Source organism: Amblyomma mixtum, chromosome 1, assembly GCF_055824585.1.
Source record: "Amblyomma mixtum isolate Tamu chromosome 1, ASM5582458v1, whole genome shotgun sequence".
NCBI classification, from domain to species: Eukaryota; Metazoa; Arthropoda; class Arachnida; order Ixodida; family Ixodidae; genus Amblyomma; species Amblyomma mixtum.
Window position 1 is genome coordinate 81797200 of NC_143012.1, and position 243793 is coordinate 82040992.

At 48.2% G+C, this 243793-nt stretch overlaps 8 protein-coding genes, 1 long non-coding RNA gene and 2 pseudogenes across 10 annotated transcripts; 5 read left to right on the forward strand and 6 right to left on the reverse strand.

Moving 5' to 3' along the window:
• Window positions 1-14090: 14090 nt before the first annotated feature.
• Window positions 14091-16347, forward strand: LOC149366958 (uncharacterized). The gene is made up of 2 exons (XM_089566187.1): window positions 14091-14195; window positions 15478-16347. The coding sequence occupies exons 1-2, from the start codon at window positions 14091-14093 to the stop codon at window positions 16345-16347; spliced, it is 975 nt and encodes a 324-aa protein (XP_089422313.1).
• Window positions 16348-21103: 4756 nt separating this feature from the next.
• On the reverse strand, window positions 21104-31670 carry LOC149366959 (uncharacterized). Its single transcript, XM_089572386.1, has 7 exons — window positions 31522-31670; window positions 29976-30240; window positions 27560-28039; window positions 27078-27305; window positions 26032-26433; window positions 22848-23137; window positions 21104-21251 (listed from the first exon to the last, which is right to left on the reverse strand). Exons 1-7 carry the CDS (start codon window positions 31668-31670, stop codon window positions 21104-21106), a joined length of 1962 nt encoding a protein of 653 aa, XP_089428512.1.
• A 44304-nt stretch (window positions 31671-75974) lies between these two features.
• On the reverse strand, window positions 75975-76889 carry LOC149366960 (uncharacterized). Its single transcript, XM_089566201.1, has one exon. It carries the CDS (start codon window positions 76887-76889, stop codon window positions 75975-75977), a length of 915 nt encoding a protein of 304 aa, XP_089422327.1.
• An 8430-nt stretch (window positions 76890-85319) lies between these two features.
• LOC149366961 (uncharacterized) lies at window positions 85320-96554 on the forward strand. Its single transcript, XM_089572394.1, has 7 exons — window positions 85320-85691; window positions 87079-87343; window positions 89260-89739; window positions 89993-90220; window positions 90863-91264; window positions 94168-94457; window positions 96054-96554. Exons 1-7 carry the CDS (start codon window positions 85543-85545, stop codon window positions 96199-96201), a joined length of 1962 nt encoding a protein of 653 aa, XP_089428520.1. The 5' UTR covers window positions 85320-85542; the 3' UTR covers window positions 96202-96554.
• A 2897-nt stretch (window positions 96555-99451) lies between these two features.
• On the reverse strand, window positions 99452-106183 carry LOC149366962 (uncharacterized). Its single transcript, XM_089566210.1, has 2 exons — window positions 106079-106183; window positions 99452-100819 (listed from the first exon to the last, which is right to left on the reverse strand). The coding sequence occupies exons 1-2, from the start codon at window positions 106181-106183 to the stop codon at window positions 99944-99946; spliced, it is 981 nt and encodes a 326-aa protein (XP_089422336.1). The 3' UTR covers window positions 99452-99943.
• Window positions 106184-128701: 22518 nt separating this feature from the next.
• LOC149366963 (uncharacterized) lies at window positions 128702-131560 on the reverse strand (annotated as a pseudogene).
• A 1935-nt stretch (window positions 131561-133495) lies between these two features.
• On the forward strand, window positions 133496-158923 carry LOC149366964 (uncharacterized; annotated as a pseudogene).
• A 6062-nt stretch (window positions 158924-164985) lies between these two features.
• Window positions 164986-214324, reverse strand: LOC149366965 (uncharacterized). Its single transcript, XM_089553371.1, has 12 exons — window positions 214005-214324; window positions 212347-212464; window positions 203560-203794; window positions 198427-198573; window positions 193279-193512; window positions 187257-187424; window positions 183847-184002; window positions 180123-180278; window positions 175650-175904; window positions 171502-171712; window positions 167396-167562; window positions 164986-165777 (listed from the first exon to the last, which is right to left on the reverse strand). The coding sequence occupies exons 1-12, from the start codon at window positions 214261-214263 to the stop codon at window positions 165136-165138; spliced, it is 2748 nt and encodes a 915-aa protein (XP_089409497.1). The 5' UTR covers window positions 214264-214324; the 3' UTR covers window positions 164986-165135.
• A 3796-nt stretch (window positions 214325-218120) lies between these two features.
• Window positions 218121-228190, reverse strand: LOC149366966 (uncharacterized). 2 transcript variants are annotated; one of them, XM_089553390.1, is made up of 4 exons: window positions 227824-228190; window positions 224911-225028; window positions 221547-221760; window positions 218121-218243 (listed from the first exon to the last, which is right to left on the reverse strand). In XM_089553390.1, the coding sequence occupies exons 1-3, from the start codon at window positions 228029-228031 to the stop codon at window positions 221556-221558; spliced, it is 531 nt and encodes a 176-aa protein (XP_089409516.1). In that variant the 5' UTR covers window positions 228032-228190; the 3' UTR covers window positions 218121-218243; window positions 221547-221555. The 2 variants fall into 2 exon arrangements, with proteins under 2 accessions (XP_089409516.1, XP_089409509.1); XM_089553383.1 differs by having other exon boundaries at window positions 218121-218254; window positions 227824-228189.
• A 1498-nt stretch (window positions 228191-229688) lies between these two features.
• Window positions 229689-235327, forward strand: LOC149366967 (uncharacterized). The gene is made up of 5 exons (XR_016284391.1): window positions 229689-229779; window positions 229845-229892; window positions 230897-231055; window positions 231642-231936; window positions 232647-235327. It is a non-coding gene; the product is annotated as an uncharacterized LOC149366967 (long non-coding RNA).
• A 3415-nt stretch (window positions 235328-238742) lies between these two features.
• On the forward strand, window positions 238743-241221 carry Noc2 (Nucleolar complex protein 2). The gene has a single exon (XM_089553409.1). It carries the CDS (start codon window positions 238806-238808, stop codon window positions 241182-241184), a length of 2379 nt encoding a protein of 792 aa, XP_089409535.1. The 5' UTR covers window positions 238743-238805; the 3' UTR covers window positions 241185-241221.
• The last annotated feature ends 2572 nt before the right edge of the window (window positions 241222-243793 follow it).

Sequence of the window (243793 nt, forward strand, 5' to 3'; positions counted from 1 at the left end):
GCCTCGTCGTGCGGTGTCCCGGACTAGGGACGCCGACCATGTAGCGGGGCCACTCTGTGGCTCCCAAACTCTTTTTTACAATATAAAAGTTTTCACCACCACCACCAGACCCGTCGCAGGCAGTCGCATGGAGATGACTCCAAACATACATGTTCCTACACCCGGTCATGTCGAACTGTATGTTCCTGGAGGTAAGATGAGACGAGTGCTCACACTACGGGTTGGGAGGGTCCCTCGACCATGTAATCTTGGAATGCCCAAATTCTCCTGGGAGAGCGCAAAATATCGACTCTAAAGAATCCTGGCAGACCCTGCTGCGTTGTTTCCCTGCTGAAAAAAGTTCTATGATGCAATAACCTCATAGATCATTCATCATAGAATATCTTACAATCTGTATGATATATCATACAATTCGTATGATACATCATACAGATTGTATGATCATATGATATATCATACAAATTTTATGATATATCATATAGATTGTATGATATTCTATGATGAATGATCTATGAGGTTATTGCATCATAGAACTTTTTTTCAGCAGGGTTGGACCCCTAGTTCCATGAGATACGCCTCGTCCAACTGAGTGACGCAACAGCCAGCATCTAACGCGGTGCCTCCTGCCTCCCTGGCTTAATGCCGGGGGCGGAGGGGGGGGGGGGGTCGGAGGGTGCGGGGGATGCATTTGTTGGGCAATAAAAGTTCGTTCCTCCCCCTCTTTGCCCTCTCCCGCCATGTATTCAAGATCATACGCCTTTTAGTTACCTTTTACTTTGTCGACCTTGCTGTCCATGGCCTCATTCCGCCGTTCTGCCGCCAGTTGCTTCGCTTTGCTTCCGCGTGTTCCTTCACGGAGCTGCTCTTTCGGGGAGGCGCTCCTGGAGGGACGCTTCCCATGGCGATGCTGGCCAGCGCTTTTGTCGGGCGTCTTTGCAGCAGGACTCGTGGTTGTCCGTTGCTCAGGCGAAGCGCCTTTGCTTCGAGGCATCTTGCAACCACCGCTGCATGGCGACCACGGAAGAAAATATAAACCGCTTTGAACTGCATTGCGCTACAAGGGAACGCTGCCAACCAATTCGTGAAGTGGACTGGCAAGTACTGTGTGTTGGAAACTCTCTCAGTAAACCCCAATCATTAAGGTGTGTGGGTGAGGTTAAACTACAGTTTGGACGTAGCTTGAGAGATTCACTGTTTCCTCACGGAGATTATCTAACGTGTGGGCGCGTTTATTGCTTATAATAAGCTTCTGTATACGGTGTTCCAGTGGCGACCATAAGGGAAATACTTGGTAGCGAGGATACGAAAAAGTAAAATCTTTAGACAAGTGGTGAAAGTTATAGCAGTGTTGGGTTGAGAGATACAACGATGCCGGCTCCGTTTTACAGGGAAGAGTTTCTTCACATAATTCTCGTTCACATGAACCCGACAGCGGCGGGTCGAGTCAGGGGATCGAGTTGAGCAAGGTCAGCCCAACTAGATGATTACTTGTTTACATGAACTCGGTTTTAGCGAGTCGAGACCGGTTCAACTGCAGCGACACCAAGCGTCGAGCAGCGCAGCGGGAGAGGGCAGTGGCAGCCTCCAAGACTGCGGCGCGGCACGCCGTCTTGGAGGCGCGACGGCGCAAGCGAAAACAAGGTTCGCGTTTATCATCTCCTCTCCCTCTAACCCTACTCTTCGACTGAGTCCGGTTCAAATGCCACCTGCCGTTGGGGTCGAGTGAGTCAACCCAACCCCTGTAGTGAAGTTGACTGGACTCGCTCCCCCGACTCGCGGAACCGACTCTGCCGTGTTTACATGAACCCAGTAATTGGTTTTCAACTTAACGCCAACTCAACTCTGTCATGTAAACGTCGCCATAGAGTTCACTGTAAAAAGAAATAAAGGAAAAACACTGGAGAGACTGCCTGAGGAGCCTAAAACTAATCTCTTCTCAATGTGCTTTGAGAGGTGTCTACCATCTCGCACTAACGACCCTTCTACGCGCACCAAACAGTTGTTGGTCTTAGCGCTGGGAAGTAGAGGCATCTTTGCAAAATCAGGAAAGAAGGTAGCCACAGCACGGCACACGACTGTTTTAAACGCGCCACTAACCTCACGCGGCAACCCTGCAGTTAATGACATCGCCGTCGTAGCAGTGAGCCCGCTGACGTGACATCTTGTGTAAGCTATGCCAGGCCTGTACGGCGTTCTAGTACGTCTAATGGACCCCCTTGCTCCCACGGACGAAACAGGCAGATGCTCACCGAAGGTGCGTCGCGGTGGAGCAGGAGAAGGGATGGTCCCAGAGCGCCGGACGAAAGAATCGGAAAAGGGGTCAGCAAAGGGCTGCTCGATGCGGCTGCACGGTGCCACGAAAATCTTCTGACGCGTCACGAGATCGCGCTAGCACGGGTCCGAGTCTCGTGGCCATTCCGAGCATTGATGATGATGATGATGTCTTCAGGTTTAATGGTTGGTTGGTTGGCCTCAAGTAGAATGGCACATACCCACTACGGGGGAGTGGCCAAGACACAGGCGGTGAACTGTTGGAATGATTAAGAGTTTTAGAGGAAAAGGAGTATTAATAGGGTATAGGCTGACAGATTGGACGACGCAACGAAAGGGGACCTGTTAGCAGGGAGATCGAAGATGGGAGGACGGCATTATGTGCAAATTTGAATGCAATATCTGGAATGGTTCAATTTTGTATTGACTGAAAGAGAGACAGAAAAAATAAAAATAATAATAATAAATTAAAAGTTTGATAATCAGAAAAATGAAAACAAATAGAAAAAAAGAAAAAAATAATAAAAAAGAAAAAATAAAGAAAAAAGTAAAAAAAATATTAGCATGGGAGTCGCTGTGTTTCTAAAAGAAATTTTTGAACTGCACAGCGCGCACTCCTGTTGCTTCGTCCAAGCGAAGTAGCGTCAAAGGAAAGAACAACCTCAGTGGACACAGGCAGACCCAGCTGATGAAACGGAATTTCTAATAGGCGCCTCCTCAAAGAAGAGAATCGGCGGCAGAACAGCAGGAAGTGATCCACTGTCTCAGGCTCGGCACAAAATGGGCACAGTGGAGAAACCGCCAGACCAGATCTGTGAAGGTAGAAATTGATCAGAGGAACTCGGCATCGCAAACGCGTGAAAGAGACCTCCAGTCTGCGCGAACTCCAGTCTTTGCTGCTCCAAGGGTGCAGAAGATGCTTGTATTCGGGGGATGAAGTAAGCGCCGAGGCTGAAAATTCCTGAAATATTGTGTAACTGCGAAACCTCACCGCAGCTGTATATGCGCAGGTTGGCAGGACCGCAATTATTGGGCCACAGAGAAAGGCCCTTGCTAATGAATCAGCAACCTCATTTAACTGAATGCCCACGTGACCCGGTACCCAAAGCAACCTCACCGAATTTAGATGAAGCGGGATCAGCTGCTTAAAGAGGCGTAATGCCCGAGACTCAGAGGGTGATGATAATGAAAAGCAAATAGATAGAGAGTCCGTCATAACCATGACTTTGGAAACGGCAGGATCTAATTTACGTAAAGCTAGAATGACAGCTAATAATTCGGCCAGATAAATTGGAGTGAAGTCAGGGAGACGGAGAGAAAAGGACCATCCCAATGCAGGTGAAAAAATGCCCACACCTGCCTTTTTACGATCCTGCGAGGCATCGGTAGCAATGAGAATATGAAAAGGAAAGGATCTTAGGTGGTCCTGTAACAAACCGAGAAGGAGAGGAAAGGGCTAGAGCTTGGCATTCGATGGGAAAATGTTATCAAATGCAATCTCGACTGAAGGTGAAATGTTATGCAGTGGATGGATATCTGTGAGCTTAATGTTTAAGGGATCGAGGAGAGACTGCACGAAACATATCTGCGGAGTATGCAAACGAGACCAGGTGGCATTTAAAAAGACTGCGGGCAGACTAAGAAATATTACATTGGATGTGTGGAGAGGAGAGTCGCACAAATGTAAAAAGGTTTGGACTGTTAAAAGGCGAAATCTGGCTAATAAAGATGGAATTCGCGCCTCAAGGTGCAGGACGACATTAGCTACATACTTCGGAAGTCCCAAGCAGAGGCGCAAAGCCTCACGCTCCAAGAGCACAAGCGGTCGAAGTTTATAGGCAGGAGCTCCTGAGAATAAAACACATCCGAACTCCAAAATTGGGCGGACATACATTTTATAGATCAGCAGAAGTGTGTGCCTTCTCATCCCTGACCTAGCGCTGCAAAGCCGACGCAGGATGCCAATGGCCCGAACTCCTTTTACAGAAACTTGCTCAATGTGAGGCCGCCAGGAAAGAGTAGAGTCATAGATCACTCCAAGATACTTCACTGTTTGAACCTGAGGAATTATATGATTTCTATAAGAAACGCAGATATGTACAGGATGAGAAATCGGGAAGACCAACAAGGCGCATTTGTTCACATTGAGGGACAGATGAATACTTCCTAACCAGTTGTCAAGAATATTGAGGTAATCCTGCAAGATCTGATACAGAGAGTGAATATCTTTTGCAGAAGCAAAAAATGCGGTGTCGTCAGCGTACACGTAAGTTGTCACATTATGGATGCATGGAATGGAGCTTAGAAAAATGTTAAAAAGAACAGGGGAAAGAACTGAGCCTTGCGGTACACCTCTTGTCTGTCGAAATTTCCTTGAAGAAACACCATTTCGGCAGCAATAAAATTCTCTGTTTTCCAGGAAAGCAAAGATCCAGGCTACGAAATAGTTTGGGAAATTAAGGACCTGTAATCTTTGTAACAGCATCGAGTACTCGACGCTGTCGTAGGCTTTACTGATATCCAGAGTGACAAGCGCGGCAAACTGTTTAGTGCTGCGAGCTAATTTAATACGGCTCTCAAGGTCAGTATGAGCACACCAAATCGAACAGCCCGGCCTGAAACCAATTTGACAAGGATTCAAGATGTCATTTGCAGAAATGAAATACATGATACGACGAAGCAGGACCCGTTCCACCAATTTCACTAAATTCGATGTTAATGAAATCGGGCGTATGTTGTCAGAAGTGAAACCCTCCCCTTGGTTTTTAAGTAGTGGAACTATTTCCGCAAGACGCCACTCATGGGGTATCCATGGACCTTTAAGGGAATGGTTAACCAGAGCCAATAGATCTTCAGGAGATTCGGTAAACAAAATTTTAATCATAGATGTAGTGACCTTATCGGGGCCAGGAGCCGCTGGTGATAAGCGCAGAACGATTTGCGAAAGCTCAGGCATAGTGACCTCAATGAAATCACTTGAGATGCATGAGAATGTAGGTGGAGAATGAAGTGCAGATATGAATCGACGTTCTAGGCCACCCGCAATTCCCTCTAAGGCCTTAGCGATGTCAGCAGGGAATTGAACGAGGGATTCAATATTGACAGCCGGTGGAATCACTTTCCTTCTCCTCATAAAATTAAACAAGGCCCGTTTATTCCCTGACTGAGAAAGGAAATCATAATGACTTGTAATATACTCTTCCTTCGCGCGGGAGATAGTGCGCTTAAATGTTGCTGCGACATACTTATAATCTAACCAATTTTTTGGGCATTGATTTAGGAGGAGTTTCTTTCAGGCTGCTTTCCGCCGTCTATAGGCACGCGTGCACTCTGCATTCCACCAATTATTGGTGAATGCATCCTTGGATCCTGTGACAATGAATTGAGACTGTTGTCTTGCGCGTTCCAACACTGTGCATATATGTGTAGCTTTACATTCGGAATTTGTAGGGGTGTTTCGGTCCGAATCGCTTGTGAGAGCTGATTTGAGAGTGTCTTTAAAGCGACTGTAATTTATGAAGGTGCGCTGTTGTCGTTCGGGAAGAGTTATGTTACACGCAACCCTGAAACTAATCGGTAGATGATCACTGTTTGTCGCGCAGTCAACAGGCGCCCAAGACGTGACAGAGACTCCTGGGGAGGAAAAAGTTAAGTCTAACACAGACCGGCACATACCACGTACACATGTAGGCATTCCTGAATTGTTGCAGACTATGTTGTTGTCGCAAACCCAATCAAATAGTCTAGAGCCGAAACAATCTGTTTTAAACCCCCACGTCACGTGGTGCGAATTAAAATCCCCAACTAATAAAACCTGAGATCTGCTGCTAGACATCAATGAGTCAAGGGGCCGAGTGTCATGCACACCTGAATGGAAATATGCGTTAGCTACAGTAAAGGGCTGTTGACCTGGGATATTGAGATCAACCGCAAGTATTTCGCACTGACTGTGCGCATACTGAAGAGAAATCAAGGCCCTGTGACAAAACTTTAAGGAAATCAGCAACAACAACCCTCCCCCTCGTGAAGACCTGTCTAGCCGGAACGAACGGAAATGTTTAAGATGATAATTAATATCTGTAGTAAGCCATGTTTCCTGTAACGCAATTACATCCGGTTGAAGTTGATTGCATAGGCATATTAAATCTGTTGAAGCTGAGGATATAGATCGGCAATTCCATTGGAGAACACTTAACGACCCTATCTTGGCGGGAGTGCTGCAGCGGCAACTGCCGCTTCGAGAATCCTGGTCTTAGGATTTTGATTTGCATGACTTTTCTTGGACTTGGACTGGTGACAAGATGGATCCGGAACACTCAAAGGAGACCCACTTCGTTTTTGGGCGCGGGTATCGAATTCCATCTCAACACATTCATCAGAGGATGCGTCCTTAACGCTGTTCGGGAGAGATTTTTCAGGAGTCATTTGTCGCTCATGCTGACTTTGGCCCTGTAGAGCGCTATTGATGTCCACAGATGGTGGAGGAGCAGCCGAAACCATAGAGGACAAGAGCGGAGCGGCGTGCGCTTGCAGCAGATTAGTCATCTGGGTAGCTACTACCTGTGAAATGCACGTGGATACAGTTTCCATAATGCGTTCCATTGCATTCGCCACTGCTTTTTCAACCGCAGCGGTAATGGCTTGTGTCCAAGAGGCGTCCATTGCAGGTGGATATTTGGCAGCCGCTCTAGAATAACATGAGGCTCTATCTTTGACTGCGGCAAAGGCCTGTCGTCGCGTGCATCGACGTTTATCTATAATCTCTAGAACTTGCACTTCTTGAGCTCGTGCAGGACAATCAGGACAGTTGGCAGAGTGGGCACCACCACACAGGCAACATTTTTCTTGCTGTTCAGGGCATTCTTCTCTAGCATGGCTTTCGCCGCATGCACAGCATCGTGAGCCCGATTTGCAGGCTTTGGCGCTGTGGCCAAATCTCCAACAGTTCTGACACTGAAGGGGACGAGAGTTAAATGCGTCAACTCGAAACACTAGTGGCCACACTTTGATTTCTGAAGGGCACACTACTCCTGCGAATGTGGCTATGACGGACTCTGTAGGTATTTTCACCCCCTCTACCATTCTGCTGCAACGATGGACCGCAATGACGCCCGCAGACGAGAGGTTCTCCAGCGTTTCCGAAGGGCTCAATCGAGAGTCAACACCTCGGACTAAGCCCTTGGAACATGCTAGATGAGGCGGAATAAATGCGCCCACCGGGTGGTTGGCGAAGGAGGTACACTTCAAAAGGTCGGCGACACAATCCTTGTCCGGTGACCTGCACAATATCCCACCCTTGCCGAACTGCCGCACATCTGTGATTCGCATGTAATGAGGCGAGGTAGTCTGAAGGGCCACCTGCACTGCTTCCGGGTTGTTCAAACGAATCGCGCCTCCATCAGCAGGAACTAAAGCCACAGGAATGCTGGTTACTCCACTGCGAAAAAAGATATCGATTGGGAGCTGGTCCTGTGGAAGAGAGGCCGACCAAGGGGAAAACCCTTGGCCGGGAGAAGAGGTAGACATTAAGCCGTCGTCCCGCGCCCAATCACCCTATAACAGGAGCAGGCACAGAAAACAAGAAGGAGAAATTCGGCAAGCTAGCACAACACCGCCAGGTACTCAGCCGTTACCCCGCAGTCACTTCACGCGATCTGCTCCAGCACTATCGTCTCTCTCGCCAACTCTATCCAGGTGTAAAAAATAGCGCACAGGGAACACACGGGACGGAAAGTAAACGACGCAGACAAGCGCTTGTCTGCGTCGTTTACTTTCCGTCCCGTGTGTTCCCTGTGCGCTATTTTTTACATCATGAACGTTATCCAACTTGCCCAACTTTCCGCTTTGCTGAATGTTATTTCTACTTTTTCTTTCAATTAGCGCTTGTCTGCGTCGTTTACTTTCCGTCCCGTGTGTTCCCTGTGCGCTATTTTTTACATCATGAACGTTATCCAACTTGCCCAACTTTCCGCTTCGCTGTCTATCCAGGTCCGCACCAAGAACTTACAAAGACAGAGGCCGTCACGTGGCGCCAACTCCAGACGGACACTTTCCCCAATCCCAAAAGATTCCATAATATATTTCCTGAACGGTATATGCCGATGTGTAAACACTGCAATATCCCAGCAGAGCTCCTTCATATGGTCTGGACTTGTCCACGACAACACATGCCAACACCCACACAACATACCTGGGAGGCTCGTCTACGCAGCTCTACCCTAGACGACCAACGAACGCTCATCGGTCTCGCTCTAGAGGCTGCCAGATTCCAAGGAGTCTTGGCCGACCCCTAGATCTGGGCCTTCGGCCCCTTGACTGTTTTAATAAATGTTTACCAACCAACCAACCCTGCTCGAGGTCGACGTCTCTGAGACCCAGGCCTCCCGCGTTTGCGAGCTCCTGGCAATTCAGGAGGCTACACCCGACCAGCTACAGCGGAGCAGGCGGGTACGGTGGCGGGACTTGACGTCACACACGTTACCACCAGACGTCCGCGACTTCGGCTGGCTGCGAAGCTGGAGTGTCCTTCCGACGGGGGTCCGCATCGCCGCGTGGGGTATCGCTCCTTCTTCGCGGTGTCCCCAGTGCGGTGCGACCGAGACCCTCGAGCACGCCATGTTCGAGTGCGTCGTGGCGCGCACTTTTTGGAGACTTTTGTCCCGCATGTTTTTTGTAACTCTCGACGCGCGCACTAGTCCGCGCGACTTTTTTGTGCGCCTGCTCGGGCGGGTTCGGGCGCGCCTCTTCCAACAGGCGTGCCTGGACCGAGTGATGCTCCCCGAGGAAGAGTTCCTTCGGCGTTGGAGCACTCGCTTCATCGCCGTCGACAGGGGCCGCGTGACCGTACGGCTCCTGCCTTATTGAGTGTGTGCAGTGCGCGGTGTTGTTGCGCGTTTCTTATTTAGTTAGGGAGCGTGCTTCCCCCGCGGCATCCGGACATTATGGACACTGTGGACATTATTACGTGCAGTGAATGACTTTTGTTTGCAGGGCGACAGGAGTCGCCGTCGTGTCTTGAGTGATCGCTTTTCCGTAATCGAGCGACACTAGTCGCGAACTGTACTCTTGTATTTTTTGAGGGACTGTGGTCCCTTATCGTGTAACCATGGGGTCCAATAAAATTCTCTTGGAAAATCGCAATTCTTTCTCGAACTGTTTTGGAAAGAACGGCCCACCGCGAAGGGCTCAAAATTTTCTTTTGGTACAGAAAGCGGGACTTCGGGCATCAGTGCAAGCGGAACGTGAAAATTTGACATTCAGATAACCTTGAGCTTCGAAAGCAAGGGAAAGGCGCACAACTCGCTCCCTGGGACCGTGGTCACCTCAGTCGCGCTTTAAGCTACGAAACCAATGGATCGGGAGCTTGGAAAGCAAAGGAAAGGCGTATAACTACCCTCTTGGAACAGTGGACACCTCAGACCCTGATCACCCATCCTACCGAGGAGGACCCCCTACCTCCAGACCTACGCTCCCATCTCATCATCTATCGCATCCCTAAGCACGACGGAGAACGCAGGGCAGCCCGCGCCAAAGCCCTGCACAAGCTGTACGGCGACAATTCCGGGGTAGCCTACGTGGACGTGGCAGCGTACTCGTCGGGCTTCCGCATGGTCCTCGCCGTCGCTAAAAATCAGGCCCGATTACTCGCATCAGGCTCCATCACCACAGACTCATCAGAAATTGCAGAGGAAGCAGCCATTGCGCTCGCACTCATCTCCGCCTCTGCCACCAAAATTCTCTCCGACTCAAAATCCGCCCGATCCAATTTCGCTAAAGGCCTGATATCCCGCACCGCGGCTCGGCTTCTACGCTTCTGGCACCCCACCCTCCCTGTAACCCTTATCTGGACCCCTGAACACGCAGGCCTCCCCGGTAACGAGTAGGTGCACTCCCTCGGCCGAGGTCTCACTTTCCGGGCTGGAGTTGGACCCCCTCCGCCATCCCGGGAGCGTCTGCTTACCTGCAGAGATATCCTTACCAACTACCGAGGTACCCGGCGAGTTGACCCACCTCTGGCTCCCTCTCTAACCCTAACCCAGGCCTCCCACTGGCGCCGACTCCAGATCCGCACTGCTGCCTACCCTATTAAGCATGAAATGCTTTTAGCTCCCGTAGTCGGCAGTGCGGTGACGTCACGCCGAGACCGAGAACCAACATCCGGGCACTTAAATCCACTCATCCGGGCACTGAATTCCACACATCCGGGAACTGAAACGAGAGCATCCGGGCACCGTACGAGATTTAACGAGACTGTCTAAGCCCTCCTACAGGACCGGCATACAAGCGCCGGTAGCTTCGCGCCGAACGGGTGGTGGCGTTCCTCCCTTCCTTTACGGTGCTATTCTGGTGTCCACCGAGATGACGGAGAATTACTGCGCCAATTCCTTGCCTCAAAAAAAAAAAAAACGTTGCCTCCCTTCCTGTACGGTGCGGTTCGGGTGTCCACCCAGATGGCAGAGAATTACTGCGCAATTTCCTTTCCTCAAAAAGCCTTGCGTTCCAAGGGCAAGGCATCGCGCCGAACGGATGGTGGCGTTCCTCCCTTCCTGTGCGGTGCGGTTCGGGTGTCCATCGAGATGACAGAGACACTGCGCAATTTCCTTTCCTCAAAAAGCGTCGCGTTCAAAGGGCAAGGCATCGCGCCGTACGGGTGGTGGCGTTCCTCCCTTCCTTTACGGTGCGGTTCGGGTGTCCACCGAGATGACAGAGAATTACTCCGTATTTTCCTTTCCTCAAAAAGCGTTGCGTTCAAAGGGCAAGGCATCGCGCCGAACGGGTGGTGGCGTTCCGTGGACTGCCTGGCAGCGCTGGGCCTCCAGGTCCGAGCTGGACAGGGCCGCCTCCCAGCCCTCCCTAGTTGGCTGACTGGTAACGGCTATATGTTCATTGTACTGGCAGGCGCACACCGATTACAAAGATCAAAAGCAAACAGAAACCGGATACAGCTGACGAGGCAGGGCGGAAGAGATTCCCTAGACACTCACAGGAAACGATTGCGTCCACATGAACCAGTGCACAGTGTGTGTGGTGTGGTGTGTTGAGTTGAGTTGAGTTGAACACTAGACCCATTTCAAAATTTTGACTAGTACCATCTACAACCAATGTGTTATGCCCGTAAACATTTCATGCTTACTCTACTCTCGGTTACGGGAGAGGCAGAGATTCTTCTTCATGCCCGCTACCCCGATCAGTTACTTTCCCCCTGTAGGCTCTGCGGGAAACCAGGAGACTTTATTCATATCTTCTCACATGCCCCACCTTCCCACACCCTCCATCCCCAACCACGGCGGAGTCATACTGGGGGGACTCTCCTGGCCAGCTCCGCTGCTGCTGACCAGCTCCGGATAAGTACCGACGCCTTGAAGAACTACGGAAAGGAAGTCGCGTAACGCTCCCTGGGTCAGTGGACGCCTGAATCGCGTTAATAGGTACGTGGGGTGACGAGAAAGAGATGTGGGCTGCATGCGTTAGTTGTTGTTGTTGTTGTTGTTGTTGTGACTGAGAGAAGGATGAAAAGGAAATTGCACGGGCCTGCTACTGGCTCCAGCCGAGCCACCACCGCTGCCATCGTGCGGACAGAGGAGAGTTAAAAGATCAGAGGAAAGAGAAACAGGAAAGAAAAGACGTGCGTCGCAGCAACAACTGCGTCCGCCGGAGCGGACGCTGCTCAAAATACAGATAAGCGGCCGAAGCCGCGCTCGCCGAAGCGAGAACAGATACTTTTTTTTTTTTTTTTGCTGACAACGATGTGTCAGACACGCGGCACTGCTGCAATGGGCCGCAGCGTTTATTGTGTGAGCAAACTCTCGCGATCAACCATTAACTGCCACCTGCCAGAGTGGCAGGCTGGATGTGCTGTCTATCCAGTGTCCGGAACGCATTCAACGTTAGAGACGCCAAGCCGCTTATAGTTGCCCCACATGCCATAGCTTTCGATCTGTAACCAGGTTCAGCAGTAGCTGAACCACACCATCTTTGTTGAACTCGCCTCGAACCTGACCGCGGCGGCCGCCCTTAGATGGAGGCGTAACACAAAGGCGCCAGTGCGCTGTGCGATGTCAGTGCACGTTAAAGATCCCGAGGTGGTCGAAATTATACCGGAGACCTCCGCTACGGCACCTCTTTCTTCCGTCTTCTTTCACTCCCTTCTTTATCCCTTTCATTACGGGGTGGTTCGGTTGTCCACCGAGATTTTTGAGACAGTTTTCTACGTCATTTCATGTCGTGAAAAAAAAAAATTCTATTCTGATTCCGAGGAAGTCCAGGATATAGCGGCCTGTGGATGTTTGTGTGAGCCTGATGTATTGGGCCTGTCGGTGGGCCTCCACCAGTTCCCCGATCGTGTTGTGGAGGCCCAGGCCTAGTAATCTGTCTGTCGGTGTGTTGAGGGCAAGATGAAATGCTACATTGGATGCATTGCTGATCAAGGTATCCAAAGCATTTATGTCGTTTTTGAATAGTTGTAGGTATGAGGTAGTGTACAGCAATGGTGTAGCCATAAATATTTTTTTTTTTGGGGGGGGGGGGGGTGTTATATGCCACTGGAAGCAAAAGAGAATAAAGAGAGAGAGAGAGAACCTGGGTCCAAACAATATATCTTTTTTTTTTGCTTTTATGTAAAGACGAAAGGTTAGATGTTTTGTTCACTGTAATGTCTACATAAAAATACGAGTGCACACAAAACAAGCTCAAGAACATTTATTCTCTCACAAAAAAAAAACTCGTACGAAGGACCGCGGTTATATTTTTCACATAATATAAAACAATACGAAAGCTTCTGATCTAGAACAAATTCAGCAACTGCGAACGAATGGCATTTGTCAAAACTTCCACCCCATGCATGTGAACCTGCGCCCGGACGCAAAGTCACTTTAAAACAAAAGCACTTTTTATTTTCCTGATATTTAGATCATTTGAAGACAGTACAAAGTATTAAAAGTAGGCTGACGTGAAAAGGTATGTTTCATTGGGTAAACGGTGCCTACAATTAAAACGAGCACCGTATGTCGTGCGATGGCGAAGTGACTCTTTTCTGCAATAACTTCGGCTTCGTACTATAGAGCCACGACTACGTACACCAGTCTTTTCGAGAACAAACAACAGAGAATGCAAATGGATCAGAAAATTCCTGAATAATTACTGAAACAAGAAAGTAAGGGCCACTGTTAGAAATTTTACCCTTATCTATAAGGCCGCGTATTAGTCGTAACCGATAATCACTGTTTATGCTGACTGGCAAATTTTCGAGGCCCGTCTGGACGCCTGGCACGATGGAGCTTGCGGCTTCAGGAATGTGACATCACTTTTGAATACAAATCGGCCGCAGACACGAATACGCCGACATGCTGTCGCGCACACCAGTCGATATTTGCGACGCAGCACTCGATTACCACAGCGGCTTCCTTGGTACCCTCACCGCCTCACGCCTAATGACCCGGCAGCGGGCGGACGCGTACGTTCGCCCTCTCATTGACTGCCTTGAAGGTAGCGATATGGTTCTACGTCGACACTTCTGTCGACGTTTCGGCTTTTCCTGTTTGCGTCAAGGTCTCTTGTGCATGAACAACTCGAGAGGGGACGATAGGGCCGAAAGCCTTCTCCGTATGTTTTGTTTTGTACAAATTCTAGCTCTGCGTCCCAAAATTTTAAATATACTCCATTCCCTGTACATGAGTGCGTTTGTATCCGCTGTGCACTCTGGCCAATCTCCCGCCGTGGGTATGTGCCATTCAGCCTGAGGACATCATCATCATGTGGGTATGTGCCATGTCTTTAGAGGAAGAAGAAGAAGTACATGCTGTCACAACACTATAAGTGTCATGCAGAATGTTCCATCGTGCGGGCGTTCCAGGAAGCCGCCAGACGTCGACCCCGGTACTCATCGCGTTTCCGGCAAAGAAGCAGCAGCTGCACTCTGTGTGCAGGTAATATAAGATGTTAACACCGCGTTGCGGTGAGAGAAGATTGAGGAGCTGACAAACGCCGCGGCAGCTCATTAATTAGGTTTGAGAATCTCTCGGGGGTCAAGTGTAGCCCAAAGGTTTTCAGTCACGAGCACTGTGTTCGCGAGTGTGTTGACCAATCGTTCGGTGCTGTGAGGAAAGCAAGCAATATTGTCGTTGGGCCGAAGGTAATGCCTGCTTTAGGTATATGCACGGTTCTGTTGGGTATTTAGATGGAACAGGACCGAGATGCGTAAATGTTGAGTAGTGCTTTTATTCACATTTGTGCGTTGGTATTTTCAGAGCAAGTAACAACTCGTTTAGGGCTAATGCCAATATTTCTGCTCTGTAGCACTAATGATTCACAGCTGGTTCTTGTGTTCTTTTTAAATAGAAACATCACTTGCATCTTCACTTTCTCATCACTGACAAAATTTAGTTTTGCTGTTGTCACCATGTGGCGGTGTCAACCCTCGATTGCTTTTGTTCTGTTATACCCATGGCTGTTTTTTTTTCTCATGTTCAAACGTTTTATTTCACCTATGCAGTGTTACAAAAACAACTACATATACCATGTCAGCGCCTTTGCAGTAGAGAGAGAGAGAGAGAGAGAGAGAAAGGAATTTTAATGAGAGGGAAAGGAGGAGAGGTCGGCCGGTGGTAGCATGGCCCTGGCCTGCTACTCCAGTAGTGTACGTTCATATTTCTTGTTTACCTAATGTTTACATATACTAAAAGTAGCATTATTTTACACAATTTTTTTCTTTGAATAATATTACCGACAATAGCCTTATTTCATGTATTAGTTTATTTCTTACGTGACAGCTTTGTTGTATTTGTGTTGTAATATTGGCTGTTTTTTGTCTTCACATGTTTACCTTTTGAATGTTCTTATTAATACTAGACCGCTTTCTTGTTGACTTAACTGCGCCCTCCTGCCACAATCCCGAATGAGCAAGCAGTATAAATAAATAAGCTTTCGAAATCGTGGGATGCTGGTGACATATTCACTGCGGTTTTTGTTGCAAAAGCAACACTACGCGAATCGCTGAGCCATTTCGAGGAGCTGACGAAAGGCCATAAAGCGCATGCGCGAGGAGCAGTGACGTCACATGGCTCACAGCATAGCTAGCGTGCCGGGGCCGCCGCCGCTGCCGCACGCTCTCCATCGCCTCTCTCTCTCTCTCTTAGTTGCTTTCGCATACGCCCAGGTTTAACCAGAGCTAAACCACTGCCATTTTTTTATGCCTGTGCTTCCACACAGATACCGCCGATCCCCCAACCATATGGCCAACAAGTCCGCGGAGGATCACCACTTCTGGTCATGTCCCCGAGCCGTGCCGCAGGCGCCGTCCTACTCCGCCGGGGTCGCTGTAAACCGCAAGGATCTGAAAGTCTCGAAGACGTACGGACGAACCAGAAGCTCTGCTTTCTCGCTGTCCTTGCCTTGATGTTCGCAGCGGTAGGGTGGGTCTCGGCCTCACTCTTTAGTGGAGGCCACGGGCGCAGTGGTAATACCGAAAGCAAAGAGCCCATCTTAATCCTCAGCAAGCAAGAGCTGCATCATCGCAAGAATTCCTTTTCTGGTCCTCAGCTCAGCAAGCACCGCAAACAGACCAACCAGACTGCTGAAAGAAGTGCGAGCGCCAAGCATAAGCGGCCGACTTTGAAAAGAACGACATCATCACGAAGGCGGCAATTCAGAGATCGCACTCTTCGGAGAACCCGGACCTGTCAAAGATGCGGTAGTGAAGAAGGTTTCAGAGGGTTGGTGACGACGGAAAGGCGCACAGTCATCTCTGACCACCAAATCATTGATCGGAGCAAATCGCTGCATTCTGCCAAAGGACCCCGAGCTCCGAGGCCTCAAACGGTAGTCACTGAGCCCAGCGAGGCTGGCGGTACCGAAGAACTAGACAATGACAATGTGTCTGCATTTTTTGAAAAGGGATCGCCCACAGGATATGAGAACAGCTCAAGGATAACAGAGATCTACGGAACTGGCATCGGAGTTGAGAACATGACGCATGAAAGCTCTGCAGGTCATATGGTGGACGGGGAAGCTGAGGATGCATCCGGTGAGACAGTCTCCAGCGTCAGTGAAAATCATCTGGACGTGGCGACAGAAGGGTAATCCGTGCTTGGTTCTCACGGCAAGACATCTGCTGAGGGACGAGAAGCAATTACCGGGTTTTCAAGGCTTTAAAGGGCGTCGGCTATAGCGCAGCGCGTATTAAAAGCGCAGTCTGGGCCATTCCTAGTGAGGTTAATAACTCAGCGGAATGAAATTCTGTAGATAATGGCTAAATCATCAGTGCAACGCTATGGACAGTTGATGGTGAGGAACATGTTTCAGTATTACTGCTATCACTCCGGGCTTTTCATCACAAGGACTCAACAATTGTAGTCTATTACGGAAGACGTAAGACACCGAGTCTTACTAACTCGCCTACATAAAGACGCCTCAGCGGGTTATGCTTCATGCACTTCGCATGCTGAAAATGCGTTTTTTAAAACGAGCATTTGCAATATGCTGATCTAGCCTCTTCAGTGGCAATAAATACCTGCCCTATAATCCCCCGGAGATAAAGCGGTGGCTTTTAAAGCATCCAGCCACGATATCTTAGTGTTCTAGACCTGTATACGATGACCTCTAGCTTCAGTCATATCAAGAAAAGGAAGGATAAATGCTAGGGCGGAGCTTTAACATTGAAACTGGGCGCGTAGTAAATAGAAATATTGCACACGCAAGCACGCTCGAAACAATTGCAGTGTACTGAATCGGAGCAGCGTTGCGTTCACTGAAGAGACGAGACATGCATTTTGACCTAGCCTGAAAAAACTGGGGACGTAGGAGAAATGCATAGCGCGAGAAGTTCTACCTGTGTGTGTAGCAGCTTATAAGCGAAAGTATAGAGGCAGTCTGTAGCTTTCAAAACTATAGAAGTTACCGTTAAGTTACGGATGCTTTGCAGGGGCCGTACAAAGGCTCATTGATGCAGTCGCGCAAATTATTCATATGGTCATTCACCTCACGACACGGCACCATGGCATGAAGGAGGAGGATACGATCCACATAGTTCAAGCCCCGGTGATCAGCCGGATTATCTACTCTGCACTATATGTCGCGCTGAAACCCAGACGCATACATATATCAAGTCGAGGTTATCATCACCATCATCAGCCTGACTAGGCCCACTGTAGGAAAAAGGCCTCTCCCATCTCTCCAATTAACCCTGTCCTTCGCCAGTTGCGGCCACCCTATCCCCGCAAACTTCTTAATCTCATCCGCCCACCTAACTTTCTGCCGCCCCTTGGTTCGCTTGCCTTCTCTTGGAATCCACTCCGTTCCACTCCGGAATGCACAACGCGACCCAAGAGCACAGTGAAGCCGACCTCACCAGCCAGCTGAACTGGCTAACCCAAAGCACCACAGAAATGCATGCTCTCCGTTTACTAGGCTATCCATGACACAACGGCGGAACAATGTCAAATAGTCACAATCTAGTTTTACCTAAGGAAGCGAATCAATGTCAGCCCGATTTCATGAAACCTACTCGCCTAGTCCCACGCATAGAGAAGGCTCGCAAGAGCAAAATTTCTTCATACCAGACGCACTAAGAAGAAACATAAGCGTACAACCCATCCCCCGCAACATGGACCCAAACCTCCATGCCAGCAGGAGGAGAGCCAGAGCAGAATACTATGAAAAAACAATAGGGCACAGGGACAGCACGGTATACACCGACGCTTCCCCGTACTATGGTGAACGAGGAAATAAAATGGTGGCGGTAGTCGTCAACCACCAGGGAGAACACATAACGAGCCTCACGGCCAGGGCATGAAATGTAGCAGAGGCGGAGGAGATAGCGATAGCCCTAGCAATGAGGGAGGGGGATAGAAAGGGGAGACCCTTGAATATTTTAACAGACTCACAAGAAGCGTGTCGAAACTACACAAAAGGAAGGGTAGGCAAAACGGCACTCAGGATCCTCAGCGAGGGGACACCCTCGGGGAGGAGAGAGAAACATAACATAATTTGGATACCAGGCCACGCGGGGGTCTGGGGCAACGAAAGGGCGGACGAACTAGCTCGAGGGCTTACTATCCGAGCTAGGGGGTCACAAGCCCCGGAGGAGCTCTGGACTAGCCTAGGGGCTGGGTACTCTGAAACACTAAGTTTATACAGGGGGCTAAGATACAAATACCCCCCACCACACAAAGAGCTAAGCAAGGAAGAAGCCGCAAAATGGCGGAAGCTACAGACAGGCTCCTTCCCCAACTTATATATACTAAGCAAGATGTTCCCGACACAATACCGCGCCACATGCCCTTGGTGCGAAGCGAGGCCAACACTATACCACATAACATGGGAATGCGACAGAAACATATCGTTCCACAAACACGACACACCAAGTGCGGAGCAATGGGAGAGCCGGCTCACCAGCTGCGAGCTAGAGGCCCAAAGGGCACTCATAGCACACGCAAGCGAGGTGGCCAGACTCAGTGGAGCCCTGGACTAGGGGACCACCCAAGGCTAGGAGGCAACCTCAAGACTTGAAGAGAAGACTTGAAGAAGACCTCCACCGCAGGCTAAATCTTATAAATCAATAAAGTTTCTACTCACTCACTCACCAAAAATGCGGAAATCTCACAGACGCCGAATACACAGACGCGGCGTAGTATGCCTCCCGACCCTCACGGGATACCTGTGTGATCGACCACGCAGTGCATATGGTCTAAGCCATCGCCATGCGAATCTCCAAAACTGTAGCAGCAGACGAGACGGTCATCGCTATCGACAAATTGGAAGGCCAAATCGACGTGATCGCAGACTCCATCGGCCGCATATTAGGAAACGCACACCTTATTTCAACAACTCGTAAATGCAAAGTTCGTGAAACTGTACCCATCTGGACAACGAGCCATGAGTCTGTAAGCGTTAATCAGCGCGTGCACGTTACCGCCCGAAGTATTTATAACCGGGCCCCGACAGAAGACTCAGCTGCTCCGGAGCCAGCTCTACAACAGTGCAATGAGATCTTTTCCCACCACAAGCTAAAGCGGCGAATCTACCCCCACCGCACAGCAAGCTGACGTGGGAAGAAGCCGTGGATTCAGGCAGCTACATACGAATACGTACCCACTCTTCAGGCTCTTACCCCGCGTACACCTCACATTTGCCCAAACACAAGCGCGCTGTGCGGCGAACACTTCACACTGTATCACATTTGATCGGTTTCGCAAGCATGCAGGTTGACCTAAAAATCGAAAACTCACAAACGAAGCAGTGGAAGGCCGCGATGTTCAGCCCAAGCCCGGAGGACCAAGCATAGCTGGTTCAGCGGGTGCACCAAAGAACTATAGCACACAGGTCGCAGTTGACGTCCGTGCACAAAGTTCTGACGGTGCTGTTGTAGTGTACCTCCCTGTTCTACTCTTAAGGTGCACCCTAAGCTTCCTTGCTACCTTGCCTTGAGTTATGCTCCTTTCAGCCTTCATAGGAAATTTTTGGCATGGGCTTTACGAGACCTGACTAGCGTTGATTTTTGCGTTCATCAACGATATGGATAAGAAAACATAGGCCGTCGTGCCAAGGCGAGTTTATAAAAAGAATGAACGAGAGAAAATGAAAAGTAAAAATAACAAAAGAAAGAAAAAACAGAGAGCTTATACTCTATAAACCACCAACTGCAGTCTTCACTCTAAACGAATGACTGTTATTCACCGGGACCGGCCATATCATAAATTCGGTCGTCTATCAGTCTTTCAGAAGAAAACTTTAAAGGCTGTAGTGGCAGGGAGCCTTTATTTTTTCCGCCAATGAGATCGCCACATTTGAGGCTTCGAAATGGACGGCATATCATCAACCGATGATCGAAAAATTTTCGAGCCCGCTCTGCACCAAAGGCATAGTATTAGCAAGTACACAAAATGTAGCTCAAAGGTATCAAAAGGCTAATTTTACAGAACTCTACCATCATAGCCAGGAAAACCAGTGGCGAATAGCAAACGATAACAAACGTCACAGCGAATGCTGGCGCATCATTAACGGTCATCACGTCAAAAACTTTCGGTGTATTTTCCTAGAACACAATGCACTAAAAGGGACTAATCAAAATTTGAGAACTCTATTTGCATCGCTTATGACCGTACAGCCTTTGGCAACTCTGTGGACTTTTAGAAGTTCTTCGATCAGTCATCATAGTTGGTTATTAGCTATGGAATAACTATTATCTCTGTTTTAATGGTGTGCTAAATAAGCACTCCCGAAATAATGGAATCGGTGCTATGGTGCTCATACCCATGATAAAAGCAATCTTACTACGCCGTTACAAAACTCAGCTATTCAGCTGTAGAACGGAATAAGCGTGGATATATATAGCAGTCCTGCGAACTATCCATCTTAACCACGCTGTACAAAATGTATGCCGGTTGGCTCCAGCGGCGTCACAGAGGCTACAAGTTGAAGTTCGCGTATCATTCAATGAGAAAAGTACTGCGCTCTCAGCTCGTCCGACTTTGTCTTTTCTATCACATATGAAGAGCACACTCCTAAAAATTCATCCCTGTGATGCGGACACAGATAAAACGCTTCAGATCCGCCGGCTCCGCGATATGCACAGCACATATACACAGCTTTAAACGTTATTGGTAAGAGGATAATCAAGAACACAAAGCGGCAAAATGAAACGAACCAGATACAAACATAGAAAAACATCTTCGAACTGACAGTTCTAAAGGGTAGCTGGACACAACGTACAAAACAAAGACCATAAAAAAACCGCATTGGCCAAGTGTTCACGAATAGTTCGGGTCATGACACGACGGCTTCTCTTGGCATGGAGCAGCTCGAAAGAAGTCCGAAATGTCGCTTGGTTTGGAGTAGCTCAAAAGAAGTCCGTTATTTCGCACGTGTCCCGGGGAAACATCGGTGATCCGGTTTGGCAGTTGAACGCGCGTCCGAATCGTCGCATGCTGCGAACCGCTGCGTTGCAGCCTGCGTCCCGTCGATTGCCGCCGGTTTCCTTCCTGCACCTGCTCGAACAAGATAGGCGAGGAGGAAAGTGTGCTGAGCAAGCGTGGCAAGTTAAGCACAGGGGAAGTTGTTAGTCAGGAGGACGGGCAGAAGAGGAAGAAGTATGGAAGGAAGAAAATGAAATTAGGTTGGTTGATTGGGGTTTAACGTCGCAAAGCGACTCGGGCTATGAGGGACGCCGTAGTGAAGGGATCCGGAGACTTCGACAACCGGAGCCCTTCACTACGGCGTCCCTCATAGCCTGAGTCGCTTTGGGACGTTAAACCCCAATAAACCAACCTAATTCTATTTTCTTCCTTGGAAATAACCGCTTCATGATACAGGGGCTTCTATGAGAGGTTTTTGCAGCCAAAGGTGTTAAAGCTTTAATTTAGCCATGCAGCCTTGTATTCTACCGTGGACTTTAAACACATGATACGCCTATATGGAGGTAAAAAGCAAGTAAGCTGTCCTCTAGCGCACTCCCTGTCATAAAAGGGTGTGTACTAGGATGTTGTTTACTCCCTTTTTATTCCCTTCTGTTTGGAGTGTACAGCGTCAGCCGGAAGATGTTAATTACCTATAAAGAATTAGTTTAATTAATTCAATGCATAGAATGCGTAGCCGGGGGCGGCAGAATGTTAGGTTGGCGGATAAGATTAAGAACTTAGCGGGGATGCGGTGGCCGCAGCTGACAAAGGACAGGGCTAATGGAGAGATGTGGGATAGGCTTTTGCCTTGCAATGGACGTAGTCAGGCTGATGACAATGATGACAAATCTCAAGAATTTTCTTCACAAGAAACAGAACAAGAAACAGCATGCTAATACTCAGCAATGCTGAAAAGCACAATACTGCCCTTTTTCGAAAAGGACATCACAATACGTCCTCTATACTGTATTAAAAAAAAATTGCACAGAAATTGATGCTAAAGCGACTACCTGTCTTATGTCAGTACTAGAGTGTACATAATGATCTTACACGCCGCGATAAATAGATAGACATTTTTCCCTGAAAGAATTGATAATGTCTAGATTTACGGGCATCTTTATAAGAATAAGATCTTACCAGCTGTTCTGTGGTGTATATGCACTCTGACCAAATAGTGCGGGAGATAGTAGCGGCTGCTGAGATGGCCATGCTGCAAGATTCCTGTATTAGTGCGCCATCGGTAGCCCTGACAGAAGCTGAATTGCAATTTTTTACGAGTTAAGGCCCGTATGTCTCACATTTTTTTTTTGGTTTCACCACATAAGTCACTGTTCCTGTCAATAAACGCCACTTGGAAGTAAGCGCTCGTGTGTCTGCTCTCGTCTTTGTTCTTGTATGTTTTATGCTGGGCTCTATGTCTTTATTCATGGATCACCAAATAGCGTGCACCCTTTCCATAGTCATCCTTATAAGCGTTCTCAGAACATCCTTGCACACGAAGTAAGATAATTTCTGGAATCGTCTACCAAACTGCATCCAGGAAGACTCGGAGTACTTCTCAAAAACAAGTAATAAAGCTCGACTGCGGTAGTGAAAGTGTGTTCAAAATATTCTACCGTCGGTGATACCTCGAACATGCATAAGATGTGCAGCAGCCTCCACTGTCAGCCGCTGCAACCTCCTCACCTGCTGCGGCAGTAGGTGAGGAAGAAAAGCTGATCTTCGTTGTACAGGTGCTCCCCCTTCTGGTCGTCCCTGATGGCTAGCAGAGCGGGATCGGGTGTCCGCTTGGCCTTCTCGGAGGGGGGAACTTCTTTGGCAGCCCTGTTAAGCGCCCGCCAGGCGAGGCCCAGGGCGGCGATGTCCAGCAGGTTCGGGAGGAACTCGGGGCCGCACCTGAGGCTCTTCGCCCGGTACCGGACGTCGCCGAGCTCCGGCCACGGGACATCGCCGAGGGAAGCATTTATGCCCTCGTCCTACGATCACGGTGGGAAAATTTCACGGGAAACCAGAATGTGGCCAATCTGCCATGCTTTATCTCAGATCTCTTACTGTAAGTTACACAACCCTGCACGGCATTCTCAAATCACAAATTTTGACAGCCAAGTCTTGGGTCAGGATTTCGAGTGAGGTGGCGTTAGGGTTGGAAAGAGCAGCAGAAAACAAATGTGACATCAGGAAACACCTGCTACGAGGTGCGCTTCCTAATAACATCGTTGGCCATTGGAATAGCTTGCCAGTACCGTGTTAAAAGGTATCTAATTCCGTACTTCGATATTGCAAATCGGGATTGAAATCCCAAGGTGATCATTTAAACCGTGTAGGCTATGGTATCCTTCCTCAGCTAAAGCGGAACATATCTTCTCGGTCAAAATCCTTAGCTCCCTTATTTATTTTCTTACCGGCAACAGCTTTACGGTCTTCTTACTCGCTGCATTTTCTCGGTAAATTTTAAAATCTAGGCTGATTTTGGACCTCACCATATTACAGTCCCTTTACATCACTCTGCCTAATATCTTCATAACTTGGACCGCTGATGGTTCGCACTAGTGGGTAATTCAAATGAGGTTTCATAGCGCCAAGAGCAGGGACAAGACAGCACAAGCACTTGTGTTGTCTTGTCCCTGCTTTTTGCGCTACGGAACCTCATCTCCATATCCTGCACAGCATTGCGACAGGGCAAAAATAAGAACTCTTTTTATTGCGTCTCCACACTGGTGCTCATCCTGGCCCAGCTCCTGTTCGCATGTCTCCGGAAACTGATGTGCAGGAATCATAGCTTTCTTCTCTTTCTTCAGATACTGCTAAAAGTGCAGTGTTATGCCTGAACCGGATACACACTGCCCCTGCATACTTTATAACCGAAGTCGCCCATCAATAGGAAGTATTGCGCTTTTCCTGCATTCATTGCCGATTCAACGCAACGACATCGCACCCGCCTCGGGGAGTAAAGTCGGTCGATAAGCTTGAACCGCCTTCAACTTGTTTCTCTTATCATGCCTAATTGCGATAGCAGCGACAATATTATCTCTTGTAGTTATTTATTCCTTTTTCATGCCAGGTTTATCTTTTTTTACAAAGATCGGTACATCTAATTTACACCTTTAAAGAACTGTGCACTTAGTTTGCACATCTAAAGTAAATCATAATGGCGGGACTCTTTCCCATTCTTTATTGCCCATTCTCGCTCTTTATTTCAGACTCGGTAAGCTCAATAGCGTCCCCGTTAAGCACGGCAGGTTCTCGAACACCACTTCAATGCGAGCAACACTCAATCAGCTTTTTGTGTAATCAATTCCAAATTCATTTTGTACCGCTGGCCTATGCGGATCTATAGTGATTTTTAAACCACTATAGTGCAAATAACCACTGCGGGGATCAATCACTTGATCCCCGCAGTGGTTATTTGCACTGCAGCCGCTGCAGAGACCGAGGACCGGCAGAAATTGGCATATATACATAGGAGGCGAGCAACCGCTTACAAACCAGTGGTGGTCGACTGCGTTTCTCGCAAGAGAAGCGTTTCATTGGTACCCAGTCAGCGTTTACTTGCATAACGTCACAGGTATCTCGCTCTATTAGTCGGTATCTCACCCGAGACCTAGGTGCTCGAATCTCTCAGTAGCAGTTCCCATTTCCTTACAGATGATTCCGCTTGCATCCTAACTCGAACCACGTAACCCTTGCACGCGAAAAGGGTGTTCTGCTCCTATACGGTGCTACTGCGGAATAGTGAAATGAGGAAATTAAAAATTTAGTTTTGTTCTGCCTTTAATCCACAAAGGGCAAAATAATGTGTGCGGGGTAACTAATGCTGAGAAGAAAGAACAGGTTGTCGTTTAACCTCAAGGCGGTGTCCCTGTAAAATGTTCAACAGTTTCAACATTTACTCCCACCATAGAGCAACTGCCCGTTTTGACAAAAAACTCTTCGACTTGATTTCTCTAGCGAGTGACGGACGAAAGGCAAAAGGTTTCATCAAGCAGCCCATTCATCAAGAGACCGAGCCGCACTAATCCTGATGGTGGTGGGTTTTAATGGGGCAAGGGCACCTCAGGCCAAAGAGCGCCTAAACACGGTGAACGGTCAACTCAGGTTAATAAGATGTGAGGGGTGTGAAGTTTCATGAGGTGGTAAAAAAAAAGGCGCGTATAAGGCTTAAAAAATTATTCACGGCGTATAATGACCTGCTCATCAATTAAAGAGAGACATGTATATGCTTTAAAGGGCAAAAATCTTTCAGAAACAATTCTTTTCTGGGGAAAGCACCAGATGTGTTACAAAAAAACTAAAAAAAAATTCAGCCGCCCTGTCAAGAGAGAGATATGGGCTGAGGCCCACGTCGATAGGAGATTTGACGTAAAAAGCCTACTTCTGATAAAAATTTCAAGTACTTTTTTCAAAGGAAACATCGGATTGTCACCAAGAAAGAGGGATGTATGTGCGGGTATTTGATTTATGTAATATCGGGGACAAAAGCGCGCGCCTCCGCCTCCACGCGGCTGGAGGCGGAGCATCGGAAAACTGATTCGCAACGCCATCTACACGCGGCATCTGTGTTCGAGACAGCCAATGAGTGGCCTTTATTATCAACAGGCATATCGCTTGGCTCGTTTAAATGTTTCGTCCTTTAACTCGCCAAAATGCCGCAGTTTTCCGTTGCTCCGGCTCCGGTCGCGTGGAGCATATAACTTTTGTCCCCGATAGTACAACTCAGGGAAATGATGTCTCCCTTCTGGTTCAAGTCTCCGGCATACTAGTAAGACATGGATAACTCAAAGCCGGTCCCCGCATCTCAATCAATGTGGTACAGGAGCATTGTTTAAAATATATGAGTCTGTTGTGTAGCCTGTTTAATGCCTCGCCTTACCGGTGGCTCGAACGTCCGCAGCAGGTTTCGGAAGACGGCAGCTCCCAGTCCTCCGAAGTTTGCCTTCCGCAGCTCGGCGCTACCGGGATAGAAGAGCGGGCTACGCAGAGCAGCGTGGGAAACTCGAAGCCGATTGGTCAACGGCTCGTATTTGAGGAGCTCGAGCTCGTCATTCTGCCACTGCAGCTGCATACGTTCGCGCTCCTCGTCTGTCAGCTCCCAGAAACTGGCGCTGACGTGCATCCAGTGGTCCATGAGGAGAGACTGCCCGGTGACAGTCACGGACTGAGATTCCGCTGTCGTGGATGCCTCACCGGTGAACAGGGAGGACGAGAAGAATTTCGCGTACGACCTCCACAGCGTCTCGTTCGATGCTTCCACGTCCTGTGGCCACACGACAACCTTGGGCGCAGAGAACAACATGTTAGTACCATCTGGAAAGGGTTTAAGCTTTATGGACTTCGAGATATTTCAAAGAAAGAAGTGTTTAAGCATTTAGGGTCAACTTCTCGTTCAACTTAAGTTGGAACTCGTTAAGTTGGAAGCTCGTAGTCCTCAAATATTCCGCACTTTTGCCATATTTGAGCTTTCTAAAGCACCGGCTATAAGTAACTATCTACAGAAGTCGAAAACCGCTACAAATGTACCGAGACTAACACTTCATTGAAACAATGCAGAAGCAGCCCTCTTCGTGGCGAAGTTGGAATTCCGAAACAATGCACTCAAGCGAACAAATGTAGAAAAAGTATGTTTTAGGCATTACATTTTGTGATGACCCCACACTTACCCACAAATATTGCTATTAACATCGCTTACCGATGAAATGTGAATGCATTTATCTATCCAATGACCTAAAATTTCTTTTCTGTTCTAATTCGGGGAACATAGCGATCGGACTAACATTGTCAAAAATTGTAAGTGGCCGCGAAAGCGTGGGACCCCCGTTAAACATCATCATCATCAGCCTGACTACGCCCGCTGCAGGACAAAGGTCTCTCCCATGTCTCTGGCGATGAAACCACACATTCGTAGCCCACAGTGCATACCTCGAGGTCTTCCACTCTTCCAGCTGCGGTGGCTTTGCCCTTGTCATTGAGCAAAGACGTGTTAGCGATGATGCCCGTCAGGAAACCTCGCAGATCGGCGAAGAACGCCGCCACCTCGCGTCTCGAGTCACGCGTAAACATGGTGACGGCACTCTCGGAGGCCAGCAGAAGGCCGAACCTCCTGGCCACTAGGGAGTGGCACTCCTCCTTCACCTGCTTCATGGCGGCCTGCGGAGATGTGACAGCGCTTGGAGGATGTCGAATGCATTGAAGGTGACATTCGAAGAACCCCAGGCAGCCCAGGTAATGGGCCCCATATTGGAAATGGATGGTTCCACACTGGTCCTTTGTAGGACCCGAATTGGCCAATGCGTTTCCAATATTGGCCAAATTAGCTGTGCAGCTTGGCAACGTTGAGCACAGATAGTCCGAGCCACTCGTACCCCAGTGTGCGCGGTTTACCAAGACAACGAAGGACTCACCTCCTGACTCCCAGCGATGAAGCGGAAACCTTGCGGCCAACCAAACACCGTGAGGATTTGCACCACCCACAACGACAAGTGCTCCATTAGTTCGCCCGTGCTATATTTGGAGAACAGCTTGTCTACAGCCCGCAGAATGCGCACGTCTTCCACGGACACCAGCGTCATCTTGTCAGCGGCGCTTCCACCAGGCGAACCTTTCAACGCACTGATCCAATCATTGAGACTGGATTTCCCAACGTTGGCGGCGATCTCGGCTAGGCCAGCGACAGCAGGTCGCGCGATCGTTCTCGGAGTTCGCACGGCATCGAGAGTCGAAAGGATGCCCCTTTCGGTGTCCAGCCGCCGTGAGATAGTATTCGAATCTGGCAGGGCTGCTCTGAAGATCTTGTGGAACTCCGTGAAATAGAATACTCGGATGTCGGTCGGCGTTTTCAGCGAGTCCACTAAGTCGAGCCACAAGGACGCTTGTCCGCTGACCTGTGCACAGAAAATAGTTCAAAATTTATCACCATTATCTGCTTGCTCGCAGCAAATTTCCGTATCATATGCCGAAGTGCTGATTAGACGTATATAGATGAAAGTACTTTCTGTATCAACGCATTTTGAGATCAGCTGCCGAGACGTCAACGACGCGTACCGTATCCCAGCTCGATAAAAGAGCAAGTGCTATCCAATAAATTACGGCTTATACAGAGGAAGTGCTAAAAAAACATAAGATATCTGAAACCGTACCTTCGGCCTAGTTACTGATGTTACTAGGTTAACCATCCGATAAAATATTTGAAGTGAACACAGCGGACAAAGAAGCATCACACACGCGGAGCGAAGAGCAGCAGTAGACGACACAGCAGCCCCTTTCGCTCTCGTCTTATAGCTGTTGTGTGTTGTCTCGTTGAAGCCTGAGTGAGAATCTTTCCTAGGCTTAGTCGCATCTGTAGCTGAAAGTTACATTAGATGAGGACACTTTTCTCCTGGCTTAGCTCAACAGCCTGACGTAAATGAATAAACGTACAATCCTGGCAAATACATGACTGTGGAAGTGGCGCAAGAAAAGCACAGTACAGGGACCAGGTGCTAACATCGTCCATCGAGCCAGATTTGAATCTGTGGACCGCCGGTTGCGAGATGCCTTCTTATAGGTAGAGCAATCGTACTTTCTACCAAGGGGTTCGTTTACTGGTCCCAACTCGTTTCAAGGTACCTGTTCATGGCCCAACCTGCAGGGGCATCTGGAACATGCAGATGATGGGGAGTTGTGACACCACGGTTTCCCATGCATCCGGAGGGACATCCCCGTAAAGCGATGCTGAAAGAAAAGCGCCGCCACGGACCGGGGTACCTATGCTTAGCCGTGTGTGGCTTAGCCGTGTCGTGAGGAAAGGGGATCCTGGTAGTCGAGCCGATGTCCAGCGTTTGGACCTTTCAGGTACCTCGGAGGAGGCAACACACCACATTGGCCCGAGCTACCCATTTACTGCACCTAGAGCCTGACTTGACTGGGGGAAACTGGCAGTCGGCTTTTCCTATCCTACCCTCTATATTTCACTTTCCTATCTTGTTCTTACAACTCTTCTGAATACTACTACCTTCTTGATCTTTCCTTTTTTTCTCTGGTGCCAGAGTTAACCTTCTGTGGCTAACTACCGTGCTACACCATATTAGATTATAGCTGGGGTGTACACCAGGCCTAGACAGGACTTGTCTGCAACATCCTGTCCCGCCCCCTTGTTGGCCTCTACGGAGGACGGCTGGCATCGTTGCCCGCATTTTATCTTTCCTTCCTTTTACACAAATGATCTCTTTCTCAGAAGTGGCTGGAACTAAGCAGCAGACTTTTTCTTCAAAGAAGAAGACCACATTCTCCAAGTTTCACGTCATCCGTAATAATGTAGGGCAACAAGCTGGAATGCTACCTCCGTTCTTGAGTGACATAGAGCTTAACAGATTCCTCAGGCCCAGATCTACAAGGCATCCAAAATGGCTAGTGGAGATGTAATGCTCGAAGTCCGTGATAATGAACAGAATTACAAATTCGCGAGAGTTGTTTCTGTTGGGTACATCCCTGTCTCCGTCACAGCCCACCGATCTCTCAACACTGTACATGGTGTTATTTCGTAAAGTGATTTCATACACCTCACCGAAAGAGAAAGATTCGAAGGTGAACCTCTACGTCATAGGTGTTTGAAGTGAAGGAGCCGTCAGTGCAAAAGAAGTGCAGTCCTGCTAAAATTCCATGCTCTGTCCCGCGTCACTTCACTGCCAGCTTCGTCTTCTTCGTCACAGTACATGTATTTAAAGCTTATTAATCACCCCAAACCCGCCCTATGATTCGCCCCGCACATGTCCAGCGATAACAAGTTTTAGCATCTGAATTTATGAGGTTGATTGTGAATGATCTAATGCATCCACTCGCCTCAATGAACAAGGCTGTCGTGGCGCTTGAGTTGTACGCGGATGGTCGCCGCCTGGGCTTCTGCAAGTAGGCGCGGAACCATGTGTCGACGCCCCCGCTCACGCTGAGGGTCAAAACAGCCTCCAGAGGATGCAGGTCCTTCTTCTTGTCCGTGGGGTCGAAAGGCCAGGGCACGGACAGAGCGCTGAAGAATTGGCGGAAGCTTTCCATGGACGGGGGCTTCTCGTATACGCCCGCGCATTCTGCGAACAACTCGGTGAGAATGCTGGAATAAAAGGAAATGATTACCGTTTGTCAGAATACCCGTGTATGCTTAACTAGCATGGAATTTGTGCAAGCCAACACTTTACAGAACTGACAGCGCTCATTAGCATTTACAGTCGTGAGAATTATGAAAGGGAACAAAGGCTGAACACACATTAATTGATTATTCCATAAGTATTTGCGGCAGGCAAAGTTTTTTTTTCTTTTCGAACAAATCTTCGTCTTGGTATATAAAACTGAAAACAGATTTTCCAATTTATTATAGAAAAAAACAGAAAATTCGCAATTTTGTGCAGGGAGTTTGTTCCCTTTCAAACCACTCACGATTGTACATTTGAAGCTTTTAGATGAACTAGCAAATATTTGTTCTCGGGCTAATTAATGCTAACTGGCTGTAAATGAGCTTCGCGAAATGAACAGCGAGATATGTCACAAAGCAGAATGACAAGTTGCTTGAGATTTATATTCTCAAACAGGGCGGCAAAGATTGCGAGAGTGAGACATGGTTCATGGTGTTTAATGTGCCAAAGCGACTCAGGCTATGAGGGACCCCGTAGTGAAGGACTGCGAAAAATTCGATCACTTGGGGTTCTTTAACGTGCACTGACATCGCACAGTACGCGGGCCTCTAGAACTTCCCTGAATGTATGTCATTAAAGTGAGACACGAGACAACCTATCTCGATTTCGAGCATTCGGAGTGAATGGTCCATCGTTTTTATCCGCTTTACCTTCCCTTAAACACCTGTGTTAAGTTCTAAGCAAGAACTCTTCGTCTCGTTTTTAAGGCGCAAGCCTTTAATGCCTCATCGTTGTCGACAGAAGGTTGTCAGCAGAGGTGTCACTCTTTTTCTAGTCAGACCAGAAAAAAATCTTTGTGCACGATGGGATTCGGACCAGGATCCTTCCGTTCCGCAGCCGAGCGTGCTAATGGCTACGCTACTTCCTGCCAACGCATGTGTAGTTCTCCTTGTCTAGGACGCTGGAGAATGTTTGCAGAAAGGCGTCGAATCAGACGGATGCCTCCCAAACGCCCTCCAGTGTCTCCAGCATTTAAGATATGGTTCACAAACAATTGTGTACTTAATTAACATCTTAACCACACAGTGACGCAAGCAGCAACACCGCGCTAAAGGATTTCGCCTCACCGCACTTAAGGTCAACAAAGTGCCCCCCTGAATTTTTTTGCTTCTTGTGTCTATCTGCGCTGACTTTGCGTCCTCAGCTTACGATTTCCGCACTTGTGACATTGTACGAAAAGCGTGTCCGTACGCGAAGCTTACCTGGATGCTTTAAACGTAGTCTTGCCTTGGAGGAAGAGGTTTACCATCTGCAGCCGATATTCCTGGATGCTTTGGTCGAAGGCACTGAGGGGCCCGCGTCCACCCTCGACACCCTGATTGAGCCACTTGGAGTACACGAACTTGTCCATGTCCACGCACGGGTCGGCGCTGTAGTTGAGCGCTGCGTCGAAGGCCGCCGACAGCTCGGCGCAGGTGGTTGAGGCGCATAGATGCCGCCGGACAGTCGATCGAGAGCGGCGAAGGAATAATCCGAGGAGGAGGGCCGTTGCTGCGAGAACGCCGACACACGCGGCAACGGTCCACGCCCGGGAGCAAATGTGTTTCGCCAACGGGGGCTGCCAGGTGCTCGCTCGGGGGGACATCGAAGGCCAGGTTTTCATCGTGGCTGCCTGCAACGGACCCCGAAAAATTCAGAACTAGCCTCACGCGAATTCTTGCTTTCACCCATCGCCCCAGAGATGTCTTTTGCACCGGTAAAGCAGAGAACTAGTTTCAGAAGGAGGTGGCCTAGCGGGAAAATTCGCACACATTCAATTGAATGCCTTATTTCCAAAGAAGAAAGCTAAAACAGCGGCTAGTTATTTGTATCATGGAATACTGCGCGCTACTACGGAACAACACAAACGAAGGGACAAAGAAACAAACACGTAGTCTTTACCAAACGTAACCGGGCAACAGTGGTTTGTTTCTGAACCACGCTGCGAAGCACTTATGGCATCCCTTAAACTCTGAATCCGTGTAAATCAAGGGAAACCCTCAAGGTAAACACCTGTACTCACGTTTTGATATCTTTCTGTGTTTTTGGGTGCCGTAAAGGCTGTGGTCTACGGTTGAGGAGCAAAACCTGCCTCTCGGTTACTTTTGGCAAAAGGGGTGCGTACAAAGCATGAACCCACTTTGTTAATGCGTAAGCTTTGTATGGCTATGTTTGCGGTTTCGTGTCATCACGAGCTTGTCGACACGAATGGGTTTATGCGAAAAAGAATGGTACCATCGGATAAGCATAAAAAAATCTCGTATGGGAAATCGGGGGCTGGAGTTGGATTAGTTAATTAGAGCCAAATATGTCCAAAAAGTCAGCGGGGCCAGAGCAAAAGTGGCGCCTAATTTAAAATCGCCGGAAGTGTGGCGCCACGTGACCGGAAATGTGGGTGGAGCCAACGCGTGGCGCGAAATTTGAAAACGAAGTGTGGCGCGAAGTTTGAAAAGATGGACAATTCATGGAACTTCATTGAGTAAGTAAATTAATTGTGGTATCGATAAGGTATCGATAAGGTATCGTCAATGCTTACGCATTTATCCAATGCGGACGCCGCAGTGATCCCAACCTTTTTTTCCAACGAAGAGTTGGGGTCGTCAGGCTTTTTAAAAAGCTGCCTTTCATAAGCTTTGGTAAGACACGTTTTTAATCCTGCATTGTGCAGTCAATCACCCGAGCGAATCTTTCTGCTCGCAAAATTATAACGATTGCTGGTATAAAGGCTCCAAATGTTGACGTATCGCGAACTATTAATAGGAGCATTGACTTCAAGCTCAAGGCTTTTGAAAAGAAATGCGGGCTTTCATCTGCTCATTCGACGGTAACGCTGTATATGAGTACCTTGACGCGGGCGTGATCCTCGTTTGCAAAATAAAAATTTTTGTCACTCTTATTTTTTCAGCAGGGGTAACCCGCGTCTTCATTTCGTACGAATAAAAACATTTACTTTTTAGATACGCCTTGCTTGGCTGTTACTTTCACTTTTGACTCTTATTGGGCCGATGTTATTGTAATCGTTTCTTATTAACGCGAAAGCAATATATGGCTATGTCAAATCAGTGAAAAGTGTCCCCAAAACGTGCCCGCAAATTTTGGTCCGCACGATTACGTCGTTCTCTGAAGATAAATGTGTGAAAGTTTGATTGTGACAGACAGTGTGTGATAAAATGTTGCCGTGGGAAAATTTTAAGGCGGAAGCCTTTAATGCCTCATCGTTGTAAGTAGTAGTTGTCGACAGAAATGTCACGCTTTTCAATTGGTCGAAACGGTCGTGACGTCACAGTGCGCGAATTTCAAACGGGGCCAATTGTACTTCCTACCATGTACTTCCAATTCCTACCATGCAACCAATTAAAGGGATCGTATAGTGATGCTACAAGTACGTGGGACTGAGTTTAGTTAATTGCTTACTTAACCAATTAGCCTAATTAACTTTTCTAGTCAGACCAGATAAATAAATAAAACCGAGTAGGAAATTGGCCGAGCTTGGGAATCGAACCCCGGTCTCCGGAGTGCGAGACGAGCACGCTACCACTCCGCCATGCCAGCTTTTTTTTTTCTTTATTACTCCGCCATGCCAGCTGGATGGTTTGGAATGAACAAAGGCGCGTCTAGTGAATATGGTGTCTTCGTTCACTCCCATCTTCCTCCCTTCCCGTTACGGCGAGGTTTAGGTGTCCACCGAGATATGAGACATATACGTTCACTTCCCTCAAAAACCAATTTACCGACGACTATAAGCCGTAGAATCGAACGGGCGATGGCGTTCTATGAACTCTCTGGCAGCGTTGCAAGACGCTGTCGCGTTCCGCTCTTAGAGGCGAAGCTTAACATCTTACCCACACATCAGCGACACAAGCAGCAACACTGCGCTTAATTAAGGCTTTCGCCTCACCGCACTTTAGGTCAACAAAGTGCCCCCCTGAATTTTTGCTTGATAACGTGCAATTAGCTAATTAAGCGCGAAAAAAAACCAGGAAAAATATCCTTAGACTTCAATATAGCCATGGACGTCGATATAGTAGACGGACGTCAGAACAGTCATGGACGACAATATATTATGTGGACGTTTTGCTTTCGCGTTGCTCCAGTGCGGGTCGCCTCAGTGATCTCAAAGTTGTCTTATCAATGCTTGTGTTAGCGCTCCACCACCGCTGCATCGCCTTGTGTAGGCAGGACTGAGTCATGAGTCCAATCCCTCCTTGAGTCTATCCTCGAGGATAATAAGTATGTATTGCGTAACAAGCCTTGAAAGGCATCAAGAGAGGGTGCAGTAGAGTTAAACGAGCTGCGGAACTTGCACGATACACGTGCAAAAACTTACCATGCTAGAATTTTAAAATGGCACGTAATCGTCGAATAACGCCGCGACGATGTACTACTTCTCCTGCGATGATGACGTCATGTACGAGGCAGTACAATTCCTACAAAGAAACGATTCTTAACAAAAGGTAAAAACAGCGCTAATTTAATACAAACCACACAGAAAGACGGACAGGACGGGCGCTGTGTTTAATTTAGTGCTGCGCGTACCTTTTGTAAGATAATGCGTAACCAACTAACGATTCCTTGAAGGAAAGAAACCAACGGCACCGAAGATAAAGCCTACGAAGCGTTGTTTTGTGGCACCGGGTTGCGCACGGTAGGGAGTATGCGAAGGCAGCGGAAATTTAAAATCTGCGCAACAGTGACGTCATCCCGAACTTCGCTCTTCGATGCAGTGCGGAGAACTGTGAACATAATGGGGGCTTCAATTGGGGGTCGCATCAATACTTTAAATGGCAGCAAACAAATACTTGGCATGCTTCACCCAGACGCTGCATACATTCCAATCCCTTAATCCATTGTATTCTACAAAAAGTCACCTTTCTTTTGGGAAAAAATCCTCACAAATTGCAGAAACGGACCTTTCCAACATGTTTATTAAAAAAATGTCAAATTCGGCTTCCGAAGAAGCAGGAGGCCAGCGAAAAGAAAAATTCGTGGGGAAATTAACACTACTGGCTTAACATCTTAAAATTTTGTGACAGTAGTGTTGCATTCGTGTAGTGTTGTATTGGGGAACACGGATCGCTTTTGAATTTTTCGCTTCATTTGCTGTGTGCGACTGCATGTGTGAACAAAATTTTATCGCCTTGAGGCACACAGAAATGATCCCAATTAGCAGACTAAATTCTGCTACAGTATATATTTTGCTAAAATATGCAGTATTTTTTTGCGGATTTCTTTTAAGATGGGACCATTAGTGTTCACATCCTGAAAGATCACACCTTCTGTCCAACGTTTTCATTTTGTGCGCATTACAGTGCTAACCTTGCAAAAAACGTCAAAAGGCTGTGATAAGAAAGGCAGAGATTAAATGATTTATATGATAATGCACACACAAAAAAGAAACGGTTTAGAAACCCAAAGGCATACCACAGCACTGGGCTTCGAGGAATATTTTACTCTGCCGCAATCATACCGATGGCGTGAATGAAGAAGTCTAGTACATCTCCGACTATGAAGGTGCATTCATCAAAATCTGCCTGGCGTGAAAAAGCCGCCGGAAAAATCATGTAGAGGTAGTTGGGTGATCTTGCGTAATGGTTTATGACCACTCGCTTCTTGACAACATGGATACGTGTCATGTTAGACTAAAAAATCATTCTCATAAGCTAGACTTGCGGTCTTACGACAGGGTCACCAGGGAGAAAGCATGCTACGAAAAACGCACTCTCTAAACATGCATTGCCCTGTAAGGGAGTAAAATAGAAATAAGCCGTCCTCTAGCACACTCTTTTTTATGGACAGAGTATGCTGCCCAACACCCGGGTAGATTTCAATCACCAAAAATATGTAAAACTTAGCAGGCAAGAGAGTCATTGTCCAACCTGTGAGGATAGTAAGTTCGTTTAGTGAGCCAAGGGAGGAGACTTCTAAACTCGGCACCAGAGGTCTTCGTGTTAGCAATTAGACGAGATTGAAACCTCGGTTAAAATTTTAGTAACAGCAAGAACTTCGCATGCTTTGAAGACGGAATCCATTTGCACTGCCTTCCGTATACTTAATAAAAAATCTACCCCAAGCCTTGGGCCACATACCCTGCCCCTGTTAGGAAGTGTGCTTAGGAGCGTTTACTCCCCGTTTACTCCCTTTTAGGTTAATTCGTTTCTAGAGTGTAGTTGCGCATACGGGCTACCGTCTACCCCAGTTTTAAATCAGCATGAACGGAAAAACCCGAGTAATGGCACATTACCCGTGAGTAACGCAGTAAACGCGCTGTATTTAATTTCAGAATAGCAGTTTCTGAATCAAGCACCGACAAGCGCTGCCCTTATTATTTTTCGTCATGGTTCATCCAGCACTTGGAACTTAGCCTTCAAAAGTCCTGTTTTCTTTTTCCCCTCCCCATAATATTGTGTAAAGACGACGCAATTATTGACCCAACGTATTTAAATAAGCCCTCAGGTATGAACAGCATTTATGTAGGAAGTTTTTTACCCCGAAGTTTTTTATGCAATCATTTTGTCTGTCGAACCAATGCAGAGACATTAAGAGGCAGCTCCTTTGAAGGAGTAGAATGTATGCACTAAATTTTTGCTTGAGTGTTGTCTTCTTTCAAACGAGACGCTAAACATTGGTATACACGAAGCACAGCGTGACATTGGCCTACGACCGCTCAATAATTTATAACAAAATTTCTTCTTGACGCAGTTTCGGTTTCGGTTTCAGCAAGCGAATGATGGCTGTGACGTGTCGTTGTTTATCACGTCAGCACTAAAGCAAACGGCAATATAACTATTGATACGTCGTTTGTTGTAATTCTAGCCATTGAAACAACCTGGTATTGGTGCTGTAATGAGTTAACACCATGCATTTGAATTTATATTGCCGTTTTTTTTGAGCTTCACGTGACTTTCACATCCACAACACGTAACAGCCATACTTCGGTTGATGAAACCTAAACCGAAAGAGCATGACACAAGAAATCAGATTATGAATTATTTATCGGTTGTAGGTGAAAATCACGCGATGATCGAAGTATCCTAATTTGTAAAGCATCATTTGAAAGAAAAAAAAGAAAACACGCAATAAAATTAGGTGTCTGTCGGCCTTAAAGCTCCTCATTGCAACACATCTCGCCTGTGCATGGTTCGCGTTAGTTGAACGGAATACGTATAACACAGAGGCACTAGAATCGCATGCAGCCATAAAGTGCTCCGCAGTGTGAATAATGTTACTTGCCAGCTCATGTAGCGCAGCATACTGGTACACAGGGGTCTTCGTCGTTGTTTTCGTCGCGGTGGCTGTTGCAGGCTTTTCCTGACCTCCAATGCGGGTTTCCGATTCCGACGAGGGCGCAGGCCCCTCGTCGCTCGCTCTGCCGCTTTCCTTCACGTCCCCTTTCACCCCTACTCCACTTCTTGATTCTAGTCCTTCTTGAGCGTCCTCTTTTCCGCCTGCCCCAGACGCTGGACCATCATCTTTATTTGCACGAGCACTGCCTTCTAGATTAGAGTCCATTGTGGCTGCAGCTGCACTGCCTTTGTTGCGAGCGCCATCTTTAGTACCTTGAATACCGTACATGGTGGAGGACAATAGAGGACGTTGGCAGGCCCCAAGCCGGTCCTCTTCTGTTTTCCCGGGTGCTTGGTCCTGTTGCTCTGCTCCCGCAACAAAATCCGCTCCGTCCTTATGCTGCCGTTCTTCCTGTTTGCTTTCCCCTGGAATTCCTCTCAGCGTATGGCTGGTTGGCGAGGCCAGAGCAGGTAGTTCTCGGCTGGGCGTCTGCAATGCGTGTCCAGGAGACGCATCCACGCTTGATGAAGCTTTGGCTTTGGTTCGTTTCATGTTGGCGAGTTCCGTTTGCTTTACTCGGCTAGCCTCGACACCCTCTCCCCTTCTTGACTTGCGCGTGCGCAGACCGGATTCACGGGTCTTTAGAGATGATTTAGGATCCGGCGTTATTGCACCAGACGCGGGTGTGCTGACGGAGGCGCCATGTTGCCGTCTGGATGGTGTTGTCGCCCTGCTCGCTGGCTTCCGTTCTTCTGAGGCGCAGCGTGATTGGTCACGAGGCCGTGTGGTACCGGTGTCGGTTCTCTTCTTCTCTTTTGCTGTCTTCGTTGTGTTCTTTGGGGATGTATCGTTCTTCTTGGGTGATGGTTCGTCCTTCGGGGTTGATGATGGCTGCGTGACCGAAGATGCTAGAGTTGGGCTCTTCGGCTCATGGGTTTCGTTTTCTCCTTTCTTAGTGGGAGTTGTGCCATCTTGACCCTTTCGACGCGAGGGCGTGGGAGTCGCCGATTGCTCGGGCGCGGCATCCATGGTCGCTGCGCGGGAACGTTCTGAAGTCACTTTTAGATGGCCTGGAAAATCTTCGGCGTGCGGCAGTATCTCCTTCGCCTGGAATGAAAATTAATTCTTGTAGTAGCCGGCTACGTTTGCTTGGTTATCGTTAGTACCATTTTAGCGTGGCTTGTCTGTAGGTTTTTGTATCTGTTGTTGACGTTGTAAGCCGTTCTATGACTGAATCATCAATTTTTTCGCTGATCATTATCGATGCCACCAGCGTGGTGTCCTGCGTTTATGCACATGCTGTCTTTCAAACCCTTCCCGTGTGGTGCATCTCATGCGAAGTGCAAAATTGGCAGTGGTTTAGCTCTTATTAAACCTGGACGATTGCGAAAGCAACGAGTAGAGATAGGGGATGGAGAGCGCGTGGCAGCGGCGGCGGCCCCGGCACGCTAGCTATGCACCGCTACTGCGCATGCGCAACTGGCGAGCGCGGCGGCGGCACCTCTGAGTCTCCCGCGCAAGGACAGCGGCGGCGCGCCAGCTGTGCGCCGTGTGACGTCACTGCTCCTCGCGCATGCGCAGTATGGCCTTTCGTCAGCTCCGCGAAATGGCTCGGCGACTAGCGTAGTGTTGCTTTCGCAACAAAAACCTACCGACAAAAAGGCGTCAAAGTGAGCCATTGAAGTGAAGTTGGGGGCCCGATATGTTACTGTGGGAGCCCAGGTACTATGCACTTCTGTCTAGTTCGTTACTTGCACTAATAACACGTAAGCTGCTCATACAATTTATGGAGAAGAGCTAGCCTTTGCGCGCAACATGATATACAGTGATACGCTCTGCGACCAATGAGAAAATTCATTTCTAAACTCATTGCTTTCCGCAAGGATACGGCTTCCAGGCCGATTGTTCTGGGTGATTACCGTGAATTTGGGACGAATCGAAGAGCTGCTTGGAATATCTAGGCTGGTGGAATTCTTACAGGCTCCAGATGTGTTCCTGCCTTTTTCCATCCTTGTTTCGTTTGCAACATGGTATCTGACTTTCATCCTTGGCTACAAATAATGATGAACACGAAACCGTCTGGTCCTTTCTTTACGCATTTCGTCGGCCCACTGAGCCATAACTGTTGTGAAGGTTTCACCCTTACAAAATTTTTTAGACAGTGTATAGACTATCTAGACTTCTGTCTATAATCTATAAAGTCTATAGATTCTCTATAGACAAATCCTCAAGAATAGTCTATAGTCAATACAAATGCTACAGACAGTCTGTAGACAACCTATAGATTTATGGCCATACACTTTTAGTAGACTTTTGCCTATAGGAAGTCTATAGACTATGAATAGACAAAAAGAAATATCTACAGGAAGGCAATAGAGTCGATAAGAAGTCTATAGAACATTTTTATACGGGAGCTATGCCACTGTTGCTCATAAATTTCTCGCAGTGGAGCACACAGTTCACTTTTCAAAGCTTAAACACTACTGCCAAGCAGAACAGAGCGATCCGCTCAAGCCGGCGACATGGGCGAAGCGCTGGCTGTGCGGCAACCAGGACTCGTTACATCCATTCAAAATCGGTATGCGTCAACGGGGCGAAGTGTCGCGTGGGGTGATTGCAGCTCAAGCAGAACAGGTAATCTGCTCAGTATTGCGAAGGAATGGTTTCGTCCTGGTCCTTTGTAGAACAGGCCTTTGCCAATACGTTCTCAATATTGGGTCAATTAACTGTGCTGCTTGGGGAGAGCACGACGAAGAGAGACGGCGTTCAGGTGCGATGCAAGCAGAGGCGACTCAGGTATATTCCGTAGACATGCTCTGCATACAAGTACTATTATATAAATCATAGGGCGGAATTACACAACCACGTCGAGAGAGAGACATGAGCGCAAGCCTCGCGCTATTACCATATCACGTTCTTCGCAATATTTACAGTACAACAGAAACCAGAGTGCACGAGAGGCGTTGCTCCAAGTTGAGACAAGAGTCCTGTGCGTGTCCGACATCTTTGGACAAAAATTCTCGTTATTGTAAAATTGTAAGGAACTCCTTCGGCAATTTTGAAGGTAATGGTCTATTGTTCTGATGTGTAGCAAAACCTGTTGTCTATTAAAGGTATTCGATCGCTCGTATGGAGCAGTTATGACTGCCATAGCAAACCAATGGGGAACGCTTTCGACGATCGCAAAAAAGTTAGTAGGAAAAAAAAAATGCAAGTCTGTTGACAGGAGATCTGCAGATCTATTTACTGTAGAGTTAAAATCTTATAATATATGAAAAATTGCGTTGATAAACTCTTTGCCGTTCAGAAATTCTTTTGTCCAGAATTGCTGGGTGTGTGTTCTGTTTCCATCCTAGTTTGCTTAGTCGTAAATTCACGATAATGAATAATTCACAATTCACGATAATTCACCACACCTTAGGCTCAAGATTACTATCACCGTTGAGTAGGGTACGGCTCCCAGAAAGGCGCCTTACTTACCTTGAGGCTGCTAAAGCACCGCTCCTCGGTCGGAGCTTTGCCCTCTCGAGTGGCTGTACATTGGCTATACATTGGCTACAACATTGGCCACACTGGCAGTTCTGGACTAAGGACGTCCACCAACGGACGCTGCCCACCAATTCGAAGGCGTTCATTTCACGCCTTCCAACTTTGAAAGTTTCTCAAGCAGAGGTCAGTTGGAGATGGCATACGACGTATATCGCACTGTGAATTGACTTACAGGAAATACGCGTCGCTGATTAGCCACGTAGGTTAGCTCTTGTTGAGAACCACTTCGCGGCGTCCAACAACGTCACGGCATTGGGCTCCGCGGCCGCATTAGATTCGCTACTATGAAGCCCGAGGGACGTTTTCCACAGCGATGTTACTCACCCAGTTGCAGTCTTGGAAGAGTGATTAGACTGCCGTTTGATTTACACTCCGCCTGGAGCTTCGACGTGAAAGGATGATCGAGGGAAATCTCTACGGCTCTAATGGCGTTAGTTGATCTTCATCTTCTTCGCTTCTTTCAGTGGCGCCTACTGCCGGCGAATGCTACTGCGAAAAACTGCTCAGCTTGAGGCTCCAAATGGAAGTCTGTGTATGACCGTAATATTCTTTTTCAATCGGTTCGAAAGAAGACGTACTATCAGCGTCAATTGAAACGCGAACAAGACAATTGAAACGCGAACACCACAACTCGCAGATATTATACTAGGGAGGCAAAATACATATGAGCAGTTGATTTTCCCATAGAAGCCGAAAAGACCGCTGTTCGGAAATGTTAATAGTTACAGTGCAGTAATCACCACCTACAAGAGTGGACATAGTCCCTTTACAGCTAAATGCAGCACAAATTGCGGCATGGCAGTGAGTCTAGATTCGCTGGTTCACGCCGGAGATGGAAGCGCTATTTCATGTCCCCAGTGGGCGCTTCTAATGGCAGGTGTATTGGATTGGAAACTTTCCCTCTTGCATCTTCAATTAGCGTTTGTTTTGTGAATTTCAGGGTTCGAACTGGTCCGTGATTCACCGGTTGCGGATGTATTTTAGTTTTTCTAGTCCGTTAAAGGATGAAACATTCGGGACAATGGGTGAACACCGCAATAAAATCTTTATTCAAACGCAATTACACGGCGCACGGTAATTCAAGGTTTGCTCTTCTTGAACGGAGATTGCTTACAGTGGAGCATTGGGGTGAAAACCCCACTTAGTCAAAAGTAGAGTATTCACAGCGACATAGCACTGCAAATGAATTATTGAGAAGAGGGGAGAGTGGGGCAAAATGTAACGCAAATTTACTAACTGCCGCCTGTTTTTTGTTATTCGTTAGCATAAATAAAAAATATAACAATTATTTGGTTGCATCCAGGTATCCCCCTAGGTTGATATGAACAGCGGAAGCGGAACGCAGTAGCATTTAATGAAATAAAAAGTTGGAAATGCATTTTTGCCCCAAGTCTGGTGCAAAATGCGACAGTCCACTGGGGAAATAAGGTGCCCTTCCTAGTATCAGACAGTCTAACAGCGAATTCGCATGAATTTCTCTTCGTGGGCATCAGCGCAATAATTATCAGCCCATTGTCATGATAAACACTGCATTCAGATAAAACCATGCATTCACGTTCCATAGCTTGCTACAGACTATGTAGTTCCACAGCAAGGCTTCGCATATAGCTGGGTTACAGGATTCTTTTTCGTTTGTCTACCGCTTCTTGACAAGCTCTTCCGGCTTAGTGTCCCAGCTGTTACACTTTTGCCACCGTTGCTTGCGAACTGACGTGCGGTTTGGTTCAATTTGCGGAAGCGGTGCGAAAGGTTTTGAGTGTTTGGTGGTAATAGCGAGCAGAGCTTCCTGCATTTTTAACGCGTTCCACGAGTTATTACCCGCTCTTGCTCGGATACTCGTTCTTTAGGTTGTAAAGAAACTTTGTGCATTTTCTTGCTCTTATATTTCCGCACTTTCTTTATTACGCTATTCTACGGTACGTCTCTCAAGGGAGATCGAAATGTTAAGCGGTGTCATGCGCCACCACCAGATGGCTTCTGCGTGCTGAGCAGTGTGTTGTCGTACCACCAGGTGGTGCGCGGGAGAGCGCTTGTTTTTCATTTTGTTTTTTTGCGACGTTCGGCAGTCAGTCATAATGAACGGTGTGACGTCATTGAGGCTGCGTCTCATCCCTCCTCGCACGGCACGTCGCTTTCGGAACTTTTTACGCCGCGACACTGTGTGTATGCCTCATGTACAGTCAAGCCAGCGTTGGCGCCTAGAACACATTCTTATTTCTCGGATCCCGGAGTCTACGCTACTCCGCCACAGCCTCCAAAACGGTGGCAACCCGTTGTGTTTGGGGAGGATGTTGCGAATTTGTATTTTTTCATTATTATTATTATTATTCTTACAGGAGAGAAGATTTCTGATGCCAGGTTTCTCGGGGATAAATATGTCTTTTGCTGCCAGACGGACGTGAGCGAAACCAGAAATAACAATATAGTCAATCATTAGTAGGTCAATAACTGCATGCTGTTGTCGTCATTGTCTTTTGAACTTTTTGCTTTCGCTGGGCAAAAACATTATGGAAATCAGTATCCTGAACAGGCATGCTGCCAACTACACTACGGCGTCGGGAAGACTCTAACCTAGGGCGTAAATTTTAAACTGACTGGCCTGAGAGATGTTTGAACCTAAATTAAATGTAGCCTTAAATGAAACCTAGCATTAAACATTAAATTAAGCCTTAAATTAGGCCTACACTTCATTTCTTTTGAGAGCAGGCAAAGAACCACCATTTTTAAACTTAAATATAACCCGAAATTATATATCTCTCAAATCCGACTAGACTAAACAGAAGCTGCGCTTAGCATTGACGATGATGATGATCGGCCAGTTGATCGGCCTGGCGAAGCTACGCTTTGCGTACGCGTTGCGTGCAAATCGGCGGTTGGACTTGTTTTTCAGGGTTGTGTCCACGACGAACAATACCTTGACGAGTTCTCCTTTACCGCAGGCTTTGATGACGCGCATTCCAGTGCAGTTGCTGTCCTTGAAGGCCAGCACATCGGTCAGTCTTCTCCGCAACTGGAACGGGAGCCGTTGAATGTCGTGGTGGTAGAGGTACAGCAGCGCACCGAAGACGAATACCATGAAGATGTTGCCGCGATGAGACGGATTGTAAATGGTCGCCAACATGGCTGGAATAGAAGCAGCAGCAGCGCCGAGAACAAAGGATGAGGTGTTCTTTCCTGGCTTCACTTGCTGGCAGGCATCGAACGTGCGGGCTCGAGGCTGGCCTCAGATGATGGCGCAGAAGACGAAGTAAAACGAATTGAGTGCCAGAGGAGATCATCATCATCGTCAATGCTAAGCGCAGCTTCTGTTTAGTCTAGTCGGATTTGAGAGATATATAATTTCGGGTTATATTTAAGTTTAAAAATGGTGGTTCTTTGCCTACTCTCAAAAGAAATGAAGTGTAGGCATAATTTAAGGTTTAATTTAATGTTTAATGCTAGGTTTCATTTAAGGCTACATTTAATTTAGGTTCAAACATCTCTCAGGCCAGTCAGTTTAAAATTTACGCCCTAGGTTAGAGTCTTCCCGACGCCGTAGTGTAGTTGGCAGCATGCCTGTTCAGGATACTGATTTCCATAATGTTTTTGCCCAGCGAAAGCAAAAAGTTCAAAAGACAATGACGACAACAGCATGCAGTTATTGACCTACTAATGATTGACTATATTGTTATTTCTGGTTTCGCTCACGTCCGTCTGGCAGCAAAAGACATATTTATCCCCGAGAAACCTGGCATCAGAAATCTTCTCTCCTGTAAGAATAATAATAATAATAATGAAAAAATACAAATTCGCAACATCCTCCCCAAACACAACGGGTTGCCACCGTTTTGGAGGCTGTGGCGGAGTAGCGTAGACTCCGGGATCCGAGAAATAAGAATGTGTTCTAGGCGCCAACGCTGGCTTGACTGTACATGAGGCATACACACAGTGTCGCGGCGTAAAAAGTTCCGAAAGCGACGTGCCGTGCGAGGAGGGATGAGACGCAGCCTCAATGACGTCACACCGTTCATTATGACTGACTGCCGAACGTCGCAAAAAAACAAAATGAAAAACAAGCGCTCTCCCGCGCACCACCTGGTGGTACGACAACACACTGCTCAGCACGCAGAAGCCATCTGGTGGTGGCGCATGACACCGCTTAACATTTCGATCTCCCTTAAGAGACGTACCGTAGAATAGCGTAATAAAGAAAGTGCGGAAATATAAGAGCAAGAAAATGCACAAAGTTTCTTTACAACCTAAAGAACGAGTATCCGAGCAAGAGCGGGTAATAACTCGTGGAACGCGTTAAAAATGCAGGAAGCTCTGCTCGCTATTACCACCAAACACTCAAAACCTTTCGCACCGCTTCCGCAAATTGAACCAAACCGCACGTCAGTTCGCAAGCAACGGTGGCAAAAGAGTAACAGCTGGGACACTAAGCCGGAAGAGCTTGTCAAGAAGCGGTAGACAAACGAAAAAGAATCCTGTAACCCAGCTATATGCGAAGCCTAGCTGTGGAACTACATAGTCTGTAGCAAGCTATGGAACGTGAATGCATGGTTTTATCTGAATGCAGTGTTTATCATGACAATGGGCTGATAATTATTGCGCTGATGCCCACGAAGAGAAATTCATGCGAATTCGCTGTTAGACTGTCTGATACTAGGAAGGGCACCTTATTTCCCCAGTGGACTGTCGCATTTTGCACCAGACTTGGGGCAAAAATGCATTTCCAACTTTTTATTTCATTAAATGCTACTGCGTTCCGCTTCCGCTGTTCATATCAACCTAGGGGGATACCTGGATGCAACCAAATAATTGTTATATTTTTTATTTATGCTAACGAATAACAAAAAACAGGCGGCAGTTAGTAAATTTGCGTTACATTTTGCCCCACTCTCCCCTCTTCTCAATAATTCATTTGCAGTGCTATGTCGCTGTGAATACTCTACTTTTGACTAAGTGGGGTTTTCACCCCAATGCTCCACTGTAAGCAATCTCCGTTCAAGAAGAGCAAACCTTGAATTACCGTGCGCCGTGTAATTGCGTTTGAATAAAGATTTTATTGCGGTGTTCACCCATTGTCCCGAATGTTTCATCCTTTAACGGACTAGAAAAACTAAAATACATCCGCAACCGGTGAATCACGGACCAGTTCGAACCCTGAAATTCACAAAACAAACGCTAATTGAAGATGCAAGAGGGAAAGTTTCCAATCCAATACACCTGCCATTAGAAGCGCCCACTGGGGACATGAAATAGCGCTTCCATCTCCGGCGTGAACCAGCGAATCTAGACTCACTGCCATGCCGCAATTTGTGCTGCATTTAGCTGTAAAGGGACTATGTCCACTCTTGTAGGTGGTGATTACTGCACTGTAACTATTAACATTTCCGAACAGCGGTCTTTTCGGCTTCTATGGGAAAATCAACTGCTCATATGTATTTTGCCTCCCTAGTATAATATCTGCGAGTTGTGGTGTTCGCGTTTCAATTGTCTTGTTCGCGTTTCAATTGACGCTGATAGTACGTCTTCTTTCGAACCGATTGAAAAAGAATATTACGGTCATACACAGACTTCCATTTGGAGCCTCAAGCTGAGCAGTTTTTCGCAGTAGCATTCGCCGGCAGTAGGCGCCACTGAAAGAAGCGAAGAAGATGAAGATCAACTAACGCCATTAGAGCCGCAGAGATTTCCCTCGATCATCCTTTCACGTCGAAGCTCCAGGCGGAGTGTAAATCAAACGGCAGTCTAATCACTCTTCCAAGACTGCAACTGGGTGAGTAACATCGCTGTGGAAAACGTCCCTCGGGCTTCATAGTAGCGAATCTAATGCGGCCGCGGAGCCCAATGCCGTGACGTTGTTGGACGCCGCGAAGTGGTTCTCAACAAGAGCTAACCTACGTGGCTAATCAGCGACGCGTATTTCCTGTAAGTCAATTCACAGTGCGATATACGTCGTATGCCATCTCCAACTGACCTCTGCTTGAGAAACTTTCAAAGTTGGAAGGCGTGAAATGAACGCCTTCGAATTGGTGGGCAGCGTCCGTTGGTGGACGTCCTTAGTCCAGAACTGCCAGTGTGGCCAATGTTGTAGCCAATGTATAGCCAATGTACAGCCACTCGAGAGGGCAAAGCTCCGACCGAGGAGCGGTGCTTTAGCAGCCTCAAGGTAAGTAAGGCGCCTTTCTGGGAGCCGTACCCTACTCAACGGTGATAGTAATCTTGAGCCTAAGGTGTGGTGAATTATCGTGAATTGTGAATTATTCATTATCGTGAATTTACGACTAAGCAAACTAGGATGGAAACAGAACACACACCCAGCAATTCTGGACAAAAGAATTTCTGAACGGCAAAGAGTTTATCAACGCAATTTTTCATATATTATAAGATTTTAACTCTACAGTAAATAGATCTGCAGATCTCCTGTCAACAGACTTGCATTTTTTTTTTCCTACTAACTTTTTTGCGATCGTCGAAAGCGTTCCCCATTGGTTTGCTATGGCAGTCATAACTGCTCCATACGAGCGATCGAATACCTTTAATAGACAACAGGTTTTGCTACACATCAGAACAATAGACCATTACCTTCAAAATTGCCGAAGGAGTTCCTTACAATTTTACAATAACGAGAATTTTTGTCCAAAGATGTCGGACACGCACAGGACTCTTGTCTCAACTTGGAGCAACGCCTCTCGTGCACTCTGGTTTCTGTTGTGCTGTAAATATTGCGAAGAACGTGATATGGTAATAGCGCGAGGCTTGCGCTCATGTCTCTCTCTCGACGTGGTTGGGTAATTCCGCCCTATGATTTATATAATAGTACTTGTATGCAGAGCATGTCTACGGAATATACCTGAGTCGCCTCTGCTTGCATCGCACCTGAACGCCGTCTCTCTTCGTCGTGCTCTCCCCAAGCAGCACAGTTAATTGACCCAATATTGAGAACGTATTGGCAAAGGCCTGTTCTACAAAGGACCAGGACGAAACCATTCCTTCGCAATATTGAGCAGATTGCCTGTTCTGCTTGAGCTGCAATCACCCCACGCGACACTTCGCCCCGTTGACGCATACCGATTTTGAATGGATGTAACGAGTCCTGGTTGCCGCACAGCCAGCGCTTCGCCCATGTCGCCGGCTTGAGCGGATCGCTCTGTTCTGCTTGGAAGTAGTGTTTAAGCTTTGAAAAGTGAACTGTGTGCTCCAATGCGAGAAATTTATGAGCAACAGTGGCAGAGCTCCCTTATAAAAATGGTCTATAGACTTCTAATAGACTCTATTGCCTTCCTGTAATTTCTTTTTGTCTATTCATAGTCTATAGACTTCCTATAGGCAAAAGTCTACTAAACGTCTATGGCCATAAATCTATAGGTTGTCTACAGACTGTCTGTAGCATTTGTATTGAGTATAGACTATTCTTGAGGATTCGTCTATAGAGAGTCTATAGACTTTATAGATTATAGACAGAAGTCTAGATAGTCTATACACTGTCTAAAAAATTTTGTAAGGGTGAAATCTTCAGAACAGTTACGGCTCAGTGGGCCGACGAAATGCGTAAAGAAAGGACCAGACGGTTTCGTGTTCATCATTATTTGTAGCCAAGGATGAAAGTCAGATACCATGTTGCAAACGAAACAAGGATGGAAAAAGGCAGGAACACATCTGGAGCCTGTAATAATTCCATCAGCCTAGATATTCCAAGCAGCTCTTCGATTCGTCCCAAATTCACGGTAATCACCCAGAACAATCGGCCTGGAAGCCGTATCCTTGCGGAAAGCAATGAGCTTAGAAATGAATTTTCTTATTGGTCGCAGAGCGTATCACTGTATATCATGTTGCGCGCAAAGGCTAGCTCTTCTCCATCAATTGTATGAGCAGTTTGCGTGTTATTAGTGCAAGTAACGAACTAGACAGAAGTGCATAGTACCTGGCCTCCCACAGTAACATATCGGGCCCCCACCTTCACTTCAATGGCTCACTTTGACGCCTTTCTGTCGGTAGGTTTTTGTTGCGAAAGCAACACTACGCGAGTCGCCGAGCCATTTCGCGGAGTTGACGAAAGGCCATACTGCGCATGCGCGAGGAGCAGTGACGTCACACGGCGTACAGCTGGCGCGCCGCCGCTGTCGCTACGCGGGTGACTCAGAGGTGCCGCCGCCGCGCTCGCCAGTTGAGCATGCCCAGTAGCGGTGCATAGCTAGCGTGCCGGGGCCGCCGCCGCTGCCGCGCGCTCTCCATCCCACATCTCTCCTCGTTGCTTTCGCAATCGTCCAGGTTTAATAAGAGCTAAACCACTGCCAATTTTGCATTTCGCATGAGATGCACCACACGGGAAGGGTTTGAAAGACAGCCTGTGCATAAACGCAGGATACCACGCTGGTGGCATCGATAATGATCAGCGAAAAATTGATGATTCAGTCATAGAACGGCTTACAACGTCAACGACAGATACAAAAACCTACAGACAAGCCACGCTAAAATGGTACTAACGATAACCAAGCAAACGTAGCCGGCTACTACAAGAATTAATTTTCATTCCAGGCGAAGGAGATACTGCCGCACGCCGAAGATTTTCCAGGCCATCTAAAAGTGACTTCATTACGTTCCCGCGCAGCGACCATGGATGCCGCGCCCGAGCAATCGGCGGCTCCCACGCCCTCGCGTCGAAGGGGTGAAGATGGCGCAACTCCCACTAAGAAAGGAGAAAACGAAACCCATGAGCCGAAGAGCCCAACTCTAGCATCTTCGGTCACGCAGCCGTCATCAACCCGGAAGAATGAACCATCACCCAAGAAGAACGATACATCCCCAAAGAACACAACGAAGACAGCAAAAGAGAAGAAGAGAACCGACACCGGAACCACACGGCCTCGCGACCAATCCCGCCGCGCCTCAGAAGAACGGAAGTCAGCCAGCAGGGCGACAACACCGTCCAGGCGTCAGCATAGCGCCTCCGCCAGCTCTCCCGCGTCTGGCGCAAGAACGCCGGATCCTAAGTCATCTCTAAAGACCCGTGAATCCGGTCTGCGCACGCGCAAGTCAAGAAGGGGGGAGGGTGTCGAGGCTAGCCGAGTGAAGCAAACGGAACTCGCCAACATGAAACGAACCAAAGCCAAAGCTTCATCAAGAGTGGATGCGTCTCCTCGACATGCATTGCAGACGCCCAGCCGAGAACTACCTGCTCTGGCCTCGCCGACAAACCATACGCTAAGAGGAAGTGCAGGGGAAAGCAAACAGGAAGAACGGCAGCATAAGGACAGAGCGGATTTTCTTCTTACGGGAGCAGAGCAACTGGAGCAAGCACCCGGGAACACAGACGAAGACCGGCTTGTGGCCTGCCAACGTCCTCTATTGTCCTCCGCCATGTACGATATTCAAGAGTCTAAAGATAGCGCTCGCAACAAAGGCAGTGCAGCTGCAGCCACAGTGGACTGCAACGTAGAAGGCAGTGCTCGTGCAAATGAAGATGATGCTCCATCCGCTGGGGCAGGTGGAAAAGCGGACGCTGAAGGAGGACTCGAATCAAGACGTGGAGTAGGGGTGAAGCAGGGCGTGAAGGAAAGCGGCAGAGTAAGCGAAGCGGTTCCGGCGGCGGCGTCGGAATCGGAAACCCGGCATGAAGGACAGGAAAAGCCTGCAACAGCCACCACGACGAAAACAACGACAAAGACCCCAGCGTACCAGTATGCTGCGCTACAGGAGCTGGCAAGTAACATTATTCTCTGTGCGGAGCACTTGTGGTTGCTTCCGATTCTAGTGCCCCTATGTTATACGTCTTAAGTTAAACTAATGCTAACCATGAACAGGCGAGATGTGTTCGAGTGAGCAGCTTTAAGGACTACAGACACCTAATTTTATTGCGTGTTTCTTTTTCAAATGATGCTTCAGAGATTAGAATACTTGAATCACCACGTGGTTTTCACACACCACCGATAAAGATTTGATGATCTGATTTCTTCTTTCATGCTATTTGATAATCTGATTTCTTCTTTCATGCTATTTCGGCGTAGGTTTCATCAACCGCACGATGGCGTTGACGTGTAGTTGATGTTTAAGTCACGTGATGCGCGAAAAAAATAGCAGTATAAAGGCTGATAGATAGTTTTAACTCATTACAGCACACAAATCAGCCTGCTTCAATAGCTAGACTTACAACAAACGACGTAGACTCAAGGAGGGATTGGGCTCTTGACTGGGTCCGTGCCTACGCAGGGTGATACAGCGGTGGTGTGATTCTACGATAAGCAATAAGTGATGTACAGATTGATTAAAAAAACTTCGAAATCACTGCGGTGACCCGCACTGGAGCAGCGCGATAGCAAAGCGTCCACACAATATATTGACGTCCGTGGCTGTTCTCACGTCCGTGTACTATATCGACGTCCAGGGTTATTTTAAGATCTGAGTATTTTTCCCGTTTTTTTCGCGTTTAATTAACTAATTACACTTCATCGAGCAAAGTTTTCCCACGGCAACACTTTATCACACACTGTCTATCACAGCCACACTTTCACACAGCTATTTTCAGAGAACGACGTAATCCTGCGGACAAAATTTTCGGACAAGTTTTGCGGAGACTTCTTGCTGATGCGACATAGCCATATAACGCTCTCGCATTAATAAGAAACGATTACAATAGCATCGACCAAAAAAAAAGTGAAAACAACTGCCAAGCAAGGCATATCTAAAAAGCAATTGCTTTTACTCGCACAAAATGAAGACGCAGGTTACTTGAGCTGAAAAAACAAGAGTGGAAAAATTTTACTTTGGAAACGAGGATCACGCCCTCGTCAAGTTACCCATACAAAGCGTTACCGTCGAAAAAGCAGATGGAAGCCCGCATTTCTTTTCTAAAGCCTTCAGCTTGAAGTCAATGATGCTATTCAAGGTTCGCGGTATGTCAACATTTGGAGCCTTTCGTTGCAATTTTGCGAGCAGAAAGATTCGCGCAGGTGATTAACTGTACAATGCAGGATTAAAGACGTGTCTTACCAAAGCTTCTAAACGGCAACTTTTTAGCCTGACAACCGCAACTTTTCGTTGGAAATAAAGTGAGTTCAGGCTTTGTACTGTTGAGAAGCGAAAAGCTGCTGCTCGGTTACTTTTGGCAAAGGATACACCCTTTGCCAAAAGTAACCGAGCAGAAGGTTTTTGCTTCTCAGCCGTATAACGGAGCTTTTACGGCACCCCTCAAGACCAAAAAGTGTCAAAACGTTAGGACAAGGGTGCACCGACTCAGAGTATAAGGGCTGCCATAAGTGGTTCGCTACACGGCTAAGAAACAAACCAGCGTTGCCCGGTTACTTTTGGTAAAGACTGTACGTGCTTGTTTGTCTCGTCGTTTGTGTTTTTCCGTAGTGCGCGCAGTATTCCATGATGCAAAACCAACTAGCCCCTGTTTTATCTTTGTTTGTTGGAAATAAAGCATTGAATTGAATGGAACATCTGCGATTTTTTCCCGCTTAGCGACCTCCTTCTGAAGCTAGTTCTCTGCTTTACCAGAGCGAAGGCAGCTTTTGGAGTGATGGGCGAAAGTAAGAATTCGCGTTAGCCTAGTTCTGAAATTTTCGGGGCCGTTGCAGGCAGCCACGATGAAAACCCGGCCGTCGATGTCACCCCGAGCGAGCACCTGGCAGCCCCCGTTGGCGAGACACACGTGCTCCCGAGCGTGGACCGTTGCGGCGTGTGTTGGCGTGCTCGCCGCAACGGCCGTCCTCCTCGGATTATTCCTTCGCCGCTCTCGATCGACGGTACGCCGGCATCTCTGCACCTCGACCACCTGCGCCGAGCTGTCGGCGGCCTTCGACGCAGCGCTCAACTACAGCGCCGACCCGTGCGTGGACATGGACAAGTTCGTGTGCTCTAAGTGGCTCAATCAAGGTGTTGAGGGTGGACGCGGGCCCCTCAGTGCCTTCGACCAAAGCATCCAAGAATATCGGTTGCAGATGGTGAATCTCTTCCTCCAAGGCAAGACTACGTTTAAAGCATCCAAGTAAGCTTTGCATACGGACGCGCTTTTGGTACAATGTCACAAGTGCGGAAATCGCGAGCTGAGGACGCAGAGTTAGCGCAGATAGACACAAGTAGCAAAAACGAGGCAGACAGTGCTTGCTTAGAACTTAACTTACGTGAGTTAACGTCAGTGCTTAAGAGAAAATAAAGCGGATAAAAAGAACGGACCATTCTCTCCGAAGGCTAGAAATCTAGAGAGTTTGTCTTATGTCTCACTTTAATGACAGACATTCAGTGATTGATTGACTAAAAACATTTTATTTGCTGAATATTTGTAGAACATGTGGGTGGGCCGCCTAGTCCGGTAGTCCACTGGTTATTGCTGCTGCGCTGGCCCTCCCCACCAGCCAGTGCTGACGGTCGGGATCATCGCTGAGCAGAATAGCCTCCCACTGCTCCTTGGAGGGGTTTGGAATGGGGTCAACTAAGGAACTAAATTGGCATGCCCACAGCATGTGGTAAAGGTTAGCTGCCTCTCCACAGTGTGGGCACTGCGGAGAGTATAGTGTAGGGTATCACTGGTGTAACTTAGCTGGCATTGGGTATGTGTTGGTTTGTAGTCTCCTAAGGGTGTTCTGTTGTAACTTATTGAGGGACTTATGTGGTGTTGGGTACTCTTTCCTGGCTGTTTTGTATGGCGCGAGATTGTCAGCATACACTGCTAAACCTATTAGGTCGCGGGACCCTTCATGGTCACCAGGGGGGAACGCCCAGTATAGAAGAGCTCGATGAAATACTAGAGGCCCGTGTACTGTACGATGTCAATGCACTTTAAAGAACCCCAGGTGGTCGAAATTTCTGGTGCCCTTCACTAAGGCGTTCCTCATAGCCTGAGTCGCTTTGGGACGTTAAACACAATGAACCATTTCTCACTCTCACAATCTTTACCGCCCTGTTTGAGAATGGAAATTTCAAGAAACTTGTCATTCCGCTTTGTGACATATCTCGCTGTTCATTTCGCGTAGCTCATTTATAGTCAGCTAGCATTAAGTAGCCCGTGAACAAATATTATTTGCTCGTTCACCTTAAAGTTGCAAATGTACAATCGTGAGCAATGTTAACGGGCAGAAAATCGTGAGCACAAAATTGCAAATTTTCTAGTTATTTCTATAGTAAATTGGAAAATTTGTTTTCAATTTTATATGCCAAGACAAAGATTTGTTGGAAAAGGAAAAAAAACTTTGCCTGCCACAAATACTTATGGAATAATCAATGTGTGTTCAGCCTTTGTTCCCTCTAATAATGCTCCCGACTGTTCATGCAAATGCACGCCGTCAGTGCTGTGAAGTGATGGCTTGCGCATATTCTGTGCGAGTTAAGCAGTCACGGGTATTCAGACAAACGGTAATCCTTTTCTTTTCTTGCAGCATTCTCAGCGAGTTGTTCACAGAATGCGCGGGCGTATACGAGAAGCCCCCATCTATGGAAAGCTTCCGCGATTTCTTCAGCGCTCTGTCCGTGCCCTGGCCTTTCGACCCCACAGACAAGAAGAGGGACCTGCACCCTCTGGAAGCTGTTTTGTCCCTCAGCTTGAGCGGAGGCGTCGACACTTGGTTCCGCGCCTACTTGCAGAAGGCCAGGAAGCGACAATCCGCGTCCAACTCAAGCGCCACGATAGCCTTGTTCATTGAGGCGAGTGGATGCATTAGATCATTTACATTCAACCTCATAAATTCAGATGTTAAAACTTGTTATCGCCGGACATGTGGGGGCTGAATCACAGCATGCGTTTGGGGTGATTAATAAGCTTTATATACATTTACTGTGATGAAGAAGACGAAGCTGGCAGTGAAAAGACGCGAGACGGAGCATGAATCTATAGCAGGACGGCAGTTCTTTCACACTGACGGCTCCTTCACTTCAGACACTAATGACATAGAGGTTCACCTTCCAATATTTCTCTTTCGGTGAGGTGTATGAAATCACTTTACGAAATATGCATGTACAGTGCTCAGAGATCCGTGGGCTGTGATGGAGACAGGGATGTACCCAACAGAAACAATTCTTGCGAATTTGTAATTCTGGATATTATCACGCAGTTCGAGGAATAAATTTATACTGGCCATTTTGGATGCCTTAATTGTATATCTGGGCCTGAGGAGTCTGTTAATCACGTGGCACTAAAGAACGGAGGTACGATTCTACCTTGTTGCCCTACATCATTATGGAAGACGTGAAACTTGGAGAATGTGGTCTTCTTTTTGAGGAAAACGTCTGATGCTTAGTTCCGGCCGTTTCTGAGAAAGATATCATTTGTAGAAAACGTAGGAGCGATAAAATGCGGACAACGATGATAGCCGCCCTGCGTGGAGGTCAACAAGGGGACAAGACAGGATGTTGCAGGCAAGTCCTGTCTAGGCCTGCTGTACACCCCAGCTATAATCTAATATGGTGTAACACGGTAGTTAGCCACACAAGATCAACCTTGGCCGCCAGGGAAAAAAGGAAACATCAAGAGTGGAGCAGTATTCAGGAGAGTTGTAGGAACAAGATAGGAAAGTGAAATATAGAGGGGGGGGATAGGAAAAGCCGACTGCCGGTTTCCCACAGTCTGGTCAGCCTCTAGGTGGAGTATATGGGTAGCTCGGGACAAAGTAGTGTGTTGCCTCCTCCAAGGTACCTGAAAGGTCCAACGCTGGGCATCGGCTCAGCTGCCAGGATCCCCTTTCCTCCCGACACGGCTAAGTCAATCGCAGCTAAGCGTACGCGTACTTGGGTACGTGGTGGTGCTTTGCTTTCAACATCCGCGGGCCGGGATGTCCCTGCGGATGCATGGGAAACCATGGTGTGAACACTCCCCATCATCTGCATGTTCCAGATGCCCCTGCAGGTTGGGCCATGAACAGGTACCGTGAAATGAGTTCGGATTAGTACGATTGCTCTGCCTATATGAAGCCATCTCGACACCCGCGGTCCACAGATTCAAATCGGGCTCGATCGACGATGTTAGCACCAGGTCCCTGTACCGTACGTTAGAGTCACTATATTTGCCAGGATTGTACGTTTATTCATTTACGTCAGGCTATTGAGCTGAGCAACGAGAAAAGTGTCCTCGTCTAATGTAACTTTCAGCCACAGATGCGACTAAGCCTAGGAAAGATTCTCACTGAGGCTTCAATGAGACAACACACAGCAGCTATAAGACGAGAGCAAATGCGGTTGCTGTGTCGTCTAGTGCTGCTCTTCGCTTCCTGTCTTTGACGCTTTCTTGTCGGCTGCGTTGACTTCAAAATATTTTATCGGAGGCTTAACCTATTTCCATCAGTAACTAGGCCGAAGGTACACTTTCAGATATCTTATATATTACTTTAACACTCAGTGCTTCCTCTGTTTAACCCGTAATTAATTGAAAAGCACGGGCTCTTTTATCGAGCTGAGACACGGTACACGTCGTTGTCGTTTCGGCAGCTGATCTCAAAATGCGCTGATACAGAAGGTCCTTTCATCTATATACGTCTAGTCAGCACTTCGAGATACGCTACCGAAATTTTGTGCGAGCTAGCAATGGGGGGTAATAAATTCAGAACTATTTTCTGCGCACAGGTCAGCGGACAAGCATCTTTATGGCTCGACCTAGTGGACTCGCTGAAAACGCCGACCGACATCCGGATATTCTATTTCACGGAGTTCCACAAGATCTTCAAAGCAGCCCTGCCAGATTTGAATACCATCTCACGGCGGCTGGACATCGAAAGGGGCATCCTTTCGACTCTCCATGCCGTGCGAACTCCGGGAACGACTGCGCGACCTGCTGTCGCTAGCCTAGCCGAGATCGCCGCCAACGTGGGCAGATCCAGTCTCGATAATTGGATCAGTGCTTTGAAAGGTTCACCTGGTGGAAGCGCCGCTGACGAGATGACGCTGGTGTCCGTGGAAGACGTGCGCATTCTGCGGGCTGTGGACGAGCTGTTCTCCAAATATAGCACGGGTGAACTAATGGAGCACTTGTCCTTGTGGGTGGTGCAAATCCTCGCGGTGCTTGGTTGGCCGCAAGGTTTCCACTTCATCGCTGGGAGTCAGGAGGTGAGTAATTTGTTGACCTTGGTCAACCGCGCACACTGGGGTACGAGTGGCTCGGACTATCTGTGTTCAACGTTGCCAAGCTGCACAGCTAATTTGGCCAATATTGGAAACGCATTGGCCAATTCCGGTCCTACAAAGGACCAGTGTGGAACCATCCATGTCCAATATGGGGCCCATTACCTGGGCTGCCTGGGGTTCTTCGAATGTCACCTTCAATGCATTCGACATCCTCCTCCAAGCGCTGTCACATCTCCGCAGGCCGCCATGAAGCAGGTGAAGGAGGAGTGCCACTCCCTAGTGGCCAGGAGGTTCGGCCTTCTGCTGGCCTCCGAGAGTGCCGTCACCATGTTTACGCGTGACTCGAGACGCGAGGTGGCGGCGTTCTTCGCCAATCTGCGAGGTTTCCTGACGGGCATCATCGCTAACACGTCTTTGCTCAATGACAAGGGCAAGGCCACCGCAGCTGGAAGAGTGGAAGACCTCGAGGTACGCACTGTGGGTTACGAATGTGCAGTTTCATCGCCAGAGACATGGGAGAGGCCTTTGTCCTGCAGCGGGCGTAGTCAGGCCGATGATGATGATGTTTAACGGGGGTCCCACGCTTTCGCGGCCACTGACCATTTTCGACAATGTTAGTCCGATCGCTATGTTCCCCGAATTAGAACAGAAAAGAAAGTTTTAGGTCATTGGACAGATAAATGCATTCACATTTCATCGGTATGCGATGTTAATAGCAATATTTCTGGGTAAGTGTGGGGTCATCAAAAAATGTAATGCCTAAAACATACTTTTTCTACACTTGCTCGCTTGAGTGCATTGTTTCGGAATTCCTACTTCGCCACGAAGAGGGCTGCTTCTGCATTGTTTCAATGAAGTGTTAGTCTCGGTACATTTGTAGCGGTTTTCGACTTATGTAGACAGTTACTTATAGCCGGTGCTTTAGAAAGCTCAAATATGGCAAAATTTCGGAATATTCGAGGACTACGAGCTTCCAACTTAACGAGTTCCAACTTAAGTTGAACGAGAAGTTTACCCTAAACGCTTAAACACTTCTTTCTTTGAAATATCTCGGAAGTCCATAAAGCTTAAACCCTTTCCAGATGGTACTAACATGTTCTCTGCGCCCAAGGTTGTCGTGTGGCCACAGGACGTGGAAGCATCGAACGAGACGCTGTGGAGGTCGTACGCGAATTTCTTCTCGTCCTCCCTGTTCACCGGTGAGGCATCCACGACAGCGGGATCTCAGTCCGTGACTGTCACCGGGCAGTCTCTCCTCATGGACCACTGGATGCACGTGAGCGCCAGTTTCTGGGAGCTGAGTGACGAGGAGCGCGAACGCATGCAGCTGCAGTGGCAGAACGACGAGCTCGAGCTCCTCAAATACGAGCCGTTGACCAATCGGCTTCGAGTTTCCCACGCTGCTCTGCGTAGCCCACTCTTCTATCCCGGTAGCGCCGAGCTGCGGAAGGCAAACTTCGGAGGACTGGGAGCTGCCTTCTTCCGACACCTGCTGCGGACGTTCGAACCACCGGTGAGTGCGAGGCACTAAACAGGATACACAACACGCTCATGTCTTTTAAACAACGCTACTGCACCACATTGCTTGAGATGCGGGTACCAGCGTTGAGTTATCCATGTCTTACTAGTATGTCGGACACTTGAACCAGAAGGGAGACGTCATTTCCCTGAGTTGTACTATCGGGGACAAAAGTGATATACTCCACGCGACGGAAGCCGGGGCAACGGAAAACTGCGGCATTTTGGCGAGCTAAAGCACAAAACATTGAAACGAGCCAAGCGACATGCCTGTTGATAATAAAGGCCACTCATTGGCTGTCTCGAACACAGATGCCGCGTGTAGATGGCGTTGCGAATCAGTTTTCCGTTGCTCCGCCTCCAGCCGCGTGGAGGCGGAGGCGCGCGCTTTTGTCCCCGATATTACTTAAATCAAATACCCGCACATACATCCCTCTTTCTTGGTGACAATCCGATGTTTCCTTTGAAAAAAGTACTTAAAATTTTTATCACAAGTAGGCTTTTTACGAGAAATCTCCTATCGACGTGGGCCTCAGCCCATATCTCTCTCTTGACAGGGCGGCTGAGTTTTTTTTAGTTTTTTTTTGTAACACATCTGGTGCTTTCCCCAGAAAAGAATTGTTTCTGAAAGATTTTTGCCCTTTAAAGCATATACATGTCTCTCTTTAATTGATGAGCAGGTCATTATACGCCGTGAATAATTTTTTAGGCCTTATACGCGCCTTTTTTTTTATTCCTTCATGAAACTTCACACCCATCACACTTTCTTAACCTGAGTTGACCGTTCACCTTGTGTTTGGTTCTCTTTGGCCTGAGATGCCCTTGCGCCATTAAAACCCGCCACCATCATCATCAGGATTAGTGCGGCTCGGTCTCGTGATGAATGGGCTGCTTGATGAAACCGTTTGCCTTTTGTCCTTCACCCGCTGGCGAAATCAAGTCGAACAGTTCTCTGCCGAAATGGGCAGTTGCACTACGGCGGGAATAAATGTTCAGTGTTGAACGTTTTTCGGGCGACAGCGCCATGAGGTTAAAGGACTACCAGTTATTTCTTCTCGCCGTTAGTTACCCCACACACATCATTTTCCCCTTTTGGGATTAAAGCAAGAACAAAATTATATTTCTACTTGCATCATTTCACTATTCCGCAGCGGCAACGTATAGAAGTAGAGCATCCGCTTCGCGTGCAAGGGTTGCCCGGTTCGAGTTAAGGTGCGAGAGCGAATCATAAACAAGGAAATGGGAACTACTATTGATGGATTCGAACACCTAGGTCTCGGGTCAGATCCGGCTAATAGAGCGTAAGACCAGTGCCGTTATACTAGTCAAGGTACACTTACACTGGAAAGGGTGACTGGGTAGCAATGGAACGCTTCCCTTACGGGAACCGCAGACGGCCACCGCCGGTTTGTACTTATTGCCCGCCTGCTATGTAAACAAATATCAGGCGGCCTCCTGTTCCCCAGCGGCTGCAAAGCAAGTAATGACTTCTGCGGTCAAATGGTTTAACAATCGCTAGATTCACATAGACCAGTAGTGGAAACCAAACTTGGCAGTGATTAGAGCAAAAAGCTTATCAAGTATAGCTCGCGTTGAAGTGGAGCTCGAGAACCTGTCGTGCTTAATGGCGACGCTATTGTGCTTACCTAGGTTAGAATTATCAAAGAGGCATATGCATGCAGTGCTACAGAATGGGCTAGTATTCCGCTATTCCTCTTTATTTTAGAGAGGAAAACAAGGCGCACAATTCTTGATAAATAAGGATAAAGCTATAACGAGCCCCTCATTCCCCTTCCCTTGTTTGCTTAATTGCTTAGCGAGGGCCTCGGTTCTGGCAGCCTTGATGCCATAGGAAGCATAAGAGGGTTCTCACGCTTCTTCCACCCTCTCCGTTCGATGACGTTCTACGTCACACCTGCGATTACTCAGGACGTTCTACGTCCGCCGCTTATGAACGTGGGTGGCGCTGATGAACACTCTCAAGGTTAGGTTACTTGTAAACATAAATACCCCCGAAAGCAGAAGATTTGACAGCCGTCGCCGTAGCTCAGAGGTAGAGCACCGGACGCGTAATTCGGAGGTCGTGGGTTCGGATCCCACCAGCGGCACGTGGTTGTTTTTTCTTCTGCTTTTCTAATCAATTAGCTTTAAGCGATAACATATTCAGCAATATTCTAAATTGATCAACTCCACAAAATAAATAAATCAGTTAAAAAAAAATTCCCCTGTGCCCCTTGGTTTCTGCAGCTGTTGGCTTCTCTCATAAGGATAAAGCTAGTAAGACAAAGGAATAACGAACTAAGATGGTTTATTCTTTATGGGGGTTTAACGTGCCAAAGCGACTCAGGCCATGAGGGACGCAGTAGTGAAGGGCTCTGGAAATTTCGACCACCTGGGGTTCTTTATAACGTGCACTGACATCACACAGAACACGGGCCTCTAGAATTTCGCCTCCTTCGAAACTCGACCGCCGCAGCTGGGATCAAACCCGCGTCTTTCGGGTCAGCAGCCAAGCGCCGTAACCACTAAGCCACAGCGGCGGCCAACGAACCAAGAGCTAAACTATCGAAATTAGGCATAATAAGAGAAACAAGTTGGAGGCGGTTCAGGCTTATTGCTTCCCTATGCGAGTGCGATGTCGTTGCGTTAAACTGGCAATCGAGGCAGAAAAAGCGCAATACTGTCTATTGATGGGCGACTTCAACTTCGTATAAAGTATGCAGGGGCAGTGTGTAGGAAACGATGATATCCGGTTCAAGCATAGCACCGCACTTTTAGCAGTATCTGAAGAAAGAAAAAAAAGAGGTATGAGTCCTGCATGTCATTTTTATTTTATTTTTTTGTTTATTTATTTGCGAATACTGCAGAGTCGGCTGACTCCAAGCAGGAGTGGACACAAAAAAAAACAAATACAAGAATCAATAATACAAAAATACAAGAATACAAGAATACAAGAATACAAGAATACACGAATACAAGAATACACGAATACAAGAATACAAGAAACAATACAAGTACAACTTCACCCCCGCATTTTCAGGTTTTTAACGAACTCTTGCGCACTGGGACTGTCGACAATATTCCTTGGTAATTTATTCCAAGCGTGTATGGTTCTCGGAAAAAATGAATACTTAAAGGTATCGTTTAGGGGGCTATATTCATGAATCATTTTCCCGTTATCAAAACGCGAGCTTGTGCGTAGTGTGTGAGGGGTAATGAAATTATGATTGTTGATGTCTATTATATTGTTATATATTAAATACAAGTATTTTAATCTGCATTCGGAACGCCTCGCTCGTAGTGTCTCGAGACCAAGATAATCAATCATTTCTGTCACGCTGTCAGTGCGTTTATATTTATTGCAAATGAATCTGGCCGCGGTTCTGTGAACCCTTTCTAATTTGGAAATATTTTTTTTTGTATAAGGGTCCCACAGACACGAAGCATACTCTAGACATGGCCGGACCAACGCTTTATAGGCTGCTAGTTTCACGTGCATGGGGGCTTTGGAAAGCTTGCGTCTAATAAACCAGAGAGATTTAAAGGCTTTGGTGCAGACTGTATTAATATGAAGATCCCAACTCAGATTGTGTGTAATAGTAACTCCGAGGTATTTAACAGACGGCGATTCCTTAAGTGCAGTGCCATTTACAGAATAAGAATGTTGTAAAACGGTTTTGTTCCTGGATATGCGGAGGACTAAGCACTTATCAGCATTCAAAAACATGTTCCAATTTGCGCACCAACCTGAAACGTCAGCAAGGGCTTTGTTAAGTTTAACTTGGTCAGTTGCACATTTAACAGAGGTGTAAAGAACGCAGTCATCTGCGAAAAGCTTTATCTTAACATCACTGTGTATGACTTTTACGATGTCATTAACATAAATAAGGAATAAAATCGGTCCCAGAACCGAGCCTTGTGGCACCCCTGATGTCACCTGCAGTGCCTCCGAGCAGTACTTGTCAACTTGGACGTACTGATACCTGTTTTCTAGGTAAGCCCTAATGAACTCGATAAGTCTGCTATTTATTCCCATGTCGTAAAGTTTCTGTAATAATTTATTATGTGGCACTTTATCAAATGCTTTCGCATAGTCTAAAAATATAGCATCAATCTGTTCTTTGTTATTAATCGCGAGTTAAAAATCATGGCATGCACTAAGGAGCTGCGTTACAGTCGACAAACCACGCCGAAACCCGTGCTGTGCGTCTGATAAGTTTGTTTTCTTCAAGAAATACGGTCAAGTGTCGGCAGATTATATGTTCCAATATTTTGCAACTAGTTGAGGTCAAGGAAATAGGACGGTAATTGGATACACTCAGGCGATCAGTTGACTTGAATATGGGAATGATACGAGCACCCCTCCAGTCTGCCGGAAGAGAACACTGTGCTAGTGCCGCGTTAAAAATGAGGAACAAGTAATGTGAAATCCATTCCGCGTAACGGTGCAGGAAAACTGTAGGAATGTTATCGGGGCCGCCCGATTTTTTAGCGTCGAGGTTAAGGAGCAAGTTTAAAATACCTTCCCGACTCACAATGACATCAGGCATAGAAGAAAAATACCCAGCAGGCTCGGTAACAAGATGACTATCCTTCTGGGCGTATACGGATTGAAAGTACCTGTTAAATTCATAGGCAACTGGTTTTGCCTCGGAGACTGGGCAGCCGTCAACCATCAACGAAATACTATTGGATTTGGGGCCACCTATATACCTCCAAAATTTCCCTGGTGCTTCTTTCATGAAATTGCCTAAAGTTGTAGTGAAGAAAGTGTCCTTAGCCTTTTTGACTTCAGTTTTCAGCGCTGCGCTTAGAGTGTTAATAGCAGGGTCTCGAGACCGACCTGATCGTCTCATTCTCTTAAGCTTTCTTTTCATGTGTATGATCTGTCTTGTAACCCAGGGGTTTTGTTTCTTTTTCTTAATCCTGTCAGGAACAAACATGGCAATACAATGAAGACAAATTTGCTTGAATTTACACCACAAAACATTCACATCTACGTCAACATTAAAACCGTCCAAATTCATTTCTAAACAGTCCAGGATGCTCTCATCGTCTGCCCTGTTGAAATCTTTCACAACAATCACAGACTTGCTTTTGCCACAAAACTTTTCAAAGGAAAAGGTGCCAAATACTAAATTGTGATCAGAGAGCCCGTTCATGACATCAACAGTGTCACATTTGACAGCAGAACTTATAAACAATAAATCAAGAATATGCCTAGTGGTTGCAGTTATTCTGGTAGGGTCAGTAACAATTTGAGCTATACCACATGAAAATGCAGTGTTCAAAAGAATCTCTGAGTGCCTAACATTCATGCCCATCGTATTAATGGTTGACCAATCGATGTTCGGCAAATTGAAATCCCCAGCTAAGAAAACCTTTACGTGCTCACCCCGGAAACGCTGTACATAATCGTAGAGTTGCTCGAGAAATGCAAGATCTGCCGTAGGAGGGCGGTATACAACACCGAGAGCTATAGAGTTACCGTAAAAATCAATTTTACAAAAGATGCTTTCGTGTTTAGGAATAGCTGGTAAAATTGTCACATTAATGTTTTCCTTAACTACAATAGCAACTCCTCCCCCTCGGGATTGTCTGCCACATCTAAATATCTTATACGATGGGGGGATGATTTCATTATCGAGCACACCGGCGTGCAACCAGGTCTCCGTCAGCAGCGTGACATGCGGGTCAAGGTCATAGAGCAGCGCTTCAAATCCGACACTTTTATTCACAATACTCTGCACATTTAAAGATAGTAACCTTAGTTGACAAGTGTTATTTCCTGGTCATTTGGGTGCACCGTTTGCGGCCATTCGCCGGGTTCTCACTCGATTATTTTGAGGCAAAGCCTGGTTTTCGTTATCTTGTGCAATGCGGTCGTCTGAATCTGCACCGGGCCTCACAAGCTCCCGTCTTTCGTTTTTTTCCTCATCCCACACGTACGTCACCTTGTTGAGAACTAGCTTATCGTACTTCAGATACGCTTTATCTTCAGGCGTGAGACTGTCTTTAACGGACGACCATAGCTGCTTTCTTATTTTTTGGATTCTGAATGAATAATCCTCCGACAACGAATAATCAGTGCCCTTTAGTTTCTTTGCATTTCTCAGGAGCTCCATTTTTTTTCATTGAAATCAAAAAACCGCATTATCACTGGGCGCGTTTTGTCTGGCCCCCTTCTTCCCAATCTGTGTATGCGCTCAAGACTGTTTACTTTTATTCCCAGTTTCGTTTCAAATATTTCTGTCAAAACAACATCCCTGAGCGATACCACAGTTTCGGATGCAGATTCAGCGATTCCGTAAACGATTAAGTTATTGCGCCGATTTCTGTTCTCAAGATCATCGATTTTTTTTAGTAGAAATTCAGTCTGCTCATTGAACTTCGAAACCCGACGCTCACATTCTTCCACCCTTTCTACGGTCTCTGAAAACGACAGCAGCTTCTGCTCAATAGAAGCGAGCCTTCTGTTAGTTTCAGCAACATGACTTTCCAAGCTTTCCCGTATAGTCTTAAGCTCATTTGACGCCTCCTGTTGATTGGCAAGAATAGCTGCCAGCTGTTCAGAAACCGCAGGGCCAGGGCCTGGGTTCATTTCTACATCCCCACTTAACAGAAGAACAAGAAAGCACAAAGATTCAAAACAACTCGCGACACATTCACACAACACCCTTGGGCAAGGGACTACAACCAGACACAAGGAATCGCTTTTAAAGTCGTGACTGCTTGATTTTCTACTAACCTGCGCAAAAAAGACGACCCAGGTTAGCCGCGTCTGCATTCTTTGGTTGGTCCCTTGCCCACTGATGAAAAAAGCTTGAGGGGCGGTGCCGGACGGCTCGGGTGATGACGATGTTGCTCCGACGTACCTTTGCAGAGCAGGAAAATGTCCGAAATTCGAGGCATTTCTTCCAGCCCGCAAGCTATCACTGCCGTCGAGCGACACAACTTGTACTTGATGAAGCTTGAAGATTAGTGATGGATTGCCAATGTGGAATTCTTGAAATGTCACCGGCTCATTGCACGCAGCAAGAACCTGCGCAAAAAAGACGACCCAGGTTAGCCGCGTCTGCATTCTTTGGTTGGTCCCTTGCCCACTCAGGATGTTGTGCAGGATATGGAGCTGAGGTTCCATAGCGCAAAAAACAGGGACAACACAAAACAAGTGCTTGTGTTGTCTTGTCCCTGCTTTTGGCGCTATGAAACCTCGTGTGAATTGCCCACTAGCCCGAACCATTAGCCGTCTAAGATATGGAGATATTAGGCAGAGTGATGCATAGGGGCTGTGGCATGGCGAGGTCTAAAATTATCCTAGATCTCAAAGTGTAACGAGAAAATCTAGTGAGGAAGAAGATCTAAAACTGTTACTGGTAAGGAAACAAATAGGGGAGCTCAGGATCTTGGCCGAGAAGGTATGTTCCGCATTAGCTGAGGAAGGATACCTTAGCCTACACAGTTTAAATGATCACCTTACGGTTTCAATCCAGAAGTGCATTGCAGTACTCGAGTAAAGAATGAGATAGATTTTTGCACGGTACTGGCAAGCTATTCCAATCAGCAAAGATATGATTAGGAAGCGCACCTTGTGGCAGGTGTTTCCTGATGTCATATTTATTCTCAGCTACTCTTTCCTAACCTGTCACCTAACTCGAAATCCTGACCCAAGACTTGGCTGTCAAAGTTTTTTATTTGAGAATGCCGTGCAGCGTTGTATAACTTACGATAATTTTGCAAGCGATCAAAGGTCAAGCATGAAAGATATGTCACGTTCTGGTTTCACGCGGAATTTCCCCACCGTGATCCTAGGACGAGGGCATAAATGCTTCCCTTGGCGATGTCCCGTGGCCGGAGCTCGGCGAAGTCCGGTCCCGGGCGAAGAACCTCAGGTGCGGCCCCGAGTTCCTCCCGAACCTTCTGGACATCGCCGCCCTGGGCCTCGCCTGGCAGGCGCTTAACAGGGCTGCCAAAGAAGTTCCCCCCTCCGAGAAGGACAACGCCCAGCGGACACCCGATCCCGCTCTGCTGGCCATCAGGGACGACCAGAAGGGGGAGCACCTGTACACCGGAGACCAGCTTTTCTTCCTCACCTACTGCCGCAGCAGGTGAGGAGGGTGCAGCGGCTGACAGTGGAGGCTGCTGCACATCTTATGCATGTTCGAAGCATCATTGAGCACAGAATAATTCTGAACACGCTTCCCTACGGCACTGCAATTTTATGACTTGTTTCTATCAAGTACTCCGAGTCTTCCTTGGTGCAGTTTGGTAGATAATTCCAGATATGATCTTACTTCGAGTGCAAGGATGTTCTGAGAAAGGGTTCTGAGAAAGCTTGTAAACATGCCCGTGAATGTTATTATTATCAATTGCTTCAGGGGAAAATGTATTTACCTTTTTATCGCGGCGCGTAAGACCAGTACTGTGCACTCTAGGACTGACTTAAAGCAGGTAGTCCCATTCGCATGAATTTCTGAACAATTTTTGTTAAGATAGTATAGAGGACATATTGTGATGTCCTTTTCGAAGAAGGGCGGTATTGTGCTTTACAACATTGCACAGTATTAGCATGCCGTTTATTGGGCTGTTTCTTCTCAAGTAAATTCTATACATCTGTCATCATTGTCATCAGCCTGACTACCTCCACTCTAGGGCAAAGGCCTCTCCCATGTCTCTCCATTAACCCTGCCCTTTGCTAGCTGCGGCCACCCTATCCCCTCTAAGTTCTTAATCTCATCCGCACACCTAACATTCTGCCGCCCCTGGCTACGCACTCTATAGATTAAATTAATTAAACTAGTTCTTTAGTAATAAGCAAGATCTTACAGCTCACGCTATGCACACCAAACAGAAAGGATTACAAAGGGAGTAAGTTGTCCTCTAGCGCACTCCCTTTCATGAAAGGGAATGCGCTAGAGGACAACTTCTATTCCCTTTTTACTCCCATATGGGCGTATTTGTGTTTAGAGCGTAGATTCCACGGAAGAGTGTAAGGCTGTACGGCCAAATTAAAGCTTTAACATCTTTGGCTGTAAAAATCTTTCCTAGAAGCCCCTGTATCAAGAAGAGGTTACTTCCAAGGAAGAAAATGGAAATAGGTTGGCTCATTGGCTGATTGGGGTTTAATTATCCCAAAGCAACTCGGGCTATGAGGGACGCCATAGTGAAGGGCTCCGGAGGTCGAAATTTCCGGAGCCCTTCACTACGGCATCCCTCACAGCCTGAGTTGCTTTGGGACGTTAAACCCTAATCAACCAATCAACCAGCCTATTTCCATTTTCTTCCTTCCATACTTCTTCCTCTTCTTTCCGTCCACCTGACTGACAACTTTCTCCTGTGCTTAACTTGCCACGCTTGTTCAGCACACTTTCCTCCTCGCCTATTCTTGTTCGAGCAGGTGCAGGAAGGAAACCGGCGGCAATCGGCGGGACGCTGGCTGCAACGCAGCGGTTCGCAGCATGCGACGATTCGGACGCGCGTTCAACTGCCAAACCGGATCACCGATGTTTCCCCGGGACACGTGCGAAATTTCGGACTTCTTTTGAGCTGCTCCAAACCAAGCGAAATTTCGGACTTCTTTCGAGCTGCTCCAAACCAAGAGAAGCCGTCGTGACCGGAACTATTTGTGTACACTAGGCCACTGTTGTCTCTTTATGGTCTTTGATTTCTACGTTGTGTCCAGCTACCCTTTACAACTGTCAGTTCGAAGATGTTTTTCTATATTTTTATATGGTTCGTTGCGTTTCGCCACTTTGTGTTCTTGTTTATCGTCTCACCAATAACGTTTAAAGCTGTGTATAACCTGTGCATATTGCGGAGTCGGCTGAGCTGGAGCGTTTTATCTGTGTCCGCACCACATGAACGAATTTTTAGGAATGTGCTCTTCATGTGTGAAGGAAAAGACGAAGTCGGACGAGCTGAGAGCGCAGTACTTTTCTCACTGAATGGTACGCGAATTTCAGCTTATAGCCTCTGTAACGCCGCCGGAGCCAACCAGCATACATTTTGTACAGCGTGTTTAAGCTTCATGGTTCACATGACTGCCATATCCACGCCTATTTCGTTCCATGTGCTGTGGCTGAATAGCCGAGTTTTGTAAAGGTATAGTACAATTGGCCCTATTATGGGTATAAGTACCATAGCTCCGATGCCATTATTTCCGGAGTCCTTTTGGCGCACCACCAAAGTGGAGGTAATAGTTATTCCATATATAATAACCAAATAAGATGACTGACTGAAGACCTTGGAAATCGCAACAGAGTTGCCAAAGGCTGTACGGTCACAGGCGATCCAAATAGAGTTCTCAAACTTTGATTACTCGCTTTTAATGCACTGTGTCTCAGCAAAATACACGAAAAGTTTCTAACGCGATGAACGTTAATGAAGCGCCAACATTCGCTGTTACGTTTGTTACCGTTTGGTGTTCGTCACTGGTTTTCCTGGCTATGATGGTAGAGTTGCGTAAAATTACTCTTTTACATACCTTTGTGCTACATTTTGTATACTTGTTAATAATATCTTTTGGTGTAGAGCGACCTCGATTTTGAAACCTCAAATGTGGCGATTGCATTGGCGGAAAAAATAAAGGCTGTCTGCCACTACAGCTTTTAAAGTTTTCTTCTGAAATACTGATAGGCGACCGAATTGATGAAATGGTCGGTCCTGGTGCGTAACAGTCATTCGTTTAGAATAAAGACTTCAGTTGGTGGTTTATCGAGGATAAGCTGTTTTTCTTTCTTTTGTTATTTTTACTTTTCCTTTCCTTCCGGCCGCGCCGCGGTGGCTCAGTGGTTATGGCGTTCGGCTGCTGACCCGAAAGATTCGGGTTCGATCCTGGCCGCGGCGGCCGAATTTCAGAGGCCCGTGTACTGTGCGATGTCAGTGCACGTTAAAGAACCCCAGTTGTTCGGAATTTCCGGAGCCCTTCACTACGGCGTCCCTCATAGCCTGAGTCGCTTTGGGACGTTAAACCAATAAACGAAACCATTTCCTTTCGTTCTTTTTATAAAACTCGCCTTGGTGCGACGGCCGATGTTTTCTTTTCCATATCTTTGATGAGCCCGAAAATCACTGCTAGTCAGGTCTCGTAAAACACATGCCAAAAATTTTTCAAGCATGAATTCGCTTCGTTCGTGCAGCCGATCAGACAGACCCGAGTAGCGGCCAAGCGTGATTTTCATAACCTCAAAGCCGCATTACCGCAGTGCAACCACCACGCGATGCTTCGAGCGGTATTCATTGAAAGTCCCTTAACCATCTCAACCAGAGTACTCGCAAGTTATAGCCCGAAAGCAGTACCCGAAAGAGCAGATGAGATTTAACGAAATTTGTGCAGTTACGACTAAAACTTATCGGCACTTTTTTTGGCGCTATTTCGAGTTCGGTAGGAATGCCGCGCCGGGCTACTCGCTACGATTGGTGTGATCCCTTGTCTAGCATGACTTCAAGGCTTAGTTCTTGAAATTATTGAGCGCTGAAATAAATTGGCACGTTTCTTTTTCATTCAGGAGCTTTGGATCGGGCTTGGACGAAGGTACGAACGTCTACTAGGTCGTCAATTTGTGTGCGATACTCCTTGAAAAAAAGCTTTAAGAAAGAAAGAGAGCGGGAGAAGTTCAGTTCATTATGTTTCCCTTATATTGCAACATTGCCTGTGAAAAGTCGCGGTGTTTTGGAAAACATCCTTAAATTGACGAGTTAGCTCAACGTTGAATACAAGGGCCCATTGACCTTTTATTTTAAGTAAAGAATTTTTTATTTTATTTTATTTCGCGTAAGACATCCATAAAGCGAAGGCAAAGGACAGAAGAGTGGAAGAAGAATGGAATAAGAGTGCAATAAGTAGAATGAGAAGTCCATAAGAGTGGTCATAAGAATAAGAGTGTAAAAGCCGCTTGTCAGAGAGCAAGTGGAGAGGACGGAAACGAAGGAGGAAGCTTTGCTGAGGATAGAGGCAGGAAGTTGTGAGGGAGGCTGAAAGGAGCAGGCAAGGTAGCAAGGGAGCTTCGGGTGCACCTCAAGAGTAGAACAGGGAGGTATACTACAAGACAATGGAGTGCATATCGCAACCGCGCAAAGTGACGAGGAAGGAAGAGAGGAAAGCACAGGACAAGACGCGGAACTTCATCTAAGGATTGCTACAAGAAAAACCAAATTTGCACACGATTCGTAATCATACCTGCTAGACAGCATACACCATCACATTATACAGGCACGTGGGCGCGCGTGGCACAAGCTAGCATCTAGACAGTTGATTTCTTTCTTGGATAAGGATACTGAAGTGGTGCTTATGGAAAGGACATTTTCTTTTTTATGCAGTAGGCTTCAAAAGTTTCCCTGCTAAGCTGGGTGGTTAATTTTTTTCAGGACAACTGTGTCGCGGAACCTGGGCGTGCAGTTACGACAATGGTGACAATATTTTACCAGTTCACCGCCCCCCGCCAATGATTCAACGGCTGCGTGGTGCTCCTGAAGCCTAAAATGCAAGCAACGTCCAGTTTGCCCCAATATAACAATTTCACATGTAAGGGGTAATTGGTACACCACCGCAGTTTTGCAGGGAACGAACCTGTCTACGTGCTTAGTGCGGCACGCATTATTTTTTTTTCCATTTCCCTGCACCATATTGCACATGCCCGAAAGCTTTTTGGGCGCCGTGAAGACCACTGGGACATCAAATTTCATGGCCACTTTTTTTAGGCGATCGGAAATCTGGTGGAATAACGGCATAGCCACGGGTCTCCGGCGTTGCGGTTCTTCACTTGGGCAGTGCTTCGGTGGGCGTCGAACTTCCTTGGCACTATCACCGAGGTGACCATCTCGCAAGGGAAACCAACACTATTCAGTCGTTGTATCTGAAATTGCACGCCATCCTGCATTTCCGTTACGACTCAATAGTGCTGGTTTACTTGTGAGATGGTCGCCTCATTGATAGAAGCCCTTCCGAAGGAAGCTTCTGTTTTGACAGAAGATTTGACAGCCGTCGCCGTAGCTCAGAGGTAGAGCACCGGACGCGTAATTCGGAGGTCGTGGGTTCGGATCCCACCGGCGGCATGTGGTTGTTTTTTCTTCTCTTTTCTAATCAATTAGCTTTAAGCGATAACATGTTCAGTAATATTCTAAATTGATCAACACCACAAAATAAATCAATAATAATAATAAAAAAAATCCCCTGTGCCCCTTGGTTTCTGTGGCTGTTGGCTTCTTTCATATGTATAACGAGCCCCTCATTCCCCTTCCCTTGTTTGCTTTATGGACACCAATGTCAATTGCAGAAACTTCTTGCTGTTTATATCCTGCGCCATTTGCCTAGAGTCTAGAAAACTGCAGTATGAGTTTTTCGTAATTGCCTTTTTTTTTTCTCTATACCAGCGATGTTTATATTATTGTGCTTATGTACTTAAGTTTTGTGTGTACTGCAGTCTTTTTTTGCGATGTGGACAGATGCTGCGCCGAGCAATGCATCTGCACTAAAAATTCTTCATTTAGGGCTTTCATTGCATCGAAATGGAGGGGCTCTGAATTCCCTGATGTTGTGAAAAAAACTCAGAGACTTCATAAAAAGCAATTGTTTTTTGATTTTCACCCTTTTGATCGGATGCTCTTGAAAATTAACTCTGACTACCACGCCAACTTACCATAACCTCCTAACTATGGAGACCAATGTCAGTTGCAAAAACTTCTTGCTGTTTATATCCTGCGCCTTTTGCCCAGAATCTATAAAACTGCAGTTTGAGTTTTTCTTAATTGCCTTTTTTCTGCCTACCAGCGATGTTTATATCAGTGTGCTTATGTACTTAAGTTTTGTGTGTAGTGTAAACATTTTTTTGTGATGTGGATAGTGTGCCAAGCAATGCATACGAACTCTGAATTCTTCATTTAGGGCTTTTATTGCATCCAAATATAGGGGCTATGAATTCCGTGACGTTGTAAAAAAAAACAGACTTCAGAAAAACCGGTTCTCTTTTGATTTCTCGCGTTTTGTAGCGAGAGCTACACTACGCCAGCTCTTCGAGCCTTCAGCGTGGCACCCCTTGAGCTCCGTGGCGGCGCAGTGGCCTTCAGCCGATCACGTGGTGCGGCGCAGCTGCTGCTGCCTGCGGCGCGCCGACGAAACCGAGCTACAACAGCTGTGCGCATGCGCCGTGTCGAGTGGAGGGAGTGGAGAGAAAGAAAGCGCTCGCGTCACTCCAGGTTTAACCAGAGCTTAACAGCCAACTTTTTGATCGGATGCTCTTGAAAATTAACTCTGACTACCACGCCAACTAACCATAGCCTCCTAACTATGGACACCAATGTGAAATGCTAAAACTTCTTGCGGTTTACATCCTGGGCCATTAGCATAGATTCTAGAAATCTGCAGTCTTATTTTTCTTTTACTCTGCATACCAGCGATTTTTAACCACTTGCAGAAACGGCAGTGTAGAGGTTGAGAATGCCTCCATAAGACTGGCATGCACTCTGACACGGCAGCAGTGGTACAGCGGTAGTACTGAACTATTGGGTGTCAAAGGTTCCAGTCCCCGTAGCCACAAGGGAAGAGCAAATCTCATGATTAAGCAGCTTTTGCGGTTGATTTAATTCTTCCGTGATCTAGGTACCAATGATTCTGGATATGCGGCCTCATCAAATTTTGTTAGGAGAGCGAAGAAGATCCAAAGAACTACCCAGAACATCAGTGGCAGCTCCAGATTTAGTTTCTTATCCGGGCCCGTTTTACTTGACTCGGCGATCATTCGAAAATGGTACTGACACTAAATTTCAAAATTTTGGCTAATTTTCTGGGTTTCCACAACATTTAGGACGAGACAGCCCAGTGCTAACATTCAACTAATCTTTACTGCATATTAAGAGAATATATCTGAATCTGCATAACAAAATAACAACGTATAAAAACAGATGAAACACAAACACATGCCGTTTACACCACGAACTCGACCTTTCCCCCAGACAGCCTACATATGCATTTATCACCTGCTCGTTAAAAGCTCAAAAGCTAAGTTGCAAGTTGGCGCTTGTCCTATCTGATCCTCCTTCTGTGTTGTTCGCTGCAGTGACGAACTGATGAAACTATGAGTAGCAAACTTGCCCAAAATAATTCCCTTCCTTGATATCACCTGCGCTGCGAAGTTTTCGCTTGACTGTCTTGCCCCAATCACGTGCACAACTATTCGCGAGCAAACTCATCCTCAGGGGGCGCTGCCAGTTCTGTCAACATGGCACGAGTGGGGGTACACGCATAGCTCGTCGTATTGAATGTATGGGCATTCTTTGCTTGTGCGGAAATTCGTACTTTTTTTTTGGGGGGGGGGGGGGGGGGAGAGGGGGCATCAAGTCTTTGACACTGTTCACTTATTTTGGACACTCTCTAAGGGCGCGAGAAACTATTAGACCGAATTTGTGGTAACGGAGTGGAAGCGGCGGCGGACGTAACTGCTAAGCGCGCAGTTGTGGTGATGAAGGTGAAGATGAAGATCGAGGCACCTGCCACGCGCGATTTTCGCACATGCGGTGCGCCTCCCGTTAGAGGTCAAATCTAAGAGCCAGATGACCTTCAGGCTCAGCATGGGAGGAGTAGAGCTATTTATTCTAAAACATTTCTACTGCTATTTCTGCCCATACAAGATCCTTCGTCGAACAGGTGAACTGGAATGTAAATTTATTCGTTACGGAGCGACCGCATTCCAGTTACGCCGAGCATGACCAGAAATGGGGTGCTGCGTATGAAGCATACTTTTAGTGCATAAGCAATAAAAATAAGCGGGCGGAGTTTGTAAGGGAACAAACGCGGGTTAATGACGTCCTAGTCGAAATCAAGAGGAAGAAGTGGGCTTCGGCAGGGCAGGAGACGGCACAAAGTTAGGTGGGCGGACGAGATTAAGAAGTTTCCGGGGACACAGTGGGTGTAGTCAGGCTGATGGTGATGATGAAGCACTAATCCTATGGCTACCGACCCCGAACAAAATCGTTCAATGTCTGTTCGCGTTGTCTGTCGCAGTGCCCGCTCATCGCCGCGTTCTACGTAACACAAATCCGTGCTTTCGCACTGATTCGAATGTAGTAAACATTCTCGGTAGTTTGAGTGTATTCTGTTTATTTATTTTTTTGTTGTGAAGTATTGGTCCACTCAATTTTAAGAGAGGGATTATTAATGACTTCAAGCTTTCTAATGCTTGCTTGCTCGGCTGTAAATTAGGCGCTGCTGAGAGCGGCGATGTTCATTTTCATTGAAAACTGCCGAACGCGCCTGTTGCTATCGCCACTGGCGCGTTGTTCGGTTCTTTGCCGTGTGAGGATTCGCCCCTTTTCTGTCTCCTTGGTTGTGGGTGTCCAACCATCAAGGCAACCCACCCCCTTGATAGCTGCTCAACTATCAAGGGGGTAGGGTGCCTGCGCTCACCGCCATGTGTATATGGTGTGGATGCTGCTGCGCGCTGCGAAGACAAGCCTCTCCGGCCACGGGAAGCGCACGGACGTTTCAGCGCGGGCACCGCTCTCCGCTAGAGGTGCGAAGCCCCGTAGGAACTTACCTCGCAAGCTCATCCTGTCCTGCCTCGAAATATCTCCCCTGCCCGGAGAGGTTGAACACTGGCTGGTAGCCTTGCTGGCGAGTCGGACGACCTCGATTCCTTAGCATGTTTTCCTGCTAGCCCGCATTGTTGTTGTAGCAGCAATAAATGCATTTCTATGTAAGCATTGTTTTCGTACCGCCGTGATCGGCTTGCACTCCTTAGCGCTGGCGACCACAGTGCCTAGTAGGCGTTTCAACGGTCAGCCGCGCTTAAGCTGGTAAAACGTATCTATCTACTCGTTAACCTTGCAGTGGGCAAGCCATTATAGTAGCAAGTTAGTTTAAGTGGCATGTGCATTTGCTTGCATGTTCACGGCATTGTCACCACCGCGATATGTTTTGTTCCGAATCACCTGCAGTTTCTGCAAAGTGTGCATAGCCAGCTGGGCAACGCATGTGTAAAATGAATGAAGTTAAACTAGAATACTACTAGGTTAGAGAGCCTGAGTACTCGACAAAATATACATCCATTCTGCCACGTGAACGGCATTTATTTTTCGCCAAATATTCGAGCCTAACCAAAGAAAACAAGGTATGAAAATACTGCCCGATTGATGAGGACGGGTGGATGAAGAAATCTGGCTTCTTATCAAATGTACAATGTCATGCAAAAGCCTATGATCAAAGCTACAGACAATCCAGATTGCAAAAACTAATATGCGTCCTTTCCGGTCAATCCCACGAGCATTATGTGCGGAAAGACTACTCCGAGCACTTTCCTCAAAGCCTCAGGTAGTCGGGGCTGTTCTGAGGAGCACTCATCACCTCTTCCCAGAGCGACTTCATGGTCACATTCAGATCCTCTGGGAACGCGTAGAACACCACTGCGCCGGAGGTGTAAAGCATAGTCATGTCGTCATTGACGGACAGGTAGCTTCCCACGTCCGCCGCCTCCAGACCGGATAGGAGGAACATGTCCGCCATCACCGACGCTTTGCTGGCGAATAGGTAGAGCCCCGGCTTCTTGACCATCACCACAGAACTCGAATGGCACAGAGAAGTCGGTAAGCCGCCCGTGCTATGACAGTGGATCACCTGCGGCCTGTGGTCCATGTGCATAACTCTGTAGTTGGGCAGGTAGAACGGGTTCGGTATCACATTGTCCTGCATGAAGACCACAAGGTCGACGTGAGGACAGTTATCCAGGATCCAGGGCACGAACTGGAGGTAACTGGAAGAGTTTTTGCCCACTTCCAAATCCAACGGTTCGCCTGTGCTGTCATTCCTGTGGACGACGATGTCTCCGAAAGCCCGGCATTCGGATCGAGCCTTGGGCGCCAGCTCGCCCTTCTGGTCGGTGACGTTGCCCAACATGCGGAACACTGTAAGCCAGTTGATCGGCCTGGCGAAGCTACGCTTGGCGTACGCGTTGCGTGCAAATCGGCGGTTGGACTTGTTTTTCAGGGTTGTGTCCACGACGAACAATACCTTGACGAGTTCTCCTTTACCGCAGGCTTTGATGACGCGCATTCCAGTGCAGTTGCTGTCCTTGAAGGCCAGCACATCGGTCAGCCTTCTCCGCAACTGGAACGGGAGCCGTTGAATGTCGTGGTGATAGAGGTATAGCAGCGCACCGAAGACGAATACCATGAAGATGTTGCCGCGATGAGACGGCTTGTAAATGGTCGCCAGCATGGCAGCAGTGGAAGCAGCGGCAGCACCGAGAACAAGGGCTGAGGTGTTCTATCCTGGGTTTACTTGCTGGCACGCATCGAACGTGCGGGCTCGAGGCTGACCTGAGATGATGGCGCAGAAGACGAACTGGAACGAATTGAGTGCCAGAGGAGATCATCATCATCATCAATGCTAAGCGCAGCTTCTGTTTAGTCTAGTCGGATTTGAGAGATATATAATTTCGGGTTATATTTAAGTTTAAAAATGGTGCCTGCTCTCAAAAGAAATGAAGTGTAGGCCTAATTTAAGGCTTAATTTAATGTTTAATGCTAGGTTTAATTTAAGGCTAGATTTAATTTAGGTTCAAACATCTCTCAGGACAGTCAGTTCAAAATTTACGCCCTAGGTAAGAGTCTTCCCGACGCCGTAGTGTAGTTGGCAGCATACCTGTTCAGGATACTGATTTCCATAATGTTTTTGCCCAGCGAAAGCAAAAAGTTCAATAGACAATGACGACAACTGCATGCAGTTATTGACCTACTAATGATTGACTTTCTTGTTATTTCTGGTTTCGCTCACGTCCGTCTGGCAGCAAAAGACATATTTATCCCCGAGAAACCTGGCATCAGAAATCTTCTCTCCTGTAAGAATAATAATAATAATAAAAAATACAAATTCGCGACATCCTCCCCAAACACAACGGGTTGCCACCGTTTTGGAGGCTGTGGCGGAGTAGCGTAGACTCCGGGATCCGAGAGTTAAGAATGTGTTCTAGGCGCCAACGCTGGCTTGACTGTACATGAGGCATACACACAGTGTCGCGGCGTAAAAAGTTCCGAAAGTGACGTGCCGCGCGAGGAGGGATGAGACGCAGCCTCAATGACGTCACACCGTTCATTAGGACTGAGTGCCGAACGTCGCAAAAAACAAAATGAAAAACAAGCGCTCTCGCGCGCACCACCTGGTGGTACGACAACACACTGCTCAGCACGCAGAAGCCATCTGGTGGTGGCGCATGACACCGCTTAACATTTCGATCTCCCTTGAGAGACGTACCGTAGAATAGCGTAACAACGAAAGTGCGGAAATATAAGAGCAAGAAAATGCACAAAGTTTCTTTACAACCTAAGAACGAGTATCCGAGTAAGAGCGGGTAATAACTCGTGGAACGCGTTAAAAATGCAGCAAGCTCTGCTCGCTGTTACCACCAAACACACTCAAAACCTTTCGCTCCACTTCCGCAAATTGAACCAAACCGCGCGTCAGTTCGCAAGCAAAGGCGGCAAAAGAGAAACAGCTGGGACAATAAGCCAGAAAAGGTTGTCGAGAAGCGGTAAACAAACAAAACAGAATCCCGTAACGCAGCTCTATGCAAAGCCTAGCTGTGGAACTGCCTAGTCTGTAGCAAGTTATGGAACGTGAATGCATGGTTTTATCTGGATGCGGTGTTTATCATGGTAATGGGCTGATAATTATTGCGCTGAGGCCCACGAAGAGAAATTCATGCGAATTCGCTGTTAGACTGTTTGATACTAGGAAGGGCACCTTATTTCCCCAGTGGACTGTCGCATTTTCCACCAGACTTGGGGCAAAAATGCATTTCCAACTTTTTATTTCATTAAATGCTACTGCATTCCGCTTCCGCTGTTCATATCAACCTAGGGGGATACCTGGATGCAACCAAATTATTGTTATATTTTTTATTTATGCTTACGAATAACAAAAACAGGCGCCAGTTAGTAAATTTGCGTTACATTTTGCCCCATTCTCCCCTATTCTCAATACTTTATTTGCAGTGCTATGTCGCTGTGAATACTCTACTTTTGACTAAATGGGGTTTTCACCCCAATGCTCCACTGTAAGCAATCTCCGTTCAAGAAGAGCAAACCTTGAATTACCGTGCGCCGTGTAATTGCGTTTGAATAAAGATTTTATTGCGGTGTTCACCCATTGTCCCGAATGTTTCATCCTTTAACGGACTAGAAAAACTAAAATACATCCGCAACCGTTGAATCACGGACCAGTTCGAACCCTGAAATTCACAAAACAAACGCTAATTGAAGATGCAAGAGGGAAAGTTTCCAATCCAATACACCTGCCATTAGAAGCGCCCACTGGGGACATGAAATAGCGCTTCCATCTCCGGCGTGAACCAGCGCATCTCGACTCACTGCCAGGCCGCAATTTGTGCTGCATTTAGCTGTAAAGGGACTATGTCCACTCTTGTAGGTGGTGATTACTGCACTGTAACTATTAACATTTCAGAAGAGCGGTCTTTTCGGCTTCTGTGGGAAAATCAACTGCTCATGTATTTTGCCTCCCTAGTATAATATCTGCGAGTTGTGCTGTTCGCGTTTCAATTGTCTTGTTCGCGTTTCAATTGACGCTGATAGTACGTCTTCTTTCGAACCGATTGAAAAAGAATATTACGGTCAAACACAGACTTCCATTTGGAGCCTCAAGCTGAGCAGTTTTTCGCAGTAGCATTCGCCGGCAGTAGGCGCCACTGAAAGAAGCGAAGAATATGAAGATCAACTAACGCCATTAGAGCCGTAGAGATTTCCCTCGATCATCCTTTCACGTCGAAGCTCCAGGCGGAGTGTAAATCAAACGGCAGTCTAATCACTCTTCCAAGACTGCAACTGGGTGAGTAACATCGCTGTGGAAAACGTCCCTCGGGCTTCATAGTAGCGAATCTAATGCGGCCGCGGAGCCCAATGCCGTGACGTTGTTGGACGCCGCGAAGTGGTTCTCAACAAGAGCTAACCTACGTGGCTAATCAGCGACGCGTATTTCCTGTAAGTCAATTCACAGCGCGATATACGTCGTATGCCATCTCCAACTGACCTCTGCTTGAGAAACTTTCAAAGTTGGAAGGCGTGAAATGAACGCCTTCGAATTGGTGGGCAGCGTCCGTTGCTGGACGTCCTTAGTCCAGAACTGCCAGTGTGGCCAATGTTGTAGCCAATGTATAGCCAATGTACAGCCACTCGAGAGGGCAAAGCTCCGACCGAGGAGCGGTGCTTTAGCAGCCTCAAGGTAAGTAAGGCGCCTTTCTGGGAGCCGTACCCCACTCAACGATGACATTAATCTTGAGCCTAAGGTGTCTGTGCATTATCGTGAGTTTACGACTAAGCAAACTAGGATGAAAACAGAACACACACCCAGCAATTGTGCACAAAAGAATTTCTGAACGGCAAAGAGTTTATCAACGCAATTTTTCATATATTATAAGATTTTAACTCTACAGTAAATAGATCTACAGATCCCCTGTCAACAGACTTGCATTTTTTTTCCTACTAACTTTTTTGCGATCGTCGAAAGCCTTCCCCATTGGTTTGCTATGGCAGTCATAACTGCTCCATACGAGCGATGGAATACCTTTAATAGACAAAAGGTTTTGCTACACATCAGAACAATAGACCATTACCTTCAATATTGCCAAAGGAGTTCCTTACAATTTTACAATAATGAGAATTTTTGTCCAAAGATGTCGGACACGCACAGGACTCTTGTCTCAACTTGGAGCAACGCCTCTCGTGCACTCTGGTTTCTGTTGTACTGTAAATATTGCGAAGAACGTGATATGGTAATAGCGCGAGGCTTGCGCTCATGTCTCTCTCTCGACGTGGTTGTGTAATTCCGCCCTATGATTTATATAATAGTACTTGTATGCAGAGCATGTCTACGGAATATACCTGAGTCGCCTCTGCTTGCGTCGCACCTGAACGCCGTCTCTCTTCGTCGTGCTCTCCCCAAGCAGCACAGTTAATTGATCCAATATTGGGAACGTATTGGCAAAGGCCTGTTCTACAAAGGACCAGGATGAAACCATTCCTTCGCAATATTGAGCAGATTACCTGTTCTGCTTGAGCTGCAATCACCCCAGGCGACACTTCGCCCCGTTGACGCATACCGATTTTGAATGGATGTAACGAGTCCTGGTTGACGCACAGCCAGCGCTGCGTCCATGTCACCGACTTGAGCGGATCGCTCTGTTCTGCTTGGAAGTAGTGTTTAAGCTTTGAAAAGTGAACTGTGTGCTCCACTGCGAAAAATTTATGAGCAACAGTGGCATAGCTCCCTTATAAAAACGGTCTATAGACTTCTTATAGACTCTATTGCCTTCCTGTAGATATTTCTTTTTGTCTATTCATAGTCTATAGACTTCCTATAGGCAAAAGTCTACTAAAAGTGTATGTCCATAAATCTATAGGTTGTCTACAGACTGTCTGTAGCATTTGTATTGACTATAGACTATTCTTGAGGATTTGTCTATAGAGAGTCTATAGACTTTATAGATTATAGACAGAAGTCTAGATAGTCTATACACTGACTAAAAAATTTTGTAAGGGTGAAACCTTCACAACAGTTATGGCTCAGTGGGCCGACGAAATGCGTAAAGAAAGGACCAGACGGTTTCGTGTTCATCATTATTTGTAGCCAAGGATGAAAGTCAGATACCATGTTGCAAACGAAACAAGGATGTAAAGAGGCAGGAACACATCTGGAGCCTGTAAGAATTCCAGCAGCCTAGATATTCCAAGCAGCTCTTCGATTCGTCACAAATTCACGGTAATCACCCAGAACAATCGGCCTGGAAGCCGTATCCTTGCGGAAAGCAATGAGCTTAGAAATGAATTTTCTTATTGGTCGCAGAGCGTATCACTGTATATCATGTTGCGCGCAAAGGCTAGCTCTTCTCCATCAATTGTATGAGCAGCTTACGTGTTATTAGTGCAAGTAAAGAACTAGATAGAAGTGCATAGTACCAGGGCTCCCACAGTAACATATCGGGCCCCCACCTTCACTTCAATGGCTCACTTTGACGCCTTTTTGTCGGTAGGTTTTTGTTGCGAAAGCAACACTACGCGAGTCGCCGAGCCATTTCGCGGAGCTTACGAAAGGCCATACTGCGCATGCGCGAGGAGCAGTGACGTCACACTGCGCACAGCTGGCGCGCCGCCGCCGTCGCTGCGCGGGTGACTCAGAGGTGCCGCCGCCGCGCTCGCCAGTTGCGCATGCGCAGTAGCGGTGCGTAGCTAGCGTGCCGGGGCCGCCGCCGCTGCCGCGCGCTCTCCATCCCACATCTCTCCTCGTTGCTTTCGCAATCGTCCAGGTTTAATAAGAGCTAAACCACTGCCAATTTTGCATTTCGCATGAGATGCACCACACGGGAAGGGTTTGAAAGACAGCATGTGCATAAACGCAGGACACCACGCTGGTGGCATCGATAATGATCAGCGAAAAATTTGATGATTCAGTCACAGAACGGCTTACAACGTCAACGACAGATACAAAAACCTACAGACAAGCCACGCTAAAATGGTACTAACGATAACCAAGCAAACGTAGCCGGCTACTACAAGAATTAATTTTCATTCCAGGCGAAGGAGATACTGCCGCACGCCGAAGATTTTCCAGGCCATCTAAAAGTGACTTCATTACGTTCCCGCGCAGCGACCATGGATGCCGCGCCCGAGCAATCGGCGGCTCCCACGCCCTCGCGTCGAAGGGGTGAAGATGGCGCAACTCCCACTAAGAAAGGAGAAAACGAAACCCATGAGCCGAAGAGCCCAACTCTAGCATCTTCGGTCACGCAGCCGTCATCAACCCGGAAGAATGAACCATCACCCAAGAAGAACGATACATCCCCAAAGAACAGAACAAAGACAGCAAAAGAGAAGAAGAGAACCGACACCGGAACCACACGGCCTCGCGACCAATCCCGCCGCGCCTCAGAAGAACGGAAGTCAGCGAGCAGGGCGACAACACCGTCCAGGCGTCAGCATAGCGCCTCCGCCAGCTCTCCCGCGTCTGGCGCAAGAACGCCGGATCCTAAATCATCTCTAAAGACCCGTGAATCCGGTCTGCGCACGCGCAAGTCAAGAAGGGGGGAGGGTGTCGAGGCTAGCCGAGTGAAGCAAACGGAACTCGCCAACATGAAACGAACCAAAGCCAAAGCTTCATCAAGAGTGGATGCGTCTCCTCGACATGCATTGCAGACGCCCAGCCGAGAACTACCTGCTCTGGCCTCGCCGACAAACCATACGCTAAGAGGAAGTGCAGGGGAAAGCAGACAGGAAGAACGGCAGCATAAGGAAGGAGCGGATTTTCTTCTTACGGGAGCAGAGCAACTGGAGCAAGCACCCGGGAACACAGACGAAGACCGGCTTGTGGCCTGCCAACGTCCTCTATTGTCCTCCGCCATGTACGATATTCAAGAGTCTAAAGATAGCGCTCGCAACAAAGGCAGTGCAGCTGCAGCCACAGTGGACTGCAACGTAGAAGGCAGTGCTCGTGCAAATGAAGATGATGCTCCATCCGCTGGGGCAGGTGGAAAAGCGGACGCTGAAGGAGGACTCGAATCAAGACGTGGAGTAGGGGTGAAGCAGGGCGTGAAAAAAAGCGGCAGAGCAAGCGACGAAGTGCAAGCGGCCTCGTCGGAATCGGAAACCCGGCATGAAGGACAGGAAAAGCCTGCAACAGCCACCGCGACGAAAACAACGACAAAGACCCCTGCGTACCAGTATGCTGCGCTACAGGAGCTGGCAAGTAACATTATTCTCTGTGCGGAGCACTTGTGGTTGCTTCCGATTCTAGTGCCCCTGTGTTACACGTCTTAATTTAAACTAATGCCAACCATGAAAAGGCGAGATATGTTGGAGTGAGGAGCTCTAAGGACTACAGACACTTAATTTTATTGCGTGTTTCTTTTTCAAATGATGCTTCAGAGATTAGAATACTTGAATCACCACGTGGTTTTCACACACCACCGATAAATATTTGATAATCTGATTTCTTCTTTCATGCTGTTTTGGTGTAGGTTTCATCAACCGAACGATGGCGTTGACGTGTAGGTGATGTTTAAGTCACGTGATGCGCGAAAAAGAAATAGCAGTATAAAGGCTGATAGATAGTTTTAACTCATTACAGCACACAAATCAGCCTGCTTCAATAGCTAGACTTACAACAAACGACGTAGACTCAAGGAGGGATTGGGCTCTTGACTGGGTCCTTGCCTACGCAGGGTGATACAGCGGTGGTGTGATTCTACGATAAGCAATAAGTAAATGTACAGATTGATTTAAAAAACTTCGAAATCACTGCGGTGACCCGCACTGGAGCAACGCGATAGCAAAGCGTCCACACAATATATTGACGTCCGTGGCTGTTCTCATGTCCGTGTACTATATCGACGTCCAGGGTTATTTTAAGATCTGAGTATTTTTTCCCGTTTTTTTCCCGTTTAATTAACTAATTACACTTCATCAAGCAAATTTTTCCCACGGCAACACTTTATCACACACTGTCTATCACAGCCACACTTTCACACAGCTATCTTCAGAGAACGACGTAATCCTGCGGACAAAATTTTCGGACAAGTTTTGCGGAGACATTTTGCTCATGCGACATAGCCATATAATGCTCTCGCATTAATAAGAAACGATTACAATAACATCGATCAAATAAGAGTCAAAAGTGAAAACAACTGCCAATCAAGGCATATCTAAAAAGCAATTGCTTTTACTCGCACAAAATGAAGACGCAGGTTACTTGAGCTGAAAAAACAAGCGTGGAAAAAATTTTATTTCAGAAACGAGGATCACGCCCTCGTCAAGTTACCCATACACAGCGTTACCGTCGAATAAGCAGATGGAAGCTCGCATTTCTTTTCTAAAGCCTTCAGCTTGAAGTCAATGATGCTATTCAAGGTTCGCGGTATGTCAACATTTGGAACCTTTCGTTGTAATTTTGCGAGCAGAGAGATTCGCGCAGGTGATTAACTGTACAATGCAGGATTAAAGACGTGTCTTACCAAAGCTTCTAAACGGCAACTTTTTAGCCTGACAACCGCAACTTTTCGTTGGAAATAAATTGAGTTCAGGCTTTGTACGGTTGAGAAGCAAAAACCTGCTGCTCGGTTACTTTTGGCAAAGGATACATACACCCTTTGCCAAAAGTAACCGAGCAGAAGGTTTTTGCTTCTCAGCCGTATAACGGAGCCTTTACGGCACCTCTGAAGACCCAAAGGTGTCAAAACGTGAGGACGAGGGTGCACCGACTCGGAGTATAAGGGCTGCCATAAGTGGTTCGCCACGCGACTAAGAAACAAACCACCGTTGTCCGGTTACTTTTAGTAACGACTGTACGTGTTTGTTTGTCTCGCCGTTTGTGTTGTTCCGCAGTGCGCGCAGTATTCCATGTTGCAAAACCAACTAGCCCCTGTTTTATCTTTGTTTGTTGGAAATAAAGCATTGAATTGAATGGAACATCTGCGATTTTTTCCCGCTTAGCGACCTCCTTCTGAAGCTAGTTCTCTGCTTTACCAGAGCGAAGGCAGCTTTTGGAGTGATGGGCGAAAGTAAGAATTCGCGTTAGCCTAGTTCTGAAATTTTCGGGGCCGTTGCAGGCAGCCACGATGAAAACCCGGCCGTCGATGTCACCCCGAGCGAGCACCTGGCAGCCCCCGTTGGCGAAACACACGTGCTCCCGGGCATGGACCGTTGCGGCGTGTGTTGGCGTTCTCGCAGCAACGGCCCTCCTCCTCGGATTATTCCTTCGCCGCTCTCGATCGACGGTACGGCGGCATCTCTGCACCTCGACCACCTGCGCCGAGCTGTCGGCGGCCTTCGACGCAGCGCTCAACTACAGCGCCGACCCGTGCGTGGACATGGACAAGTTCGTGTGCTCCAAGTGGCTCAATCAGGGTGTCGAGGGGGGACGCGGGCCCCTCAGTGCCTTCGACCAAAGCATCCAAGAATATCGGTTGCAGATGGTGAATCTCTTCCTCCAGGGCAAGACTACGTTTAAAGCATCCAGGTAAGCTTTGCATACGGACGCGCTTTTGGTACAATGTCACAAGTGCGGAAATTGCGAACTGAGGACGCAGAGTTAGCGCAGATAGACACAAGTAGCAAAAACGAGGCAGACAGTGCTTGCTTAGAACTTAACTTACATGAGTTAACGTCAGTACTTAAGAGAAAATAAAGCGGATAAAAAGAACGGACCATTCTCTCCGAAGGCTAGAAATCTAGATAGTTTGTCTTATGTCTCACTTTAATGACAGACATTCAGTGATTGATTGATTAAAAACATTTTATTTGCTGAATATTTGTAGAACATGTGGGTGGGCCGCCTAGTCCGGTAGTCCACTGGTTATTGCTGCTGCGCTGGCCCTCCCCACCAGCCAGTGCTGACGGTCGGGATCATCGCTGAGCAGAATAACCTCCCACTGCTCCTCGGAGGGGTTTGGAATGGGGTCAACTAAGGAACTAAATTGGCATGCCCACAGCATGTGGTAAAGGTTAGCTGCCTCTCCACAGTGTGGGCACTGCGGAGAGTATAGTGTAGGGTATCACTGGTGTAACTTAGCTGGCATTGGGTATGTGTTGGTTTGTAGTCTCCTAAGGGTGTTCTGTTGTAACTTATTGAGGGACTTATGTGGTGTTGGGTACTCTTTCCTGGCTGTTCTGTATGGCGCGAGATTATCAGCATACACTGCTAAACCTATTAGGTCGCGGGACCCTTCATGGTCACCAGGGGGGAACGCCCAGTATAGAAGAGCTCGATGAAATACTAGAGGCCCGTGTACTGTACGATGTCAATGCACTTTAAAGAACCCCAGGTGGTCGAAATTTCTGGTGCCCTTCACTGAGGCGTTCCTCATAGCCTGAGTCGATTTGGGACGTTAAACACAATGAACCATTTCTCACTCTCACAATCTTTACCGCCCTGTTTGAGAATGGAAATTTCAAGAAACTTGTCATTCCGCTTTGTGACATATCTCGCTGTTCATTTCGCGTAGCTCATTTATAGTCAGCTAGCATTAAGTAGCCCGTGAACAAATATTATTTGCTCGTTCACCTTAAAGTTGCAAATGTACAATCGTGAGCAATGTTAACGGGCAGAAAATCGTGAGCACAAAATTGCGAATTTTCTAGTTATTTCTATAGTAAATTGGAAAATTTGTTTTCAATTTTATATGCCAAGACAAAGATTTGTTGGAAAAGGAAAAAAAACTTTGCCTGCCACAAATACTTATGGAATAATCAATGTGTGTTCAGCCTTTGTTCCCTCTAATAATGCTCCCGACTGTTCATGCAAATGCACGCCGTCAGTGCTGTGAAGTGATGGCTTGCGCATATTCTGTGCGAGTTAAGCAGTCACGGGTATTCAGACAAACGGTAATCCTTTTCTTTTCTTGCAGCATTCTCAGCGAGTTGTTCACAGAATGCGCGGGCGTATACGAGAAGCCCCCATCTATGGAAAGCTTCCGCGATTTCTTCAGCGCTCTGTCCGTGCCCTGGCCTTTCGACCCCACAGACAAGAAGAGGGACCTGCACCCTCTGGAAGCTGTTTTGACCCTCAGCTTGAGCGGAGGCGTCGACACTTGGTTCCGCGCCTACTTGCAGAAGGCCAGGAAGCGACAATCCGCGTCCAACTCAAGCGCCACGATAGCCTTGTTCATTGAGGCGAGTGGATGCATTAGATCATTTACATTCAACCTCATAAATTCAGATGTTAAAACTTGTTATCGCCGGACATGTGGGGGCTGAATCACAGCATGCGTTTGGGGTGATTAATAAGCTTTATATACATATACTGTGATGAAGAAGACGAAGCTGGCAGTGAAAAGACGCGAGACAGAGCATGAATCTTTAGCAGGACGGCAGTTCTTTCACACTGACGGCTCCTTCACTTCAGACACTAATGACATAGAGGTTCACCTTCCAATATTTCTCTTTCGATGAGGTGTATGAAATCACTTTACGAAATATGCATGTACAGTGCTCAGAGATCCGTGGGCTGTGATGGAGACAGGGATGTACCCAACAGAAACAATTCTTGCAAATATGTAATTCTGGATATTATCACGCAGTTCGAGGAATAAATTTATACTGGCCATTTTGGATGCCTTGTATATTTGGGCCTGAGGAGTCTGTTAACCACGTGGCACTAAAGAACGGAGGTACGATTCTACCTTGTTGCCCTACATCATTATGGAAGACGTGAAACTTGGAGAATGTGGTCTTCTTTTTGAGTAAAAAGTCTGCTGCTTAGTTCCGGCCGTTTCTGAGAAAGAGATCATTTGTAGAAAACGTAGGAGCGATAAAATGCGGACAACGATGCCAGCCGCCCTGCGTGGAGGTCAACAAGGGGACAGGACAGGATGTTGCAGGCAAGTCCTGTCTAGGCCTGCTGTACACCCCAGCTATAATCTAATATGGTGTAACACGGTAGTTAGCTACACAAGATCAACCTTGGCCGCCAGGGAAAAAAGGAAACATCTAGAAGGGAGCAGTATTCAGGAGAGCTGTAGGAACAAGATAGGAAAGTGAAATATAGAGGGGGGGGGGGGGGGGGATAGGAAAAGTTGACTGCCGGTTTCCCACAGTCTGGTCAGCCTCTAGGTGGAGTATATGGGTAGCTCGGGACAAAGTGGTGTGTTGCCTCCTCCAAGGTACCTGAAAGGTCCAACGCTGGGCATCGGCTCAGCTACCAGGTTCCCCTTTCCTCCCGACACGGCTAAGTCAATCGCGGCTAAGCGTACGCGTACTTGGGTACGTGGTGGTGCTTTCCTTTCAACATCCGCGTGCGGGGATGTCCCTGCGGATGCATGGGAAACCATGGTGTCACAAGTCCCCATCATCTGCATGTTCCAGATGCCCCTGCAGGTTGGGCCATGAACAGGTACCGTGAAATGAGTTCGGACTAGTACGATTGCTCTGGCTATATGAAGCCATCTCGACACCGGCGGTCCACAGATTCAAATCTGGCTCGATCGACGATGTTAGCACCAGGTCCCTGTACCGTACGTTACAGTCACTATATTTGCCAGGATTGTACATTTATTCATTTACGTCAGGCTATTGAGCTGAGCAACAAGAAAAGTGTCCTCGTCTGATATAACTTTCAGCCACAGATCCGACTAAGCCTAGGAAAGATTCTGACTGAGGCTTCAATGAGACAACACACAGCAGCTATAAGACGAGGGCAAATGCGGTTGCTGTATCGTCTAGTGCTGCTCTTCGCTTCGCGTGTGTGACGCTTTCTTGCCGGCTGCGTTGACTTCAAAATATTTTATCGGAAGCTCAACCTATTGCCATCAGTAACTTGGCCGAAGGTACACTTTCAGATATCTTATATATTACTTTAACACTCAGTGCTTCCTCTGTTTGACCCGTAATTAATTGAAAAGCACGGGCTCTTTTATCGAGCTGAGACACGGTACACGTCGTTGTCGTTTCGGCAGCCGATCTCAAAATGCGCTGATACAGAAGGTCCTTTCATCTATATACGTCTAGTCAGCACTTCTGCATATGCTACCGAAATTTTGTGCGAGCTAGCAAGTGGTGGTAATAAATTTTGAATTATTTTCTGTGCACAGGTCAGCGGACAAGCATCTTTATGGCTCGACTTAGTGGACTCGCTGAAAACGCCGACCGACATCCGAATATTCTATTTCAAGGAGTTCCACAAGATCTTCAAAGCAGCCCTGCCAGATTTGAATACCATCTCAAGGCGGCTGGACATCGAAAGGGGCATCCTTTCGACTCTCCATGCCGTGCGAACTCCGGGAACGACTGCGCGACCTGCTGTCGCTAGCCTAGCCGAGATCGCCGCCAACGTGGGCAAATCCAGTCTCGATAATTGGATCAGTGCGTTGAGAGCTGCACCCGGCGGAAGCGCCGCTGACGAGGAGACGCTGGTGTCCGTGGAAGACGTGCGCATTCTGCGGGCTGTGGACGAGCTGTTCTCCAAATATAGCACGGGTGAACTAATGGAGCACTTGTCGTTGTGGGTGGTGCAAATCCTCACGGTGCTTGGTTGGCCGCAAGGTTTCCACTTCATCGCTGGGAGTCAGGAGGTGAGTAATTTGTTGACCTTGGTAAACCGCGTACACTGGACTACAAGTGGCTGGGACTATCTGTGCTCAACGTTCCCTAGAAGCACAGGTAATCCGCCCAATATTAGAAATGTATTAAAGGCCGGTCCTACCAGGGACCAGAGTGAAACCATCAGTTTCCAATACTGGGGCCTATTAACTGGGCTGCCTGGGGCTCTTCGGAAGTCACCTTCAATGCACTCTACGTCCTCCAAGCGCTGTCACATCTCCGCAGGCCGCCATGAAGCAGGTGAAGGAGGAGTGCCACTCCCTAGTGGCCAGGAGGTTCGGCCTTCTGCTGGCCTCCGAGAGTGCCGTCGCCATGTTTACGCGTGACTCGAGACGCGAGGCGGCGGAGTTCTTCGCCAATCTGCGAGGTTTCCTGACGGGCATCATCGCTAACACGTCTTTGCTCAATGACAAGGGCAAGGCCACCGCAGCTGGAAGAGTGGAAGACCTCGAGGTACGCACTGTGGGTTACGAATGTGCGGTTTAATCGCCAGAGACATGGGAGACGCCTTTGTCCTGCAGCGGGCGTAGTCAGGCTGATGATGATGATGTTTAACGGGGGTCCCACGCTTTCGCGGCCACTGACCATTTTTGACAATGTTTGTCCGATCGCTGTTCCCCGAATTAGAACAGAAAAGAAAGTTTTAGGTCATTGGACAGATAAATGCATTCACATTTCATCGGTATGCGATGTTAATAGCACTATTTGTGGGTAAGTGTGGGGTCATCAAAAAATGTAATGCCTAAAACATACTTTTTCTACACTTGTTCGCTTGAGGCATTGTTTCGGAATTCCTACTTCGCCACGAAGAGGGCTGCTTCTGCATTGTTTCAATGAAGTGTTAGTCTCGGTACATATGTAGCGGTTTTCGACTTCTGTAGACAGTTACTTATAGCCGGTGCTTTAGAAAGCTCAAATATGGCAAAAGTGCGGAATATTTGAGGACTACGAGCTTCCAACTTAACGAGTTCCAACTTAAGTTGAACGAGAAGTTGACCCTAAACGCTTAAACACTTCTTTCTTTGAAATATCTCGAAGTCCATAAAGCTTAAACCTTTTCCAGATGGTACTAACATGTTGTTCTCTGCGCCCAAGGTTGTCGTGTGGCCACAGGACGTGGAAGCATCGAACGAGACGCTGTGGAGGTCTTACGCGAAATTCTTCTCGTCCTCCCTGTTCACCGGTGAGGCATCCACGACAGCGGAATCTCAGTCCGTGACTGTCACCGGGCAGTCTCTCCTCATGGACCACTGGATGCACGTCAGCGCCAGTTTCTGGGAGCTGAGTGACGAGGAGCGCGAACGCATGCAGCTGCAGTGGCAGAACGACGAGCTCGAGCTCCTCAAATACGAGCCGTTGACCAATCGGCTTCGAGTTTCCCACGCTGCTCTGCGTAGCCCACTCTTCTATCCCGGTAGCGCCGAGCTGCGGAAGGCAAACTTCGGAGGACTGGGAGCTGCCTTCTTCCGACACCTGCTGCGGACGTTCGAGCCACCGGTGAGTGCGAGGCACTAAACAGGATACACAACACGCTCATGTCTTTTAAACAACGCTACTGCACCACATTGCTTGAGATGCGGGTACCAACGTTGAGTTATCCATGTCTTACTAGTATGTCGGACACTTGAACCAGAAGGGAGACGTCATTTCCCTGAGTTGTACTATCGGGGACAAAAGTGATATACTCCACGCGACGGAAGCCGGAGCAACGGAAAACTGCGGCATTTTGGCGAGCTAAAGCACAAAACATTGAAACGAGCCAAGCGACATGCCTGTTGATAATAAAGGCCACTCATTGGCTGTCTCGAACACAGATGCCGCGTGTAGATGGCGTTGCGAATCAGTTTTCCGTTGCTCCGCCTCCAGCCGCGTGGAGGCGGAGGCGCGCGCTTTTGTCCCCGATATTACATAAATCAAATACCCGCACATACATCCCTCTTTCTTGGTGACAATCCGATGTTTCCTTTGAAAAAAGTACTTGAAATTTTTATCAGAAGTAGGCTTTTTACGAGAAATCTCCTATCGACGTGGGCCTCAGCCCATATCTCTCTCTTGACAGGGCGGCTGAGTTTTTTTTAGTTTTTTTTTGTAACACATCCGGTGCTTTCCCCAGAAAAGAATTGTTTCTGAAATATTTTTGCCCTTTAAAGCATATACATGTCTCTCTTTAATTGATGAGCAGGTCATTATACGCGTGAATAATTTTTTAGGCCTTATACGCGCCTTTTTTTTATTCCTTCATGAAACTTCACACCCATCACACTTTCTTAACCTGAGTTGACCGTTCACCTTGTGTTTGGCGCTCTTTGGCCTGAGATGCTCTTGCGCCATTAACACCCACCACCATCATCATCATCAGGATTAGCGCGGCTTGGTCTCTTTATGAATGGGCTGCTTGATGAAACCTTTTGCCTTATGTCCTTCACTCGCAAGCGAAATCATGTCGAAGAGTTTCATGACGAAATGGGCAATTGCTCCACGGCGGCAGTAAATGTTCAAATTGTTGAAATATTTACAGCGACAGCGTCTTGAGGTAAAAGGGCTACCTGTTATTTCTTCTCGGCGTTAATTGCCCCCGCACATATCATTTTCCCCTTTTTGGATCAAAGGAAAAAGAAAATTAAATTTTTAATTGCCTCATTTCACTATTCCGCAGTAGCACCGTAAAGGAGCAGGACACCCGCTTCGCGTGCAAGGGTTACTTGGTTCGAGTTACGATGCAAGCGCGAATCATCTGTAAGCAAATAGGAACTGATACCGATAGATTCGAACTCCTAGGTCTCGGGTGAGATCCCGACTAATAAAGCGAAAGACCTGTCGCGCTATGCAAGTAAAGGCTGACTGGGTACCAATGAAACGCTTTTGTTGCGAGAAGAGCAGTCGACCACAACTGGTTTGTAAGCTGTTGCTCGCCTCATGTGTATACATATCAATTTCTGCCAGTCTTGGGTCTCTGCAGCGGCTGCAGAGCAAATAACTACTGCGGTGGTCAGGTGGTTTAAAAATCACTAGATCCGCATAGACCAGCAATACAAAGTAAATTTGGCATTGATTGGAGCAAGAAACTTATTGAGTGTTGCTCGCATTGAAGTGGTGTTCGAGAACCTGTCGGGCTTAACGGCGACGTCATTGAGCTTAACGAGGCTAAAATAAAGGGCAAGAATGGGTAACAAAGAATGGGTAAGTATCCCGCCATTATTATTTACTTTAGAGGTGCAAACTAGGTGTAGAGTTCTTTAATGGTGTAAAGGAGTGAACTAGGTGTATAAAGTTCATTATAAATAGAGGTAAAGCTGGTAAGACAAAGGAATAAAGAAACAAGAGAGATAAGATGGCGGCTGCAATCGCAATTAGGCTTAATAAGAGAAACGAATTGAAGGCGGTCATGGCTTATCGACCGACTTTACAGCCCGATGCGGGCTCGATGTCGTTTCGTTAAATCGGCAATGAATGCGAAAATGCGCAATACTCTCTATTGATGGGCGACTTCAGTTATAAAACATACAGAGGCAGTGTGTAGGAAACGATGGTATCCGGTTCAGGCATAACACTGCACTTTTAGCAGTATCTGAAGAAAGAAAAAAAAGCTACGAGTCCTGCCTGTCAGTTTCCGGAGACGTGCGAACAGGAGCTGGGCCTGGATGAGCCCTAGTGTGGGGACTAGCAATAAAAAAGAGTTCTTATTTTTGCCCTTTCGCAATATTGTGCAGGATATCGAGATGAGGTTCCATAGCGCAAAAAGCATGCAGGGACAAGACAACACAAGTGCTTGTGTTGTCTTGTCCCTGCTTCTGGCGCAATGAAACCTCATGTGAATTACCCACTAGTCCGAACCATCAGCCGTCTAATATATGGAGGTGTTAGGCAGGGTGATGTATAGGGACTGTAATATGGTAAGGTCTAAAATTACCCTAGATTGGAAAATGGAGCGACCAAATGTAGTGAAGAAGAAGACCGTAAAACTGTTGCCGGTAAGAAAACAAATAAGGGAGCTCAGGATTTTGACCGAGAAAATATGTTCCGCTTTAGCTGAGAAAGGATACCTTAGCCTACACGGTTTAAATGATCACCTTGGGATTTCAATCCCGAAGTGCAATATACAAGTAAAGGAATGAGATAGCTATTTTCACGGTACTGGCAAGCTATTGCAATGGTCAACGATATGATTATAGGAAGCGCACCTTGTAGCAGGTGTTTCCTGATGTCACATTTGTTTTCTGCTGCTCTTTCCAACCCTAACGCCACCTCACCCGAAATCCTGACCCAAGACTTGGCTGTCAAAATTTGTGATTTGAGAATGCCGTGCAGGGTTGTGTAACTTACAGTAAGATATCTGAGATAAAGCATGGCAGATTGGCCACATTCTGGTTTCCCGTGAAATTTTCCCACCGTGATCGTAGGACGAGGGCATAAATGCTTCCCTTGGCGATGTCCCGTGGCCGGAGCTCGGCGACGTCCGGTACCGGGCGAAGAGCCTCAGGTGCGGCCCCGAGTTCCTCCCGAACCTGCTGGACATCGCCGCCCTGGGCCTCGCCTGGCGGGCGCTCAACAGTGCTGCCAAAGAAGTTCCCCCCTCCGAGAAGGCCAAGCGGACACCCGACCCCGCTCTGCTGGCCATCAGGGACGACCAGAAGGGGGAGCACCTGTACACCGGAGACCAGCTTTTCTTCCTCACCTACTGCCGCAGCAGGTGAGGAGGGTGCAGCGGCTGACAGTGGAGGCTGCTGCACATCTTATGCATGTTCGAGGTATCACCGACGGTAGAATATTTTGAACACACTTTCACTACCGCAGTCGAGCTTTATTACTTGTTTTTGAGAAGTACTCCGAGTCTTCCTGGATGCAGTTTGGTAGACGATTCCAGAAATTATCTTACTTCGTGTGCAAGGATGTTCTGAGAACGCTTATAAGGATGACTATGGAAAGGGTGCACGCTATTTGGTGATCCATGAATAAAGACATAGAGCCCAGCATAAAACGTACAAGAACAAAGACGAGAGCAGACACACGAGCGCTTACTTCCAAGTGGCGTTTATTGACAGGAACAGTGACTTATGTGGTGAAACCAAAAAAAAATGTGAGACATACGGGCCTTAACTCGTAAAAAATTGCAATTCAGCTTCTGTCAGGGCTACCGATGGCGCACTAATACAGGAATCTTGCAGCATGGCCATCTCAGCAGCCGCTACTATCTCCCGCACTATTTGGTCAGAGTGCATATACACCACAGAACAGCTGGTAAGATCTTATTCTTATAAAGATGCCCGTAAATCTAGACATTATCAATTCTTTCAGGGAAAAATATCTATCTATTTATCGCGGCGTGTAAGATCATTATGTACACTCTAGTACTGACATAAGACAGGTAGTCGCTTTAGCATCAATTTCTGTGCAATTTTTTTTTAATACAGTATAGAGGACGTATTGTGATGTCCTTTTCGAAAAAGGGCAGTATTGTGCTTTTCAGCATTGCTGAGTATTAGCATGCTGCTTCTTGTTCTGTTTCTTGTGAAGAAAATTCTTGAGATTTGTCATCATTGTCATCAGCCTGACTACGTCCATTGCAAGGCAAAAGCCTATCCCACATCTCTCCATTAGCCCTGTCCTTTGTCAGCTGCGGCCACCGCATCCCCGCTAAGTTCTTAATCTTATCCGCCAACCTAACATTCTGCCGCCCCCGGCTACGCATTCTATGCATTGAATTAATTAAACTAATTCTTTATAGGTAATTAACATCTTCCGGCTGACGCTGTACACTCCAAACAGAAGGGAATAAAAAGGGAGTAAACAACATCCTAGTACACACCCTTTTATGACAGGGAGTGCGCTAGAGGACAGCTTACTTCCTTTTTTACCTCCATATAGGCGTATCATGTGTTTAAAGTCCACGGTAGAATACAAGGCTGCATGGCTAAATTAAAGCTTTAACACCTTTGGCTGCAAAAACCTCTCATATAAGCCCCTGTATCATGAAGCGGTTATTTCCAAGGAAGAAAATAGAATTAGGTTGGTTTATTGGGGTTTAACGTCCCAAAGCGACTCAGGCTATGAGGGACGCCGTAGTGAAGGGCTCCGGTGGTCGAAATTTCCGGATCCCTTCACTACGGCGTCCCTCATAGCCCGAGTCGCTTTGCGACGTTAAACCCCAATCAACCAACGTAATTTCATTTTCTTCCTTCCATACTTCTTCCTCTTCTGCCCGTCCTCCTGACTAACAACTTCCCCTGTGCTTAACTTGCCACGCTTGCTCAGCACACTTTCCTCCTCGCCTATCTTGTTCGAGCAGGTGCAGGAAGGAAACCGGCGGCAATCTACGGGACGCAGGCTGCAACGCAGCGGTTCGCAGCATGCGGCAATTCGGACGCGCGTTCAACTGCCAAACCGGATCACCGATGTTTCCCCGGAACACGTGCGAAATATCGGACTTCTTTTGAGCTGCTCCAAACCAAGCGACATTTCGGACTTCTTTCGAGCTGCTCCATGCCAAGAGAAGCCGTCGTGTCGTGACCGGAACTATTCGTGAACACTTGGCCAATGCGGTTTTTTTATGGTCTTTGTTTTGTACGTTGTGTCCAGCTACCCTTTAGAACTGTCAGTTCGAAGATGTTTTTCTATGTTTGTATCTGGTTCGTTTCATTTTGCCGCTTTGTGTTCTTGATTATCCTCTTACCAATAACGTTTAAAGCTGTGTATATGTGCTGTGCATATCGCGGAGCCGGCGGATCTGAAGCGTTTGATCTGTGTCCGCATCACAGGGATTAATTTTTAGGAGTGTGCTCTTCATATGTGATAGAAAAGACAAAGTCGGACGAGCTGAGAGCGCAGTACTTTTCTCATTGAATGATACGCGAACTTCAGCTTGTAGCCTCTGTGACGCCGCTGGAGCCAACCGGCATACATTTTGTACAGCGTGGTTAAGATGGATAGTTCGCAGGACTGCTATATATATCCACGCTTATTCCGTTCTACAGCTGAATAGCCGAGTTTTGTAACGGCGTAGTAAGATTGCTTTTATCATGGGTATGAGCACCATAGCTCCGATTCCATTATTTCGGGAGTGCTTATTTAGCACACCATTAAAGCAGAGATAATAGTTATTCCATAGCTAATAACCAACTATGATGACTGATCGAAGAACTTCTAAAGGTCCACAGAGTTGCCAAAGGCTGTACGGTCATAAGCGATGCAAATAGAGTTCTCAAATTTTGATTAGTCCCTTTTAGTGCATTGTGTTCTAGGAAAATACACCGAAAGTTTTTGACGTGATGACCGTTAATGATGCGCCAGCATTCGCTGTGACGTTTGTTATCGTTTGGTATTCGCCACTGGTTTTCCTGGCTATGATGGTAGAGTTCTGTAAAATTAGCCTTTTGATACCTTTGAGCTACATTTTGTGTACTTGCTAATACTATGCTTTTGGTGCACAGCGGGCTCGAAAATTTTTTGATCATCGGTTGATGATATGCCGTCCATTTCGAAGCCTCAAATGTGGCGATCGCATTGGCGGAAAAAATAAAGGCTCCCTGCCACTACAGCCTTTAAAGTTTTCTTCTGAAAGACTGATAGACGACCGAATTTATGATATGGTCGTCCCGGTGCATAACAGTCATTCGTTTAGAGTGAAGACTGCAGTTGGTGGTTTATAGAGTATAAGCTCTCTGTTTTTTTCTTTTGTTATTTTTACTTTTCATTTTCTCTCGTTCATTCTTTTTATAAACTCGCCTTGGCACGACGGCCTATGTTTTCTAATCCATATCGTTGATGAACGCAAAAATCAACGCTAGTCAGGTCTCGTAAAGCCCATGCCAAAAATTTCCGATGAAGGCTGAAAGGAGCATAACTCAAGGCAAGGTAGCAAGGGAGCTTAGGGTGCACCTTAAGAGTAGAACAGGGAGGTACACTACAACAGCACCGTCAGAACTTTGTGCACGGACGTCAACTGCGACCTGTGTGCTATAGTTCTTTGGTGCACCCGCTGAACCAGCTATGCTTGGTCCTCCGGGCTTGGGCTGAACATCGCGGCCTTCCACTGCTTCGTTTGTGAGTTTTCGATTTTCAGGTCAACCTGCATGCTTGCGAAACCGATCAAATGTGATACAGTGTGAAGTGTTCGCCGCACAGCGCGCTTTTGTTTGGGCATAATGTGAGGTGTACGCGGGGTAAGAGCCTGAAGAGTGGGTACGTATTCGTATGTAGCTGCCTGAATCCACGGCTTCTTCCCACGTCAGCTTGCTGTGCGGTGGGGGTAGATTCGCCGCTTTAGCTTGTGGTGGGAAAAGATCTCATTGCACTGTTGTAGAGCTGGCTCCGGAGCAGCTGAGTCTTCTGTCGGGGCCCGGTTATAAATACTTCGGGCGGTAACGCGCACGCGCTGATTAACGCTTACAGACTCATGGCTCGTTGTCCAGATGGGTACAGTTTCACGAACTTTGCATTTACGAGTTGTTGAAATAAGGTGTGCGTTTCCTAATATGCGGCCGATGGAGTCTGCGATCACGTCGATTTGGCCTTCCGATTTGTCGATAGCGATGACCGTCTCGTCTGCTGCTACAGTTTTGGAGATTCGCATGGCGATGGCTTAGACCATATGCACTGCGTGGTCGATCACACAGGTATCCCGTGAGGGTCGGGAGGCATACTACGCCGCGTCTGTGTATTCGGCGTCTGTGAGATTTCCGCATTTTTGCTGAAGAAATTTTGCTCTTGCGAGCCTTCTCTATGCGTGGGACTAGGCGAGTAGGTTTCATGAAATCGGGCTGACATTGATTCGCTTCCTTAGGTAAAACTAGATTGTGACTATTTGACATTGTTCCGCCGTTGTGTCATGGATAGCCTAGTAAACGGAGAGCATGCATTTCTGTGGTGCTTTGGGTTAGCCAGTTCAGCTGGCTGGTGAGGTGGGCTTCACTGTGCTCTTGGGTCGCGTTGTGCATTCCGGAGTGGAACGGAGTGGATTCCAAGAGAAGGCAAGCGAACCAAGGGGCGACAGAAAGTTAGGTGGGCGGATGAGATTAAGAAGTTTGCGGGGATAGGGAGGCCGCAACTGGCAAAGGACAGGGTTAATTGGAGAGATATGGGAGAGGCCTTTTTCCTACAGTGGGCCTAGTCAGGCTGATGATGGTGATGATAACCTCAACTTGATATATGTATGTGTCTAGGTTTCAGCGCGACATATAGTGCAGAGTAGATAATCCGGCTGATCACCGGGGCTTGAACTAAGTGGATCGTATCCTCTTCCTTCACGCCATGGTGCCTTGTCGTGAGGTGAATGACCATGTGAAGAATTTGCGCGACTGCATCAATGAGCCTTTGTACGGCCCCTGCAAATCATCCGTAACTTAACGGTAACTTCTATAGTTTTGAAAGCTACAGACTGCCTCTATACTTTCGCTTATAAGCTGCTACACACACAGGTAGAACTTCTCGCGCTATGCATTTCTCCTACGTCCCCAGTTTTTTCAGGCTAGGTCAAAATGCATGTCTCGTCTCTTCAGTGAACGCAACGCTGCTCCGATTCAGTACACTGCAATTGTTTCGAGCGTGCTTGCGTGTGCAATATTTCTATTTACTACGCTCCCAGTTTCAACGTTAAAGCTCCGCCCTAGCATTTATCCTTCCTTTTCTTGATATGACTGAAGCTAGAGGTCATCGTATACAGGTCTAGAACGCTAAGATATCGTGGCTGGATGCTTTAAAAGCCACCGCTTTATCTCCGGGGGATTATAGGGCAGGAATTTATTGCCACTGAAGAGGCTAGATCAGCATATTGCAAATGCTCGTTTTAATTAAAAACGCATTTTCAGCATGCGAAGTGCATGAAGCATAACCCGCTGAGGCGTCTTTATGTAGGCGAGTTAGTAAGACTCGGTGTCTTACGTCTTCCGTAATAGACTACAATTGTTGAGTCCTTGTGATGAAAAGTCCGCAGTGATAGCAGTAATGCTGAAACATGTTCCTCAGCATCAACTGTACATAGCGTTGCGCTGATTATTAAAATCATTTAGCCGTTATCTACAGAATTTCATTCCGCTGAGTGATTAACCTCACTAGGAATGGCCCAGACTGCACTTTTAACAGGCGCTGCGCTATAGTCGACGCTCTTTAAAGCCTTGAAAACCCGGTAATTGCTTCTTGTCCCTCAGCAGAAGGTGTTTTGCCGCGAGAACCAAGCACGGATTACCCTTCTGTCGCCACGTCCAGATCATTTTCACTGACGATGGACACTGTCTCACCGGATGCATCCTCAGCTTCCCCGTCCACCATATGACCTGCAGAGCTTTCATGCGCCATGTCCTCAACTTCGATGCTAGTTCCGTAGATGTCTGTTATCCTTGAGCTGTTCTCATATCCTGTGGGCGATCCCTTTTCAACAAAAGCAGACACATTGTCATTGTCTAGTTCTTCGGTAGCGCCAGCCTCGCGGGGCTCAGTGACTACCGTTAGAGTTCTCGGAGCTCGGGGTCCTTTGGCAGAATGCAGCGACTTAGTCCGCTCAATGTTTTGGTGGTCAGCGATGATTTTGCGCTTTTCTGTCGTCACGAACCTTCTTAAACCTTCTTCACTGCCGCATCTTTGACAGGTCCGGTTTCTGCGAAGACTGCGATCTTTGAAGTGCCGCCTTCGAGAGGACATCATTCTTTTCAAATTCGGTCGCTTATGCTTGGCGCTCACACTCCTTTCAGCAGTTTGGTTGGTCTGTTTGCGGTCCTTGCTGAGCTGGGGACCAGAAAAGGAATTCTTGCGATGATGCAGAGCTAACTGTTGCTTGCTGATGATTAAGATGGGCTCTTTGCTTTCGGTATTACCACTGCGCCCATGGCCTCCACTGAAGAATGAGGCCAAGGCCCAGCCGACCGCTGCGAACATCAAGGCAAGGACAGCGAGAAAGCAGAGGTTCTGGTTCGACCGTACGTCTTCGAGACTTTCGGATCCTTGCGGTTTACAGCGACCCCGGCGGAGTAAGACAGCGCCCGCAGCACGGCTCGGGGACATGACCAGAAGTGGCGATCCTCCGCGGACTTGTTGGCCGCATGGTTGGGGGATCGGCGGTATCTGCGTGGAAGCGCAGGCATAAGAACCGCAGTGAATATGTCGCCAACACCCTACGATTTCGAAAGCTTATTTATACTGCTAGTCTCATATGGAATTGCGGCCGGAGGGCATAGTTAATTCAACACGAAAGCGGTCTAGTATTAATAGGAACATTCAAAAGGTTTGGTTTGGTTTGGTTTATGGAGGTTTAACGTCCCAAAGCAACTCAGTCTATGAGGGACGCCGCAGTGAAGGGCTCCGGAAATTTCGACTACCTGGGGATCTCTAACGTACACTGACATCGCACAGCACGCGGGCCTCTAGAATTTCGTCTCCATTGCAATTCGGCCACCGCGGCCGGGATCGAAACCGCGTCTTTCGGGTCAACAGCCGAGCACCATCATCACTGAGCCACCGCGGTGGGCACATTCAAAAGATCAGCATGTTAGGACAAAAAACAACAATGATACAAAGTAAATACAACAAAGCTATCACGTAAGAAATAAAATGATACGTGAAATAAGGCTATTGTTGGTCATCATCAACCTGACTACACCCACTGCAGGGCAAAGGCCTCTCCCATGTCTCTCCAATTAACCCTGTCCTTTGCCAATTGCGGCCATCGTGTCCCCGCAAACTTCTTAATCTCATCCGCCCACCTAACTCTCAGCCGTCCCCTGCTACGTTTGCCTTCTCTTGGAATCCACTCCGTTACCCTTAAGGGCCAGCGGTTATCTTGCCTTCGCATTACATGCCCTGCCTAAGCCCATTTCTTCCTCTTTATTTCAACTAGGATGTCATTAACCCGCGCTTGTTCCCTCACCCACTCCGTCCTCTTCCGATCTCTTAACGTTACACCTATCATTTTCCTTTCCATAGCTCGCTGCGTTGTTCTTAAGCTGAACCCTCTTTGTTGGCCTCCACATTTCTGCCCCATAGGTGAGTACCGGTAAGATACAGCTGTTGAATACTTTTCTCTTGAGGGATATTGGTAAACTACCATTCATGACCTGAAAGAACCTGCCATATGCGCTCCACCCCATTTTTATTCTTCTAGTCAGTTCTTCTAGTCGGTAGCACAATTCAAAGAACAAAAATATGGAAAATACTGCTACTTTTAGTATACATATAGACATTAGGTAAACAAGAAATGTTATGAACGTACACAGCAAAGGCATTGACATGGTATAAGTAATAGTTTCTGTAACACTGCATAGGTGAAATAAAAGGTTTCAACACGACAAAAAAAAAAACTACAGAACCATAGCGATCACAAAATGAACAAGGGAGGGGAAAACCTCAGGTTGCTTGAGCCAACGTTTCGACAAGGGGACTTGTCTTCGTCTGGGCAAAGCGTTCATCATTGGCAGGGATTAAATAGGGCCTTCGCTCCGAGGAGGAAGGCCCCGGGGGTGGGGAAGGAAAGTGGTGTGAGAGGGGATGCGTGTCAGGAAGGGTTTCAAATGGCGCATCCCTTTCATTCATAGCTATTTTAAAAGAACATTGTCAAGAGCAGTTAAATTCCCTCGATGATCAACTTAGTAAGATAGAACTAAATTCGGACGAAAGCCAGGCACTAGCAGATTTTGTAGCCAGAAAGGAACGCAAGCTGCACGATAAACAACAGCGTAAACAAATTAGAGATAAATTTCCGCCAGATACGAATACATCTGGACAGTTTACAACCGCCCGCCAATTTCGATACAGACAAAAGATACCCCTTTTCCGCCGCAGGACACTGACAGCAACATTGTCGATATTTCCAAATCCCTAAGTGATAGCGACAAACGGATTCTGAAGCATGGCCTTATATTTGTCCAACTAACAATAATTTTAACGAGTATGAACTTCACAGAGATCTCACAGAATTTGCGCGAAGATTGCGAATTAAGGAATTCTTTGCCGAAAAAACGAACACCCCGATTACTAACCTAGCTCTTTCCTGTAACACGTGGTCAACACGTGCTCACCCTACTGAAGTAACCAGCCTTAACCCCATCCCTCTCAAAGCCGAAAGCACGTGGACGCCGGAAGCGCAGCAGAGTCCCGAATTAGACCTGTACATTAAATCTGTCTCGAAAGAAATTATAGACCAAACAAAGCAAGCTCGAAAACGCAGAAACGTTACCCCAACGGAACAGGCTACTCTGAACCACTTAGCTTCTAGAACCGATATAGTCATTAAACCTGCAGACAAAGGAGGTAGCATAGTTATCCTGCCGGCCGAAAAATACAAAAAAGAAGCTTTTAGGCAACTCAACAACCCTTGTCCTTATAGGAAATTAGATTCAGATCCCACTTCAGAGTTCTGCAAATTGATTCTGAACACACTGGCAAACTTATTATCAAGGGAACTAATCACACAGTCCGACTACCACTTCTTAAATCCGCTAAACAAACAGGCAGGACGCTTTTACCTACTTCCCTAAATCCATAAGGTTTCCGCAGAAGACTTGTTTACCGCAGATATCACCGGCAGACCTATCGTTTCAAACAATAACACGCCCACAGAGAACCTATCAATTTTCCTGAACAACTATCTTGCAGATATTCCCACCCACCTCCCTTCCTTTGTCGAGGATACGCCGTACTTTCTCCTCATAATAGAGTCTCTGAATGACGCTTCCATTATCCCAGCAGATAGCATACTTGTCACACTTGACGTCGCCGCTTTGTACACAAATATTCCCATAAATGAAGGTATCGACGCACTCTCCAAAATTCTAACTCAAAGTCCTCACCCGCACGAAACTGAAGTGTACCTCACGCTACTTGAATTGGTACTAACACTCAACTACTTTGAATTCGATTCTTCTTGCTACCTTCAAGTACTTGGAACAAGCATGGGCACTCCCTTCGCACCCACCTACGCGAACATTTTTATGGGGCTACTAGATACTAAACTTCTAAATTCATTTCTAAAAAAACCACTTATATACCTGCGTTACATACACGACATTTTCATGATATGGGAGCATGGGGCTGAGACCCTGAAGGCATTCGTCACACATTTCAATTGATGCCACTCCAGCATTAAATTCACCTTCAACTCCTCGAAAACGCAAGTCAATTTCCTTGACACCACTGTCCATTTAGAAAATAGCAAGCTCAAAACCACACTTTACAGGAAGCCTACTGACCGATAACAATACCTAGATTTCACTAGCCATCAACCAAGACACTGCAAACAAGGTATATTCGTAGGACAGGCAACGAGACTAAGAAGAATATGTAGCGACGGCGACGACTACCTGAAACACCTCCACTCGCTAAAAAACACACTAATCATCAGAAACCATCCACAGACAACCCTTAATAATGCGTACCAACGAGCAACCACTTTGAAACGAGATGTAGTTCTTAAAAAACGAACAAAACCTAACAGTCAACGACCTCCTGCACTTATAACGAAATACTCAAACGCGCTTCCACACATAAACAATATCCTGCGGAAATACCACCCCATTTTAACTGGTAACGACCGCCTCAAGAAAATATTTCCCGACGCACCAAGGGTAACATACAGACGCAACACAAACCTGAAGGACATCCTGGTGCATGCTAGGCTCGGTAAGAAATCACCACCGACAGTAACTTCGTGCTCTCGACCTAGATGCAAGACATGCAAACATTTACAAAGGGACACTACGGTTAAAAGTACGGCAAGTGATTTCATTTTCGATATAAAGACCAGTTTTGACTGCACATCGTCCAATATTATCTACATGCTCCAGTGCTCCTTCTGCCATAAACAATATATCGGAGAAACCGGGCAAACAATGAGTGCCAGATTAAACGGGCACCGGGCTGACACAACACGGAATGAGCAGAAGGCAGTGTCGACCCATTTTAATCAACGCCATCACAAATTCGACGAACTCAAATTGTTCATTCTTCAGTCAGGCTTCACATCGACTAGGGACAGAAAATACAGAGAAGCATTCCTAATCCACAAATTTAAAACACTGCAACCGACAGGGATTAACATGTCCAGAGGAAACCTGGAATCTCTCAGGTACATTCCAGGGTTAGCATAATTTTAAATTAACAAATGTCTTGCACGCGGTCAGACCATTTCCTAGAACCTCGCATAAGTATATTATCGCTCTTTGCACTCTTCCCACGTCATATCTTCCACCCCATTTCCGGCCTTCTCACCCTCTCCCTTTGTTCACCCTTTTTTTTTCTCCTAATCCCCTACTATCAGTTCTCGGAAACCATGACATTCCTGTTACGCCCTCCGCCCCACCTTTTGGCTTTCTCTGAACTCGAGCCATTCCCCCCCCCCCCCCCTTCCTTGGAAATGCCCCTCCTTCCAGTGCCAGCCTATGTTGTTTGCCTTCTTCTCATTTCCCTGTACCACGTTTACTAATCCTCTTATCTGAGTTTTTCAGGTCCTACAGCGCCTCCCCCCCGTCGCAGCCCCTTCAAAGCCTTTGTTCATTATACACCCCCCGGATATAAGTTTTTCCACTATTGCAGCTTAACGAATCAAGGTTCACCTCCCTCCCCTTCCTGACACGCATCCCCTCTCACACCACTTTCCTTCCCCACCCCCGGGGCCTTCCTCCTCGGAGCGAAGGCCCTGTTTAATCCCTGCCAATGATGAACGCTTTGCCCAGACGAAGAAAAGTCCCCTTGTCGAAACGTTGGCTCAAGCAACCTGAGGTTTTCCCCTCCCTTGTTCATTTTGTGATCGCCAAGGACCATCTACCACTCCCTCTCTCTACCATACATAACCATATGTATAATAGAACAGAACCAATCGTGGGTTGATAACTCCACATGGTGACAACAGCAATACTAAATTTTTCACTGATGACAAAGTAAAGATGCCAGTAATGTGTCAAGTAGTAGTACATCTTTGTTTTCATTTAGAAAGAACACAAGAATCAGCTGTGAATCATTAGTGCTTCAGCGCCGAAAGATTAGCATTAGCCCTAAACAAGTTGTTACTTGCTCTGAAATTACTAACGCACAAACGTGAATAAAAGCGGTACACAACATTTACGTATCTCGGTCCAGTGTCTTGTAAATACTGAACATAACCAAGAATATAACTAAAGCAGCCATTACCTTCGGCACAACGAAAATAATATTTTCTTCCCTCATCGCACAGGACGATCGGTCTACACACTCGCGACCACAGTGCTCTTGAGTGAATACTTTTGAGCTACTTGACCCCTGAGTGATTCTCAAACCTAATTAATGATCTGTCATGGCGTTTGTCACCTTCTCAATCTATTCCCACCGCAACGCGATGTAAACATCTTATATTACCTGCACACACAGTGGAGTTGCTGCTTCTTTGCCGGAAACATGATGGGTACCGGGGTCGACGTCTGGAGGCTTCCTGGAAAGCCCGCACGATGGAACATTCTGCATGACACTGTAGCGTTGTGAAAGCAGTATTCTTCTTCTTCCTTTAAACACATGGCACATACCCACATGAGGGGAGTTGACCGGTTTTCTTCCTTTGTTTCCCGTCTTGAATGCTGAATGGGAGCATTTAAACGAAACCCTAGGAAAGCACAGAATTTGTGCATTCCTCTTTCAGCGTATCAAGTAGAAAGCATTTTTTTTCTTTTTTTTTTCAGAAGTCAGCTCCTTTTAAGGCGTCTACTTCCGCTACACGGACTACAAAGATTGCGTTATTCTTGACATGGCACATTTGGAAGACTGTAACAATGTTTTAATACTTTTTTCTTCATTCTCTTTAGGCAAGCTGGGTTCATTCAGCTTGAAACCTTATAAGGGCGCTGGGGACGAATAGAGATTGGCCTGTATTGATAAGATACAGAATTTAAATCAGAAAAAGACCACTCTAACCGAGAAGTAGTTTTTAAAGCCTATACATGACCAAGCGAAGAAAACTAGTGTCACCGCCACCGGCCGATTTTGCAAGTAAAATGAGTGCGTAGAGACCGCGCCTAGTAACTGATGCATCGTCCAGATCGGCGCTTGTTCATTCCACAGCTTCCTTCGAATCTGTATTGTGTCGTCGCTAGGAAAGTATTAAAATAAACCGCGAAAAGTGTCATTTTTTCATTAAACTATGTGCCCATTGGTTACGGCAGTTTTTTGTCGTCCCCACGTTAAGTTCTCAGTCCGCGGAGGTAGTGACGGTTACACCAAGCATTTGTGTTCATTTGTTCAATTTGTGTTCAACTGTTCGATCAAGCCATCGCTCTGCGGGTGGCCTTGCAGTGGGTCGTGCAGCTCAACTGAAAAATGTGGTCTATTGGCTGCGCTGTGAACGCTGTTTCTCTGTCGGTAATGACTAGGGCTTAAAGTCAAGAGAGTGTAGGCGGTCGCTGAACCCCCTCCAGTAATGACGAGGGGTCTGAGACCTTCCTTGCCTACATCGTCTTTCGGTATTGGCGATCTTTTTTTTTTCAAGTGTTTTTGCAAGATCTTCTACTTTAGATGCCCTCGAGCACACTGACAGTGCGTGCGTATCGCTTGTTTAAGGTCTGTGTCATAAGCCGATGATTTATCCATGCACTTTGTAAAAAACTATGCTATAAATTGAGCAAAAAACACTCAAATTTATTTCTGCCCCTTGTATAAAACTACGCGTATATAAAACAGGCGGCTAGCCACTTTCCCTCTCTCCCTCTATTACCCTCTCTACCTGTGCTCGAATCACTAGAGACCCCCTTACGATGAAGGAAGACTAAGCCCTGGTAATCACGTATAAACGGGTGCCACGCCACAAGACGATGGTGCGCATGAAAAACTCCGCAACTTCGGAAGCTGTGCTACGAGGGATCGCCTTGGTATCGGCGCATACCGAGTCAAGTAGTCTGTAGCAGCTATTATCCACTTGTTTCCGGCGAGCGACAAGGGAAAGGTCCGAGTAGGTCCATTCCTATTTGCTCGAACGGAACGCGAGAGTCTGTGACGGACTTGAGAAACCCCGAGGGCTTCAGTGGTGGCGTCTTCCGCCGCTGGCGTGCTCGGAAGCTTTTAACTTAACGTTTCAGAGCGGCAGAGAGTCCAGGCCAGTAGCACATGTTCCACACTCTGGCGAGCTGCAGTGAGAAACCCAAGTGGCCAGACGTGGACTCATTGTTGCATTCGAAAAGAATGCCAGCGCGGAGATCGGCTGGAATTACAAGGGAACATTATCGTCCCCTCAAAGAATGCAAATTGACCAGAACATTCCTGAATAATTACTGAAACACAAAAATAAGGGCCACTGTTTGAAATTTCGCCCTTATCTATAAGGCCGCCTATTAGTCGTAACCGATAATCACTGTCTATGCTGACTGGCAAATTTGCGAGGCCCGTCTGGACGCCTGGCACGCTGAAGCTTGCGGCTTCAGGAATCTAACATCACTTTTGAATACAAATCGACCGCAAAGACGAATACGCCGACATGCTGTCGCGCACACCAGTCGATCTTTGCGACGCAGCACTCGATGACCACAGCGGCTTCCTTGGTACCCTAACCTCCTCAGAGCTAATGACCCGCCAGCGGACGGACGCCGATGTTCGGCCTCTCACTGACTGCCTTGAAGGTAGCGATACGGTTCTACGTCGACACTTCTGTCGACGTTTCGGCCCTATCGTCCCCTCTCAAGTTGTTCATGTGCCAAAGACATTGCCGCGAACAGAAAGAGCCGAAACGTCGACAGAGGTGTCGACGTAGAGCCGTATCGCTGTCCTTCAAGGCACCCAATGAGAGGGTGAATGTCCGCGTCCGCGCGCTGCCGGGTCATTAGCTCTGAGGAGGTTAGGGTACCAAGGAAGCCGCTGTGGTCATCGAGTGCTGCGCCGCAAAGATCGACTGGTGTGCGCGACAGCATGTCGGCGTATTCGTGTTTACGGCCGATTTGTATTCAAAAGTGATGTCAGATTCCTGAAGCCGCAAGCTCCAGCGTGCCAGGCGTCCAGACGGGCCTCGAAAATTTTCCAGTCAGCATAGACAATGATTACCGGTTACGACTAATACGCGGCCTTATAGATAAGGGCAAAATTTCTAACAGTGACCCTTATTTTCTTGTTTCAGTAATTATTCAGGAATTTTCTGATCCATTTGCATTCTCTGTTGTTTGTTCTCGAAAAGACTGGTGTACGTAGTCGTGGCTAGTGCACTGCACGGGCTCGGGCTGGCCCGAAAGCCCGGGCCCTGCCCGGCCCGCGGGCCGGGCCGGGCCGGGACATGATTTATTTTCCCGGGCCTGGGCCGGGCCCGGGCCTGAAGTTGCGGGCCCGGGCCGGGCTCGGGCTTAAAGCTACGGGCCCCACCCGGGCTTGGGTCCGAACAGAAACGGCTGGTGTCCGACTTTTTCATTCACTATTGCAGAGTGAAGTACAGAACTGCGGCATTGAAGCAGCGACACGGATGTGTACCCGCTGAGAAAAAAACTAAGCTCTATTCATTGACTTATTTATTTCCTTATTTCCACGCCGCGGTGCAGTAAGAGTAAAATTCAAACGGCGTTAACTGGACATTTATTGTTCGTCATCCCAAAACATACCTACACACTATTAGAAATGCATTCGGGAAGAACATATTAGTTTAGGACGCATAGAGTCTTCAAGCACATACCGTGAAATACGCAAATGTTTTAGCTTCTCATTTGTGCTGAAAGGCAGCCATTTCGGCTATCAGCTCAACCTGTGAGATCGCGTTCACTAAAAAAATGTCATCCTACTACTTGTAGGCAGCTTTAATAGTAATGATTCGCGGGCGGCAGAATAAAACTGATCACAATCTTGGGGGAACGCAAAGTAGACTACTACGCGTGTATGCAGCAATTTTTATTTAGCTCTCGGAACTTCCGAGTTGCTTTGCCCACCTACACGAGATCCCTCTCCAAAAGACGGGCCTGGCGAGCACTGCTTTTCATCACTTCCTTCTGGGTTGAAAAAACCAAATTTCTGGAAGCCAAACTGCGGTTTCAGAACCTTTGTCGGCCAGTTTCTTATCGGTGTAGTAGCAGTCAACTTGCTCCGAGTCGGCAGTATACCTCAAGCGTTACTGTGAAACGGGCCGGGCCGGGCCCGGGCTGGGCTTCACTCCGGGATTCACGGGCCGGGCCGGGCTTGCCAGAGCGATAATTTAGCGGGCCCGGGCTTGAAGCCGCGGGCCTGGGCCGGGCTCGGGCTTCAGGTCTCGGGCCCGGGCCGGGCTCGGGCCTCAGATTGAGGCCCGTGCAGTGCTCTAGTCGTGGCTCTATAGTACGAAGCCGAAGTTATTGAAGAAAAAAGTCACTTCGCCATCCCACGACATATGGCGCTCGTTTTAATTGTAGGCACAGTTTACCCAATTAAACATACCTTTTCACGTCAGCCTACTTTTAATACTTTGTATTGTCTTCAAATGATCTAAATATCACGAAAATAAAAAGTTCTTTTGTTTTAAAGTGACTTTACGTCCGGGCGCAGGTTCACATGCATGGGGTGGAAGTTTTGATAAATGCCATTCGTTCGCAGTTGCTGAATTTGTTGTAGATCAGAAGCTTTCGTATTGTTTTATATTATGTGAAAAATATAACCGCGGTCCTTCGTACGAGTTTTTTTTTTTGTGAGAGAATAAATGTTCTTCAGTTTTTTTGTGTGCACTAGTATTTTTATGTAGACATTACAGTGAACAAAACATCTAACCCTTCGTCTTTACATAAAAGCAAAAAAAAAGATATATTGTTTGGACCCACGTTCTCTCTCTCTCTCTCTTTATTCTCTTTTGCTTCCAGTGGCATATAACCCCCCCCCCCCCCCCCCAAAAAAATATATTTATGGCTACACCATTGCTGTACACTACCTCATACCTACAACTATTCAAAAACGACATAAATGCTTTGGATACCTTGATCAGCAATGCATTCAATGTAGCATTTCATCTTACCCTCAACACACCGACAGACAGATTACTAGGCCTGGGCCTCCACAACACGATCGGGGAACTGGTGGAGGCCCACCGACAGGCCCAATACATCAGGCTCACACAAACATCCACAGGCCGCTATATCCTGGACTTCCTCGGAATCAGAATAGAAATTTTTTTTTTTCACGACATGAAATGACGTAGAAAACTGTCTCAAAAATCTCGGTGGACAACCGAACCACCCCGTAATGAAAGGGATAAAGAAGGGAGTGAAAGAAGACGGAAGAAAGAGGTGCCGTAGCGGAGGTCTCCGGTATAATTTCGACCACCTGGGGATCTTTAACGTGCATTGACTTCGCACAGCGCACTGGCGCCTTTGCATTACGCCTCCATCTAAGGGCGGCCGCCGCGGTCAGGTTCGCGGCGAGTTCAACAAAGATGGTGTGGTTCAGCTACTGCTGAACCTGGTTACAGATCGAAAGCTATGGCATGCGGGGCAACTATAAGCGGCTTGGCGTCTCTAACGTTGAATGCGTTGCGGACACTGGATAGACCAAGGGCTGCATGCGTTAGCGCTGACAACGATGTGTCAGACACGCGGCACTGCTGCAATGGGCCGCAGCGTTCATTGGGTGAGGAAGGAAGGAAGGGAAAACTTTATTTACAGTAATGGTTTTTCCTGCGGTTTGGGGGCTTCTTCAGAGACGTCTTGGTTCTACCCCCAGGAGCCTTCTCTGTCGAAGTCGTCCGCCTCTAATCAGTGGTCGGTTGCCCTCAGTCCAGGGCTCCGCTGGCCACTGCCGCCCGTTGAGCTCGCTGTACCAGACCTTCTTGGTCTTCACAGCGGTCGCTGGACAGCAGAGTCTCCCACTGCTCCGCACTCGGGTTTTGTATTTTGGGGACCACGTCTATCTTTTGGCAGGCCCATGTGATGTGATAGAGAGTAGGTTTTCCGTCGCACCAGGGACATTTGTCCGCGTATATGGTAGGGTGCATTTTGTTTAGTATATGTAGGTTTGGGAAAGAGCCTGTTTGTAATTGTCTCCAAGTGACAGCTTCCTCTCTGCTGAGAGATTTGTGCGGTGGGGGATACCGCAATCTTCTGCCTCTGTAGTTTTGTAGTATGGCCGAGTAATCCCTGGGTGCTGGCGCGAGTTCCGCGGGCTCATCGGATGCTCGGAAAGTAATGTATCCTCGAGCTATCCTGTCGGCCTCTTGGTTCCCTGCCACCCCCGTGTGCCCCGGTACCCACACAATTTTGTGTAGGATCTTGTCGTTTTGTTCTTCCCGGTTTTTAATTCTGTCACTCGCTGCGAGGAGTATACGGAGCGCGTGACGACCTATCCTGCCATTCATGTAATTTCGGCAGGCTGTTTGAGAGTCCGTAAGTATTGTTAGTGACCGCCCGGTTCTATAGCCCTCTGCCACCGCTAGAGCAACGGCTACTTCCTCGGACTCTGCAGCTGTGCAGCCTCGGAGAGACGCGCTGGTCATTTCGCGTAAAGACGAATCGACCACCGCCGCTACAGCGATTTTGGTATCTCCTCCTCTCCAAGACGCGTCTGTATACACGGTCGTGGCTTGAGGAGCGTATGTTTTCTCGATGAATTCGGCCCTTGCTTCTCTTCTGCCTCGATGGAGGTTGGGATCCATGTTTTTTGGTATTGGCGCTACCTTGAGGGTCTTGCGAAGCTCGTCGGGGATCGTTGCCGTCCTCGACATTTCTCGCATCTGCTCGCGGTATCCGAGCCTCTGCAGGAGCGCTCTTCCTGTCGTTGTTTGCAACAGCCTGAGTTTTTGCGACTCAAGCTGCGCCTCTCGTAGCTCCTCAAAGGTGTTGTGTAATCCCAGGGCCATGAGTTTTTCTGTAGACGTGTTGAGTGGTAGTCGGAGCGCTGTCTTATACGCTTTGCGTAGCAGGGCATCCGCTTGTTGTATTTCATTTTTGTTGAGGCACTGGTAGGGTAGGCTGTACGTGATTCGACTAACTACTAGGCTTCTGACTAGTTTTAGTGTGTCTTCTTCACGCATGCCATGTCGCCTGTTGGTGATGCGGGTGATCATGCGTGCGACTTGTAGCGTTGTTGCTTTCAGTAGGGTAAAAGTGTGAGTACTGCGCTGGTTGGATTGAACCCACATGCCCAAAATTATTATTGTTGTCTTTTCGGGTATGGGCGTCCCATCTAGGTAGACGTTGAGTTTTAGGTCCTCGTTGGTTGGGACGGTCCGGTTTTGCTTGCCTCTCCAGACTCTCAGCAGTTCCGATTTCTCGGTCGAGCATGCGAGTCCTCTTTCTGCGAGGTATTGCTCTACACAAGAGGCCGCTTGCTGTAGCCTTTCTTCCTTCTCTCCGAGACAGCCCGTGTTTGTCCAGACTGTTATATCGTCAGCATACATTGCATGCCTGATGCCTTCGATGTTCTGTAGTTTTCGAGCTAGGCCTATCATAGCTATGTTGAAGAGTAGGGGTGAGATAACTGACCCTTGGGGTGTTCCTTTGTTTGGAGTGCGAATTTTTTCCGATCGAAGGTCTCCTATGCCGATGGTGGCAGTTCTATCGGACAGGAAGGCTTTGACGAAGCCGTGGATTCTGCGTCCGCAATCCAGGTTGTCTAGGCCCGTAAGGATCGCTTCGTGGCTGACGTTATCGAATGCCCCCTTGATGTCCAGGGCCATTATGACATTTTCTCCCGTCCGAGGTACGTTTCGCAGGACATCTTCTTGTATTTGGAGGAGAACGTCCTGCGTCGAGAGCTTCGCTCTGAAGCCGAACATGGTATGTGGTACACAGTCGTTGTCTTCCATGTAATTTTGCAGTCTGAAAGTTACAACCCGTTCGTAAAGCTTGCCAAGGCACGACGTGAGTGATATAGGCCTGAGGTTTTCAATTTGTAGCTTTTTACCAGGTTTAGGTATCATTATTACTTCGGCGTGTTTCCAATCTTCGGGAACCGTCTCCGCCTCCCAATGTTTGTTAAGAAAGGTGACGAGCTCTTGTATGAGGTCGTCGCTCAGGTTGCGGATTAAGGCGTTGTCGATTCTGTCCGCTCCGGCTGCTGTGTTTCTGGTGGTGTTTCTTATTGCCGCGTAAACTTCTTCCACAGTTATGGGGCGGTCGAGTTTCTCGTTTTCGGCTCCTCGATACGTTCCTTGGTATCGCGGGGGGTTGTGATCGCCGAAACATTTTTCTCGTGCCTTCTCCAGTAGGGCGATGTCTGATCCCTCGAAGGAGTGGATGAACCGCTGGATGGCTTTATTGTTCTCTGATTTTATTTTGGTCGGATCGATTAGTGCTCTTAAGAGATTCCAGGTTCTGGCCGTGCCTAGAGTTCCCCTAAGTGAGTCGCTGAGTTGTTCCCAATTTTGTTTCGCGAGTTGCATCGCGTATTCTTCCGCCTTTGCCGTAATTTCTGCTATCTTTAGTTTTAGTTTCCTGTTGTGTTTTTGCTTCCGCCATCTTTTGGTGAGACTGCGTCTCGCTTCCCATAGTCTGAGGAGGTGGGCGTCTACTTCAGGCGTTGCTGTCGTTCTCCTTAGACTTTTTGTGCATCGTTGTCGCGTTTCTCTCAGCATGCCGCTCCATTCCTCCAGTGATTGGATACCGCCTTCAGATTTGTTGCAAGCCCCGCGAAACGCGTTCCAGTCAGTGATTTTCGCCTGTCCAATCTGGCGTCTTATGGTGTCGGATGCTATTCGTGTCCGGAGGATAAAGTGATCGCTGCCTAGATTTTCCATCACGTTTTCCCACTGTGACTCCCTGCTGTTCCTTACGAAGGTGAGGTCCGGGCATGTGTCCGTGCTCACGCTATTCCCGATTCTCGTGGGGGTCGCAGGATCTGTGATTAGACTGCAGCCAAAGTATTCCGCTACTTCCACTAATGTCCTTCCCTTGATGTCTTGTTTCTGGTATCCCCAACTCCTGTCCATGGCGTTGAAATCTCCTACGATGATGAGTGCATTTTCTTTGGCCAGCTTGTGCGCTCCATAAAACAGTTCGAACAGTTTGGCTTTTCTTTGTCTCGGCGGGCTGTACACGTTCAGTAAGAACGTGCTGCGTCCCTTTCGCTTTTTCGGAATAAGTTCAACAAGCGCGTGTTCAACGTCGGTGTCGGCGATGGTATCGTGCCTGATGGCGGTAATGGTTTTGCTGACTAGGACGGCCGCTTTACCTTCGTTTTGACTCTCGTAAACCTCGTACCCTTGTAAGGTCGGCTTGATTCCGGTCTCTTGGAGCGAAATTACATCAGGAGGTGTGAGTTGTGTGTTTATATATTGTTTTAAGAGGGCCTGCTTTTTGCGGTAGCCTCTGCAGTTCCATTGCCAAATATCTAAGTATTCTTGTTCTTGCCGATACGTATTGATCATGTTTACGCGTTACTGCTGTTGCCTTGTTCGCTTGCGAAAGCTGTTAGCGCTGGACGGTTGTACGCCCTTTCCCTAATGTTTTCGGTATGTTTTTGTTTTCGAAAAGCGCTTCTCATCTCTGAGATTTGCCCTTGGAATTGTACTTGCATCTGTTGCATTTGCGATTGGATTTGCTGCATCATATCCTGCATCATCTGCTGCATCATCTGTTGCATTCGTGTTTCAAGGTCTCTTTCGTTCGATGCCTGTGGTTGTCGTTTTGGAAGGGCTCTAGTCGTGTCGAGTTCCCGCTGTTGTTCCTTTAGTGTTTTTGTGAGTTCCTCAACTTTGCGTTCGAGCTCGTTTTGTTTGATTCGAGCGAGTTCTAGCTCGCGTCTGAGCGCATCGCTGTTCGCGTCCTTCGGTTCTGTGACACGACTGTCTTTGTTGTTTGTGTTGTTTATGTCACTACCCTTTCCTACCGAGTGCGAAGCAGTGGTAGAAGCCCAGCTCACCTTGCCGCCGCTTGTCTGGGAAAGCTTCTTCTTTTTCTTTTTCTCTTGTTTCTCCCCCTCCTGTGGGCCGGCTGGTGGTAGAGGCGGGAAGGAGTTGGACCTCGATCGGCTCCTCGATGTGTCTCCCTCTGAGCTGAGCCATCGCTTGGGTGGTCGCCCGCGTTGGTCGCTCCGTCCTCTTCCTCCTGTGGGTTATGGCCTTGCTTTTTTCAATCTCTCTCGGCACTCCTTGGATCCGGTCCGGTGTGCCTCGCCACAGATTATGCACTTGGGCGCGCACTCGTGGTCGTCGGGCGGGTTTGAAACTCCGCACAGTCCGCACACAATAATGTTCGGTGTGGGGCAGACGTCGGAGCGGTGTCCTTGCTGGAAGCAGACGTAACACACTTGCCTAGTGGGGCGGTACTGGTAGCATGGTACTTCTCCTCCGTAGTATATGACGAATTTCGGCAAGACCGGGCCGTCGAACGTGAGCACTGCCGTCTTGGATTTTCCGAGCATCCTTGCCTGAAGTATGGTCACTCCTTGAGTTCTGACTCGTAAGTGTGCTTTGAGTTCTTCAGGAGGGGTACCTGGGTCTACACCGTGGATCACGCCGCGCAGGACGTCTTCCGGTGCTGTCACGTAAGCGTTTACATCATAAGTCTTTCCGTCGAATTTGAGACGGGTAATGTGCCGCACTAGCTGAGCCGTTTTCTCGTGCGGGGTGCTAACGATAATGATATTGGATCCGGTGCGAAGCCTTACAAGTAGGTCATCGTCCTTGCATTGCTGGCCGCACGCCATGACAATGGAGCGCGCTACTTGGTGGGTGGTGAGGGACTTCACCATGAGTCCTTTCATAGGTCGAATAATGATCTTGTAGTCGTTTCTGGGGAGTGGCGGCATTCTTCGCCTATGCCAGCTCTGCTCCCTTGATCCATTGTTGTTGCAGCCGGTCGCATCACCCGGTAATTTTCCATCTTGAGGTTTGGCGGCCGGGCCCGTTCCCGTGCCTTTGCGTTCTTTTCGCCTTTGAAGTTTTCTCTGGCGCTTGGATTGTGCAAGCTCCCAGCTGGCATCGTTGTTGTACCCGGCTGGCCTCGACGAGGAGTCGGACGGGATCTCGTCCTCACTTCCGAAGTCGGCGTCTCCGAAGTCGCCTTCATCCATCTCTTGGAATTCGTTGAGAAGGACGTTTGGTGATTGTAGTGGCACATCATTGTCTTGGCTGGGCCCCGCCATTCGGTCTGTCGTTGAAACGGCGTCGATGCTAGGCGTCGGCGTCGTCGACAAGGTTAGCGGCCCATGCTCTCACGATGTCGAGCTGGGTGGCCCGTTAGGGTTAGCGGGCCGGCGCCCGCTGTATAACTTTCAAGTCCGGTAGAAAGCCGAAAACTGGTCCTACCGCTTGAAATTTCTATCCCGGGGATCCAGCACTTGATATTTTTCCGTTCCGAAGAAAATCCGGTGGCGAGAATGATTCGGTCCAGTCGAATTCGGTCAAAATGTGCGGAACCGATGCGACGCGCGTCCGCTTGCTTGAACCGCCATGTAGCGTCCCATTGGGTGCGCAAACTCTCGCGATCAACCATTAACTGCCACCTGCCAGAGTGGCAGTTAATGGTTGATCGCGAGAGTTTGCTCAACCAATGAACGCTGCGGCCCATTGCAGCAGTGCCGCGTGTCTGACACATCGTTGTCAGCGCTAACGCATGCAGCCCACATCTCTTTCTCGTCACCCCACGTACCTATTAACGCGATTCAGGCGTCCACTGACCCAGGGAGCGTTACGCGACTTCCTTTCCTTAGTTCTTCAAGGCGTCGGTAATTATCCGGAGCTGGTCAGCAGCAGCGGAGCTCGCCAGGAGAGTCCCCCCAGTATGACTCCACCGTGGTTGGGGATGGAGGGTGTGGGAAGGTGGGGCATGTGAGAAGGATATAAATAAAGTCTCCCGGTTTCCCGCAGAGCCTACAGGGGGAAGTAACTGATCGGGGTAGCGGGCATTAAGAAGAATCTCTGTCTCTCCCGTAACCGAGAGTAGAGTAAGCATGAAATGTTTACGGGCATAACAATTGGTCGTAGATGGTACTAGTCAAAATTTTGAAATGGGTCTAGTGTTCAACTCAACTCAACTCAACACACCACACCACACCACACCACACCACACACACTGTGCACTGGTTCATGTGGACGCAATCGTTTCCTATGAGTGTCTAGGGAATCTCTTCCGCCCTGCCTCGTCAGCTGTATCCGGTTTCTGTTTGCTTTTCATCTTTGTAATCGGTGTGCGCCTGCCAGTACAATGAACATACAGCCGTTACCAGTCAGCCAACTAGGGAGGGCTGGGAGGCGGCCCTGTCCAGCTCGGACCTGGAGGCCCAGCGCTGACAGGCAGTCCACGGAACGCCACCACCCGTTCGGCGCGATGCCTTGCCCTTTGAACGCAACGCTTTTTGAGGAAAGGAAAATACGGAGTAATTCTCTGTCATCTCGGTGGACACCCGAACCGCACCGTAAAGGAAGGGAGGAACGCCACCACCCGTTCGGCGCGATGCCTTGCCCTTTGAACGCGACGCTTTTTGAGGAAAGGAAATTGCGCAGTGTCTCTGTCATCTCGATGTACACCCGAACCGCACCGCACAGGAAGGGAGGAACGCCACCATCCGTTCGGCGCGATGCCTTGCCCTTGAAACGCAAGGCTTTTTGAGGAAAGGAAATGGCGCAGTAATTCTCTGCCATCTGGGTGGACACCCGAACCGCACCGTACAGGAAGGGAGGCAACGTTTTTTTTTTTTTTTTTGAGGAAAGGAATTGGCGCAGTAATTCTCCGTCATCTCCGTGGACACCAGAATCGCACCGTACAGGAAGGGAGGAACGCCACCACCCGTTCGGCGCGAAGCTACCGGCGCTTAATTGTATGCCGGTCCTGCAGGAGGGCTTAGACAGTCTCGTTAAATCTCGTACGGTGTCCGGATGCTCTCGTTTCAGTTCCCGGATGTGTGGAATTCAGTGCCCGGATGAGTGGATTTAAGTGCCCGGATGTTGGTTCTCGGTCTCGGCGTGACGTCACCACACTGCCGACTACGGGAGCTAAAAGCATTACATGCTTAATAGGGTAGGGAGCAGTGCGGGTCTGGAGTCGGCGCCAGTGGGAGGCCTGGGTTAGGGTTAGAGAGGGAGCCAGAGGTGGGTCAACTCGCCGGGTACCTCGGTAGTTGGTAAGGATATCTCTGCAGGTAAGCAGACGCTCCCGGGATGGTGGTGGTGGTGAAAACATTTATTACGAATGAACAGGAGGTATGTTTGGATCAGCCCGTAAGGGACCGATCCTTAGAAACACTAGGTGGAGGTCCCTAGTATGGGACCCCAGTGGCGGTTGCCGCCGCCCGGGCGCGCCCGACTAAGGCTTGTTGGGCCTGTAAGTCGTGGCAGCCGAGCAGGGTTGCCTCCCAGTCCTCCCGGGTTGGGTTGGGGATGGGGGAAATAGCGGGGTTGGAGGGGCAGGCCCACACCATGTGATAGGTGTCAGAAGACACTGCACTACAGTGTGGGCAGCTGCCGCTAAAGGAGGGGTCAAAATGTTTTAGCGCTGCCGGGCACAGCAATGTATTGGTGAGAAGGCGGAGAAGGAGCCGCTCATCCACCTTCTTCAGGCCTTTACATGGGCTAGGGTAAAGGCGATGACAATTTTGATAATATGTTGTAATATCTTTTAATGTATAGACCGGATTAAAATCGGGTTCCTGATCGGATGGGGACGAGAAAACAGCCCGGTGAGAGAGCGCGCGGGCGGCTGCGTCTGCTGCCTCGTTTCCTGCCAACCCCTGATGAGCAGAGGCCCATATGAGGTAACGGTGTGCAGGGTCCGTATCCCGTATGGCTCCCGGGATGGCGGAGGGGGTCCAACTCCAGCCCGGAAAGTGGGATGCCGGAGGGGGTCCAACTCCAGCCCGGAAAGTGAGACCTCGGCCGAGGGAGTGCACCTACTCGTTACCGGGGAGGCCTGCGTGTTCGGGGGTCCAGATAAGGGTTACATGGCGGGTGGGGTGCCAGAAGCGTAGAAGCCGAGCCGCGGTGCGGGATATCAGGCCTTTAGCGAAATTGGATCGGGCGGATTTTGAGTCGGAGAGAATTTTGGTGGCAGAGGCGGAGATGAGTGCGAGCGCAATGGCTGCTTCCTCTGCAATTTCTGATGAGTCTGTGGTGATGGAGCCTGATGCGAGTAATCGGGCCTGATTTTTAGCGACGGCGAGGACCATGCGGAAGCCCGACGAGTACGCTGCCACGTCCACGTAGGCTACCCCGGAATTGTCGCCGTACAGCTTGTGCAGGGCTTTGGCGCGGGCTGCCCTGCGTTCTCCGTCGTGCTTAGGGATGCGATAGATGATGAGATGGGAGCGTAGGTCTGGAGGTAGGGGGGCCTCCTCGGTAGGATGGGTGATCAGGGTCTGAGGTGTCCACTGTTCCAAGAGGGTAGTTATACGCCTTTCCTTTGCTTTCCAAGCTCCTGATCCATTGGTTTCGTAGCTTAAAGCGCGACTGAAGTAACCACGGTCCCAGGGGGCGAGTTGTGCGCCTTTCCTTTGCTTTCGAAGCTCAAGGTTATCTGAATGTCAAATTTTCACGTCCCGCTTTCTGTACCAAAAGAAAATTTTGAGCCCTTCGCGGTGGGCCGTTCTTTCCAACACCTGACCAGCGGCAGAAGTACAGGTCATTGAATGAGGAGAGAGGTTCGACATATAGATAGAAGCAGTACAGGAACACACGCTTGTGCCGCAGTGAATACTGTGAAAATGCACGTTTTCTCGGAGTTCACCCAGGATCAGCAGAGCACTTTAATGCTGTCACGAAGGCAGCAGAATTAAGCGCAGTCTTGTTAGTTGATCCGCGAAGAAGGCGCTATTGAAGCTCGTAAAGTGCGCATTATGTAGCAGATGGTCATCAAAAAAAATAGGCTGTGGCTTAGCTAAGGTTAAGCCTGGATATCTCGAAGCGAAAAATGGCCTGGCTTAGCTTATGGTTAAGCCTAGAATGCGAAGCATAGTTTTGCGGTCTGGCGAGCCGCCCTCTCCCTGGCCGACATCTCGCTGCTCAACTGACTCAACGAGTGCGTCGCCTTTTGCGTGACTTCAGTATCTCCTAGCGGTAGGAGCGGGAGTTAGGCCTCCGGCGGAGGCTGCGCGTCCGCAAGCGAGCGCACGAGGCCCCAGCTTTCACAGCTGTTGTGACGTCATATCACGTGGTGCGCCGATGAAGGTCAAGTGGTAGCTACGCGGCCGTGCGCGGCGCAGCTAGGAAGAGCTCGGTTGTGCGAGTAATATGCTTCGCATAAAAGCTGCGGCAAGGCGGATGAGGAGCCGCGCGTGTAGTGAATACGGTGCTGTCTCATAAGGTTGCTTTAGGGACATGTACTGTGGTGTGCACTCCTTTCGGATGTACACCAAGATATGAGAGACAGGCATTTCCTTTCCTTAAAAAAATTTTCATTTCATTTCATTTTACTTAAGGATCTTACGGCGCGGTTCAAGGTATCCACCGAGATATGAGACAGACAGGCGTCGTTTCCTTTCCTTGAAACCAATTTTTTTTTTCATTTTCCTTCCCTCACGGCGCGGTTCGGGTGTCCACCGTGACGTCATGCAGTTCGCGCATGCTCACCTGTGGCTTTTTCTGACGACGGGGCCCACGCTAGCCTCGGTGTTGACTAGCCTAGTGAAGCTTTTTCACTTCAAAAGCGTTGACCGGTGGACGGCCCTTTTGGACGCGTAGGGCGCCGTTGCTACCCTTGCGGGAGTTTGCGAGTTTGTTTTTGTTACCAAAGCAACACTACGCTAGTCGCGGAGCCATTTCGCGGAGCTCTTGAAAGGCCAAGCTGCGCATGCGCGAGGAGCAGGAGACGTCACCCGGCGCACAGCTGGCGCGCCCGCGCGCTCTCAATCGCCCCGCCGACAGTCTCTCTCTCTCTCTCTCTCTCTCATGCGCAGTAGCGATTGCTCATCGCCATCTGCGTGGTTTGTGGCGACCACTATGTTCTCAGCACAACCTTCACGGCTACACACAGCAAAGCCCCCAACCGAACAATCAGGCACACTAACTGGGACGCCTTCTGATACGTGCGCGCCAAACGCACTTCGGCCCCCATAGACGACCTGGACACATGGACAAACTCGCTGCTCGAAGACAACGCCAATGCCACCTCCACGACTACCCAGGACGAGGATGGCCCCTCTCCCGACGCCAAACTCATACACATGTGGGAGGCCCAGCGCAGTCTTAGCGCTCGCTGGCTCCGCCAAAAACACAATCGACCCCTCAAGCTCCGTCTCGTTCGCCTCGAGCGAGAGATCGAAGCTTACTCCATCAAACTGAGTCAGGAGCAATGGCATCAAACCTGCGACCGTCTTAACGGCCAGTTAGGACGCAAAAACTCGTGGTTCTTGCTCAGACATCTACTGGACCCAACTCACAACAAATCCACATCTCACAAGAACCTCACCCGTGTCATACACGCTTTTCAGGGAACAAATGAGGAACTCCTCGCTACCCTGAAAGACAAATACATCAATACTTCCACTGAAATTCCCATCCCTTCAGGATACACGGGTGCTCAGAACACCAACATGGACGCCGACATCACGGCAGGAGAAGTCCGCGCCGCCCTCAACCAAATTAAAACCACCGCGGCCGCTGGCGACGACCACATAACCAACAAGATGCTTCGTAACCTCGAAGATCAGTCCGTCGAGGCACTCACGGACCTCTTCAACCAACACTGGCATGAGGGTCGCCTTCCAGACACTTGGAAGCATGCCAAAGTGATTTTCATACCTAAGCCAGGCAAACGACTCGAGCTGGGCAACCTTCGGCCCATCTCGCTCACGTCCTGCCTGGGAAAGGTCATGGAACACGTCATACTCAATAGACTCCACACTCATGTAGACCAAGAGGACCTTTCCCCCCCACTATGATCGGCTTCAGGACCGGCCTCTCCACTCAAGACATTATGTGGCAAATCCAACACGACATCCTCGATCCGAGACCCATCCGAGCTACACGAACCATCCTAAGCCTAGATGTCAGCAAGGCTTTCGACAACGTGTCACATGCTTCCATCCTGGCAAACCTCTCACAAATGAATGTAGGCACTCGCACTTACAACTACATCGCCGACTTTCTTCATAACCGTACAGCAGAACTTCACATTGTAGACCTCCACAGCGAGAAGATCACACTAGGCACCCGAGGAACACCACAAGGAGCAGTCCTATCTCCGTTCCTTTTCAACACTGCAATGAGAGGCCTTCCTCCGCTCCTGGAAGACATACCTCACATTAAACACTCAATATATGCCGATAACATTACCCTGTGGACCAACTCTGGCTCTGACGGGGAAATCCAAAACTCCCTCCAAACAGCAATCAATAAAGTACACTCCTTTGTACAGGCGAACGGGCTCACATGCTCCTCCACGAAGTCCGAATTACTAGTCATCAGAGACAGACGAGCTCGCCTGCCCGTACCCGACCCGCAAGAACCTATTGTGCTTCAAGTCGACACCCATCCCATACCTCCGGTCCGCACCATCCGCGTTCTGGGTATGTTAATACAGAACAACACGCAAAACTCGGAGGCCATTCAGCGCCTCCGCACCACAGCCAATCACATCAACGGCCTTATCCGCCGCATCAGCACCCGCCGGAGAGGTATGAAGGAGGATGACCTCTGTCGGCTCACGCAAGCTTTCCTCATTAGCAGGAGTCTACTCCTACCCCTACTATCACCTCCGCCGGAAGGACGAGGAAGCTGTGAACAGCATTATACGTTCAGCGTACAAAGCGGCACTGGGGCTACCTCAGTACGCCAGCACACAGCACCTCCTCCAACTCGGCATCTACAACACGCTCACAGAACTCATAGAGGCACACAAGACCGCCCAAATCCACCGCCTCTCACGCACTAAACACGGGCGGCTCATACTTGACCGTCTCAACATCAACCCCATAGGCGACGTCCACCCCACGACGCCCATTCCGATAGGGGTCTATAGCCGCCTAGTTATAAAACCAGTCCCCAAAAATATGCTACCTGGCCGCCATGATACGCGCCGTCAGCTGAAAGCCCAAGCACTAGATGCCACATACCTTGCCGACGAACACGCAATATACGTAGATGCTGCACGGCAAAGTGCAAACACATACGTGGCTTGTGCAACCACGCCACAATCTACTATCGTCACCGCCGCCACAGTAGTAGCTCACTCTCCGACAGCGGCAGAAGAAACCGCCATCGCGCTGGCCACCGCTGACCCACGTACGCGCACAGTCCTCAGCGACTCCAAAAGAGCGATACAAAATTACTCGGCAGGTTTTATCTGCCACCCCGCTGCACGCATCCTTCGCGGCTGCACTCCCGACTAAGATCAATCTGGTCTGGGTACCCGCCCACGCGGGAAACTCTGGAAACGAAGGGGTCGACCGACTAGCCCGAGGACTAACCAACCGGGCGGCCGGCCTCACGGACCCAGACGCTCTTGCCGAGGCTCCCCAGACCTTTGCCGAAATTACCAACCTCTACAGAGAGATGAGACGCCAGTTCCCGCCTCCACACCCCGACTTGAATCGAGCGCAAGCCACCTTGCTCCGCAGGTTGCAGACACACTCCATCCTTAGCCATTCTAGACTTTCACTCATCACAGACGGGGAATACGACCCCGTCTGCCAAAATTGTTACCAGGGAGAAATCGCCACCCAGGCTCACATCCTCTGGGGTTGCGCGGGAAATCCGCCCCCTCGAACCTTACTGCCAGCTCCCTCCGAAGACGGATGGAACCAACTCCTCAGAAGGCCAGACAAGAGCATCCAACTAGCACTCATTTCGTGGGCCCAGGAAGTCGCCCCCACCTGGGGGCCACACCAAACCCACCTGCCCTAAATCCCGCCAATCTATGGCAATAAAGTTGTTTCTCTCTGTCTCTCTCTTGTGGTGTATATAAAATTGGCAGTGGCTTAGCTACGCGTCTCTCAATCTTTCCTCTCCTCTATCTGCACGTGGCAACGGTGGTGGCTCAGCCCGAGCCAGTCAGCAGGCCCGTGCACTTTTCTTTTCATCCTTCTCTTAGTCACAACTAGTTCTGCTATGCCAGGATATATTTTTGCTGTGCGTAGAGGCCGCCACATGGGTGTGTGGGGGATTTTATAGATCACCTTGAAGCCTTGTTCGAATTCACTAATAAAAATAACTGCACATTAATTCTAGGGGGAGATTTCAACATAGACTTACTCAACTCGTCTACCTCGGAACACTTATTCCAAATAGCACTCGCCTCTCATGGCTTCAGTAACATGGTTCACATGCCCACAAGGATAACAATCAACTCATGCACACTAATAGATTTATTTATCACAAATTTACCTGAAGATGAAGTATTAGGAGGAGCACTTTCGTGCAATATCAGTGATCACTTGCCGATATTCTTGCTTAGCAAAACGTCCCCTAAACGTACCCATCCCATAACTTTTCCGGTCAGAAAAATTCAATACGTTAATGAAGAAACCACCAAGGCTTTCCGTTTTAAATTGACTCAAGCAAACTGGAGTCAAGTTTACAGTTCGTCATCACCAGATGATGCATATAATAATTTTTTGAGTATCGTACTGGAAGCATATTCGCAATCATTCCATCTTGTTACCGTAAGAAACTCACAAAAAACACGTAAGCCATGGATTACTAGGGAGTGTTTAAAAATGATAAAAAAGAAAGATAAACTCTTCAAAAAATTGTTGAGCACACGAGACACTGAGGATTGGAAAATATTCAAGAAATGTAGAAATAAAACAAATGCCATACTGCGGAGTCAAAAACGGCAGTACCTATATAACGTTTTTGAAACAGGTCATAACATGAAATCAGAAATCATGTGGAAGAGGTTAAATGAACTGCTTAATCGAAAATCCTCTAACCAGGATCCCCTTGAGGTAATCTTAAATGGGGTAGTTATTGATGGACAACAACTAGCTGAAGCATTTAACAACCATTTTGTAAATCTGGTAACCAATGCTCATTGTCCGGAATCAGTGAGAACTATGACTAGGAATCCAAACAGTATCTTTCTTTGTCCTGTAGACGTCAGTGAAGTATTCGAAACATTTATGTCCCTACGTAACAGTTCTGCGTGCGACATTGATAGTTTTCTAATAAGGCCTATCAAGTCCGCACTGGACCTGCTAGCTCCACATCTTACCTATATCTTCAATCAAGCCCTCACCACAGGCGTTTTCCCAGCTAAGATGCAAATTTCCAAAGTGATTGCAGTTTTCAAAGGTGGAGATCGGAACAATTTGTCTAACTACCGTCCGATATCGCTGCTACCTATTTTTTCAAAAGGATTAGAAAAAATAATTCACGCTCGCATTACCAAATTTGTCGAAAAGTACAACATATTAACACCAACACAATTTGGCTTTCGGAAATGGAAATCAACAGAACTAGCCCTACTAACGCAGAAAGAAATAATATTAAAAATTTTTGAAGAAAAAGAAATCATAGTTGGTATATACATAGATTATTCAAAAGCCTTTGATCGACTCAATCACCAAACATTGTTAAAAAACTTCAAATATACGGAATAAGAGGAACAGCTCTATCGCTTATAATATCATACCTTAAACATCGAATGCAAAGCGTTTCAATAAATGACCGCCTGTCATCGCGCAGACCAATTAATACTGGCGTACCCCAGCGAAGCATTCTTGGGCCTCTCTTGTTCAACCTTTACGTGAATGATATCACTAGAATTAGCCCGCTTGCTCATTTCATATCATATGCAGACGACACCACCCTATTATTTCGAAACAGTAACTTGCAACTGCTAGAGGCTGAAATAAACAACGTCATGCGAGATCTTCATGAGTGGAGCACTGAGAACTCCCTTGAAATTAACGCTAAAAAAAACAAAAGCCGTCATTTTTTCGCCTAGGCAGTTTCAGATACCGCACACCTTTGATATTACGTTAGGATCAGAGGCAATACAAGTAGTAGACACGATTGAAACGTTAGGGGTATATCTGCACAAAAACATGTCATGGGACAACCATGTCAATTATATTTTAACAAAGATGTCTAAATCAGTTGGAATTTTGGCAAAATTTCACTCATTCTTACCGCAAGTCGTGAAACTACACATATACAATGCATTAATATGTTCTCATATAAACTATTGCTTTCTTGTATGGGGTACATACCAACCTCAACTAATCTAAATCGCATACATATACTACAGAAAAAGTCCGTTCGTCATATTGTAGGGGCTGATCCACAAGCACATACGGAACAATATTTTACTCAGCTTAAGATAACAAGTGTGCATTACTTATACTCACAAATATTGGCAAAAAGATACGAACAGCAACTCCGAAATAACCAGCAAGAATTTCATGCAATAGCACAAATAAGCAAGTCAACAAGTTGCCGTTGACTTGCGATTTTCACAGCCTTGGGAAATTCCTTTTTCCCGGACAAAGCTAGGACAACAAATGTTCCGCCACTCACTTCCAACTTTACTAAACACACTTCACCGCACTATCACCGCACTTCACCGCACCGCACACTTCACCGCACATCAACCGCACTAACATTTCCAAGCTAAAGGCTTTCCTTACAAATATATAATCAAGCCACTGAATGCATTAACACCTTCACAAACAATACTGTTCACTTTTAACTGATGTGATCATTCTCATTGCCTTATTGTATTGGGCTTTTGCTGCGGTGCAATAAATACTTTCATCGTTATTTTATTTCCTAACTTGCTTTGTACATATTCTATCTACAATTTGTATAATTTCACTTTGTGAATTGTTTTGTCGAGCTTGTTCTGTGCAATTAATACTTATTTTGCCTTGTTCCCCCATATTATTTTTATACGTACTTATTTCTGTGAACCTTGCACTTAGAATTGCATATTGGCATTGTGTAAATTATTTTGTAACATTTTCTGTGCATAACTAACATTTTTTTTCTATTCTGCAATCTGTAAATGTATCTGTTATACTAGAATTTTGTCCTCACCAAATGCCATGTAAAGGGGGCTCGAACGTAATCAAGTGGACTTGCTTCACTTTTTGTTCGAGCCCCCTCCGTTGTTTCGAACGGAAATAAACTCAATTCAATTCAATACGTAGCGTGACGCCGCCGCGGTGCTCAGTGGCTATGGTGCTCGGCTGCTGGCCCGAAAGACGCGGGTTCGATCCCGGCCGTGGCGGCTGGATTTCTTTGGAGGAGAAATTCGAGGCCCGTGTACTGTGCGATGTCAGTGCCCGTTAAAGAACCCCAGGTGGTCGAAATTTCCGGAGCCCTCCACTACGGCGTCTCTAATAGCCTTAGTCGCTTTGGGACGTTAAACCCCATCAACCAACCAACCAATATGTAGCGTGAGGTGAGGGCGAGGTGTCCTCATATCAGTGGACACCTGAACTGAAGGGAAGGCGCATAACTGCCCTCTTGGAACAGTGGACACATCAACCATGCTTTACGATAAGTGGCGGTAGTGGCAGGTGTGCACTGCATGCGCTGGCATTGACAACGTTGTGCCAGAAACGCTGCGATGGAGCCACAGGCCTTCGGCGTTCGTTGTGTTCATTGGCGTTGGCGTGCACCACGTTTTACACTACGATCATTTCAAGGAAAGGAAGTGTGCATAATGGCTCGCTGGGTCAGTGGCCACCTGAATAGTGCTTATAGGTACAAGGGGTTATGAGAGAGAGAGATGTAAGCCCCGAGCATTGACAAGGTTGTGCCAGAAACACGGCGCGTGAAGCCATAAGCCGTCAGCGTTCATTGCGTTCATTGGCGTTGCCGTTGTCAACGTTTTACACTCCGATAATTTTAAGAAAAGGAAGGCGAGCGCGCACGGCGAGGCACGTCAGCTGTGCGTAGTGACGTCACTTGCTCCTCCCGAACGCGCAGTATGGTCTTGCAAGAGCACGCGACACGACGAGACTGTGGCCAATGTAGCTCATGGAACAATATATGGCTACACGCAGATGTTGCTCTCGCAATCCTCCAGGTTTAACCAGAGCTGAATCACAGGCAATTTTTTTTTCTTTTTCAGGGAAGGAAATAGCGCAGTATCTGTATCTCATCTCGGTGGACACCTGAACCACGCCCTAAGGGAAGGGAGAAAAGAGAGAGTGAAAGAGGAAAATTTGGAGGACGCTTAAGCTTCGTCTTTAATTAAGAGTGGCACGTGACGCGTGGTGCAACGCTGCCAGGGAGTCCACGAACGCTGAAGGAGTGCATGCGATCCCGCGTGAATCCCAGATCGGAGGCGACGGCGCCCGGTTTAAAGAACCTCGGGCTAACGCATTGGCGGCCTCGTTACCGGAGTGCGCAGGCACCCATATCAGCTCCATATGGCGGGGCTGGTGGGCGGCAGGCGACCTCAGTATGCTAAACGCAGGGACGTGAACTCGCCCGCGCGCGAAATTTAGTATCGTGGTTTTGGAGTCCGATATTATGTAGCGTGCTTCCGTGTGTGCAAGCGCGTAGGCGATGGCTGCTTCCTCGGCTGCCTCCAAGGAGGTGACCCAGGGGAGGGGGACAGTAGCAAGAGGCTGTAGGGAGGAGTTGGCGACGAACACCGCCGCCTCCTCACCCGTGCATGCGGCGTCCACCCATACGGCATCCGATTCGGAGGCGTAGTATTTGTGGAGCGCCTTTGCTCGGGCTCGGCGGCGCGACTCATGATCTTGGGGGTGTATGTTGCGAGGGAGAGGTTTGATGAGAAGTTCTCGATGGAGGGGCCGAGGGATGGCGAGGAGGGTAGGGTCATTCGCTGGGATACGAATGTCTAGAGACTCCAGGATATGGCGACCAGTGGATGTTTGGGTGAGTCGCAAGTATTGCGCTTGGCGATGGGCTTCCACAAGCTCCCCAACTGTGTTGTGGAGGCCCAGGTGTAGAAGGCGTTCTGTGGAAGTGCTAACTGGCAGGTGTAGAGCCGTCTTGAACGCAGTGCGTAACATGACATCCAAGGCGGCCGTTTCCTGTCTGGTGAGTCGGAGATAGGGAATTGTGTATAAGAAACGGCTGAGGACGAAGGCATGAATGAGACGACATAGGTCGTGCTCCTTCATGCCTTTGTGGTGGCCCGAAACTCTGCGGATGAGGTGCCATATCGCGCCTGTCACCTGCTTGACCCTCTTGAAGATTACGGTGTTTTTGCCATTGTTCTGGATGTGGAGTCCCAGAACCCGGAGAGTATCCACCTCCGGGATGGCAGAGCCATTCAATTCAATGACAATGGGTGCAGTAGAGTGCCTGCGGGTGAATGGGCGGAGAATAAGGAGCTCTGACTTCTCTGGGGAGCACGAAAGTTTGATGCCTTGGGCGTGGTCTTGTGTGAGTGTGGTGGCGTTTTGTAAGTTGACGTCTATGTCGCCATCACTACCGTAGGTGGTCCAGAGTGTGATGTCGTCCGCATAGAGGGTGTGTTTGAGATTAGGTATAGTGGACAGTTTCCGGGCGAGGGGGATGAGGGTGGCGTTGAATAGGAAAGGAGAGAGGACGGACCCCTGTGGGGTGCCGACGATCCTAAGGGTGTAGGGTGGGGATGCAAGAGGGCCAAAATGAACCTCAGCCGTGCGGTCCGTGAGTTAATGTAGGTGTACATCCGTGCACCTATATTCAGGGGGGAGAGGGCAGTCATAATCGCCTGATATTAGGCGCGATCAAAGGCTTTAGAGAGATCCAAAGCCAGGACTGCCTTTGTGTGGGCCGGAATATCCGGTTCGAAGATGTCGTGAGTGAGCTGGAGCAGGGCGTCCTGAGCGGAGAGGTGGGGGCTGAAACCAACCATGCTGTGCGGGTAAAGGTCGTTGTCCGCCATGTGAAGTGTCAACCTCGCTAGAGCCACGTGCTCGAAAAGTTTTCCGAGACACGAAGTGAGCGAAATCGGGCGTAGATTTTCTAATGTAAGGTGCTTGTTCGGTTTTGGTATGAATATTACCTTCGCGTGTCGCCAGGACTAGGGGAGGGTGCCCTCCGCCCAGCATTTGTTGAAGTAGTCTGTAATCTGGGTGACTAATTGGTCATCCAGGTTGCGGAGCATAGAATTGCAAATTCTGTCAAGACCCGGCGCCGAATTCGTGCGGAGAGTCAGGAGGGCCGCTCTGACTACCGCCTCAGATATATCGGTGTCCAGTTCCGGGTTAGGCTGGCATGTGTAAGGGGGCATAGGGTCAGGTGTGCCGGGTGAGGTGTATGTTCGTTGAAGGGTGTCTAGGAGTGCGTCCGAGTCGCCGTTGTGTGCGTGTAACAGGCGTGTGACGTTGTGTTGTGTAGAGGATTTGGACTGTGTGGGATCTATAAGATGTCTGAGGAGTTGCCAAGCTCGCTTGTTGGCCGTTTGCCGGCCAGTCCGTCGCAAACTTGCCCCAGTTAGAGCGGCAGAGCTCCTCCTTGTGTTGTATCTGCGTTTGCAGGGCGGCCAGCCGCTGTTTAAGCTTTCTGTTGAACTTGTTGCGTTTCCAGCGCTCGAGGAGGCTGTGGTAGGCCTCCAAGAGGTGGGCGAGGCGAGAGTCTAGGGTGGGGGTGTTCTGTGTTGTTGCGATGTGTTTGGTGTTGTGATGGACATCGGTCGTAAGTGATCGTACCCATTCGTCGATGTCCGTAATAGGTGTGTTTGGGAGGTCTTTCCGCGATGCGCGGATGGCGTCCCAGTTCACCAGCTTGTGAGTGAGGTATGTAGGGCGGGGTTGTTTGAAGGGGAGCCAGATATTAAGGATGTAGTTATCGCTTCCCAGTGTGTGTTTTGTTCTTGTCCAAGTGATTCCACGGAGGGAGTGGCTGAGCGTCAGGTCCGAACTGGAGTCCATGCTGACGCTGTTTTCGATCCGCGTGGGTGTGTGGAAATTGTTGTGAGTAGTGAGGCGCAGTTCCTGTACTAGGGACCAGAGGCGCTGGCCACGGCCTGTACTGTAACGATAACCACAGTCGGTGTGCTGGCAGTTGAAGTCCCCTCCAATGAGGAGAGGGTGCTTGCCTACGAGTCGGTGGAGGCCCCGCAGTAGTGTCTCCAGGGAAGACATCGAGTGAGATGGGGGTGATATATATTTGCAATAAAGATGGAGGGCATTGTGTGTGTGTGGTGTATGATTTCCGTGATTACGCAGGGTGTCTCTGAAGTTATAGGGTGTGATCGGTGGGTGATCGAACGGTGTACAAGTGTGGACACCCTGGGTTTGTCCGTGGCGTATGAATGGTAGGATGTGAAACTAGGAAGGGAGGTCTTACTGGCCGTATCCTGGAGGAGGATGATTTGGGGTGCGGGGGGGGGGGGGGGGTGAGGGGGGGAACGATGAGTTGCAAAGGAGCGCGCTTGCCCCGGAAGCCGCGGCAATTCCACTGGATAATAGGTAAATTAGGTTGTTGCCCCGCCATAGTGGAGCTTTTGGTGTTCCAGTATGGGAGGAGTCGGAGGGGGGCGGGAGAGTGAGGGGCGGAGGGGCGGTGGTTTGAGGTTGGTGTGGTTCATGATAGCGGTTTGCATGTGCTCTAGGTTTTGGATACGGGTGTCTAGGTGGGCCAGTTCATGTCGAATGTATGAATCAGGCGTCAGAACATCGTGTCGATCTTCTCCAGTTGTGTGAAGAGAGAGTCGATTTTGGCATCTGTCCAGGCTTCTAAAGCCTTTAGTTTTGCGCCAAATTTTGCCTCAATGTTTTCAAGGTCTTCATGTGTGACGGGTGGAAGTTCTGTGGTACGTTTCTTTTCGGTGGGCGGTTGCGTGGGTGAGGGTGTTTGGGTGGGAGTGGGAGGTACGGATTGTGAAGGTGGGGTTGGTGGTGAGGGTGGTTGTGGGGTTTGTAGGAGGGAGGATAGGCGACTCATCTCTTCCCGCAGTGCCCTGATCTCCTTGTCGCTTGGGTCCTCCTGGGCAAATGGGGTGGTGCAGCCTGTTTGGAGATGGCTCCAGCTGCTCGGGTCCTTTGGACGTTCTCTTCTGGGACGCGAGGTGGAGCGGGTGGCGGTGGTGTCCTTGTGAACAGCGTCTATGAATGCTTCGTCCTTGCGAGAGATGTGGGGATGTGCAGGGGTGGATGTGAGTCTTAGCTCCCTGGCCTTGCAACTCCCTGTGCCCGTCATGTGTGCGTCCCCGCATAATATGCATTGGGGAGTGCAGGAAGGGTTAGGCTACTTGGGGAGGGTTTTGCCACACCTCGGGCAGTTACTTTCGCGGCAGCGTGCATACGTCTGTTCTGTGGCCTGGTTGTCGGCAATTAACACAAGCGTCCATGTGGCCTCTGTAAAGGGTGCACCAGTGGAGCCCCCTCCATAAAGGATTGTACGAGGGCCCGCTTCTTCTCGGAAGGTAATCAGTATAGATCTAGTGGTGCCCATACGTCGAGCATTTACTACGGGAGAGCGGGATTGCCTAACTCCTTGGGGGTTTCATTCCAGAAGGCGTTTGAGATCACCCCGCGCACTGCGCCGTCCGGGGGAGCAATGTAGGCTGCTACGGCGTAGTCGTTGGCTTGGTATTGAATTTGGCTATCTTGACGAGTACAAGTGCGTCTGCTTGATGTGGCGTGCTCATTGTGCACGTGTTGTTTGTAGGGTGTACACGTAGCTGGGGGCGAGTGGGCTCCTGGAGCGTATAGGCAGCTTGTAAGATGGCGACGCGAAGCTGGCGTGGCGGTACCAAGGCGAGCTGAAGTCCTCCCCGGGAGCGGAAAATCACCTTGTAATCAGCAGGCGGTAGCGGCGGCTGCTGGCGTGACTTTTGCGCGGCGACGCGCGCGGCGCGCAGCTGCTCTAATGTCTGGGCTTTGAACGCGGCCTCCCTGGCGGGCATGTCGGCTGTGATAGGGCTGGTTGCCTTCTCGGCTTCCATGTAAGAGCATTGGCGATTCTGCTGTAGTGGTCGCTCTTGGGTGCGTTCGGGAACGCTGAGGACGTGCGTCCAGTACCGCGGATCGAAGTCGCGAGGGTCAAGAGTTTCGCCTTGCACTTGCACCTCCATGATGACGGAGTGCGTGGAGGTCGTGTTCGGAGTAGGCCTAGCTCCCAGCGGAGTGAGGCCTAGCTCGATCGACGCGGTGGCTCAAGGCAAAAAGGGGCCGTGAGGGCCCGAAAAATGGGCGGATCGAGCCCAAAATTGGTCTGCGTGCGGCGCTCACCTTCACGGGACTCTTGGTGGTGAAATATATGCCGGTGGTTCGGGCGGTTGGCGAATGTCGCCGTCTTTGCACGGAGTCGACGTGAAGCGCGTCCGCACTCCGCGACCCCCTAGCGGCCAACATCGCAACAACACAAGACATCCCCACTCAAGACCCTCGCCTCGCCCACCTCTTGGAGGCCTACCACAACCTACTCGAGCACTGGAAACGCAACAAGCTCAACAGAAAGCTTAAACAGCGGCTGGCCGCGCTGCAAACGCAGATACAACCACACGCGGAGGAGCTCTGCCGCTCTAACTGGGGGCAAGTTTGCGACGGACTGGCCGGAAAACAGTCCAGCAAGCGAGCTTTGCAACTTCTCAGACATCTTATAGATCCCACACAGTACAAATCCTCTACACAACACCACGTCACACGCCTATTACACGCACACAACAGCAACTCGGACGCACTCCTAGACACCCTTCAACGAACATACACCTCACCCGGCACACCTGACCCTATGCCCCCTTACACAGGCCAGCCTAACCCGGAACTGGACGACGATATATCTGAGGTGGAACTCATAGCGGCCCTCCTGACTCTCCGCACGAATTCGGCGCCGGGTCTTGACAGAATTTCCAATTCTATGCTCCGCAACCTGAATGACCAATCAGTCACCCAGATTGCAGACCACTTCAACAAATGCTGGGCGGAGGGCACCCTCCCCCAGTCCTGGCGACACGCCAAGGTAACCAAAACCGAACAAGCCCCTTACATCAGAAAATCTACGCCCAATCTCGCTCACTTAGTGCCTCGGAAAACTTTTCGAGCACGTGGCGCTAGCGAGGTTGACACTTCACATGGCGGACAACGACCTTTACCCGCACAACATGGTGGGTTTCCGCCCCCATCTCTCCGTTCAGGACGCCACGCTGCAGCTCACTCACGACATCTTCGATCCGGATATTCCTGCCCACACAAAGGCAGTCCTGGCTTTGGATCTCTCCAAAGCCTTTGATCGCGTCGAACATCAGGCGATTATGACTGCCCTTTCCCACCTGAATATAGGTGCACGGATGTACACCTGCATTAAGGCTTTTCTCACGGACCGCACGGCTGAGGTTCATTTTGGCCCCCTTGCATCCCCACCCTACACCCTTAGGATCGTCGGCACCCCACAGGGGTCCGTCCTCTCTTCGTTCGTATTCAACGCCGCCCTCATCCCCCTCGCCCGGAAACTGTCTACCATACCTAATCTCAAACACACCCCCTATGCGGACGACATCACACTCTGGACCACCTACGGTAGTGATGGCGACATATTGGGCACCTTACAAGACGCCACCACACTCATACAAGACCACGCCAAGAGCATCGGACTTTCGTGCTCCCCAGAGAAATCAGAGCTCCTTATTCTCCGCCCAACGACCGGAGGATACCCCACTGCACCCATTGTCATTGAACTGAATGGCTCTACCATCCCGGAGGTGGATACTCTCCGGGTACGCACTGGGGCTCCACATCCAGAACAAAGGCAAAAAAAATTCGCTGTGGCTTAGCTTGGTTAAGCCCGATAATTGCGAAAGCAATATCCGTACCTACGCCATGGTACAGCTGGTAGTGTACTGGTGGTGGTACTTGTGGTTAGACTTGTGGTGATGCATCGGTTATGCAATCCAATAAAATCCAAGCCAATCCAATCCCATCCAATCCACTCCACTCTAATCCAATCCAATCTAATCCAATCTAATGCAATCAAGGTCAAATGAAGGTCAGTGGTGGTCACCGCCGCGGCACGGCAAAGGCGTGAAAGTGCAAGTAGTATTATTGCGAAAGCAATACTACTTGCACTTTCACGCCTTTGCCGTGCCGCGGCCGGTGACCACCATCGTGCCGCGGCCGGTGACCATCATCGTGCCGCGGCGGTGACCACCATTGACCTTCATTTGACCTTGATATCATTAGATTGGATTAGATTGGATTGGACTGGACTGGACTGGATTGGATTATATTAGATTAGATTACATCAGATCAGATCAGATTACATTGGATTGGATTGGAGTGGAGTGGATTGGATTGGAGTGGATTGCATTGCATTCGAGTGGATTGAATTGGATTGGAATGGATTAGATTGGATGGGATTGGATTGGTTTGGATTGGATAGGAGTGGATTGGATTGGAGTGGATTGCATTGCATTCCAGTGGATTGAATTGGATTGGAATGGATTAGATTGGATAGGATTGGATTGGTTTGGATTGGATAGGAGTGGATTGCATTGGATTCGAGTGGATTGAATTGGATTGGATTGGAATGGATTGGATTGTATAACCGATGCATCACCACAAGTCTAACCACAAGAACCACCACCAGCTACACTACCAGCTGTACCATGGCATAAGTACGGATATTGCTTTCGCAATTACCGGGCCTAACCAAGCTAAGCCACAGCGAATTTTTGCTTTCGCAATAAAACACCGTAACCCTCAAGAAGCTCAAGCAGGTGACAGGCGCGATATCGCACCTCATCCGCAGAATTTAGGGCCACCACAGAGGCATGAAGGAGCACGACCTATGTCGTCTGTCACAATTTGACAGTATTCCCTATCTTTAACTCACCAGACAGGACACGGCCGCCTTGGATGTCATGTTACGCACTGCGTTCAAGACGGTCCTACACCTGCCAGTTAGCATTTCCACAGAACGCCTTCTACACCTGGGCCTCCACAACAGAGTTTCGGAGCTTGTGGAAGCCCATCGTCAAGCGCAATACCTGCGACTGACCCAAACATCCACTGGTCGCCATATCCTGGAGTCTCTAGACATTCGTATCCCAGCGAATGACCCTACCCTCCTCCCCATCCCTCGGCCCCTCCACCGAGAACTTCTCGTCAAACCTCCCCCTCGCAACATGCACCCCCAGCATCATGAGTCGCGCCGCCGAGCCCGAGCAAAGGCGCTCCACAAATACTACGGCTCCGAATCGAATGCCGTATGGGTGGACGCCGCATGCACGGGTGAGGAAGCTGCGGTGGCCGTCGCCAACTCCTCCCTACAGCCTCTTGCTACTGTCCCCCTCCCCTCGATCACCTCCTCAGAGGCAGCCGAGGAAGCAGCCATAGCCTACGCGCTTGCACACACGGAAGCACGCTACATAATATCGGACTCCAAAACCGCGATACTAAATTTCGCGCGCGGGCGAGTTCACGTCCCTGCGTTTAGCATACTGAGCTCGCCTGCCGCCCACCAGCCCCGTCATGTGGAGCTGATATGGGTGCCTGCGCACTCCGGGAATCCCGGTAACGAGGCAGCCAATGCGTTAGCCCGAGGTTCTTTAAACCGGGTGCCGTCGGCCTCCGATCTGGGATTCACGCGGGATCGCATGCACTCCTTCAGCGATCTGACGCAGGCCTGTCGGGCCGCGCGCCTGCTCTATCCCCCAACCCACCCCTCCCTAGACAACTGCCAGCAGACGCTCTGGCGACGCCTCAAGACGCGCACCCTCCCGTCCCCCTATCTGCAATCATCCCGATGTCACTCCACTAGCCCTTCCTGTACCCTCTGCCAGCATCCCTCCGCTACCCTTTCCCACATCGTCTTCCTATGCCCGGCGGACCCTCCCCCGCGGGGCCTGGATCACCTCACCACTTGGGAAGCATGGGAGACCCTGCTGCGCTCCGCGGACCCGGCCAAATAGGCCACCGCAACCAACCGGGCTGCCGACATCATGGTCCGCAGGAACATGAGCGTTTGAGTGCAGTGGGGCCGTGCGGGGGCCCAGGGGTCGGTGAGCCCCTAACTCCTCTGCTTAAAATAAAGTTTCTATGATGATGCCCGAAGTCCCGCTTTCTATACGAAAAAAAAATTTTGAGCCCTTCGTGGTGGGACGTATTTCAAAACAGTTCGTTATTAGACACTAAGTCGCTGGATGCGAAAGTAATAGTGGGACTTGATCTCACTAAAGCTTTCGATAATGTAAAACACGAGGTGATATTAGAAAACCTGGCTCTTTTAAACGTCGGGGAGCGCACATACAACTACATTGCCAATTTCCTTTCGGGCAGGATAGCGCGCATCCACTTTGGTGAAAGTCAGTCTCAAGACATACACTTGGGCAGCATAGGCACCCCTCAGGGTTCGGTACTTTCCCCTCTTCTCTTCAACGTGGCCATGATACGGCTCCCGAAGAGACTGGAGGAGATAGATGGCTTGAATTTCTGCATGTATGCGGACGATATCACCATGTGGATGACCCGTGGACACGACGCGCACATCGAAAGTACGCTACAGAAGGCCATAAATGAGGTCGAAAACTATGTCAGCCGTAGAGGCTTGCAATGCTCGCCGCAGAAGTCTGAACTTCTTTTTTATCGACCTCTGCATCAAAGACAAACTAGAACCATCCCTAACATCAAATTACAAACTCAAGGGGCGGAGATTCCTCATGTTGAAAAAATCAGAATTTTAGGAATGATTATACAAAGCAACGGGTATAAGGGTGATGCAATAACTAAGATGGAAAACTGCGCGCAACAAACTATGCGGCTCATACAGCGGATTGCCAACAGAAGACACGGCATGAAAGAGCAGAATCTCCTACGGCTGGTACAGGCGTTCGTAGTAAGCCGTATCTCGTATGCTGCCCCCTTCCTTGATCTTAAAGTTTCAGAAAAGGAAAAGATAAATGGAATTTTCAGGCGATGCACGAAATAAGCTCTAGGAATGCCCATCCGTACATCCACTCACCGCCTCCTAGAGCTAGGAATGCATAATACCCTGGAAGAAATTACGGAAGCAGTGAGAACGTCCCAAATCGAACGCTTAGCCGGGACCACAACCGGCAGGGCCATTCTAGACAAACTCAATCTGAGCCGAGATAACAGAACACCCGCCAAAGTTGACATGCTCGGAAAAATTCGAGACAATATAGTTGTACCCCCATTACCCAGGAATATGCATCCTATTCATCATTCAGTGCGCCGGGCCAAGCGGGCAGAGGCGCTAGAGAAACGCTTCCGCTCCTTCAAAGACGAGGACGTGGTCTACGTGGATGCCGCTGAGTATGGTAAGAAGATGACCATCGTGGTCGTCAATAATAAACAACTCCTCAAAATAAGTGCCTCCATACTCTCGGGTAACCCAGAGACTGCAGAGGAAGCTGCCATAGCACTGGCCTGTGTAGGCACAAAAGCGAGATACATCATCAGTGACTCCAAAGTTGCCATACTAAATTTCAGCAGGGGCCGGGTCTCCCCTCTAACGAATACAATTCTAAGCCGTCATGTAATAGACCGGAAAATTACACTAGTCTAGACACCAGCACATGCATCCCTGCCTGGTAATGAGACGGCCCACGAGTTCGCCCGAGGCTTTTCTTTCCGGGCGGACCCGAGCGATATGGTCTTTACAGACAGGGATCGCATGGTGACCTACAGAGAAATTACGCAACTCTATCGTTTGCAACGAGCTAGACTTCCTCCAGCGGATAGATCCTTGTCCAGATACCAAGCCATCAACTGGCGCCGGTTACAAACTTACACCTTTCCAAACCCGGCCCTCTGGAGTCTTATGTACCCAGGGCAATTTTCAGAAAAATGCGCAAACTGCGAACTTAGGGCCACCTTGGACCATATACTATGGGAATGTCCTCATGCTCCCCGGGAGGGACGAGGTATAAACACAAAAGATCAATGGGAGACCTTACTACTGAGCTCCGACCCGGCGACTCAGCTACAACTCGTCCGACTGGCCGAAGCCGCCGCCGAGAGTCAAGACCTTTCGGCCGTCGTCTAGGCGGGTAGCCCTCTGGCTACCCTCTTTCTGTTGGACATTAAAAGTTTTCCTATCCTATCAAAACAGTTCGAGAAAGAATTGCGATAAACATACAAAGAGGTTTGTGTGGACCTCGGAGCATAAAAAGAACAGCCGTCCCTATACAAACGCTGCTCCAGAGGGCTTTTCCACTGACTGCTCATTGAATGAAAGGGGAGGTTGGACTTATAGAGAAAAAGCAGTAAAGGAACACACGCTTCTGCCACAGTGAAGACTACAAAAATGCACGTTTTCTCGGGATTCACCTTGGATCAGCAGAGAACTTGAATGCTGTCATGAAGGCAGCAGAATTACGCGCAGTCATGTTAGTTAATCCGCGGCGTAGGCGCTATTGAAGCACGTAAAGTGCGCACGATGTAGCAGATGGTCATCAAAAAAGCGTTGACCGGTGGAAGGCCCTTTTGGACGCGTAGGGCGCCGTTGCTACTCTTGCGAGAGTTTGCGAGTTTTTTTTTGTTGCGAAAGCAACACTACGCTAGTCATCCAGCTATTTCGCGGAGCTCTAGAAAGGCCAAGCTGCGCATGCGCGAGGAGCGGGTGACGTCACACGGCACACAGCTGGCGCGCCGGGGCCGCCGCCGAAGCCGCCGCCGCGCGCTCTCCATTGGATTGGATTGGAAAACGTTTATTGTCAGCACTGAGCCCTAGTGGGCATTATACTAGGTGGCTTCGAGCCCATGGCTCTTGGCGACCTTGTGAGCCCACTCAGTGGCCCGGACTTGCGTCAACGGGTCTGAGCTGGCCAGTATAGCCTCCCACCGCTCTAGAGAAGGGACTGGTAGTAGGTCCGCCGGTGGCGGCGCCTTTTTGCAGCTCCATAAAATGTGGTCATATCCGGCTATCTCGCCGCATTGTTTGCAAGTAGCGTTGTATTGTGTTGGATACATGTGTGCTAGTCTCGACGGGCTAAAGAAGGCTCGCGTCTGGAGCCGACGCCACGTTACCTCCTGGCTTTTGTCGACCATGGCCTCGCCGACAGCCTCCCCCTCTCTCTCTCTCCCCCTCTGATGTGCCGTAACGATTGCGCATCGCCAACTGCGTGGTTTGTGGTGTATATAAAATTGGCAGAGGCTTAGCTACGCGCGTCTCTTTCGATCTTTCCCCTTACCTTTTCACACTCCTCTCTCTGCACGTGGCAGTGGTGGTGGCTCGGCTCGAGCCAGTCGGCAGACCCGTGCACTTTCCTTTTATTGCGAAAGCAATACTACTCGCACTTTCAAACCTTCGCGTGACCCGGGGGGGCGCTGCAAGCGTTCGTCACGAGCGGACGTGCGATTCATGGGCTCCGTTGACAATCTTCGATTGCGGCGGATTAGAATATTGGATAACCGTATATTTACCATCCACGGGTTGCCTTCAACGCCTGACATCGCCTGGTACGACCAGTGAGCCTGTGAGTGCCACATTTTCGGTGCTAAAGCCTGTCTGACTTCTCGTCACCCCGAGAAGAGCGCTAACCCTAACGGCCAAGTGGTTGGGGTGCCTTACCGCCGCGGAGACGCCGGTGCGCCCGCGGATGCGCGGCATAGCGTTCGCGCAACGCGGGTCTAACGACGCTCGCCAGTGAGTGCTCCCGCTTCATTCATCACTACCCTGACCACGATGAATTCTCTAAGAGGCTACGACCCGACGGAGATGGACTTCAGTCATGTACCAACATCCCAGCAGCAGCTGATGCCCCCGCAGGATCTCCCGAAGGAAGACAACAGCCATGGCTGGAACATATGGTCCCGGCACAACAACGACAGAGCGGCGCAAGCTAAATCCACGCCTCCCAAGGAAGAGCCGGAGAAGAAAGAACGTCGAGAGCCTCCTGCACCAAGACCTCCGCGTCTACCGAGTCTCAGGAATTTTCCATACAAAGTCATCATTCGACCTAAAACCACGGTGGATCTGCAATCTGTGGCTCCGCGCTCCTACGATCTCGAATTAGGGATCCAAGCAGCCCTCAACACCCCTCTACAGGAAAAGCCAACGCTGCGCGTTGTTAGCCAGCAGAACATTATAATGGTGTGTACTCACTGTGAGGAAGACGCGTTCCGCCTCGCCAAGCTTAATTGTCTGCACCTCGACGGCAAGAGTATACGGTCACCGCCTATGTTGCCTTGCCAGAGGATGTTTGCAGGGGTGTCATACATAATATCAAGCCTGAAGTGAGTGATGACTCTATCTTCCAAGACGTCTCCTCACCCAGCCATACTACCTGGGAGCGCGCCGACTGGGCAAGACTACGTCGGCAGTCATCGTCTTCGCCGGGCAGAAGGTTCCCTTCACGGTCAACTACGGGTGGTCAGAGCGCCGCTGCTACATCTACCGTAAAACGAGGGCTGCTTGTATCAACTGTGGAACGCCAGGTCACCGAGCAGACGTCTGCCCGAAACCCAAGGGGGCTGCTTGCCAAACCTGTGGAACGCCGAGTCCAGATGAGACGCACGAGTGCACACCCGTTTGCGCGCTGTGCAAGGGCCCGCACAAGACTTATGCAAGAGACTGCAAGGAGAAATTCCAGAGACCGCTGAACAAGAACGCTAGTACCGCGTCATCAGACGCGGAATCAACAACGAAACTTGAAGATGACGAAGGTAGGAGCAGGCCAAAGCAGAAGAGGCAGCCTGCACAGCGACACAGAGGAGCGTCGTCATCAGTCTCCCGCTCTCGTTCCGCCTCCCGCGGCCGTTCCAGCTCAAGACGCCGGGCAACAGGCTCCACCCAGAACGCCAGTCACGTGGAGGCGGGTAAAGAACAAGGGAAGGAGAACCTCATCAAGACCACCGGGGCGCTGAAGAAGACGTCCTCGGGTCAGCTTTCAGATTCGAAGGTGAGCTTTGCAGAGTGGCCTCCCCTCCCCTCGTCCTCCCCTCAGAATAACACGGAGTTGGCAGCACTCAAAAAAGAGATAGAAAGTCTGAAAAAACAAGTCAGTGCTTTAACAATCCAAAACCAAGAGCTTAAGCGAGCAACTACTAACGCAATAACGCCGGTAACTCAGCCGACTCCTCAAAGCCAAAAACAGCAGGTAGTACCTAGCTCCCAGCCCGCCTTGGGCGAGGTATATCAACAAATTATCCAAGAACTGAGGTCCTTCAAGGAGGAGTTCCAAGCTTTTCCAATTTACGTGAACGCCCAATTCCAAGAAATTCGAGAGCAGATTGCAAACAACCGACGATACACGGAGACGGCAATTTCTGCACTTCGGAAGGAACATGCGTATAAAAGACATAAGTCGAAATTCGCTCGTACAATGCACGTGGACGAGCCATCCGATACGGATTCAACATGCCAGCCAAACCTAGAGTAAAGATCTGGCAGTGGAACTGCCGGGGATACAGGAGAAAGCAGGCTGCTATAAATCTCCTTATATCTCAGGAATCTGACCCACCGGCAGCTATCCGAATTCAAGAACCCCACCTAATACCTATTAAACTCCAAGACTATGTGACTTACCAGCACGACCAGTTAACTGCCACGTTAGTGCACAAATTATACACTGCCATATTGCACGACCCTTTCGAGCCGGATATTGCGCACTGCTATATAACTATTCTTCCTCTCCAAAGAGGAGCGGCAAGCACGCACGTATTGAATGTATACAGCCCTTCTAAAGACAGGCACGCAAAATTGGGTTCCCTCATAAAGAAATTTCTGACCTTAGCTGGTCATTCCCCCTGCGTGATTGGGGGCGACTTCAACGCACCACACCCTTCATGGGGCTACCCGGCAGCAACACCAAAAGTCAGAAAACTGGAAGAAGTAGTGACGCAAGAAGGGTTATCGACCCTCACCGATCCCACTTACCCTACGAGGCTGGGAAACAGTGTCAGTAGAGATACGTGTCCTGACCTGACGTTCACCAAGAACATACAAAGCGCCATTTGGAAGAATACCGAACAGCCCCTGGGAAGCGATCACTTCATACTCTCTCTGGAGATAAGCACAAATGCGTGCAAGCGCAAAATAGGTATCGCAAGAGTTACGAACTGGGACAGGTGGAGAAAGGCCCAGACATCTACTGCAAACCCTATTACCGACCTAGAGGAATGGGTTAAAGATGAGATGCACACTTTGAAAGCCTTTACAAAAGAGGTCTGCACGACAGAGGACTGCCCAGCGGTCGATCCGCACCTTCTACATTTATGGGAAGCGAGGCACTCATTGACAAAGAGATGGCGCAGACAACGGCTTAACCGCTAACTCAAGAAAAAAATAGAGATAAACAAAAAGGCAGAAGCCTATGCCATATCCTTAACCAGACAGAACTGGAATTCGCTCTGTGATGGTATTCAGGGGAAGCTAGGGGTGTCAAAGACTTGGAAGCTCCTACGTGTCCTAATCGACCCCAGCAGCAGCAAGTCGGTCACTAAAGACAGGCTCACGAAGATCGTACACGCCACCCCAGGTACGGACACAGAGTTGATGGAAAAGCTCAAGACCAGGTATCTGTGCACGGACCAAGTCGTGGAACAGCCGGAGTATTCTGGGCTGCCGAATCCCAAGCTGGACATCCCACTCACGAAAGAAGAAATCAAAGCAGAAATCGCGGCCATGAGAAAAAATGCAGCTCCAGGTCCAGATCAGATAACAGCGAAGCTCTTATTTAACCTCAGCGATGACACAATTACCTCGCTGGTGGAATGCTTCAACGAGCAGCATTGGGCTACTGGAACGTTACCAATATCCTGGAAGACAGCCGAGGTTCGGTTCATTCCGAAGCCGAACAAACCCCTTAAATTGGATAATCTAAGGCCGATATCGCTGACCTCGTGTTTGGGGAAACTCATAGAGAGGGTCATCAACTCGAGACTGAGTAGATACGAGGGGGTACCCAAAAGAAACCGGACTTATTTTTGTTTGAACTTATTTGTTCACATTTTAAGCACAGACCTTCAATCGCCTTCAAAGTATTCCCCACTGGCAATGATACGCTTGTCGAATCTTTCATTCCATTTTTCAAAACATTGTTTAAATTCATCTTTTTTGATGCTTGACAGTGCCTCCGTCGTTTTTTTCTTCACCTCAGCAACATCAGCGAAACGCTTTCCATTCACCTATTTTTTCATTCTAGGAAACAAAGAAAGTAGCACGGGGCAAGGTCGGGAGAGTATGAGGGTTGAGGAATAGGGGTCATGCCATTTTTGGTCCATAATTGTCGTAGAGACAGGGCTGTGTGAGCAGGGGCGTTGCCATGATGGACAAACCAGTCACCCGACCGCCACAAATCTGGCCGCTTCCACCGCACACTGTTGCCCAATCTTTTCAAAACATCCAAGTAGACAGCCTGGCTAACTGTCTGACCCTGCGGAATAAATTCTCAATGGACGACTCCTCTCACGTCGAAAAACAAATCAGCATTGTTTTGAGGTTTGGTTTCACCTGACGAGCTTTCTTGAGGCGAGGTGAATTTAAAGTTTTCCATTGGCATGGTTGTTGCTTTGATTCAGGATTCGATACAGGAACACTTGACTTGTCCCCATAGCATCGTCCTTGTACGTCTTTCTTAATATTTCAAGAGTTTCCATTCAAATTTTTCCGAGCAAAAATCAGAATTTCACCGGCGCACTCTGTTCACGAAAGTCAGCCATTGCAAAAACGACGTTCACACAAAACAGTCGTCACTCTAAAATTCTGCCTAAACTAGCCTGACCTCCTTCAACGACGGCACTCGGCTTACTGACCTGGAATGTTCGTTCTATGCGCTCCTAGTGGCAAAACGCGGTACCACAGAAGCTTTGCCGACCAAAAAATTTAGTCCGGTTTCTTTTGGGTACCCCCTCGTACTTAGAAGATAACAACCTCCTACCTAACACTCAATTCGGCTTTCGCCCTCACCTATCAACACAGGACGCCCTATTGTATTTGTACAAAGACCTCCTTGAGACACCTCCCAAGTCACAGACAAGGGCCATCCTGGCACTAGATTTGAAAGGAGCGTTTGATAACGTTCTACATAAAAATATCCTGCAAAGCCTCGCCGATACCAACTGTGGCGCAAGAACCTACAACTATATCAAAAACTTCTTATCAGCCAGGCAAGCCACTATAAACTTCGGTGGAATAAAATCAGATCCCATCACTCTAGGCCCGAGGGGAACCCCGCAGGGGGCGGTACTGTCACCCCTCTTGTTCAACTTGGCTATGAAAGATCTACCAGGCCTTCTTTCCGAAATTCCCGGCATCAAACACACATTGTATGCGGATGATATCACTGTCTGGTGCAACTCGGTAGAGTGACGCCGAGATCGAGGAGCGTCTTCAAGCAGCAGCGGACACGGTGACCCGGTACGCCAGAGAGAGAGGCCTCCAGTGTGCGCCGGAAAAGTCCGAGTTGCTAATTCTGAAGAACCCGAGGACACCCCTAGCGCAGAACATCTCGGTGTATGTAGAGAGCCACCCAGTACAGAAACCCACCGAGATCAAGATCCTAGGGCAGTATATCCCGCAGGAGCGACAGAACACCACCACAATGAAGAAGCTTACAACATCCACCGAGCAAATCCTCCGGATGATACATCGTATCCGAAATAAACACCATGGCATGAAGGAAAGGGACACCATCCGCTTAGTGCAAGCTTTCGTGATCTCGCGGATAATGTACGGGACGGCATTCCTTAACCTCTCCAGGTCGGAAATTGAAAAGTTGGAGGTACTCATCACGAAAGCCTACAAGACGGCACTGGGGCTACCGAACTCCACGCCAACGGAAAAGCTCATGGCTCTAGGCTCCAAGAGATGTGGGAAGCACACTGGCTCTCACATCTAAATAGGCTCGCACTTACAAAAACCCGGCAGAGAACTGCTCGAAAAAATCCATGTTAATCAGCCCTATACAATTGACCAAAGGGAAGAGGTCCCACGCGGTGTGAGAAGACGCATCAACGTGCACCCCATTCCGCGGAATATGCATCCCGCATATAACATCGAGAGGAGGAAGGCAAGAGGGGAAGCCCTACAGAAGAAATGGGACAAGCAAACACCCTTTACGTGGACGCAGCAGGCCCACAGAATGGAGTCATGACTATTGTAGTCTCAACGCCTTCAGGGTCGATGGTGAACTGCGCCTCGGTGAAAACATCTAACCCCACTCACGCAGAGGAGGCAGCTATTGCATTAGCTGTAGCATCTAACCCCAACGCCGTTGTGCTCACTGATTCCCAGAACGCCTGTCGCAACTTCAATTACGGATTAATTCATAAGTCAGGGTTGTCATTGCTGACTAAGCATCCACCCAACCAAGCCTCAATCATCTGGTTTCCCGGTCACCTGGAGCTACCAGGAGGAAACGAAGCCGCTCACAGGCATGCCCGAGCTCTTCTATACCGGGCGTCTCCCCCTGATGACCATGAAGGGTGCCGTGACCTGATAGGTTTAGCAGTGTATGCTGACAATCTCGCGCCATACAGAACAGCCAGAAAGGAGTACCCAACACCACACAAATCCCTCAATAAGTTAGAAGAGAACACCCTTAAAGGTGCACTGAAGAGGATTCTGAACTTGTCTTTTTGCCGCGGGAACTCGATCTACACGTTCCTAGCATTCTTAGAAACTGCAACTTATTGCCCTGTATGGCCGATTTCCCTAATTAAATCGAATTAACGTCCGGCTCCCGCCCTTTTTTTGAATTCTGCCTCGTACGATGGGCGGAGTCGACCAACGCGTGAAGTTCCTTTCAGCCAGCTCCGTGGAGGCTTTGCTTTCGCTTTATTTTGTTTTTTAGGTTTCCATGAATAAATAGTTTCATTCGCAGATAATATAGCCGCAAAATAAGCCCGCAGAAATAAAAATACGCGCGGACTATTTGCTACTACGGACTACTACGTATTACTACGCCGATGGCAGAGCGGCAAGCCGCCACGGGACTGGCTGAAAGGCACTCCACGCGTTGGTCGACTCCGCCCACCGTACGAGGCAGAATTCAAAAAAAAGGGCGGGAGCCGGCCGTTAATTCGATTTAATTTGGGAAATCGGCCATACAGGGCAATAAGTCTCAGTTTCTAAGAATGCTGGGAACGTGTAGATCGAGTTCCCGCGGCAAAAAGACAAGTTCAGATTCCTCTTCAGTGCACCTTTAAGAGACTACAAACCAACACATACCCAACACCAGCTAAATTACACCTGTGGTACCCTACACTATACTCCCGCAGTGCCCATACTGTGGAGAGGTAGCTAACCTCTACCATATGGTGTGGGCATGCCAATTTAATCCCTTACTTGACCCCATTCCCAACCCCTCGGAGGAGCAGTGGGAGGCTATTCTGCTCAGCGGTGATCCTGACCGTCATCACTGGCTGGTGGGGAGGGCCACCGCAGCAGCAGCAGCCAATGGACTACCGGACTAGGCGGCCCACCCACATGTTCTGAAAATACTGAATAAATAAAGATGTTTTCAATCAAATCAAATCGCGTGACCCGGCCGCAGTTACGTTTGACCTTTACCGGAGTGAATATGGGCGACCAACTCGCTCCTTCAGATAGCCCGGCTGCAGTTACGCCGCGCCGCGAACCTGTGGCGCTACTGTCGCTGTGACGTCATACCAGCTGTAGATTATGGGCGACCAACTCGCTCCTTCAGAGAGCGCGGCTGCAGTTATGGTGTGTGTTTGCCGCGCTGCGCACCTGTGGCACTACTCCCGCTGTGACGTCATACCAGCTGTAGTTTATGTTTTCTTTCTCTCAGTCGCAACAACATCAAAAACAAAATACAAAAAAATGGCTGAGGCTTAGCTAAGGTTAAGCCTAGTCAGATGCGTAGCATATTGGTGGCTAGGCTTGGTAATACATGACTTTCCTTGGTTGAATACTTGGTCATTTTAATACAACCACTAGAAGCCTTCGTCGTGGGGGAAGACAACGGCATGGCTACAGCGGAACGCCGACTAACCCCGAGACGCGCGTTGGGTGAGCGCCTGGATTGCCACGGAAGCCGCGTCTGCCTGCCCGGTGGAGCGAGCGTTTCACCTACACCGAGTGTGAACGCGCGTTCGAAATGCGCGGGAATGCCGCTCAAGGACATTCCGGCGTCTGTGCGATGGCATCGTTCTCCCTCTTCCAGCGCGTGACGGCGATCTGTCGTGACGTCATGTGTCGCGTGGTATGTCAGGTGGTGTGACGTCACTGTACCACGTGGTCTGCATGGCGTGCAACCACAGCGACGGCGCGAGGTGGACCCCCGTCTTTCTCTGTCGTGACGTCATGTGTCACGTGGTATGTCACGTGGTGTGCACGGCGTGCAACCACAGCGACGGCGCGAGGTGGACCCCCGTCTTCCTCTGTCGTGACGTCATGTGTCACGTGGTATGTCACGTGGTGTGCACGGCGTGCAACCACAGCGACGGCGCGAGGTGGACCCCCGTCTTCCTCTGTCGTGACGTCATGTGTCACGTGGTATGTCACGTGGTGTGACGTCACTGTACCACGTGGTGTGCACGGCGTGTAACCACGGCGAAGGGCTGTAGTGTACCTCTAGTAATATGCTTCGCATAAAAAATTACCGAAGACGCTTTGAGTCGTCGCGCAGCGGCGGCCGGTAGCCACGCGTGACCTGTAGACGCGGCGCACTGCGTTCCAAGGCGCTTTGAGTCGTCGCGCAGCGGCGGCCGGTAGCCACGCGTGACCTGCAGACGCGGTGCACTGCGTTCCTTCAGTTGGATTGGATTAGATTGGAGCAAACTTTATTTGTGCCTGCAGTTGGGCGCTCGCGCGCCCCGACGAGGGCCTACGTCGTCTACGAGGCTGCCGTTACTCGGCGCGGGTCTCCGCTCGCCGTTGCCGGCTCGCTGGGTCCCTGCCTTTTGAGCGCCCCGAGGACCTGCTGGACGGCCCATAGCTGTTGGTCATGGTCGTTGCTCTTCGCTGCTGCCTCCAGCCGCGGCGGGATTGTTCCTGATCTTGCTTCCTTTGGATTTCTGATGCAGTCCCACAAGATGTGCGTGTGATCTGCCGGCTCCCTCCGGCAGACTCTACACGTATCGGTCGGGTAGGTCTCGGGGTACATGCGATGCATCAGTCTCGGGCTCGGTAGCGATCCGGTCTGGAGCTGTCTCAGTAGTACCGCCTCCGCTCGACTCAGCCTCGGGTGCGGGGGTGGGAGAGTCCTGCGAGCCAGGCGGTAGGCCTTCGTGATTTCGCTGTAGTCGGTCATGCGGTCCTTGGCTCCGAACCACGTCGGACGGTGTGTTGCCGGGGCGCGGTTGGTTAGCGCTCGCGCCGCTGCGTGTGCCGTCTCATTGTGGTTCGCACTGCGTTCCGACGCGTCGCCCGCGTGCGCCGGAAACCACTTGATTCCTTCAGTTGGAGGCGCTGCGCTTTTACTTTCGCAACCTACCAGGCTTAACCAAAGCTAAGCCCCCGCCAATTTTTCATCCTTCTCTCAGTCACAACCACTAGCTCTGCTATGCCAGGATATACGTAGCGTGAGGTGAGGGCGAGGTGTCCACATCTCGGTGGACACCCGAACCAGAGAGAAGGCGCATAACTGCCCTCTTGGAACGGCGGCCACCTCAACCATGCTTTACGCTAAGTGGCGGTAGTGGCAGGTGTGCGCTGCATGAGTTGGCATTGACAACGCTGTGCCAGAAACGCGGCGCTGAAGCCATGGGCCGTCGGTGGTGGTGGTGAAAACTTTTTAATAAACAACAGGAGAGTTTGCAGACCAAAAATGGTCCTTTACATAGGTGGAATCCTTAGTCCGGGACCCCGCTGGACGAGGCCGCTACTCGCGCCCGTTGGACTAGAGCCCTTTGAGACTCCAGCCCCGAGCAGTTGAGCAGGGCTGCCTCCCATGCCTCTCGGGAAGGGGAAGGATTGGGGGGAAGGGAAGGATTCTTTTGACAGGCCCAAACCATGTGGAAGGTATCGGAAACTTCCCCACAGTGAGGGCAGCGCCCATTAATTTTGGGGTCGAAATGTTTTACTATTGCAGGACACAACAGAGTGTTGGTCTGCAAGCGCCTCAGAGTTCGCTCATCAGCTTTACTCAGGCCCTTAGCAGGGACCGGGAAAAGGCGATGGCGTTCGCAGTAGTCGTCCAGAATTTCTCTGAACCGCAGAAGCGGTTGCACAATCTCCGAGCCGGAAGAGCCTGGGTGAGGTGCCCGGTAGGTAAGCGCTCGGGCAGCCGCGTCCGCAGCCTCATTACCTCTAACGCCCTGATGGCCTGGAGTCCAAACTATGCGTTTGGGCGAAGGGTCCGATTCCCTCACTGCGCGCTTTAATATACTGTAGGCTAAAGGTGAAATCTCGCCAGCCAGGTAGTGTTGACAGGCTCGACGCGAATCTGTCACGATTACCCTCGAATTCAGGTCCGAGGCGGCAAGCGCAATGGCTACTTCCTCAGCCTGTGCTGAATTTCGAGCTCGAAAGGAGAGCCCGTTAACGCATTGATCCTGGTGAACTACTGCGGCCGTGTAGAATCCATTGGGCGACGGCCCTGCCACGTCAACGTAGTATACACCCTGTTTGGATCCGTGTTGGTGTTCGAGGGCCCGAGCGCGCGCCTCTCGTCTGCCTTCGTGTGTATGTGTGTCCATGTTGCGCGGGAGTGGAGGGACCCAGAGCTTGTGACGCCATAGCTCTGGAATCCGACACGTCTCCTCTGGAGTGCACTCGTGTTGGATGTGCAAGCGGTCTAGCAGGCGGCGCCCGGATGCCGTCTGCGAGAGTCGCGTATATTGGTTCACGAGGTGGGCCTCCCGTAACTCCTGGTAGGAGTTGATCACCCCCAACGCCGACAACTTAGCATTGGAGGTGGCCACTGGGAGGCCCAGTGCTCGCTTTGTAGCCTTTCTAACGATGGTGTCGATTCTTATTTCTTGTTGTTTCGTAGTGCGAAGGTAGGGAACGGAGTAGAGGATCCTGCTGGTCACGAAGGCATGGGCGAGCCGAAGCGCGTCCCTGCCTCGCAACCCGCCACGCTTGTTAGAAACGCGATGGATCATGCGTCCGACCTGTTCGCCTACGCGCTTGAGTTTGGCAATAGTGGATTCCGGGCTGAGCCTGTTATGGATGAACAGACCTAGTATGCGGAGCTCCCCGACCTCTTTGATAGGGCCTCCCGTCAGAGAGATTTGCAAACTCGTGTTGTCTTTAGGATCGGATCTGATGTGCAGAAGTTCCGATTTTGCGGGAGCACATTGGAGACCACAGCCGATAGCGTAGCTATCGGTTATGGTGGCGGCCCGCTGAAGGCGGTCCTCCATTTCCCCAAGGCTCCCTTCGGTAGTCCAAATTGTTATGTCGTCCGCGTATAGTGCGTGATGAATGCCTTCCACCCGGGCCAATTGGTGGGGAAGCTGCATCATGGCAATGTTGAAAAGAAGTGGCGACAAGACCGCCCCTTGGGGTGTACCCCGTGTACCCATCGTGTATGGTCCGTATTCGTCATCCTCAATCTTGAGGAAGGCCTGACGCTTCGAGAGAAAGTCTCTTACATATGTGAATGCCTTGCGCCCACAATCAGTGGTACTCAAGTTAGCCAAGATGCTGCTATGACGAACGTTGTCAAAGGCCCCCTTAAGATCGAGGGCAAGGATGGCCTTGTCGTTGTGGCGCATGGCAGTGGGTCGTATTATGTAGCGGTGTAACTGGAGGAGGACGTCCTGCGCAGACATATGCGGTCGGAACCCGAACATAGTGTCTGCAAAGAGGCCCTTGGTCTCTATGTGTGGAGAGAGGCGATCCCTAACCATCGTCTCCATAAGCTTGCCCACACAAGAGGTTAGTGAGATGGGCCTCAGGTTGTCGGTATTCACTGGCTTGCCTGGCTTAGGGATGAAAGTGACCAAGGAGGTCTTCCATTCGGGAGGGAGTGGACGCCCGTCCCAAATCTGGTTAATGTACACTAGCAGGTGGAGGTAGGCCGAATCTGGGAGGTTGGCCAACAGATTGACTGTTATGCGATCCCGACCCGGAGCCGTACCTCGCCGCATTTTAGCTAAAGCCGCCTTAAGGTCGTGTAACTCAAAAGGGGCATCAATGTCGGGATTCGGCTTTCCCGCGTACTCGTACTCGGGCCCAACTGGGTCCTCTATGCGGCAGAGATATCTGTCGCACAGGGTGTCCGCGAGTTGAGCCGTCGTACCTTGGTACCCGTGCAAAGCCCGCCGGAGCTGTCTTTGCGTCTCCCCTCTCGTTTGAGTGGGGTCGATGAGACTGCGAAAGAAGCGCCATGTTCCTCTCGAGCTCATCTGACGCGCTGCCGAATTACACTTCTCTATCCAGTTTGAATCTGTGAGCTGGGCAGCATACGCCGCAGCCTGCTCCGTGAGGTCGACAATGCGAGCCTTAAGTTTCGTTGTGTTCGTTGGCGTTGGCGTTGACCACGTGTCAGACTCCGATCACTTTAAGGAAAGGAAGTGTGCATAATGGCTCGCTGGGTCAGTGGCCACCTGAATAGTGCTTATAGGTACGTGGAGTGATGCGTGTTGTGAGCTGCAGGCATTGGCAAGGTTGTGCCAGAAATGCGGCGCTGAAGTCAAAGGCCATGAGCGTTCGTTGTGTTCATTGGCGTTGGCGTTGCCAACACCACCTAGACGAACTTCGTCCTTCGCGGCTGCACTCCCGACCATAAGATCAATCTGGTCTGGGTACCCGCCCACGCGGGAAACTCTGGAAACGAAGGGGTCGACCGACTAGCCCGAGGACTAACCAACCGGGCGGCCGGCCCCACGGACCCAGACGCTCTTGCCGAGGCTCCCCAGACCTTTGCCGAAATTACCAACCTCTACAGAGAGATGAGACGCCAGTTCCCGCCTCCACACCCCGACTTGAATCGAGCGCAAGCCACCTTGCTCCGCAGGTTGCAGACACACTCCATCCTTAGCCATTCTAGACTTTCACTCATCACAGACGGGGAATACGACCCCGTCTGCCAAAATTGTTACCAGGGAGAAATCGCCACCCAGGCTCACATCCTCTGGGGTTGCGCGGGAAATCCGCCCCCTCGACCCTTACTGCCAGCTCCCTCCGAAGACGGATGGAACCAACTCCTCAGAAGGCCAGACAAGAGCATCCAACTGGCACTCATTTCGTGGGCCCAGGAAGTCGCCCCCACCTGGGGGCCACACCAAGCCCACCTGCCCTAAATCCCGCCAATCTGTGGCAATAAAGTTGTTTCTCTCTCACTCTCTAGGTGGTGTTGGCGTTGCCAACGTTTCAAACTCCGATCATTTTAAGGAAAGGAAGGCGAGCGCGCATGGCGAGGATCGCCAGTTGTGCGTAGTGACGTCACTTGCTCTTCGCGCATCCGCAGTATGGTCGTGCAAGAGCACGCGAAACGGCGAGACTGTGGGCAATGTATACCTCATGCAACAATATATGGCTACGCGCTGATGTTGCTTTCGCAATCCCCCGGGTTTAACAACAACACAACACCACCTAGACGAACTTCGTCTAGGTGGTGTTGGTTTAACCAGAGCTAAACCACAGCCAATGTTTTTGTTCTTGAGGAAAGGAAATGGCGCAATATCTGTATCTCATTTCGGTGGACACCTGAACCGGCCTTAAGGGAAGGGAAAAATGAGGGAGTGAAATAAGAAAATTTAGAGGACTTCTAAGCTTCGTCTTTAATTGTGGCACGCGACACGTGGTGCAGCGCTGCCAGGGTGTCCACGGAACGCCATCGCCCGTTCGGCGCGACGCTTTGCCCGTTGCACAAATCGGCGTTAACGTTTTACACTGCGATCATCTTAAGGAAAGGAAGTGCGCAAACTGGCCCTCTGGGTCAGCGGACGCCTGAATCGCGCTTTATGTACGTGGGAGAGAGAGAGATGTGGGCTGCAGGCATTGACAACGTTGTGCCAGAAACGCTCGCTGAAGCCATAGGCCGTCGGCGTTCATTGTGTTCATTGGTGTTGGAATTGACAGCGTTTAACACCCCGATCATTTTAAGGAAAGGAAGTGCGCATAACTGGCTCCCTGGGTCAGTGGACGCCTGAAACGCCCTTATAGGTACGTGGGGGCCCGCCGCGGTGACTCAGTGGTAAGGCGCTCGTCTACCGAGCCGGAGTACCCGGGTTCGAACCCGACCGCGGCGGCCGCGTTTCGATGGAGGCGAAACGCAAGAGGCGCCCGTGTGCTGTGCGATGTCGGTGCACGTTAAAGATCCCCAGGTGGTCGAAATTATTCTGGAGCCCTCCACTACGGCACCTCTTTCTCTTTCTTCTTTCACTCCCACCTTCCTCCCTTCCCTTACGGCGTGGTTCAGGTGTCCGCCGAGATATGTGAGACAGATACTGCGTCATTTCCTTTCCCTAAAAACCAATTGACCAATTTAGGTACGTGGGATGATGAGAGGGAAAGATGTACCCCGGTAGAAGCAGAGGAAGCAGCTATAGCAATAGCCATTGCCCAAACCAATGCGGCTTATATACTAAGCGATTCCATAACAGCCATTCTTATCTTCGCCCGCGGACGCGTCCATCCCCCCGCGTGGCAGATATTGAGAATGTGCACCCTAAATCCCGATAGGCGTATTGAGCTCGTGTGGGTGCCGGATCACTCTGGAAATCCCGGAAATGAGGCCGCCGATAACATAGCCCGAGGACTTATTTGCCGGGCAAATGGCGACCCCAGCCGGGATTTCTCGAGGGAGCGGGCACACACGTTCTCAGAACTAACTCAACAAGCACGCCTTGCCCGTCGACTCTATCCCCCTCCCCACCCCCGCCTATCCCACTCCCAACAAATCCTCTGGAGGCGACTCCAGACCCGAACTCTTCCTACCCCTCAGCGTCTCTCCTACTTCCGCCATGTTTCCTCAGAGTGCACTCTCTGCGGAGAACCGCACGCCACCCTGGACCACATCCTCTTCGGCTGCCCTGCCGATCCTCCCCCGCAGGGACAGCCCGCCATCGGTACATGGGAGGAGTGGGAGGCCCTCCTTGCGTCGCAGGACCCGGACGGCAACTTCGCTGTGTGAACCGGGGTGCCAGTGCCATGGCCCTACGTGGCCTGGACACATGCGCGTAATGTGAGGGCTGTGCGGTGGCCCTGAGACCTTGTACAGTCCAAACTCACTTGCTTAATAAAGTTTTCCATCCATGGAGAACATCCCGTTCCTCTCGCTCGTAACGCCTCCCACGGCTGTGACAACCTCGCGAAATACTTGCACAGACCTCGTCTTTGAGAAACAGGCATGGGTGCAGCAATTCGATCATATATCCTTCTATTTCACTGACCACGAAGCTTCCTTAATGACAATCAAGAACTGTTAGTGGAGTGTTTCTCGACGAAGGAATATGTGTGAAAATTAACAAGTTGTCTGTAATTGTACATACAGGCCTTGCTCTAATTCTTTGCCTCGATCTATCGAGAAGCTGAAAGAGCTGAACGATTGAAGCCACGTTTATTCCACATTAGAATGCGCCGAAGAGGCTCCGGTGATGAGCTACGCTCAAATTTTGCATCAGGAAGTAACGTAATAGACTCCAATTTTTTTTAAGCGAAAAGCTTCACTAGGCTAGTCAACACCGGGTCTGGCGTATGCTCCGTGATCAGAATTAGCCACAGCTGCACGTGCGCAGAACAGAGTGACGTCACAGAAGAGGCGCAGGTGGTCGGAGCGGCCGCCGCCGCAACCGCCGCCGCGACTCCGCCGCCTGACCTTTCGGCGCAGCCGCGCGCTACTGCGCATGTGCGCCGCCTCCTCACCGCCGCTACTACTGCGCGCTCGCCTCCTCGCCACCGTTTGACCTTTCGTGGCATTTGCGTGTTTACCACAGTTACTACTCTTTACCACAGTTACTACGCATGCATTTGGGACGTTAAACCCCATAAAACAAACAACAAACAAGAATGCGGAAGGAGGGCTACATAACGCGCTTGCCTACACCGCTATCGTGGTGCTCCCAGTGCATTGTGCGCGAACTGCGACAGCCATGACGTCAAACAAAGCATAACTGCACCTTTCCAGGCTTAACCAGAGCTAAGCCACTGCCAATTTTTTTTTTTTGTGACCGTCTGCTACATGGTGTGCGTTTCACGAGCTTCAACAGTGCCTTCGTCGTGGATTAATTAACATAATTACGCGTAATTCTGCTGCCTTCGAGAGAGCATTCAAGTGCTCTGCTGCATCCAAGACGAATCAGGAGAAAACAAGCATTTTCTTTGTCTTCACTGCGGCACAAGCTTGTGTTCGTGTACTACTTCCCATTTGCCTGGTTTGGCCCTTTTCTATTCCTTTGTAACGCTCTGATGGAGTTCACGACCCGGGTTGTTATCATATTTGTCGCATTTTTCTCGAACTGTTTTTTTTTTTTCTCTCACCAGAAGCGCCGTTTCGCGGTGGCTCAAAGAAACACCCACCACGAAGGGCTGAAAATTTTCTTTTTGTTGTACCCGGGCTCGAACCCGACCGCGGCGGCCGCCCTTCGCTGGAGGCGAAACGCAAAATAAAAGTGCCCGCGCACTCCGGGAATCCCGGAAACGAGGCCGCCAACCTTTTAGCCCGAGGTTCTTTAAACCGGGCTCAGGTGGCCTCTGATCGGGGATTCACGAAGGAGCGCATGCACTCAATCAGTGAGCTGACCCAGGCATACAGAGCCTCACGCCAGCCCTACCCCCCGCCCCACCCCTCCCTAGATAACAAACACGCAACACTCTGGCGCAGACTACAGACACGCACACTCCCTTCACCCCTTAACCTAGCCCACTATCATCCCTCCTTCCCCACTCCGGCATGCGCCCTATGCCCAGAACCCTTCGCCTCTTTCCCTCCACATCCTTTCCCTCTGCCCGGCGGACCCTCCCCCGCGGGATCTAGAGAACCTCAAGACCTGGGAGGACTGGGAGACCCTGCTGCTCTCGGAGGACCCGGCCGTGCAGACCATCGCCACCGGCCGGGCTGCCAGTGTTATGGACCTCAGGAACATAAACACTTGAGTGCAGTGGGGTCGTGCGGGGACCCTGGGGAGTGCCCCGAATTCCTGTGTAAATAAAGTTTTCTCACTCTCTTAAAGATCCCCAGGTGGTGGAAATTATTCCGCAGACCTCCGCTTCATCACCTTTCTTTCTTCTTTCACTCCCTCCTTTATTCCATCCATTGTCGCGGTTACCCGCCGCGGTGTCTCAGTGGTTAAGGCGCTCGTCTATCGAGCCGGAGTACCCGGGTGCAAACCCGACCGCGGCGGCCGCATTTCGGTGGTGGTGGTGGTGGTGTAAAAGATTTATTTATACTATGTACAAGAGGTATTGCTTGAACCGTGCCTGAAGGGCCCGGCCCTCACAATCACTAGGAGGGATCCCTAGTCCGGGACCCCTGTGGCCTCCGCGGCGGCCCGGGCTCTTGTCACCAGGGCTCGTTGGTCCTGGAGAGTTGAGCAGCCGAGCAGGGCAGCCGCCCAGTCCTCTCGGGTGGGGTGAGGTGGGAAAGCAGGATTGCCAGGGCATGCTGACACCATGTGATACGTGCCCGCAATCACTTCCCCACAATGTGGACACTCGCCCGTAAAGGCCGTAAAGGCACGATAAAGATCCCCAGGTGGTCGAAATTATCCCGGAGACCTCCACTACGGCGTCTCTTTCTTTCTTCTTTCACTACCACCTTTATCCCTTTCATTACGGCGCGGTTCCGGTGTCCGCCGAGATGTGTGAGACAGATATCGCGCCATTTCCTTTCCCCAAAAACCAGTTTATGGCGCGATTCGGGTGTCCATCGAGATATTTGAGAGTTACTATGTCATTTACTTTCGTGCAAAAATAACTTTTCAATTTTATTTGTTGTACTGGCTAACCCAAAATTGGTTCGAAATTACGCAGTAAAAGTCTTACTCATATCTTGGTGGACACCCGAACCGCGCATGATACGATTTTTTTTACGCAGCCCCCGATTAGTGGTCGCCGGTCCGAATCCCTGTCACGAGCTAGGCTGTAACTGAACAAGTAAGTTTATGCTGCACGAAACGCTGAATCGTACACTATCCGGAACATTCTGCGACAATTTTTACGAAGCACCCCATTATTCCTGACACGCGGTGCCAACCACTACTATTACGCCGAGGGCTTTTCGACTGATGTATACGCTGTCGCGTGAAAGGAAGAAGTGTCGTACTGGAGGGGTCCGAAACAATTCCCAGGGGATTATTAACGTGCACCGACATCGCACAGCACACGGGCGCATTTTGCGTTTCGCCTCCATCGAAACGCGGCCGCCGCGGTCGGGTACGAATCGCGGGATACTCCGTCTCACGATTTTGCTTTTTGTCGGCAAAGCTTTGGTTTCTCATTTCCGATCTAGGGTGCTCTCGAAAGTTGGAATAACGCGGGGGAGGACGGCCATTGTGGAATCTGACGTCTTAAGTCAACACTCTGACGCAGAGTACTGACAGACACACACTCTCCCCTCACCCCTTACCCTAGCTCACTGTCACCCCTCTTCCCCACTCCTGTCTGCGCCCTATGCCCAGAACCTTTCGCTTCTTCCTTCCACATCCTCTCCCTTTGCCCCGCAGACCTTCCCCCACGGGTTCTAGAGAATTTCTAGCCACCCTATAGAGAACCTAAAGACCTGAGAGGACCGGGAGACCTTGCTGCGCCCGGGGGACCCGGCCGTGCAGACCATCGCCACTTGCCGGGCTGCCAGTTATGAACCGAGTGCAGTACGGTCGTGCGGGGACCCAGGGGCGTGCCCCGAATTTCTTTGTTATGCTTCACTGCTTTCTCCCTTCCTTGGCTCACTCCTCCTTCATCCCTTCCCTTACAGCGCGGTTCAGGTGTCCACCGAGATGTGAGACAGATATTGCGCCATTTCCTGTCCTTAATAATGAATTGTCATAATAGATTACGTTTTCTCTCTCTCCTCGAAAAACTGGTGCCACTTCGTACGAATAAACTGGGAAATATTTGAAAACGAAAGTTTGGAATTAACTGCCCTTTTGTAATTCAGCAAATCAAACAGGATATTCAATTTGCAATTCGAAAATTTCGCATATTTGCACACCTGCAGTCGACAGTTGAATTCTGGAGAACAAGCTGCAAAACAAGTTACTTTAAAACCGTACAGCTTCATAAAACAACATTGCAGGTGTGCAAATATGCGAAATTTTAGAATTGCAAATTGAATATCCTGTTTGATTTGCTGAATTACAAGGGGCAAGTTAATAATTCCAAACTCTTTCCAAGCATGTAAATTTTAGTTTCCATTTGAATGCGTCTTGTGCGTAATTAAGGTAGCAGCCCTCAGCTCCATGGGGCCAAAAATCTCTATGCGCTTCGAGGAGCTGGCGTGGGTCAAGCAGGATAGAGTTAGATCAGAACTTGACTGCGCCTAGTGATGCCAATGCTTCTCTTTAGCAACGAAAGGTGTTAGAGCTCTGGTTCAACCATATAGTCCTGCATTCTACCGTGCGCTTACAGCATCAGCCGCAAGACCTGAAAGTGGTAGTAAAAAAAAATACTCCGCGGAGATTTCTGGTCCAAACGATACCTGTGGCACCGAGCGTTATAACCAAAACAGCAATACACGATTAACTGACGTCAGCCTTAGCTGTCGCAGGCCATCACCTGCACGGACCGCACAAAAGTGAACGTGTTTGGCGTGCTTTTACTTAGTTGTTTATGGGCGTTTAACGACCCAAAGCGACTCAGGCTATGAGGGACGCCATAGTGAAGGGCTTCGGAAATTTCGACCACCTGGGGTTCTTTGACATGCGCTGACATCGCCTAGTAACACGGGCCTCAAGAATTTCGCCTCCATCGAAATTCGACCGCCGCGGCCGGGATCGAACCCGCGTCTTTCGGGACAGTAGCCGAGCGCCATAACCACTGAGCCTCCGCGGTTGAGACTGTTGTACAGTTCATTCCGTTCGGCTCCCTCGTGTGCACGTTTCAAGATTCTCAGGCCTGCATCTCGTGGTTGTACACATTGGGATCTGACTAACGTGATTCGGTCAGAATTAATCGGAAATCCACATCGTCTGCAGCGACGGTGAACCAAACGTTTCGTAGAGGCTGGTACCGGTAGCGCCATCTCGCACCCGCCAGAGGAACGAGCGGGCGGAGATTCCTGAACTCTGTGGCGCTGCTGATTGGTTTATGGTAGGGTGCCTCGATGCGCGCGCTCCTCCCGCCGCCGCCGCGCGCATCGAGGCACCCTAGTTTATGGTAGTGTTCCTGTATATGCTCCCGCAGGGCTCCCTGTGGGAGCATATACAGGAACACTAGTTTATGGGGGTTTCACGTCCCAAAGCATGGAGGAAAAAAAACTGAGGAGGGAGCGTCCGGCGACAACCTTGAAGCCTCGTCTTAACAAGTAAAGATATAGCAAAAAAAAGACAGTGTGTCCCCCCCCCCGTGATCCCTCCACGTGATAGCGTGCGGTAAAGTCTAGCCCCGCTGCGCGCGCGCATGCGTCGATTAGCGCGGCAGACTAACTGTAGATCAACTTCCTTGCTGTAGACGCCCGCGCCGCGGGTCGCGCATACGCGCGCACTAAAACATACCGGAATCAAAACATAAAGGACCGGCTCCATGGAGGAAGGAAAACTCAGGAGAGGCCCTTCGTATTCCAAATGCATTGACAAGAATGTGGCGGAAGTGACGTCAAAATTTAGGCTTAAAAAGTCGGGCCACTAGCAACGTTGTCGTTGTTGCTAAGAAAACTCGGGCCACTAGCAACGGCGTACGGCGTCGTTAGCGTCGTTGTTGCTAGGGGCCCGAGTGTTTCTCGGTGGCGGTGGACGGGCTTTCGGCACGGTGTGTTCGGCCTTGCGTGTTAAAGTCTACATGCCTGGCGTCGTGACGTTACGCACGCATCTAAGGTTGCTTTTAAATGCAGCAAATAACCGCTCATTTGATATTTTGTTCGTCAAACTTGGTGTCGTTACGCGGAGCGATCGATGCATTTAAATGAATCTCGCGAAAAGGTGACACTCCGGAACCGCGCTTCGACACGCGAAGAAGCGTTGATTGTTTTGATCAATGAACTTTCGCACCTCACCAAACAGCACAGAAACAAGCCGCTCTCGGCGATGCTGAGCTGCGTTTCGAAGGCCACACGGCGGGTGTACGGTAGCCCGAGGAGGATGGCGAGCTGAGCTATAATAGCGGCGCGCAATGTCGTCTTTCTTCGCCTGGCGTCGGAAAAGTTTCACCGCACCTGTGCGCCGGTCTGTGTCTAGGTCACGGTGTAAGAATAATTACACCGTGGTCTAGGTGCGTGTTTGCGGGGAGGAATGTGTAGGAGTGTAGCGGCGAGCAGCGCGGTTTTTTTTTTATACCTTTCTTTTACGAAGCGCTTGCGAGCCGCGCGCGATCCCCGCCCCGTAGCTCGGTGGAGAAGGAAGATAGTGAGGAGAGCCGAGCCAACTTCCGGTTTCGGGGCAGCTTCACAAAAAGTGACGTCAGGGCCTCTCCTTAGTTCTTTCCTTCCTCCATGACCGGCTCGGAGAGCGAAAAACTGAGAGAGAAAACGACTTCAAAACACTCGGCTTGCGAACGCTGGCCGCGTGACGTCATGCTCCCTCCTTAGTTTTTTTTCCTCCATGTCCTAAAGCGACTCGGGCTACGAGGGACACCGTAGTGGAGGTTTTCGGAAATTTCGAACCCCTGAATATCATTCTTTGTATGTGGCATTTCGGCATATGTTTTTTGGAACTGATTGACTCGAGAGATGTGGTGATAATTGCTTCCCACTCGACGCAATATCTTCAAAGGCACATAATACGGCAGTTTGAAATTGATGTTGCCAATAGCACTTTCTGCACCTAATATCACCATGCTCGGCAATCAGCAGCATGAAGCATACACTAAAAATTAAAAAACGCTATATTGTTGCCAATGCCAGATGTAACCCTATCTTCTTTCTCTTTTGTGAAGACGTAAATTTCATTTACGCATAAATAGCCGGTACACAGCGACTACATTGATCAGAATGTTACCTGTAGCTGCGGTAAAAATTCACTTTCGAAATATTGCCATGTATACCCACCTTGCCATATTCAAAATGAGACAGTGCAAAATAGTACAGCTCAGCAGTGCTCACGGTGTTAAGTTCTCGCTCACAACGAATGCAATGCAAAAGGGGCAATACAAGAACACAACGTACTAATGTGTCTCAGTAATTCAGCATGACGTTCAACTGGGCTAGTCGGTACAGATGCATGGTGACATACAGCACAAAACAGAGTTCATCTTTTTGCGCTGTGTGTCACCATGAATCAGTAGGTGTCATAGCTGATTGCTACTAAAACTAAGCACAACAAATGAAGAATGGCACGCTAGTTGCGACCTTTTCTGCAATTGTTTTGACACAACCGTTTAGCAAGGTTTTATTGTTCAGCACATGAATCTTCAAGAGATTTCTGCTGATTGGCACCAGACACTGCCTGGTTTTTTTTTTTTGCCGATTTTCAAGCCTTGGGAGAAAACGAGAAAAACAGTTTTTTCCCGAAGTTCTCTGTTCTTTTCTGAGCATTCCCATCCTTACCGGCAAGCCTTCCCAGCTGCCAGCAGAGGACAGACAACTAGCGTGACGTCACGGAGCAAGCGGAGAGGCCTTGAGTAGTCTAGTAGGCTTAGCCAGATTTCACTGATTAGCAAGAGCACGGCTAGGCTCCCTCTTAAGGCTGCCAATGTAGATTCTATGGCCGAATAATGCAGGACTAAATGGTAAAACAAAAATCTAGAACAGCTTTCTCTGATTAATGCACTAAGCCTGTAAGCTTACGTCTACATATTTTATTATTTGTTACCATCCTGCTTCGATGTAATACTGCGGTGCGAAATAAAATCAACTTGAATCGGTCATGTGAAAACACCAGTGACTACACTGTTGCATTGAGAAGTTTTTATTTATTCACATACCCTAAAGGCTTGAGGGATGCATTACATAGGGGGGGGAGGGGGGGGAAGACTAGAAGGCATGAATAAAAGCAATAATCAACACAAATAATGAAAACAAACAATGCGGCAGATGCTTCATATAAAAAAAACCTTCAGTTCACAAACAAATTGATCGTGGCTTGTAGTGACACAATGCTTTCTGGAAGTTTGTTGCAGTGAGCAATAGCTATGAAGAGCGACGAATGATGAAGTAAGTTAGTGTGAGCAAATATGGTCTAGACTTTGAAGTTGTGGTCAAGGTGTGGAAAAATGCAATGAGCAGGTGTGATATGAGCTGGAGAACGACGACGGTGCGTGATAGCACTGATGGAAACATGACAAAAGAGAAAACAGTCTTTTTTCCAAAGAGCATAAATTTAGCAATCTTTTTATTTTCGTAACACTAGATGTGCGTTCATACTTTCCTTTGACGAACAGGGCAGCTTTATTTTGAAGAGATTCTAATTTATTGACTAAATACACCTGATGGAGATTCCAGATTAGTGAAGCATATTCTATTTTGGGACGAACACTTTGTATGCCAGAAGTCTTGCAGATGCGCTAGAGTGATGTAAATTGTGTTTAATGAAACCGAGTAAGTGAAATGCCTTGCTGGCGACTGCGTCAATGTGATGTTGCCAAGTGAGGTTGCTTGATATATATGGACACCTAAGTATTTATGAATGCTGACTGTTTCAATATTTGGACTGTTTATAGGGTAATCCTTGACTATTGCATAGATATAGTGGTAAACCTTATAGACTTTGTCTCAGCAACGTTTAGTATTTCCATCTGCCAGCCTTCGCACCAATTAGCAAGTTCTGACTGTAAGGTGGCGATGTCCGAAGGTCCATGTATCTCCCTGTAAATAACACAATCGTCTACAAATAATCTTATAATGGATTTATAACCTTATATTCTTACAGTAGATCTTATAGTAGTTCTAATGAATGCTCAAAAGTCTTCAAGGAACATTTTAATCAAATGTGCCCATGTTCAGGCAGAACAAACAAGAACAATATACATGAAAGAACTGTGGCAACTGTTGAAAAAAAAAATGGTAATAAATGATAAATACAGCTCCTGCTGCCACATTCTGCGGATGAAAGCTTGCAGAATGAAGCGCTCAAGTTGTGCCTCTACTCGAGGACCCTAACCCCGGGATGTGCTTGGCACTGCTCAACGGCGCGGCGGACCCTGGTCTTGAAAATATTTTTTTATTAATCTAGATATAGTAATGAAATTTTCAGGCCACATGTATTTTTGTGTGCTGATTTTAGATATGTCATTTAATTTTGTGTAAAACAATTCCTTGAGCACTTGTGCAATTTTTATGCAAGTCTTTGGAGAGAGCATATAAGAAAATTTGCTGCAGGAAACTCGCTGAAATGCATGCCATTGGGCTCTCTTGACACCAAGGAATGCAATAAGGGTAAAATTATCATCCTGGCTGTCATAGAACTTGAGTTGCAGGGTACTGAAGCTGCCACTTCACAAACAGGAATACACACTTTTCTTCTCATTTCTGAAGCGACAACTTCAAAACTCTATAACTCAACTTCTATGATAGCCAGGATGATAATTTCACCCTTATTGCATTCCTTGGTGTCGAGAGAACCCAATGGCATGCATTTCAGCGAGTTCCCTGCAGCAAATTTTCTGCAAAACTTTTCCCAAAATACTTGCATAAAAATTGCACAAATGCTCAAGGAATTGTTTTACACGAAATTAAATGACATATCCAGAATCAGCGCACAAAACTACATGTGGCCTGGAAATTTCATAACTGTGACTTCATTAATAAAAATTTTTTTTTCAAAGACCAGGGTGCCCCCTTAACGGCCATGTCCTCACTACAGCCCGCTCACTGGGACGTGCTTGGTGTCGTTCCGTCACCACTGCCTTCATCAACAGACATGTTACCGCCAGCACCCTCGCCTCGGGATGTGCTCGGCGTCGCTTCATCATCGCTGTCTTCAGCCTCTTCGGCCTCTTCGCCGTTGGCCTCCTCCTGTCCGCCTTCCGCGGAAGCCGCCGCTGCTTCAGCGGCTCGCCTCCTGCGCTCTGCCCAGGCCTCCTTCACCCACGGCTTCTTCATTCTCTTGCGGACACGCTTAATCTTGCGACCTTTTGACCGAGTGCCGGCTGGAAGGTCCACAGTCTCCATCACATCCTGGTCATCCACCAACAGGGGCCAAAAAAAGTACGAGAGGAAGCGACTGCGCAGCACGTCGTAGTTGCGGCGGGTCTCTCGCAGCTGCTCGCACCGATAGCACGGGGGCTGATACACCTGCAGTGACAACTCCCTGTTGGCCCCAGGGGAGAGGTCGTCCTCTAAAAGGGCCCTGGAAGTGCAGTCGGTGCACCGAATGCTCTCGATGTTCACAGCATCAAGAGCCGCGCAAAGCGCTGGAAAGGGCTCGTCCTGCTGCAAGAACAACCAGCATTTGCCCAGGTCTCCGTCTGCGTAACGGTCTACGAGTCGTCCAAAAGTTGCCATGTTTGTCTGCAACAAACCAGGACAGTCATGTGAGGTTAGTGACAAACAAGTGAACATCAAACAAGAAAGCATCAGCGTAAACAAACCGTTAAGGGGGGATGAGGGTCTTGAAAACTTGTTTTCTATTTTTCGACACAACCTGTTGAAACTTAGCACACAGGTGTATCATAGAATGCTGATTTCAAATATGCATTTAGATTTCAAATATCTCACCTGGAAGAAAATTTATCGCAAAATAACATTCAAATTAGGCAATTTCTTACGGGCCTTTATAGTAATCTATCAGTTAAAGAATGATTTTTTAAGAATAAGTAGACATTTGTAAAGGCCCAAAGCACATGCTAAAGCTTTCTTTTTTCCTTTAAACATGATATATGAGCAATTAGGCGAAGTGTGGGCTAATTACCGCCACATCATTTTCTCTTCCCAACTTCGCTGTTTATTTATGATCAACAAAATTAGTTTGTAGACATTCTGTTAGCTTTAGGATGTGCTTTGGGCCTTTGCAAATGTCTGCTTAGTCTTTAAAAATGTTTATTTAGCTGATAAATTACTAAAAAGGCCCGTAAGAAATGACCTAATTAGGATATTTTATTTTGCCATATATTTCCTTCCAGGTGTGATATTTGAAATCTAAATGCATATTCGAAATCGGCATTCAATGATACACCCAGGTGCTAAGTTTCATAAAGATATGTTAACAAATAAAAAAAGTTTTCAAGACCCTCATCCCCCCTTAACATGCAAGCATGCAAGAGCCCAGTAGCATCTGTTCGCTTTTGACTGGAGTGAAGGTCACAGAGCTTGTAAAAAAAGGGGGGCGGGGGGGGGGGGGGGATTTTTTTGTTTTTCCTTTTTTATCAGAAAGATCTGGACAGCAAATTGTGCCACTACCACTTTTCAAATGTTTAGGATATGTTTAGGAACGCTTTCTATGATGAACAAAGATGATGCGACTGTCACAATGTACCAGGGCTATGGCACCAAACCTCAGATGGAACAAACATCCGCAGACATGAAATTCGTGAGCCCCGGGCGCACTTTGCTACGAGCGCACTTTGCTTTCCCGCTTAGCACCGCGTAACCTAAAGTATCACTCCAGATGCCGACACGCACTCCCCTTAAGTGCACTTAACTTGTGCACTTAAAAGGGGTATACTGAGGTTTAGACACGAAAGCTCATTAGCACCTCCGAAAGCACATCCAAAGTAACACCCCATAGCTCATTACAGCAAAGGTTGACACATGTAACATCGTTATATCCGATGTGGCACGCTAAGGTTTGTTACATCTGAGGTAGTATTCTAAGATCGTATAAGTAGTTAGCCCAGCAGCACAAATAACCGGCCCAATATTGGAACTGTATTGACGAAGGTCGGTTCTGCAAAAGACCAAAGCGAAACCATTCATTTGCAATACTGGGCCGATTTACCTGTGCTCCTAGGGTTACTAAGCTCATTCCAGCCCAGTGGACAGGTTTCCACCTGCCGCAGCTACTGACAGGCAGTGGTCGCCATTTCTGTTTGTACCGACCCCTCTACTGCTCATGCATTAAAGTAAAAAAAGAAAAGGCTGCAAAATGCAGACGACCCACATATGCGAGGTCTGCCAAGGCAGCACGCACCTCGTTTGGCGGTATCAGGGGGAGCTGGTGGCTGCTGCTTGGCTGGAAATCCGCGGGCACTCCCAGCACACCCGTGAGGAAGAACTCCTCGAAGACGGGCACAGTCTCCACTTTCTCGATCTCAGGGTCCCCAGGAGGCCTCTCCAGGCCGTGCAGGTCATGCAGAACTGCCGGGGAAAGAGAGTACTCAACCTTACCAAATGGCACCCAGTCGCATGTGCTCAACACATCCCTTCAGTCGTGTAGCCGCCACAGTAGCTCAGTGGTTATGGCGCTCGGCTGCTGACCCGAAAGATGCGGGTTCCATCCCGGCCGCGGCGGTCGAATTTCGATGGAGGCGAAATTCTAGAGGCCTGTGTACTGTGCGATGTCAGTGCACGTTGAAGAACCCCGAAATTTCGAAATTTCCAGAGCCCTTCACTGCAGCATCCCTCATAGCCAAGTCGCTTTGGGACGTTAAACCCCATAAACCAAACCTTCAATCATGTAGTTGTCCGTTCTTGTGACGTGTTGTGTTGGGCTCTATGGCGCACAAGTGACCAGGCCATCATATGCCAAACACAGATTTGAAAAATGTCTGTTGTATTAACTGGGAGTTTTAAAGGTACAGCTTGTTAAAAAGGTTTCTTTTCACGACAATCACACAACTTAATTTTCTTGTAAAAGCAATCCAAGATGGAAAGAAACGTGTTCATGATAAAATTATGCGAAATGCTGTTTTCGATTTTCAAGTTCCGGGCATGAAAATAAAATGTGGTTCACTGAGACTATGCCTATGCATGCTTCCCAGAGAGGTTTGTTTGTCTTCTTTCTCCCAGATATGAAGTTGAGCTTAAGGTGTGTGTGTCTAACGCAGAGGCGGCACGAAACCACTTCACAAAAGCTGTTAGTAACTTTGTGCTTACCATTCATAGAGGGCCGACTTTAACAGGAGGAGTTGTTAATTTCATTACTGCACGACAGTCCAGGCAGACATGGGAACCAAAAAAATTCAGGGGGGCGCTTTGTTGACCTAAAGTGCGGTGAGGCGAAAGCCTTTCGCGCGGTGTTGCTGCTTGTGTCACTGATGTGGGGTCAAGCCGTTAAGCTTCGCCTCTAAGAGTGGAACGTGAAAGCATCTTGCAACGCTGCCAGGGAGTACACACCTTTTGAGGAAAGGAAATGTATCTGTCTCACATACCTCCGTGGACACCTGAACCTCGCCGTAAGGGAAGGGAGGAAGAGGGGAGTGAACGAAGAGACCATATTCACTACACGCGCCTTTGCTCATTCCAAACCATCGAGCAGGCATGGCGGAGTGGTTAGCACTCCAGAGACCCTGGTTCGATTACCCAACTCGACCAGTTTCCTACTCGGTTTTATTTATTTATGTGGTCTGACTAGAAAGGTTGATTAGGCTAATTGCTTAACTATTATCCCTCAATTAGTCATCCAAATGCCATCGATTAAGTACCGATGAAGTAATGATTGGCATATGCCCATATAAGGCACGTAACCGAAATGCGGACGCATCTGCCGACACGGCTGCTAACGAGAGTATGAGGCATTAAAGGCTTTTGCCTTAATAACAGGATGGTGTTTTAGCAAACAAAAATGTCCTCACAGGAATCATCACGTAAGGAAGGTCCAACTGTCGTGACAAAGCAAGCAGCACAGGGGAGGGCGAACTCTGAAATCTGCTTGCCTCGAGTCAACCATGTTCCCAGTGGAAACTTTCCAGACATGCTCCACCCTGGTAGCGGACACAGCAACACTCAACAATTTTAATGCGACAGCATTATGTGGCTATGTACGCATCATCAAAAAGTGCCCGTAAATTCTGTCCGCACGTTCATGTCGTTCTATAAAGATATATGAAAAAAAAAGTTTGATTGCAGTACGTAGTGGTCAAGAAATCTTGCTAAGTTCCAAATTTGGAACGTGTGGAGTAATTAGTTAATTAAAAACCAAAAACAGATTTAGACATCGCAATAGCCATGGACGTCGCTGTAGCACTTGGACGCCAGAATAGCCATGGCTTTCACAGTGCCACAATGCGGGTCACCGCTGTGATCTTAAAAACAAAAATGAAATTAAAAAATAAAAGAAAAAAAATGCAGGGAGAAAAAGAGGACAGGGAAAGGCTCTTGCACTTCCACTCTTAAGCAGGCCTAAGTGCAATCCTGTAATTTTTTTTCAGTGAATGATTCATTCATTGTTTGTTTGTTTATCCCAAAGCGACTGAGGCTATGAGGGACGCCGTAGTGGAGGGCTCTGGAAATTCGACCACCTGGGGTTCTTTAATGTGCACTGACATCGCACAGTACACGGGCCTCTAGAATTTCGCCTTCATCGAAATTTGGCCGCCACGGCCGGGATCGAACCCGCGTCTTGAATGATTCACTGAGTTGATTCATTCATTGGTTGATCGAGGAAGAAAAGGAACCCAAAATACCCTGGGTTCCCCAGCCCCTTTTCAGAGCTGTCCAGGTTCCACCGAGGCTAAAAAGATTAAGAACTGCCGGTCGAGTTATTCCGAGTATTGCTTTCGGCCAGTGCAGCCATTTGTGACTGTCGCTCGTTGACCGAAGCAGTTGCACAACCTCTGCAACTTCCAAGCGTGAACGGGCCTCAAGAAGAGAGCCCAGTGACAAATGCCACTACGGATGCTACGCTATGGCTCACCACAACTTTGACAGGACAACAACTGCGTAGCCCACACTGGGAAGTAACAACACAGCTGCACAAAAGCAACACGCACTGACGGCACATAGTCACGGGTGGTAACGGTAAGCCAGACTGCACGCACAGCCTTTGTCAAGGGTCCCCAAGGCCACAGGGTGAAATTTTGAGGTGTACAGACCACTATCCAGAGCCGTTCTCTGGTGCGACCATTTTCCGCCGACTGGCGCACCGCGGTGCAGGCGTTTCTTTGGGGACTGCGAGGCTGCGGCAGTTCTGAGGTCACGCCTACATACAACTGTGATTTGCTGCCCTTTGGGCGCTGAAGAAACATTGCCGAGCATACTTCCAGAGCGCGGTCGTGTTGCAGGGAGTCTTTCCATTATCAAAGGGATGAAATTGATGCGTTAATCATGACATTTAGTTTGACGTCAGTTGTACCAGCGCTTAGCACACGCTCATGCTATCACTACCGTCTTGGTGCTCCATCGGAGAAAAAACTTTTTTGGTGAATAGCAAGCATTAGATGTATGGCTCCCGGCCATTAAGCACCCCCCATAAAAAGGGCTTTGTTGTTGCCTCAGTGGTGGTGTGACTGTACAAGTCATTTTCCCGCCTTTGTCATAGAAGCGGCAGAAAAATGAGCCAGACGAGATAGTTAGCAGCAACGGCCACAGGTAGCACGCGCGGAGTCAGGGCCCAAGCCGTCGGCAAAAACCGTCATTACAGGCTGCTGTGCGCATGTCTCCGTTTTAACTCCAATCTGGAACCAATTGGGTTGACGTGGCGTCCGCTAATAAAGCGTTCCACCAGCCTCTCTCATTCTGTACAGTTCCTGTCAGCCGCCTTACGAAGGTGGGGGGCATGATAATGTATAACCGAGGCTTTTAACGCATCATTCCTATGGGAGATTCGCCGAGCCTGCGCCAATTCATCGTGAAATGCGGGTCGTCACATGACCGGAGGACGCATAATCGGGGTTCCACTGTATAAAACTCAAAAGCAAACCCCAAGGCTCGAAGACTCTTGACAAAGACTGTACACAGCATCGAGCACCATACATGCATGCAGAATTTGAATTATCGAATATTTTCCGTTATTGAACGATAATTTTGACGGGACAAAAGTACCATGTCAAACAGATCGGTTTTCCGTTATTGAGAGATAATTTGACGGAACAAAAGTACCATGTCAAACAGATCGGTTTTCCGTTATTGAGATAATTTGACGGAACAAAAGTACCACGTCAAACAGATCGGATGCTCGATAAAGCTAATAATTCCAATCAACAAGACTCTAATGCAAAAGGCAATAAGCAGGTGCTGAACATTCATATGCCACCAGGTACAGCAATGCACACAGGGATACACACAGCGACAGGGATACATGCATGAATATAATCAATGAAGCAAGCAGGCAAGCTGCCGGCACATAGTCGCACGTACCGTTAGTCACAGCCTGCCACTCCTGACGCTCGTAGGCAGCCATGTTGGGCCAGAGGGGGCGATACAGGGACTGGGCATACTGGCCGATGGCCTTGTTCAGGGACTTGGCCTGGGCGGGCGCATAGTTGGAGCAGCGGCCGCTCTGGAACTTGTGCAGCATCCGCTGGTACAGTCGCAGGCAAGTCTCCCGGTCCACGGTCTGGGTATCGCCCTGCACAGCGTGTTTCCAAGGTGTGACATCCTCCAAGACTTCTGGCCACGCGTTTCTCGCCTGTCAGGCACAAGATGTACTACCCCACAGATGCATTGTCGCACTGCACTCATCATCATCATCATCAGCCTGACTACACCCACTGCAGGGCAAAGGCCTCTCCCATGTCTCTCCCATTAACCCTGTCCTTTGCCAACTGCAGCCACCGTATCCCCGCAAACTTCTTAATCTCATCCGCCCACCTAACTTTCTGCCGTCCCCTGCTACGTTTGCCTTCTCTTGGAATCCACTCCATTACCCTTAAGGAACAGCGGTTATCTTGCCCCCGCATTACATGCCCTGCCCAAGACCACTTCTTCCTCTTGATTTCAACTAGGATGTCATTAACTCGCATTTGTTCTCTCACCCACTCCGCCCACTTCTGATCTCTTAATGTTACCCCTATCATTTTTCTTTCCATAGCTCGCTGTGTTGTTCTTAACTTAAGCTGAACCCTCTTTGTTAGCCTCCCCGCTTCTGCCCCATAGGTGAGTACTGGTAAGACACAGCTGTTGTATGCTTTTCTCTTGAGGGATATTGGTAAACTGTCATTCATGATCTGAGGGAACCTGCCATATGGGCTCCACCCCATTCTTATTCTTCCAGTTATTTCCCTCTCATGATCCGGATCAGCTGTCATTACCTGCCCTAAACAGACATATTCTCTTACTACATCCAGCACCGCGCCATCAATTGCGGACTGCACGCACTATGTGCCATCATTTTTATTTTTCTAACCCTGAATAAAGGTGCCTACAAATAGCTGCGTGCCCTCCACGAGATGGTTTGGAAATCGTCGAACACAGAGGCTCTCTCCTTCGTTACAAACTTCCCTCACTTCCATTCGACTGTTGTAGGGAGAATGGAAGACAACCCTGTGCACCAACTGCTCCTGGCCTTAAAAGCATATCCAGATATTTTCTTTGTTCCAGCAGCCATACAGATATGAAATTAATGGCGTGAACCCACATTTAACCCCAAGCCATTCATTACAAAAAACTATGGGGTCACTTAAGAGAGCAGCTTCTGTTGCAACTTCCGAGCGCGTTTTGCATCAATTTCTCTGCAGCTGTTTGTCACTCAACCGCCATATTCAGACTGCTGCAGTCAAACCTTATTACAACAAAAAGGTAAAAAAATAGAGAAATAGTTCGTACAGCCGAAATTCACCATATAATGTTTCGTCCGAAATGAACATAAGAGCAGTGCAATTTATACCCCTGTCAGACGAGCAAGTTTAGTGTCATTTTTAACGAGTGACACTCGCCTGTAGTGTCATTCGCATCGTATCACAAGATGAACTTTAATGACACTCGCTGCTGAACGCACTCGGCAAGAAGTGGGTTTGGGGAACGCACTTCACTTTTCCCGAGGGGCGAAGTGTATAGCCTCGGTAGCAGCGTTTCGAAATTAGAATACAACGTCGGCAATAAAAATGGCGTTTTATTGAACGCAGCTAATTTTTTTTGCCCTCTTGTTCATGTAAACTTATTTGCACATGTATGTCGCCACCACTTTTTGCCAATCAGATTGTGTCAGCTGCGCAGAAACGTTATCGCTGTGGGTAGCCATGATGCTTCAAAAAGTGAAGTACTGCTCCTGGCTTGTCTCGTCTTGCGAAGCCTTTTTTGTAATCGCCAATATTGCACAAAGCTCCTTGATAATCATAAAAAATTACTTCCAGTTTGGAATCTACTGTACATTAACTGTACATTAACGCTTTGAAGCGCGAAAAGTAATATTTGTTGTGCCTTACTTGAAAAGCCATCGTCACCACCATCAATTCCAAATGACACTTTATTTTTCCGTGTAGCAGCACGCCCCGAAAGTGTCACTCGTTCTGGAGAAGTGTACTTCGTGAAAGTGTCACTAAACTTGCCCGTGTGACAGGGTTATTAGTCAGTGAAGGGAAGGCACCTCAGGCGATCCTTACTAGCGAAACGGACCGACCTTTTCACGCATTTCAGCGACGTTTCGAAGGCACTAGCAGAGATTTCGAAAATAGCGAAAAACTGAGGACCAGTTATGTTGGCTTCCCCGCACAGCATTGCAGGCGCGCAATGGCGACACAGGTTAAGGGGCAGCTAAGGTGGTTTTCCCGCTTTACAGCTGTCTCTCGTGGAAAGTGGTAAGCCAGAGCGAAGACATTAGAATATGTGGCATTTCGCCTATAAGCACTAAATAATTTATAACTGAACTTTTACGCAAAGCATATACAGCTTGTTCGGTCGAAAAGCCGTCAGCGTAGTAGTAGTCGGCACTCTGTGTCGGAAGTAATGAGGGGCAGCGTAAGAAAAATCATATCATGGTAATTTGTTTGGTTTATGGGTGCTTAACGTACCACAGCGACTCAGGCTATGAGGGACGCCGTAGTGAAGGGTTCTGGAATTTCAACCACCTGGGGATCTTCAAAGTGCACCGACATGGTTCTGGTGAATGATGATTCATTGGTGAGTGATAGGCAATAACGATTTTATGAAATTATCGTAACTGTTTCATTAATTAAAGAAATTAAAGAAGGGTTCAAAGGTGTCAAAAATGCTCAAAACGAAAAGGACAATGCTTGATGATGGTAATTAAGATAATTTAGAGAGTGTGATAAATTAAGTGAAACGATCGAACAAAATGAAAAATGCGTTCAAAGGTGTTCTCAACGGGCAAGGTGTCACACTGAACGGCGATGGCGTTCTGTGGACTCCCTAGCAGCGCTGCAACACACTGTCGCATTGCACTTTTAAAGGCAAAGCTTAAGCGTCCCCCAATTTCTTTCCTTCCTTTTCATTTCAGTTTCAACAACTGATGGCTGTGGCGTGTAGTTGAATCTTTAGGTCACCTCAGGCACGAAAAAAGCCTGCAATATAAACGTAACACGCAGTTTCAGTTCACAGCAACACCTAAACCAGACTGCTTCAAGAGCTGGAATGACAACAAATGACGTATAGAGCTTACCGTATTTTCCGGTGTATAATACGCACCCTTGTATAAGACGCACCCACCATATATGTAGGCTGTCATTGAAAAAGTTGGTATATAAGACGCACCCGTGTATAAGACGCACCTCAATTTACCCAGTTAGGTAGTGAGGCCTAATTAAACCCGCTCGCGCGACCATTGTGAAATGCACCGTACCTGTGAGAAGTTCTTAAGCAACGCTAAGTGATCGAAAAAGGCAATACTCGTGCCATACCCGCCCATGTTTTAGCAAAAAAAAATGAAAAAAACAAAAGAACTCTCCTTATGTCCATAACAAAATTTTATTTTTACTTAAAACCTTCGAAGTCTTCATCTTCAGATGCGCTATCAAAAAGTTCGCCCATTTCCGGAGGCAACGCGGCTGAAATATTCTCTTCGCACTACGTACACGGACCAAATAAAGTCACAAAGGGTAACTAAAAAAAAACGCCGGCTTGTCTTGACAATGGCGAGAAGCGCGATTGTCGCCATCTTTTGGCATTTCACATTACTCTTGCTTGGGGCCTCCGAAACTGCCAAGTATTTGTGATCCCCGAAGTCGTCATCCCCGCCGTTTCATGATAAAGTTCACCTAAAAAGTTGCGCACGGCGGTCCCGGTATTGAAGTATTAACCGTACTACAACTGCGCGATTGGTAGTTATATATTTTCAGTGAAAAAAGCTTGAACATGAACCTGAGTAATTTCTGAACTCGCAAAAAAAAAATCAAAAATATGCATATAAGACGCACCCTTGTATAAGACGCACCAGCAAGATTTTTGAAAAAAAGCCGAGTCTTATACACAGGAAAATACGGCATACGGTAATCACCACTCTTGTCTGCCCACTTTCATCACTTCCCCTTTACAAGCAAAAAAGCCATCTCCCACTCCTTTGCTGAGCAACTTGCACAAAAAAAAAGAGTTCCGCAAAAACGCAAACAAACCTTGAGCAGCTTCAGGGCGGTCTCTTTCTGTGTCGACGTGTTGATCATGCGCTGAATGCGCCGGTACACATCCAACCGCCGGTCCATTGCCGACGTCAGCACACGGTGGACCTTGGCCACCGCAGTGCCGGGTACTCCTCCGTAGTACTTGTCCAAGTCGGCGACTGTGACAGTGTCCTTGCCCAACATTTGCGTCAGCCGCCTGTAGCGGGCCAGTACAGAGTTTGTAGTCCGCCAGGGCATCTCCTTGACCACCTACACATGGAAGGATAGATCTTAAAATTCTGATTGGTTTATGGTTTACGGGGTTTAACGTCCCGAAGCGACTCAGGCTATGAGAGACGCCGTAGTGGAGGGCTCCGGAATTTTCGACCACCTGGGGTTCTTTAACGTGCACTGACATCGCACAGTACACGGGCCTCTAGAATTTCTCCTCCAAAGAAATTCAACCGCCGCGGCCGGGATCGAACCCGCGTCTTTTGGGTCAGCAGCCGAGCACCATAACCACTGAGCCATCGCAAAGGCTGTTAAAATTCTGGGGTGACTTAGCGAAGGTGTTGTCATTAGAACAATAACCGGTTAACTTACACCTGATTTCCCTTCTGATATGAGCCTAACAAATTAGAGACTGCTACCATATTTTTTTAAGGCGAAAGCCTTTAATGCCCGATACTGTCGTTAACAGCCGTGTTGGCAGATGTGTCCGCGTTTCGGTTACATGCCTTATATGGGCATATGCCAATCATTACTTAATCGACGGCATTCGAATGATATCGGAACGCGATTTAAGGCATTCTATAACAATTGCATGATAATTAATGACTAATTGTGTAATAATGGTTAATCAATTAGCCTAATTAACCTTTATAGTAAGACCAGATAAATAAACAAATCCCAGTAGGAAATTGGTCGAGTTGGGGAATCGAACCAATGTCTCCAGAGTGCGAGACGAGCATGCTATCCACTCCGCCATGCCAGCTCGATGGTTTGGAATGAACAAAGGCGCGTCTAGCTAATACGGTGTCTTCGTTCACTCCCATCTTCCTCCCTTCCCATTAAAGGGAGGTTCAGGTGTCCACCGAGATATGCGAGACAGATACATTTCCTTTTCTCAAAAACCAATTTACCGACGGGCGATGGCGTTCTGTGGACTCCCTGGCAGCATTGCAAGACGCTGTTGCGTTCCACTCTTAGGGGCAAAGCTTAGCATCTTAACCACACATCAGTGACACAAGCAGCAACATTGCGTTTAAGGCTCTTGCCTCACCGCACTTTAGGTCAGCAAAGTGCCCCCGTGAATTTTTTATATTTCGTAGATAACTAGCCAAAAAGCTTTTATTGTTGCATTTAATGGCCCAAGGTTGGAATAGCAACCGCAAATGACACCACAAGATCTCATCTTGGTTGTAAGTTATACACAGGGTGATGAAGTTTAGCTGTCCAAGCTTATGAACTTTAGCTTATAAACAATGTGTAGAATCACGCCTACTTTCAACAGCCCAACTTAATCTTACACTGACTCAGAACAATCGAAGCCAATGAGACCTACGGAATCCAGATCAGGGTTATGGTACCGAGTCTCCAAAGAAGCATCTGTCAGCATGGCTGCTTTCTGTCATTACAGCAAGGGGACATTTCATTTCATTTATTTTTCCTTGAAAGGCCTGAAGACATTACATAAGGAGGGAGCAAAATCAAGGTTTTTGTGACAACAAGAACACATCAAAACAGCAAAAGATTACAAGGAAAGGAAGCAGCACAAATTCATGCAATGGGAGGAAGCACCAAAACCTGAACAGGAGCATGGAAACCTCGACCAGTTCCAGTTGCAACATCAGGAACACAGAAAAGACGCAGATCACACAAAGGCAAGAAAAAGGAAAAAATAAATCAAAGCAAAGAGGGTTCAGCTTAAGTTAAGGACAACGCAGTGAGCTATGGAAAGAAAAATGATAGGTGTAACGTTAAGAGATCGGAAGCGGGCGGAGTGGGTGAGGGAACAAACGCGGGTTAATGACATGCTAGTCAAAATCAAGAGGAAGAAGTGGGCTTGGGCCGGGCATGTAATGCGAAGGGCAAGATAACCACTGGTCCTTAAGGGTAACGGAGTGGATTGCAAGAGAAGGCAAACATAGCAGGGGGCGGCAGAAAGTTACGTGGGCGGATGAGATTAAGAAGTTTGCGGGGATACGGTGGCCGCAACTGGCGAGGGACAGGGATAATTGGAGAGACATGGGAGAGGCCTTTGCCCCGCAGTGGGCATAGTCAGGCTGATGATGATGATGATGATGATTTCAGCACATAGAAACAGTGTTGGAGATGCCAAAAAGCGCACTTTTCGAAAATCGACTTTTTTCATCGTTTTTTCATCCCCCTTTAACTTCTAACAAAGGCTGTACACCTTGTTTTTAAGGCGGAAGCCTTTAATGCCTCATCGTTGTAAGCAAGAGTTGTCGACAGAAATGTCACACTTTTCAATTGGTCGAAATGGTCGTGACGTCGCAGTGCACGAATTTCAAATGGGGTCAATTGTACTTTGGCTAGTAACCATGCAACCAAATAAAGGGATGGTATAGTGATGCTCACACTAAGTGGGACTGAGTTTAGTTCATTGCTTAATTAACCAATTAGCCTAATTAGGCTTTCTAGTCAGACCAGATAAATAAATAAAACCGAGAAGGAATTTGGTCGAGTTGGGGAATCAAACCAGGGTCTCCAGAGGGCGAGACAAGCAGGCTAACCACCCCGCCATGCCAGCTGGATGGTTTGGAATGAACAAAGGTGCGTCTAGCTAGTGAATACATCTAGCTAGTGAATACGGTGCCTTCATTCACTCCCATCTTCTTCCCTTCCCTTAAGGGGGGACATGGGTCTTAGAGCATTTTTTTTTTATTTACAGACCAAATGCAATGAAACTGCACAGACTTATTCAGTTTTTTCTGCTGATTTCAAATATGCAATTTATTTATTTCTAGGCCAATTAGTTCCTGAGATATTAATATATATCATGCCATTGTCTGCTCAAACAATAGAAAAAAAATGGGCCACCAGAAATTTAATTTTAATATGTGGGTGGATACTACAATGTGTGTGGAATGCAACGCTGGAAGCAGTTTTCAGTTTTTTGTCCATGTGGACAAATGGGCTTAATAGTTAGTTTTCAAGTGAGTTAACCAGACATACAGTGCCAGAAAACACGACACACATGAAACTAACTATTAAGCCGTTTGTCCACATGGACAAAAAACTGAAAACTGCTTCCAGCGTTGCATTCCTCACACATTGTAGTACCTACCCACATATTAAAATTAAATTTCTGGTGGCCCATTTTTTTCCTATTGTTTGAGCAGACAATGACATGATATATATTAATCTCAGGAACTAATTGGCCTAAAAATACACAAATTGCATATTTGAAATCAGCAGAAAAAACTGAATAAGTCTGTGCAGTTTCATTGCATTTGGTCTGTAAATAAAAAAAATGTTTTAAGACCCATGTCCCCCCTTAAGGCGAGGTTCAGGTGTCCACCGAGATATGGGAGACATACATTTCCTTTCTTCAAAAACGAATATACCGATGAGCAAGGCGTAGAGCCGAATGGGCGATGGCGTTCTGTGGACTCCCTGGCAGCGTTGCAAGACGCTATCGCGTTCCACACTCAGAGGCGAAGCTTAACATCTTAACTACACATCAGTGACACAAGCAGCAATACCGCGCTTAATGGGGGACACTGGTCTTGAAAAGAAAATTTTATTAATTTAGTCATAGTTTTGAAATTTTCAGGGCACATGTATTTTTGTGCGCTGATTCTAGATATGTCATTTAATTTCGTGTAAAACAATTCCTTGAGCACTTATGCACTTTTTATGCAAGTATTTTGCGGAGAGTTTTGAAGAAAATTTGCTACCGGAAACTTGCTGAAATGTATGCCATTGGGTTCTCCTGACACCAAGGAATACAATAAGGGTAAAATTATCATCCTGGCTCTCATAGAACTTGAGTAATAGGGTACTGAAGCTGCCACTTCAGAAACAGGAATACACACTTTCCTTCTCATTTCTGAAGCGACAACTTCAAAACTCTATAACTTAAGGTCTATTATAGGCAGGAAGACAATTTCACCCTTATTGTATCCCTTGGTGTCAGGAGAACCCAATGGCATACATTTCAGTGAGCTTCCCGCAGCAAATTTTCTTCAAAACTCTCCACAAAATACTAGCATAAAAAGTGCACAAGTGCTCAAGGAACTGTTTTACATGAAATTAAATGACATATTTAGAACCAGCCCACAAAAATACATATTCCCTGAAGATTTCTTAACTGTGACTTCATTAATAAAAATTTTTTTTTCAAGACCAGTGTCCCCCCTTAAGGCTTTTGCCTCTCCGCGCTTTAGGTCAACAAAGCGTCCCCCTGGATTTTGTGTGCATGAAACCCCGTGCAAGACAAGCGTGACTCGGAATTGCTCTTACCTGAGCCCAGCATCCCACTCCGTGCTTCTCTACAAGCTCCACTAGGGTCCGGTCTTCCTCGGGGGTGTAGTGCCCCGAGACGACGTCGTAGGCAAAGTAGCTGAGGTAGTGATCCCGGCACTGGTGGCTGGTTCGGCCCGGCAGGAGGCTGGACACCTGGGAGGAGAGCACCGCACGGCCCGCAGACAATGATATAGCCCCTCCGTTAATAATAGATAATCAATAGACTTTTCTTCATACAGCCGTCTTGTAGATATATCACCGAACACTTTCCTTTTGGTACGGTAGATTTTTTTTTATAGACAATCAATCTGTGTCTCCGCCGGGATCACAGAAGTTGTGATGTCCTACTGGGAACTGTACTCACAAAACGAAAACTCCCAACCCGTGCTTTTGCTGTAGGCACCCTGTCGTACTTACAATCGAACCCGGATAATATCGAATTTGAAAGGGATTGGAAAATAGTTCGATATAGCGAAAATTCGATATACAGGTATAGGCTGGTCAAATGTTTAGGGGAATCCCCCACGGTGGAGTAAATTTGTAATAAGGGAGAGTAATTACTCATTGGCATCCACCCAAGCGCAGCCATACGGCTACAAAGGAAAGCTATACAGCTTTCTCAGAAACTTCGTAGTTAAAGAAAAATTCGTCCTGGTCCGGGGTTCGAACCCAGGACCACCGCTACACCGGAGCAGTCGCTCTACCAACTGAGCTAAACGGGACGGCAAGCTTATGGTAGGGCGAGAGCGAATTGATCAATAACTCGAAGTGGGAACAGTGTTGGTCAAATGTTTAGGGGAATCCCCCAAGGTGGAGTAGATTTGTAATAAGCTTTCCTTTGTAGCCGTATGGCTGCGCTTGGGTGGATGCCAATGAGTAATTACTCCCTTATTACAGATATAGGCTAAAACTAGACTCCCGATCAAACAAATTGTGGTGTACCGTTCAGAACAGCCGCGAATCACATAGTATGGGCACACAATGTGAAAGCGCGTTTTTCCTGGAAAAAAAAAGCACTAATTTTGGGCTGCTTTTTCCTCTGGGAAACGAAGTTCAATACACTGGTCTCGATCTTCTCGAGATTGGCCAGGTGCGAGAGCCCAGTGCCTTCCATTTCACTGCAACAGCGCCGAATCAGGCTGAACGCTGATGCCAGTTCAGTGGCTGTGCACGGACACGTTTCTTCGACACCACAGTTGCCCTCGTCGTCACTGGAATCGGCGTCTTGAACGCCAGCTATTCTGGCCACAATGTCCTCATCAGCGAGGTCGGCTACCGCTTGAACTTCGCTGTCAGCATTAATAAAGTCCTCAACAGTCACTTCGGACGGAACGGCGCCGGGAAGATTGGACAAGTCGCGAAACTCGTTGTCCAAGCACTCATCGTCATCTAAATCTTCCGGACATTCATCTCCGGCCACTTCAAGGCCTGCCTTGCCAAAACAGTTGGCTACTGTGGCCGGCTTCACGTCGCGCGTTGGAACACAGGCGCACACAAGAAAAACACCCGAGGCACAGATGGAGCGGTCCGAGCGAAGCCTATGCGAGCAGCAGTCAACGCGGCTGCGAAGGAACGACAGAGGGAAAAGAAAGAGCAGGGAGAAAGATCGGCGCTCTGGGCTTCGCTTTTTTTTTTCTTTTTTCTGAGCTCTCTCTTCTCCCCAGACCCACGAGCAACCGTTTTCTCTCTCTTCCTTTCCCCAGGAAGCGTGGCTTGGAAACGTCGCCGCGCGTCTCCATGCCGTGCACTCTCTTCGCTGAGCTCCAACGACCTTGACCAAGCACACGCCGGCGGTACAGGAAGAGCGGGAAAGCTCGCGCCGGTGGGGCGCAAAAACGGGGAACAAAAAAAAAAAGGCCCTGCGCCTGCTGACTGACTGCGGAAATGTTCTCCGCTGAGGCGGCTGAGGACCGGACAGGAATGTCTTTGGGGAAAACGCACCTTCCAGAGGTGCGACGCGGTGCGGCGTTCGATATATCCAATGTCCGGCGAAAATGGAATTCAATATACAACGCAACAGTCCTATACTTTTACAAAGTATTTTCAAGGGGGTAATCTGTGTGTTCGATAGAGCCAATAATTCGAAATATGCGGGTTCGATATATCCGGGTTCGACTGTAGTACAGTCTGGTAAGTGGTGCATGGAATTTCCAGCTAATCACCAGCCTCTGGCTTTACCGATTGGCGCTATTTGTGACTGATGCAAACCACGCATGGCATCCTCTTGAGCCACTCATTTCACAGTATGCGTGAGAAAATACAACCCACCTTAGGAGGTGTCCCATCTGCACTGCATCTGCTTAGCCGTCTAATAACAGATTTCAAGCACAGCCGTTTGCCCCCATCCCAACGGGTAGTGTGTGCTAACCAGGCCTCAAATAGCCACTGCAAAGCTCAATCCTGCTCCCAACAGTTGCGAACCTGTTCTCACAGACAGTTCCTTTCGAGCTACAATGGCCCAAGGCAAGGCTCTGCCCCTTGGACAGAGAACTGCAACACTTGGCCTAAGCCATCTGCCACCCATCGCAACTAGGGCACACGCTGATTAGGGACAACCTCTATATGCAGTCCGATAATGCAACCACCAGCAGAAAAATAAACCTAATGAAAATTTACCACTGCTGTACTGCAAACACCAGTGACAGATGGGGTGCTGTGAAATGCCGATACCGGACGGAGAGTTCAGAAACTCAGGATAGGCATCTGGAATGTTGCATAGAGTTTCTTACTATTACCTAGAGGGAAAGCTGGCGGCGCTGCATTTCAGCCACCATGGACACTCAAAGCATCATGGGGCAGTGAGCTACTTGTTGCAGGGCAGTCGTAGTTTTTTGGGAACACGGAGTGGCACTACTGAGATGTTTCATTCCGAAAACGCTGTTCGTGTGTGCGCAGACTTTCGCGCGAACGCAGTGTGCAAAAACCATAGCAGTAAAAATGCATAGACACACGACGCCAATAAAAGGTTTCACTTTTCCGAAATGCCATTAAAAAACTTCTTAAAGTATCTAAGCAACAACATATTTTTTTTAAAACATATTTACTTTTAAAAATGCGCCTGTTAATTACAAAATATTAGTTTTTATAGTGTTCATTACTTGGCCAATAGGAGAGCGAGTCGTCTCTTATTTTGGGCAAACTTTGCACTTAAATGCTTTTCTGCTCGTTTGTTGCAATCATTAGACAAAATATTGAATATTAGGACGTTTATAGTTATCAAGCAGCTTAATTTTTCTATTATTTTTTGGCCAAAAGTTGCAGTTCCGCAACAAGTAGCTCACCGCCCCATGATGCTTTGAGCTCCCATGGTGGCTGAAGTGGTCTCGAGGGGTCGCCATGCAAACTCCCATAGACGGGCTGCCAGCTTTCCCTCTAGGTAATAGTAAGAAACTCTATGGAATGTTGTGTTTATACTGCTACACTTGCGCTAGCACCACTTGTAAGCTCTAGTGAATGCCTCCCAGCATTAGCTGTGTTCACATTAATCAGTTAATGACATTTGGGCCAATTAGCATAGCGTGCAGTGATGACATCATGCGTGACATCACTAGGTTCCAGCCAATCAGCATGGTGAGTTATCATGGAGTCATGCGCGTCGTCACTGACCAACCAGCATGATGGGTTGCACCCAGTGTGCTACGCCAACAACGCCAACACCGCATGAACGGGAGACATGGCCTTAACAGCTCTCGCTGTAAAAAAAAAGCACAACAAGGCCTGCCTTGTTCCAGCCCTCCGATCCATAGATCTTGATAGCAATGATGAGCATCATGTCTTCTTCGGCTGTCCATCGGCCGTGCAGTATATGGGGGTCCATGGAGCGGCTGTAGCGGTTCTTCACCTGTTTCATGGACCGGGTACCCATGAAGTGCGCCACCTGCGACAAGTCGGCAACAAGAATCGACTGAAGCACAAGAAAGGAATCTATGTTTGAGTTCCATCGGCTAAATGCGTCAATTCGAGGTCAAATGTTAAATGTGGTGTTTCAGACACTACCAAAGCCACACTGAAAGCAGCCACAATCCACCAAAATCAAGAAAGACCGCCCAGACAGCAACACACCGACAAAAACAAAACGGAAAGGCTTCACAGGCACAGGGCTAACAGGTGAACAGAGCCAATTCACACTACAAAGTGCCTTTGAGCCATGCACAAGAATCTGTCTTTGTAACCTCTGAGAGTGCTCAAAGGTGCACTGAAGAGGAATCTGAACTCGTCTTTTTGCCGTGGGAACTCGATCTACACGTTCTGAGCATTCTTAGAAACTGTGACTTACTGCCCTGTGTGGCTGATTTCTCTAATTAAATCGAATTAACGTCCGGCTCCCGCCTTTATTTTTTGAATTCTCCCCGTACGGTGGGCAGAGTCAACCAACGCGTGGAGTGGCTTTCAGCCAGCTCCGTGAAGGCTTTGCTTTCGCTTTATTTTGTTTTCTAGGTTTCCGTGAATAAATAGTTTCATTTCCAGATTATATAGCCGCAAAATAAGCCCGCAGAAATAAAAATACGCACAAACTATTTGCTTCTACGGATCACTACGTATCACTCCGCCGATGGCAGAGTGGCAAGCCACCACGGGATTGGGTGAAAGGCACTCCACGCGTTGGTCGACTCCGCCCACTGTACAGGGAGAATTCAAAAAAAAAAAAAGAACTATTTGCTTCTACGGATCACTACGTATCACTCCGCCGATGGCAGAGTGGCAAGCCACCACGGGATTGGGTGAAAGGCACTCCACGCGTTGGTCGACTCCGCCCACCGTACAGGGAGAATTAAAAAAAAAAAGAACTATTTGCTTCTACGGATCACTCCGTATCACTCCGCCGATGGCAGAGTGGCAAGCCACCACGGGATTGGGTGAAAGGCACTCCACGCGTTGGTCGACTCCGCCCACCGTACAGGGAGAATTCAAAAAAAAAAAAAAACTATTTGCTTCTACGGATCACTACGTATCACTCCGCCGATGGCAGAGTGGCAAGCCACCACGGGATTGGGTGAAAGGCACTCCACGCGCGTTGGTCGACTCCGCCCACCGTACAGGGAGAATTAAAAAAAAAAAGAACTATTTGCTTCTACGGATCACTACGTATCACTCCGCCGATGGCAGAGTGGCAAGCCACCACGGGATTGGGTGAAAGGCACTCCACGCGTTGGTCGACTCCGCCCACCGTACAGGGAGAATTCAAAAAAAAAAAACTATTTGCTTCTATGGATCACTACGTATCACTCCGCCGATGGCAGAGTGGCAAGCCACAACGGGATTGGGTGAAAGGCACTCCACGCGCGTTGGTCGACTCCGCCCACCGTACGAGGGAGAATTAAAAAAAAAAAAGGCGGGAGCTGGACGTTAATTCGATTTAATTAGGGAGATCGGCCACACAGGGCTCGAAGTTCGAAGTTCCTAAGATTGCTCGGAACGTGTAGATTGAGTTCCCGTGGCAAAAAGACGAGTTCAAATTCCTCTTCACTGCACCTTTAAACATGCCCTGTCGTCCTCCACGAAGTACAAGAAGTAATCTGGGCACCACTGCGCTCTCTACGGATGCCGTAACAGTCAGGGGAAAAGAAACAGCTGGGTTGTGGAGCGCTATGTGCGATGTGCACGAGGTGTATCGAGAGCTCTGCCGCTACAGAGCGTTGAGCCTGCATCGTTTCCCATCAGGCGTCAAACATTCCCACCTGCGTCAAATATGGATTTCTGTGGTGCATGGAATGAATTACGAAGCAAGTGTGACAGCACGAGTAAGTAGTGTGTTTGAAACAGTCGACCTAACTGCGTAGCCATCGCAATACATTCAGCGTTCAGTGACCGTGCTATGGGAACATGCACGCATCCTTGCAGCATTCAGGACGGGGTGATCGTGTATGTGTGACTGTGTCGCTGGAGGATGGCATGAATAAACGCCTCCTTCGTGGACTTGGAAGCCCGTTTCCTTGCTGCAAGCCGCCCTGCCGTTTTCCTCCCCGCGGATGTTGCGTGCGCCGCAGTGGTGCCCCACTGTACATGCGGTGGCCGCTGGTTGGGGTCTTCAGATCACGCGAAGCTCGAAACCCCGGAGGTTGATGGCCTGTATCCGCCAAAGTAACCAGAACACCGACTGAGTGAAACCCCGTGCCAACACTGTTGCTCCGCTGCACAAGGTCAAGTGCAGTCCGCAGCAGCTACAGCGTTCGTTTTCTGTGTTTACGTGTTAGCGGCATTGATCTATGCGGTCACGCTGGAACAGCGCGGAGGACACCAGCATGACCGATAAAAGCCGATGAACTGGTCGAGTTGGAGCAACCCGTCATGAGCCCATTTTGGTCGCTGGAACCGCCTCGCATGCGTTTGTAGTTTGAGTGCCAAAGTGCTATAAGTGGGTAAAGCTTCGTCTGGGTTCCCAGAATTATAGTATAGCCCGAATTTCGTAACATTGCAGCTAAGCATGTTTGTAATTAGTAATTCGTGGAATAGAGAAGAAAAAAATTCACAGAACAGCTGATCCCATTATAAGTTGGCAATTTGGCAATGTGGTGGCAATAACAGCTGTCGATGCCGTTACCGGAAATGGCATCACTTCCCTGCAGCCAATGGCAATGTCCCAATCTGGTGGTGTCACTTCTTCCAGCCAATGGGCGAATTTTATGACCAATGACCATTATGGCCCCACTGGCTTCAAGTGCTCAACATGGTGCCCAAGCAACCGTGGTGGCTCAGTGGTTATGGTGCTCGGCTGCTGACAAAAGATGCAGGTTCGATTCCGGCCGCAGTAGTCACTTTCAACGGAGGCGAAATGCTAGAGGCCAGTTAGCCCGTTAAAAGAACCCCGGCTGGTCAAAATTATCTGTAGTCATCCACTGCGGTGTCCCTCACAGTCTGAGTCACTCTGGGACGTTAAACACAATAAAACCAAACGAAAACCACACGAGTGGGTGCCCTTTACCTCTCACTGCATGCGTGAAGCAGGCACAAAGGCTGGCAAATAGTTAATCTGCCAAAGCCAGCCAGTCCGGCTGCCATCTGAATGAAGAAGGCATTGGCTCAGCTGATCCGGTGACCCTGAACTGCCAAGCGCCCAAGACCTGCGGGCTGCCTCTCTACCAGAGTAATCGCAACACACAAGAGGCGGAAATGAATCCGCTGAGTACGTGCCTGGGACCAGGAGATGACATCCCCCACGGTGCAGTAGTTGATGAGCAACCTGAGCCGCTCGTCCTCCGCAGCGGTGAAGGGGCCAACGTTGAGGCGCGCTGCATGTTTCGAGCTGTAGTGCAGAGCACACTGGAACGCACTCCGGCCGGTCTTCAACTCAGCCGCCACCTGCCAGATGCACGCAAACACAAAACACAGATGGCGTTTTAAGCTCACTCATTCGTAAGCATGGGGAGGAAACTCATAACCACAGTTGAACATCAAAGCCTAAGCTAGTGACAGCGTATCGAGGCAGAGCCGTGCCCTCAAAAGCACTTCAAGCCAATGCAGGCGGACTTTTTCTATATGCAAAAGCTGCAACGGCACTCCGCCATGCTTTCCATGAGGTCCTCGCCACCGTTTTGAAGTGCAAAATAAAAAAAAACAAGAGAGTGCAGTATGCCAGAAAGCAAATGCTACAACAGGGTGAGCTCACGGGCTAGTTGGTTATTCATAATAATTTTTTCAACAGCGCAAGCTACACAAGGACACAAGACGAGGAAACACGGGAAGTTCAGCGCTCGTGTGTGTGTTCCCTCGTCTTGTGTAGCTTGCGCTGTTGAAAAAATTATTATAAATGCTACAAACTCACCAGAACGCTGGTCAAATCTCAAAAGGCAGAGGGGGCATACATTTTCCCTTATGCAGCCTGAAAAGGTGGCGCACATCTACCACTGTGTAGTCACTATAAATCTATTACACTATGAGAACATTCATCTCGCAACCAAAATGTCTCAAAAGTAAATGCTGCATTTGAAAAAAAAGACAGCAAATTTCCCTCAGCAGTAGCCTTCACGTTAAAAAAAAATGGCTGGGGTTCACCGTGGCTTGAACCTAGTTGTACGAGCGAAAGCTCCGTTAAGCATGGTCTCCACAGCTTAATTTTTTTTTTTTGCTTTTGCCCTGCAGGCGGATATAGTCATCACCTTTTCTCCACCACGGTTCAAATGCTAGTGCAGGCACATCTGCGTAGATGGGAGAGTCAGAACAAACTAACGACATTTCGCCGGCATGCTCATACCGTGCATCACAAATGCCTTCGAAGATTCACAGCAGCCGTTCTAACCCTTTAACCACCAATCACGAGTTGCACTCGTCTTGGGAGATTGTACGATTATCACCAATGACGAGTAACGCTCGTCCAGGCCCCGCCACGGTGGCTCAGTGGTTACGGCCCTCGGCTGCTGACCCGAAAGACGCGGGTTTGATCCAGGCCACGGCAGTCCAATTTCGATGGAGACGAAATTCTAGAGGTCCGTGTACTGTGCGATGTCAGTGCACGTTAAAGAACCCCAGGTGGTCGAAATTTCCGGAGCCCTTCACTACGGCGTCCCTCATAGCTCATAGCGCTTAGGGACGCTAAACCCCAATAAACCAACCTAAACCCACACTCGTCCAGCCCGATGCTGGGCTACTGCCACCTCTAAAGAAGGGTTACGGTCGGCAACTGCATTGCTTACAACTTTCAACATTAAAAAGAGGGTAGTTGTCCACGAAAAAAATTCATCCCGTGCCTTTAGCGCATTCTAAGCCTGACAACAGCCATTTCATAATGGCGTCACACGTGAATGCTCATGGCGGGAAAGGCAGTATGAAGAATGACTCAGCAAAAATGAAGATGACTAAGCAAAAACTACTCTGATAACAGCATGCCTACGTGCAGATTACAAAAGCCTCTCACAGAACTAGCCATGCAAAAATGAGGCTAACGGAAGCGTTCTCGCATTGCTCGGGACGAGCAACCCGTGTTTCACAAGCCCCACCAATGGCTGTGTTTGGAATAGCCATCTGTCCGAGCAGCGGAGTGACACGGTAGCAATGGAGCTCGACCATGTCGGCGCACGAGGCCTTCACGATTATGGAGCAGTTCTGCTTCGATGCTCCCATTGGTATACATGCAATAAAGCTTTGATGGAAATGTGAAAAATAGTCACTGTCGAGCTGTTATCTCAAAATACTATCTGTTATCTGCTGTTAGAGCTGTTATCTCACCACTATCACCTCTCTGGGTTTGTCATGGCATAGCCACGCTATCACTGTGCCATACTATTACTCATCACTTAACCGTGCCCCTTACATCCCGCCTGCATCGTACATTTCTCACCGCACTAGCCACAAGCTTCAAGTTTTTCACTTCAAGTTTTTCGTAATATAATGAAATGAAATGAAGATCAGGCAATCATTGTCCAGTGGTGCACCAAATAAAATTGCAATGCAAGCAGTTCTTAACAGTTGTTTTCAGAATCAATCGATAATTTGAACTTTCAGATAATTCAAACATTTTTTCTGGTCCTTCGAAGTTTGAATTAACAAGCTTTTACAGCAACGGAATTTTGCAATTTCGGCATGCAATTTCAGCTTCAGCTGACAAATGATGGCTGTGATGCCAAAGTTCAGTACAGATCACATGAAGCATGTCAAAGCTACAGTTATTGCTGTTTTGTAAGTTCATTCACTACAACACTCAAGCCAGCCTGCTTTAAAATCCAGAATGTCAATGTCATTGAACGAAGAAGAAGCGAGTACATTGCAGTTTTTTTTCATGCGTCACATGAAATTTCAACGTCACCGGTATCATTCAGCAGTTTGAAATTGAAACCAAAACGGCAAGACAGGAAAACATTCAATGGTAAGTTATTTACAGGGTGCAGGCAAGTACCATGCAGCGATTCAAGTATACTCATGTCCTCCACATGACTCATCATCATCATCAGCCTGACTACGCCCACTGCAGGGCAAAGGCCTCTCCCATGTGTCCCCAATTAACCCTGTCCTTCGCCAGTTGCCGCCACTGTATCCCTGCAAACTTTCTAATCTCATCCGCCCGCCTATCTTACTGCCGCCCCCTGCTATGCTTGCCTTCTCTTGGAATCCACTCCGTTACCCTTAAGGACCAGCGGTTATCTTGCTTTTGCATTACATGCCCTGCCCAAGCCCACTTCTTCCTCTTGATTTCGACTAGGATGTAGCGGTATGCTATAAATTATGCTGTGTCTTTAATATATCGATAGTGAAAAAGGCTGAATTTGCCAGGTAAGCTACATGTATTTGTTTCGTTTGTGCTTACCTGAGGATTGCAACAAGTTAGGGAGTTTTCATCAAAGAAACTATTTTGGGCAAGCACCAGGATTTGCGTTGCCAAGACTAGGCTGTACTGGAGGTCTCGTAAGGCACCATGTCAGATGCCACTGTCCTGACATTTAAAACTAAAAAGTGAACACTACGAATGAGGACGGATGCAAATTTTGAGTGTTGTGCTCCTTTATAGTGCCATTACAGCTTAGCGAATAGGTGCTCGAACAAAGCTATAAAACAGCACCGAAAGAACTGATCTCAGGAACCGTTTAATAATACAGTTGAACCTCGATATAACGAAGTCCTACTTGCAGCCGAAAATTTCGTTACATCGCGAATTTCGTTACGTCGAGGTTCCCATGTTTCAGCTGTCAAAATAAAGTATAACTGGTTCAGGAACACTGCTTGTTGATGGGAACTTGTAAATCACTTATTGAGGAAATACACAAGAAAATCGAGTAATAGTATCGCTAACAAGGGCACCGGATGTTTTTTTCTACATCAGGAGCATAATGAGTGATAGCAAACACCGCGACGGCATCATTTTTCTCCGTGTGCGCATAGCAAAAGAACGAGCGCAGCGCCTAGTACTGAAAGCCGCCACAAGATGTCGCTACTGGTATCATCATCAGCATTGAACATTTGCAGCCGGGGACGCATCAGAGAAAAATAAAGAAAAATGTTCGCATCGCTCACGCCGGCGCGGTGGGATTGTGCTCGCGGCGCAGTTATACTCCGACGTAGCGCGAGCGCACGTGCGCACGCGGCACAGCGACGTCACGTCCGCGAAACAGCGGCGCCCGATCGCCAGCGTGTTCGGCGGCTACCGGCGCGCTCTGACGGCGCCCGGCACGGAATGCAGCCGGCTGCATTTCGCGCGGGCCGCGCCGAGAGCGCGCCGAAGCCGCCCACCCAGAATGCACCGCGCGCGCCTCCCACGCCACGCTTCCCCTCTACCCCCTTCGCCACTCGCCTCCTCTGCCAGGGCACGTTTTTTTTTTTTTTTCGCCGCTCACCCGTTTTAAAGGTACGACCACACTAGCTCCACGAGTTTGTCAACACTGAAGACTTTTTTTTGTTGTTCTCGCACGCAAAAAAAAAAAAAACGAACGGACGCTGCAAGAAAATTCCGGTTTGCGCTTTCACGTTCAGAGTCTACAGCTCGCCAGTGGCGTCATGGCGCGGCGCGTCTTGAAACTTCCATGCCGCGGGCTTTGTATGCGCACGACAGATGGCGCGGCGGTACGTTCTCGCAGATTCCCACACTGCCGGCAAAATTGGCGCGTAAAAGGGCAAATACAAACTGCGTTTCGTCTCGGCTAAACTTTTAGCTCTCATTCGATTGTCAAGGTAGCTCCTGGCACATGCATGCGATGCGCAAGGACTTCGTTACATCGAAAGTGCGGAGCAAAATTACTTCGTTAAATCGCGAAAAAAAATACATGGTTTTCAATGGGGAAGTGATTGGGAAATGAAAAAAATGCGTTACATCGCGAATTTCGTTACATTGAGGTTCGCTACATCGAGGTTCGACTGTATTTATACCTTTTCTTCTCCCCAACCCCCTTTTTTTTTACTACCACTTTTCGCTGGCACTGTGAAAAAAGAATTTTTCGACAAGGGCCTGGATGAATCACAGAAGGAAGCCGTAGCTTTTTCTTTAAGGCAGAAGGAGCTGGCTGTCATCCATGGTCCACCCGGGACTGGAAAGACAACGACCCTGGTGGAGGTCGTGCTCCAGTGCGCCAAGCAGGGGTCAAAGGTCAGAGTCACAGACCGAGTGCATGTCCTTGTTCTTCACGTCTCGCAGTCATCATCATCATCAGCCTGACTACGCCCACTGCAGGGTAAAGGCCTCTCCCATGCCTCTCCAATTAACCCTGTCCTTTGCCAGTTGCGCGGCCACTGTATCCCCGCAAACTTCTTAATCTCATCCGCCCACCTAACTTTCTGCCGTCCCCTGCTATGCTTGCCTTCTCGTGGAATCCACTCTGTTACCCTTAAGGACCATTGGTTATCTTGCCTTCGCATCACATTTCTTCCCCAAGCCCATTTCTTCCTCTTGATGTCGACTAGGATGTCCTTATCCGGCGTTTGTTCAAAAGCCCACTCTGCCCGCTTCTGATCTCTTAATGTTACATCTTATCATTTTTCTTTCCACAGCTCACTGCGTTGTCCTTAGCTTAAGCGGAACCCTCTTTGCTAGCCTCCACGTTTCTGCCCCATGGGTGAGTACCGGTAAGATACAGCTGTTGTATACTTTTCTCTGCATCATTACAAAGAAGTAACCATGCAACCAAAACTTAGCTTCTAGTTCATTTTTTCCTCCTCAATCTGAAGCAACCATGGGCTTTCTCCTATCGTTTTTAGTTCCCGAGTTAAAAGCGTGTGACACGCTTTGTTAACGGTTGACAGTATGAGCCATTAAACAACTCCATATGCGTTAGCAGGAAGTAGCGTAGCCATTAGCACGCTCGACTGCAGAACGGAAGGATGGTGGTTCGAATCCCATCATGCACAAAGATTTTTTTCCTGGTCTGACTAGAAAAGCGTGACACCTCTGCTCACAACCTCCTGTCGACAACCTTCCATCGACAACCTCCCGTCGACAACCTCCCGTCGACAACCTCCCGTCGACAACCTCCCGTCGACAACCTCCCGTCGACAACCTCCCGTCGACAACCTCCCGTCGACAACCTCCTGTCGACAACCTCCTGTCAACAACCTCCTGTCAACAACCTCCTGCTGACAACCTTCTGCTGACAACCTTCTGTTGACAACCTCCTGTCGACAACAATGAGGCATTAAACGCTTTTGCCTTAAAATTTGGTGTCTGTACTCCTCGAAGAGAAGTGGGGCAACCTGACTAGAGACTGCGTTTCCCCTCCCCAGCACAAACGGCACGCACCTTGTCCCAGCAGCGCTCGTCCCACTTCTTGACCAGGGCGCACAGCCGCTCCTCCTCGGGGGCCTTCCAGGGGCCCTGGTTGAGGCGCACGTCCAGCAGGTGGCGCCAGTGCATCTCGCAGCCAAACGCCGTCCGGTTCGAGTTCATGTCCATGGCCGCAATGCGGAGCCAGTCGATGGGCCGTGTCGACTTCTCCAGGAGCTCCACCAGGGGCATGTTGCGCACTTTGGTCATCTGCGCACGTCGCACCAAACACCGCTCATGTTAGGCTTGGAGGCAAGCAGAAAGTTCGTGAAACTTAAGCGATTCCTCCCTTTGGTTTGGTTATGGCTCGGTGGTTACAGTGCTCGGCTGCTGATCCGAAAGACACGGGTTCGATCGCAGCAGCAGCAGCCGAATTTCAATGAAGGCAAAATTCCAGAGGCCCGTGTGCTGTGCGATGTCAGTGCATGTTAAGGAACCCCAGGTGGTCGAAATGTCCGGAGCCCTTCACTACGGCGTCCCTCATAGCCCGAGTTGCTTTGGGACGTTAAACACCAATAAACCAATCTTTCCTGCGCTCCAAGGCTAACAAAAAGCGAGTTTCCCCTTGTGGTAATGTGAATACCAGTGACAGCTTGGGCAGCGTGAAATGCGCTGACGCCAGGCGAAGTGTGTAGTAACTCCGGGTAATGGTGTGGAAGTGTTTAGTAACTCCAGGTATACAGCTGCAGCGTTAATAAACACCTTTAGCATATCGTACCGTCTTACATCTACAGTTATCGAAGTACCGGGAAGGGAGCCCGCCCACAGCCGGTGAGCACACGCTGACTGGTCCCGATGCTGCAGGTGCGTGTGCAACTGCCGGGTGCCTGACGCCATCTGGTGGCATCAAGGTGATTTACGCAGGCACATTGGATGTGTGTGGGCTCCCGGTACTCTGATACCGGTAATACAGTGTACAGTACGCCAACGCTATCTAATGACACTACATTTGCAGTAGCACCACAGGTAAGCTTTAGCGAGTGCCCTTTGCTGAGAAAGCAAGACACTAATCGGTCAATGGGTGTAGGGGTTCAGGTGTAGGGGTACAGGTGGTAGGCATGTGTTCCATATGGTGTGACACACAGTCGCTCATCCATTCATATACAGTAAAAAAGAAAGAGAGGGAGGGAGGGGTGTGCGTGCCGACTAGTATTTGAAGTCAATTTTTTTCTTTGGCCGGCAGGGGATACGAGTTGGGGGTGGATTTTTACATGGCAGTATATAGTAATCACAAAATTTGCTTAACGAGGTTTTACTGTATGCGTCCCATGCATCGATTGTAGAGGAGCCATTGAAAGCCTCCCAGAGGCGATCAATGAAAACAAGATCAGAGCACTTCCCCCAGCTCCCTCATCACCGCACTGGCTCAACAAAATTTGTGCGGGTGTGTAATTATTTTTGTGCTGAAGGAGTCCCAAAATAAACTGTGAGAGTGGACATATGTCTGATGTCGCAGCTACGTGAAAACCCAATCAGCGCATGTGCTTAATGCTTGCTGGAGACAAATATCACAACGCCCAGCTACGACGTGGAGCTTATCACGAGTATGTCACCTGCTTTCATTGTTAGAAATTAGTGCCAACAGTCGCGCGTTGTTGAGTAGCCGAAAGATTTTTCAGACTTGGCGGGACCCGGGAAATTGACAACATAATCGAACATTCCGGAAAATTTGTGAACTTCCGAAAAATAACTTCTCTACCAGAAACCGGCTATAAAAATCCTGAAAATTGCCGCTCCCCACGTATCACAGGCCCATGACAATATTAGACTGCACCTGAGCTATAGTCATGCTTTCCTCACGTCCACACCTCCTCACGACACGATATCAGTGAAACGTCCCGAACGAATGCACGCGCCACGCGAAGCAAGATCAATCAGTTTCTATGAGCAACAACGACGCTCGCAAAGACAGAGAGATATAACCCACGGAAAAGAGCGCCTGTTACCCGCATCTGTTACCCTGCAAAGCGGGTGGCGTCAGCTGTCCCGTTTTCAAAGCAGTCGCATGCTCATTGTAGGCCATCCCTTCGAGTGGCAACAATGAACAAATGGCCCAGCCTATCCAAGGCAATCCGAGTGACCAACTCAGTCACGTCGCTCGCGCTTCCAAGACACAGCTTTTCACAACGGCAAAAGAACTGACTGTTTGTGAAAGCGATGCCCGCTCGAGTCTATGCCAAAAAAAAAACGAACTTTTGGTTGAAAAACGATCTCCACAGTACTGCCGATGTCCATTTTAGTCTGAAAAATCAAACTTTTGGACTACACAGAGTCTGGTTTGGTTTGGTTTATGGAGTTTAACGTCCCAAAGCGACTAAGGCTATGAGAGACGCCGTAGTGGAGGGCTCCGGAAATTTCGACCACCTGGGGTTCTTTAACGTGCACTGACATTGCATAGTACACGGGCCTCGAATTTCTCCTCCAAAGAAATTCAACCGCCGCAGCCGGGATCGAACCCGCGTCTTTCGGGTCAGCAGCCGAGCACCATAGCCACTGAGCCACCGCGGCGGCGTGGACTACACAGAGTCTAAAACATCATAAATGAAATTGTACACTTTCCTATGAGGTGCGTGACTGTCACTCAGCAAAGTCCAAATGATTCAAGTCCAAAAAATCAGTCGGCTACAGTATATGAAGGAAAATTTGACAGGTCCAATTTGTTTTCCTCAAGCGCGCTTGGTGTGCGCCTCGCATGCCTGGTCATGGCATAGTGGTGATGGTGATTGTCAGATGGTGACCAAGGCAAGCATGAGAAGCGCTTCAGTGCCTTGAAAAGCTAATCCGCTGAACGATTGGTTTGGTTTATTGGGGTTTAGCGTCCCAAAGCAAAAGAGGCTATGAGGGACGCCGCAGTGAAGGGCTCCGGAAATTTCCCCCACCTGGCGTTCTTTAACGTGCACTGGCATCACACAGTGCACGAGCCTCTGGAATTTCGCCTCCATCGAAATTCGGCCGCTGCGGCCGGGATCGAACCTGCGTCTTTCGGGCCAGCAGCCGAGCTCCGTAACCACTGAGCCACCACAGCGGGGCAATCCGCTGAATGAGTACCAACAATGATTTGCACTGCAAATCCTGAGTTCAACAAGGTAGTGGCACACTGCTGAACTAAAAAGGAATATCCTTTCTTGCCTTGTGCACGAGTAACGTTAGAAGCAGCGCTACTGCATGCGACTGCCGTTCCTCATGCCACCTCCTCTCTTCTCGTATCACGGGCTTTCTTTAACCCTTTGAAGGTTTTTGCCGTATATGTACGGCGGCGGTTTTCTGTCCCACAAGGTCTTTGCCGTACTCTGTCCCACAAGGTCTTTGCCGTACGGGTACGGTTTCGATCTTCCGTTTGAAATTTTGCGCCAAAAGAGCAATGCGTGCTCACTGGGGTGTGCTGCCACCTCTTAGGACTTACAAGAAGTGTTTGAATTTTGTGCTGCCTTCTTACGGAGATAAGCAGAACTTATGTCTAGCGTTAGCGCGGCGGCACAGACTGCGGCAACACCCCTTTTGTAGTTTTGGTCGCCGCGTGATCGCAACGGAGTCGCGCGAAATTTGAGTTCTTTTTGTCAGCACTATCTTGCAGGGGCTGCCGAAGTTGATTTTTATCTTTATTGGCGCTACTCTTAGCTTGCTTATCACCGTTGCTCGTGAGGTATTCTCGCCCTCTGTGGCAACGCGCCTACGCGGTTTCGATTCCGCCGCGGGATCGCAACGGAGTCGCGCAAAACGTGTTTTCTCTTTGTGGGCACTGTTTTGCAGAGGCGGCGAAAGTCGATTTCTATCTTTATTGGTGCTGCTCTTAGCTTGCTTATCATCGTTGCTATTCTATTCTATTGAACATTTTCCAGTTGTGAGTGATGCTGTTACCAAATTACTGTTCCTAACTTTTTTTTACTATTTATTCTCGATTATATACATTTTGTAGATTCAAGATCCGCAATAAAGTAATTTGACCACCTGGGAAAGTTTTCTTCAAAATAATTCGACCCTCAAAGGGTTAAAGCTAATCTTTTGCGTCTGTGGCCTATTCTGAGCATGTACCCGATCAAAAAAACTTTCATTAATTTCATTCACAATTTTAGCATGGAAGCCATAGTTACTTAGGGAAACAACTGTGCTGTTGTGACACGAACTGTCTCAGGTAAACTTGCAAAAAGCTTTTGTTTTTTCTTCAGAGAAAAAGCTTTCTGCACCTGACCCACCGGCATGGCTCACTAGCTCTGGTTGCTGATCCCAAGGTCGCGGATTTGATGCCAGCCACAGCAACCATATTTTGACAGTGGCAAAATACGAAACACCCATACTCTTGTCAAGTCAGCATACGCTAAGGGGGGAAGAGGGTCTTAGAAATATATTTTTATTAATGAAGTCACAACAATGAAATCTTCAGGGAACATGCATTTCTGCGTGTTGATTCCAAACACGTAATTTTATTTTATGTAAAACAAGTCCTTGTGCACTTATGCAATATGTTAGGCAACTTTAGCCGAGAGAGTGAAAGAAATTCTACAGCAGGGAACTTGTTAGATTGCATGCCATTGGTTTGTCTTGGCATCAAGCTATGCAATGAGGGTAAAATTAGCATCCTGCCTGTTATAGAAGGTGAGTTGTACGATTTTGAAATTGTTAGTTTCTTCCCATCTGTGAAGTGGCAACTCAACTTCTGTGATAGGCAGGATAATAATTTTGCCCTTATTGCACAGTTTGATGTCAAGACAAGCCAATGGCATGCGTCCTAGCAAGTTTCCTGCAGCAAAATTTATTGAAAGCTCTCAGCAAAAAGTTACATAACATATTAATAAGCGTACAAGGTCTTGCTTTACATAAAATTAAATTACATATTTGGAATCAGCACGGAGAAATGCATGCTTCTTGAAGATTCCATTATTGTGACTTTATTAACAGAAATTTCTTTTCTAAGACCAGTTTCCCCTTAAATCTCCCCAGGTGGCCTAAACTAATCCAGAACCCTCCACTACACCCATGTGTCACTTCAGAACAAATAACCGAACACCACGATTCACAGTTCTCTTCCTGCAAACTCCATGTCGCACCCCTTCCCCATTCTTCCCAAGAGTGGAATCTCGACGGGCACACAGTACACCATACGGCAAGTCAGGACAACAGACCCACCTGTTCTTCCAGCTGGCGTATACGCTCCTTAAGGTCGGCACTCTGTGCGGGGTCGTCGGTCGTCAGCAGTCGCTCGGAAAGCGTCTCCTTGCGGTCCATCAGTGCCTCCAGGTTCTGCTGGAGCAGATTGCTCTGAACTGCTTTCACCTGAACATGGACAGAAAACACACCAGAAAACACCGGCGGTTAATTTTTTACAGGCCAGTACAAAACTTTGTACAAGGCTGTTACAGTGGATTAGAAATCACATTTAACGACCAGGTTTCGTCAAACAGATACCTGAGGTTTTGTCAAACAGATACCATTTCATGTTTCGAAGATGCGCATGAAGCTAGAAATTCAGGCAAGAAAAATGGCGAACGATTTAAACTCGTTAGGCCAAATGCGAATTAGGTGCACGAACACTTCGGTTTCGGTTCGAGGCTCGGTTTTCGAGGTCAAACAAGCTTCAGACAAAAATCGGTGAAACCGGAACATAAGCTGTGCCTTAAAGGTGCACTGAAGAGGAATCTGAACTCGCATTCTTACCGCTGGAACTCAATCTACACGTTCCAAGTGTTCTTAGAAACTGCAAAATATTGCCCTGTGCAGCCATGTTCCGTAAATTAAATCCGACTAAGCATCCTGTTCCCACCTTTTTATTTTTTAATTTGCCACTGACGGTGGGAGGAGTAAACCAACCTTTCAACCAGTCCCGTGGCGGCTTGCTGCTCAGCCATCAGCGGAGTGATACGTAGTGATCGGCGAAAGAAGGGAGTCCACGCGTATTTTTATTTTCGTAGGCCCAATTTGCAGCTATGTAGTCTCTGACTAGATCTATTCATTCACGGAAACCTAAAAAACAAAACAAAAGCGAAAGCAAAGCCACCACGCGACTGCCTGAAAGGCACTCCATGCGTTGGTTGACTCCTCCCACCGTATGTGGGGAGTTAAAAAAAAAAAAAGGCGGGAGCCGGACGTTAATCCAATTTAAATTAGGGAAATCAGCCGCACAGGGCAATAATTCGACGTTTCTAAGAACGCTCGGAACGTGTATATGGAGTTCCCGCGGCAAAAAGACAAGTTCAGATTCCTCTTGAGTGCACCTTTAAGAGTATGACGCCATTGCATTAATGGATTAACACACACTATATGGAAATGACCATTCTCTACCTAGCATTCATATATCCCTGCGAGTCCTCATACCACTCCTGTCACAGTGGTGCAGAGGTGGATGGATGGATGGATGGATAGGAGCGCCCCCTTTGAAACGGGGTGGTGGCAATTGCCACCATGCTCAGCTTTTCTTTCTTTATTATCTTTTTAACTGTGTTGTCAATTCTCATTAAGAATCGCCATCATCTTTACCTACAGTTTCCTACAATTCTAACCTTATGCCACATCTCTGCTTTTCCGCCACCAATCCTCCAATCGCTTTTTGCTAACTTCCACTGCAGATCTATTTACATGACCATTGTTATCTTTAAACCCTAGGGCCTCAGGAAGAGTGACTGCGCCTGCATCGACATCCGGATGGATACCACCACATTTGCTTATGAGGTGTTCAATTGTTTCCACAGATCTACCACACACTGCACATGTGTCATCTTCTTCGAGGTTAAGCGAAGCACCACTGCCCTCTGGTGGCAGGTGCTGCCACCTGTGGGACTTGTGTGACCCAGGCTGCTCTTCCCGAGGAACCTGTCGCGACCGGTCATAAACTGAACTGGCACCTGCCACAGTGAGCACGGCGGGACCGTACAGACTCACTGAAACCGGCAAGTGGGGGCTATAGAGCTAGCACACAGAAAAAAAAATGGTATTGCCATTGGCACAATCTATTCACACAAAAATGGGAGAGGGCGTGCTGCCAAGGTCAGTGTTTTGTGAACTTATTATCTCAGTGTTTTAGCTCAGTGTTTTGTGAACTATTAGCCATGAAGTTCCGTTTTCATGCTTTATAATGGGTCCGTTAATATGAATAATCCGCCCGTTAATATCAACAGTCAGCCACAGTGGCTCGGTGGTTATGGTGCTTGGTTGCTGACCCAAATGCCGCGGGTTCAACACCGGCCGCGGCGGCTGAATTTCGATGGAGGCAAAATTCTAGAGGCCCATGTATTGTGCACTGTCAGTGCACGTTAAAGAACCTCAGGTGGTCAAAATTTCCGGAGCCCTTCACTACGGCGTATCTCATAGCCTCAGTCGCTTTGGGACGTTGAAACCCCATAAACCAACCAACCAATCATGACTAATTAGCCATGACCCATGACTAACTGGTCATGACTGGTTAACAACTAACTAGCCATGACTAATTAATTTATGACTGGTTAATGACTAGTTAGTCATGACTAATTAGTTGATGTCTGGGTTAATGACTGGTTAGTCATGACTTGTGACTAGTAATGACTAGTTACGACTTTCACTTTAGATGCAATGGACAGACAGACAGTCATGGCCGCGAGTATGAGCCACTAAAGGCTTTCACCTTAATAATTGTAATTGCAGCTGTGGACACAACAACACAGCAAAGAAACTGCATGCATAGCAACCTATCACGTGATGCAGGAGTTCACCACAGTACATCTGCATCGTGCATTGATCATCGCATAGTGACGCCTGTTTCATGTATATATCTCCCAATGATGCCTATCACCACTTCAAAGCGGGCTACCTTCATTTCGCATGAAAAAATTTGAAGCAGGTTTCATCACACGCACATCATTTAACATTGTTCACGAGGCCTGTCGTCCCATCCCGGCAGACGTAAAGCCATACATCGTGCCTTTTACCTCCTGAGCTATGCCATAGCATTGGGCTGGTGATTTGCCTCGTCCATCACGGGGTATTTAATGTGGGCTGACGATCATTTTTGCATCTCATGCTGATCGAAGTTGGTAATCGCGCTCAGCAGCAGCCACAGAAAGTCTCCCATTTAAAAAAACATCATCGGTGAGAAACAAGCTTTGGGATTGGGTACCAAAGTCAGCTTACAAACATTTTGAGTATATAGGAACAATCACTAGTGCCGAGATGTTACGCTTGTTTTCTTGTCAATAAACTTATCGCTACATTCACGGCACGATTTTTATTTCATTCATTTTTAGAGCTCAGCTCTTAGGCACCCGTTCCTGCGTTCCGCCTCGCAGTGGTCGACGTTGTCGCCGTAACATGCCACCTGACAGATGGCGTGTTGGCAGGTAGTAGAAGAGCAAGATGCCACGCCATGGTGAGAGTGGAGCAACAAACAACTGAAGGGTGGCGGCCATGGTATGGCACCACCCTACAGTTGAGCACAACTCCTCCCGTAATCTCACGCACCTGCCAGGCACCTGCCAGCCAGGCCAGGTGACGCGAGAATACGTGAAGAGCTGTGCTCAAATTTCCCATCACTGACTATTTAAATCAAATGTCCAATTTTTTTTTCCAGTTGGCTCATCATAAACACATGCACTGGCAGTCGTCAAACTGGTGAATAACACCAAGGAGTGGTCAGAAATTCGCAGTGCCCATACTGTGTACCGTGCTGCTATTGCAACATACAAACTGAGTTTGCATTTACAGATTTCCCCACAATGTGTTGAAATTTTGATGACGTGGCACTGCAATCATACCACTGATAACCAGGTCAAATTTAACATAAAACAGAACTAAATTTACCACTGCTGTTACAACACAGTCTCAGTAATTTCACGGCAACAAGAACAACTTATTAAACAGTGCACGACGCAATAAAAGCACAAGAATCACTTCCCTGCGCCTATATCCCAGGTGCAACTTCGGTACCGAATTTTCTTCCGTGCACCTGCCATCCACGAAATAGGTTGAATATAGCTGCGAGTTCGTTATCAGTACGAAGACTTTCCTATTTATAAGAAAGCCCTCTACTGGCAATTTAATTCCATGTCAGCAGGAAGGGGTGCTGCAGAAACATGTCCAACCACACCGGGACTGTCGTTGCATGCTTCCTGCACGCGCTCTCGGCGAACCGCTTCCAATTTCTTCGATTATTTGGGCAGTCCACAATCAAGCAGGGCTGTCCCAACGACCTTCTCACCAAGAACGGCATTGCTAATAAGATACCTTTTGGCATTGCTAATAAGATACCTTTTAGACGGCAAAAGACGGACGAAAAAGACTGCTCTGCAATGCATAAAGCCCGCGTCTGCACAGCCCACCCATTACTGGCAACAATGGACTGGCGGAAATGGCTATTGACGCGCAATGCATGGGGTTCGAGAGTATTTTCCTCCTCCGCAGCTTGCCTTTCGTAAAATGGTCTATAAGCGATCTGCGTATTTTCGAACCAGGCTACCTGTAGAAACCATCAGCTTAAAGGTGCAGTGAAGAGGAATCTGAACTCGTCTTTTTGCCGCGGGAACTCGATCTACACGTACCGAGCATTCTTAGAAACTTCGACTTATTGCCCTGTGTGACCGATTTCCCTAATTAAATGAAATTAACGTCTGGCTCCCGCCTTTATTTTTTTAATTCTCCCCATATGCTGGGCGGAGTCGACCAACGCGTGGAGTGCCTTTCAGCCAGCTCCGTGGAGGCTTTGCTTTCACTTTATTTTGTTTTTTAGGCTTCCGTGAACAAATAGTTTCATTCGCGTATAATATAGCCGCAAAATAAGCCCGCAGAAATAAAAATACGCATGGACTATTTGCTACTATGGATTACTACGTATTACTCCGCTGATGACAGAGTGGCAAGCCTCCACGGAGCTGGCTGCAAGGCACTCCACGCATTGGTCGACTCCGCCCACCGTAAGGGAGAATTAAAAAAAAAAAAAGGCGGGAGCCAGACGTTAATTCAATTTAATTAGGGAAATCGGCCACACAGGGCAATAAGTGGAGGTTTTTAAGAATGCTCGGAACGTGTAGACTGAGTTCCCGCGGCAAAAAGACGAGTTCAGATTCCTCTTCACTGCATCTTTAAATTCGAGTAAATACAGTACATATGGGGCAGGACACTATGTGTGTTCTTTTCGTCCCATGTCTTCTCATAAGAGCTAGAAATTATTCAAATGCGCACCTCCTCGCTACCCGAGTTCACCAAATATTTGGACAGCCAGACTTTGAGCCTGAGCCGTCCCTGTAGTGCAATGCCAAGAGCATTCAAGCCGCCAGGGGGCGTCGCCATACCACGTACCAGATTGCAGTATTCCTCGGCTGACCACAGACGCGCCGGCGCTATGTATGGGTCCAGCTCTCTGTTGGACCGCTTGGTGAGTGTGTCCTCGTTTGGGGGCGCTGGCATGCTGTTCACGTCGCGGAAGTACGGGTGGTGGAAGGTGAGGGAATGGTACCAACTCTTCCGTATCTTCGGCTTGTTGCGCCGTTGCGATCGCTCCGACAGCCGTGCAGGCAGCTCCTTTTGCTGTTGCCTGCACAAGGTGGCAGCATGTTCCACCAGCAGTGCCAACAAAACCGGACACTAGACTAGCACGTACACTGACCCACAAAAAAAAAAAACAACAAAGGACACAGAGTTCTCATAGTGGGTTCCATGGGACACTTGAGTTCAGTGGAGTGCTTTCTAGGGTTCCCTAAGCATCTAAATCCATGTCCCAAGACTCACCTTTGTATTAACCCTTTCACTGCCAGGTTTTTTTACTCACATCTGCACACACCCTGCCGGGTTTTTTTTTGCATGTTAGTTTCCTGGAAATTTTTTGCTAGTAACGCACTAAAATGCTCTGCAGGATATGTAGACATGTTTATTCAGGATAATGTTATAGATATTAGTTGTAATGAATCAAATCTTCCAGCACCAATCTGGCCTGTCGGATTTCCTCTTCTTACGCGGATTTTTCGGTGGCAGGGGTACTTCATCGCTGTCATCACTCGACAGGGCACTTAGGTGGGCTCCTTCCTCGTTCTCATTATCACTGGACTCCGAATTCACAAGCAATTTTGAATTTCTTCGTCCGTCAAAGCGCGGACGAGTGTGGCACATAGCCTCATGGCTGTTCTGCGCTGACCAAAACGGAGTGACTCGGATGTGGAAACATGCGCGCCATCTGTTATTTAAAATTTACCCTACAAGATCTATGAATTTACGGCGTCTCTCCATAGATAGCGCTACATGTTTGCATAGTTTTTTTTTACACGAGTATTATCGGGAGCGGCAGGGGGTGAGTTAAAAAGCCAAAACGAGTTAACTCGGGAGAGGCAGGGGGTGTGCACATTTGGTAGCCCGAGTTATCTCGGGAGTGGCAGATTAAGGGTTAAGGGAGCAAATTATTACGGCGAAAGCCTTTACATGCTCATGACTCGTCGGCGTGTGCGTCTGCAGAAGCTGTCCCACCCTAGTGATGACGTCAGCAACATGTCATAGAACGTCATAACACGATATTGCCACACCTTAGCTGTCAATTACAAACTGATGACGTCATTAACATGGTGCAGTATGTCATAACACAAACGTAATTAATGTTAAAACTTAATCAATGCCATTAATAAAAAATAACAAAACTGATGACATCGACATTGCGTAGTACATCGTAAGACAAAATTAATCAAAATTAGTTACTAAACATTTTTAAAATTAACAAAAAACTGATGGTGTCATCAAATAGCGTAGTATGTCGTAACCAGAAATGTATTGCGCATGTACACAATGCAGAAATGTATTGACGCATGCGCGTGACGTCACGTGTGACGTCATCACCACAGTCTATATAGACCGTTTACAGCGCGCAGTTCTTCTGTTTGAGACCAGATGGCGCCACAGGTGCGCTCAGAACACGGCGCCATTACTTTCCTCGTAAGTCGCCGGCGTGTATGCCTCGACGCAGCAGTGGAAATGTGAAAAGAGAAAATACGTGCTCTGTTGTGGATTGCGAGAATTGCGACAAACAGTTAAAGGGGCGGGATGCGATCGTTTGCGAGCTTTACGGAACCGAACTGCACTAGTACGTACTGCCCCTGTTCGCGCCCGTTGGACATCCACCCTTTCTGAACGGGCGAACGCAGCACACATGTTCGCCAGCGCTAGACAGCAAATATAGAAAGAAAGGTCTCGATCTCGGAAAATCTGCGAGGGTAAGTGCGCAACATAGCCGCATGAACAAGCTGTCCCGCCACCGAAACGTCAAAAAAAAAAAAAACGACGACTAACGCTACTGCATATTGTGCAGTGCATAGCCGTGCGAGCGGACAACGCTTACCGTCAGTTCGTGTATTACACACCGCCTTGGTGCTACTGTTGAACTTCGCTCCAAATAGCGTGGTTTTCGTGGACCACAATCGGAATAAAGCATTTGTGTTACGGCTACTGTGCTCAGCGGTTGTCACTTCCTCGCGATCCATGCGAGACAGTCACTAGAAGTGACTACGGCTGATTGCTTACAACCAACGAGACCTCGAGCATTTTCATGTCCGCATATCGAGCATGGAGCGTACCACAATTTTATACTATGTGAGGCTGACATAATTGTGAACTTCTTGTAGTGAACGCTCTGCTATGCGCGCGTTATCACAAATATATCGCGGAATCCTTGTAAACGATTGCATGCAGGCTTGTGAAGGCTTTTTGATGCATGGTACTGCTTACATGATTGGGTAACATTCGTTTGTTCATTTATTTTTGCCGTCTTCCTTTGTTTAGCAAACCAACAGAAAATATTTTTAGGCTTCCTAAGCACCTTTAACAGGTTGTAAACAAATGAGTACGATGTGCATGTGAGCGTTCTAGAGCAGTCTCCGCATGCATGTACACAATACGACAACGACCTGCGCAGCCGCAGGGTCGTTAAACCTTGCTGTTTTAGATAATAACACTAAAAAAATATTAAGCAAAGCCTTGCGCGGCATTCAGGCGATCCACCCGTTGCCTCGAACATTTTTTTTTTCTTTATTACCGACTTGGCCGGTCAAACAAAACAAAAATACAATGACATGACAATAAAAGCACAGGTCAGTTTCTAGCTAGTGCACGATGATAAAATGGGTTAAATGATTTTAGTTGGTCGAGGACAGGCAGCCACTCAGGCTGAGGAGCTTGCTGTCCGAAAATTTCCTGAGTATACATGATGCTCTCAATGAAATACTGATGAGCCGGATTCACAACAACATGTTCATGCCTGACATCCCGTTGCCTCGAACAGACGGAGAGCTCAGCGGCTCTTCGCGACATGAAGCCCGATCACGTTTTCACGCCTAAAGTCATCAAATTAGGGTTTTCACATGTCCTTCGAAGCTTCGGACCAAACACAGTGTCGTCTTTTCACTCCTTTCCAAACTGTTTCAGCCGAAACACTGCCTGTCGGAACTGAAACATCAGACGCAGCAGCCGTCGCGACGAGGCGCGCGCCGAGCGGTCAGGAGGCGAGAAATGGCGGCGTGATCACGTGATCAAAGATGGCAGCCCCCATGATACGCCGCTGTAAAGCGTCTATATGGAGCGCTGACCACCGCTCCGACTCCATCCTGCCAGCGCATGACATCACCTATGACATCGTCACCACAGTAACAGGTAACAGGGGCAGCAGCACACGTGGAAATGGCTTTCGCCTCATCGTACTTTAGAGAGAGCAAAGTGCCCCCAAGAATTTTTTATTGGCATCCACCTAACGCAGCCAATAGGCTACAGAGGAAAGCTGTACAGCTCCACAGAAACTTCGCAGTTTAACCCTTTGAAGGTTTTTGCCGTATATGTATGGCGGCGGTTTTCTGTCCCGCAAGGTCTTTGCCGTACGGGTACGGTTTTGATCTTCCGTTTGAAATTTTGCACCAAAAGAACAATGCGTGCTCACTGGGGGCTGCTGCCACCTCTTAGGACTTACAAGAAGTGTTTGAATTTTGTGCTGCCTTCTTACGGAGATAAGCAGAACTTATGTCTAGCTTTAGCGCGGTGGCACAGACTGCGGCAACACCCCTTTTGTAGTTTTGGTCTCGCCGCGTGATCGCAACGGAGTCGCGCGAAATTTGAGTTTTCTTTTTGGCAGCACTATCTTGCAGAGGCTGCCGAAGTTGATTTCTATCTTTATTGGCGCTGCTCTTAGCTTGCTTATCACCGTTGCTCGCGAGGTATTCTCGCCCTCCGTGACAACGCGCCTATGCGGTTTCGATTCTGCCGCGGGATCGCAACGGAGTCGCGCGAAACGTGTTTTCTCTTTGTGGGCACTGTTCTGCAGAGGCGGCGATAGTTGATTTCTATCTTTATTGGTACTGCTCTTAGCTTGCTTATCACCGTTGCTATTCTATTCTATTGAGCATTTTCCAGTTGTGAGTGATGCTGTCACCAAAGTACTGTTCCTAATTTTTTTTTTTTTACTACTTATTCTCGATTATATACATTTTGTAGATTCAAGATCCGCAATAAAGTAATTTGACCACCTGGGAAAGTTTTCTTCAAAATAATTCGACCCTCAAAGGGTTAAGAAAAATTCCTCCTGGTCCGGTGTTCAAACCCGGGACCACGGCTTAAACCACTTTAGTTTGTAGCCGCATGGCTGCGCATGGGTGGAGGATGCCAATGAGTAACTCTCAATGACTAACTTATTACAAATTTACTCCACCCTGGCGGATTCCCCTAAACGAATGGCCAACCCTCACCTTTCTTTCACCTACTTCATTTTGCGACTAATCATACTCCGAGCGCTTACAGCCGGCTGCTTCAATACACAGTTAGTCATTATTAATAAAACATGTGCCGTCCCCTGCTACGCTTGCCTTCTCTTGGAATCCACTCCATCACCCTTAAGGAAAGCGTTATCTTGCCTTCGCATTACATGCTTTGCTCAAGCCCATTTCTTCCTCTTGATTTCAACTAGGATGTCATTAACCCAGCGTTTGTTCCCTCACCCACTCTGCTCGCTGCTTCCAGTCTCTTAAAGTCACACCTATCATTTTTCTCGCTGCGTTGTCATTAACTTAAGCTAAAACCTTTTCATTAGCCTCCTCGTTTCTGCCCCATAGGTGAGTACCAGTAAAATACAGCCGTTGTATACTTTTCTCTTGAGGGATATTCATAAACTGCCATTCATAACCTGCCATGTGCGCTTCACCCCATTCTTATTCTTCTAGTTATTCCCCTCTCATGATCCGGATCTGCGGTCACTACCTGCCCTAAGTAGACTTATCCTCTTACTACTTCCAGCACCTCGCTACGAACTGTCAACTGCAGTTACCTTGCTAGGCTGGCTGTTGAACATCATTTTGGTTTTCTGCATGTTAATTGAAAGACCTACTGTTCAGCTCTGCCAGCCTAACTCATTGATCATGCTTTTTGCAGCACATCTCCTGAATGACTTAGCAAGGTAATGTCAACAAATCGAAGAATACTCTCCAGTAACACATATTCCCAACTGCTCCCAATCCAGGCCCGAAACACCTCCAGCAAGCAGGCAGTGAATAGCATTGGCAAGATCGTGTCTTCCTGCCTGACACCCTTCCTTATTACAATTTTATTGCTGACTTTATAAAGGACTATGGTAGATATCTTCCAGTATTTTCACATAAGACTTTTCAACACCCCGATTCCACAATTGTTCTTTTTTCTTAAACTGCGAAGTTTCTTAAACTGCAAAGTTTCTTAAACTGCAAAGTTTCTTAAACTGCAAAGTTTCTTAAACTGCAAAGTTTCTTAAACTGCGAAGTTTCTGTGGAGCTGTACAGGTTTCCTCTGTAGCCCAATGGCTGCGCTTAGGTGGATGCCAATAAAAAATTCTCGGAGCTGCCCCGCGGACCTGTTGGATGAGGGCCCGTTGGCCCTCCAGGTTATCACTGGTCAGCAGCACCTCCCACCGCTCAAGAGAACTGCTTTCCATCAGCAGATTGTTTGGTTTGGCCCCACATCCCCACAAAATGTGGAAGAGTGTAGGGCGGGCCTGGCACTAGGGACAGGTGTCGGAGTATAATGTTGGGTGTATGAGCTGTAGTCTATGGAAGATCGGAAATGTGTTAATCTGTATCTGCCGCCAAGAGACAGCATCTGGGGTGTCTAATTTCCTACAAGGTGGGGGGAAGTGTCTCCTTTGAAGGCGCTGAAACTCAGGGCGTTCGTTGTACCTGGAAGGTAGAGGGGTAAAAGCAAACACTGTGCGTGGCCCTGCTAGGTTGATGACACCTCGAGCTAGAGCATGTGCCCTCTCGTTTCTCTACACTCCCTCATGGCCTGGGGTCCAGGTGATTTGGTGGTGCTTGGTGAGGGATGTACTGCCTATGAGCAGTACATCCCTCACCATTCCCAATTCCTCACCATTCCGCATTACATTGCAGTACATCCCTCACCATTCCGAATTCCCAAGCTCGCCGGGTGGCGAGCTTGGGAATTCGGCCTCTCGGGAAGTTTCGACATGCGAGGAGCATGCTATCACATGAGCGCTTTGGCCTTAGGACTCATAATGCCTAATGGCAACCTTCTGTGAACAAACCAGTTAACCCTCGGCCGTCAGTCCACAGCGTCTGCGGAGCAACTGACCAAGGCAACGGTCAGACCTGTAACACAACAGACGGTACTAAGAATCTCCAGCTCCGGACAGGCCGCCCCTGGAAACTGAGCCTGGAAACGTTTAATGCTAGAACCTTATCCAGTGATGCTAGGTTATCAGTGATGTACGAGGAACTGGTGTTAAACGGGTTGTCATAGGGCTTAGTGAGGTTAGGTACAAGCTGAACACGGTGCAAGCCTACGTACAGGGTCCGTCAAAAGTTCCAAGGCCACAGGGTTTGCTTTTGAGCAGCATAGCCGAGCTGTTGAGATGCCCTCGAAGTTTAAAATATCTGTAGAGAATAGAAGAAGGATCGTTCTACCATCTGAGAACCTCGATAGCTCTATCGGAATCTTAAGTGCCAGGATATACCGATGAAAAGCGGACCATGTGGCCTGGGAACTTTTGACGGACCCTGTACCTACATCAAGCCACGATGAACAGATCGTTGAAAGCTTCTATGAAGCAAACTTGAATTTTTCTTAAGTGTCCCGTCACGGATAACTTAAGCGCTGTTCAAGTTTTCTGCCTCAATATACAGCAAAATCAGGCTGCACTCAAATTTCACATTAGGGAGTAGCGTAATCATCAGTCAATTTTTTTTCAACTATGAAGTTTCTGTGAAAGCTGTAGAATTTTCATCTGTAGCTCGATGGCTGCACTCCGGTGGATTCTAATGAGCAACTACTGATCTAAATGGAAACTTACTGCCCCCTTCTTGGAAGAAAAAGCTCCACAAAGATACCAGCACTAACACTTTCATGCAAGAGAGAACACAAGCACCTTAAAACCAAGACCCTAAAAAGGCTCACGTATCACAGCAGCAACTACATAAGATACAACCACAGATGTGAAGTCATCTACTATTCAGCCTACTAGGGTCCACCACAATAAAAATTGCCAGGATCACCAAGTGGAAAGAAGCCAACCCGTATCAATTGAAGGACTGCAGAGTGCCAGCCTTGTTCACCGGACAGCTTCCACTTTTTGAAACAGCAATGTGTGACTGTACAAGACCTGCTGCTTGAAGGCAGAGCACTTTGCACTTACCCAGACCAGTGCTCCAAAAGTTCCAAAATCATGGCCTTAGCACGGCCCTGGAGAGCACCCAAAACATTCACAATCCCACAAGTAGTGCATTCACAATCCCACAATTAGTGCAATGCTGAGCAAAAAACTGCACACTTTTGCTGCAAAGCCCAGTTACAGTCGGGATAACAAGGTTCACATCAAGAAGTAGGACCGCTGAGCACAGCGGATGCTGTCAATGGAGCGGCTTCAAATCAGTGCTCAACTACCTATGATCCTTCAGCACGTGGCAAAACTTAAAGTGTAACTCTTATCGTAACTAAGCACATACACTGACCTGCACATACAATGACCTGCACACAGTGTCCAACACATAATGCACACATCCACACACATACCAGCTAGCGCACATGACACATGCAGCTTTAATGTGTGCCTGAGAGACTGGAAGCACCCCGCATGTATACTTCCCACACGTGCTTCACAGACTGATGCCCAGGACAGTTAGGCACAAATACCGGAAGTAAAGCACTAGCTGTAAGGCCGCACATTCCACACAAGTCCCGTGCCATGCAACTAATGCAGATGCAAAATGGTGATGCGGTTCTGCACGATAAGTTGGGTGCTAATGCACTCAGCACGAGGCTTGCATTTTTCAGCCACCAGTGTCAAGGGTCAGACTGGCCCCGAATAGTGTAATGGGAAGATTCTGTCACACAGGTCAGCGTCCTGGCAAAATGTTCTTGGTAACAATAAACAATACTTGTCAGTCTGAAAATGCACAGCCAATGTCAGAAACGCACAACCCAAGCGGTTTGCTTCCAAACTATGCAGTGGGACTCTCCAGCACTCCCAGAAGTGTCGAGCCTCGAAGCCCAAATGCAAACCAGGACGGCCGTATATCTGCGATGAAGGCTGTGCCAGACAACAGCACGCTTAACACAAATGCTCGAGTGCGCGTTCTGCACTGACATTAGAGCCGCTGAGCAGTGGGCGCTGAGTTCCGAGAACATGCACTGAGTGTTTGCGCCAACCGGTGCCCTGCCTCAACCTTATCTCGGACCCAGCGGCCGACGCCCAGCGGTGCTAATAGGCACTTTTAGCATAGCGTGTACCGTGTTACCATTAGCGTTACCGGAGTACCGGAAGCCCGCCCACCACCAATGAGCATGCGCAGACTGCCTCAAGGACACCAGATGGGGCCAGGTACCTGACAGCCTCATGCACTCATGCCACATTGGGACCAATCAGTGTGTGCTCACTGGCAGTGGGCGGGATCCTGGTACACCGGTAACGCTAACGGTAACATGGTATGCAAAGATGTCTAATGTCAATAAAAGACGCGCTCGAGCGTTCATGTTAAGCGTGCTATCAGCAGTACCAGCTTCATGTGGTATGCCAACGGCACCTCACCAGAGACAAGATGACAGCATGCGCCATACTGCTCGACGCAGCCAAGTGAAAAGCCTTACCTGTTCTTTTCAAGGGCTTCTGTGAGCTCCCCAATAGCAATTGAGATAAATTCCTGATAAGCCCGGTTGGCATCCAGGCACTGTTGCAAGCCAGAAGGTGGTTCCGTACTGTTCGAGCCTAAGCAAAGAGTGAAAAACGTAGGTGCACTTGTTTTCCCCAAGTTTAAAAAACGAAAACAAATTCAGGGTACAAACCAGCACCCGACAACTCAGTGCGTGCGGTCACATTCAAGGCAGCCAAAACCCCATCCTCCGGTGGCAAAATGCACTCGCCTTCGGATGCTATGTGGTGCGGTACGGACCGCTGCCGGCTCGCAGCATATACAGTGTTGTGCATCTTTATTGAGAAGGCTTGTAAAAATTTTCCTGCCTCATCCGCTGGCTTGTTTGCGCTGAAACTGCGCACAGAGGTTGCGTGTTGCGGTAACTTTTGTCTCGCAGAAAGTTTGGCAACACTGCTTACCTGGTTCAGCCGCGCATGATGCATACTCGTAATCGTCTGCGCCGAGATCGCGGAACCGAAAGCCGCCAACGCCGGGTTTCAAGGGCAGCGGTGGCGCCATCAAAAAACCGCCACACCTAGAAATGGTCGCCTTGGCGCCTTTCACATTGTGACGCTTTCCTCTGCAGATAAGAGATGGCACCAGCGCTTCCCCTCGGCAGCAACCCGGCGCTGGCAGCTTTCGGTTCCTCATTCTCGGCACAGATTACAGGTTTACATCTTGCATGGCTGAACCACGTAAGTAACGATGTTGAACTTGCTACCAGACAAAAGTTACCAGAACACGCAAGCTCTGTGTGCAGTTTCACCGCAAACAAGCCAACAGTTCAGGCAAGAAAATTTTGAAAAGTCTTCACGATAGAGATGCATAATACTGTAGTATAGCTGTCATGGATGTCCGGAAAGGGGGGGGGGGGGGGGGGGGGGGGGGGGGTGCTGCTGCCCGCTCCTGGAATTTTGGATATTTTTTATGCACTAGAGAAAACAACTACAGAGCTTGATTAGCACGCTTAGGTGAAGGTAACTTTTCGCATTTTGCTTATTAAGTTCCATTCTTTCTTCATTAATAAAATCCAATGTATGCTCTCCAAGCAGAGCACTAATTTGCTGTTTCTAATTTTTGTTTCATGTGCGTAGTTTAGACCACAAATAGTGCCTTATTGATGCTAACCTACCCATCCCCCGACATTGGATGCCCCCACCCCGCAAAAAGTTCTGCGGACACCGTTGCTACTTGTTATACAGTGTTCTGCAACTTTATCGTAGCCATCTTGGAAAATTTTCCCACCGGTCGAGGCGGGAAAATTTCCCAAGATGGCTACGACAAAGTTGCAGAACACTGTACTTATTATTGCGCATTTAAAAATCGCGCGGTGTATCGAAGTTACTCAATAAGCAGCCGCGTATCACAACGCGTGCAACACAGTGGCATGAATGTCTGCTGGCACCCAGTCTATCCACTGTGCTAAGAGACATGGGGAGCGTATGATGGAGTTATTTCATCTCCCACGAATGGTATCGTCGTGCTACATTCCAAGCACGTGTAGTCAAAAAAGGGCTATCAGCAAGCTGCGTTCACTGGGGCTCGCTTCACACTTCCTACAACTTTTCACAACTTACTTTTTTCTCTTGACGACAGTTCACTGTAAATACTTACCAAGAAGAGAATCATCGTCACCATCTTCAACGTCGTTGTCGGCGTCGTTGACGGCGTCGCTGTCATCTGGCACAAAGCTTGTGCGACCGACGACATACTCCGAGTAGGCATCGTAGCCGGGCTCGTCGAATTCGTCGCTGTCAAATTCCTCGGCGTCGAAATCATCGGGATGGAACACTAGCGGACGCAAGTCAAGAAGCGTGGCGTTGCTTGGCCCCGGCTCGCTGTAGTTCTCGTCCATGTCAGACTCGTCGTCCATTGCGTCTGGGGCTGAGCAGTATTCACGGTATTCACTCCAACGGCGAGTTGAGGTGCGAGCGAACGCGTTTCGCTTCCAATCGTTTGCGCGCGCCGCTGCAGCAAACGACAGCGTAACGTTTAGCCGCCGCCAGGCGCCGCCACTCAAGAGTCGATGAACATACGTTTATTAAAAGCAGTTTACAAAAATAACAAGGTAGCCGTGAACTAGCAGAAAATAAAAGGTGCAGAAGAGTTCAGAGTTTAAAATGGATGTCCTTTATTGTGTTGCCAACCGCTGACTTGAACCTGAAGACATTGCCATTGATCTCCACAAGGGAAAGGGGGGGGGGGGTAGATAGGTTAAATGGCGGTGAAATTAAAATTGCGGTCATGGGTAGAAAGTAATAGGATGCTCGGAGGACTTCAGAACGGATTCCGAAGGAGTAGACGCTTAGAAGATAGCCTGTTCGTGTTTACATAATGTATAGAAATAGCTAAGGAGGAAAGCAGACCTCTGTATTTAGCCTACTTGGACATAAGCGGTGCACGTGACAACGTGAACTGGAAACTCCTGTGGATCACATTTACAGATGAAGATATCGGTCATGAGGTAATTGGTTTTCTGTAGGAAATATTCCGAGATAATAAAGTTGAAATTGCATGCAAAGGAATAAAAAGTACGACAAATGTGGCAGTAAACAAAGGATAAAGGCAAGGTTGTCCTCTATCGACCGCTGCTGTTCATGCTTTATATGATAAATATGGAAAGAAATTTACAAGGAAGTAATGTAGGTTATAATATGTCGTATAGATTGGGCGGAAAGGTCGTTGAGCAGCGGCTCCCGGGTTTAATGTATGCGGACGATATTGTACTGTTAGCAGATAGCCTGGAAGACTTGCAAACTGGTTAATTGTTGTAGTTGGTAGCGAGGTGCTGGAAGTAGTAAGAGAATATGTCTACTTAGGGCAGGTAGTGACCGCAGATCCGGATCATGAGAGGGGAATAACTAGAATAAGAATGGGGCGGAGTGCATATGGCAGGTTCTCTCAGATCATGAATGGCAGTTTGCCAATATCCCTCAAGAGTAAAGTATGCAACAGCTGTATCTTACCGGTACTCACCTATGGGGAAGAAACGTGGAGGCTAGCAAAGAGGGTTCAGCTTAAGGAAAACGCAGCGAGCTATGGAAAGAAAAATGATAGGTGTAACGTTAAGACATCGGAAGAGGGCGGAGTGGGTGAGGGAACAAACGCGGGTTAATGATATCCTAGTTGAAATCAAGAGGAAGAAATGGGCTTGGGCAGGGCATGTAATGCGAAGGCAAGATAACCACTGTTCCTTAAGGGTAACGGAGTGGATTCCAAGAGAAGGCAAACGTAGCAGGGGACGGCATAAAGTGAGGTGGGCGGATGAGATTAAGAAGTTTGCGGGGATACAGTGGCCGCAACTGGCAAAGGACAGGGTTAATTGGAGAGACATGGGAAAGGCTTTGCCCTGCAGTGGGTGTAGTCAGGCTGATGATGATGTGGAGACGAAGGAGACGCTCTAGGTTTCAGTTTTAGCGCAACTAACTCAAGTGTGATGATTTTCAACAATACAACTGATCAGGTGCTTACAATACAAGGCCACAAAATACCCAGAGTGGCTGAATACAAATACCTCGGGATATGGCTAAACGAAGGGCAGATATACACGGAAAAGCAGGAACAGTCTCTTAGGGCAAAAGGGCGAAGGGACGCCATGATAATGAAACATGGGGCATTATGGGGGTACAATAAATATGTAGTACTGAGAGGTATTTGGAAAGGGATAATGGTGCCGGGGCTTACTTTCGGGAATACGGTTCTGTTCAGTCGAGATTAGAAGTAAATCAGAGAGCTGTTGGGAGGTTAGCGCTAGGTGCCCAAGGCAACCACAAACGAGGCAGCAGAGGGGGATATGGGCTGGGCATTGTTGGAAGCACAGGAAGCTCAGAGTAAAATACTATACGAAGAATGCCTGAGGAAATTGGACGATAGCAGGTGGGCAGCTAAGGTATTTAAATGCTTATACAGAAAGAGCGTCACAATGGCAGAAAAAAACTGCGAAACTAACCAGTAAGTATGCCGGACACGAGGACGGAGAAAAAAAGAGCATTAAACGACAGGTTTAAAATGCGGAAGGTAAAAATTGGATTAATTCAATCGAAAAGAAACATAGTGTAGAACTATATCGACACTGGAAAAGCCAGATCAGGAAGGAATCGTTCTATGATAACTCAAGAGGCAGTGCCCTTCTCTTTAAAGCTGTTTTAGAACGCACAGCTAAAAAAGAAATTTAACGAAGATGATGATGCATGTGCTGTGTGTGGTAGATCTGTAGAAACAATTGAACAAATCATACTCAAATGTGATGGTATCCATCCGGATGTCGATGCAGGCGCAGTCACTCTTCCTGAGGCCCTAGGGTCTAAAGATAACAATGGTCATGAAAATAAATCGGTGGAAGTTAGCAAAAAGCGATTGGAAGATTGGTGGCTCAAAAGCAGAGATGAAATAAGGTTAGAAGTATAGGTAAACGTACTGAAAGAAAATGGCGAATTTTAATTTATCGCACCATTAAACAAACAAAGAAAAAATCCGGGCATGGTGGCAACTGCCACCGCACCGTTCCGAAGGGCCGCAAAATATAACTTCGACTGCCGAAGTACAAACTTTAGCAAATTACATAATGCAAGGAATTGTTGTTTTACAATAAATATATCCTTTAATAAAATTAGCTTGCTGTACATTGCAATAAATCAGCAAGAAATGCAGATAGGCGTAAACGAGCACCGAATTCGCCTATGGTGATAGAAGGTGTTATGTTCATGTCGCCAAATATAGCTAATCGGGGAAAATAATTTTTTTTAACTGACACACTTTTTAGAGCAAATATTCTAAGCTATATAGCTATGTTCGTGCTGTGAGAAACTTGCCCAAGCCCTCGCTTTTGGGCTACCCCAAGCCTGCCCTACACACACCAGTGAGCATGCCAGTTTGCTTGCACAGCATAGAGCGCAATTTTTTATATATAAAACAGTCATAATAAATTAGGGGTACCGCATTTTTGAAAGTGCCAATTTCCAGTTGGGTTCTACATATTATATTTTACTATATATTTACTGTATTTACTCACGTAATTTGTGCACTTTTTCTCCTAAAATTAAGACTTTGAAAGCGGTGCGCAAATTACGCGGAGATTTCGAAAAGACATCCCAAAAATTTTACAAAGTTCATAGCACGCAATGGATACTACCGTATGTTGCCGCGTATAAGTCGACCCCTCAACTCGCAGTCCTCGGAGACTCCTCGGTAGACAGCTCGGTAGACAAAAGAAATATGACTCTAAACATAAGTCGACCCTCGTTATGTACCACGTTATGAAGACCCATGTTATGTAGTTTGCCGCTTGATGGCATGACGACGCAAGCGCAGCTCAACGCAATATATGGGGAGCGATACAATAGCAAAGACAGGAGTCGGAGGCAAGTGGACGTAAAAGCGACAAATCGGCGCCCTCGCATGTGGCCCGGATGAGTAGCGGCAAACAGAACAGCCAACGATTCGGTAGTTCCGTGACGCACGGTATGGAGGTCCCGGAAATTTATACTCGCAGCCGTTCTCACGGGAAAGCGACCGCCGGTGCGAGCCAGCCAGGTAAACGGCGCACAATGACTTTTTCTTACCAGAAGCAATTTACAAACGAATGCGCTCACCATTCACTCACCTTTCATACCCTGCGCCTAACGGTATTTTTGAGAGTACTAGTTGGTCGTATCTTATTGGGCTCTCACTGTACCGTCTCGGGCCACCTCACGACACGTCGCAACCAACCAAAGCAGTAAGCACAGCCAGTGAAGAAGGGAAACATTTTATTAACTGACTGCAGTGACTTGTGCATCACCCGGGCCCTCAGCGTTTCAGCAGCTAGTCAGTCCTCTGCTGCTGGCCGGAGCGCTCCAGGCCTTGAAGCTGCTCCTGCATGAGATCTATTGCAGACACACAAAAAAAATTTGCAGTTGGTTTAGCAAGCCTAAACGTGGAATATCATGAAGTAACACCTGACATGTTAGAACATGCCAAGACATGCCATTGTCAAGGTCAAAGGTCAAGTCACAGTATGTCATAACATGGTAGACCGTGATATGACATGGTATGACTCAGCTGCAACTCTGTGCATCAGTGGCTTCAGGGGCATATTTACGTATGACCGAAATCCGTAAAGTGATACTGCAGTGATAAGGCACTAAAAAGCTGAGGGCTTTAGCCCCATAGCATGGGTGTGGTACAGTGCAAGGACATCGCATTAATGAATCGCAAGTTAGCTAAAGAGTACCAGTGGGCTAGTCTGCAGTTCTTACACAAACTGTGGCACAATCAAGACAACACTGAAGAAAAGTGGTTGAGACCAAATGCTAACCTCTCTGAACGACTTGAAGAGCAGATCACTTTTAGCCAAGGTGCCTAAAACCCCCCAAATTTTCTCTCCATAAGCGATGGTTGATTTAAAGGGGGCGTGGCCCCTCTGCTTCCTAATCAAGGAATTAATTTTTCAACTAAGACAGAAATGCACTACTAAAACAGAACCATCCCGTTCCCTCTTTCCAAGGATCTCCTGCAAATCCGTACCTGCCCAGAAACGACAAGAGGAAAAAACAGGACGGCAATGCCAAGGATACGGATGTAGTGAGAGGACAGGACAAGCGCTAACCTCTCATTACATCAGTGTGTCGTTGGGTTCCTGCCTTTGTTTTCTCATCATGCGAGAACTAACAAGCACAGCAACATGAGGTGACAGCAAGGGCTGTACTGCACTCCATCCCATGAAAGCACCCACTCCAATGCCCATATAAGCTAGGTCCAATATGGGCCTGAATCACCATGCCTCTTACGGAATCACTCGAGCAAGTACGATGCCCAGTTCTGAACCACACCGAACAATATCAGCAGTTCCCCCTTCCGGGCTATCATGCAGCAGCTTTTGATTACAACATACTTTGAGACAAGCACAGTATACCCCAAGGAAAGTCCCTTATATAGTCGTTGCTCTAAAAAACTTGGGTGCCTTCTTAACCACATTCTTAAAGAAGAAAATGCCACAGCATTTAGGCTACCTGCTGTGGTATCTACAATAAGTGTGCAACGGCTTAGCAATCTTCCCGCCAAAACTACGGTTGGAGTTCCACTGCCCTTACACGGTAAGCACCAGTTTTTACATTTCAAAATGTTGAAGTACCTTCCATTGGATTATCATATGAGATAATACTAATCTGACTCACTAATCCACCTTCAATCTATTTTCTGGAGTGGGCCTAGTACTTCCAAAATTTCGGGGGTCCTTCAGAATTTTAGAGGGTGGGCCGATTTCCAGACCTTGGGGGTCCTCAAATTTTGAAATCTGGTGGTGCTCTATGAACGGTCCACTTGTGGTCACTTGATGCTAATGTCGCGACCCTCTCAATCGCATTCATAGATCGCGGGGTGTACTTGTACCTCTCCTGGCGCGATTGAGTGATGTGCCACTGCCCTGGTAGGGGACAGTTTCCAACAGAGCCACCGGCTGGGATTGCGCAGGCCGGGCTGTTCTCCCAGCTCCCGTAAGGCTCGTAAGCAGCGCCACAGGTGGTAAATGCGTTGGATTTGGCAGCGGTGGGCAATTTGCTCACAGTCTGGTAGGCAGGTTGCCACTTTCTATGGTCACAAGGTGGCACGACCTCTCTCGACCAAGCTAGGAATTTCATGACAGTGCGCAACAGTGACAGTGCGCAACAGTGAGGTGTGCAACAGTTCCTCTGCAAAGTCCGAAATATCGCGCAAGTCCGAATTATTGGAGTCCCAAAAATCAGTCGGCTACTGTATTCAAATCGCCTGTCCAATTTTTTTTTTTTTGCCAGTTGGCTCATCATAAACACATGCATTGGCAGTCGTCAAACTAGTGATTCGGTTTCGGTTTATGGGGTTTAACGTCCCAAAGCGACTTAGGCTATGAGAGACGCCGTAGTGAAGGGCTCCGGAAATTTCGACCACCTGGGGTTCTTTAATGTGCACTGACATCGCACAGTACACGGGCCTCTAAAATTTCTCCTCCAAAGAAATTCCAGCCGCCGCAGCCGGGATCGAACCCGCGTCTTTCGGGTCAGCAGCCGAGCACCATAACCACTGAGCCACCGCGGCGGCGTCAAACTAGTGAATAACACCAAGGAGTGGTCAGAAATTTGCAGTGCCCATACTGTGCCCCATGTTGCTATTGCAACGTACAAACCACATTGCTATTGCAACGTACAAACTGGGTTTGCATTTGCAGACCTCCCCGCAATGCGTTGAAATCTTGGTGCAGCACTGCAATCATACCACTGATAACCAGGTCAAATTTAACATAAAACAGAACTAAATTTACCACTGCTGTTACAACACAGTCTCAGTAATTTCAAGGCAACAAGAACAACTTATTAAACAGTGCACGACGCAAAAAAAAGCAAGAATCACTTCCCTGCGCTTATATCCTAGGTTCAACATCGGTACCGAATTTTCTTCCGTGAGCCTGCCATCCACGAAATAGGCTGAATATAGCCGTGAGTTCGTAATCAGTACGAAGACTTTCCTATTTATACGAAAGCCCTCTACTGGCAATTTAATTCCATGTCAGCAGGAAGGGGTGCTGCAGAAACATGTCCAACCTCACCGAGACTGTCATTGCATGCTTCCCGCACACGCTCTTGGCCAACCGCTTCCGATTTCTTTGATTACTTGGGCAGTCCACGATCAAGCAGTGCTGTCCCAACGACCTTCCCACCAAGAACAACATTGATAATGGAATGCAAACCTTTTAAACGGCAAAATATGGACGAAAAAGCCTGCTCCGCAGTGCACAAAGCACGCATCTGCACAGCCCACACCCATTACTGGCAACAATGGACCAGCAGAAACGGAAACAACCGTTGACGCGCAATGCATGGGATGCGAGAGTATTTTCCTCCTCCGCAGCTTGCCTTTAGTAAAATGGCCTATCAGCCGACCTGCGTATTTTAGAACCAGGCTTTTTGTAGAAACCGTCGGCTTAAATTCAAGTAAATACAGTACATACGGGGCCGGATACTATGCGTGTTCTTTTCGTCCCATGTCTTCCCGTAAGAGCTAGAAATTATTCATTCAAATGCACACCTTCTCGCTACCAGAATTCACCAAATATTTGGACAGCCACTGACTTTGAGCCTGAGCCACCCCCTGCAGTGCAATGCCAAGAGCATTCAAGCCGCCAGGGGGCGTCGCTATACCACGTACCAGATTGCATCATTCCTCGGCCGACCACAGACGCGCCGGCACTATGTACGGGTCCAGCTCCGTGTTGGACCGCATGGTGAGCTCGTCCTCGTTTGGGGGCGCTGGCATGCTGTTCACGTCGCGGAAGTACGGGTAGTGGAAGGTGAGGGAATCATACCAATTCTTCCGTATCTTTCGCTCCGACATCCGTGCAGGCAGCTCCTTTTGCCATTTCCTGCACAAGGTGGCAGCATGTTCCACCGCACACGCTCCACCAACAGTGCCAACAAAACCGGGCACTAGTCCAGCACACATACTGTTCCACACACAAAAAAAAAAGACACCGGACACAGAGTTCTCGAACTGGATTCCATGGGACACTTGAGCTCAGTGGAGTGCTTTCTAGGGTTCCCCAAGCATCTAAATCCACGTGTCCCTAAGCCTCACCTTTGTAATAAGGGAGCAAATTATTAAGGCGAAAGCCTTTATATGCTCATGACTCACCAGCGTGTGCATCTGCAGCTCAGTAGACAAAAGAAATATGACTCCAAACATAAGTCGACCCTCGTTATCCCAATGGGCACTGGTTATCTCTTGGACGTCCCATGGACGTCCTAAACATCCAAGGGGTTCCCCAAGCATCTAAATCCATGTGTCCCTAAGCCTCACCTTTGTAACAAGGGAGCAAATTATTAAGGCGAAAGCCTTTATATGCTCATGACTCACCGGCGTGTGCACCTGCAGAAGTTGTCCCACCCTAGTATGACATCAGCAACATGGCATGGTACGTCATAAAACGAAACTGTCACACCTTAGCTGCTTGAAGAGAGAGCATTTTGCACTTAACCAGACCAGTGCTCAAAGAGTTCCAGAAATCATGGCCTTAGCACAGCCCCAGAGAGCACCCAAAACATTCACAATCACAAGTAATGCAATGCTGAGCAAAAAAACTGCGCACTTTTGCTGCAAAACCCAGTTACAGTCGGGATAACAAGGTTCACATCAAGAAGTAGGACCGCTGAGCACAGCGGATGCTGTCAATGGAGAGGCTTCAAATCAGTGCTCAACTTCCTATGATCCTTCAACACGTGGCAGAGCTTCAACACGCAACTCTTATCGTAACTAAGCACATACACTGACCTGCACACAGTGTCCAACACATAATGCATACATTCACACACATACGAGGGGGTACCCAAAAGAAACCGGACTAAACTTTTTGGTCGGCAAAGCTTCTGTGGTACCGCGTTTTGCCACTAGGAGCGCATAGAACGAACATTCCAGAGTCAGTAAGCCGAGTGCCGTCGTTGAAGGAGGTCAGACTAGTTTAGGCAGAGTTTTAGAGTGACGACTGTTTTGTGTGAATGTCGTTTTTGCAATGGCTGATTTTCGTGAACAGCGTGCGCCGGTGAAATTCTGATTTTTGCTCGGAAAAAGTTGAATGGAAAGTCTTGAAATATTAAGAAAGACGTACAAGGACGATGCTATGGGGACAACTCAAATGTTCCTGAATCGAATCCTGAATCAAAGCAACAATCATGCCAATGGAAAACTTCAAATTCACCTCGCCTCAAGAAAGCTCGTCAGGTGAAACCAAACCTCAAAACAATGCTGATTTGTTTTTTCGACGTGAGAGGAGTCGTCCATTGAGAATTTGTTCCGCAGGGTCAGACAGTTATCCAGGCTTTGTACTTGGATGTTTTGAAAAGATTGGGTAACAGTGTGCGGTGGAAGCGGCCAGATTTGTGGTGGTCAGGTGACTGGTTTTTCCATCATGGCAATGCCCCTGCTCACACAGCCCTGTCTGTACGACAATTTTGGACCAAAAATGGCATGACCCCTATTCCTCAACCCTCATACTCTCCCGACCTTGCCCCGTGCTACTCTCTTTGTTTCCTAGAATGAAAAAAAAAGGTGAATGGAAAGCGTTCCGCTGATGTTGGTGAGGTGAAGAAAAAAACGACGGAGGCACTGTCAAGCATCACAAAAGATGAATTCAAACAATGTTTTGAAAAATGGAATGAAAGATTCGACCAGCGTATCATTGCAAGTGGGGAATACTTTGAAGGAGATTGAAGGTCTGTGCTTAAAATGTGAACAAATAAGTTCAAACAAAAATAAGTCCGGTTTCTTTTGGGTACCCCCTCGTACGAGCTAATGCACATGACACATGCAGCTTTAATGTGTGCCTGAGAGAATGGAAGCACCCCGCATGTGTACACTTCCCACACGTGCTTCACAGACTGATGCCCAGGCCAGTTCCGCATAAATACTGGAAGTAAAGCACTAGTAAGGCCACACTTTCCATACCAGCCTCACGCCATGCAGCTGATGCAGACACAAAATGGTGATGTGGTTCTCACGATAAGTTGGGTGCTACCTCCTTCTTTCCACGAGCCGCGTCAGACTGGAACGGCCTCTCCCACTCCGCTGCTGCTATCACCTGCCCGTCACTCTTCAACGCCAACATTGAACTTCATATGTCATCATGAAAAAATGTACCAATTTTTGATTAACCCACCCCTTATGTAATACCCCGAAAGGGGCCTTTAAGGTAAATAAATGAAATGAAATGAAAATGCGCTCAACACGAGGCTTGCATTTCTGAGCCACCAGTGGCAACGGTCAGACTGGCCCCCGAATAGTGTAATGGGAAGCTTCTGTCACACAGGTGAGTGTTCCAGCAACTATTCTTTGCAACAATACCTGTCAGTCTGATAATCCACAACCTAGGTCAGGAACGCACAATCCAAGCGGTAGCTCTCCAGCACTCCCAGAAGTGTCGAGCCTCGAAGCCCAAATACAAACCAGGAGGGCTGTATATGTTTGATAAAGGCTGTGCCAGCCGACAGCACGCTTAATGCAAACGCTCAAGTGTCCGTTCTGCACTGACATTAGAGCCGCTGAGTGGTGGGCACCGAGTCCGAGAACATGCACTGTGTGCTTGCAGCAGCCTTTGCCCTGCCTCAACCTTATCTCGGACCCAGCGGCCGACGCCCAGTGGTGCTAATAGGCACCTTTAGCGTACTGTACACCATGTTACCGTTAGCATTACCGGAGTACCGGAAGCCCGTCCCACCACCAATCCGCATGCAAAGATCACCTCGAGGGCGCCAGACACCCGGCGGCCACCACACTCCTGCCACATCAGGACCAATCAGCGCATGCTCACCTGCAGTGGGCGGGATCCCAGTACACCGGTAACGCTAACGGTAACATGGTATGCTAAAGATGTCTAATGTCAGTAAAAGACACATGCTCGAGCGTTCATGTTAAGCGTGTTATCAGCGGTAACAGCTTCATGTGGTATGCCAACGGCACCTCACCCGAGACGAGGTGACAGCATGCGCCATACTCCTCTACGGAGCCAAGTGAAAAGCCTTACCTGTTCTTTTCAAGGGCTTCTGTGAGCTCCTCAATAGCAACTAAGATCGATTCCTGATAAGCACGGTTGGTATCCAGGCACTGTTGCAAGACAGAAGGTGGTTCCGCACTGTCCGAGCCTGAGCAAAGAGTGAAAAAAGTATGCGCACTTGTTTTCCCAAGTTTAAAAAACAAGAACAAATTCAGGGTACAAACCAGCACCCGACAACTCAGTGTATGCGGCCACATTCAAGGCAGCCAAACCCCAACCTCCAGTGGCAAGATGCGCTCGCCTTCGGACGCGATGTGATGCGGTACGGACTATCACCGGCTCGCAGCATATACAGTTTGTGCATCTTTATCGAGAAGACTTGCAAAAATTTTCTTGCCACATCCGCTGCGTTGTTTGCACTGAAACTGCGCACACAGGTTGCGTGTTGCGGTAACTTTTAAGGCGAAAGCCTTTAATGCCTCATCGTTGTCGACAGAAGGTTTGGTTTAGTTTGGTTTATGGGGTTTAACGTCCCAAAGCGACTAAGGCTATGAGAGGCACCGTAGTGGAGGGCTCCGGAAATTTCGACCACCTGGGGTTCTTTAACGTGCACTGACATCGCACAGTACATGAGCCTCTAGAATTTCTCCTCCAAAGAAATTCTAGCCGCCGCGGCCGGGATCGAACCCGCGTCTTTTGGGTCAGCAGCCGAGCACCATAACCGCTGAGCCACCGCGGCGGCGTTGTCGACAGAAGATTGTCGATAGAAGGTTGTCAGCAGAAGGCTGTCAGAAGGCTGTCAACAGAAAGCTGTCAACAGAAAGCTGTCAACAGAAAGCTGTCAACAGAAAGCTATCAACAGAAGGTGGTCAGCAGAAGGTGGTCAGCAGAGGTGTCAGACCGAAAAGAAATCTTTGTGCACGATGGGATTCGAACCAATATCCTTCCGTTCCGCAGCCGAGCGTGCTAATGGCTACGCTACTTCCTGCCAACACATATGTAGTTCTCCTTGTCTAGGACGCTGGAGAGTGTTTGCAGAAATTCGTCAAATCAGACAGATGCCTCCAAAAGCCCTCCAATGTCTCCAGCATTTAAGATTCACAAATAATTGTGTACTTAACATCTTAACCACACACTGGCGACACAGGCAGCAACACCGCGCTGAAGGCTTTCGTCTCACCGCACTTTAGCGCAACAAAGTGCCCCCCCCCCCCTGAATTTTCTGTCTCGCAGAAAGTTTGGCAACGGTGCTTACCTGGTTCTACCGCGCATGATGCAAACCCGTAATCGTCTGCGCTGAGATCGGGGAACCGAAAGCCGCCAATGCCGGGTTTCAAGGGCAGCGGTGGCACCATCAAAGGAAAAGACCCGCACACCTAGAAATGCTCGCCTTGGCGCCTTTCGCATTGTGGCGCTTCACTCTGCAGATAAGAGATGGCACCAACACTTCCCCTCGGCAGCAACCTGGCTTTCGGTTCCCCGTTCTCGGCACAGTTTACATCTTGCACGGCTGAACCACGTAAGTAACGTTGTTGAACTTGCTACGAGACAAAAGTTACCAGAACACGCAAGCTCTGTGCACAGTTTCACCGCAAACGAGCCAACGGTTCAGGCAAGAAAATTTTTAAAAGTCTTCACGATAAAGATTCATAATACTGTAGTGTAGTTGTCATGGACGTCCGGAAGGGGAGGCTGCTGCCCCTTCCTGGAATTTCCGATATTTTTTATGCACTAGCACGAAACAACTACACAGCATGATTAGCCCGCTTAGGTGAAGGTAACTTTTCGCATTTTGCTTATTAAGTTTAATTTTTTGTTCAGTAATAAAATCCAATGTATGCTCTCCAAGCCGAGCACTAATTTGCTGTTTCCAATTTTTGTTTCATGTGCGTAGTTTAGACCAGAAATAGTGTCTTTTTGATGCTAACCTACCCATTCCCGGACATTGGGTGCCCATCCACCCTGCAAAAAGTTCTGCGGACGCCGATGCCAGTTGTTATACTTATTTCTCATTTAAAAAATCTCTGCCTCTCCCGTAACCGAGAGTATAGTAAGCATGAAATGTTTACGGGCATAGCACGAAGCATGACAAGACGCAGGCCTGACAAGAATGTATATGCAGCGCGTTTGAAAGTGTCTAAAGTGCGCAGAGGCAAAAGCGTTTTTCGCACCACTTTGCCTATGTGACACTGGTGATGACGAAGTAATGACCAATTACTAATTAGTGACTAATTACTGATTAATGACTAAATACTATTTAACACCTAATTAATGACGCTTAAGCTTTGCCTTTTGGAGTGGAACGCTACAGCATGTTGTAGCGCTGCTCCAGGCAGTCCACGGAACGCCACCACGCGTTCGGCGCGATGCCTTGCCCGTTGAACGCAAGGCTTTTTGAGGAAAGGAAATGGCGCTGTAATTCTCTGTCATCTCGGTGGACACCCGAACCGCACCGTACACGAAGGTAGGAACGCCACCACCCGTACGGCACGAAGCTACCGGCGCTTGTATGCCGGTCCTGTAGGAGGGCTTAGAGAGTCTCGTTAAATCTCGTGAAATCTCGTACGGTGCCCGGATGTTCTCGTTTCAGTGCCCGGATCTTGGCTTTCGGTCTCGGCGTGACGTCACTACACTGCCGACAACGGGAGCTAAAAGCATTTCATGCTTAAAATCGCGCATCACAACGCGTGCATCACAGTGGCATAATACGCGTCATGGATGCCTCCTGCCACCCAGTCTATCCACTGTGCTTAGAGACTTACGGAGCGTATGATGGAGTTATTTCATCTCCCACGAATGGTATCGTCGTGCTACATTCCAAGCACGTGTAGTCAAAAAAGGGCTGTCCGCAAGCTGCGCGTTCACTGGGGCTCGCGTCACACTTCCTACAACTTCTCATAGCTTACTTTTTTCTCTTGACGACAGTGCGTTGTAAGTACTTACCAAGAAGAGAATCATCGTCACCACCTTCAACGTCGTCGTCGGCGTCGTTGACGGCGTCGCTGTCCTCTGGCACAAAGCTTGTGCGACCGACATCCGCCGAGTAGGCATCGTAACCGGGCTCGTCGAAATCACCGGGATGGAACACTAGCGGACGCAAGTCAAGAAGCGTGGCGTTGCTTGGCGCCGGCTCACTGTAGTTCTCGTCCATGTCAGACTCGTCGTCCTTTGCTGGTGCGGGCGAACAGCGACAGGCTATCGAGTGTCTCGCACGTTCGCACGTGTTTGCAAACGCGCGTTTCGCTTCCAGCGCCCAGCGTCTGCCTACTCGAGAGATCGTCCCTTGAATCGTCTGCGACTGCGCGCGCCGCTGCCGTCATAACGCTTAGTCGCCGCCAGGCGCCGCTACTTAAGAGTCGATAAACTGTGAAACATTATGTTTTTAAAAGAAGCTTACAAGAATAACAAGGTAGCTGTGAACTGGCAAAAAATAAAAAGTGCAGAAATAGTTGCGTGTTTAAAATGGGATTAGACAAGGATGTTGCCGACCGTGGCAACGTAGTTGGTAACGTTGGACCGTGGTGCCAACCATTTACAAGCTGATTGGCTAGATTAGCTAGATGGCGGCGAAATTAAAAATCATGGAGAAAACCTTCATGTTAAAAATGCACTGATGGGTAGAAAAACATGGAGGAAGTAGAAAGTAACAAGATGCTTGGAGAACTTTAGGACGGGCTCGGAAGGGGTAGGCGCTTAGAAGATAGCCTGTTCGTGCTTACACAATGCACAGCAATACAAGGAGGAAAGCAGACCTTAGTATTTACATGTAACAGGCGAAGGCGGGCTAGTTGATAGTTGACAATGGAGTGCATATTGCAACCGCGCAAAGCGCAGGACAAAACGCGGAACTTCAACTAAGGTTTATTGCAAGGAAAACCACATTTTTATAAGATTCGTAATCACACCTGATAAAGAGCGGGCCCGTGTGGCACAAGTTAAGCATCTACCCAGACAACACCAAAGGTCCGTAGGACGTCCCAGAAATGTACGCACGTCCCACATCCCTAACAGGACGTCCCTGGGACATCCATATGAAGTCCGCACTGGGATTATCCCGGGAACAGTCGCGGCTCGAACGTTATACGGACATGACGTCCGTATAAAAGCCGCGTTGGGATCATCTTGAAAACAGTCGCAGATCGGTTGTTATAAGGAAGTGTTTATATTCAGAGGGTGAATCGTGCAGATGGCCATACAATTCTCATGAGCGCTCGAGACTCGCACGCTCCACTGTCCTTTTCCGACGTCTTTGGCTAGCGGGCTTGATACAGCTGTTTAGAACAAGTAAACAATAATCCATGCGATGTATAAGCGCAAGATGTCACAAAGTAATACACAACCCAGTACTTATTTTTTGAAAGAGCCAAAAAACCGTTAAAAGCAGAGGGCCATTAGCTGAATACAGAAACCCTAAACTTTAAAACTTCGAAATTAGGGAAGGGCGACCTAATTACTTTAACTGAACCTGGCTCAAATAGTCTAATTCCCGTTTTGTTATAGCTATCGAGGGTGTGCTTACACAATCTTCTCCTCCAAGATCACAACATAACCACCTTGACGCCAATTGTATTCCCGCCTTCCGACCATAACAGCCACTGACGATGACAGTGACACCACAGCAAAAACAACTGGCCACTTGTTCGTGCTCTTAGAGCAGTGATCATGACACTTAATAACACATATCTTTTTTTGCAGTTATTTTTTTGTTCATTTAGGATCACAGTTTTATTTTTGTCTTAGGTGCATGTTGCTTAAAAACATTAAAAAGGCTCTTTGCTCATTAGCTCAATGGCACCACCATCGTCATCGCACTACTGAAACAATGCAAGTTATTTTGCTTAGCTTGGTGGTTTGAGGCGTGTATTAGCCAGTTTTCCGTTTTTTGGGCCAAAATTTCAGGTAATTATTGACGTTCTTACTGCATGTTGGTTGCGTAACGAGTGTAATTTTTTTTACGTATTCAGCAAGGTTCCAGCAGCGGGAAACACGGATGGCACATGCGGCAAGTGAAAGTAAGTGGCAGTCGGTAGTCCTCGCCTGGTGTGTGAGCCATGTAGCGTTATTTCTAGCTTTTGAACTAATTTTAGCGGCGGTATTAAAGTTCAGTGACTGACGCTGGCTCAACATGAGCAGAAGCTTCCTGGGGGCCAGTATATTAATCTGGTGACAGCACAATGGCTACGGTGCCGAGGAGTACTGCTTACAGGCGTGCACGCCTGCACGAGAGGCACGTCGTGATATTGAGCTAATAGCGTCGGCTGCTCATAGAGAAACATACTTGGCTGCTCGCAAAAGCAACTAGATCTTAGCTCGTCGCATGTTCCGTGCCTTCAACATTCGACTGAATATGCGCCTAAAGTTCCTGTTTTACTTTTGATTTGGTTTATTGGTTTGTTCGGGTTGAACGTCCCAAAGCAACTCAGGCTCTGAGGGACGCCGTAGTGAAGGGCTTCGAAAATTTCTACCACCTGGGGTTCTTTAACGTGCACTGACATCGCACAGTACACGGGCCTCTAGAATTTCACCTCCAACGAAATTCGGCCACCGCGGCGTGGATCGAACCCGCGTCTTTCGGGACAGCAGCCGAGCGCAGTAACCACTGAGCCGGGGCGGGGCTGTTTTAATTTTTTATTCTGTTTATAACTGTTGCATGTGCACAGATTTTCTTTTATTGGTTTGTAACCTAGATATATATAGTATTGAAGAGAACTATTGCAATTTCATTTGAACGATATGTATTGTTTGGGCGTTTTGCATCTAAAAAATGAGGTCATGCATGTTTTTACATATGATTTGTTCGCGAGGGCCAAATCTGCCCCTGTGTCATATGGAGGGCTTGTAATGGAGGGCATATGCATGTTTAATTGTACCACCTAGGGATACTTCACAACAGCATGCCAGCTGCCTTCAGTATGGTAAAAACTGACTATAGCAATAGAGTTCCCCACTGTTAACTTGAGAAATCCTGATTTTATTTTCTTGGTCTGATTTCGAACCTAATTCTGTTTTGATCTAGAGAAATCACATGACTGTGCGAGATGGAGACACTGCAAGAGAAAAGACATCTCACATTGTGCGAAGTATTCTAACATCTGAACTGGCTTCTAGCTACAGCTGGTATGGTGCCAAGGGAAGAACAGGCTCTGTGAGCTGAATATATGCAAAATCATGTGCAGTAAGTATTATTTAGAGGAAGCTATTTCAAATCTTAAAGGAGCACAGATATAAAATTTTAAACTCAATAAGTGATCCTATCTGTGTCCTGGGCACAAAGGGTTTTACTATTCCAAATTCTCTGATTTCACTGATTCCACATGCCAAAAATCATTGACAGAGGAGCTGTTAGCCAATGCTGACATCTATCATCTATATATGGACTGGTTGGCAGAGTCACTAGCAAAACATGGGGTAAGTCCTAACCATGCCATCACATGATACCATAATGGACTCCAGCACTGGCATTGACGTGACAGAGACCAAAAGTACTTATATAAAACAGTTTAACTGTTCGCTCTGTGGACTAGATATTTAAGCTCATTTCCATGATCAATAGGCTTTTACGTCTCATTAAAAGCAGAAAAATGAAGACCCCAAAACACTGTGTCTGTATCCCTTTAAGACTTCAAATATAAATCAGATCACAGAATCAATATCTACATTAAGTGTTTATAATTGAATTTGTAGGTCTTGGTAGGATTGCGTCAAGACCAGTGATATTTGCTTTGAAAAAAAAATGCCAAATTTTCATTGTTTATTTTCAGATCTGCACATTCACGCACTTCACAACTAGCCACATGGATTTTTGTTGTCATCTGGTTCATTGGCTCATGGCTGCAGTGCCATGAATGTTACCACATGTTAGAACAAGCTAGAATTACAGCTTTCATAGTGTGCATTTGGGACTGTTTTCATACTGCCTGCACAGAAGGCCAGCAATGGAATTGGTAATAAGATGTGTAGAAATATGCCATCCTTTGTTACTCAAGCCCATGCCCCTTGCCTGCTGATTCAACATTAAGGAAATGCAGTAAAGTTTGGCTCCAAAAATTTTTAGAGGTGAGATATATTTTTCTATAAAAAATACATAACATATACCCTCTCATTTGTATATAGGTTGCCTAACCGACCAGCAGACCTTAACTCAGGCACAGCAAACTACGCTGAAAGAAATCAAAAAGGCAGCCATGTCATGGTTTCAGCATGCAACTGAACGGGTAATGCGCAAGAAAACTGGCGAACAAAGCTGTGCTCCTGAGCAAAACTAAACGATGAGTGTGTTGCTAGTGTGCTACATTTTTTTGTTGTTATTAACATCTTGGGTTGAGGATTTTTCATTCCAAACTGTTGATATTTTTCCTGTGACACTGTGCTGAGAGATGATTGATTTTGAGAGAGCACAGAATTTAGTAGATTATTTCAATAGATACTGTGAAAACTTCTGCATATCAGACTGTGTAGTTAGGTAGAATCATGAAATATATCTTTAAGTTAACTTGGGTATTCTTAGCCTGCTAAGTCCTCACGCACCTCTCTTTACTTGGCTGTCTGTTTGTGGTGGTTTTACTCCTGGAAGTATGTACATTTACTTGTGCAAGGATTAATTCCTTGCCGCAAGTACCATTTGGTGCCAACACCATGTGAAGGTGCTGCAATTTGTGTATTGTGCTGCAAGTTTCTTTTTTTTTCAAATGCAGTCAGTGATTGAAAAAAAAGGTGAACTGAAAGAAGTGTCTATATTTATTGGTTTTTTTTTGTCTTCCTTCCAGCAAGACAGCCTCTTTCAGCATTGGCCCAGGTGGCAGGATTTCTGCTTTACATGTATACGTGACTCTTCTTTTCGATGACACTATAGCAGAACCGAAAAGAAGACTGCCTAGAATGAGAAGCCAAGCAATATCTTGAAAACGTGTCACTTTATTGATACCTAGCAGTTGTAGTATACTTAAGTGTCTAGAAATGCGATGCTTTGTGCTTGAACAATTTCTTTTTCTCTGACCAAGCTGGGCATTTTGTTCCCCATCTGAAATTTGCTTGTATTGAGTTATACTTGCTGTTTTGGTCTCTAGTCCCACTATGCTTGTGTAAATTTGTTCCCGACTGCTACTACTAGAGTTATTTTTCACCCCCGTAGTGCATTTGTATTGCTGTTCCAGGAAAAAAAAGAGGATATGTGGATTTTAATGACTTTTATTGTCTATGTAAGAGACGACCATAGTTTCTGTGGCTTGTAGCAGTCTTATAACTTGTTAATGTTAATATCATACTATATGCAGCGTGTTTTAGATTTTTTTCTTCTGGCTGTGCTAGTTGCCTTAAAGCCCATCTACTCCTTATGCACACTTATACTTGCTTTTTATTTCTAGTCCTGTGCTTGCTGAAATGTGATTCTGAATGGTTGTGCTTGTGTCAATATTTCAACCTCTGATCTGTGTGCATGTATTGCTGTTATAGCAAAAAAAAGGCTCATTTGTGATTTAATAATCTTTATTGTTTCGAGTGAGACAAGCATAGTTCCTGTACCTTGTAGCAGTCAGACAACCTGTCTTATTTTAGTCATTCCACATGCAGCTTGACTGAAATGTTTATCTTCTGACCATGCTAATTGCCGTGAAGGCCACCTACTAGTTATGCACAGCTATATGCCTGTTTTTATCTCTAGTTGCATGCTTGCTGAAATTTGATCCTGACAGATAGTGCTTATGTTATTATTTTTATCTCTAATCTGTGTAGTTGGGTTGTATTGCTGTTGTAGCAAGAAAGGGTCATTTGTGTTTTAAGAACATTGATTATTCGAAATAAGACAATAGTTCCTATGCCTTATTGCTGTCACATAATTTGCCTCATTTTAGCTATGCTATGTGCAGTGTGATCGAGATTTTTTCACCTCTGCTGCGTATGCTTGTATTGTTGTTTCAGTAAAAAAAAGTTGCATTAGTGTTTTTAATTTCGTTTTTTGGCGCTTTACATCCCAAAGCGACCCACGCTATAAGGGATGCCATAGTGGAGGGCTCCAGATAATTTCGACTACCTGGGGTTCCCTAGCGTGCACTGACATCGCACAGTACACTGGCCTCTTAACTTTTCGCCTCCTTCGAAATGGGACTGCCAAGGCTGGGATCGAACCCGCGTCTGTTGGGTCAGCAGCCGAGCACCATATGATCAATGAGGCACTGAGTGGCATATTCGTGTTTTGTTGTGTTCATTATTTATAAGACAGTCATGTGATATTTATGCCTTACAGTATGCCACTACTATTTGTTTTAATGTCATGGCCTTTGCAGTGCAATTAATATTTTTTGTTCTGACCAAGATAATCATCCCGAAGCCTGTTTAGACCTTACATGACTTATATGTATATACCTGCTGTTTTAGCCGTATAGTTATTTTGCATCTCTCTATTTTGCAACTCTGCATCTGGGGTTGGCTTGGCTACTTATATATTGTATTAGAATCCTACTGCTTCAAGTTTGAAAACGTGATAATTTTGGCTCATACTAACCAGACAAGCTAAACAAAATTAATGAAGCCTATTACACACATTGCGAAGGAACGTCTATGTGCACACCATCCATGACCTTGCTATCAATAACGAGAAATGCCTGAGAGGAGCTGTTAAAGCTGCGTTGGTGCTTCCTTTATGTGAGTTGTTTTTCATGTGCTGTTATTAAAAAATAAAATTCAGCTGTGAATCAGCATTCGGCCTGATCATCAGCATGCCCCATATATTTGAATAAAACTATTTTAGGCAAAGCTTTGTGTTTTAAATCACTGTGCAGCATAATCCAGGCCTGTGTTCTAACTTTGTGTCGTTTTTACTATAGCATCACTCTTGGCCATATGCTATTGGTCGAAATGCCAGAAGCGGAAGCTGGTTCTGTTGCGGCTATGAGGCACTGCTTCTGCTTCTGGTATTTTGGTCAGTCATGCGTGACCAGTAGCAACACTTTTGAAAAGGACGCGAGGTTATATTGGGTCCTGGCGAAGGAAAAAATAAAAATAGTAACGTCCTACTGCATTCCTACGAAGGTCCTAAAAATGTACTCGTCAGACATCCGAAGGACTTCTTTCGGCGTTTCACTTCGGATGTTTTCAGGATTTTTTCGGGACATCCGCGGGATGTGCGTAAAGTCCTGCCGCGGACTTCCCAAGGACATCCTTAGGATGTAGGTGTGTTGTCTGGGTAGATAGTTGAATTCTTTCTTGGATAAGGATACTGATCGAAGTGGTGCTTATGCAACGGTCATTTTCTTTTCTTTTTTTATGCAGTAGGCTTCAAAAATTTCCCTGCTGAGCTGGGTCGTTAATTTTTTCGCGGAACCTGGGCAGAAAAAATCCTTCTGTCCCCCCAATCACCCCTTCCCCTACCCGAGAGGACTGGGAGGCGGCCCTAGCTGCTCAGCCAGGAACTATCGGCCCAACAGGCCCTGGTTCGGCGGACTTGTGTAGCGGTCTCAACCAACGGGATCCCGGAATGAGGGACTCCGCCTAGTATTGTAAGGAGTGAGACCCATTAGGGGCCTCTCCCCAAGCACCTCTCTGTAAATTACTAAATAAATGCTTTTCACCACCACCTGGGCGTGCAGTTACGTTTTTACTCGCGTAATTTGCGCACTTTTTTCCTAAAATTAAGACTTCGAAAGTGGTGCGCAAATTACGCGGAGATTTCGAAAGCACATCCTAAAAACTTTACAAAGTTCATAACACGAAATATATTACGCGGTATATTGCCGTGTATCGACCCCTCAACTCGCGGTCCTCGGAGACTCTTCGGTAGACAGCTCGGTAGACAAAAGAAATATGACTCCAAACATAAGTCGACCCTCGTTATCCCAATGGGCACTGGTTATCTCTTGGACGTCCCATGGACGTCCTAAACGTCCAAGGGATTTCCAGTGCCCATAGGAATGTACCACGTTGTGAAGATCCATGTTATGTAGTTCGCCGCTTGATGGCATGACGGCGCAATTGAGCCCCAGCTCAAGGCAATAAACGGGGAGCGAGCAAAGACACGAGTCAGAGGCAAATGGACGTAAAAGCATTAAATCGGTGCCCTCGCATGTACGTGGCCCGGATGAGAAGTGGCAAACAGAACTAACCGTTCGGTAGTTCCGTGACGCACGCTACTTTTTCTTACCTGAAGAAATTTACAAACGAATTCACTCGCCATTTGCACCAGTCACTCACCTTTAGCAGCCGCGCCGGTAATCCGAAGCGTGCCCTGTGCCCACCCACGTGCATGATTTTTTTAAATATAAATCCCGATAATAAATTACGCGAGTGCAAATTACGTGAGCAAGCCGCCCGGGCCACCTCACGAGGCAACGCAACCAACCAAAGCAGCAAGCCCAGCCAATGAAGACGCGAAACATTTTATTAACTGAATGCAGTGCCTTGCATGTCACCTGGGCCCTCAGCGTTGCAGCAGCTGGTCAGTCCTCTACTGCTGGCCGGAGCGCTCCAGGTCTTGAAGTTGCTGCTGCAAGAGATCTATATAGCGAAATAATGGAAATCGGCAAGTGGCCAATTTTCATTATTTCGCCGAAAGACAGCGCGATATCTGCCTCAAATAGAGTCACTCAGCGCTCGTCTACCGAGCCAGAGTACCCGGCTTCCGATCGCGGCCGCCGCGTTTCGATGGGCGAAACGCAAGAGGCGCCCGTGTGGTGTGCGATGTCAGCGCACGTTAAAGATCCCCAGGTGGTCGAAATCATTCCGGGGACCTCCACTACGGCACTAGCTAGCTCTAATTCTCTCTCCACTCCCACCTTCCTCCCTTCCCTTACCGGTGCAGCAGTTCAGGTTTCCACACGGATATGTGACACGCCCTCGAAGCTGTGCAGAACAGGGCCACAAGATTCATTCATTCCTCGTATTCATACGACGTTAGCATATCATCTCTAAAATTGCAATCAGGTCTATCTAATCTTTCTGCTCGCCGTCGCTTTGCCAGTCTCGTCTTATTCCACAAGTTTTTTTATTCGCCACTCAGACAAGAACCCTACATCTGCGCACCCCCGCCGCGCAGATCCCATCGCATCAGTCATCCTCTTCAAGTTTTGCGCCCACGTGCCCGTACTACTGTTTTCTCTAATTCATTTTTTTGCCGAGTAGCAGCTGACTGGAACGGCCTTCCCCACAATATCGCTGCCATCACCTGCCCTGGAACATTCATGACTGCATTGAACACCTGTACTTCTTAAAAACCCACCCCTTATGTAACACCCCGCAAGGGGTCTTTAAGGAAAATAAAGTGATGTGATGAGATACTGCGCCATTTAATTTCCTCAAAAACATATATTTGCCAATTTACCACTTAATTCTTGAGTTATTATAAACTTTGCGGGGAAGGGATGAAGTGGGAGGGGGGACTATGCGTACTGCGCTACGCACGGCGAATATATACTCCTCCTAGCTGCTTCCGCCAAGGATGACTTCACGATATTAATACGCGGGGCGTCGAAGGGGGTGGGGGAGTTAAAGTTTGGGACAGGCATCATTCGTCATCAAGGTGAAACAAAAAGAACAGACTGGGGCAACAACATGTTATATTTTCCCTGACCAGTCATAGCTAGTACAGAGACTGCGACGTTTAAGTTATCTGTGAGCAAACAAAACCCCTCCTCAGGGACAAAAAGAAGCGCCCGTCAAACGCTCTGGGCTAGTAACGTTGTTCTGGGCAAGTAACGTTGGCACCGTCGCGCCTTCACTAGGCCGCCGTCTCCTGCGGGTGGTTATGGTTAAACGAACCTAATAGTGCTCCAGAATAGAGAGCTTCCCCGAAATTCACATTAGATATCACCGATGAGGCCCACTGAGAAAGTTCAGCTCCAGCGACAATACGGTCTTGGTTGAGTGATTGTAAAGCATTTTATTCCTCGGAAAGAGCTTCGTGCTACAACTCCGCCGCCAGAACTTGCGTTCTGGGGTCAGAGCTATAGCCAGCCTGCGGTCTCCCACCGCTCGAGAGAAGGAGCGGTAACTATAGATCACTCGGAGGCGGCTCTATTTTGCAATCCCACAGGATATGATCGTAGTTGGCTCGTTGGCCGCATTGTTTACAGTTCGGGTTGTATAGATCAGGATAAATATGCGCGAGGATTGATGGGGTGTGTATCGAAATCGTCTTGTTCTTTTTTGTGCGGAGGGGGCAAAGTTTTCCTCCCTAGTTCAAAATGATTGGTTTGATCATGATATGTGATCATGTAGTCCTTTGTGCAATTCGTGATGCCAGACTCACCCACTGCACGGTCGACGAAACCTCGGGCTTTATTGTGGGCTGCCTGTTCGGAATAATTAGGTGAGAATTTGGTGGCGTTACGGATTCTAAGGGAGGTGTTTGCCCTTTTCCCATTCGTCCTTTTGAGAAATTATTGATAGCCGTTTTGGAGTCGCTGAGAATGATGCTCTCTTGGGTATGCGCTAGGGGGCCTCTTCTGCCGTTTCAGAGGATTTCGTTGTGATTGTTGCCGAGACGGTGTGGTCACCGTTCTTGTTCACAGCCGCAATCGCAAATGCATTCGTATGTTTGTATTCTGCCGCATCTACATAAATTGTTCCGGCGCAATGCCCATATTTATTATGTAAGGCTTTGGCTCGTGCTTTCTGCCTTCATGGTACCGTCTCGAATAAGGCTGAAATTCCAATTTAAACAGCGCGCTAAAAAAGCAACGTTTCACGCTAGTTTCGTACCTAAAAATTAAGCAGTTAACGTGCAGCTCTTCTCTAAACTAATAAGCGTAAGTTGTAAAACATTAAGTTTATATTTATTGTGAGTAATAAATGTATTTCTTTGGTAAAGTAGACAAATAATCCTTATCTCCAGGAGCCCGTACCGTACAAAGTCAACGCTGTTTCGAGCCGAAGTCGCACGGGCATTGAACGTCGTTCTACACGTGCTTTGGAGACGCTACTTAAGTAACTGAAGTATGGGTCCAGCAAAAAAGCACAAGATGCGAAAAAAGAAACTTAGCGAGGTCAGTGTCGAGGAATTTATGGCTGGAGGCTTTTCATCGGATTCCGAAGGCGACCAAGCGGCGGCTGCGGGGTTACCAAATGGCAAGTCTGCCAGCTCCGGCGGTCAACTGTCACCCAAGAGGCAGAAAAGGCAACTCAAACGAAAGAAACGACGCGCTTCGGGCTCCGAAGAGAACTCCGACGCCAATTCCGACGATGACGACGAGGAACGTGCGCCCAAGACGTCACCGAAGCAGAAGACATCTCAGTCACGTTCGGGACCTAAGAAAGCAAGCAAGAAAGGCGGAACTTCAAGTAAGGACGTTTCCCACGAGGCATCCGAAAACTCTGACAGTTATTCGGACGCCGGAGAAAACGTGAGCAGCGAGGACGAGTCCGACGTGGATATCGAAAAGCAGAAGGAGATTGTTCGTAAGCTCAAAGATACCGATCCCGACTTCTACAAGTACCTGGAAGAACACGACAAGGACCTCCTGGACTTCTACACCACCGAAGCTGATGAGGATGAAGACGGCGAAGGCGCCAGCGAAGGCGCCAGCGAAGACGACGAACAGCACGAAGCGCCTAAAAAGAAGCGACTCCTCAAGCTGGATGACATCGACCAGTTCGAGAAAGAACTGCAGGAAAATCCAGACCTTCGCAAGATTACCGAAGTAGTGAACTGTTTTAAGGCAGCCGTATTGCAGGCGGAGGGAGACGAGGTCGGCGCCGACTCCAAGAAGAAGCAAGGGAGTCCCTTCAAAGTTGAAGGGCAGGTCATATTCAACGCGGTCGTCAAACTCTGCCTCAGCGATCTGGTGCCAGCGTTGCACAAGGTTCTGCGTTTGCCAGAACCAGCAGTGGTGCAAGATGAATCGAAGTCGTTCGACCCTACCAAAAGTCACATGTGGAAGAAAGCTTCATTTGTTGTGAAAACGTACCTTATGAATGTCGTCAAGCTCATCACCGCGGTGACGGAGCCACAGCTCGTCTCGGTGCTCTTGCGACACATATTATTTCTAGTTCCCTACTACGTCGCCTTTCCCCAAGTCGCGAAGGCACTTCTGAAGCGTCTTGTGCAGCTCTGGTGCGAGGCGGAGGAGTCCGTTCGTGTTGTCGCTTTTGTGTGTCTCGTTCGCACACTCAGAGGGCTTCCACGAAACTACCACGACACCGTGCTGAAGCACATGTACATGTCTTACGTGCGCAACTGCAAGTTCACCTCACCTACAACATGGCCGCTCATCAACTTCATGAAGCGTTCTCTTGTCGAGGCTTACGCCCGGGACGAGGCCTTGGCCTATCAGCATGCTTTCCTCTACATCAGACAGCTTGCCATCCACCTCAGAAATGCAATTACTGTTCGCAAGAAAGATACGTGCAAGGCCGTGTACAACTGGCAGTATGTCCACTGCTGCTTACTGTGGTGCCACCTATTGGCGACGGTGTCACCTGGCAAGACGCTCCAGCCCCTCGTCTACCCATTGGTTCAGACCATTGTCGGCACAATCCAGTTGATTCCCGCGGCGAAGTACGTCCCGCTGAGGTTCCACTTGGTTCGTGGTCTCATGCAGGTGTCGTCCGGCACGGGCGTCTTCATCCCAGTCATGCCTCATCTTCTTGAAGCCTGCACAATCGTCAACTTCAACCAGAAGCATTCCGCAACATCGATGCGGCCCTTGGACATGAGCTGCGTGTTACGCGTTTCGCCAGCGCAGATGAAGGAGAGTGGCTTCCGCGACGCGGTTGTCGAGACGTTTTACGAGCTTGTTCTCGAGTACGTCTCGAGTGTGTCACATTCGGTGGCGTTTCCAGAGCTGGTCCTTCCTTCTCTGCTGTACTTGAAAGAGTTTTGCAAGAAATGTAAGGTTGCGAACTACACCAAGAAAGTGAGGCAGCTCATCGATAAGATGGAAGAGAACTACAGGTTCATCGAGGACCGGCGGAAGAATTGTAGTGTGGCGCTCGGCGATGCGCAAGGACTCGACTGCCTCGAGCAAAGGTGGAAGCAGGAAGGGACGCCGTGGACCAAGTTCTACGAGCAGTGGAGCAAGCTCCGGAGCCAGAGGCAGGAGACAGCTGCCCGTGGCAAGGTCTTGACCAAATTACCAGAATCGGACTCCGACGATGATGAACCACGAAGAAAGAAGAAGGCAGCAAAGAAAAAGGAAGAGACTGTAAAGAAAGCAGATGCCAAGAAACAGAAGAAGGCAAGGACTGGGACGAAAGATGACGATGTAGTGGCAGTTGGCCGGGATGATGACATTGTTCAGGACATGGCATTGTCATCAACGTCCGAGGAGGAAATGACTAGCGACGACGACGATGATGATTTTGATGAATCTGGTTAGTAAACTGTGTTCTTGTTAAAACAGCCTCAGAATTTGTTTTCTGGGTGGGGCAATTTGAGGGAATAGAGCGAACACACATACCGTCACCTACAAATTAAACACGATATTCCGAGCATGTTGCTTTCAGTGTACTCGGCGCTGGACGATGCCTGCAAGGGGTATTCATGTGATGCCGTGGGTGCCATTTTGTTATGCAGTGCATTGCTTCAGCAGTGCAGGACAGAGCAAGTGGCGATAATTCCATTAGCCTTGCAGCTTTTCGCCATGTTCTATGGACAACAAGATGACAGCCACTGTGAAGTTGAAGTCTGTGAATACTCCCAACAAGGGAGCATTTAACAAAACTTCTGTTTGGGCTAGATGGAGCATAGCTTATTTTGAAATGAATTCAAGTGCACAAGAACACGCACACAAGAGAGGAAACACACAGGACAGGCGCTGTCTTGTGTTTTTCCTCTCTTGTGTGCTTGAATTCATTTCAAAATAAGGGAGAGGGAAAGATAGTTTAAAAAAAAAACTGTCTGGGTACTTGCACTGCTGGCACATTTTTCAGCATCTTCAAAATGTATACAATTTCACCGTTGGGCTAAGTTTTCCAAAAGCCACTAGTTCCCGTTATTGCAACCAATTTGTTGACTATTCGGGTTTGTAAAAAGTCAATTGAGCACACAGCATTGTTCCAACACCACTGCGAACACCACTGTAGGGCCACTGCTGTCTTGCCTAGTAGAAATTGGAACCATGCACATCCCGAACAGTTAGGCTAGCAGCATGCTGTGAATTCGTCAGCAATGTGTTAGTTAATTCAATACCCATCGCAACCTACTTACTTTTTTTTTTTTCGTTCTGAGGTTGGCTATCCCTCTCACCTCAGCTGCATCAGTTTACTGGAAACTAACAAGGTGTAGCCAATGAAGCAAATTCACTGCTGCAAGCACACTTTAAGCACCCCTAACAGTGAGCCAATCGTATGGTATGAAGCTGTGTCCATCACTGCATTTCCATCTGCATGATTTAGAAGCATCTTATTAAATACTTACCCCTTTTTCTCTTGACCAAGCATGCTGGCCAGTGATTGACATTTATTTGAGCGATGCCTATACCGCAACAGATACACATGCTAGTTAAGCGAAAAATAAAAAGTTTTGAGTGTGCAAAACAAGCGTGCGCACATTTCCGAAAGGTTAGTCAGGGGCCCCTTATAGTGGGGACATAGCTTTCAGCAAAATTATTTTCATTTCTTGATATATTTACACGAAATTTTTTCTACTGCATTAGAAATAATTTTATGACTGCTCTCACAGAATGTCACTGTTATATCTCCAGAAAATTGTTTTCCAATATATATTTTTACTCTGAATCCTGTAAAAAGGCTGCAGAGTTGAGAAAAAAATTAAAGGGGCACTTTGTTGACCTAAAGTGCAGTGAGGCGAAAGCCTTTGCGTTTGGGAGGCATCCGTCTGATTCGACGCCTTTCTGCAAACACTCTCCAGCGTCCTAGACAAGGAGAACTACATACGCGTTGGCAGGGAGTAGTGTGGCCATTAGCACACTCGGCTGCGGAACAGAAGGATGGTGGTTCGAATCCCATCGTGCAAAAAGATTTTTTTTCTGGTCTGACTAGAAAAAGCATGACACCTCTGCTGACAACCTTCTGTCGACAATGATGAGGCATTAAAGGCTTTCGCCTTAATATGTGGCAAAAGGCTGGTTCAACATTCGTCGCATTCCTACCAGCGTGCCACTCGTCAAGACATTATTAGAATTTTTTTTTCGCAAAGCACAAATTTCGGTATTTAATTTTTGCGATGTAGTGTCTGTAGAAATATCAAGAGAGAAGGAAATTTCGTACAAAAAATTGAAAATTTGCAAATTTGAAAAACAAGGAATGTATGACCTGCAATATGAGCCTAGGAGTGCTATAAAACAAATGGAGTCAAAATAGATAAAACAGGCTGGAAGAAATCTGCTGTGCAAGGAGAGTACCTAGGCAGGAAATTAACGAACTAAATTGCCCATTGTTCGAGCGTCACCCTGCAATGCACAGCGGTCACAGTTCACGAAAATTTTTTTAGGGCATCTCTTGGTCAATTCCAGCAGTGAAACTTTCAGGCAGCATAAAAAAACAAGGCATACATGTGGATGCAATTATCAAAAAATAAATTTTTTTGTCATTTTTCGAAGTTGGCCTGTATGGATCAATTACTAAATTCTAATGACAAAGGCACTACTTTCAATGAAAGCTGAGCTTTTTTCAAGCTAGAAGAGGTCAAATATCTGTACAGGTTTTGCAGCCACATGCCATTTTTACAAGCAAATTGTGATGATGTGAATGCATTTTTGGCTGCCGATCTCTGTGGCAATGCCACACCACCAATACCAACACTGGCTTCGAACCAGTCGCCTCACAAACATTTTAATCAAAGAAGTCGCGACCTTGAATCCAGGAGTGGGAGACTGGGAGGCAGAGAGAACCTTTTGGTCAGACAGCCTCCGTCTTTTCTTTGTAGCCGTATGGCTGCGCTTGGGTGGATGTCAATGAGTGATTGCTCCCTTATTACAAATCTACTCCACCTTGGGGGATTCCCGTAAACATTTGACCAACACAG

What these genes read in the sequence shown, in the direction of transcription:
- LOC149366965 (XM_089553371.1), bottom strand. Translation starts at nt 214,263, where the DNA reads ATGGACGACGAGTCTGACATGGACGAGAACTACAGCGAGCCGGGGCCA. An exon ending in TACGCCAGCTGGAAGAACAG is followed by an intron (nt 193,513 to 198,426) that starts GTGGGTCTGTTG and finishes CGACGTGCGCAG; the next exon opens with ATGACCAAAGTGCGCAACAT. An exon ending in CCGCCCTGAAGCTGCTCAAG is followed by an intron (nt 171,713 to 175,649) that starts GTTTGTTTGCGT and finishes CACGCTGTGCAG; the next exon opens with GGCGATACCCAGACCGTGGA.
- LOC149366966 (XM_089553390.1), bottom strand. Translation starts at nt 228,031, where the DNA reads ATGGACGAGAACTACAGTGAGCCGGCGCCAAGCAACGCCACGCTTCTT. An exon ending in TGACGATGATTCTCTTCTTG is followed by an intron (nt 225,029 to 227,823) that starts GTAAGTACTTAC and finishes CTCTTTGCTCAG; the next exon opens with GCTCGGACAGTGCGGAACCA. An exon ending in GAAGCCCTTGAAAAGAACAG is followed by an intron (nt 221,761 to 224,910) that starts GTAAGGCTTTTC and finishes CACCTTGTGCAG; the next exon opens with GAAATGGCAAAAGGAGCTGC.
- LOC149366962 (XM_089566210.1), bottom strand. Translation starts at nt 106,183, where the DNA reads ATGCAGAATGTTCCATCGTGCGGGCTTTCCAGGAAGCCTCCAGACGTC. An exon ending in CAACTCCACTGTGTGTGCAG is followed by an intron (nt 100,820 to 106,078) that starts GTAATATAAGAT and finishes GCTTCCACGCAG; the next exon opens with ATACCGCCGATCCCCCAACC.
- LOC149366960 (XM_089566201.1), bottom strand. Translation starts at nt 76,889, where the DNA reads ATGCTGGCGACCATTTACAAGCCGTCTCATCGCGGCAACATCTTCATG.
- LOC149366961 (XM_089572394.1), top strand. Translation starts at nt 85,543, where the DNA reads ATGGACAAGTTCGTGTGCTCCAAGTGGCTCAATCAGGGTGTCGAGGGG. An exon ending in ACTACGTTTAAAGCATCCAG is followed by an intron (nt 85,692 to 87,078) that starts GTAAGCTTTGCA and finishes CTTTTCTTGCAG; the next exon opens with CATTCTCAGCGAGTTGTTCA. An exon ending in TCATCGCTGGGAGTCAGGAG is followed by an intron (nt 89,740 to 89,992) that starts GTGAGTAATTTG and finishes ACATCTCCGCAG; the next exon opens with GCCGCCATGAAGCAGGTGAA.
- LOC149366958 (XM_089566187.1), top strand. Translation starts at nt 14,091, where the DNA reads ATGCAGAATGTTCCATCGTGCGGGCGTTCCAGGAAGCCGCCAGACGTC. An exon ending in CAGCTGCACTCTGTGTGCAG is followed by an intron (nt 14,196 to 15,477) that starts GTAATATAAGAT and finishes GCTTCCACACAG; the next exon opens with ATACCGCCGATCCCCCAACC.
- LOC149366959 (XM_089572386.1), bottom strand. Translation starts at nt 31,670, where the DNA reads ATGGACAAGTTCGTGTACTCCAAGTGGCTCAATCAGGGTGTCGAGGGT. An exon ending in CGACAGCCTTGTTCATTGAG is followed by an intron (nt 28,040 to 29,975) that starts GCGAGTGGATGC and finishes TTCTGTGCACAG; the next exon opens with GTCAGCGGACAAGCGTCCTT. An exon ending in TCATCGCTGGGAGTCAGGAG is followed by an intron (nt 27,306 to 27,559) that starts GTGAGTCCTTCG and finishes ACATCTCCGCAG; the next exon opens with GCCGCCATGAAGCAGGTGAA.
- Noc2 (XM_089553409.1), top strand. Translation starts at nt 238,806, where the DNA reads ATGGGTCCAGCAAAAAAGCACAAGATGCGAAAAAAGAAACTTAGCGAG.